The 243793-nt window shown below is 56.5% G+C and overlaps 15 protein-coding genes across 27 annotated transcripts; 9 read left to right on the top strand and 6 right to left on the bottom strand.

Annotated features, from left to right (window-relative positions):
- Window positions 1–425: 425 nt before the first annotated feature.
- Window positions 426–25110, top strand: CBFA2T3 (CBFA2/RUNX1 partner transcriptional co-repressor 3). 4 transcript variants are annotated; one of them, XM_066557210.1, is made up of 12 exons: window positions 426–466; window positions 17189–17320; window positions 18687–18764; window positions 20029–20270; window positions 20608–20697; window positions 22061–22242; window positions 22350–22597; window positions 22699–22784; window positions 23010–23208; window positions 23354–23422; window positions 23600–23790; window positions 24390–25110. In XM_066557210.1, the coding sequence occupies exons 2-12, from the start codon at window positions 17209–17211 to the stop codon at window positions 24663–24665; spliced, it is 1773 nt and encodes a 590-aa protein (XP_066413307.1). In that variant the 5' UTR covers window positions 426–466; window positions 17189–17208; the 3' UTR covers window positions 24666–25110. The 4 variants fall into 4 exon arrangements, with proteins under 4 accessions (XP_066413307.1, XP_066413306.1, XP_066413305.1 ...); XM_066557209.1 differs by lacking the exon at window positions 426–466 and adding an exon at window positions 8165–8258; XM_066557208.1 differs by lacking the exon at window positions 426–466 and adding an exon at window positions 9664–10120.
- Window positions 25111–28757: 3647 nt separating this feature from the next.
- On the top strand, window positions 28758–31960 carry PABPN1L (PABPN1 like, cytoplasmic). The gene is made up of 8 exons (XM_066557638.1): window positions 28758–28777; window positions 29335–29509; window positions 29623–29731; window positions 30158–30222; window positions 31075–31181; window positions 31255–31342; window positions 31447–31589; window positions 31921–31960. Exons 1-8 carry the CDS (start codon window positions 28758–28760, stop codon window positions 31958–31960), a joined length of 747 nt encoding a protein of 248 aa, XP_066413735.1.
- A 2337-nt stretch (window positions 31961–34297) lies between these two features.
- Window positions 34298–37086, bottom strand: TRAPPC2L (trafficking protein particle complex subunit 2L). Its single transcript, XM_066557741.1, has 5 exons — window positions 36995–37086; window positions 35880–36052; window positions 35389–35476; window positions 35213–35292; window positions 34298–34466 (listed from the first exon to the last, which is right to left on the bottom strand). Exons 1-5 carry the CDS (start codon window positions 37025–37027, stop codon window positions 34421–34423), a joined length of 420 nt encoding a protein of 139 aa, XP_066413838.1. The 5' UTR covers window positions 37028–37086; the 3' UTR covers window positions 34298–34420.
- GALNS (galactosamine (N-acetyl)-6-sulfatase) lies at window positions 37014–86926 on the top strand. Of its 5 annotated transcripts, XR_010784344.1 has the most exons (17): window positions 37014–37256; window positions 39518–39641; window positions 40856–40930; window positions 41754–41856; window positions 43995–44138; window positions 45634–45700; window positions 45804–45931; window positions 46630–46769; window positions 47953–48056; window positions 54561–54697; window positions 57124–57226; window positions 65189–65310; window positions 73977–74094; window positions 77325–77750; window positions 81268–81927; window positions 84699–85030; window positions 86822–86926. XR_010784344.1 is itself a non-coding variant. In XM_066557738.1 (14 exons), the coding sequence occupies exons 1-14, from the start codon at window positions 37014–37016 to the stop codon at window positions 77409–77411; spliced, it is 1695 nt and encodes a 564-aa protein (XP_066413835.1). In that variant the 3' UTR covers window positions 77412–80724. The 5 variants fall into 5 exon arrangements, 2 of the variants coding, with proteins under 2 accessions (XP_066413835.1, XP_066413836.1); XR_010784345.1 differs by lacking the exon at window positions 84699–85030; XR_010784343.1 differs by lacking the exons at window positions 84699–85030; window positions 86822–86926 and having other exon boundaries at window positions 81268–82476.
- Window positions 86056–90301, top strand: APRT (adenine phosphoribosyltransferase). The gene is made up of 5 exons (XM_066557740.1): window positions 86056–86189; window positions 86822–86925; window positions 87905–88038; window positions 88834–88912; window positions 89248–90301. The coding sequence occupies exons 1-5, from the start codon at window positions 86110–86112 to the stop codon at window positions 89388–89390; spliced, it is 540 nt and encodes a 179-aa protein (XP_066413837.1). The 5' UTR covers window positions 86056–86109; the 3' UTR covers window positions 89391–90301.
- Window positions 90302–91830: 1529 nt separating this feature from the next.
- On the bottom strand, window positions 91831–96675 carry CDT1 (chromatin licensing and DNA replication factor 1). Its single transcript, XM_066557569.1, has 10 exons — window positions 96211–96675; window positions 95662–95826; window positions 95369–95574; window positions 94959–95153; window positions 94720–94868; window positions 94371–94474; window positions 93991–94179; window positions 93409–93543; window positions 92622–92823; window positions 91831–92540 (listed from the first exon to the last, which is right to left on the bottom strand). The coding sequence occupies exons 1-10, from the start codon at window positions 96577–96579 to the stop codon at window positions 92377–92379; spliced, it is 1878 nt and encodes a 625-aa protein (XP_066413666.1). The 5' UTR covers window positions 96580–96675; the 3' UTR covers window positions 91831–92376.
- Window positions 96676–98815: 2140 nt separating this feature from the next.
- PIEZO1 (piezo type mechanosensitive ion channel component 1 (Er blood group)) lies at window positions 98816–123921 on the top strand. Its single transcript, XM_066557477.1, has 51 exons — window positions 98816–98879; window positions 104625–104720; window positions 105935–106057; window positions 106350–106392; window positions 106482–106638; window positions 107386–107521; window positions 108844–109057; window positions 109216–109381; window positions 109594–109686; window positions 109766–109838; window positions 110073–110164; window positions 110277–110537; window positions 110619–110730; window positions 110812–110990; window positions 111064–111212; window positions 111383–111562; window positions 111634–111722; window positions 112253–112410; window positions 112482–112658; window positions 112750–112875; window positions 113127–113327; window positions 113410–113614; window positions 113693–113797; window positions 114375–114528; window positions 115096–115339; window positions 115822–115918; window positions 115995–116163; window positions 116238–116327; window positions 116438–116517; window positions 116721–116792; window positions 117400–117497; window positions 117579–117675; window positions 117920–117994; window positions 118087–118259; window positions 118337–118437; window positions 118545–118679; window positions 118765–119023; window positions 119101–119289; window positions 119490–119760; window positions 119888–119987; window positions 120078–120225; window positions 120314–120528; window positions 120640–120798; window positions 120876–121023; window positions 121130–121318; window positions 121406–121498; window positions 121596–121768; window positions 121846–121968; window positions 122052–122131; window positions 122371–122566; window positions 123247–123921. Exons 1-51 carry the CDS (start codon window positions 98816–98818, stop codon window positions 123494–123496), a joined length of 7377 nt encoding a protein of 2458 aa, XP_066413574.1. The 3' UTR covers window positions 123497–123921.
- Window positions 123922–123968: 47 nt separating this feature from the next.
- CTU2 (cytosolic thiouridylase subunit 2) lies at window positions 123969–128116 on the bottom strand. 2 transcript variants are annotated; one of them, XM_066557478.1, is made up of 15 exons: window positions 127833–128116; window positions 127361–127435; window positions 126732–126810; window positions 126596–126655; window positions 126462–126522; window positions 125963–126072; window positions 125604–125881; window positions 125391–125526; window positions 125159–125290; window positions 124973–125064; window positions 124804–124895; window positions 124673–124724; window positions 124509–124575; window positions 124376–124434; window positions 123969–124300 (listed from the first exon to the last, which is right to left on the bottom strand). In XM_066557478.1, exons 1-15 carry the CDS (start codon window positions 127910–127912, stop codon window positions 124252–124254), a joined length of 1422 nt encoding a protein of 473 aa, XP_066413575.1. In that variant the 5' UTR covers window positions 127913–128116; the 3' UTR covers window positions 123969–124251. The 2 variants fall into 2 exon arrangements, with proteins under 2 accessions (XP_066413575.1, XP_066413576.1); XM_066557479.1 differs by having other exon boundaries at window positions 127361–127431.
- An 82-nt stretch (window positions 128117–128198) lies between these two features.
- Window positions 128199–134497, top strand: RNF166 (ring finger protein 166). 2 transcript variants are annotated; one of them, XM_066557237.1, is made up of 6 exons: window positions 128199–128371; window positions 129732–129888; window positions 130642–130754; window positions 131007–131121; window positions 131747–131854; window positions 132545–134497. In XM_066557237.1, the coding sequence occupies exons 1-6, from the start codon at window positions 128199–128201 to the stop codon at window positions 132608–132610; spliced, it is 732 nt and encodes a 243-aa protein (XP_066413334.1). In that variant the 3' UTR covers window positions 132611–134497. The 2 variants fall into 2 exon arrangements, with proteins under 2 accessions (XP_066413334.1, XP_066413335.1); XM_066557238.1 differs by lacking the exon at window positions 128199–128371 and adding an exon at window positions 128530–129704 and having other exon boundaries at window positions 129766–129888.
- Window positions 134498–135078: 581 nt separating this feature from the next.
- MVD (mevalonate diphosphate decarboxylase) lies at window positions 135079–138864 on the top strand. The gene is made up of 10 exons (XM_066557475.1): window positions 135079–135174; window positions 135638–135708; window positions 135829–135943; window positions 136262–136405; window positions 136781–136980; window positions 137066–137140; window positions 137559–137777; window positions 137867–137982; window positions 138066–138174; window positions 138610–138864. Exons 1-10 carry the CDS (start codon window positions 135105–135107, stop codon window positions 138688–138690), a joined length of 1200 nt encoding a protein of 399 aa, XP_066413572.1. The 5' UTR covers window positions 135079–135104; the 3' UTR covers window positions 138691–138864.
- Window positions 138865–139385: 521 nt separating this feature from the next.
- Window positions 139386–143662, top strand: CYBA (cytochrome b-245 alpha chain). The gene is made up of 6 exons (XM_066557380.1): window positions 139386–139761; window positions 140723–140792; window positions 140970–141044; window positions 141185–141268; window positions 141343–141424; window positions 141665–143662. Exons 1-6 carry the CDS (start codon window positions 139704–139706, stop codon window positions 141842–141844), a joined length of 549 nt encoding a protein of 182 aa, XP_066413477.1. The 5' UTR covers window positions 139386–139703; the 3' UTR covers window positions 141845–143662.
- Window positions 143577–145342, bottom strand: IL17C (interleukin 17C). Its single transcript, XM_066557197.1, has 4 exons — window positions 145319–145342; window positions 144659–144679; window positions 144249–144571; window positions 143577–144156 (listed from the first exon to the last, which is right to left on the bottom strand). Exons 1-4 carry the CDS (start codon window positions 145340–145342, stop codon window positions 143907–143909), a joined length of 618 nt encoding a protein of 205 aa, XP_066413294.1. The 3' UTR covers window positions 143577–143906.
- Window positions 145343–150796: 5454 nt separating this feature from the next.
- On the bottom strand, window positions 150797–197241 carry ZC3H18 (zinc finger CCCH-type containing 18). 3 transcript variants are annotated; one of them, XM_066557484.1, is made up of 20 exons: window positions 197200–197241; window positions 196709–196852; window positions 190240–190844; window positions 187476–187560; window positions 186535–186683; window positions 186041–186133; window positions 184510–184667; window positions 182523–182555; window positions 180944–181061; window positions 178514–178800; window positions 164770–165000; window positions 164197–164322; window positions 162747–162848; window positions 160445–160588; window positions 159367–159519; window positions 157237–157391; window positions 156517–156713; window positions 154904–155000; window positions 152811–152907; window positions 150797–151592 (listed from the first exon to the last, which is right to left on the bottom strand). In XM_066557484.1, exons 3-20 carry the CDS (start codon window positions 190828–190830, stop codon window positions 151394–151396), a joined length of 3015 nt encoding a protein of 1004 aa, XP_066413581.1. In that variant the 5' UTR covers window positions 190831–190844; window positions 196709–196852; window positions 197200–197241; the 3' UTR covers window positions 150797–151393. The 3 variants fall into 3 exon arrangements, with proteins under 3 accessions (XP_066413581.1, XP_066413582.1, XP_066413584.1); XM_066557485.1 differs by having other exon boundaries at window positions 164770–164970; XM_066557487.1 differs by lacking the exon at window positions 182523–182555 and having other exon boundaries at window positions 164770–164970.
- Window positions 197242–197425: 184 nt separating this feature from the next.
- CIDEC (cell death inducing DFFA like effector c) lies at window positions 197426–199911 on the top strand. Of its 2 annotated transcripts, none has more exons than XM_066557488.1 (6): window positions 197426–197465; window positions 198554–198625; window positions 198752–198893; window positions 198987–199136; window positions 199241–199425; window positions 199513–199911. In XM_066557488.1, exons 2-6 carry the CDS (start codon window positions 198576–198578, stop codon window positions 199703–199705), a joined length of 720 nt encoding a protein of 239 aa, XP_066413585.1. In that variant the 5' UTR covers window positions 197426–197465; window positions 198554–198575; the 3' UTR covers window positions 199706–199911. The 2 variants fall into 2 exon arrangements, with proteins under 2 accessions (XP_066413585.1, XP_066413586.1); XM_066557489.1 differs by having other exon boundaries at window positions 197451–197667.
- Window positions 199912–201068: 1157 nt separating this feature from the next.
- Window positions 201069–235821, bottom strand: ZFPM1 (zinc finger protein, FOG family member 1). The gene is made up of 10 exons (XM_066557461.1): window positions 235743–235821; window positions 220444–220575; window positions 218095–218184; window positions 208992–209128; window positions 206535–206637; window positions 205300–205509; window positions 204622–204852; window positions 204199–204294; window positions 203957–204106; window positions 201069–203626 (listed from the first exon to the last, which is right to left on the bottom strand). The coding sequence occupies exons 1-10, from the start codon at window positions 235780–235782 to the stop codon at window positions 201444–201446; spliced, it is 3372 nt and encodes a 1123-aa protein (XP_066413558.1). The 5' UTR covers window positions 235783–235821; the 3' UTR covers window positions 201069–201443.
- Between the last annotated feature and the right edge of the window lie 7972 nt (window positions 235822–243793).

Below are 243793 nucleotides of genomic sequence, written 5' to 3'. Positions count from 1 at the left end.
GGGCAGGACACCCCGAGCCCCTCTGGGCAGGACACCCCGAGCCCCTCCGGACAGGACACCCTGAGCCCCTCCGGACAGGACACCCTGAGCCCCTCCAGACAGGACACCCCGCATCCCTCAGGAAAAGACACCCCGAGCCCCTCCGGGCAGGACACCCTGAGCCCCTCCGGACAGGACACCCTGAGCCCCTCCGGGCAGGACACCCCGCATCCCTCAGGACAGGACACCCCGAGCCCTTCCGGGCAGGACATCCCGCATCCCTCTGGACAGGACACCCCGCTCCTGGGCGGGCAGGACACCCCGAGCCCCTCTGCAGCTTGGCATCCCCAACCCCAGCACAGCTCCTGCCCACACCTGGGACAAGGCTGGTGGCACCAGCCTCAGCGGGGCTCGCAGACTTGGGGTGCTGCCATCATCTCCTCGGGACCCTCCAGAGCGGACAGGGCACCACGCAGGAGCAGCCAAGGTGAGAGGCGGTGGCGGGGGGAAGGTGGCGGTGGCCGTGGCAGTGCCATGTGCTGTGGCACAGGCGCGTCACCCCAGTGCCAAATGAAGCCTTGGGCAGGCAGGTGCACCCTGAGGGTGGCACGTGGCTGGCACTAGTCGGTGCATCTCCTTGGGGACCAACCAGTGGGAATGGGGAGCTGGGACATGGCCAAGCCCGTGGCCAAGGCACCATGGGCTCACTGTCATGGGGACCCATTCAGAGCCTGCTCTGTGATTAAACCTTTCCATAACGAGTAATCAGCCCCGAGGATGTTTTATTTCCAGCATTTTAGCCCTGTGTTTGCTGGGTGTTTGTGCTCATTCTGGGATCAGCAGCTCACACCTGACCCCACGGGCTCTCCAGGTGCTGCTGCTGATGGTTTGCAGTGTGGAGGCTCCATGGGGATGGAGCATCCCTCATCCCTGTGCTGGAGCATCCCCAGGCACCGAGGCCAAGGGGCTGTGGCAGCTCTGGGGGGCTCGGGGGCCCTGCTGGGCCTGTGCCCAGCACGGGCAGGAAAGCAGAGCCGGCTGAGTCACCGGTGTGAACAATGCTGGCCCTGAGCCTCGCTTCCCCTCACTCCCCACCCCGCTGCCCAGGCACCGCGCTCCGGCTGCGGCCCCCTGCCCACCCTGGCACCCTCCCGTGGGTCAGGGACACAGCTGGGACAGCCCACGGGCAGGGTCTGGGTGCACCCTGGGTGCTGCACCTGTTGTGCTGGTCCCCCCCGTGCTGGGGTCCCTGTCCCCAGAGCTGGCAATGCCAGCAGGGGCACGCTCCGCTAAGGGATGCGGCGCGGGGCTCGGCGGGCAGGGCGCTCCGGAAGGCTGCAGCCAGGGAGCCGTGCAGATTGCTCTGGGCTCCCCTGCCTGCCCGTTAGGCTTTTGGCAGGAGAAATGTTTGTTTTGCTGGCCAAATATCTCTGCAAACTTCCTGATTTCCTTGCGGCCGGCGAGGCAGCGATAGGGCTGGTGAGGCCGTTGCCGGCCCCGCTCTCCCTCTCCGGCACCGAGCGCTGTTATCTCTGATGCACAGCGGGCAGGGAAGAGGTGGGGAAAGGGAAATGAAATACAACAGAGGTGGCACATTTTTTGCTCTTGATAACAAGCCCTGCTTTTAGCCTGGGAACTTGGAAACGATGCAGGTGGCCAGAGACAGCCGCAACGTCCTCTGCTGCTGTGGCGCATCTGGAGCTCGGAACAAATCCCAGACCTCACCTGGCACGAGCCCGTGGCTCCCCAAGGCATGGCCTGGCACGGCACAGATCAGCACTGGCCTCCACACAGTCAGAGTCCCAGGATGGAGGATTTTGGCCCTGAGAAGGTTCTGAAAGCACCCCAGGGCCTGGATGTCCACCCAAGCTGCATGCCAGAGTGATGGCAGGCTCACACCACCTCCTGCCAGCTCCCATTGATTTTTGCAGGGATGTGAGGCGTTGGAAGTGCAATGCCTGCTAATTAAATCCCCATTGTTATTGGGAACGATGCAGGCAGTGCAGCCTGTGGGATGGGGAGGGCCAGGAAGGAGCTGGTCCCCAAGGTTAGGGGAGGAGAAGGGGAATGTGAACCTGTTGGGAACCCAAAGGCATCTCAGGGTGTTTTGCTCAATATCTATCAATGAATTCCTGCTGGCCAAGGATGAGGCTGGCAGGACTTGCCCCTGGGTGCTGCTCCCATGGAGGTGCTCTCCATGCACCCCGAAACACCAGCATCTCCAGTCAGGGCAGCACGTGGCCATCTCTGCTTTGCAATTAAAACACTCCCCAGGCTCTCCATGGCAAAGAAAAGCTGGAAACTTGGCCTCTGGCAGCCCCAAAACCTGGAAGCACCCAGAGGAGCGGTGCTGTGCCCTAAAGTCTCCCAGTTTCTAAGGCAAACTGGTGATGTTACAGAGCGGGCAGCACAGGGCGAGCGGGATGATAAGCAGTAGGGGGTGGTTTCCCTTTGAATGCCACGAAGCAGGAACGAATCTGTTAGCAAGGAAAACAGGATTTTAATTTTTTTTTTCTTTTAATGCGTTTTTTTTCTTTTCTATGTGGAAGTTGTGGGAAAGCCACAAAGCCACTGGATCTGCTTCAGCAGCCGCTGGGGCTGCTCCTTGCAGCCCGATGTGGGTGGGTGACCAGGAGTGGTCACGGGGGGAAGCCAGACACAAACGAAGCCCCTTTCCTGGGAAAGGCTGGCGCACGGCGCTTCCTGCCCAGCAGATGTCCCCGGGCGGATGCAGCTGCGGAGGGCGATAGCCGGCGGGCAGGAGAGCGTCTTCCCCGGGCGCTGGCTCCCCAGCAGCCCCTTATCTCCCTGCTGCATTCCCCGATGGATTAACGGGCAGGAAAATCCAGCGCCAGGGCTCCTGCTGCAAGGCAAATGCCAAGGGAAGAGCGCCGGGGGCTGCAGCCTGGCTCCCGGTGCTCGGTGCTGGTGCAGAGATGGATTTGGGCGCTGAGATTTTGGCACTGAGATTTTGGCACTGAGATTTGGGCACTGAGATTTTGCAGCCAGGGCGATGGGACCATCCAAGGTCACACCGACCCTTCCCAGCCCAGCAGCTCCCTGTCCCTACAGGGATGCTCCAAGCAAACGGGGACTGGAGATCCCCAGGGCCGCGTAGGGCTCTGCACCACTGCAGCTCGTGGGCACTCGGCCACACGTTGTCACCAAGCTCTGCTTGTAGGGCACCGCTGGCAGTGCCACATCCAGCAGGGACTCAGACAGGCACCCAGGGATGCTCTGCTCCCCGAGAGGGAACGGATAGAGACTGAGAAACCCAGACGGACAGACAGACAGACCCGCTGGGGGTGACACAGGAAACCTGAGGCACGCCAGGGCTGAGCGCGGCACGGCTCGGTGCCCTCGCCTGCAGACACCATCGGTCCCTTGAGAGCGGGCGGGGGCAGGACCGGCACGGCACGGGGAGGGACAGGGAGGGACAGGGCTGGGCCACCAGCCTGGCCAGGGGCAAGTGGGATAAACCAGCACCGTGCGCTGCTTTAAATGCCTGAGGCTTGTGAAGGGGGGATGCAGCAGGAATAGCAATCAGCAATCAATGGGGAGCTCCGGGAGAGGCGGGACAGGGGGAGCGCACGGGGACAGCACTGGGTTACCACCGATGGCCGGGCACCCACAAGGTGTGAAAAGCGTCCCCACCACCACGGTGGAAAGAGGGGGCATCTGAGGGTGCCCTGGTGGCACCGTGAGCCCAGCCCCTGCCCGTGTGCACGGCCCCGATAGCGGGCAGGGGTCCTGTGCAGGGCAGATACGGATGGCACACGGTGGTGACCATTTCCTGTGAGGTTTTTGGTACCAGTTGCCTTCATCTGCCCTCAGCGAGCACCTTATCTCTGACACACACCAGGCCAAGGCCTCAGAGCTCCCCTTCGCCCCCAGGCTGTGCCTTGGGGTGTCCCTTCCCCCGGGGCAGGTCCTTGGCTCCCTCCAGAGCGCCCCACGCAGCCTCTCCATGTGCACACCCAGCAGCGATGGAGGATGTGACCCACGAGCACAGGTGGTGGGTGATGGTGACAGCCTCTCGTGGGGCTGGGACACCCGTGCATGGGCACGGGGCAGGATGCTCGGCACTGGGAGATGCCACCTCCCCACAACAAAGGGAGCAGGGATCACCGCACCGCGTGTGGCTCATCCCCGCCCCGGGCTCGCCGCGCCATCAATCGCACACCGTGACCGACAGCGAGTCGGGACGGGAGTTTCCACCCTCTCCCACGGGTGGGAACGCGCTGGGGCCCCGTCCTGCCCCGGTTCCAGATTTGCCGGGTAAGGAAGGATTGCCAGCCCGGGGCTGGGCTGGATCCAGCGGCTATCGGGCTCTGGCAGGCGCTTATCTCCGCACCAGCCGTTAATTTCCCACCGCAGCCCAGCGGAGCGGGGCCACCGGCTCTGCCGGGCGGGGCTGGTCCCATCGCCTGGCCCCAGGCACCCGGGGAGCCCCAGCAGCACAGAGCCCAGCGGCTGAGGGATGCGGGAATGTTTTCTGTAGGAATGCCAGACTCCCCCTTCATCCCACCCTCGGCACCCCGGCGTGTGGTGGATGGGTGGCCACGGAGATCGCAGCAGCCCCGGGCTGGGAGCGGGTTCGGGGCAGGAAAGGGTTAAGCCGGGGAAGTTTGCTCACTCTCAGCAATGATTTAAACCAGACAGAAAGGTTCTGTCATCCATCACGCTAACAGCCAGATCATTGTGTTTTAAAGTGTCTGTAATTGCAGCAATACAGAGACCGGGAGGAAGATAAAGGGGCTGGGAAGATGCAAATGCCGAGGGAAGCTCCAGCCCCTCGCACCCAGCGGGGACAGAGCTGGGGACAGCCCTGGGGACAGCCGGGGCTGGGGGGGGCCAGGCTCCTCCTGGGCGGTGATGGAACCGAACGGATGATGGAGCGTCTTTGGTGCGATGGGAGCATCCACAAAACAGCACGAGGGTGCAAACCCAGTGACAGGGATGGGTAGGGAAGGGTCTGAGTAGGTGCTGCACTCCAAATATTGCCTAAAAATTCCTTTTATCTTCCTCATCATCCCTGATCAGTACAAAGTGGCTCTCCTTTCCCGTTTCCTTCGGGATCCCAGGGATGGGGCACAAAGGAGGGTGGGAACTCGCCCAAAGCCTGGGCGGAGGTGGCCACAGCCATGACCAAGGTGCCCCGGCTTTGTCCCGGCATCCCGGGCCGCGTGCGAAGGCGCCGGCGGGGAACGATCAACATTCAGCCGAACCCCGCCGAATAAAGCCAGCTAACACAAATGTTTATTTTCACAGTAGTGAATTATGACTTCAATAGACCAAAATTACAGGCTGCGTGCGTGGAATAGGAACGCAGCAGCCCCTGCCACCCAAACGCCACTGGGGGGGGACGTGGTGGCTCTGTCCCACTGCTGTCCCGTGGGGTGGTGGCTCTGTCCCCCTGCTGTCCTGCAGGGTGAGAGGGACGTGGTGGCTCTGTCCTACTGCTGTCCTGCAGGGTGAGAGGGACGTGGTGGCTCTGTCCCCCTGCTGTCCTGCAGGGTGAGGGGGATGTGGTGGCTCTGTCCCCCTGCTGTCCTGTGGGGGTGGTGGCTCTGTCCCCCTGCTGTCCTGCAGGGTCACAGTGCCACCTGCCCATCCCCACAGTGCTTGAGTGGCTCCTGGGGCACGAGGTGCCAGGGCAGGGGGTGTTTGATGTTGTCCTTCAGCTGCACCCCAAATGAAGGAGAGGTGGTGACAGTTCCCAGCAGGTCCCTGTGACGTGGGGGTGGCAGGGGGCTGGCAGGTCAGAGGGGATGGGTTTGGTCATGGCCAGGCTGGTGGCACAGCACCAGCTGGGCACTCACAGGAGGGTTTTGGTGTGTTCCAGGGCTGCACTTGGCTGTGTGACACAGGTGGCTGGGCTGAGAGCGTGGTCACCCCCATGGGCACATCCCTGATCCCAAAGGAGCCCTGTGCTGGCAGCCCAGAGCTCTGGGAACACTCTTGGGCTGCCCTCCTGGTGCTGGGGGTCCACAAGGCCTCGACCTGTGCTGGGAGCCATGTGTCCAAGTGCCTGTGTCCCCAAGCACACGTGGTGCTGGCATTTGCATGTGCCAGCGGGGCCAGCCACGCAAGGCTGGGTGTGGTGAGGTGGGAGTGCAGCTGTGGGGGTGGAATTCCCTCCTGTGCCCCGTGGGAACAGGGACAGCACGGCCTGGAGAACCACAGACCCCAAGGAGCCCCCTGGGACCCTTCTGGGAGCCCTTGGGGAGCACGGGATGGAAAACTGGAGCTGAGGCTGGAAGGGCTGGGTCAGGGCTCTGCAGCACCTCCTGCTGTGACCCCATCAGTGGGGGGAGCTGGGCTGAGCAGTGACCATGCAGTGGCCATTTGGGGACCCTGTGGTGGCCCCAGAGTGGCCAAGTGATGGCCATTTAGTGGCCATAGAATGGTCACTCAGTGGCCTGGTGATGATCATTTACAACCTATAGAAAGGTCATTCAGTGGCCTTGTGGTTGGCATTTACTGGCCATGCAATGGTCACTCAGAGGCCATGCAGCCCTGGTGCAGTGGCCGTGCCAGGGCCGTGCAGTGCCCACACAGTGTCTGTGCCTCTCTGGCTGCCCAGTGGCCCCGCCGCTGTCCTGTGCCACCCAGCCCCGGCCGAGCCGAGCCGGGTGACTCCGCCCGGCAGAGCCGCTGCTCTCCCAATCCCCGGGAAGCGGGGAGGATGAGTAATGCACCGGCACAGGGCAGTCGCAGAGGGAAGCAGCTGCCAGGCACAGTAATTACACACAGAGGCAGGGCTGGGCTCGCAGGGAAATTCGCAGGGAAATTCACAGGGATTGTGTTCCCGCTGCACGGGAGCAGCAGCGTTGTAGGAGGACTTGGGGAGGGAAAATTTGAATGCAGTCCCCCAGCTGGCACGGGGCACACAGGAAGGCTGTGCCAGGCAGCCAGATGTGCCCTGCTGTCGGGGAGGGTCCCACTGGCATTCCCAGCATGCAGCTGCCCTTGGAGCCCCACCGAGGCCCAGCAGGGTGGGGGGCACTCCAAGGCCAGGCTGGGATGGGCATGTGGGACTCTGAGTCCCACGGGCTGTGCCCATGCCCTTGTGGCCGCTCCAGTGCAACCTCAGCCCTTGGGCCCCTGGAGAGGGAAGCTGAGCAAGCACAGCTCCATCCCCCAGCCCCTTGCGGACACCCCCACCCTGCTCCACCCCCTTGACTCTTTCCATGGCCCCAGACCAGTCCTGGCCCGTTCCCTTGCAGTCCCTCCACCTTCCCCAAAACAACTCCCAGCTCCTTGCAGCTCCCCAAAAACGTGTAACCCCGCCCCCCATGCAGCCCCCCGCTCTCAGCTTTGCAACCCCCGATCTTTAGCATCCCCAGCTCTGACGATTTTGCAAACCCAGATCCCTGCAGCCTCCAAGCCCCGTACACTGCCGTGCCCGGCCTTCCAGTCCCCAGAGTGTCACCAGGTCCCACGCACCCCCTGAGGCCCTGGGCAGCCCCATGTCCCTGTGCAGACCGCCGGTGTCACGCAGCCCTGTGTCCCACTCAGTCCCCCGGTGCCGAGCAGAATCCCCGCTGCTGCCCAGCCCCGTATCCCCGTCCATCCCATCCCGTTCCCGTCCCGATTCCGCCCATTCCTTGTCCCTGTCCCCATCCATCCCATTCCCGTTCCCTGTCCTGGTCCATCCCATCCCGTTCCCGTCCCGATGCCGCCCATTCCCATTCCCATTCCCGTTCCCTGTCCTGGTCCATCCCCTCCCGTTCCCCTCCCGGTCTCTCATCCCGGGGGTCCCGCTCCAGTGGCGGCGGCGGCGGGGGGCGCCCCCTGGCGGGCGCGGCGGCCCCGCTCTAAGGCAGCGGCGCGGGCGGGCCCCGCTCACTCCGGGCCGGGCGGGCGGCGCGGCGGCAGCGGCGGCGCGGCGGGGCCCGGCCGGGCACGGAGCGCGGCCGCGGGCGCCCCACGGCCGCGGCGCGGCGCCGGGAGGATGCGCCGCCGGGGGTGAAGCGGCCCCGCGGATTTACCGCGGCTTCTCCGCCCTCCCCCGCTTCTCCGGTGCCCCCCCTCCGGGGGGAGGGGAAGCGCCCCGAGCCCCGGAGCTGGCGGCGAGCGGCGGCCCCGGGCGCGGCGAGCGGCGGCGGGCAGGTGCCGGGGGCAGCCGCCGCCGCGGGGCCGCGCTCCGCCAGCGCCGGCCTTAAGCGGACCGGGGCCGCCGCCGCCGGGGGCCGCTGCCGGCTCTGCCCGCTCCGGCCGGCCCCGCCGGCCTCTGCCTTGGGACTTACCTCACGCCTCCGCCACACCTCAGGACGGTAAGTGCCGTCCGCCCACCGGGACGGGGACGGGGACGCTGCCGGTGCCCGCGGAGGCTCCCGTGAAAGCGGAGCTTGGAATTGTCCCTGTGTTCGGGGGATGCTCTCGGTGCACGGGGGAATCGGAGGCTCCCGGCGCCCGGGGAGGCTCGTGGGGCAGAGGGGCTGTGGGTACTACCCGTGTTCGGAGGATGCTCCCGGTGCATCCGGAGGCAAGCGTCGGGGAATCGGAGGCTCCCGTGGAAAGAGGCTGGGCATGCTCCCGATGCTCGGGGGCTGCTCCCGGCGAGAAGGAGCCGGGGAGGCTCCCGGTGCCCGCTCCTGTGGTGCGGGAGTCCGAGATGCTCTCGGTACCCGGGCGAGGCTCCCGGTGTCGGGGAAGCTGCCGGTGCGCAGGGCACGGGGATGCTCCGTGCGCCCGAGCCAGCGCACGGGCAGGGCCAGCGAGGGCACGGCCGGGACGAGCGCTCGGAGCGGCTCCGCGGCCGAGGCAGCCCCGGAGCGGGATCACCGTGCCCGCCGGCCCCGCTCCCTCGCACGGCGCTGCCGCGGGGGCGGCGGGGCGCGGACCCCTCGTCCCTGCGCTGCCGGGGCAATTCCTGCTCTCCCCTCCATGTCCCCCCGAGCGCCGGGGCGGCGTGGGGCGGCACAGCGTCCCCGGGAACCCACGCGAGTTTGTGCCCACCCCCAGCGGACCCCCCCGGTTGTGGCTCCCGACTCGTACCCTGCAATCCAACTCTTTGTCATCCCCGCATCCTTCTCCGGCTGCTGTGGGCGGGGAGCCGGAGCCGTGCTGCGGGCGAGGAGGAGCTGCCCCACTCGGGAGAGTTTGCGGGAGGAATCCCGGGGCTGCTCCGGCAAGTTCCAGCCCCTCCGTTGTGTGTTTTGGTGCGAGGACACGGCTCCGTGCTGGGGACGCGGGGCTGTGCTGGGAACGCTCGCAGAGTCCCGGCGTGTGCCGGGGGATGTTTGTTTGTTTGGATGCGGATTTGGGAAGGAAGGCTGGCTCGGGAGTCTCCAGCGCTGCCGTTCATCACCGCCCGCTCTTGCTTTCCCTTTGGAATCGCGCTGAGCTGGGCAGCCCGGCTGTGCCAAGGGAATGCTGCCGGCGGAGCGATGGAGCGAGCCTGGCCCCGCGCTTCCCCTGCGCGACACCGAGCCGGAGCACAAGCAGCTCTTCCCGTCATCCCCTCGCCGCTGGATGGTGCCTTGGGATACCGCAGAGCGTTCCTCTAGTTAAACACACCTTTTCTTGGAATTCTTTTTTTTTCCCTCTATTAGCCAAGAAAAACTTTGCAACTTTCCTTCGCTGTCGGAGAGGAGCCGCTGCCGCTGCTGCGTTTCATTTTGTTTTTTTAATTCGAGGTCACGTGTGCGTTGACAGTGTCTTTGATTCCAAGCGATGGTCTCGTCTCCAGCTTAGGAGAGCTTTTGAGCTCTTCCCTCTGTTGTTTTCTCTCTGTTCAGGAACAAAGAGATTTTTCTGCCTTTAATTAAAAGGAATATTAATTCCCCGCTCCTTTGTCGAGCGACTTGAAGACACTCTGCAAGCGCCCGTCCGCTCGGCGCCGCGGTGGGTGAGCTCTGCCGCGGTGCAGGGCATGGAGGAACGGGGGAGCCAGCCCGAAACCCCGCGGCAGACACGGAGCAGCCGCCGGGGAGGATGCTGACAGCCACGGTGCTCGGGTGAGGAGCCCCATGGAGCGGAGCTGCCGCCTGGGGCGGGCTCTTGGATCCTCGGAGGTTTGTGAGGCAGGACTCCTCTCCACACAGGGAGAGATTCCGTGCTTGGGGAGGCGAGTGGAGGTGAACTTGGCTGTGCCAGGGGGGTTTTCCCTGCCGGCTGCCTCCCGTGCTGGCAGGTAAGGCTTTACCCGGGAGCAGGCAGATGTTGGGTGTGTTTTGTTTGGCAAACCTGAGTGCAGATGTTGGTTTGTAGGGGGAAAAGCCAGGGCATGGCGGGGGAGAGGCTGTTCTCCCGTGGCTCTGGGTGCTGCCCTGGGGTGGGCGCCGGGTTTGGGCAGTGGGGAGGCCTCATGTGGGTGCAGGATTTGCCTCTTTCATTGGGAACTTCCAGGCTGCAGGACGGAAAAATATTCTGGTGCTCAGCCCCCCTTCAGGGCTGGGCTGAGCAGGCAGGAGGGGGCTCTGGCAGGTCCCACGGGGTACCTGGGGCTGGCAGGTCTGTGCTGATGTTCCTGGAATTCTGCTTTGGAGCCAGGGATGTTTGCATGCCTGGAAACCCCGGCAGGATCAGGCGCTGAGGCTCCTGCGGTGTCCAGCAGGGAACGGGGTCTGGCTCTGCTCACTGCCATCAGTCCCTGCCGAGGTCTGCGGGCACTTCGGCTCTGCCCGTGGCTGTGCACGGTGCCCTATCCTGCAGCCACCTCGGGAAGGTGTCTGTGTGCTGTGGGACCCCCGGGGAGGGAGGCACCCCACCAATTTCTGTTATTTTACCTCTTAGCCGGAGTCAGTGGGCTGGAAGCGAGTCAAGCAGGAAGTGCAGGGCTGCCAGGGAGTGCTGGCAGTGGGGCAGAGCTGGGTCCCTCCTGGGGGACACACAGATGCCCCCACACCAGCACTGACCCTCTGCAGCCCCCGGGCAGACCAGCAGGGTCACGGTGAGCACAAGGCTCGGGGCAGAGCAGGGCCGGGTGCTGTGAACGGGGCTGGGAGGGACCAGGGACAGCCCAGGGGTTAAGCTGGGCTTAATCGCTGCTGCTGGGGCCGGGGATGCTGTGGGTGCTGCAGGTCGGGGGCTGCAGCCTGCCCTGTGCTCCCCAAGCTGGATCTCACGTGGGACATGGGTTTAGCTGCCCAGCAGGATGGGGAGTCCCCGAGCTGGGGTCAATCCTTGTCTGCCAGGGGCAAGAACAGGCTGGTGGCACAGAGGGCACTCCCCGGCCTTAGTGCCATTGCCCGGCTTGGGGCTATTTTTAGATTTCCTGAAGCTGTTTTCTGCCCTCCCTCCCACTGTGCTCAGGCTCCCCAGGGGGAACCCCACCTTGACAAACCCCCAGCTTTCCTTCGGAAGATGCTGACCGATGGTTCCAGAAAACATCCAAGAGATTTCCTGTTTATTTTGCAAAATCCTCATTAATATTTTTTTTTTCCCCCGTCTTCTTTGATTCAATTTCACACGGGCAAAACCGCCTCGAAATGGAAGCCCGTGGTTCAAAAATAGACAAAGAGTCGGTGAGGCAGCAGCCCGAGGCTGTGGGAGAGCGCGGCCGGATCCGGCACCCCCCCGGAGCCGGTACCGGCTCGGGGAGCGGCTCTGCCTCGGTGTTCCCACGCTGCCGGGACCGGAGCCGCGGGTGCAGGGGGAGCTTTTCCTTCTCCAGCCGCTCTCTGCCTCCAGGATGCCCCGAGCCCCCTGCGTGCGCCGCTTGTCGCTGCTCCGGCCATCGGGGCCGCCTTGGGGCACGAGCATCCCCCGCACAGGGCTGCACAAATCCCCGCTCGGGGTGTGGGGCCGGTTTGGGGGCGCGGGGCCGGTTTGGGGCACGGGGCCCGTTTTGGGGCGCGGGGCCGGTTTGGGGGCGCTCCCCTGGCAGTGCTCCGGGGGATGGTGCAGCCCAGGCGTGGGTGTTTCCTGGGTGGGGGCGGCTCCGGCAGGGTCAGCCCCAGCCCTGCTCCTCTCCAGGTGTTCGGGCTGCCCGCGGCACTGTTTACTCCTGGTGTTTAGCCAGGATATTTAATTTCCAGGAGTGTAAGGCAGCTGGGGAGCAGCAGGGTGGGTGGGTGTGCGCGCCCACATCCCTGTGCCGCCCCGGTGGGATCAATCCCATGATGGCAGCAGGCACCGCGCTGCGGCAGATACTGTGCTCTGGCTGGGTGCTGCTGGCCGACAGGTCAGGGGGACCCCCCGAACTGCCCCTGTGTGTGTGGGGGACCCCTCCTCCCGCCCGTCCCCCCGCCAGCAGCCACGTCGTCGCCAGCCGCTGTTGACTCACAGGCTCCGCCGCCGAGTCCCGGGGCTGAGGCCGAGATGCTTTTACAGGCAGGGCTGAAATGCACAAAATGTTCGACTTGTAAAATATGTAGCGTGAGAAAATAGCCTTTTCTGCTCTCCTCCTCCTCCTGCCGCCGCTCCCTGCCCCATCTGCTCGCTTGGAAAGCTTCCCGCAGCCGGGGGGGCCGGCGGCGCCCGGGGTCCCTCGCCAGGGATGGCACCCACCCCGTGCCACCCCCGTGTGCCAGGAGGGCACAAGGATGCGCTCGGTCCATGGGGACGCTGCCTCCTCGTTCCTCTCGCCATCCCAAAGTTCTGCGGGCACGTTTGGAGAAGGAGCACGGGGCTGGCACCGGGAGTGCCAGCAGGGCTGGGCCACCTCGACTTTGGGGCATCCCGTGGGGCTTGGGGTTTCCAAAACCTCTCCGGAGGGTCCCGGGAAATCCCCGTGCGAGGAGCCCCGGGAGGAGCCGCCACGCCGGAGCTGGCCGGGAGCCACGGTTTTCACCTTAATCCATCATCATCTGGGCACATTTCGGATCCTTGCCAAGAGCAAGGTGGGAAGGGGGGGTGTAAGCATGCTTTCCCTATTCCCCTGCCATCCTTTTTGCTGCCTGTGTGTAATTAACAGAGTAATTAAAAACAGGATGAGTTAATTGGTATTCATTTATGTGGCAGATGTTTTTAATTGAGATACGAAACAATTTACCTGTTTACATAAACAATAGCAAATGAAGGCTTGTAAAACAGAGAGGGCACCTTTTTTTTTTTTTTTTTCCTTTTTTTTTCTTTTGGCTTTTTTGTTGTTGGGTCCCTGGCTGGGTGGTTTTGGATTAAAAACTGGGATTTGGGGGCTTGGGGTGAGCGGAGAGCCTGGCTGTGGGTGCTGCTGTCCCGTGTGGAGCTGTGCTGTCACTGCCACACTGCAGGGCTTGGGACCTGCTGGGAGTTGGTGCCCGTGGGGCATCTGCCAGCAGGGCTGGCACTGCAGGATGTGGGTGCTCGGAAAGCAAAGCCAGTTGGGGTGTACCTGAGCTGGGGAAATGTGCTTTACCCTGGGAAATTGGGGTGTACCTGAGCTGGGGAAATGTGCTTTACCCTGGGAAATTGGGGTGTACCTGAGCTGGGGAAATGTGCTTTACCCTGGGAAATTGGGGTTTACCTGAGCTGGGGAAATGTGCTTTACCCTGGGAAATTGGGGTGTACCTGAGCTGGGGAAATGTGCTTTACCCTGGGAAATTGGGGTGTACCTGAGCTGGGGAAATGTGCTTTACCCTGGGAAATTGGGGTGTACCTGAGCTGGGGAAATGTGCTTTATCCTAGGAAATTGGGGTGTACATGAGCTGGGGAAATGTGCTTTATCCTAGGAAATTGGGGTGTACCTGAGCTGGGGAAATGTGCTTTACCCTGGGACTGTGCTGCTGGGAGATGTCCCAGCTGGGCCAGGGGCACAGGAGCTGTCTCAGGATGCCCCTGGGGGTGACCTGCAGGGGCTTCCCAGGACTGGAGCTGCCTGGATCTGGGTTCCTTTACAGATTGTGCAGAGTTTGATTAATTGGATTTCCTTTTGAAGGGCTTCATTTGTGCTGGTGAGTGCTGGATGTAGATTGCTCCCTGCTGGGCTGGCTCCCCAAAATGAGCACCTGGAACACCCCAGTGATGGGTGGGCAGCATCCCTGCAGCATCTCATGGAATGGTTTGGATTGAGAGGGGCCTTAAAGCTCACTTCATTGCCCTGCCATGGCAGGGACACCTTCCACCATCCCAGGGTGCTCCAAGCCCTGTCCAGCCTGGCCTTGGGCACTGCCAGGGATGCAGGGCCTCCCCAGCCTCCCAGGGTAGGATTCCTTCCCAATCTCCAATCTAAACCCATCCCACAGCTGCACTCCTGCCTTGTACTGCTCCAAGTGCAACTGGGGATGAACTCCAAGCTGCCTGTGTCACCTGTGTCACCTGTGTCACTGTGGCCATAGGGAGGAGATCAGGATGGGTGCAGGGCAGGAGGGAACAGATCCCAGAGGTCAGGATGGGTGCAGGGCAGGAGGGAGCTGATGGCGCCGTGAGGTCCCAGCAGCTCTGCCGGGCTGGTGCACGTGGCTGGCGCTGCTGCCCGGCCTCAGGCACTGCACGCTTCCAATTCCAAACCTGCTCCAGCTGGGACAGCTCCTGCCCTGCCATCTTATCGGGGAGTTGTTCTTGGCCGCGCTGGCTACGGCAGCTGAGGAGCAGGAATGCTTCCCTGCCTTTGTTTCGCAGGCAGCCTGGCTTGGGGAGACGTCGCCTCCAGCATCTGGATTGCATTTGTGGCCATTTGGTGAGCATGAAGGATGCTGGGCGCTGAATTCCCTTTAACCCCTTCCTCGCCCGGGCCGCTTTGCCTGCAGGGAGCCGGGGCTTTCCAGCGGCCACATCCAGAGCAGCTCCGTGCCTGCCCCAGCCCCATCCCTGGGGAAAGGAGGGCAGGGCAGCCGGCCCGGGCGCTCTGCTCTCACCCTGGAGCTGGCACATCCCACTTGTTGCCCGGGAAGAGGCAGAACAAGGCTCGTGGTGGCTGGATGGGCTCCCTGGGGCTGTGGGAAACAGCACAGGCTGGCCTGGGATGGGATGGGATGGGATGGGATGGGATGGGATGGGATGGGATGGGATGGCTGCCAGCCCCGTCCCTCGGGCGCTGCTCCTGCTCCTCCGGATGCCGTGTGCCCATTGGAATGTGTGACAGTGTCACCCGGCAGGGACCCTGCCCCGGGGGTTGAACCCTCCCTGCCGTGTGACAAATGGGGGGCTCGGGGTCACACGGGGGGTGTGGGGGTCCCGCATCTGCCGCCCCGGGGGCTGGGTGGGGAGTGGCCGCTCCCGCAGGCCCAGCAGAAAATACTAATCCTTTTATTTTTATATTATTACTTATTCATCTGGGCTGCACAGACCTAATGGAAACCAGATGGAGGAAAACAGACACGGCCCCGAGCGGCTGGGACAAATTACCCCAAAGAGAGAAAAAAATAGAGGGAAAAATCATTCCAGTGGAGGTAGAGGTGGAGGTGGAGTTGGAGCTGTGCTGGGGAATCGCTGGTTGAAGGTGCTGAGGGGAGGCTGCACTTTGCTCCCCAGAACCTCCTTTGCTCCCCTGGAGCTCATCCCATCCTGCAGAGGACCTGGGTTGCTGGCACAGCTGTGGTTGGCTCCTCTGGGCATTCCAAGCTCTGTATCCCATTGGATTTGAGACCATTCTTGTGCCTGCCTGGCTGTGTTTGGGTTGCAAACACCTCAGGGAAAATTTAGGCAAAAAAGAAAACACAAGAAAAACCAGAACCAGGCCCCATTTCCCTGAGTGCTTGCTCAGCTTGGTGGAAACTTTCCTGCTGATGGGAAGCTGTGAAAAAGCCATGTCAGTGCCAGGATGAATGAGTCCATGTTTTCTCCTTGGTGTGGGGATGTGCAGGGAGTCAGGGCAGCGAGGGGGACCGGGGCTGGGATGGGGATGCAGGCAGGGACCAGGCCAGGGATGCAGGCCAGGATGCTGCCAGGGGTGTGACAGGGACAGGGATGGTGCCAGGGATGCAGGCAAGGATCGTGTGGGATCCAGGTGCTGCAGCTGTGACCCCTGTGCACACTCAGGGCTCATCCTCTGCTGTCAGAGCTGGATCCTGCTCTGCTGAGTGACAGGGGAAGCCTGGAAGGCTGGAGGAGTTTTGCCCAGAGATGGACATTTCACAAAAAGGAAAATAAAAGTTTTTCTAAACAAATCATTTCTTCTGGCAGGCCCTGTAAGGAAGCTGAGGTTTTGGGGAGAGGGAAGCTGCAAGGTCTTGGGGTTTCTCCTGTGGCTGGGCAGGGAGGAGGGAGCAAGGAATAGGGAACTGCAGCATTCTAGTCTGCTGTGGACAGAGAGGGATAGCCATGACGCTCGAGCCTTCCAGAAGGATTCTGTGGGTGACCAGCTGAGATTTTGGCTCCTGCCACCATCTCCTGGTGCTCTGTGTGCCACTGCCTGCAGCACAACCCCCATGGCATCTCGGCGGGGATCAGGCCCTGCTTTACTTAGCCCAGCCAAAGTGCTGTGGCCAGGTTCAATTCACGTCCCCACAGTTGCCCTGGATTTAGGATGAATATTGGATTAGTGATTATCAGCCAGGCACAGGGGGTCCCCATGGCCGGGGGTGGCCGTGGTGGCCTCTTCCATCTTTGGCCAGAGCTGGCGGCGGCGCGGGCACGGTGACGGTGACAGATCCCCACAGCTGTCAGCACTTGTGGCCACCTGTCAGGGCCAGCGTGGCAGCCAGGGGGCCCAGAGCCTGCCCCAGGGCTGTGTCTGCAGGGGATGGTGCTGGCACACTCCCCCCTTGGCAGGGAATGCACTGCTGGGAGGTATTTGGGGCTGGGAGGGAGGCGGCCATGCCCACTGGGGTGATGGTGGTGGTGATGATGGTGATGGTGGTGATGATGGTGATGGTGATGGAGCTCCAGGGTCCCTGGATTGCAGGACCTGCCCTTGCAGGGCCACTCAGGTGTGGGCAGGACAGTCACTGCTGCTGTCATTGCCACTAAAGAGTGGTTGTAATGACCCCACAGTCTCTGCCAGGGGCTGTGCCAGCCCTGGGTGATGCTGCCAGGGATGGTGAGGGGTCAGCAGGCGGCAGGAATTCCCAGGATGTGTCAGGACGGTGCTGTGCTGTGACAGCAGTGATGTGACACAGGCTGGGGCAGGCTTGGCACTGCAGGGGCAGAGTGGTGCCAGCGCTGTGTCCCCACACAGGGCACTGTGCAGATGAGCAGCAGCTCCATACCCTCCCCACCGCCCTGTGGCACACGGGACACCGGGCACCGTCCCCGTTACCCGACTTCTACAGCGGCACCAGCGGTGCCCAAGCCAGCCTGATGTCCCCAAGTGTCCCCTGTGCCCCTGACCTCTGTTTGCCAGGGAATCCCAGCCCTGCCTGGCACACCCTGCTCACCTCCCCGTGCCCTCTTCCCGCAGATAACGCGGAGACCGCAGCCATGCCCGACTCGCCGGCCGACGTGAAGACGCAGGCGCGCTCCTCACCACCCAGCATGCCCCCGCCCGCCGCCCAGGGAGCCTCACGCCACCCCTCCTTCACTCCCAGCACCAGTGAGTACCCTGGGCACGGGCTGCCAGCCCCGGGCTGCCCCCAGCTCCTCCTGACGCGTGGCACCCGGGGCTCGGAGCGCGGTGCTGGCGGTGACACGGGTGACAGCGCCTGGCCTCAGGTGCATATTGCCAAGCCATGGCTGGGGAATGTTCCTGTGAGGGGACAGGGGCATCCTGCCAGCCACTCACCAAGTGCTGGCACAGGGCAGCGCGTGGTTGGAGGGTGGTGGGGGTGGTGGGAGTTGCTGTGGATCGGAGATGGCCCCGTGGTGGGTCCCGTGCATGTGGGGACACATCTGTCCCTCTGCGTGTGGCACCCAGTGGTGGCAGGGCGGTGTCGTGGCCAGCCACAGTGGCTGGGAGCTCCTTGTCCTGCCCAGGCTATGGCATGGTGGCATCAGGGGATGCCAGGTGGGAGTTTCAGTCTCTGTAGTTGGGCTGGGGACAGCCACCCAGTGTGGTGGTGACACCAGAGGCACGTGGGCTCATTGCACACCCACAGGGTTTGCACCAGGGATCTGTCACTGTGCTGGTGTCACGTCCTGGCACATGGAGGGACAAGGCACAGGCAGTGCAGGATCCAGACAGGCAGGGGACAAGGCTGGGCCCTGGCAGGAGTGCCAGTGGCCACCGCCAGTGGCTGCTTCAGTTCTGCTGAGAGTTCCTGGACACACACGTGTGCAAGGTTTTGCTTGTAGCTGTTTCTTGCTCAGAAAAAACCCGGTGGGGAAGAAAAAAACCCCAAACAACCCCCAAGATCCATCCCCTGACACCTGTAGCCCCCCAGCAGTGCTTCTGGACTCTAGAAATCAGTTTGTGCTTGGCCGTGCTTGGTTGGTTTGGGTGTCAATCCCAGCCCGGTGCTGATGTGGCAGCCCAGGTATGGCTGGCTCTGGGATGAGGGACCAGGGCTGCAAATGGCCTCTGCACCACGGCTCAGCACAGAGAGGGGCTCAGGACACGGGGCTGGGGGTGCAGGCAGCCTCTTTGCCTGCCATGGCTCAGCACAGAGCAGGATTCAATATGCAGGGCCAGGGGTGCCGGCGGCCTCTCCATCCCAGCTCAGCTTGGAGCAGGGTTTGAGACACGGGGCTGGGGGCATGGAGCAGCTTGGCACGGACACCATGATATTTCAGTTATTCTTGGCCTTGGGGGACCTCATTTGGTCCCTAAACTGTCAGGACTTTATCAGGCAGCTGAGCATCCATCCCCTGAACCCTCCCTGTGGCTGCAGTGGGACGCAGGCACCCGGCTCCCTGGTGGGTCTGGTGGCTTTGCCCATGGTGAGGAGCATCCCGTGCAGGGCCCCGGGCCGAGAGCTGCCCCCTCTGCTCTCTCATCATAGCGTGTTTTATTTTGCTTGCAGATCGAGACGCTGGCCCTCCGACGTTTCTGCCTCGCGGCCGTTTTCATGGTTGCTTGAAATGGTCGATGGTCTGTCTTTGTAAGTAAAATGAAACACCTGCTCTCATGAGAGACCCGAGCACAGCCCCCGGCCCTGCCCCGCCGGGTCACGGGGATGGGAGCCCCAGCCCCAGCCCGGCCCGGGAACACGTGTGCTGTGCCGTGCTGTCCAACTTGGGCACGCACCTGTCGCGGGAATAAAGCCCTGCTGGCTGCCCGGTTATTTTTGGCACCTCTTCAGCGGGCGCTGCCTGGCCGGAGAGCGAGCGGAGTGGGACCCCCCGAGCAGGCAGGGCTGGCAGGGCAGGGCAGGGCAGCACCCCCAGGCACCCCCAGGTCAGAGCGGGGGGTCCCAGCGGGGACAGGCGCGTGCGTGCTGGGGTACGGGGGTGTCGCACCATCGGGACATGGGTGACACGTGCTGTCACCTGTGGCATCGGGACATGGGTGACACATCTTGTCACCCCTGCCATTGGGATGTGGGTGATATGTCTTGTCACCCGTGCCACTGGGACATGGGTGATGCCTGTTGTCACCCACGACGTCGGGACACGGGTGACACGTGTTGTCACCTGCACTGTCAGGACATGGGCAATGTGTGTTGTCACCCACGATGTTGGGACCTGTGTGACATGTGTTGTCACCCATGACGTTGGGATGTGTTTGCTGTGTGTTGTCACCTGCACCATCAGGACACGTGTGACGCGTGTTGTCACCTGTGCCATCAGGACATGGGTGCCGTGTGCTGTGATCCGCGCCCTCAGGTCAGGGGTGACATCTGTTGTCACCTGTGCTAGCCAGGAAAAGTCCCTGTGCTTACTTGGGGCTGGTGCAGGAGAGCAGGGTCTGCCACTCTGGTGGTTGGTACCCCAGAATATCCCCCCGGGTCTGCCGGTGTGCCGTGTGCAGGCAGCTCCTGTCCTTGCTGAGCGGGCAGTGGGGACAGAGGTGGCAGTGGTGTTCTGCAAGCCAGGCTGGGCTCCATGGGCAATGGCTCACGGGTTCTCTCTGGGAATGCTGAGCAGCTCCCCCAGGGGCAGGATGGAGCTCCTTCCCTTGGCTGCCTCGGCTGTTGAGGAGCTGGATCAGGCCCTCGCCATGCTGGGGGATGCTCTGCATCCCCTCCTTCCCCTCCCACCAGTCCAGGATGCAGCCCCAGGGATTCACCAGCATCCTGAATCCCTCCCAGGGGGTGCCAGCCCCACATTACCCAGCAGGACACTCTGTTTCTACCATCCCAGCCTTATCCCCACGGTGCCATGGCACAGCCACCTGCTCTGACCCCCCATTCCCTGTCTCCCCAGTGATGAACGGGAGCAGCCACTCGCCAACCGCCATCAATGGGGCTCCGTCCACCCCCAACGGGTTCAGCAACGGGCCAGCCACCTCCTCCAGCGCCTCCCTGTCCACCCACCAGCTCCCTCCAGCCTGTGGTGCCCGCCAGCTCTCCAAGCTGAAGCGCTTCCTCACCACCCTGCAGCAGTTTGGGAACGACATCTCCCCCGAGATCGGGGAGCGGGTGCGCACCCTCGTCCTGGGGCTCGTGGTACGTCCTGGGCTCAGCCACAGGGACCCCACGTCTGGGGATCCTGGGTTTTCTTTTGGGGATGGAGATGCAGCTAAAAGGGAAAGAGTGGCCTAGATTGATCTAAATCCTGGAGGAAAGGGGGTTGTTTTCCCATCGTCTCCTGGGATTTGCACAGCCAGCGTAGGGTTGGTCCTGGCTGCTGGCATGGCCAGTGAAGCCTTGAGCATGGTTTTCCCTTGAGTGTGGTTTCCCTGTGAGCCTGGCAGAGGAGCAGGAATGGGGGAGGAACAGCCAGATGTGGCCCAGGGGTGCGGGGTGCTGTGCCAGGGGTGCTGAGCCCAGGCTGTCCCCACAGAACTCCACCCTCACCATCGAGGAGTTTCACGCCAAGCTCCAGGAGGCCACCAACTTCCCGCTGCGACCCTTCGTCATCCCCTTCCTCAAGGTGGGTCTCCAGCCTGGGCAGGGCGGGATTCATGGCAGCATTTCAGCACAGGGCATTTGGGGGTGCCTTTGGGGGTGCCCTCACACGTGTGGAGTCATGCAGGGCCAGGGCTGGTTGCAATAAAGCAAGGGGTCAGCCCAGCTGGTTGCCACTTGCAAGTGCAAATTCATTAAAAAATCCCCCTTTTTTTTATTTGCCTTTTAATTTTGTGCTGACTCTGCAGTGTCACCCTGCTCCAGAGGGATTTGCCTGGTGCTGGCATGCCTGGCAGCATGGGCACTGCCAGCAGATGCTTGAGCCCGCTGTCCCCTGTCCATTGCTAGCAAAGGAATAATTTAAAAAGTGCAAAAATAGCTCCTTTTCCACCTCTGCTTCCCAGCCCCCCCAGAGCAGGGGTCCATGAGTGGAGGTCTGTGCTCATCACAGGAATCTGCTGGTGTGGTTTGCTCCAGGCTGAGCTGGAGGGGGACAGCAGAGCCCCCTCCCCTCCTGTCAGTTTGCAGGGATTTTGGGCTCCGTGGGAGCAGGGGAAGGTGAACTGGCAGGCCCTGGCAGGCACTGGTGGCCCTGTGGCTCCAGGCAGGCTGGGATCCATCCCCGCTGTCCCCGTGCCAAGAGCGCAGCGGCCGCCCTGGCACCCCGCTCCCAGCTGTTCCCACCACCCGGCCCAGATGTTTCTCATTATCCTAACTGCAACCAGCCGGGCTCGGCGTGCTTCCCAGACTGGGGACTTGCTGTTTTTGTGGGATTGCTCCCCCCCGGCCAGGCAAGGGAAGGGGAGGGAGGGTCTGGCCCTGCTCACCGCAACTGCAGCTCAGGCTGTGGCGCTAACGTGTCCCACAGATGGGATTTGGCTGCGGCTCAGCTGCCTAAGGCAAAATCCAGGGCTGGCAGCCAGAGTGCTGGGCAAAAGGGGGTTCTGCTGCTTAATTCTGCTGCTCCTGGGGCTGCAGCACCGTGGGGGGACACGGTGGGTGGGTGAGAGGGGAGTTCACAGCTGATCCTTACAGCTGTGGGTGCCACAGGGGCTGGGGGTCCCACAGGTGCAGTCCCCCCGGAGCAGTCATGGGGACAGGGTGGCCAAGGTGGCTGATCTGGCCCAAGGATGATGCTCTGCAGCCCCTGCCAGGATGGAGGAGGGCTCTGTTGAAGCTGTGTCTGAGCCCTGTGGGCTGCCACACACGTCCCCCAAAAGCCCACCTGGCCCCTGGGCACACTGCTGGCATCCCTGGGGAAAGGGAGCAGGACCCCAAAGGGAAGGCACCCCCTCTCACGCCCTGCCTGTGGCGAGCTGGGGGCACAGCCAGGCTGCTCTGGGGGGGCTGCAGGGTCATGGACTGGACTGTCATCCCCCCCTCTTCAGGCCAACCTGCCTCTGCTGCAGCGGGAGCTGCTGCACTGCGCCCGCATGGCCAAGCAGACACCGGCCCAGTACCTGGCCCAGCACGAGCAGCTGCTGCTGGACGCCAATGCCTCCTCTCCCATCGACTCCTCCGAGCTGCTCCTGGAGGTGGGCGAGAGCGGCAAGAGGAGGACGCCAGACAGGTGCCAGCCTGGGGAGGGGCGTGCGGGGTTCTTCAGGGGCACACCCCTGAAAAGGGGAGGTTGTTCCGGGGGGCCCAGTGGGGACCAACCTCCTCTCCTCCGGCCAGGACCAAAGAGAACGGTTTGGACCGAGACCCCCTGCACCCCGAGCACCTCAGCAAGCGGCCGTGCACCATGAGCCCAGCGCAGCGCTACAGCCCCAGCAACGGGCTGAGCCACCCCCCAAACGGGCTGGGGCACCCCCCCGCCGGCCCCCCCCTGCCCCAGCACTACCGCCTGGAGGACATGGCCATGGCACACCACTACCGGGACACCTACCGGCACCCCGACCCCCGGGAGCGCCCGCGGCCCGCCGGTGAGCCCTGCTGTCCCCGGGCATGGGGGGAACGGGGCTGGGACCCCCCAAGGGGAGAGGGGTCCTGCAGGGGCTGACCCTGCTCTACTCTCGCCCCGCAGCCGTGCACGGGACGCGGCAGGAGGAGGTGATCGACCACCGGCTCACGGACCGGGAGTGGGCGGAGGAGTGGAAGCACCTCAACAACGTAAGTAGTGTCCTTGTCCCATCCTGTGTCTGTGTGTCCTTCCACTCTGCCCTCAATCCCTTATGGGGGTTTCCTCCTGAGCATCCTCTGCTTCCCCAGCCAGCACAGCGCCCCGGAGCTGGCACAGCCTGGCATAGCCCAAATCCCCCTGCCCAGCGCTGGGCACTGAGCCCCCCGGCTGCCTGCAGCAGAGCCCCCTCCCCATGCCTGCTGTTGCCCCCGCAGCTGCTGAACTGCATCATGGACATGGTGGAGAAGACGCGGCGGTCGCTGACGGTGCTGCGGCGGTGCCAGGAGGCCGATCGCGAGGAGCTCAACCACTGGATCCGGCGCTACAGCGACGCCGAGGACATGAAGAAAGGCAGCCCCCCCTCGGCACGCCCCCACAACTCCTCCTCAGCCACCGCCGAGGCTCCTCAGTTAGGTACTGACCCCCGGGGCCGCGGGCTGCGTGCGGGGGCTGCGCCCGCTCCCGGTGCCCGCGCCGCTCTCCCGGGGGTCTGGCGCTGCTGGCAGGGGCGTTCCGAGGGGATGGCATCTCCTAAGGGCGTCCCCTCTCTCCTTGGCAGACGCTCACCGGGACTTCGCGCCGCGGCCGCTCTCCGGGTACATGCCCGAGGAGATCTGGAGGAAGGCTGGTGAGTGTGGGGTGTGGGGTGGGCACAGCCCCCGGCAGGGTGCTGAGCCAGCAGGGCTCTGCCCCAGCTCCCCTCACGGGGATTCCTGTGCTACAAGAGCAATTTGGGGTGATGTAGCGGGAAGGGGGATGCTGGGGCAGTGGCACACCATGGCCACGCTCGGCTGCTGCCTTCCAGAAGAAGCCGTGAACGAGGTGAAGCGCCAGGCCATGTCCGAGCTGCAGAAGGCCGTGTCGGACGCTGAGCGCAAAGCCCACGAGCTGATCACCACCGAGCGCGCCAAGATGGAGCGGGCCCTGGCCGAGGCCAAGCGCCAGGCGTCCGAGGATGCCCTGACCGTCATCAATCAGCAGGAGGACTCGAGCGAGGTGGGGACCATGGGGACAGCTCGGTGGCAGTACTGGTGTGTGGGACCTGCTTGTCATGCCACAGATGTCACAGCATCTGCGTGCGAGGGTGGGAATGGGAGCATGCACCGTGGGATGGGAGGAGAGGGGAATTCCTGCACCAAGATGGGGATGCACGGTGTGGGCAATGATGGGGTGCATGGATGTGGATGCAGTCTAGGATGATGGGCATGCTCTGGGATGTTGTGCATGGTCCAGGGTAGGGTTGTATGGTCTGGGATTAGGGGGACCTGGTTCAGGATAGGGGAGAATGGATGTGCCTGGTCTAATCTGGAAATACACACTCTGGGGTGGATGTGCAGAGACTGGGATAGATGTGCACACTCTGGGATGGATGTGTACTCTCCAGGATGGTGATGTACATGGTTCAGGACAGAGGTCCACACTCTGGGATGGCTGTGCACAGTCTGGGGTGGCTGTGCACACTCTGGGATGGCTGTGCACAGTCTGGGGTGGATGTGCACACTCTGGGATGATGGAGTGCCCAGTCCCAGGTGAGGGTGCACAGCCCAGCCTGGGGTGCACGCTCCAGAGCTGAGGCCACGTTGCTGTTCCCGCAGAGCTGCTGGAACTGCGGGCGCAAGGCGAGCGAGACGTGCAGCGGCTGCAACACCGCGCGCTACTGCGGCTCCTTCTGCCAGCACAAGGATTGGGAGAAGCACCACCACGTCTGCGGGCAGACTCTGCAGGGGCTGCCGGGCCCCGCCGCCCCCGGGCCGGGCCAGCCCGACGGGGTGCCCACCGTGGCCAGCAGCCCCAGCGAGGCGGGCTCGGTGGCCGCGTCCCGCGCCGGCACTCCGGCCACGCCGGCGCCGCTGGACAGCGCGTCCCGCTGAGCACCCTCGGGCTGCCAGAGCCACGGACTGACTGCACCCCGTGCAATTTCCTCAGCTACCTGACTCGTGTGACCTCCGAAACGACCTCTCTAGCTCTCACAACTTATCCTCACGGATCCTCAAACTGGGCTTTAAGTGGAGTTAAGGCAAATACCGGTCTCTGTTCTTTCTTCAGTCTTTGTTTTGGCTTTTTTTCCGTTGGTTTTCTATCGGTTGGGGGATTGTGGTTTGGGATTTTTTGGGTTTTTTGGCTGTTTTTGTTTTTCTTTTTTTTGCTCTTTGGATGAGGGATTTGGCTCCAGCATCACCAAGCAGTGCTGTGGGGAGAGACCAGCCCGATCCAATCCCCCATCAGCGCTGCCGAGGGGCTCACTTGGAGGAGGAAAGAATCTTCTTTTCTTCATCTCTCTCTTCCTATTTTTTTTTTCTTTTTACCTTTTTTTTTTTTTTTGTAAAAAAAAAATAAAGAAAATAAAAAAGAAAACGTCGGACTCTTTGGCTTTAAGTAAGAAATTGTAAAAAAGAAAAAAAAAAGAAAAAAAAAAAAAAGGAAAAATCCAAAAACCAGACGACGCGTGACGGACGCTCACCTGTAACTACCTTGCTAGCTAGCCAAGAACAGACCAGACTCACCTCTGCTCCAAAGGAAATCCAAAACCAAGGAAGATCCAAACGTCTCTCCACTGCCAAAGTTCGTTTCGTTCTGTTGTCGCTTCCTTCCCCTCCCCACAAGGATGGATGGACATGCCCCCGGGGCTTTAAAGAATTTCTATTAAAATAAAGCAAAAAAAAAAAAAAAAAAAAGGTGTTTTTTTACTAAAACCCCAACCCCCAAGGCGTGGGAGGGGGAGATGGGGCTGAGAACCGCAGCCGGAGCTGGCACATCTCTACCTCTGCCCGCCACCGCCCTGCAAAAGGAGAACAAAAAGGAGATTTAAAACAAAAAAAGAGAATAATAAAAAAAAAATTAAAAAAAAAGGAATTTAAAAGATGGATTTTGGGTTTCTCCCTCCCCGAAGCCGTTGGGGGACTCCCCATCCCTTCACTGCCAGGCTGCTCCCACATCCCGCGCTGGATTTGTTTCACAAGGATTTTTAAGAGGAAAAGGAAAGGAAAAGGAAAGGAAAAGGAACGCTGCCGCCTTCCTGGCCAAGGACAATGTGGATCATTGGGATTCTCGCCTCGCTGGAGCGGCACGGAGGAGGAAGTGCAATAGGGGAAGCCCGGGCTCCGAGCGGAGGCAGCAGTGCTGTGCGCTAATGTGAATGTAAATAGTGTCTGCAGAGGTCCAAAAATGAACCATAATAATGATAATAATAATGCTAGTGATAATAATGAGAGACATTTGCCAAATAAAGGATGAGGAGGAAGCGTGGAGCCGTGGCGCTGGCCGGAGCAGGCCTGGCATCGAGAGGAGCTGTAGTTTTTCTGCATTTGCAAAACCCATCCTGTGTGTTTTCCGTAGGGGAGGAAGAGGAGGGAAGGGCTCGGGGCCGGGCTCGGGGTTGTGCTGCCGGTCACAGGGCTGGGCTGGGCCACAGCAGAGCTTGGGACACGCCAAGGGTGATGTCACTGGCCCTGTGCCTCTGTCACCCAGCCCTGCTGGGGGTTCTGTGCACCCCAAAATCTTGGTGCATCACGTTGGATGAGTTCTGTGCACCCTGAGACCCTGGGGGGTTTCTGTGCACCCCGAGATCTCTCTGAATCCTCCCAGGGTTGTTGTTCTGAGGTCTCGGTGCACCCCCCAGGAGGTTTCTCTGCACCCCAAGATCTTGGTGCATCCTCCTGGGAAGGTTCTGTGCACCCCAAGGTCTTGGTGCATCCCCCCAGGGGTTTCCTGTGCACCCCAAGGTCTTGGCCCAAGCTTGGGGACGTTTCTGTGCCCCCCAAGACCTCGGTGCACCCCCTGGGTGGTTTCTATGCCCCTCCCCAGCCCTGGGAGCTTCACCGGGTGTCCCTCCCGTGACTGTTCACTTTATTTATGGTGTGACATATGTAATATTGTCTATTTTTCTTACGTTTCCTGAGAAGAGGTAATATATAAGAGTATTGCAGATGCCCCTGCTCGCCCGGGTGTCCGGCCCGTCCCCGCCGTGTCCCCGCCGTGTCCCCGCCTGTCCCCGCCCGCCCCCGGCCCCGCTCCTGCCGGGGCTCTGCCTCTCTACCTCCACCTCGCCGGGAAACCGGGGGCGAGATCCCTTCCCCAGGGTCTGCTCTCCTTTCCACTCCACTCTCTGCTGGTTTGCTTTTTTTTTTTTTTTTTTTTTTTTTTTGGAATTATTATGATTTTTTTTTTTTCATTTTAATTAAGAATAAAACTACCCTACAGAACCTTGCATTGAAACCAAAAGCCGAGGGAGGGGAGGGAGGGCACGGCGGTGACGGGCGGCCAAACCAGAACGACAGCTTTAAATGTCAGATTTCCCAAAAAAAAAAAAAAAAAAAAATTAAAAAAAAAAAAAATAGTGCTGCGGGGAGGATGGAGCGGCCGCGGGGCTGCGGTGATGCTGTGGGGGCTTCCCTGGGGGTTTGCTCCGAAATGGTGGCGGTGGGGACCAAGGGACGTGTGCCACGTGCTGTGTGCCCCTCCTTTGGTGGCACCTCGGAGGTGGCAGCGTGGCGCTGGCACAGCCTGGCCGGGGCGGGGGCTGTGGGGCAGCCTGGGGACACGCGGTGCCACAGCAGGTCCCCGTGGCTGCTCACAGCTCCCGGGTGTCCTGCTCCGGTCGCGGCTGGGGCAGGGGACGGCGTTGGGGACACGGGGACAGCGTGTCCAGGTGCCCGTGCCCGCGGAAGGCAGAGCCCAGGGCGCTGCTGGGGCACCAAGCTGGGAGGTGGCAGGAGGGACGTGGCTCTCTCGGGGTCCCCTCTCCAGCCCCGTCCTCTCGTTCCCAACCCAAAATCCCAGCTGAAACCAAAGTGCCGCGTCCCGGCGAGGCTGGAGCAGGGGTCCCACACCTGCCTGGCTTTTGCTCCATCACTGCCAGAGCCCCCCGAACTCCCCCTGCAGCATCTCCTCCTCTTCCTCCTCCTCCTCCTCCTCCTCCGGGGGCTGCTGGGGTCCCCCTCTGCATCCCAGCGGCTCTGAGGCTGGGGACAAGGTGCCACAAGGGACAGGCACTGTGATGGGGTGTCCCCCGTGCGGTGGCAGCCCCGGGGGCTCCTCCGATGTCACCGAATGCCACGGCCCCGGCAGGGAGGTGGTGCCGGTGTCCCCCGTCCCTGCCGGCCGCTTCCCCGAGCCCGTGCGGGGCTGAGCCCTGTCCTGGCAGCCCCGGCATGGGGACACCGGGGCACGGGGGGGCTGCAAAGCAGAGCCCCCCGCCCGGGCCAGGCGTGGGGCCAGCCCACGATGAGAGATGACGTGGTAGGACTTTCCTTCGGCATGCTGTCCCCCCCTGCTGTTCCCCGCTTTCTCTAAGTGTACTGTATGTTTGACCTGTGAAAGATGTAAACTTTATGATTCAGGTTATGTCTGTTCTTAACTCTGTATCTGTGTAATAAAGACAATTTAATATCAACCAGAGGCTCCGTAGCTTGGGCTTGTGCTGGGTGCCCTCATCCCCCACTCCTGGCATTGCTTTGCACTCTGTGCCCCCACTCCTGCCTCGGGGGGTTCATTTCAGCCCTGGGGCCGCTCACTGCAAAGGAGGGGTGTCCATGGCGGGGTAACTCAGGTGTGTCCTCGGGGCACTCAGAGGGATGTGTCCCACCTGTGGCTGCAGCTCCACCCTTGGAGTGCCCCCCAGCTTCCCCTGCGCGGCCAGCTGGCCGCACCAGCGGGCTCGTTGAGCTGGGAGGGACAGAGAGGCCCTGCCCACCCCGATCCGCCCCAGCTGAACGGCGCTGGGAGGGGGCAGAGGGGCCCTGCCCATCCCGATCCGCCCCAGCTGAACGGCGCTGCCGGGTCTCGAACCCGCGGACCCGGGACCGTCCCTCGCCGCCGGCGGCGGAGGGATGGGGGCGTGGCCTGGGCGCGCGCCCCGCCCTGATTGGCCACTGATGTGTGAAAAGTGGCGCGCGGGCGCGAGCCCCGCTCGTGGTGGCGGGAGAGCCGCACGTGGTCGCCGCTCGCGCGGGCCGCGCGCAGCAATGTTCGGGGGCCGGGCTCGGTGCGTGCGGGGCTCGGGGCCGCGGGGCCTCCGGATGGGCACGGCCGGGCACAGATCCGGGCACCGCTCCGGGGCACGGCTGGGCACTGCCGGGCAATGCCCGGGCACCGCTCCGCGGGCTGCAGCCCGGGCGGCTCTCCGCTCCCCTGGCTGGGAGGGCGTGTCCCTCCGTGCGCCCCTCGGGGGTTGGGAGGGTGCGGCTCCTCCTTGGCTGCTCGCTCTCTGCAGCGCTGCCGGTGGCCGTGTGCTGCCTGCCCGTTCCCTTCCCTACCCGCCGGCCGGGTGCCGCTGGCGGCTTTTCCGCTTTGGGGCAGCTGCTTCCCCGTTCCCTGTGCAGCCCTCGTGAGCTGGGAATCGGCTCAGTGTGCACCGGGGACCTTTTGGCTGCGCTTTGCAGTCCTGGGGCTTTGCTGCACAAAGAAGCAGCTGCATTAATGTCACCTCTCCATCCTCCTGCTGGAAACGCCCTGCACGCCTCTGCCTGGCGGAGGCCGTGCTTTGGCTGAGACGTTAAATGGCTGTTGGTTCAATGCCCTTTTGCCCCCTCTCCTGCCCAGTCGTCTCTTCCTGGACACTTCGGAGATCTGGTGGCAGGACCCACCGTCCCTGCAAGCGGAGGCGGCGCCCTGGGATGTGGCGGAGGTGGCAGCCGTGTGCAAGGCGGCAGATGAGGGCTCAGAGCCGAGCCCCCAGGAGGGGAACAGCACCGAGGAGCAGGATGTTCAGGACCCGGTGAGTGCCTGCCTGGATGGGGAACCAGCTTTCCAAAGGAAATGGGCACCTTTTTACACCTGGGGTGTCCCTGCTCCGAGTGCTGCCTCTGAAATTCTTGGTTTGGGATTCAGGAGCTGGAGGCCATCAAAGCCAAACTGCGGGAAATCGAGAAGGAGGATGAGAGGCTGAAGGAGCTGCAGCTGGAAGCTGAGAATCACCTGTTCATGAGCTCAGAAGCAGGTATGGGTTGTCACAGGGTGCTTTTGTCCCTCCCCAGGAACACCTCTGGGGCACAGGGTGACAATTGGAGCCAGAGTATTTGGCTGTGCCTCTCTGGGCACCTGGGACTGGACACATAAGGTGGGTGAGGGGAGTTCAGGCCTGCTAATGCACATTCTATCAGCTCTAACCTCCTACCTGTGTGAGCCCAGATGTAGTAAATTACTTTAATTGCATTTAATTCAATCAAGTAATTGAGTTTAGTACCAACAGCCCCAGTAGAGGAGTCACAGTGAAAAGAAAAGGGGCAAGGGGGTGGAGGAGGAGGCAGCAATGTGAGGGTTTGGATACACCTGGCTGTGACCAGGGATCTGAGGAGCTCAGGGCTGGCTGTGCTGGGAACAGACAGATGTCCCTCTGTCCATGACGAATCCCTCCTCTCCACAGCTCTCTTCCCACTGACAACCAAGGAGAAGATGGAGGCTGACCAGCGTTCCATCTACGTGGGCAATGTAAGTGGGAGCCCCTGCTCAGTGCCCAGCTGGGTGTGTGTCCCGAATCCCTGGTGTGGATCTGCCCCTCCCCAAAGCCTGGCTGTTCCCATCCTAGGTGTTTCTCCTCTGCCCAGCCCAGCCTGGGGACGTGGCTCATTATCTGTCACTTGCAGCTCATCTGTTGCAGGTGTCGGCTCCCCAAAAAGCCCCCTGGAAGCTGTGGGTTGTGTGGTGTTGCCTGGTCCTTCAATACAGGGCAGGTTGTCTGGATTTGTGTTCCAGGTGGGAGCACTCAGAGCTGGGAGGGTCCCCTGACCCTCAGCAGGGGCTGAGCTGTGCTGGGGGGGGTGAGTGGGGCCAGCTGGGCCCTTTGCCTCCCCTGCTGGATCTACTGCCTTGAGAGGCTGGTCTGGAACAGAGACCAGACAGAGCTAAATGGACAATAGAGGTATTTACTGAAAGGCCTTTACAGGACACACCTTGGGCAGCACAAGAGCCTGGCCAGGGCTACACCCAGGTTACCCAGGTTGAATCCAAGGTGGATCCCACTCACAAGTTTTTACACTTTTATAAGTTTTGGTTTATCTACACATTGGGTTCAGTTGCCCAATTACAGCTCCAGGTCCAAGTCTCAACCCCCTGCCTTGCTCCCTTCCCTTCACAGCTGTTTGTGCATTATGGGAAAGGTTGTCCTTGATTCTCCAGCTGGGCAGGGATTGTTTTGTCCAACCACCCTGTGAGGAGACCCTACTAACACCTCATTGGAAATTTCAGAGTTACACACCGGGCAGCAGAGAACCTGAAAAATAGGAAACCTAAACCCCAAGGCATCAGAGGCCAGAGAGTTGAGGGCTGGGGCTGTCATTGCAGGTGGATTACGGGGGCACAGCAGAAGAGCTGGAGTCTCACTTCAACAGCTGTGGGCAGATCAACCGCGTCACCATCCTCTGTGACAAGTTCTCGGGCCACCCCAAAGGGTCAGTGCAGTGTGCAGGGGGGGCTGGGGTCTGCAGGGTGTCCCTGGGGCTCTGCTCACACCGTTGCCCACAGCTATGCCTACATCGAGTTCGAGGAGCAGAGCTCCGTGAAGGCTGCGGTGGAGCTGGACGAGAGCATCTTCAGGGGCCGTGTCATCAAGGTGAGAGCTGGGAGGGCCCTGGGGGGTTCTTCCCACCTTTCCCAGCCCTGCCTGCCTGGGGCTGGGCCAAAGCCCAGCTCCAGCAGCCCCTCCCCACCCTGCAGGTGCTGCCCAAGAGGACCAACATGCCCGGCATCAGCAGCACGGACCGCGGCGGCTACCGGGGCTGCTTCCACGCCCGGGGCGGGCTGGGCCGCTGGGGGGGCCCCTATGGGCAGCAGCCCCGGGTGAGGGGAAGGACCTACAGGTGAGTTTGGACGTGGGGGCTCCTCAGGTGTGCAGCAGGAGGGGCTTTGCTGTGCCCCTCCCACCCCGGTGTGGCTGGGAGGATGGAGGAGGGCTCTGGAGGGAAGGAATATCTGGAATGTTGGAGTTGTCACCCTGTCCCTGCAGGATTTGGGGAGTGGTGGGTGGGCATTGCACTGCCAGCCTGACCAGTCCCAGAGCTGGGCCTGGCTGTGAGGTTCCCCTAGTTTAGGGGGTGTAGCCAAGGGGGGATCCCAGGCCTTGGAAGGGTGAGGGAAGGAGCAGGGAGTGCTGCCCTTGTGCTTCAGGGTGTTGGTTTTGTTCCTGTCCAGGGGTCGGGCAAGGCTGCTGCCTTGGTATTTTCCATACTAGAAGAGGCTGGACTGCCTGGTGATGCCAATGGGACTAAAACGAGGAGATGGGATTGGAGAGATTTAAAAATATGCCTACCCAAGCCAAAAAACAGATTAATTTTAAAAATGCCATCTGCCTGGCCGTGAGGATTACTGGTGAGCCCCGTGCTGGGCTGCAGGAGGGAAGATGGGATCTGCTCCATGCTGCCAGCACCCAGGAGAGCTCATCCCACCTCAGCTCTGCCCAGAGGGTTGTGTTTGCACGGAGAACAGGCTCATTCCAGAGAGCACTGTCCTGGGAAGGGAAGAGCTCTCCCAGACCATCAAGACTCCTCCTTATCCCATGGAAAAGGGCTGTCCTGGAGGCTTTGCTTTGGCTCCTACCTGACTGCATGCCTGCCATGCCACTGCTTTGGCCATGAAGCTCCTCAGCTCTTCCTACAGCAGTTGGATGCTCCTCCTTCTCTTCCTCTAAGAACCTAAAGACTGTTTCCTTTCCCAAATCCATGGAGCAGGTTTTGGGTTGCAGCTCCAGATCTGATTGCTGGGGAGCTTTTCCTTCATCAGCCCCGGGTGTGACCTTCCTCTTGGGAAGCCTGATGTGGTTTGGGTCTGGTTTTTAGCTCGCTGTGTTTGTACATCCAGGACAGGGGAAAAGCATCTCTTGTTTCTCTGGGAGCCTCTGTATCTCTGTGGTAGTTAAACAAGACCTGGGTGTCACAAAATCCTTCCTCTTTTTTATTTTGGCTGTCAGCAAACCCCTCTTCCCTCCCTCCTGCTTTTATTCCAAGCTCCAGGGGTCAAAGGGTGCTGGCAACTCTTCACTTGACTATAGCAGCATCACAAAACCACCTTCACTGGTGCAATTTGGTCTGGTCTCTTCATTCCCATCACCATTCCTGCTCTGGAGTCACATTTGGAGATAGTGGGAGCCCTCCTGGAGGCTCAGGACCAAAGAGCACCACAGGAGCTGGGCACCAGGGAAGTTGAGGGTCCTGGCTCTTCCCTTTCCTGCTGGATTTGTGTTTATACAGCCCCGTGTTTTTAAAGGAAAAGCTTTGTGTTAGAATGGGCAGGCTGGGAACCCGGGCAGACAGCATTCCTGGGAGAAGTTCTGCATGGAAATGGGTTTTATTATGTAAGTCTCCCTCTAATCTTTCAGGATCCTTGGTTAGGATTCCTCTAACCCAGATGCAGCAGATGCAACCCGACTCCTAAAGCAGCTTTTCACAGCTCAGGGGCATTGCCAGGCTAAAAATCCCACTGATTTTTTTTTCCCCTTTGAGATCTCTACATTTTTTTAAAGCTTGGGGCCTTAACTCTTCATGTTGTGTTGATATTGTCCTCAGAGCTGCTGAGACTGACCTTGGTTTGAGCTACCCTTAGGCTTAGACTATAAACCAGCTTTTTCTAGGGCTTCTGTTTGATAGGATTATACATTTTTGAGGGTTATTTTTTAATAAAAAACTACTTTGGGATGCTTGGACTCTCTTGTGGAAGAGGCAACACTGAGCTGCCATCTCTGTGAGTGAAAACAGCCAAATTTTTTAGATGAAAATGCTTGTGGATAACAGTGCACAGCTGTGCCTCGTGGAGATGGTGGGAGAGGCTTGAACCTCCCATGATATTCCAGGTGGTTGCTGATAAAATGTACTTTAGTTCTGTTTGAGAAAGTATTTGTAACTGTTACTTAATTTTTAAAATAAATGATCCTGCTGTGTGAAGTTCATGTGCAGTTCTGGCTTTGTCCAGGCTCCTGGGATCCCCTGGGCCTGGGCAGATCTGTTATTTTCAGCTGGTTTCTGTGGCTTTGAACTCAGGAGGTGCCTGCAGTAGAACTGTGTGTGCCTGCATCTCCTCTGCTGAAGCAGGAGTGATGGAGCTGGGGTGCTTTTCAGTGCAATTTGTGCTTTATTCCAGATAAATACCTGCTGCTGATTTGGGAGTCTGTAATTAGAGCAGCAGGGAGCTGCAGGGGAGGAGATGTTAATGGAGATGAAGATGGGATGAGCCAGGCAGCTGTGCAATCCTGATGGCTCAATCCATGCCTGGATTGGGTGGGTTTATTCCAGCTGCTCTACCTGGGCTGGGAGTCACTGTGCAGTGTGTCTGGATGAGGTGCAAAGTGGTAACAGCAACCTGAGGCACCCAGGAATCAGCCCAGGCAGGGAAACTCCTGGAAAGGTTTGGGTTGGAAGGGACCTTGGAGCTCCTCTTGTGTCAGGGGGGCTTGGAGCAGCCTGGGACAGTGCAAGATGTCCCTATGAGGTGGCTTTAATGTCCCTTCCCACCCAAACCATGCCATGAGTCTGTGAGCAGTGGTTTGTGTTTGCTTGAGTACAAATCCAGGCAAACCTTGCAGGTGTCAGGTTTATTTTACACAGAACAAATTTAAATTATTACATAGAATGGAATATTTACAGCACTGCAGGCATGCTCCTGCACACAGGGAATGTTTCCCAGGGGGGTGGGAAGGGCTTCAGCACACCTGCATCATCATGGAGTTCACCATGGTATCAAAAGCCCTGGAGAGGGAAATAAACAGAGATTATTAAAGGAAGCAGCTCATTCTGCACAGCTTTTGTAACAAAACCACCTTCTCACCCTGCCTCTGCTCTGCCTGGCTTTCTGTAAGCTGGACATGAGGTTTTCCTCTTTACAGCACAAGCTGTTGAGGGATTAATGACTTTTAATTAAGCTGAGGTAAGGACAGGTCTTATCTTGGCTGCTGCTCTGTGGCTGCAAAGTTGTTCTTGCCAAGGCCACAGAAACTCCCAGTTTATTGAAATTCCCTGTGAGGTTACAATGGGAATGGGGGACACTGACCCTCACAGGTGAGGAATTCCATGTGCTGAATGTTTGTCCCTACCCAAGGATAAACCCTGGACAAGGGCACTTGTTCACTCTTTAACCTGTTCTACTTACTACACTTTAATATTCACAATTATTAAATTTGCAAAACACCTCTAGGACCATCAAGTCCAACTATTGTTACCTCTATTTTCAGGTAGTTTTTTTCTCCCCCCAAAAATACATTTTCTTGGCTTAATGTTTGTAACCCCAGTTCTGAGGGTGTGAGAATTCAGTAGAACTTTTTATGACACCATCAGTTTTTCATGAGTAGGAACGGCCCCAAACCAACACCACTGTTCTCATTAAGGCTCCTAGAGCACACACCTGAACTGGCCAACCACAGGTTGGTCCTGTGGCATCAGAGGTGCCCTGAAAATGCCAGGAAGGTGTCAGAGATCCATGTGGACAGGCCACTCACCTGGAATGGATCCTGTCCCCAGGGTTGTAGAAGGGGTTACACATGATGTCTGTGTAGGAATTGTGCAGCTTCCGGAACATCTGCAAAGGGAGGAGAGGTGAACCCATCAATTGTTGGCTCCTCAGCAGTCCTGGGGAGCTGGGAGGGCCAGGGGGGCTGTGCTGTGGGGCACTCACACTGCGGATCTCGTTGTCCCTCAGGGCTGTGTTGGAGGAATCCACCACCATGACAAACTTCACCTTGGAGTTGGTCACGTAGCCATAGCTGGGCAGGGGTCAAGGAGCTGCTCCCACACAGCCAGAAAGCAGGCTGGACTGTGCCCAGAGGGACAAACTGACAGGAAGCATGGGGGAACCTCCTCATGAGGGGCAGGCACAGAGCTGTTCTCTCTGTGACAGGGACAGCACCCAGGGAATGGCTGCAGCTGGGCCAGGGCAGGTTTAGGGTGGAGATCAGGGAAAGGTTCTTCCCCCAAAGGGTGCTGGGCACTGCCCAGGCTCCCCAGGGAATGGGCACAGCCCCGAGGCTGCCAGAGCTCCAGGAACCTCTGGACAATGCTGTCAGGGGTGCCCAGGGTGGGGTTGGACTGGATGATCCCTCCCAGCTCAGGATATTCTGAGATTAAATTAAACCCACAATGGCCTGGCCCAAGGCTTGACAAAGATACACCTTGTAGTCTTCAGTGGGGTAGAGGAGCCCCAGGTAGAGCTCCCTCTGGTCCACCAGGGCTTTGCCCATGGCTGAGATCTTCTCATCCACCACATCCAGGGAGGTGTGCACGGTGTAGTGGAACTTCAGCTCGTTCTCTGTGGGGACACTCCGGATGTACAGGGGGTAATTCTGGGAGCAGAGCAAGCCACACTGCCTGGAACTGCTGCTGCCAGAGCTGGTTAACCCTTTATGTTCCCAGCATAGCACCTCTGGAGCACAGCTGTCCCCATGGCAGGAGAACCACTTGCACAGGCAGCACACAAGGCTCAGGTCTCTGCACTCTCCTGTCCCAGCAGAGCCTGTGCCTGTCTGTCCCAAGGAAAACCCCTCTGTCCCTGCAGCAGGACAGCCCAGAGCACCCTTGCACTGTGCCTGTGCTCGCTGCCCCAGCTCTGCTCCTGCCCAGCCCATTTCCCCCAGTGGCTGCCCCCCTGCTCTGTTCTGCTTCCCTCACCCCCATCCAGACCCCACAACCCGAGATCCTGCCCATTCCCCTCTCCCCTACCCCACAGCCCCAGTCCTGCTCAGACCCTAAAACCAGAGCCCCTCACCTTTTCCCACACCCCACTGATCTCTTCCACAACCCTACAACCTGAGGCCCAGCCCCTCTGCCCTCACCCTTCCCCAGACCCCACTAATCCCCTGTTTTCCTCAACTCCACAACCTCCCACAGCCCCAGCCCTGCTCAGACCCCAAAACCACAGCCCCGGCCTCTTTCCTCTCAGCATTCCCCAGACCCCACTGACTCCCTGTTCCCCTCAACCCCACAACCTGAAATCCTGCCATTCCCCTCTTCCATACCCCACAACCTCCTCGGCCCTGGGGAGCCCCGGCCCTGCTCAGACCCCGAAATCACAGCCCCAGCCTTTTTCCCCTCACTCCTCCCCAGACCCCACTGACCCCTGTTCCTCTCAGCCCCACAACCTGAGGCCTCTGCTCCCCGTTCAACCTCGCTGCTCCACCCGGCCCCACTCAGGCCTCATGACGCCATCTGGGCCCTCTGTCCCGGTGTCCCCCCGGCCCGCACACCGTGCCCCGGTGTCCCATATCCCCGTGTCCCGCTGTCCGCACCTCCTTGGCGATCACGGCGATGCACACCGCCATCTTGGCCCCGCCTCTTCCCGGCCCCTCCGGGTCACGTGGGGCGCACGCGGGGCCGCGGTCACGTGGCGCGGCGCGGTCACGTGGCGCGCGCGGCCCGGTTGCCATGGCGAGCGCGGCGCCGGGGCCGCGGGGCCTGCGCTGGGCCCTGGGCCCGCTGGGGCTCTGCTGGGCCCTGCTGGGCCCCGCCACCGCCACCGCCCCCAACATCGTCCTGCTGCTCATGGACGACGTGAGTGCGGCACCGCGGGGCCCGGGGTGGTGTCGTCCCGCGGGGGGGTGACATGGAGGGACGGGTGTGCGGGGCCCGGAGCTCTGTGCGGCTGAGGGGGGACCGGGAGCCGGGCGGGTCCGGCTGAGAAGGGACCGGGAGCCGGGCAGGTCCGGCCGGGGAAGGGCAGGCTGACAGGGGTGCCATCAATCCGTACAAACGTTCCCGTGGGTGTCACAGGACGGTGCCAGGCTGTTCCCAGGGGTGTCCAGGGACAGGAGGAGCAGCAGCGGCCACGAACCAAACCACGAGAAGTTCCCTCTGAACGCGAGGGAGAGCCTGTGCGCATGGAGGGTGGCAGAGCCCTGGCACAGCTGCCCAGGGATGTGGGGTCACCTGTCTGGAGCCATCCCAAACCCACCTGGACGTGTCCCTGTGTCACCTGCCCCACGTGTCCCTGCCTTGGGCTGGATGATCTCCAGAGCTCCCTTCCTACCCAGATGATTTTTGATCACAAGGAGGGGCTTGGTGACCCCCCGAAAAACTAAACAAGGAAAGTAATTCTGCTCATTATGGCTCTCTGACCTGGGAAGAGAAAAAATGACAGTAAATGATTAAAGAGCTGAAATTATCACAGATTTATTTCTAACTCAAAATCTTTTCAATTTTGCACCCTTGGCCACATTGATAAGGAATTATATTCATTTCCAACACATTCAGGTCGCTGCCATCTACCCAGTTTGCTTCTCTCCTAATAATTTCCTGTCCCCTTCCAGGTGTGTTTGTGGTGGAAATGTGTTTGTTGCTGTTTGAAGTTACCCAAGGAGCTCACGAGGGTGGGCAAACCTTCCCTTTTTGCCAGTTTATCCTGCCCATTGTTCCATGGTGTTCCCACATTCCTGAGCAGGACAATCCCCTGCTTTTCCAGCCAGCTGAGCCTCTGGCAGGGGCTGCCCAGGCAGGTTTGGAGTCTCCAGCCCAGGAGGTGTCCAGGGAAGGACTGGAGGTGGCACTCAGTGCTCTGGGCTGGGGACAGGCTGGGGACTGGGCACAGCTTGGACTCTCAGAGTATTTCCCAAGCTCAGTGGTTTCAGTTTTCCATTCAGGAGTGTTTCCCCCTCCCAGGCTGGCATTTGTAATTTTCCAGAGGAAAGCTCTCTGGGACAGGGGTTCTCCCACTCTGGAAGTGTTGGTACAGCACAAGGCTCCTTCCTGTCTGCAGCTTCTGTGAACTGTTGATTTATTTAATATGTTCATTACAAACACCTCTCCCTGGGTTTTTTCCCTTCACCCTCTGTGACTCTGGAATTAGAGCAATGTGAGATTCTTTTTGTCTTTCTTCCTTGATGATAAAGCAAAATCAAGAACTTGGGGGTGAATCCATTGGATCCATTTTAATCCCTTATCCCAGAGGGAACCATTTAATTGCTCCTTAACTCAGAAGCCATCTCTGCAATGATTTCCTTGTCCAAGGTGATGGCACCAGGTGGTTCCCTGAGGACCTGGATGCACCCGTGGCTCACCTGACACACACCTTGCCTTTCCCAAAGCACAGCAGAACCCCCAGCACCTGTGATGCTCCTTGAGCTGCTCCCTTCCAGAACCTTCTGCCTGGAGCTGAGCTTTTGCCAGGAATGGTTTCCAGCAGGGAGCACAGAGCCCTGATGGGAATGTTGTGGTTCTCCTGGTGTGTGTGACCCCTGGGGATCAGGAGGAAGAGCAGGGTGGAGGCACAGCCCTGCAGATAAGCACAGGGACTGGTGCTGCCTCTGGCAGGTTCCTCTGGCTTTTCCTGCAGTGCTGCTTTGGAGTTCAGGCCTTGTCCTTGTGTTTTCAGTCCTGCAGAGGGACAGGCCCAGAGGCTGAGGTGGAATCCTGGCCTCCAGCACAGACAGCAGGGCAGGCACTGAGGGCTCAGATGTGGCAGCTGCACAGCCCTGAGTAAACCACGTGTAACTTCCTCTTCCTCCTTGCTCCGGGTGTGCCTCAGGTCTCTGAGTAACAGTGAAGGCACTGGGCTTCTTGCAAGTGCTTTAATCCCTGTTAATAAATCATTTAATCCTCAATTTCCCACCCACCAGGGGAAAGTGTGAGAGTTCCCTGCTCCACAGGGCTGGCAGAGATCATTTGTGTCACATTTGTGTCACATTTGTGAGGTGATGAGTAGGGAGATGAGCACTGTAAACATTTATAAATTAAAGGGTACAATGAAAGCGTTACGTGGGCCCAAAAATGTGTTTGTGGAAAGGACTTTGACATCTTCTGGTGTGTTCCTTTTACAGATGGGCTGGGGGGATTTGGGAGCTTTGGGAGAGCCTTCTAAGGAAACCCCTAACCTAGACCAGATGGCTGCAGAAGGGATGCTGTTCCTGGATTTTTACACTGCCAGCCCCCTCTGCTCTCCCTGTAAGTACACTGCACTTGGAACCGAGTCAGCATGAGAAACATCTCCTCCCTCTGAGGGGTTTGGGGTGTTTGCCAGCCTCTGACGTGGGCTAACAACCAAACCAGTGCCTGCCCTCAGGCCAGAGATCAGATTTGCTGCTTTGATCTCGCATTTTGCTCCCTTCTTATTTCTGTTTGGATTGGAAACCTGGCAGCCCTCAGTTTGTACAAAGCACTGCTTCAGTGATCAGTGCAGCTGAAGGATTTTTGTACCATTTCAGTTCAGTACTCCAGCCCCAGTCATTGCATTTTTTTCATCTTTCTCATTTTGGGTTAAACAAAGCAGGATCTGATCTGTTGCTGGACATATTTGGTCTGATTCTGTTGGCTCTGGTGAGACTTTCATGCAAGGAAAGGCAGAGTTTGTGTCCTGCTTTTGACCCTGGTGTCTTACAAGACTCCTGGGACAGGGACAAGAGATAAAAGGAACGTTTGGGTCTGGGAGAGGCAGATACTTTTCTCCTTGTTGTTTTTTTTTCTGTGAGGTGGTTTCTTTCTTTTTGTTTTCTTTTTTCCCTGATTAACTGCCAGGAACTGAAGCAAAAATGAAGAACAGGGGCTTTTTATTCGGGCTCTCATTTAGGATAGCACTTGCCAGTGTGTAGATGATGTCCTTGCTCAGAAAAGGCATTTAAAATATGCTGAAATCCTGCTAAGCCAGTGGTGGCACTGCATATGCTTGAAGTTAAACATCTGTTTAAATATTCCCTGCAGTCAGGACTTGACTTTTATTGTCAAAGCTGGACAGCTCTTTCTTTATATTTCATGATTTTTGTTCAGTCAAGCTCGAAATCTTAGCCTTGAGCATCTAATCAGTTTGTGCTAGGATTTCCTCTTAAATGCATTATAAATATATATATAACTGAGCTGTAAGGGTTTCTCCTTTGACTATTCAAAGGAATGACTCTTCAGTGTGGCTAATTTAATAAAGGGGCCAAATTTCAGCTGGAATAACTCAAATGATGCATCAGAAGTGATTCTCCCCATGGCTCATGGGAGAGTGTAAGTGATTTAGTGGCTGGCTGTGACAAGGGGACACTGACACACTCCAGTCAGTGTGCAGCCCTCATCCTCCTACAATGATATTATATAACAATATAATAGCTATATTCAGGTTTCAGTTCCTGGATATGAAGCAGAGAATGGCTGTAAAGAAGTGTTTGTGTTGTTTGCAGCAAGGGCAGCCCTGCTGACGGGCCGGCTCCCGGTCAGGAACGGCTTTTACACCACCAATGGACACGCCAGGAATGGTAGGAGCCTCATCCCTCGCCTCCCTTCCTCTCCTGATTTCCCTCTGGGCCTTGTAGGAAGTTTCTCTTTGGACAAAGGGGATCTTCCCCGTGGATGTTCCAGAATGCCACCAAACCCTGTTAAGTGCTGTAATAAGTGTGAATTTTATTGCTCCCTCCTCCTCAAATGAAGAGGATAAACCAGGCTGCTTGATCCATGTTTCCATCCCTCGTGCCCCTGGTGCTTCCAGGGAAGGTCCCTGCGTTGATTTGGGTCCCAGAGTGACAAATGCCACGTGCTGGGACGTGGCTGGGCAGGAAGCAGCAGCCTGGGGTTGATTCCCTGAGCACAGTCACACCTGAGAGCCTCAGGGGCTGAGGGACACTCTTCATTTCCCTCAGAATCACAGAATGAATGAGGTTGGAAAAGACCTTTGGGATCATCAAGTCCAACCCATAATATCAGATCAGCCCTTGCAGTCTGAGCACCTTTATTGCTTATTTGGGTTAGGAAAAAGCTGCCTTCATTTTAGAAAACACAAAGGAAATTTGCAGCATAAAGACCACTCCTAAAGCACCTGATTTTCTGTGACATCTCCCTTTCAAGGGTCTCACCTCCACTCTGGGGTGGCAGCTCCCTATTTCATTTGCCCTCATGCATAAGTGGGTGGAAATGTCCCTTTGGTCTCCCTGGATCAGTTTATTCTCTCTATCCCATGGGAGGACTTCCAAGGAATGCCATTGCTGGGACTCCAAATGAGTTGCTACTTCTGATCCAGTACATGAGCTGTGTGCTGTAATATTTTGAAGAGTCAGAAAGGTGATTTTGATTTGTTTTCCACAGCATACACACCACAGGACATAGTAGGAGGAATCCCAGATTCTGAATTACTGCTTCCAGAGCTCCTGAAGAAAGCTGGTTACACCAATAAGATCATTGGCAAATGGTAAATTTATTTGGAGGTCTCTTGCTTTGAGATTTCACTCTGTGTGTGTTGGGAAGGAGCAGCAATAAAAACAGAATTACAGGGGAAAAAAAACTGTTTTGAAGCTGAAATGTCCAACTTTGGAAAGTGTGATGGATCTTCCCCCTGCTGGGATCAATTCCTGAGTGTTCCCATTACAAGTGCTTACACATGTCTTCATACAAAGAGTTGATGAGGTTTTATGTGTGTATTTGTATTTATAAACTCCTCAGCTCTGGGCTTTTATCCACACCTCACACCACTTATTTGATCAGAAAGCACCAGGATACTCTGTTGGAATTTGCCTTGAGCATCTACGTGGTTTTCATCTTTGACTCTTGCTATATTTTGGGACTTTATTAGTGAACTGAATTCCTGTGGAAAGTAACAGGAATTTCTTTATCAGTTTCATTAATAAGTTAGAGAAGACTGAGTTTGAATTGTGCTTGGATTCACCTGCTGGAATTGGGAGGAAAGCAAAGCACCCTAAGACAGTGAATTATTTATCAGCACAAATCCAGGCAGGAGAATGGCCTTGAGGATCAGCTCAGTGGGCTGGGTGCAATCAGCTGCAGTTCAGTGCTAATAAATGGAAATTCATACACCCAGGGAAAAGGAATAAACAAGGCAAATGCAGATTGGTGCCAGTTCCTTGGAAAAAAAAAAGGCAAATCTGGAAGGACCTGCAGCTGTTAGCAGGAATAGGACTAAGTAGGAATGTGCAGGGCATTATTGTGCATCCAAAAACTTCTGCTGGTCAGGGCTGGGAGTGATACCCTGGAGAGGTGTGAAGAAATGCAGGGTAAAACTGGGGTCTCATCCTGGCCTCACAGAGGTTTTCCAGCAGAAAATTTTCTTATTGTTTCATCATCCCTTCTATAATCTCTTCAGGGTGTCCTGTGACAGTAAATTCCATGGTTTAATTATAACTTTGCAAGTCAAGTATTTTCCATGACCAGTGAGGAATTTGTTGTGTTTCATTAAATCTCAGTTTTTTGTGCTGTAAGATGCAGAGACTGATCTGGATCTCAGTCACTGTTTAATGTCTCTGTAAGTTCTTTTAGGGCTTTTGTAGAATGAGATGTTTTTCCATCTGCCCTGTTGTAGGAACAGCCAGGAATAACTTTGTGTTCCCACATCTACAAAAGGGGAAGGGATGGAATCCTGCAGGTCAGACCTGCAGTGGCAGTTACAGCACCAAGCTGTAACCAGAGCTGAAATGAGGATTCTTTCTGTAATAACTCATTTGGAACAGCTCAGAGTAACTCCAAGGATCATTTTACCCCAGGGAATGCATTTTATGCCCTTTATGCTCAGAAGGTGCAGAGGAGGGTGACACAAAGTGGACAGGGGCAGATCCAGGCTCATGAGGGGAAGATGGAATGGTTAAATAAACATTGAGCCACCAAGATCCCCATTAGAGACAGAGAGCACGGGGATTCTGTCTTCAAGGTGCTATAAATGCAGGAAATGTAGAATTTGCAGTACAAAACCTGGAGATTAGAGAGGAGCTTCATCTGGAAGTTAAGGATGGAAGATTTTCAAGCTGCACAGTAGAGAGGAGCAGTCATCAGGAGTAGCTAAATGTGTTTTATGTCCACATGTGCACACAAAAACCTCATTTCATTTCCATTCAGGTCTCTTTGTACCATTTTGGCAGCGTGAATGCTCCATAAAGGGGATGAGGATGGAATGGTGCATTTCATGAGCCCTGCCTTGTGTTTTTACAGCTCAGTGGGATAAAAGGGACTTGTCATAGATCAGAATCCTTAAGTGAAACATTATGTGCATCTCTGCAGTGGTTTGGGGCAGTGTAGTCCATCAGTGCTGATCATCAGACAGCATGGGAGAAGACACCAGTGGAAGGAAAAAATGGAAAACAGTGATTGGAGAGTAAATAAAATGGAATATAAGTGAGCACTGGGGTGAGTCTGCATGGCTGTGCTTGCAACAAGTGTGAGAGAGCTCAAGACACTGCTCTGGAGTCATTTATGTGATTGAAATGCTTTGAGTTTTGATTTCTTAGGCAGAGACTGTGTTCTTGCATGCTGTTCTGATGAGCTGAGGTGTGGCTTCTGTGCAGTAGAAGTTTGACTGTGACCTGCTGTTCTTGTTACCAGGCACTTGGGGCACAGGCCCCAGTTCCACCCCCTGAGGCACGGCTTTGATGAGTGGTTTGGGTCCCCAAACTGCCACTTTGGGCCCTACGACAGCAGCGAGCGCCCCAACATCCCCGTGTACAGGGACTGGGACATGGCTGGCAGGTAACCTGTGGGCAAGGGAGACAGGACAGCCTTATAAATGTCACTGCCTGGCCAAGGATTGTGAGAATATGGGGACTGTAAGTGAGATGGAAATGAAAGCAAGCTTTGAGATACCTCAGTTACTGAACAACTGGAAAACAATGGCATGGCCACTGAAGGTGATCCCCTATTCATGGAACAACACCTGCAGACAGGCCCAAGGGTCAGAGCAGACCCTACAGCTTGGCAGAAGGGGCCCAAAGAGGGGTTTTTAGGGTTTCAAATGTAACACAGTATGGTAATGTAATGATTCTCACAGGCTGTATGGAAATGCTCTAGGATTTGTATCTTGTACTAGATTGGTTAGTGAGAATCAGAATATTCAGCACAGAAGATGATTTATTGTACTGGACCAGGAACCTCGCTCTCTCATCCTCTGTTTTGCTCTCTCACCCTTTTTACCATGCTCTTGCCTTCTCTCTCTGTACCACTCTCTTTACTTCCCTCAGTCCTGCTCCAGCTGTGCCTGGCAGCTCCCAGCAGGGCCCTGCCCCCAGGCCCTTTGCAATGAACCCCAAGTTCCTGACCTGGCTGCAGAGATCTCTCATCTCTGTCAGTCCCCACGTCCTACCCAATCACTCCTACAAAACCCGGCTCCTGGCCTGCCTCTGGGCTGCTCTGGGCTCTCCCTGCTGCCATGACACACCTGCAGGGGCTTTGGGGGTCCTTCCAAGCCAGACCATTCTGGGATCCTCTGGTGCTGTGGTTAATAAAGGTCCAACACCAAGACCAGCCTGGAAGTGTCATGTGGACGGTGCAGGGATGTGGAGCTGCCCTCCCAGAGCTGTTTGCTCATCCCTGGCACCCTAAAGGCTTCCACTCTTGGAAGCTGCTCCCATTCTGTACTGAAAGACTTCTTTGTTCCTTCTCTTCCTGTTTGGAATAACATTTTGTGTGTTTGCATAGCTCCATTCCCTGCTCCCAGTCTGCAGTCTGGGCCCTTCTTGTCCATTCATTTTTCACTCTGGTGTTGTCTCATTTCACTGCTGTTATTCCCCTGAGCACTTCCCCAGGCCCTTCTCTGCTTTACTGTTGGCTGAAGATCCCTCTAAAATAATGTTTCCAAAGCAGCCCAGGTTCTGCTTCCAGCATTTCTCTGTCTCACTGAAAGTTGTTGTGTACTTCTGAAATTTTATTCACACTTCAACCAGCTCTTTATGAATCACCAGGAGATTTTGAAGCATTTTGTCCCCTACAGCAAAAGGCCAGTCCCTCAGGTTTGTCCAAAACTTTAAGTCATTAATTTGCATCAAGCTCTGTCACCACTTTCTCCCATAAGAAAAATTATGGTGACATATTTCTAATATCTGAAGAGAGTTTGCTGAGTGTTAACTGTGACTTGTTTGTCACCTCCTTACACAGAGGCAAAAATCCATAGAAGGGGAAAAAATCCTATTTCTGATGTTTATTCCTTAGGATTGATTTTTTTCCCCTCTCTGATTCCTTTTATCTTAAGATACTATGAAGACTTCAAAATTGATCTGAAGACAGGTGAAGCCAACTTGACTCAGCTCTACCTGCAGGTACTATTTTAGTGCTGGCTTCTAAGCCAAGGTGACTTTTCTGCTTTTTTTTTGGAGAAATTTTGATGGCAGAGGATAAATTCATTTTTATTGTTGTTTACAGGAAGCTCTGGATTTTATTAGCAAGCAGCAGGCCAGCCAGCAGCCATTCTTTTTGTACTGGGCAATTGATGCTACCCACGCTCCTGTTTATGCCTCCAAACAGTTCCTGGGCACGAGTCAGAGAGGGCTGTAAGTTCTGCTTTTTGGGGTTGTTTTAATTAATTCCTCCTGCAGCTGCCACAGCCAACCTGAGCAGTGGTTGGTAGATCCAAGGCATGGATCACTCCTCAAGTGTGTGTGTGCTGAAATGCATTATTTGCTTGAATTGTTGTTTCATAATTTGGCTTTAACCTGAAGTGAAGCTCATGTGACCCCAGGGGGAGGAGGGGGGCTCTAGGCTCCTTTGCCAGTTGTGTGAGGAGTGAAATGCTGTCTGTGGCACAGATGATTTTTTAGGAGGCTTTTGTATGATCAGTGCCTCTTTTAAAAGCCTATAAATGGGACCAGCAAATAGAAAACACTCCTAAAAAGGCAGTTTGGAGGAGGCAAAGAGCTCTGTAGACACTGGGAGTGTTGCTTCAAAGAGTTTCTAACCAAAAGGAAAACCATGTTATTACCTCCCAGTCTGTGGCAAGGTGGGTTTGCCTCTGTTTGTGAATTTTATGGCTGAATTCCTCTGTCCAGGAGTGGCTCACAGCTGAGCAAACCCTGACCCTCAATACCCAAGGGCTGCTCTCTGCAGGCCAGAGACACAAAGGTTTGCAGTGGCAGCAGAAAACCTGATGCATGAACAGGATTTCTGCAGCACAGGTACAAATGAAATCTGAACACGTTGTGCTGACCCTTTTTTTGCTGCTCTGAGTGTTTTGCATCTCCTTTTGCCTCAGGTATGGGGATGCTGTGAGGGAGATCGATGACAGCGTTGGGAAAATCCTGAAGCACCTCCAGCAGCTGGGCATCAGTGAGAACACCTTTGTGTTCTTCACCTCTGATAACGGGGCTGCTCTCATTTCAGCTCCCAAACAAGGTGAGGCTCAGCTGAACAAACCTGGCCTTGGCAAATCAAGGCTTAAATCTCTCTCTCTTGAGGAGAAAAAAGCCCTGTGTGTGGAGTCTGTGTTATGAGGTAGGAGAAGCCTCAAAAGACAGAGTATTTATGTTGGGAATAATTTATGTTCAGTGCTTCTGGTCACTGTTGGAGGAGGTGTCCTTGGCCAAATGGAATTTTTCCTGCCCCAGTGTTGCTGTTACCTGTGTGTATTTGCACTGTCATGGAGGGAATATTCTGTAATTTATTGGGAACCAGGCTCAGTAACTTAGCAGGGTGTTTACTCTCCATCTGCCAAATGCATATTTCAGCCTTCTGAGCAATTAGAGAGACTTCAAGAGTCCCTCATTCTTTAGCTCTCATGAAAAATATCAAGAAGAGAAACGAGTTTTGTTAGCTAACAAATTTTCTTTTGTTTAAGTGATGGTTCCTCTGAAACAAATCACTGCAAATTGATTTTAGAACCTGCTCTCTTCTCTTTGGAGCCAGGCTTGGCTTGTGGTTATTGAACCACAGAGCAGGGAGTAACCTGAGTTCTGATTTCAGCTCAGCCACTGGCTTTGACTTTGTGTGACCTGGAATCAGTTATGAGACCTCCCTGATTGTTCTTGGCCAGCTGAGCTCCAGGGTTGGGTTAAAACTCCAGATATTCCTGCAAAGCTCTGGCCATCTCTGAGTGACCATTCAGGGAATGCAGAATTATTTTTCTCACTCTTACACCTTCATCTAATACTGTTCTGGTACTATAAAATTTAAAATCATTATGAAAAAATGCTATTTCTGCCTGAAAGTGTCAGATTTCCTTTGGTTGTAGTCAGGAGTTAACACCCTTAGAGGAAAGGAGAGCACCAGTGAGGTAGTTCCTGTTTGTTTGGGGCTTGGTTTTCATTTGGTTGTTCATAGCAAGATGTGTTTAACTGTCACTTTCTCCCTGTGCTGAAAAGACACTCCTAAAATTTCATCACAAATGGATATTGAAAAAAAACCCTCACAAACACAACACAACAAACAAGGAAATAATGACAAAAAACCCAACTCTGGCCACGTCCTTTGAAGAAGCATCCATGCAGAAATGAGAATTCATTTCAGACCAGCCTGGGTGACAGTGTCCTTTTGAAATGCTGGTGTTTTGTGGGGTTTAAGGCTTTTTTTCTGTCTCTAGGAGGAAGCAATGGGCCTTTCCTGTGTGGCAAACAAACCACCTTCGAGGGTGGCATGAGGGAGCCGGCCATCGCCTGGTGGCCCGGCCACATCCCTGCAGGAGGGGTGAGTCTCTGCCTGGGGCACTTCTCAGCAGCCTGGGGGGCTGCAGGGAGTGCAGAGCTCCTTGCTGGGCTCAGGGGGCTTTGCTTCACACTTTTACCATGCCCCGAGTCCGGGGATTTGTGTGAATAAGGAGCTGCTGCTGCCCCAGACAACTGTGCCATTTTAATGCAAATTTGCATTAAAATTTGTGCTCGGTTTTGCTGTGAGGCTCTGCTCTTGTCTTCCTGCTCTTTTTAACCTCTTTACTCTTTTGGACCTTGATATTTCTCGTGTGTTTGAGCAAACTGGAGTATAAAGAGCAGGAATTTGCTCCTCACATCCCCATGCCCTGAGGTACCCAAGGGTTTGACCCTCGCATCTCTCACTTTGGTGCTTGATGAAAGTTCCACTCAGGGAGGTTCAGACACCACATGATTGCTCTGTGCTGCCTGTACACAAATGCAGATATGATCACTGCAGAATAACCCCCCAGTGGCACTGCCAGCCCCCCTTGTCCCAGCTCTCATTACAGAAGGATGCAATCAGTCCTGCTGCAGGATCCCAGGGACAGCACAGCCCCCTCCCCCTGGTGAGCATCTCTGAGCCCTGCAGAAAGTGATCCTTCATTAGCTGGGCACCGTGCTCCAGCCTGCAAACTGGTCATAAATAAAACATTTCTGGAGGTTGCATTCCATTGGGGTGGTTTAATTGAGGCAGGCTAATGATAATTTATCATTTACATTTAGGAGGGACCATGAGGCAGCTCAGATCTGCAGCTGAGGGCAGGAGGGTGGTTTGGTTTCATTATTTTTCAAGAGTTCACCAAACCTACCAAGGATGGTTTATTATTTTTCTAATTTGAAATGAAAACAGTCGTTTTGTTTAAATTTAAACATTTCCATAAAGCCTTTGCAAGCCAAGTACAACAGCCCTGGGCTAGCAAGGGAGAACATGAAACTGCAGCTGAGTGTTTTGTTTGCTGGGTCCAAACTAAATAATGTGCTAAAAGTAAACATGCATTATAAATGGGGACAAGAAAATGCCCAAATTTAAAAATTCTTTCCATTGTAGTAACTCTGAGGATAATTAAGAACAGGAGGAGAGAGAAATCCTTGTGCCTGCTTCTTTTCTGCCTGGCTGGGACCCCTCTCCCAGGTAGATTTTGGGAGCTGCTGCTTGAATTCCTGGGAAGAGGCATTGCTGTGCAGAGCTCTGTGTGTGTGCAGGGTGGGCTGGGCAGCTCAGCTGTGCCTGGAGCTCCCAGATTTTGGGATGCACCCAAAATCTCTCCTCCACCATGCCAGTGTCAGCCTTAAGCACGTGCTCACCTCCTTATCTGCTGCTCAGGAACTGTGATAGAAACTCACCCGTGTTTTCTGCTTGTGTTCTTGCCTTCGAGGCTCCAGCACTGCTCCCTCAGCAGCCCTGACCACAGGTGAGAGATTTGTGTCCACCACTGCATTTTTGGCTTTTTTTCCTGTACCTTGCTGTAGCTTCACCATCCTCTGGAGGAGATTTAACTGCTCAGCCCCAGGCCTGTGCACTCCAGGTAGCTGTGAAATGTGGGAAAGCTGCTTCAAAGTCTCTCATTGCTCCTACTTGATAAGAGTTGAAGGAAGCAAAGGTTTGGGAGTTCTGAACTTCAGCAGAAAGCTGAAGGGTCAAGTCCTTCCTGTGCTGGGTTTGCTCCCAGGGCAGTGGTTTGAGGAGCAAGGGAAAGGCCAGGAGCTGTTGCAGGTGGAACAACTGCAGCCAGGAAAGGAGAGTTTGTGTCTCTAGCCAGTGAAATCCAGTTATTGTGTGGAAAGCTCTGTCTGCTGATGGGAATGCTCCAGGGAGACCTCACTGCAGCCTTGCAGTGCCTTTAGAATGGAGGGAAAGGGACTTTTTATATGAGGAGATAGTGCCAGGACAGGGGGGAATGGCTCCCACTGCCGGAGGGCAGGGTTAGGTGGGATATTGGGAAGGAATTCCTCTCTATGTGGGTGGGCAGGCCCTGGCACAGGTGCCCAGAGCAGCTGGGGCTGCCCCTGGATCCCTGGCAGTGCCCAAGGCCAGGCTGGACAGGGTTTGGGGCACCCTGGGACAGTGGGAGGTGTCCCTGCCATGGCAGGGGTGGCACTGGATGAGCTTTGGGGCCCCTTCCCACCCAAACCATTCCAGGATTCCACCTGGCAGTTTGTTAATAATTTTATTGATCCATAAGGCTGGGGGGGGGGTTGTTTTTATTAAAGGGCACATTCATTTAATAAAAATACAGGAGCACCAGGGTCTAAACACAAGGAGTGAGGGACAGGGAGGGAACACCTGCCAGGCTCTCCGTGGAGCTGGGGATAATTGGTGCAGTTGGCTGGTGTGCAGGTTTTTGGAGGGGAAAGATGCCTCAGGAGTGTGTTGCTCTTGGCATCAACACTCAGTGAGTTCTGCTCCCCACCAGGAATATTTATTCCCACACAAACAGCCTGGCTGCACTTCCCTCCTCGGCTCCGTTTTCCAGGTGAATTCACAACAAATCAGCGTTTCAACATTCCCCACATCACATCTGCCTTCTGGAAGGATCCAGCTGGAAAAAAAAAAATCATATTCTATTGGTATTTGAATCCTCCTCCTCTCTCCCCTCGCCCTCCTCCCCTTCCTCTCTCGTGCCTGCTTCCTGAAGGAGAAAAGAACATATCAACCCAAAGACAGCATTGCAACCTTTTCTTCCCTATCTCCCATGGGGCGCAAATTGAAATTGAATTAGACAGGGATATCAGGTCTGCTCGCTGTGATAACTGTAAAAGGATTTTATTTAAAAACACCCTGACATTTGTTCACCCAGTTTCAAATATTTAGCTTTCCTCCTTTCCATTCCTGGCGGGGGCGACTTTATTAATTGTCGCCTTTGATTCAGAGTTAAAGCTTGAAAGCACTGATAACAGCACTGGGGACTATTTCTTCCAGCGCCGTGGCCCACAGCAAAAGGATTTCATTTTCTTAAAGACGTTGTGTGGATACTGAGAGTTTATTAAAAAGAAGGGGGGGAAGGAGGGGGAAAAAAATCCGTCCTTACGTGCGTAATACCGGCTGTTCCTCACTGATACAGCAATATCTGATCTCCCTCCGTTTATATATTATTTATTTTCTCTGGGCTGTTGCCCTCTCTGGATTTTTCTTTTTCTTTTCTTGAAAAAAAAATGAAATAAATAAAAGGGAAAGGCAACTAGAATGAAAGAGCCCTGTTGACAGGAGAAAAATGGTAATTTTTTTATTTTTTCTCTGAAAATACTTCAAAGTTTTATATAAACATTAACCTTTTTTTTTTTTTCCCCCTTTTTCCTTCTTCAATGTGGTGCTGCAGCGTACAGATAAATCCAAGTGGCTATGGCATGGGCATTTAATTTCCTTAAGAAGTTTTCTCTGCTTCACGGCAAAAATGTTGTCTGAGAGCAGAAACGTAATTGGATGATTAAAGAGAGTCATCTACATCTGGTGCTGGTTAATAAGGGCCAGGACAAGGGGAGCGTGGTGGCCCCCCAGGAGTGTCCCCACGCTCTGGATAAATGAGGTGACATTAAAGGCACGAGCCCGGGGTCAGCAATTGCCTCTTATCAAAAGATTGAGGCGCTGGGACGGAGCCACAACAGGAAAAGTGATTTTTGGATTAGATGGAGAAATTGTGAGAGCTCTGATTACAAAAGGGCTCAGCCAGGGGCTGGGTGGGGGGAGCAGGAGGGGTTGGAGCTGCTCCTTCTGCAGCTCTGCAGGTGAGAATGAGCCCAGGGAGGAACCTCCAGGGCTGGGAGCTGCTCATGGGCCCAGCTTCAGCCCTGGGGACAGGGCTCAGAGGGACCTCAGCCTTGTCCTTGTGCAGGGACAGGGCTCAGAGGGACCTCAGCCAGGTCCTCGTGCAGGGACAGGGCTCAGAGAGACCTCAGCCTTGTCCTTGTGCAGGGACAGGGCTCAGAGGGACCTCGGCCATGTCCTTGTGCAGGGACAGGGCTCAGAGGGACCTCAGCCTTGTCCTTGTGCAGGGACAGGGCTCAGAGGGACCTCAGCCATGTCCTTGTGCAGGGAGGGGACAGGACAGGGCTCAGAGGGACCCTGACCATGTCCTTGTGCAGGGACAGGGCTCAGAGGGACCCTGACCATGTCCTCGTGCAGAGACAGGGCTCAGAGGGACCTCAGCCATGTCCTTGTGCAGGGAGGGGACAGGACAGGGCTCAGAGGGACCCTGACCATGTCCTCGTGCAGGGACAGGGCTCAGAGGGACCCTGACCATGTCCTTGTGCAGGGACAGGGCTCAGAGGGACCCTGACCATGTCCTCGTGCAGGGACAGGGCTCAGAGGGACCTCAGCCTTGTCCTTGTGCAGGGAGGGGACAGGACAGGGCTCAGAGGGACCTCAGCCGTGTCCTTGTGCAGGGACAGGGCTCAGAGGGACCTCAGCCATGTCCTTGTGCAGGGACAGGGCTCAGAGGGACCTCAGCCTTGTCCTTGTGCAGGGACAGGGCTCAGAGGGACCTCAGCCATGTCCTTGTGCAGGGAGGGGACAGGACAGGGCTCAGAGGGACCCTGACCATGTCCTTGTGCAGGGACAGGGCTCAGAGGGACCCTGACCATGTCCTCGTGCAGGGACAGGGCTCAGAGGGACCTCAGCCATGTCCTTGTGCAGGGAGGGGACAGGACAGGGCTCAGAGGGACCCTGGCCATGTCCTTGTGCAGGGACAGGGCTCAGAGGGACCTCAGCCATTTCCCCAGGGAGTTCCATGACCCCAGGGAGTTCCACCTGGACATGAGGCAGAGCTTTCTCTGTGCCCAGAGGGGCTGTGGAGTTCCCTCAGGGGACATCCCAGAAGTGCCTGGACACCCTCCTGTGCCCTGTGCTCTGGGATGGCCCTGCTGGAGCTGGGAAGTGGGACTAGATGATTAAAATCATTCTAAGGAGAGGAAAAGGCTGCACTAAAATAAAGAATAAATGTTCTCCAAACCCCATCCAAGCGGGCCTTGAGCACTTGCAGAGCTGGGGCAGCCACAGCTTGTCTGGGAAACGTCTCCCTTTGTGCCTGTCCCCAAGGCCAGGCTGAGCAGGAGCTTTCCCAGGCTGTGCCATGGATAAATCATGGATAAATCCTGAACTGAGGGCCCTGTTGGTCATGGTCAGCTGATCCAGCTGCTTTCCCAAGGATTTCCAAAGCCAGGTTCCCTCTTTTGCTTCAAGCTTTGCACTTTGTTTCCTCCCAAGGAATTGTGGCAGGATTCTTGCATGCAGCTTTAATAAGATGTGTTCCTGCCAACACCTCCTGATGAATGAAAGCCATTAAAAATTGAAATGACTGTAATCAAGTAATGTGATATTGTAATGTTAAACTTGTAATTAGGCCCCTGCATGTTGCTTTCTCCAGTTCTTTTTTTTTTTAATTTCTTAATTCTTCCTTTGTGTTCACTTTGTTCAGCCCAGCCTCTTAATACAAGGTTTAGTATCCCCTTTTTTTCCCTTTATTTTTGAGCTAGCATCTCATAAAAGTTCATTTATCGTGTCATCATTTGTTGCATTTAAATAATTTGTGTCAGCTTAGGGGCTGGGGGTCTGTGAGTAGAATCAGAGGTAAAAGGTCTTTGATAGTCCCAAAATTGTTCTGTTGGGATTGGACTTGGATTTTAGTCAGAAAGTGCTTTGGTGCTCACAGCTGTGGGGTTGTATCCAATGGTTTCTTGTTTCCCAACAAGTGCTGTGGCTGAAAATGCTCTTTTCCTGTCACATCTTGTGCTAGTGCATCCTGGTGCTCCTGATGTGGCAGCAGCTGCTTTAAGTGAGTGTGTCACTGACTAATTAAACACCCTGCAACAACTCCCACAATCAGGGAGGGAGCAAAGGCTCACAAAGAATCAGGCAGAACAGACTTTGGAGGGTTTTAAAATATAAATAATTAAGAGCATAGAGATGAGTATGGCTTCCAAGTAAGGAAAAAGGGGGAAAAAAACCCTTGCACATCTCCATTGAAGCCAAACCCAGATGTTTTTCTCCCTTATTAAAATATGGACTAAAAATACCACAACTTTACAGTTCTTGAATTGTTGGAAATGGTTTGCAGATGAAGTCATCAGGCTCTTTTTGTTATTATCCATCTATCCCTGTGCTTTCTGGGAACTCTCTCAGGGTATTCTGGACACCAGAGTTGACCTGGAGAAGGGAACAAATCAAGGACTTTTTTTTCCCTTGGTGTAAGTGCTGATTTTTCAATCCACAAATGAGCTGGAATTTGCTAAATTAAGTTGAGCCCTGTGACAGCACGCTCCTGGAAAAGGGATACACAGGAGTGAGGAGAGGAAAATGGAAAAAGAAAAGAATAAAAAATGAAAATTCTCCCTGGAAGTGGAGAAATAGGGGTTGTTTCCTTTGCTTTATTGTTTTCAGAGGAGTTTACTGGTGGCTGCAGCAGTGTAAAGGGAGAGGTTTGCAGGGTGCTTTGGAGGGAACCTGTTTCCACACAGATTTTCCTGAAGGGCTCTTTGCAAACACGTTTCTGTTGGTTTCTGGTTGCAGGTCAGCCATCAGCTGGGCAGTGTGATGGATCTGTTCAGCACCAGCCTCTCCCTGGCGGGTCTGCAGCCTCCCAGTGACAGACAGATTGATGGCATCGACCTTTTACCTGTCATCCTGCAGGGCAAGCTAATTGACAGGTCAGTGATTATCCCCGAGCTGCCAGCCCTGCTCCTGCCTGAAGGGATGCCAGGTTTGGGGCTGGGTTTGTATCTCCAGCTCACAAGTATTTAATGGGAGCTGAGTGCAGGCAGCAGCAGAGCTTCCCCCGAGCTGCTGCTCCGCTGGAACAGGCTGAGGTGGGAATTCCTGACATGTGGCATGTTGCCATACACTGGAGTCTGGGGACAGATGAAAATGTCACAGGGTTAGCAGGGATCCCTGGAACAACATATGGCAGGAGGGGAGATAAAAGCCTGAGAACTGGAGCCTGGCTGGGGGACAATCCATTATTTATCACTGCAAAAGCTGCCCAGAGTGTGCTGGGTCCTTGTCCTGCTGCAGAGCTGGGAGGGGAAGGCTGTGCTGCTGCAGAGGGCCTGGAAACACCAGGAAAATCCTCTTCCCAAGGCCCTGGGAATGCTTCTGCAGGGATAGCTTTGGGTGAGAGACCTGGAATCTCTATGTGCTATCAGTTCTTGGGCACAGGCACCAAGATCTGACAGCAAATCCTGCCAACAAATATTTTATTGGAAGTGTCAGAGGTCAGGAGAGGTCTTGGAGTTGGGATTTTGGTGAGGAATTTGGCAGCCTGGGAAATCTGACTGCAGTAATTTTCTTTGGGAGATAGCAAGGAAACTTAGGCATGGAAAACATTTTTGGAGCTCTTTTCCTTCTTGGATGAGAGCCTTTGTGCTGTGAAATTCCTTTTGTGCCTCTTAAGCAAGGAGCACACCTGAGTATTACAGGAAAAGCCTGGCCCATCTTCTGGAAGTTTGGAAAATTTCTTTGTTGTTTTAAAAGGGAATTTCAGTGCAGTCACCAACCCCTTGCTTGTGTTATAATAACAGTCACTCAAAGCACATTGTGGCTTTTCTATTCCTTCTTTTTATTTCCTTTTTTTTTTTTTTTCCCTAGACATGACTGGGACAAAGTCTTCACAGCCCCCCAAAAACTTTCCAGGAAATGCAGTTTTTGTGTTCTTTTAAGCTTAAAAAGGAAAAAGTGAATGGGGAAAAGAAATAATTTATATCAGAATACTGAGTACAAGCTGGAATCCTCCTTCAGAATAGAAAATGTATTTTTTTACCAGGAAAATCCTAAAACCTTCAGTCAGGAGGGCACATAATACCTGATCAAGTGTTGGCTGTTGATGGCAAGGAAAAGGAGGCTGGAGTGCTGTGTGGAATATTTCTGGGAGGTTTTGATGATGGCACTGGTTTAGATCAGGTGCTGCACATTGGCAGCTTTGTCTTGCTGCCTTTATTTCACTTCCAGGTGCATTAAGGATGCAGGAATGGGATTTTCTGGGAGCAGCTTCCCCTTCTTCCTGGGGACAAAGTTGTTTTCCCTTTGTTCCTCTTGGTGACAAAGGAGGGAGGCTCCTTGTTACTGTGAGGCTAAAAGAGCTCTGAGGCCACTCCTGTCATTCACACAGGGATATTTAAATTTCACCTTGCATTTAGGGACAGGTTTTTTCAGGTGGCATCACCAGAGTGAGTCATTTTTGGAGTGGCCTCATCTGAGAAGGAAAGACAAAGGTTCCCCCTGACAATGACAAACAGCTTCACCCTCGTGTCCTGTCAGCAGCCCAAAAGAGCTGGACAGAGGAACTGCACCAAAAAATCAACCCCCTCTCCTGAAGATAGTCCCTTCCAGTAAAATTTTGTGCTGTCCCCTCAAAAAAACCAGGAGTGTTTTGTTGGGAAAACCAGCAGGAATGTTGCTGGGATGCCCAGGGAGCAGCACAGATGCAGCGAGTGAGATGCATTTCCTGGATGAATTATTAATTAGGGAAACCTCTGGGAGCAAGTGCAGCTTTAGCAGCATGTTTACATGCTGCAAAGTGAGGTTTGGGGGGGAAAAATGGAGAGGAATTAAAACCACAGCATGTCTGGCTGCCAGGTTTTTCCATGTGGAATTTCTCAGAGATGTCATCCAGAACACGCCGGCATCTGGTGTCCTCCTGGCCACCCTGCCCGTGTGGCACTGCCAGCTCCACCCTGCCCGTGTGGCACTGCCAGCTCCATGGCAGAGCTGGGCAGAGCAGCCTGAGCATCCCAGAGCCCCTGAGTCCCTTTTTCCTGGCAGGCAGGCACTTGAGAGCTGGCTGACACTGGAACCGCCACGCTCCAGAGGAAATCCCAGGGGCTGGGAGTTCAAGGATTAACAATCACTGGCAGCCAAGCTGGATAATGTTTCATTCTTGCACCCTGTGAGCCCTCAACTTGATGAACACTTTAAGAAATGTTAATTGAAAACCTTGCAGAGGAGACTATTAGGAGGCAGCCTGTTCCTGCCTGATATCCATATGGGAAGTGGGATGCCATTAAGGGGTTTGTGGCCCTTATCAGGGGGCTGGGCCCTGCCTCTTGGTGTTTCTCATGCAGCTCTGCTCTCCTTCCAGGCCCATTTTCTATTATCGTGGCAATGAGCTGATGGCAGTGAGAGCTGGGCTGTACAAAGCTCACTACTGGACCTGGAGCAACTCCTGGGAGGAGCACAGCAAGGTAATGGCACAGGGACCTGGGATCCTGGGCACAGACACCCTTTAAACTGGGGGATGCCACCATGCTTCAGTCTCCTCAGAGCTGCCAGAGCTGCTGTGCAGGTTTCTGTTGGCTATCAGGAATATTTCTGCCTCAAAAGGGCTGCCCAGCCCTGGCACAGCTGCCCAGGGAGGTGGTGGAGTCCCAGCCCTCCTGTTTAACAGGATGTGGCACTTGGGGACATGTGGTGGCCTTGGCAGTGCTGGGGGAACAGCTGGACTTGATGATCTTAGAGGATATTCCAACCTAAAGAATTCTGTGATCCTAAAAAATCCTGAGGGGACTGGACCTCCCCCTCCTGAAATCAGGTACAAAGAGAGGAAAACGAGCAAATTCCAAGTTGTTCTGAGGGATGCTCCCTTTAATCAGCCCTTAATCCCCCTCAATATTAAAGCTTCCCTCTGAATCCTGAGCTTTCAGATGTTCACCTGTGGTTGGACTCCCTGGTCCTTGTGGGTCCCTTCCAACTCAGGATATTCTGTGATTCTGGGAAAGTCTGGAGCCTCGTGCCACACTGACCACAAGCCTCACAATTCCTGGCACAAAACACCTATTTTGTATTATTGAAATGGAACTGGGATGAGTTTGTTGGGTTTGTGATGGTTGAAAAGGAAAGCTGTGGGAAAGGCACAGTGGAAAATACAGCAGGGGTTGAAAGCAGTGAAATAAACGTGTTTAATCTGTTATCAGCACTTATGTGAGCTCACATCACACTATGTACACCATTTGATTTATTTTATTTATTTCCTGGCTGATCTCCTCACAGTTAGATGTTAAGCACTATTATTTCCTTTTCTTTTTGTGTCTTTCTTGGCTCTAAACTCTGGGGCATTTGCTGAGTGGCAGCTTCACACGTGTGCCTTGCTGCAGATCCCTTCAGACAGGAACCCAGAGCACTAAGGCCCAGCTCTCAGCACTCCTGACAGCAGCCTGGGCTTGGGGAGGGATTGTTTGCATGATTTAATTTTTTTTTTATGCTTCTTTTTTTTTTTTTTAACTTATGGAAGGTCCTCAAGGCATCACAGGTGCAGAACTAAGTGCTGGTGACATTTGTGGATATAAAAGTGCAGGGATTCTTTCACTGGGATGTCCTGGGGGTAGAAGGAAGTGTCAGCTCCAAGGGAGTCATTTCCATTCAGGGCTGTAAATGTGTGTGTTTGTCTTTTTTCAGACTGCAGCGCTTCAGGATTTAAAGCTTGTTTTACAGGGAGCAGGCAGGAAAGGAAAGTTGGCTCTAGAAATGTTTTTTATGCTCTGTCTCGGTGCTAATTCCACACAGATAAAATGAGATCATTTATTTGTCTTGTGTGTGAGTAAAACCTGTTTATCACCCGTGGAGGGTTTTCCCTGGTTGGGAGGAACTGGGAGCTCCTCTGTCTGTGTGTTTGGGTGCAGGGGTGGCAGATTCCCACAGCAATCCTCGCTCTCCGTGGTGATAAAAGCACAAACCCTCATTCCAGTTGGGAAATAAATAAACCCCTGCATGGAACTCAACTCATTCCTCCACGTCTGAGTGTGGAACAGTGATAATGGGGACCAGCTACTCCTTCCAGAGGCTCTCCCACTGTGAGCAGTGGCAGTGCTGCAATTAAGGAATATTTATTTCTTTCCAAGTCTTTGTTTAACTGCTGTCTGATAAAAGTCAGCAATTATCCTGTACATCAGAGAGATGATTACAAATCCACTCTCTTTCCTGCAGCTTGGATCACATGAGCTTGATGTGGGGAAAATTGGAGCACATTAGTGGCCAGAGCAGCCATTAACAACACGCAGAGGAAGCTGAGGCTGAGATTTGTTCCAATTCTCCTCATGTCTTCGAGCCATTAATTACAAACCTCGCAAGTTTAAAAATAGAAATAAATCAGAATGCAGAGCAGCTCCACAGCTCCCAGCCCTGCTGGAGGAGTTTCTAAGCTCACCTTACAACACAGTTCCCTCTTTCAGTCACTGGGCTTCCCAGCTGTGTTGATATTGGACTCTGGAATCAAAGAGGCCACTTTGTTTGCTAATTCCATTTGAAAAACAACTATAAATCCATGCACATCTGTGGCATTTGGAATTCTGACTGTTGGCTGTTTGTTCAATAAGGTTGACTTGCCATCCCAGTAGAGCTCCAGCTAATGAGGATTTGTTAATTGTATGATCTTTAGAGGTCTTTCCTCATTGTGAATCCAGTGAGACTTCCAGATACGAAACTCTCAGTGGGAAGGTCCCCACTCAGACCTGGAATATGTGGTTTTCCTGTCATCCATTGGAAAGAGAGCTGAAGTTGGCCAGATGTGGCAAAACAGCTGCCTGCCCATTTTGGAGAGGTTTGTTTTATGAGTAGGGGAATATTTCATGGTTTTGACAGACTTTAGCCAGCCCTCCTTGCACTTTCAGAAGTCCCTTGGTAATTGACTGTGTGGAAAATCACTGATACAGTAAACTTGCCCCGGGTTTAATTCCCATTTTTTGTTTGACTTTTAGATGGGATTATCTCATTAAAGCAGCCACAACCCCATTTTCATGCTGCTACTGGAAAATGGGGAGCTGGTGCCTGTTTGGGATGAGCAGGATGGCGAGGGAGGATGTGGAAAGCTGTGTTTGATGGGGTGTGAGTTGGTTCAGTAATAAAGGATGTACACACAAATGAAAACCTACCAGGGACACACAGCCTGCAGCAGGCACAGCAGAGCAGAGCAGGGCTCTGAAGGCTCCTCTCTCCATCTGGCACTCGGAATATTTGCTCTGGAAACATCCCGTGCAGGCAGCACACAGGTTTGCTGTCATCCCCCAGTCCCATGACAGCAGCCTGCCCTTACTGGTCTGCATCCTCTGCCTTATGGCCTGGGATTAGGGCTTGTCATCTGACGCACAGATGAATTGTGCTGTTCTGTTCTTCCCAGCTTTTGTTTGTTTATTTTTTAACCCCCAAGCAATTTTTTTTTTCTAGTCTGACTCCTGTCAGGAAGTCTTGTAGTCTGTCTCAGTGCTGGAGGATACCTTGATGCTGCCTTTTCTGCTGGATTAACTGGATTTCTTGATTCTTGAGGGGGTGGTCTCTTGAAGGCATGAAGGGAAGGCTCACTCACAGAATCAAGTGGGAGTAAGCATTTTGTGGGACATTTTCCCTGAGGATTGCACAGGATGCTTATTTGGAGCTGTTTACCTGCCTTCCATCTATATAGGTGGCTCATGTTTACATAATTTGACATCTCTGACATTCAAGAGGTGATAAATGGGACAGAGGGAGATGAAAGGAAGCCTGACTTGAAAAATGTGTTTGTATTTTTAAACAGTTTGATAGAGGCAGAAAAATCTGCCTCCTGCACGTGGGCTGAGTCCCTGCTGCTCCAGGACTGCTGGATATCAAAGCTTTTCCATTGTTGTTCACCTTTTTTCCCTTGTAGCAAAAATCAGCAGTGATGAAAATAGCCATGTGTGCAGGAGCAAAGGGAGAACTGAGGATAAACCTGGGGAGATCCCTCTTGGACAGTGAAAACACACAGGACTTCTACTGGCAGCCACCTGTCAAATGCTGGGGGTTTTGGAAGTAGGGGTCTGAAAGGGTAAAAAATGGGTATTTTCTATAAATTTACCAGAATAGACAGCAAGTCCTCAGGAATTTCCTAATGTAGTGCTGCTGGATAGAGGAGGCAGGAATGGAGGTAGCAGAAAGGAAATTTCCTTTTCTCTGCCTCCCACCAAAAGCATCCAGCACAGAACAGCCCTTGTACCTCCCAAGAGCACTGAGGCAAGAAGGGGGGGAAAATAACGAAGGAAAAGAGGCGGGAAACGCCCTTTGGTTGTGGGAGAGGGGCTGATAACATCAACCTTTGTGCTGTCAGCTTGTTGGGAGCCTGCCCTGGGATTCCTCGAGCTGTGGCTCTAAAGCTGCCGCTGTTGTTTTAATGCGAAATGCCAGAGGGGTTATTCCAGTCAGGCTCTGCCATTGCCCTTCTCCTGCACGTGAAGGGATCGATAAAGCCTTTTCTGCACCGGGGATGTGAAGTCAAGTAGAACCTCACAAATAATGACATTTGATTTTGGTCCTCTGAGCATAAGAACCAGGCATCGATCGGAGCTCGCTGCGCTGCCCATCCCGGGGCTGCCCGTCATCCCCTGGGAGTGCCCATCATCCCTGAGTGCTGCCCATCATCCCAGGGGCTGCCCATCATCCCTGGGAGTGCCCATCATCCCTGGGAGTGCCCATCATCCCAGGGGCTGCCTGTCATCCCCAGGGGCTGCCCATCATCCCTGAGTGCTGCCCATCATCCCAGGGGCTGCCCATCATCCCTGGGAGTGCCCATCATCCCAGGGGCTGCCTGTCATCCCAGGGGCTGCCCATCATCCCTGAGTGCTGCCCATCATCCCTGGGGCTGCCCATCATCCCTGAGTGCTGCCCATCATCCCCAAGGGCTGCCCGTCATCCCCTGGGAGTGCCCATCATCCCTGGGAGTGCCCATCATCCCCAAGGGCTGTCCATCATCCCCAAGGGCTGTCCATCATCCCAGGGGCTGCCTGTCATCCCCAGGGGCTGCCCATCATCCCTGAGTGCTGCCCATCATCCCAGGGGTTGCCTGTCATCCCCAAGGGCTGTCCATCATCCCCAAGGGCTGTCCATCATCCCCAAGGGCTGTCCATCATCCCTGGGAGTGCCCATCATTCCTGGGGGCTGCCTGTCATCCCCAAAGGGCTGCCCATCATCTCTGGGGGCCACTTATCCCCAAGGGGTGCCCATCATCTCTGGGGTTGCCCATCCCAGGGGCTCTTCCAGCCTCTAAACCCATCAGCAGCAATTCTGGGTGCACAGGGTTGAAGCCTGGCACCCCCACTTGCAGCTGATCCCAAGGGGGATTTCTCCAGGCATGGCCAGGAGGCCAAGGGCGCCGTTTACAGCAAGAAACAAAAATTCCAGGCTTTAATTGCCAGCTGTGCTTTTCTGCTTGCAGTGTTCACCTGCTTTTGGTGCCCTGCTGGTGCTGGGGGGTGAGGAGAGCAGAGCAGGAGGCAGAGCTGGGCTGGGCTGGGCTGCAGCCAGGCTGAGCAATTGCCAGAGGGCTCCCGTTAACACAAGTGGTGATTCCATCTCTTGGCAGGGAGCCCAAACTGGCAACTGGCTGTGTTTGTCTCATGTCTATATTGACACAGCATCTGTGGGCCATTTGCTCTGGAAATTAAAGCTGTGCAACCAAAGGCTGCTGTATCCCAGGGATGGAAAAACAACCCGGGCTCTGAGATTGCTGAGAAGGCCAGGGGTGGTGATGGCTGGAAGGCTCACCTGGTGGGCAGGGAATGTCATGTTTTAATCAGAATCATTGAAGGAAAGGATTGTTGGGATCTGTCCTGCAGCCAACAGGTTTCTGTGGTGGTGGCAAACACTGTAAGAGCTGGGCAGGAGCTTTGATGCTGTGTTTGGGCTCCCTCAGAAGGCAGGAGATGCTCCAGAAAGGAGCCACTGGTTTGGTTTTTTCAGGAGGAGAAAACCCCAAGAGTTTGCTGAAACCCAGGGAATTTGTGACCTTTGTGCTCTGTTTGATCAGTGAGCCCTGGAGGCTGGAAAAGCCCCCAGGGTCATGGAGGGACCAGTCCCCAGGTGTGAGCCCTGAGCCACATCCAGGCCTTCCCTGAGCACCTGCAGGGATGGGGACTCCAGCCTTACCTTGGATAGGGAGCAGGGACAAAAAACAGAATGTGCCCAAATTATTGATCCCTGCACATATTGCTATGAGCAGTGTGACAATGAACAGTTTTAGGGGTAACAGGAGACAGGAATTGGTGTTATCCTGCTGGCTAGGACAGGCTTAGGCAGCTCTTGGCTCTTCTCCAGCTCCAAACATCACCAAACCTACCTATACAAAATAAATAACATTGAATTTTGTATATTTATAGCTTTTTTTTTTACTAATTTGTTGATGAGTAGATAGAAAATCTTTGAAGCTCTCTCTGCAGTTGAATATTGACTCACAGAGTACATAAAAGTAGCAATATTCCATTTTATTTGCAGGGATAAACTTGGAATGCCTTAGAAATGTCCTAAAATGGTATTCTTGGGGTTTTATTTACTTACCTATTTATTTATTTGACTTTTCTCCACTAGACTGCTTTTCAAGAGGGCACTGAATGCTTAAATTAGAATGACAGGTGGCTTTGGGCTGGTGGCATCAGGTAAATTGTCCCAGCATTTTCTTTCCTGGGAATCTTTGGGATTGTGTTTTGGAGTCTGGGCTGCAAGGATTTCCTGGGAAACACAAGATAAAATAGAAACAGAGCAATGTCTAAACAAACACCCCAGAGACGAAAATCTTTCACACTGAAGCATTTGCAGCGAGGAGCATTGTACCAATTAGCAGGCTCTTAATTAAATTGCTTGTTTGATTTGCATCCAAATTATAATTTGGATGTTATGGAGGCTTTGATACCTTTTCATTAACTGGTCCTTTTGTGGGGAAAAAAAACCCACAAAAATCTCTTTTGCCTGCGTGTTTCAGAGGCCTGTGGCATCACAGGCTGGGAAGGTCAATCAGTTTTGTATCCATTTAAAGTCCATTATTGGTAGGGCCACTCCAACCTATCAAGCAACTCCCTTATTTTTCCAGTCAGTGATTCAGGAATCTATAGCCCTGTGCAGATAAATGGGATTTCATGGGCTTCTAAACTTCTTGCTTTATTGAAAAGCAGAATATTAACTGCTCCACTGACCAGCTGTCCATTAAAAACACGGGATATTTTTAGAAAATTGTTTGCCAATCAAATCCTACCAACATCTGTAGAGAGCCTTTTCAGTTTGTTTTATAAGCAAATGCTACAGCTGCTTTCCCCCTTGCCTTGAAGCACTCCCATTTACTGCTCTCCATGTCTCTGTCCATGTCTTGGGGCACTTTGGGATTGTGAGGAGCAGCATGGGGGCTGGAATTGTAAAACCCAGCTTTAACAAGTCCATTTGGGGCCAGGCCTGGCTGGGCTGGGCTGGGCTGGGCTAGGGGGCCCTGCTTTATTGCCTGCCCAGGGAAATGAGTGCTTTTTGCATTTTTGGCTCTTGCAGGGGTTTAAATGGGCTCTGGTGGCCCTGGAGGCTGCAGGCCAGGGATTAGGGAGCTCCCAGCTGGCAAATCAGGGCTGGGGAGGGAGGGAGGGAGGGAGGGAGGGAGGGAGGGGGGCTGGCAGGGCTGGGGCAGATGGAGCTGGCAGCTCTGGTGCCCAGCCTGCATTTAACCCCTTGCTGCTCCCAGCTGCTTCCCCAGGACATTGCCAGGAGCTGAGCCCTTCAAATCCAGTGCTGCTGCAGGGAAAATCCCACCTTGTGCCCCCCCAGATGGCCACAGACAGGAATGGGGCAATGTCTCCCCTTCTGCAGCACTCTCATCCCCACTGTCATGCCTCAAAACCAGCTTGCCATGAATCGAATTGAAAACACACCAGTTTTTATAAAATTAACCGGATTTGCTTCATTTTTCAGAGATCTGATCCCTCAGGTGCTGCCAGGGGAGTTTTCAGGTGCCTGCTGCCTCTCAGGGTGTCTGGATGTCTCTCTGGGGTTTTGGTTTTGGTTTTGGTTTTGATCAGAAGGGTCAAGCAATCCCATCTTCCTGGGGCTTTCCAAAGCCAGAAAAACCAGCCAGAAAATCCTTTCCACGTGCAGAATTTTTATGATTAAATGCTTCCACCTCTTTGTCTTTTGTTCTGCCATTTCATTTTAATGAATATTTTATTGGGATTATATTTTTATAAGACAAGCATGCACAGCCTTGCTTCAGCTCTTAGTGCAACACCACTTGCTCACCTTATTTTACCCCACCAGCTCAGAATGTGTTTTGGAGATTGAAGTGGACTCTTGGTTTAAAATAATCCTGAGGTTTGTTGCTGGAGAAAGTGGCATCAGCTCAAGTTCTGCTGCCTGCCCTGCATCACCTTTGATGACCTCTCTCCTTTTTCCTGCAGGGCATCGATTTCTGTCCTGGCCAGAGCGTGGCTGGAGTGACCACACACACCCAGGAGGAGCACACCTACCTGCCCCTGCTCTTCCACCTGGGCAGGGACCCTGGGGAGAAGTACCCCTTGAGGTGAGCCGCTTCATGGGCTGTCCTGAAAACTCAGCAGTGTCACTGTTCAACATTTATTTGCTGGTTCTTGAAATCTGCTTTAAAAGCTGTCCCAGAAAGCCCTGCTGGGAAACAATGGCTTTCCTGCTGGCGTTTTCTCAGGAGAAGGAACAGAAACCTTGGTTTTGGGTGGTCAGGTGAGATGGGTGTGCACATGGACCTGTCAGCCTGTTGTGTGGGGAGGAGGAAAACACCAATTTTTGGCCAGGCCAGGGCTGGGTGCAGCACATTCAGACAGAGCTGCTGGGGAGCTTTGGGGCCAGGGGAGACATAAACAAACAAACAAATAAATAAATAAATAACCTGTGTGGTGCTGGAACCTCTGGAGGGCACACTGGTCACCTTCCAGTGTCCTACCCCAGCCAAGGGAGCTTCTCCAGAGGGTGTTGAGCAGGAGGACTTTGTGCCAATCCTGCTCCTTCCTCGGGCTCTCCTGGCTGTCTGAATCCATTCTCCTCTAAGCCTGCTATTGTAATATTTATCTTTGGCACACACCATGCCCTGGGAGATTCCCACAAGGATTTATGCAGTCAGCAGAGCCCACAAAGAGCCCTGCCACCTCCAAAAATGCTCCCAAGGTGTCCCCACCTCCCTTCTTGCCTCCCTCCCTGCAGCAAATCCAGGGACACTCAGCCTCATCCCTGCCAGGGGCTCTGACAGGGACAGTGTGGAATTAAATCAAGAAGGAACAGGAGCTGCTGGGACTGCCTGCCCAGAGCTGGGTTTGTGCAGCAGCCTGGAGAGGCAGAGATGTTTCCTGAGCTGACAGGGCTGCCATTACTCAGCTGGTTTGAATAATTGAGTGGACACCCTCACCCCATTCCTTCCAGAGGAGCTGAGCCTGTGCTGCCCACGGAGTGTTTTCACTGGAGAGAGGAGGGAGGGAAAATATTTCCATTCTCTCTCACTTAACAGAGCACTTTAGAGGGGCATCAGCACTGGGTAAAGCTCTTTGGGGGCTCTGTTCCCACTGCATTCCAGCACTAATGAACAGAGCACAGCTGCAGCCCCAAGGCTGGAAATACAGCTCAGTGAAACCAAACCAGGCTGGGATTCCAGGGAAATTTAACAACTGGGTCATTCCCAAGGGATGGAGGGACAGGACCCAGGGAATGGCTTCCCCAGAGGGCAGGGATGGATGGGATACTGGGGAGAAATTCCTGGCTGGGAGGGTGCTGAGCTCCTGGTGCCCAGAGCAGCTGGGGCTGCCCCTGCATCCCTGGCAGTGCCCAAGGCCAGGCTGGGTTTGGGGCACCCTGGGACAGTGGGAGGTGTCCCTGCCATGGCAGGGCTGGCACTGGATGGGCTTTAAGGTCCTTCCAACCCAAACCATTCCAGGATTCTGTGATTCTGTTTTAGGAAATGAGTGTATAGAAAGAATCTCTTTTTCCAAAAATGAAAAGAATGGGTAGCAGTAACTGAACTGTAGCTTGCCTGCTGTGTCTGTCACCTTTGTCACCTGCTCCAGGTGATCCTGCCCTGCCAGGAGATTGCACTGGATGAGCTCTAGAACTCTCAGCCCTAAAGACTCTGTGATTTTGGCCTTCTTTTTGTGTTTCCTCTGGATTTGAGGCAGAGGAGCTCTTCCCAGAGGTGTTTGCAGCACCTGCTTCCCTGTGATTCCACTGCCCCTTCCCACCACCCCAGAGTGAGCATTGAAATAAATTCCAGGGTTCCAACTGCAATCATTGCTCATATGGCTGCATTGATTTTTTGGATATTCACAAGCTGTTGCTCTGATTGAATTTTATGGCAAGATTATGACCCGATTATGGAGAGCTGGGCTGGTGTTTATTATGCAGCCCCTAATAGAAACCCTGATTTCAGCACACCACTCCTCCTTTCTCCAGCACATTCTGCTGCTATTGTCTCCTCTCTGGTCACAATGGAAAACTCATGGGAAGTGGGTCTGCTCTATCGAATGTGGTAATTAAATTATCCTCATTTGTGGAGCTGTTCCTGGTGTGTATTTTTATTTAGCTTAATTATCCCCCTTGGCAGGGAGCCTGCTGGGAGTCCCCACACTAATGTTTCTCCAAAGGGAATCCAGCATCCTGCTCCCAGCCTGCATCTGTCTGTCCCTACGTGCTGCCTCTGTTCTCCCTGCCTGCTTTTGCTCACTTTTCATTACATTTATTCCTTATTTAGTGCAGCCTTTTCTTCTCCCTTGGAATGGTTTTAATAATCTGTCATCTCTCTTGATTTACATGAGTTTGGAGTGGGGGTCGCATGCAAAGCCACCAGCAGTGGGTGTCCCTGCTGCTCAGGAGGGGCTGGCATCACATGCACCTCCAGAGGGATCCACTGCTTCTGTATTTGGGATCTCAGAGCCAGGGAATCCCAGGAACCAGCAGCTCAGTTACCTGCAGCAGCACCCTGACCTGCAGGGCCAGGACACACAGGGACAGTTCTTCAAGGCTGCAGCTTTAGAGATTCAGGGAATATTTAAGATTGGACCCTTAGGACCATTAACCTGGCCCTGCCAAGCCCACCACAATTTGAGTTATCTCATGGGGGGTGGAACTAGATGAGCTTTGAGGTCTCTTCCCACCCAAACCATTCCATGATTGTTACTCTGTGTTAGGAAGATGAGTGGATAGAAATAACCTGTTTTTCCAAAAATCAAACAAAGCTTTTCAGTCTTTGCTGAAGCGGCTGCTAAAGGGATCCCTGAAGATGCAAGTGCTGCAAGAGCCAGAGGCAGCAGTGACAAGTGCAGCTCCCTGGGGTTCTTGGTGAGGCAGGACAAGTCCTTCCTCTTCCTCACGCTGCTCCCTGCATTTCCTGGAGCCTGTCTGCAAACAGTGCCAGCAAAAGGAGCTCCTCAAGCACTGAAGGATGGCTCAGGAAATGCCAGGTGTGGGGACAGGTCTGGCACTGCTGAGCTCCCTGCCCATTGTTCCCTTGTGGTGCTGCCCCCCTGCCCTCAGCTGCTCTGGGAACAGCCCCCCCAGCATGGCTGGGGCTTCTCTTCCTGCTGCTGCTGCTGCTGATCCTCTGCCAAGGGACACAGTTGTGTTTGCTCCTTTGCCTTGAAATATCCTGGAATCCTGCAGTGGGTTGGCTTGGAAGAACCTCAAAGCTCATCCAGTGCCACCCCTGCCATGGCAGGGACACCTCCCACTGTCCCAGGCTGCTCCCAGCCCTGTCCAGCCTGGCCTTGGGCACTGCCAGGGATGCAGGGGCAGCCCCAGCTGCTCTGGGCACCTGTGCCAGGGCCTGCCCACCCTGCCAGGGAGCAATTCATGCCCAATCTCCCATCCAGCCCTGCCCTCTGGCACTGGGAGCCATTCCCTGTATCCTGTCCCTCCAGCCCTTGTCCAAAGCCTCTCTCCAGCTCTCCTGGAGCCCCTTTGGACCCTTGTGTAGGAGTCACCTCATCCCTGGTGGTGAGAGGTGAGCCCTTTGTGCCTTTTTGTCACCTAGGTCAGTGCAGGCTGGGGACAGAAAATCTCTCTTTGTTTATAGCTCTCAACTTTAAACTGTAACCAAGAATGTGTGTGGGGCAGCACAGAAAGCAGAAGCATTTCCCTGACTCTGAGCAGGGCTTTGTTTCCTCCCTGCATGCAATAACTGCCCTTGTTACCAAATTTATCCAAATGCAGAACTAAAAGATCTGATAGGTTTTTTCCTTGGCCAGATTCTGTTATCTTTGGGCTGTGGTGTGTGTGCTAAGTACCACAGAGGGAACTTGTTTCTGCAATGTGACAAATTCAGCAGAATTATCTGTTGGTACCATCTTCACAAGCAGTTGTCAGTTTTATTATCTGAGTCAGATTATTGTTTATACAGACATTTACTGAAATACTGCATAATGATTATCTATATAAATATTTCATATTTATATTTATAAATTTAGATATATATAAATATGTATTTTTATATATATATATCTATCTAAAAAGCAAAGCTGGCACAGCTGAAAATACAGTTAGTAAAATACCTAATGCAGCCTGAAGTACAGAAAGTGTTTTGAAGCCAAGGAATTTATAACAGAAATCTCTGAAACGCTGCCAGTTTGAGCCAGAGGTGCAAAGCTTAGTAACAAGTGAGGACAGGGTAAGTATAGCCTGCTCACACCTTGTTGTTACTGCAGGTTTGTAGCAGCTTCTGCTCTGAGCCATGAGTTTATTGAATTATGAACATCAAAATTCCTGTGTTTTACTTAGGGCAATGGATTTTACTATTATGGAAGAAAATGGAAGTGATAAGGCTTGGTTGATGAACATAATGATTTTAGAACACATTAATTAAGAAGAGAGCTCACAAGTGCCTATTTCGAGCAGATGGAAAATTCAGGAAATCATCAGAGAGGTAATTGCAGTGGTTATGGAGCCAGAAAAAAAAGGGAAGGAGCTCCTGAAGGGAAGCTAAAGGGGAAAGGATCTGACAGAAAAGTTGCCAGTCTCACCTTAGTGCTCAGGGCACAAAGCTGGCTGTGGGGAAGAGAGAGAAGGTGCAAAACAGGGGGGGAAATGTGAATAATAACAAAGAGCAAGGGTTGTGCCTGGGGGAGATGCTGGCTCCTCATCCTGGAAAAGGGGGAGATGGCACCAGCTGCATTGCAGGGGTGAATTAGACCCTGAAATGGGGAAATTATGGCTGAGGAGCCTCAGAGGTGGCAATAACAACCATGGAGCACCAACCACGCTGGGAATGGCTGCAGCAAGGTGGGGAGAGGCAGGGGAGCCAGGTGGGACTGGTGCAGAGCCAGCTGGAGGGAGGAGGGGGAAACAAAAGCCACCTGTGGAGGAGAATCAGCAGCCTGGAGACTGGGAATGGGCACAAACACCTCTGGGGCCCTGGCTGCCCTTTCCCAGGTCTGGGACCAGCCTGGAGCTCGTGCTGCATCAGCCCTCAGCCCTCAGGAGCTCTGGGTGGAGTCATGCTGCATGAAAAGGAGTATTGGGAGAAAAAAAGCTGCATGAAACAGCTGGGAAAAATGCAAAATGCAGTTTGACATGGACACCATCAGCTTCATCATCATCATCTCCACAGACAGGTCCAGGCAGTGCTGCAGCCACAAGAAAGTGCCCTGAAGAACACAGAACATAAACTGTGATTCAGGAATAGCACTGAAAATGCAAGTTCAGGAAGAGCACAGGAGCAGCCAGCAGCAGGATCAGTGGATAGCTGTTATTTCCTGTCACCTGTCCCCCCCAGATGAAGGCCTCACTCCTCACTCCACCTTTATCCCCTTTGCCATGTCAGTGCTGGGGGTTCCTGGCACTGAAATCCAGGATTCTGGGAGCTGGGGAGGGAAAACTTCCATGAAAAGAGGTGAGCAGGTGGAGGATCAGCACCACCACATCTCCTTGCTGCAAGGAGTGTGCTGATCATCCCAGCTTGGGCTCTCCCACCCTGGAGGCCTCTTCCAGCCTGGATGATTCTGGAATTCCAAGGTTTCCTGTGGCCACTGGGCCCAAAATGCTGCTGGACCAGAGGTGACTCAGGGTAAGGGCCACCTTCAGCCTTTGGTTCCTCATTTGTTTTCCTTTGGCTCCTCTGAGTCTCTCCAGTAATTCCAGCAGCAGAGCCCCAAACCTGTCTCTGCCTCCTGCATTGTGCAGACCTTAAATTGCAAATAAACTTGATAATAGAAGAGAGGAACTGAGGAAGACTGAGTAATCAGACAAGATCAAGACTTGGATACCACGGTGCTGCGAAGCCTCAAAGCGCTGATAACAGATAAAATCAAATTATCAGAATCTGGGTGTATTTCAGAATTAAAAATAATGGTTTTAATTAAAATAATTCCAGGGGAGAAGGAAGTAAAGTATCATTAGCCACGTTTTATGCTCTTCCCATAACTTCATATCAATGTGAGAGCTGCTGTTCCTAGAACCATGGAATGGCTTGGATTGGAAGGGGCCTTTTAAGCTGTGTGAAGCTCATCACCTTTGGCTGCTCCAAGCCCTGTCCAGCCTGGCCTAGAGCCCTTTGTCAGGTTTTTGTGACTCCCATTATGGGAGTTTTTATAAAATATCATTCCCATTTTGTCCCAGTCCTCTCAGTTTCACCATCACTCCCAGGACAGACAGTGTGAATCATGGGGTGTAAAACAAACATCCTGAAACCCTGCTGGAATTGCCCCTGCATTTATTTGGGTGCTGATCTGTTTGAGGGTGCATTTGATGATGGCAGGGAGCCGTCCCTGCAGGTGGAAGCCCCAGGAGCAGGGGATTAAAGCAGAGTTTGGCTCTGGGTGAGACCAGCCCTCCTCCCTGCACGCTGGCTGTGCTGGGAGGCCACGCTGGGGTTAAGCTGCAGAGCAGGTTCCAGGAGCTGTGGGGGGAGGATGGAGCAGATTGCCAAGGCACAATTACAGTAAATCAAGGAAGCACAGCCCACACCTGTGCCTGGGACCCTGCTCTCCAATCCAGCCCTGATTGCATCTCCAGGGGCTTCCCGGAGGTAAAGTGTCAATTAGTGTAATGACCCTGGACTTTGTCCACTCTGCTCCCTCCTTCTGAGCCTGGAATAATTTCATGGACGCTGGGGGATCTCTTTTAGCAAGCTCCTCACAACACCACCTGCTCACCCTCTCCTCCTTGCAGTGCTATTCCCAGCTCTCCTTCCCGGGATTGCTGAGCTGGAATAGGAAATGCAGCTCGCCCTGGAGGCTGCTCCTCCCAGACAATGGTGCCCAGACACCTGGACAGATAATTCCACCTCTTTGTGGAGCAGGGAATGCAGCAAACCTGGCCCTGCAGCCCAGGCCTGCATGTGCACTCCAGGGAAGGATGGGACTCCAGGTAGGAGAGGTTCCCAGCTCCCTCAACAGCTCTGGCTGATTACCATGAGGTAATTATCCCCATTTTACATGCAAATTCCAGGCACTCTTGCAGATTTTGTCTCAAAACGCACTTGCTTAGGGCTGGAGGCAGTTTTAACTCCTGTGCAGTCAGTAAATACTTCACAAATCCATGGATGTAGGATTTTGGGGCATGTTGTGGAGCTAAACAGGAATATCTGAGATAAAACTGAGCCATGGAGCCAAGGCAGGACCACCAACCTCCATGGAATGGGGATTTCCATGGGGTCAAGAAATGAAAACCAACCTCCATGGAGCAGGGATGGATGGATATTGGGAAGGAATTCCTGGCTGGGAGGGTGGGCAGGCCCTGGCACAGGTGCCCAGTGCAGCTGGGGCTGGGGCTGCTCCTGGATCCCTGGCAGTGCCCAAGGCCAGGCTGGACAGGGCTTGGAGCAGCCTGGGATAGACACAAGGTGTCCCTGCCATGGCAGGGGGTGGGATGAGATGGGTTTTAAATCTCCTCCCACCCAAAGATTGTCAGATCCTATGAAATTCCGGAGCTTCTCGGGATCCTGTGGATTTCAGGGTGGTCCTTAGCTCTGTCCAGGCAGCTGGGTGTGAGAGCAGCAGCTCCAGCTCCTCATCCCACCTTCCCTTCCTGCTCTCTATCAGCACAGCTCAGCCCAGCCCCACAATCAGCCTCTCCCTGGCTGCCTGCCCAGCTGGGATATTTATAGGGTTTACTGGAAACGCTTGGCACATCGCTGGCCTTCCAAATGTGATTGTTTTGCAAAGAAGGAAATTAGCTGGAGTGTGGGGCTGCTGGCCAGCCTGGCCTGGGAGCAGGGGGAGCCCGAGGTCAGGACCCAACTGCATTGTTTCTTTTATCTTCCAAGGAATTTGCCGCTCTCTGGGGGAGGGGGGGGGGGGGTTGGTGGTTTTTAAGCGACTCTTAACGTGATGGACAAAGAGAGATCTTTGTTAGGAATCCTGCTTTTTAGAAATACTTAAGATATTGGTGAAGTGCACCCTGAGCCACCCCAGCAAATAGCTGCTGGAGGAATCAGGTGGGTCAGGATCTGGTCATTATAAGCACGTTTTGGGGCATGGCAGATGGCTCCCAGCTTGGAATAATCAAGCTGTAGTGGAGGAATGTGGACGGGGCAGAACCTCAGCATTTTGTGGAATGGGGGAGGTATTCTCGTCTTGGACGAGGCCCTTCTATTCTTCTCTCTGTTTGCATAATTGTAGTTCATTTCCTTGGTGGTTGTGGAGTTTAACTGGCCCGGGGTTGTGTTTGAAACCCTTCCTGAGAACACTTGTAAGATAAAATACTGACATTCCCTTCTCTTCCCTGCACAAACGCCCCCGCCGGGGCAGTGTTCAGGAGAGCTCTTGGGAAAGGGGGGAGAGTGCGGGGAGCTGCTGACCTCAGGTGGGACACGCTGGAAGGGCTGCCTTGGGAAATTCCTGTCCTAAGCTGTCTGGGAAGGTGTTTGTCCTGTGTCTGGGAAGTGTCCCTGGATAATCATTGAAGGGACAACCAAGAAATGCTCTTTTATTTGCTGAGACAATTCCCTTGGGAGTCCACATGAGCTGCTAGCAGATCTGCACGAGGAGGAAACATTTGGGGTCCCTGGAGCAGCAGTGTGGGAGGCTGAGCTGCTCTGGAGCCAGGTGATTTCTGGGGAGGACAAGGCACTGCCATGCTCATTGCCCTCAGCAGAGCACCTGCACCCTGCCAGCCTGGATTCCATTCCCTGCAGAGCCCTGGGCAGCTGGCAGGGTGTTTGCACATCTCCTCCTCCTCCTCCTCCCTGGGGACACCAGAGGAAGCCCCAGCAGTAACCCCTGTGCTTTCCCCCTGCAGCTTTGCCAGTGAGGAGTACCAGCAGGCTGTGGAGCACATCTCAGGGCTGGTGCAGCAGCACAAGGCCACCCTGGTGCCAGGCCAGCCCCAGCTGAACGTGTGTGACCAGGCTGTCATGGTGAGTGCCTGAAGCACAAATGCATGGGGACTCCTTAGATTGAAATGCATTTTGTAAAGGTTTCACCAACTGTCAGTGGTGGGAAGGGATGGAGGAGAGATGCACAATTACCTGTTGGTGCCTTCCTTGCTTAGAGACAGGCCAGATCCTTCTTCTCCTTTCTAATCCCCTTCTGCAGTTCTCAAAACCCTGGAATTGTGGAATCCTGCAGTGGTTTGGGTGGGAAGGGACTTTAGAGCTCATCCAGCGCCACCCCTGCCATGGCAGGGACACCTCCCACCGTCCCAGGGTGCCCCAAGCCCTGCCCAGCCTGGCCTTGGGCACTGCCAGGGATCCAGGGGCAGCCCCAGCTGTGCCAGGGCCTGCCCACCCTGCCAGGGAACAATTCCCAATTCCCAATATCCCATCTAACCCTGCCCTCTTTGTTTTGAGTCTTCTAAGGGACTGTTCATTTTCAGTGATGTATCTTTGGTCTTGCTCTGTCTCCTCCAATTCCCCCATGCCTGAATTTTCCCAAGTCTTTATTGAAATTGAACTTTTTCAGTTCTGTTTTCTCTTTCAAGTCTCCTGTTGGAAAGTTACAGTTTGGCTTCCCTGTCAAGCACTGCTTGGTTTGTTGAGAACCTGGGAGAGGAACTGGATAATCTGGGGGAGGTTGTCACTTGACAGGAGGTTGTGGATCCGAGGGAATGTGTCTGTGGGCTGACAGACAAAATAGTAACAGGCAAAATCTTCTTACAGACAAAACCTTTTAACAGGCTGTTACAAAATAGCAACAGGCAAAATCTTCCTGATAATAAATAAATAAATAATCTCCTGAATCAGTCAGAACCTGCTGCCTCTGGTCTGTCACCAGCAAAGAGCTGTGTCCCCTCAGTAACAAGGCAAAGATCTCCCTTAGCTTTGTCCAATCTCTTTATTTTTGGATGTTAAATAGGAAAAAGATTTGAGGGCCCATTGTTTCTGTGTTGTTTTCTTTCCTCATTCAACTTTTCCCTTAATAAACACTGTTCTCTGCTCCTCTGGGACCTTTTGGATTCAGGCACTGTCCCTAGGGCCTGGCTGCTGCCAGAGGCAGCACTGCAAAGGCATTTCTTCCAAAACTGCCTCCCAAATGGAAGGGAGGGCTGAGGGGATCCTAGGCCCAGCAGAAATGTTTCAGTCCCAGCAGGAAACCCAGTGACTTTTCCAGGATAACTCCGTGGTCACTACCCCAAAATATCAGGCAGCAGATTGCTGCCTTTGAGAGCAGGAATGAAGCCAAGCAAAGCTTCAGGGAGTGATTACATTGCTGGGCTGGACTGGGGGCTGAATCTGCTTTTGGGGGATGCTGGGAGATAATTTACTGCCACTATCTCCTGTCAGCTGATGATTTGATAAGGGTGTTTGTTTGATGTGCTTGGGAGAGGGGAGGAGAATTGTCTTTACCTACACACAAAGTGTGTGGAAGTGTTCCAGGAAGTGTCCAAGCCACGGAGGGACAGGACAGGGAATGGCTCCCAGTGCCAGAGGGCAGGGCTGGGTGGGATCTTGGCAATGAGGAATTGTTCCCTGGCAGGGTGGGCAGGCCCTGGCACAGGTGCCCAGAGCAGCTGGGGCTGCCCCTGCATCCCTGGCAGTGCCCAAGGCCAGGCTGGACAGGGCTTGGGGCACCCTGGGACAGTGGGAGGTGTCCCTGCCGTGGCAGGGTGGCACTGGGTGGGCTTTGAGGTCCCTTCCCAGCCAGGCACTGCAGGATTCCAGGACAGCAGCTCAGGATCATTGTGCAGCTCCTGCAGAGCAGCGATGGGGGCAGGAGCAGGGAGGTGCTTGCAGCCCATCCGTGCTGGATCCCATTGTCCAGGGAGCTCCCCCAGGGGCAGCTCTGCTGGGTTTTCCTGCTGTGTAAGTGTGGGAGAAGCTGTTCTGCAGCTCGGGGCTGGCTCTGGCACTCGTGGTGTCCCCGGGGCTCCCAGCTCAGCCCAGCAGCGGGACCAGGGCTGCAGGAGGCAGCACAGACCCTTTATTGTTCTGCCTTTTCAAAAGAACAAACATTGCAGTTCATGTGTTCCTTTGGCTCTCAGTTCCTTCTGCAGAGTGCTCTGAATTGTCCAGCCGTGGCTGCACATTTTAAACCAGAGGAACAGAGATTTTCTGAATGATTTAGAAAACGACATTAATCGTTCAGAAAGCCTGTGGAGCCCTCGGTGCAGAGGTGTCTCCAGCACAGCTCCCTCTGGGTCTGCTCCTCTGCAGGAATTGCTGGTGTCTCACTGCCATCTGTTGTCAGCTCCATGGAACAAAAACCTGCTCCAGTGGTTTTTTTCCTGGGGTTGAGCATTTCTTTTCTGTAGGAATTTAGTTCCAAGAAAACAGAAATATTTGCAGGGTGAAAATCAGCAAATAAAAGGCAAGAGGTTGAACTGGCCTTTAATAGGGGACAGCAGGAATGTCCCATGGATGGACAGACCTGAGAGAGGGAGGCACAAAAGATTCCTGAAAGCAGAATGGGAAGTGTTATCTGCCCTTCCCATGACCACAATCCCAAATTTGTAATGGCAAAAACTTAATGAAATGAAAAATGTTCATCTATTCAAATTCCTTCCTCCATTAATCCCTCTGGAAGCTGAGGTTGGCAGTGGATCCTTTTTCTGTTCCACACATTCAGGTAGCTCAAGAAACATGGAAACAAGGCAAACAAATAGTTTTGGTGTGCAGGCACAGGAAGAGGTGTCTCAGGAATTCTTTCTGCTCCCTCTGCCCATCAAAACACTCATTAAAATACCAGCATTCTTATCTCTCTCACACCCTTGGCCTTGTGCTGCCTTTTGCCTCCTCAGCACGGTGCCTGGCTATTGCAGTGCTGAGAGTGGGATCTCCCCTGGGCTCCCAGGAGAACTGGGGGGTCACCAAAACCTCCTGCTCCGGTTCCTCTGTGCTGCCACAGGAGGGACAGGAGGGTCACCAGCATGCCCCAAGCTGGGCTGGGAGAGGCCAGGAAGGGCTGGAGTGTCCCAGCACAGGGAATCGTGCACGGCCCAGCATTTGCAGCCTTTCCCAGCTTTTATTTGAGCACTGTTTGGAGTGGGGAAGTTTATGAGCCCAGAGGCTTGGGCTGCAAGAGGAGTTTCATTTTTCAAGCAGCACATAAAAGTGTCTTTGTGAGGATCATAAAGAGCTGCTTGGGATGAGAGCTTAGCAGATACTTGGTGTGAATCATCTTTCTGTCTGTTTCTGTTTGTTTTTAACAGAATTGGGCCCCTCCAGGCTGTGAGAAGCTTGGGAAGTGCCTGAAAGCACCAGAGTCTGATCCTAAGAAATGCTCTTGGCCTCACTGATGGCTGCAGCCCTGCAGAGCTACCCAGAGGCAGCTGGACATGCAGTGTGCAATGCCTGCTCCTGTTGGCACTCCTGTTTACACAGGAAGGGTGTGATGTGTGCATGATATCATCACTTGCTCTTCCAAAAGGGCCAGTGTTTATATTCCTCATGCTCAGGGTTTAGCCTCTACTCCTCTCTTCCCCCAGCTCTTTCCCTAAATGGTAACTCCAGTGAGGATTGGGTCAGCTGGAAAAGCTCTCTGGACTCTGCCATCAGCTCCAAAATGCCCTGGATCTCTCCTGCTCCTTCCACCCAGCCTTGCTCACTCAGCTGCCCCAACAGGAGCCACGGGACAGGTCAGGAAACTCAGAGCTGCCAGAGAGCCCTGCCCAAACTGCCCATGTTTTGTTTGCCTGTAGCTTGTTGTTTTAACATTTCATTTCCATTGTGAACCCTGGACATCAACTTGTTTTTCCTTTCTCCCCAAATCTGTGAGCTCTGGGTGCAAACCAGGGATCCCTCCTGCTCACAGCTGAGGGCTTTGGAGCCAGGGAGAATGCTCTGAGTTCCTTCCATGTGTAGCTGCAAACATTCCCCAGGTCGTGGTTTCAGGAAAGGTGGGGGTTGTGTTCAGGTGAGGGTTGGATTGGGGTTACAGCCCCTGCCAGCCTGAAGGAGCCCCAGGAGAGCTGGAGAGGGAATTTGGGCAAGGGCCTGGAGGGACAGGACACAGGGAATGGCTTCCACTGCCAGAGGGCAGGGATGGATGGGATATGGGGAAGGAATTCCTCCTTGTAGGAGTGCTGAGGCCATGGCACAGGTGCCCAGAGCAGCTGTGGCTGCCCCTGCATCCCTGGAAGTGTCCAAGGCCAGGCTGGGCAGGGCTTGGAGCAGCCTGGGACAGTGGAAGTGGAGCTGCACTGGATGAGCTTTCAGGTCTTTTCCAGCCCAGACCATTCCAGGATTCTGTTGCCAATGGTTGCTGCAGGACATTTGTGGGGGTCAGGTGTTCATTTCAGGGCTTTCCTTCATTTCTGAAAATCTGGCTCTAAAGCTGCTCCAAGCCACGCTTCCCATCTGGTGCTCTGGGCTCAGAAATGCCCCTTGGCATCAGCCCTTCACTCTTGACCCCATTTCCAGCACATGCTCTCCCAGGAGTTCTCCTTGTGCAAACCTTCCCCAGCCTGGCTGTAGATCTCCTGGGGAACAGGAGCCTTTGCTCAATCCCACAGGGCAGATCCCTGCTCTGCCCTGGAGCCTGTTCCACACCCTTCCCTGTCTCCAATAAACCTGTCTGGAGCCAAACCAGCCTCCTCTGGGCCTTCAGGGCAGCAGCTGGAGGGAGCCTGAGCATGTTTGGGTTCAGACTGAGAGAGGGGAAGTTCAGGTTGGGTATAGGGAAGGAATTGTTCCTTGTGAGGGTGGGCAGGCCCTGGCACATGGTGCCCAGAGAAGCTTGGAGCAGTCTGGGCTGGTGGAAGGTGTCCCTGCCCATGGCAGGGGGTGGAGCAGGGTGAGCTTTTAGATCCCTTCCCACCCAAACCATTCCATGGTTCTCCATTTGTCCCTCCAACAGCTCCACTTCCACCCCTCCAGTGTTTTCCACAGCACAGGTGCCCTGTCTGTGTGATGTTGTGCTGATAGGAAAATCCAGGTGCTCTGTACCTGCAAACAGCTCAAACTCCTCCCCAGCTGGGCTTGGAGCTGCTGGAGAGCTCTGCCCTTGTGCCAGCTCCAGGCTCCAGCTGCTGGTTCCTACCCTCCTGTAATCCCAAACCCTCCCATTCCCCCATCCCATGCTTTATGTACCTCCATGGTAATTCCTGCTGTGTGTCCCATGCTGGATAATCCCATTAAACTGGAATGAGAACGGCCCTTGGGTCAGCTCTTGCTGTTGCACCTCTCAGAAATCCCAGCCAGCATTGCATGGATCCCTGCACATCCACAGGTGCCGTTTGTTTATAGCCCACATTTCTCAGGATGTTCCTGCTTGTCCTTCAAGTGTATCACGGCATTTCCAGCTCACCCATAACATTCCTCCTTGTTTAGACACAGCTCAAGGCTTGGGAGATGTGGCCAGCAGCTCCCTCAGAGGGGAGCTCAGGGCTGGCAGCAGTTGTGGGTCTGTCAGCACAGATAAAACCAGGAGCTCCCCGTTTGCTGGGGCTGCTCCAGCTCTGCTTTGGGGCTTCTCCATGTCCAGAGAAGGGAATGGAGCTGGGAAGGGGCTGGAGAATCCTGAGGGAGCTGGGAAGGGGCTGGGGAATCTTGAGGGAGCTGGGAAGGGAATGGAGAATCCTGAGGGAGCTGGGAAGGGAATGGAGAATCCTGAGGGAGCTGGGAAGGGAATGGAGAATCCTGAGGGACCTGGGAAGGGGCTCAGGAGAATCCTGAGGGAGCTGAGGGGCTCAGCCTGGAGCAAAGGAGGCTCAGGGGGCCCTCCTGGCTCTGCACAGCTCCTGCCAGGAGGGAACAGGGACAGGGACAGGAGCAGAGTTGTGCCAGGGGAGATTGAGGTTGAATATCAGGGAATTTTATTCATGGGAAGGGTGAAAAGCACTGGCACAGGGCAGTGGTGATATCCCCAGCCCTGAAGTGTTGAAACCCATGTGGATGTGGCATTGGGGTCACCGTGGTGCTGAGGGCTGGATTTGATCTCCGAGGTCTTTTCCAGCCTCAGTGGCTTTGATTGCACAGTTCTGTCCCTGGGGCTGTCAGAGCCCTGCATTCACTGTAAAACTCCACCAGAGGAGGGAGTCCATGGCTGCAGCTCCCTGGCAATCCTGACAGCCCTCAAATCCTTGCGAGGCAGCAGCCCTTGGTGGGGTTCTGTGCAGAGTTCCCCCAGGATCAGAGCTGGGCCTGGCCTGGCCACACTCCTCACTCCCCAGAATTTGCTCTGGCCACCTCCTCCCTGTCCCCTGCCTGCTGCTCCCTCCTCTGCTCTGTCTCAGCTGCCCTTTGGAACATCCTGCTTTGCCCCTGAACTTGCTCTGAGCAGCCACAGGGTTTGTCCCCCTCCCAGCACAGCAAAGCCTCATTCCTCATTCCTGGAGTAATCTCAGGACACTGATCCTGGAGGGAAACGTTGCACTTGAAAGCAAGTAAGTGAAGCCATGACGTGTCTGTTTAGAGTAAAAGGACACGAAGCAGATCATAAATTATCAGGGTTTAATGTGACAAAGCTTCTGCTTTAAATTTAAATAGGAATAGTTGTTTTACAGCTGGATAATAGGAGGAATTTTAAATGAATGCCTTTCCTAAAATTGTAGAGATTTAAAAGCAGTGAGGTGAAGAACTCATGAGGAAAAATAAACTAATTTATCAGCAGAGCAGTCTGTGATTTCACCTGTGAGCCAAGGGAGTGGCACCTTGCTTTGGGGCACTCTCCCAGATTCACCTCCTGGATCATGGCACTGATGGGGTTAAAAATAACTTGGTTTGTTTTCCTGGAATCATTTTTACCTGGATCAATCTCCCAGCCCACACGGTGCAGTTCAGAGGCTGGGGGGACCCAGGGCCAGCACAGGGGTGGGGATGGTGCCTGCAGCCCCCACTGCCCACTTGGGGCACAAAGTGGCCACATCTGCCCTTAAAAACCATCCTGAGCTGCAGCCCTGAAACTTCCCAGCTCGGGAACTGGGGCAGGAGTGGGGCTGGAGGGATTTCCTGCCCACTCAGGGACCTGCAGCAGCCAAACTGGTCTGGTGGTGGCCTCTGTTCTCCAGCAGAGACAGAAATGCCAAAGGAATGCTGAAGTTTGGGGCTGTGATGTTCCTTTCTTTATGTTTATTATGCTGAGCGCTAAAAGCTCCATCGCTTCCTGGCCTAAGAGTCCAAAGAATTTCTTTCTTGTCTTTAATTTCCAATTAGCTGAGCCTCTCAAGCCTCCCAGCTCTGCCCCTGAGGCTCTGTTATCATCCCACCCTCCGTGCAGAGAAGCTTCTGAAATGGATGGAACTAATAATGGTGGAGGAGCTCGGGCTGCACTTCAGGCTCTGGAGCCTTGAATTCAAATCCTGCAGCGACAAATGGATTATTTCCGTGGCAAATAGCTCCCTGGGGAGCAGCAATTTGGGGAGCTGAATGCTGGAACTGGGAAGCTGCAGATCAATTCCCAACACTTGGAGCCAAGGTTAATGCCCTGCAAACTGCCCTGAGTGCAGCAGTGAGGAGAGCATGGCCCTGCCTGGCCAAGGGGGCCTCAGGAATGTTCCAAGGGAAAATGGGGAATTCTGGAACCAGGGAAGTGAGTGAGTCCCATGGATTTGCTGGAAAAACCTGGGGGCTGTTCTGGGGCAGTCACAGTGGGATTTGACTACAAGAAGTGGAAGGAGGCTGTGGGACTTGGGACAGTGGCAGCTCCCATTCCTTCACCTCCAGCCCTTCCCAGACACCAGGGACAGCATCCCAAAATTCCTGTTTCACATCAAGGATCTCCTCAAGGTTGGACACTCTTATTCTCCCCAGTGACAACAGCTTTGAAATAACCCCATGAAAGAATTCCAGCAGCTCAAGAAGGACCTGTGGAAGGTGAGAACTGAACAGAGTTTGTGGGGGAGGAAGGTTTGGGGTGCTGGGAGGTGATTTCTGGCTGCAGAGTCCCCAGCAGCCTCTGGAGCACAGGGAGAAATCCCTCCCCAGGGACCCTGTCCTTGTCCTCAGCACTGGGAAACTTTACAAACTAAACACGCTTTTATTCTCTTAAGAGTTCCTTTGCTTGTTCAGCTTCCAAATAACTGTTCTGCAGTTAGAATGGCCTGTTTTCCATCTCTCCTAGCAGTTAGAATACTTGGAAATTGACTTTTCCTTTTGTTTTCTGGTAGCACTGGATGTTTTTCTATGTTATCAGGAGGTGACACTGTGGTGCCCCTTGAATTAAACTGTCAGGTTTTAAGAACAGCTCTAAGGGAAGAACTGCAATCCCATTTTGGGTTCTTTTCTCCTTTGGAAAATGGCTATTTTAAACACCAAGGCTCCATTTGCCTGTTTTCTTTATATTCCCTTCCACCATTTAAAGTTTTCTTGTTGCTTGAAGCCTAGTTGGGATTATATAAATCCTAAATAAAGGTGGATCCATAGCCAGAAGCTTGTGGTCTTTTAGGAGGGAGAAAAAGCCTCTGCCTTCCAGCTTCTGCAGAGAGGAAATCTGGCAGCTCAGAGGGCCTTTGTCCCTCTTGGAGTCACTTAACACCCTCTGGGTGACAGGAGCTTGGTAGCACAATTCCCAGCTGAAAGGGAGAGCAGATAAAAGCCAGCAGCGAGGAATTCCAGCCAAATCCATTAGTTCTGGATCAGACACAAAACCCAGGCTGGCCAGGGGAGAGAGAGGAGTTTTGTGTCTTCTCCAAGGGCCTGATCCAACCTGCTGCAGCAGGCAGGAGGTGCTGCCTTGGGCTCCCAGGGAGGCAGAGCTGGATCACTTTTTTTTTTTTCCTACGCTTTTCCCTGTTTTAGGGGGACAAAACCAGGTCTGAGGCTTCCATCCCAAGCCCAGGATCTGGCTGGGGAGCTGCATTCTTCTGGTGTTGAAATAAGTTATTTCAAATTTGTTGTTGGGTTTTTTTGGGTTTTGTTTTTTTTTTTAAGGGTTTAAAGTGCATGAGTTTCCTCAGCTGAGATTGAAACATTCCAGTGGATTTGCAGGGAATTTTTTGTGCTCGTTTTCCCTCGTGGAAGGGGGATGTTGAAATTCGGGGCATTTTGTTCCACTTCACACTGAAGTGTTAAAATCCTGAACGGAACAGAAACTTCCAGGCTCAGCACAGCTCTTTAATTGCCTGGTTAAGCTGATTAAAGTCAGTTCCCAGGCTTTTACATTCCCAGTTTCTGTGCTCCCTGGCTAATAACACCTCTGCTATCAGGATCTCAAAGCACTTTTAAATCACTGATGGTGTCCAGAAAAGAGCAAAGCCAGAGTTCCCTGGGGGGATGCAGATTCCAGGTGCTGATTCCTCTGCCAGGCACGGAGCACTCAGAGCCACGAGCGGATGTGGAGTCACCTCCCGGGTGATATTCCAGAGCCCTTTGACATCACATTTGGAAAGGGGTCCTAGGAAAGTTCTTTGCAGATGGAAATTGCAGTAGGAGTCAGCAGTGTTGTTTGAAAGGTGGAACAATCACAGGGAAAACTGATTTCCTTGGGGTGTTCCAGTCCAGTGTGTGCTGGTGGGTGCAGTTGGAATCCTTGGAGATGGGGGATAAATGAGGAGTCCAACAGGAATCTCAGGAATGTTGTCTTTTAACCATGGTTTCTGGCAGCTGGGTCACTGCAAGTCCAGTTTGGTGGAACCTCTGTGCCCTTCCCAGCAGAGCAGATGGGGACAGACTGATCCCACATCCAGGAGGGGAGCACTCAGTGGGGGCACTCAGCAGCTCATCCCGCTGAAGGTTTGCCAGGGCTTGCTTGGGATGAGAGGCCTGGGAACCTCACTCAGCCTCCAGGGCAATGTGGTGGAGTCTCCTGCAGCGAGGGTGGGATCGTGGGGGGGTCACAAACAGGACAGGGGTGACACAGACCCCCTCGTTCCAGCCCCTCCGTTAGTGAGAGGCAGAAGCAGAGCTGCCTGGCAGGCTGTAAAGATCCTTTTTCCCAGGAAATAAACTCCTGCTTATTTATTTCCACGAGTAGGCAGATAAATTCCATCAGCAATTCCATCTGCCAGGAAGAAGAGGAGTTGCTGGAACAGCTCCTTGTCCAGTGCTGTGCTGTAAGGTCAGCAGAGGAACCCGTCCAGCTCCCCTGCAAGGCCCTGTCCTTCCTTCCTCCCCCTTTGCTGCCCTGCAACAGCTGCCCAAGAGGATCCTTCTGGTGCCAAAGAGATAATCTGAGTTCAGGGAAAGTCTCAGTTTGTGGGGGAATGGTTGTGGAGGGAGCACGCGCTGGCTCTGGCAGCAGAGGGAGTTAACCTTAACAGGAGTTGGGGTTGTGCAGCCTCAGCAGCTCCAGGGGGACCTGAGGGCTCTGTCCAGTGCCTGGAGAGGCTCTGAGAGAGCTGGACAGGGACTGGGGACAAGGGCCAGGGTAAGGGGGAATGGCTGCCCCAGAGGGCAGGGTTAGATGGGATATAAGGGAGAAATTCCTCCCTGGGAGGGTGGGCAGGCCCTGGCACAGGGTGCCCAGAGAAGGGTCCAAGGCCAGCCTGGACAGGGCTTGGGGCACCCTGGGACAGTGGAAGTGTCCCTGCCATGGCAGGGGCTCTCCAGAGGGTGTGGGTGAAGTTTTTCCCAGTCACAGCTCTCGGCAGCAAACACTGACCTCAGCCAGGGGTGTCACAGGCTCCAACTGCTTCTGCTTTCCACAGCGAGCCGTGCCTGGATGGGTTTGGAGCAGATCCAAGGTGTATTTGCTAATGGAAGAGGAGATCTGAACTCATTTGGTGGATTTTGCATGGCCAAACAACATTCAGCACCAGGAGATGGGAGATGGGAGCTGTGGGAGCTCCCTGCCCTGCCCAGGGCTCGGTGACACCAGGAGCTGTTGGAGGACCTGGGGCTGTGTTATTGTCCCTCATCCCAACCAACGAGTTTAACAAACACTGAACGACTCCAGGAGTTCACACGAGGTGATGAGGAATGGGAAAGCAGGAAACAGTGGAGTCCTGAGGAGTTTGCTGTCTGTGTTGTGCTGAGCAGGGTGAGGGCATGCAAATGGAACCCCCAGGCAGGGAGCACCTTTCTGAGGCTGGGGTCAGGCAGGGAAATCCAGCTCCACATGGAGCAGGTCCCTGGGAGCTCTTCAGAGGGGAGCCTGGGGCTCCATCCACTGCTGTGCCAGGGCTCCATGGCCCTGGGAAGTGCAGCTCCATGTGCCAAGGTACCAGGGCTCCATGGCCCTGGGAAGTGCAGCTCCATGCACCAGGGTTATCAGAGCTCCATGGCCCTGGGAATTGCAGCTCCGTGCACCAGGGTTATCAGAGCTCTATGCACGGGGAGATTTGGGCTCTGTGCATGAAGTGTCAGAGCTCCACACACTGGGGGTATCAGTGCCTCGTGTCCTGGGGTACCAGACCTTCTCTGGGGGGCTGGGGGCTCTGGGATAGCTCCATGTCTGGAGTATCAGACCTCCTTGCACCAGGAATCTGGGGCTCTGTGCATGGGGATACCAGAGTTCCGTGTGCCGGGGGGGTGATGCTCTATGATCCAGCGTACCAGAGCTCCAAATTCCGGGGGGACTGGGGCTCAATGCCGTGGGGTACCAGAAGCCCAAATACGGGGTGGACTGGGGCTCAATGCTCTGGGATACCGGAGCTCCAAATACCGGAGGGACTGGGGCTCCAATGCCCCGGGGTGCCAGAGCCCCAAATACCGGGGGTATGGATGCTCAATTCCCCGGGGTACCGGAGCCCCAAATACCGAGGGGCTGGGGCTCCGGTACCCCGGGATACCGGAGCCCAGATACTGGGGGCATGGATGCTCCGCACTCCGGGGTACCGGAGCCCCAAATATCGGGGGGACCAGGGCTCAATGCCCCGGGGTACCGGAGCTCCAAACAGCGGGGGGACTGATGCTCAATGCTGCGGGATACCGGAGCTCCAAGCACCGGGGGCACGGATGCTCCATGCCCCGCAGTCCCACACACCCGCAGGTCCCCAGGCCACAGCCGCTCCCTGCCCCGGTGCCCGCCCGCTCCGGTACCGCCCCCGTCCCGCCCCGCCCGGCCCGTTCCGGCCTGCGGGGAGCGGAGCGGCGGCAGCTGCGCACGGCGGGGCCGCCATGAGCGACGAGCGGCTGCGCCGGGTGCGCGACCGCGTCCGGCCCTTCCCGGACTTCCCCGAGCCCGGCGTGCTGTTCCGGTGAGACCGGGACGGGAACGGGATGGGACGGGAAAGGGATGGGACGGGGACGGGATGGGATCGGGGAGGAAACTGGGGTTGGAACCAGGACAGGGCATGGGGCCGGGGATGGAGGCAGGACCAGGGCTGGAAGTGGGGATGGGAGCAGGGCTGGAGCCGGGCCGGGGACTCGCTGCCAGCTCCTGTCCGCGCTGCCCATCCCTGGCCCCGGCAGCACCAGGCAGGGCCCTTTCCCGGGCTCGGGAGCCTTTCCTGGGCCCGGGAACCTTCCCTGGGATCAGGAACCTTCCCTGGGGTCAGGAGCCTTCCCCTGGGATCAGGAGCCTTCCCCTGGGCTCAGGAGCTTTCCCTGGGATCAGGAACCTTCCCTGGGATCAGGAGCCTTCCCCTGGGCTCAGGAGCTTTCCCTGGGATCAGGAGCCTTCCCCTGGGCTCAGGAGCTTTCCCTGGGATCAGGAACCTTCCCTGGGATCAGGAGCCTTCCCCTGGGCTCAGGAGCTTTCCCTGGGCTTGGGAGCCTCCCCTGGGATCAGGAACCTTCCCCAGGCCCAGGAGCCTCCCCTGATCTCGGGAGCTGAGCATTTCCAGAGCAGCCCCGCAGGTGCCTCACCCCCTGCCCTCCCTCGTTGCAGGGATATCAGCCCCTTGCTGAAGGATCCTGTGGCCTTCAGGACTTTGATTGATCTTCTGGAGGATCATGTGAGGGCGTCTTTCCCAAAAATCGACTTCATTGTGGGTGAGTGCTGGTTGAACAGCCCTGAGCAGTGTGTCCCGGGTGGGAAGTGTGGGGTGGCCCTTGGGGAATGTTGTAGCCCTTGGACACAGAAGTCAGCTGAACATTGGCCTTTGTCACAAGGTAACACCAGGACAGTTTCTACCCTTCACCTCCTGCTGTGGTTTTCTGAAATGCTGGTGTGGGATGTGGCAGGTGCCCTTTGACACTTCTGTGCCAGTTGTATAATTCATTGTTAAAAAGGAGGGGGCACACAGAGCCTGCAGTGTCCCCACGCTGTCCCCAGGGCAGGCAGGCCCTGTCCCAGCTGGTTTCCCTCAGGGAGCCTTTCAAGGCCAGCACAAACGGCCTTGGTGGCCAGAACACCTCAGCTCACCTGGCCAGGTGCTGAGGAAGAGGAAGGCAGTGCTTGGGCTGGGCCACAGCCAAAGGGGCACAGACCAGACCTGGCCCAGGTGAGATAAGTGAAGTCTGCCCAGAGGTGCAGAGTTCCTGCTCATGTGGCTGGACTGATACCAGGGCCCTGCTGCCTTTATCTCTAAGGAAAAAGGTCAGAGGGGAGGGAAATGGGCTCTTAGGGCCAGCAGCAGCAAATGTGGGTGAGAACAGGAGTGTGGGCTGTGATTTCAACCCTCAGCAGTGACTTGAAGAGCAAATTGCTTTTAGAATGGGAGGATAAAACAAGGGGGTTGTGCCAAGACCCTCCCCCAGTGAAATGGCTCCAGTCTGAGTGATGGGACAAGAGGAAAAGGCCTCAGGTTGTACCTGGGGGGGGGTTAGGTTGGGTATCAGGGAATATTAATTCCCTGAGAGGGTGTGAGGTGTTGGGACCGGCTGCCCAGGGCAGCAGTGGAGTCACCATTCCAAAAAACACGTGGATGTGGCCTTGTCTGGGAAATGGTTGGACTTGATGGTGTTGGAGGCGTTTTCCAAGGTGAATGATTCCTGATTGCCTGATTGCCTGTTCCTGCTGTGCCCCCAGGCCTGGACTCCCGGGGGTTCCTCATCGGGACCCCCCTGGCGCAGAGGTTGGGCATCGGCTTCGTGCCCGTGCGGAAAAAGGGGAAACTGCCTGGTGCCACTGAATCCATCTCCTACAGCCTGGAATACGGCAAGGCAAGGCCTGGGAGCAGCAGGGCTCACACTGGGGGTCCAGGGGGGCTAAACCCGCGGGGAGGGGGTCCCAGGCTGGGTTCTGATGACCTGGCACCAGCCCTGGGAGCGGCGCTGAGCCGCGGCCGCTCCGTTTGTGCCCACGGGTGATGTTCGGTGCTGTGCTGTGATTCTTCTCAGGGGGGTGGTGCTCAGACCTGGTGCTAAATGGCTTTCTTTGGCTTGAATCCAGGGGCATGACCACGGAGAGTGTCCCCCACTCTGGCAGTAAGTGCTGTAAGTCAGAGCTGTCCCGCATGGCTTCCCCCATCCCGCCCCGTAACCCGCGGCTGCTCCGGGGGCTGAGCCTCAGCCTGTGCTACTCCCACTAGGAACTAACAGCAGCAGAACCCCCAAAGCCAGGCCTAAGCCATGAGGATTGTTTGGGCCAACTGAGCTCATGTGACGCATCCAAACAGGTGCCAGTTTGGATCTGGCTCTAGGCAGAGCTCCCCAGTGCATGACAGGAGATTTTCCTTGCTGGAGAGCTGCTCTGGGATAAGATTCCACCATAACTCACACGATGAAAGTTCAGGATCTTGGTGTGCCAGCAGGTTGGCCCAGCAATCCCCTCCCTGCTCTGTGTTTCTGTGGCGCTCCCCTGTAGCTGGAATTTGTGGGGGTTTTTGGGATTTTAGGTGCTGAGTGTTTATGCTGATGTCTCTGAGGACTTGTCTGTGTTCCAGCATGAACCAGCAGCTCGTGAGGGGCTTCTCTCCAAGGCCACACTAAACCAAAGCTGCTCTTTGCTCCCTGCAGGCTGAGCTGGAAGTCCAGAGCGATGCTGTGGAGCCAGGACAGAAAGTGGTGATTGTGGATGACCTGCTGGCAACTGGAGGTGAGGGAAGCACGAGTGATCCTGTACACCTGAGTGCATGCAATCATGGAATGGCTGGGGGGGATAAATCTGGAGGTGAGGGAAGCACGAGTGATCCTGTACACCTGTGTGCATGCAATCATGGAATGGCTGGGGGGATAAATCCCATCCAGCCCCACCCCTGCCATGGCAGGGACACCTCCCACTGTCCCAGGCTGCTCCAAGCCCCATCCAGCCTGGCCTTGGGGACTGCCAGGGGTATCCACACCTCTCTGTACCCTCAGCCTGGCAGCAGCAGGGGTGGCTGTGGGGTGGGGGTGCCCCTGGAGTGAGGATGTTTCTGCTCCCCTCCACAGGTACCATGCGTGCTGCCTGCGAGCTGCTGAAGAGGCTGAAGGCTGAAATCCTGGAGTGCCTGGTGATCATAGAGCTGAAAGCCCTGAAAGGGTCAGAAAAGCTCAACTCCATCCCTTTCTACTCCCTGCTGCAGTATGACTGAGCAGCAGCAGGGAGGAGGGAGCACTGGGAACAAGTCTGGGGCTGTGTGTAGTGACTGGCTGTCACAGGGGGGTGGGGAGGGGGTTAAACACAGGTTTTGAGCATGGCCAGATGCTCTTCAATCCTAAATTTCCCAAGCACTGTGTTGAGTGTAGTGATCCCTTTTGGAGTTCATCCTTTCAGGAAGAACAGGCAGATTGACTGGGGGGGATGGAGACCAAGATGCAGCTTCTCTGAATCTGTGGTTTTTAGGAGACCAAAGTGACAATATTGCTGCTGAGGCAGGAGAGCTCTGCCAGGGCACCAGCATCCCCTGGGCTGGGCTGTCAGCCTCCAAGGAACCTGCTAAAAAATTCCCAAAGAAACACAGGAGATGGGCAAAAAGCAATTATTTCTGTAAAGGACAAATCCTGCTGTATTTGACCTCGGGATGGGCTGGTGCTCTGTGCTGTCACTCACACCAGAATAAGCTGCTCTTACACCAGGGCTGTGCTTGTTCAGGAGAACGAGGTGCCTGCTGTGTCCTTAAATCAGGATGGTGCTGCTGTGGGATGAGCCCAGTCAGTGTTTTCCTTCCCTGGACACCACAGGCTCCTTTTGTTCAGCACAATTCCCCATCTCCTGCACCACATCCCACTCCTGTGCTGCTGCTTCCCCTCTGCTGGGCCATCAGAGCCTGCCCTGGTGGGAGTTTGGTGCCAGGTGAGGCCCCAGGAGAGGTGTTGCAGTGGTCTCAGGTGTGTGAGGGGGGGTTAGACATGCTTCCTCCACCACGGTTCAGTTTGCTCACAGCTAAATCCCTGTGTGCCAAAACTTCCACAAGCCTGAAACCATCAGGGACTGTGTCCCTGGCCCAGCAGGGACTGGACTCACGGGTTAAAATAAACATTGATGTATTTTTATATTTCCTAAGCTGTCTCAGAGCTGTTCTTGCAGTGGCTGAAGCCGTGAATGACCCATGGCAGTGTCTCCCTGCAGCCCCAGCTGGTCAGTGGGGCAAGGCTGTGCTGTGAGCTCTCCCTTATCCCCCAAATGCTTGGAATTGTTTCCCAGGGAGCATTCAGGTACCTTTTCTTTACTTTGCACCCACCTCTGGCTGCAGAGGCTTGGTCAGCTCAGCTCCCCTTCCCCATCCAGCACCTGGGGCCACCTCCCAGCCAGCCCCATCCACTTGGAAGGACCATTCCAGCTATTTCCATCCCCATCTCCTGAAAAGCCCCTTCAGCACTGCTCAGTTTGCACTGAGGAACACAATTCCCTGGGCACCAGGCTGCCCCAGGGGAGCCAGGGCAGGCAGCACCTCACAGCCTTGGCACCAGGACAGAGTCCCTGCTGCGGGGGAGGAGGGAAAATCAATTCCACCCTAGAGAGCCATGGAAAGCAGCTGCGTGCCGGGGAAGCAGCGTCAGCCCCGCCAGTGCCAGCAGGTGACATCAGGGAACGTGGGGACGGTGCCTTGGCCCTGGCTGGGCTGCCAGCAGCCCCTGATGTCATCTGCTTGGGGAGACCAGGCTGGGCAGGGGCGGCTTCCAGGTGAGAGAAGGGTTTTGTCCCGAGGAGCAGGAGGGTTTCGTCCCGAGGAGCAGGAGGGTTTCGTCCCGAGGAGCAGGAGGGTTTCGTCCCGAGGAGCAGAACAGGAGCTGGCTGGGAGCTCTCCTGGGATGTGAGTGTGGCTGCCAGCTGCTGATTCCAGCTCCTTTCCAGTCCTGCTCCACTCCAGCTGCTGCAATCCAGCTCTTTCCCACCGCAGTGAGGTCCCTGAGCGTGGCTGAGAGCCCAGCCTGCCTCAGGAGCCCCCAGCCTCACACCCAGCCCCTGGACTAAGGTTAAGCCCTTCTCCTCCTCCTTGGAAACTGGGCACAGCTGGGCTGCACAGGCAAGCAGGGGCCTGGAGGAGGAGGAAGAGGAGGAAGGCCTCTTGCTCCCTCAGGAAGTGCTGTGGGATCTCAGCTGCTGCCAGACTCCAGCCCAGCACTTAAGGTGAGGAATCTGCCCAAGAGCAGCGTGGGATGAGAGGATGAGGGAGCCCCCTCTCCCTGCAGGTCCCTGGTGTCCCCAGCTCCAGCCAGGCTTGGGGAGCAGTGTGAGGTGTGCCTGACACGGCCCTGGGCAGCTCCCACCCCGACCTGGGCACAGAGCCAGCCCAGCACCTCTGTATCATCCTCACTCTCTTTGTCCCTCTTCCCAAGCCACTTCAGCCTGAGTGGCCTGGGACTTCCCCTGGGAAAAACCAACCCTGGATCCCTGTCAGCCCTGCCTGCCCCTGTCCCTGCAGCAGCTGCTCCCCCAGCCCCATCTACAAAAGCTGCATTCAGCTCCCTGCAAACCCACGCTCACTTTTTCCAGTGAGTTTTTCTCCAGGAGCTGGATGAGGAGCCAGCCCTTCCCGGCGCCAATTGCCATGGAGAACCACGAGACAGGCAGCAAGGAAGAGCACTGGGTTAACACAAGTCAACTATATTTAAAACATTTAATACAAATGTGTTTTGACAAGTCCTGCAGTTGTTTCCAGTGAGGACTGGAAGATGCGTTTTCCCTCCCTTAAAAACACAACGAGGCCCGAAGCTCCAGAAACATCAATTTGTGACTTTTTCTCACACTCCTTCCTGCCTGTCACCCTCTCAGCCTGCCCTGTTCTGCCTTCACCCCACCAGGACCCAGTTAATGGAAGAAACCTCTGAAATTGGACCTTCAGGAGACCCCTCATGCATTGAACCTTCAGGAGAACCAGAAAAGGGAGAAGAAAAGGTTCCTCAGAGGTTAGGGTTGCTTTCATCACCACCCCAGGACATGGGATTGCTCCAGGACTAGGGGACCTACACTCCTCACAGCTCCCACCACAGGATCAGTTAAATTAAGGCATTTTGCCCTTCCTCAAGCCACCCGAGGACGAGCCTCCCTCCAGCCCACCCCAGAACCCAGAGCGCTGTCGGGATTTGCTACATTCGAGGAGATTGCACAGAAAAAACCCCAGCCCTGAGGGGAGCTCAGAGGGCTCCAGCCTCCTTGGCCGCCTTGTTGAGCCTCTCGGTGACGAGGCCCAGGTCCTTCTCTTTGTCCAGCTTGACGTAGACGTCGGTCCTGAGGGCGTGGACGCCCACCCAGTCGGGCAGGAGCTCCGCAAAGAGCCGCACGTGTTTCTCCATCTCACCTGCAGCCGGGAGCAGCGGGGTCAGCACTGGGCTCCCCACAGCCCCTTCCTCCTCCCGCAGAGACCCCCCAAAATCCCTACCTGGTGCCACCAGCTCGGGGCAGCTGTCAGCCAGGCGGGTGCAGAGCAGCTCCATGCTGAGCGCCGGCTTCTTCTCGGCCACGAAGACGCCGCGCAGGAGGCGCGCCATGGCCGGCAGCCGCGCCAGCCGCGCCGCCCGCTGCTCCTGCCGCGCGTCCCGCGTCAGCAGCGCCGCCAGCCGCGCCGCCTCCTTCGCCCGCACCTGACACAGGGACACCCACCCTGAGCGCGGGCAGCGCCCCCAGGGGACGGGCTGGGCACGGGCAGCACCCCCAGGGGATGGGCTGGGCACAGGGAGCATCCCCCAGGGGATGGGCTGGGCACAGGGAGCATCCCCCAGGGGACGGGCTGGGCACGGGCAGCGCCCCCAGGGGATGGGCTGGGCACGGGGAGCATCCCCCAGGGGACGGGCTGGGCACGGGCAGCACCCCCAGGGGACGGGCTGGGCACGGGCAGCACCCTCAGCCCCAGCACAGAGCGACTCACCCGCTCCAGCAGCCCCTGGGACACCCACCCTGAGCGCGGGAAGCGCCCCCAGGGGACGGGCTGGGCACGGGCAGTGCCCCCAGGGGATGGGCTGAGTACAGGGAGCACCCCCAGGGGATGGGCTGGGCACCCCCAGGGGACGGGCTGGGCACGGGCAGCACCCCCAGGGGACGGGCTGGGCACGGGCAGCACCCTCAGCCCCAGCACAGAGCGACTCACCCACTCCAGCAGCCCCTGGGACACCCACCCTGAGCACGGGCAGCGCCCCCAGCCCCGTGTGAGGCCCAGCACAGTGACTCACCCGCTCCAGCAGCCCCTGGGACACCCCTCTGAGTGCGCTGGAGGTGCTGGCAGGGGCTGGGGCTTTGGAAAGTGCTGGCTCCCCCGCACTGGCTTCGGCCGTTCTGAGGGCCAGGTTGGCAAGAGCTTTTTCCATCTGCTCATGTGGAAGAGGGAGGAGGAGTTGGGTTACAGTTCAGGCTGGAGGAAGGAGAAGTTTCCCCTCTGCCGCCCCCGCTGTCACCCGGCAGCCCAGTGATCCTGATCCATCCTGCCTGCACACAGGAGCTTGGGGGGCTTCATAGAATGGTCTGGGTGAGAAAGGACCTGGAAGCTCTTCTCATTTGCAGCCCCCTGCCATGGCAGCGACACCTTCCACTAGCCCAGGTTGTTCCAAACCCCAATGTCCAGCCTGGCCATGGGCACTTCCAGGGCTCCAGGGGCAGCCACAGCTTCTCTGGGCACCCTGTGCCAGGGCCTGCCCACCCTCCCAGCCAGGAATTCCTTCCCAATATCTCATCTAACCCTGCCCTCTGGCAGTGGGAAGCCACCCACACCTTCCCAGAGGTGGCACAGACAGAGCCAGCCCCTGGCCCTGGCTCACCTTGGGGCTCAGCATCCCCCGGGCCGTGCTCAGCACCTCCTGGGCCGTGCTCAGCCTGTCCTCCTGCGGCGGCCGCGGCAGCTCCGCGGGGCTGATGTCTGGCACCTCATCCACGTTGAAGCGGGGATGCCACCGGGTCAGCTTCTCCTCTGGCACCACCATGGGAGGGCTGAGGGCAGCCAGGAATGCCTGGAGAAGGGTGAGAGCTGTGTCATGGCACCAGGAATGCAGAGGCAGCCACTGCCCTGCGCTCCCAGCACAGCTTGGTGACACAGGGAGCGAATTCAGAGCCCGCCTCCAAGAGGAACCTCTGTGTCCTTCAGCCTGGATGGCACCAGTGACAACCCCAGAGCAGGCAGGGGGTGCCAGGTGCCCCTCACCTTGTGGTGCTCCCTGACAATGTTGACCAGGTTGCGGTGGAATTCCCTCCGGCGCTCCAGCAGCCGCGACGCCGACAGGTGCGGGCGCCCATCCACCTTCTCCTCTGCCAGGAGGGACACGAGTGTCACCCACAGAGCCCAGCAGGGCACAAACCACGGCAGCCTCGGGAAGGACAGGACCAGAGCCCTGCCATGGAGCTGAGTCGCTGCCTCAGGACGTTCTCCCTCCTGTCCCAAACCTGTTTCCCACTTCCAACACGTTCAGGGGATCCATTTAATGGACCAAGCAGAGCATCCCTATGGATTCAGGGATCAGCCAGGACTGAGCATACCCCAAAACCATCCATACCTTCCCCCAGGACTGGCTCCAGCGTGAGCTGATACTCAGACTTCTTCTTCCCGCCGCTGCCGAAGGTGGGGACGTTCTTCTCCTGGCGCAGCCGGTACGAGCTGGGATACACAGCCTTGATCTGCCCCAGGTGCTGCTCCTCAAACTGCCTGTGACAGCACCACAGGGGTTGGGAACGCCCAGAGCTGCAGCTGGGACCCCGAAAGGGGCTGCTGGGACCCCGAAAGGGGCCAGCTCACCTGCGCATCATGTCCTGCACGCCCTGCTTGACCTTGGCGAAGGTGACGGTCTCGGCGCGGTTGAAGAGCATCCCGGTGATGGTGTCCACGCTGCGGAACATCTCTGCCAGCACCCGGAACTTGTAGGGCAGCGTCAGCCCCGGGGGCAGCTCCTGGGCCAGCGTGTGGAACCGCTGGTACGCCGGGGGCTTCTGCCTGCGGGGAAGGACAGGACGGGGTCAGGGCCCTGCTGCTGACACCGTGCCCGCCTCCCACCCCATCCCAAAGCCCTTCTCTGGGGTGGTACTGGGGTCACGTCACCTGTGACATTGGTGTCACAACGCTCAGAGTCCCCGCAGCCCTCAGACCCCCGCAAAACCACTTCAGGGCTGTGGCAGCCCCCTCAAACCCCCCCTGCAGCTGCTCCTCACCCGGTCTCTGCCCCCGGAGCTGCTGCCCCGGTGTCCCCAGCCCCGGTGTCCCCGGTGGCCGCTCTCCTCTGCCGGACGCGCAGCTCCAGCTGCCGCACACGCTCCAGGCGGCTCCGCAGGTCACTGCTGGTCCCGCTGGGGACAGAGGGGACCTGGCCCGGCACCTTCATCCTCTGTAGGCGGCCCTGCAGCTCGGCCACGTCCTCCTGGGCAGGGAGGGGACACAGGGTCAGAGCGGGACACGCGGCACCGAATCCACCCGCGCCGGGAGCAGAGCCGGGATCAGCCCGTACCCGCTGCAGGCGCCGGGCCGGCCCCGGGGATCCTGGGCTGGGCTCTGTCCCCGTGTCCTGCCCACGGCACGGGGAGCCGCTGGTGCTGGCCGGGGGAGACGCGGCCGGGTCCCGTGACAGCGGTGTCGGGGGTCGAGGAGTGGCCAGAGGCGAGGAGCTGGTGGCCTGCAAGAGAGAGGAGAGTTAGGGACTGTCCGGGGAGCTCACCCACCCTTCCCCTGTGCCCCCCGAAGTCTTGCACGGGGAGGGGGAGCCATAGAAGCGTCTGCAATAGGGACAGGGGGCAAGCCCGGGGGGCTGAAGGGGGCGAATTGTGGGGTTCGTGCACTTGGGGCAGTCTGGGTTCCGGGTGAGGGGGGGATTGTGAATCAGGAGAAGGAGAGGCAAGTTTGGGGGATCCTGCACGGGGAAAAGGGATCGAACGCGGGGCTGTTGTTTTCTGGTTCCACACGCACCCATCCGCTCCCCCACCCCTTTATCCTCCCCCATCCCATTTCAGGGCCGCATCGCAGAGGAAGCGGCGCATCCCCGACCCCGCCATCTCCCTACCGCTCCCGGAGACCCCGGCTGCGCATCCCGGGGCAGCTCCAGCCTCTTCCGCGCTGACTTCCCGCTCGGTTCCCCGAGCCGGGCCCCGACCGGCGACCCCGCTTCCATCTCCCGGCGGCTCCGTTTCCTGCCCGCCAGGCCCCGCAGCGCCGGGGAGCCCCCGCGGGCCGGGGTGCGCGGCGAGCCGGGCAGCGGCAGCGAGCGGCCGCTGAGCCCCGCCGGGACACCATCCTTCTCCTCCTCCTCCTCCCGGTGCACCGGGGAACCGGCGAGGGCGGCCTTGAGCAGGCGGCCGCCGCTGCGCTTGCCCAGGGCTCCGGTGGTCCCTTTTGTTTGGCCGAAGAAGTCGGTGAGGCGGAGCTGGGCCATGGCCACGGTCCTGGTCGCGGTCCCGGTTCCGATCTCGGTTCCGATCCCGGTCCCGGTTCTGATCCCGATCCCGATCCCGATCCCAGGAACACGTGGGGCCGGTCCCGCGCGCTTCTCTCTTGGCGGGAGCCCGCGCGCCGAGGCCCCGCCCACCGGGGGGCGGGCAGCGGTCACGTGATGCGGGTTTGGCGCCACTCGGCTCTTAAAGGGGCCGCGCCCCTCGGAGCGGTGCTGCACGTGGGGGTCCGGGGGGACCGGGACAGCTCCAGGGGGGACCGGGACAGCTCCGGGGGACGGGGGGCTCCGGCCTCGCTGGGTCTGGGACCAGCTGAAGCGCCATGGGCAGGGATGGAGGTTGCCAACCCCGGCTGGGGCCGATGGGGGAAAAGCTGGGAACTTCCATTGGAATTGTGCTGGTGGTCACCTCCTGATCTGCTCTTCCCAGTGCACGTGGGGCCAATATCTGACTTGGAGCTCCATGGTGGCATGGGGACCCTCCAGGGTGCAGCCATGGGAACGAGAGGCTGTGGGGCACCTGCGTTGTCCCCCTGCCTGCCATTCCCTGCCCTGTGCTGTTGGCAGTGCCCGGAGCTGGGAGAAGCCTCTGGCCCATCACTGCCGGACCAGGCACTCAGCCGTGCCCACAGCACTTTATGGAGCCTCATGTGCCTCCCCCATCCCTCGTAAAACCTGAGTGAGGCTGGCAGAGTGCAGCAGGGCCGGATCCAGGCGGGCAGGGCAAGGCTCTGGGGTGCCATTCCCGGTGCCCATTTGCTTCCACAGCCTCCATTCCCTGCCTGGCTGCACGTGCTCGGGGCTGCTGCGGGTGCTGCACCACCCTTTCCTGGATCCCTTCTGGTTGGGGGTGCAGTGGGGTGTGGGCAGGGGCAATTCCCATCTCCAAACATGGTGTTAGTGCTGAACTTCATGTCTTGGTGCTGACCAGTGTTTCATTTACACGAGCAGCTCCCTCCAGATCCCAGTGCCGAGGGTGGAAGCAGCTGAATCCCCGTGATAAGGATGCTGCCACAAGGGGCTGTGCCCACTGAACCCGTGGATCCACACACTGGGGGCCATCAGACCCATCCTGGGGAGCCATCAGGCCCATCCTGTGCCCACTGAACCCATGGATCCACACACTGGGGGCCATCAGGCCCATCCTGCTTTGGGGGTTCTGGGTGGGCAGGGGTGCTTGGATGGGGCTTGGGCACATTTGGGGTGGGGAGAAGAGGCCCTGGAATTCTGGAGGGAGCTCAGGAGAGAGTGGGGAGCAGTCTGGCAGTGTGCCAGCTGGATGCCAGTTCATGAACCATGTTGGGAAAACAAGCTCAGGGGAGCCAAGGAATGTGGAGAATTTCATGGGCTGATGGTTCCTGTTGGAGGCTGGTGGTTACCAGCACTGCCAGGTGTCACCAGCCACACTGCCCATGCCACCAGCTGTGCCTGGCACCTGCCCACTGGGATTTGGGGTGGGATTTGGGACTGAGACAGCCCAGCTCCAGGTGTGACCTGGGCCCCCAATTCCATGGGGGTATGGGTCTGCATCTGGCTCTGCAGTAGGCACTGAGCTCTGGGAATGTGGGACTGTGGGTCCAGCTCCAGGAACAGGGGATCAGTCCCCAGTGCCAGGGATCATGGACCCAGCTCCAGGAACAGGGGATCATTCCGCAGTGCCAGGGATCATGGACCCAGCTCCAGGAACACAGAATGATTCCCCAGTGCCAGGGATCATGGACCCAGCTCCACGGCTGCACATCAACCCCTCCCAAGCTCCCTGCTCCATGCAGCAGCTCTGAGCCCTGGTATCAACAACAAACATTCAACAAAAACAAGTTCTGACTTCTTCATTTCATTTTTGGACAAAACAAACACGAAGCACATCTGCTTATCTTTCTTTCCTTTTTTTTTTTTCCTTTTTTTAGTCGATTTTTTTTTCCCCCGACCGCAAAAAGCGGAACCCGGGGGGTTGCGGGGCCCGTGCTGAGCCCGGACAACTCGTGTCAGCGGCGGGAGCGGCGGGCGCGGTGCCGGCGGGCGGCGCTGGGGCCGCGCCGGCCCCGCGGGTGGGGGGCGGGCGGTGCCGCTTTATAAAGCGGCGGGCGCGGGGCGGGGGCAGCGCCTCGGAGCGCCGCGGGACCGGGCAGCGGCATCGGCACCGGGGCCTGCCCAGCCCCGGCGGGGCGGAACGGCTCGGAGCGGCTCGGGCCGGGCCCCCCCGCCGCGGCGGCCGGGCGGGATGAAGCGGCGGGGGCTCTGCGAGGGGCTCTACTGGCTGCTGCTGCCGCTCGCCCTGCTGGCCGGTGAGTGCGGGGATCCCCCGGAGCCGACCGGCTGCGACCCCCGCCCCTAGGGAGGGTGGCTCGGGGGCTGTCGCCGCTCGCCGGCGGCTGCGGGCGCGGGGCTGTCCCGGCACGTGGGGCGGGAAGCGCCGGGAAGCCGGGGGCGAGCGAGTCCCTGCGCGCAGGAACCGGGGCCGGGATCCCGGAGCCGCCGGTGGTTCCGGGGGTCGGTGCCGTGACGGGCGGACCGCCGAGACCCCGCGGCTCCAGCCGTGACCGAGCGCACCGGCGGGGAGCGCTGCCGCTTTCTCCGGGCGGGACGGGGTGTGCGTGTCCCCCCCGTCCCCCGACAGCTGTCCGGGGTGCAGGTGGCCCGGCCGGGTCACGGCCGTGTAGCCACGGCCGCTGTGCTGCTGGGGGCGAGGAGCTCGCTCCGGCCGGGGTGGGCGATGCCCGGGGGTGGCAGCGCCCATCCTGTCCCCATGCCCGGGTGGATCCGGTGCCCACCCCGGCCCCCGTGGCTCTGCGGTCCCCGGGCTGCCACCAGCCCGTTCCCAGCACTGTCGGCCTTTGATGGCAGCTGTGCCACCCACCGAGGCAACCGGCTGGCCACCGGCCTGGAAAATCCCCGTGTCCCGGGACGCGCAGGACAAGAATCGACTCTTTGAAGCCCGCCTGCTCCGGAGCCTCTTCGGGAACGCTGCGTTTGCGTAGACGCAAAGGAAAAACCTCCTTATAGCGAGGATTGTCCAAGGGGCTCCTTGTGCCGGGGCTGTTTGCCACCGACACCGGGCTCGCACCGGCCGTGCTGGGGGGGCTGAGCCCCGGGGAGCTCTGGAGTGGCTTTGGGGGGCCCTAGAAGGACTTTTGGGACGCTGTCACCTGGAGAGAGAGGGACACGCTCCCGGCCGAGGGAGGCACGTCCAGCCGAGCCAGCCCCGTTCCCAGCCGCGTTTTGGGGAGCGGGGTTGGGTTTCGGGGTGCTGGCAGCGGGCGCAGCCTCGCTGGCGGAGGAAGTCGGTGACTCTTGAAAAAGCTGCTTTTCCTTTGGTTTGCTGGGGCAGTGACTCAGAGCATCGCGCAGGATGTCAGGAGGTTAATTATAACCCAGCCCAGCCCGGGCTGCCCGAGGGGGCTGCGCTGCCCGGGCCGGGGCGCGGGAGCTGCCGGGTGCATCCCATGGGTGCCCGGGGCGACACGTGGCCTCCGGGCCAGCCTCCCGCGGGGCCCTCCTGCTCCAAATAACGCTGATTTACCCCCAGATCCTGCCGGCTTGCTTGCCTCTGCCCCCTGCTCCAGCACGGGATGTGCTGGGGACCGCGGGTCCCCCCACAGCTGGGGACACTGGTGGCCTTGCTGTCCCCCCCCCCACCCTGCGGAGCTTGTAGGTGGCTTGTTTAAATTTGGGGCCCCGCTTGGGCGGGGACTCCGTCCTGCTCCAGCTGATTGCCGAGGGGGGGTGACTCAGCAGCGCCCGGGGGGCTCGCAGGAGCAGCCGGGGGAAACTGAGGCACGGGGGGTGTGGCTCGTCCCGCCGCACCTGGCTGGGAGGGTTTGCCCCGCAGCACGGCCCTTCCTTCCCGGGCAGCTTGGCTCTCCCCGAACGTCCGCAGGATGTTTGCTCGGGGCTCCCGGCCAGCTCGGGGCCAGTGGAGCCGCAGGGCTCGGGTCCCGTGGCTCGGGGCAGCCCCCTCGGCTGGCACAGCCCTTGGGGGGGTCCCGGCCGTGTCCCCACCTCGGCTCCGTCCTGCCTGCTGGGATTCTGGGCTGCTGTGGGGGGCACAGCACATCGCCCCCCCAAGGGGGGACCGGGCACCCCCAGTGCCAGTCCTGGCCACGCTGATCCGTGGCTCTGTGGGCAGAGGTGATGGGTGAGGGGGGCACCCCCTCCCCGTGGGGCTGCGGTGCCCCCCGAACCCCCAGGTGTGGGGACACAGCCCCCCCTGCCCGCTCAGGGTGCTGGGGGGTCCCTGGGGGTCCCTGGGGCTGGAGCCCAGCTGGGTGCCAGCGTGGGCTGCAGCAGCTGCCTCCTGCGGTCAGGTGCTTTTTATAAAACCCAGGGAAATAGAATAGAGGAGGAAAAAAAACCTATAAAAAAAAAAAAAGGCAGAGCCACTCTCAGAGCTGTCTCCAAGAGCAATAACTGCTGCTTCCTCCTGGGCAGGGGGAGGGGAGAAGAGGGGATGAGAGGATAAGATGGGATGGAGGTGCAGGGCCCAGGTGCCCAGGACAGAGCCCCCACAGCCCCAGTGAGGTGGGGGACACTGTGAGGGGCTCCCCGGGCGTGCAGCAGGTCCCCTTTGGGTAAGGACAGCAGGGTTTGGGCAACCCTGGCACTGCCATGTGGCAGCCACGGTCATGATGGCCCTGGGAATGTGTGTCCTCACATGTCCCAGCGCTGAGCCTGCAGCTCCAGGAGCCCTGTGGCACGGGCTGTGCCCTCCTGGCGGGTGCCACTGTGTGACACTCGTCCCCTGAGCTCCCTGGCACGAGCTCCTGGCTCCCAGCTGGGCTTTGCCAGGCTGGGGCACCGCTGGCGCCCGGCCCAGAGCCCTCCTGGGGCATCTCCTGCGGCATTCCCGGGAGCGGGGTCGGGAGCTGGCGGGATGAACTTTCCACAAAAACAGGATATGGAGGGTGAGCCGGTGGGGCTGCTCTTTCCTGGAAAGAGGGGCTGGGAATGTGCTGCTGGCCGGCTCTGCTTGCCCAAGGGCTTGTGGCTTTGGGGCTGCTGGGATTTTGGGACGGGGAGAGTCCCAGTGGCGGGATTTTGGGACGGGGAGAGTCCCAGTGACGGGATTTTGGGACGGGGAGAGTCCCAGTGACGGGATTTTGGACAGGCAGAGCCACAGTGACATGATTTTGGGACAGGGAGAGCCACACTGATGGGATTTTGGGATGAGGCCTCTGGGTTCCTCACCCACCCTCTGGTTTGCAGCCAGCGGGCGCAGAGTCGAGTCCTGGGAGCAAAGTGACACCTTGGGGACCCTGTCAGGGTCCTTGGGGTCCCCAGCTGGGGCTGCTGACCTGGGAGGCAGCTTGGCAGGGCTGCCTGGCCCCAGCAGCAGGTAACGGGGCCGTGTGAGGGAGCAGGGCAGGAATTAAAGAGCTCTGCTAATTAACCCTGAGCGGCCGCAGGTGCCGAGTGGATGCACGGTGATGCTGCAGGGCTGCTGTGTGGGGCTCCCCCAGCTCTGGGGGGCCTGGGAACCCCCTTTCCCCATTCAGCTGGGAATGGATCCATGCTGGAAGCTGCCTGGGTGTGGGATGGTGCCTGCTGTGCAGGGAGGGGGCTGTGCCAGACCCCAAATCCCTTGCCAGCCCAGTGCCTTGGGAAAGGCGTTGGTGCCCACTCCTCCTGGCTGCCCCACTTTGCCGGGGGTGCCCAGTGACCCCAATCCCCTCCCACGGGGAGATTCAATTAAGGCTGGCGTGGAGGAGCCCCGGCACATCCCGCCCAGCTCCCCAGCGCTGTAATTTACCCTCCTCCCGGCTCATTAATGTCGTTAATATTTCACGTGCTGCCGGTGCCGGGGAGCTGCTCCGGGGTCACAGGGCTGGGCAGGCAGGAATTGGGGTGCCAGTCCGGGATACCTGGCTTAGGGGACGAGGTGAGTGCCCGGACACAGCCGGGGTGTGGTGGGTGGGGGCAGTGCCCGGGGAGGGGGCTGTGGGTGCCACGGTGCTGCACCCACCCCCAGCCGGCTGCTGGAGGGCGGCTTTGCTCGGCTTTGCTCTCCCCACACGCCAAACTGGTTTTTCCTCCCTGTGCCTGCGCTTTCCCCGCTGTCAGCACTGTGGGGAACCGGTTCCCTCCGAGCACCCACGCACCGGGCACGGCACGCCCGCTGCAGCCGGGGGAGCGGGGGGTGCCCGGCCGGGCTCCGGGGGTGCCCCCGGACCCGAGGGTGCCCCCAAACCCGGCTGTCACCTGTCACCACCTCCTTGCCCTCCTTTTCCATCCTGCTGGAAGCCATCGAGCGCTCCCGGTGATGCCCGAGGGGTGCAGGGGGAGCCACCAAGCAGAGGCTCCTGGGGGTGCTGGTGGCACCAAATATTGGGGTCGGCAGGCGGGTACCCCCCAGTGCCCAGCATGGTCCGTGCTCTCAGTGGAGCTGCCAGCCGTGCCCTCGGTGCCACCAGCACCGGGAGGTGGCCGTGGCAGGGCCGGGGGCTCGCGGCGGGGCTGGGTGACCCCGGGGTGGGCACGGGGGTGGGTGGCACAGGGGACAGGGGGGCCCTGCCCGGCTCCCACGGCAGCCGCGGCAGCAGCAGCGTCTCGCCCCCGTGCCGGGAAGGCTCCTCTCGGCTGGAATATTTGCTCCATGAGGTCATCCTGTGCCGAAACAGCCAGGAACAGCCAGGAGCCCTCGGCAGCGGCTGCGGGAGGTGACGCGTCCCGTCCCGGGGTCACCGCGGGGAGGTGGCCGCTGGTGACGGTCCCGCTGCCCCCCAGCCCAGGCTGTGCCTCGCAGCCTTGGGGACACCGGGACACCGGAGCTGGTTGTGGCCCCAGCGTGGGACGTGTCCCGGGGTGCTCCCTCTGTGCCCTGCTGTCCCCGGGGCCGTGCCGTGTCCCCCCCCGGCCGCGCTGTCCCCATCCCCAGGATGTGTTGTCCCATTGAAACCTCGTAAACACAGGAAGGGCCGTGCCGGGCTGCGGTGCTGAGCACGTCCCTGGCACCCGGCCGGGCTCCCCTCACCCCCCCAGTGCCACGGGGGCAGAGTTGAGCCCCCCCTGCCCGTGTCACCCCCCTGCCCGTGTCACCCCCCCTGTGTCACCCCCCTGTGTCACCCCCCTGTGTCACCCCCTTCTGCCAAGGGGAGCAGCTCCTGCCCTGGGTCACCAACAGCAATTCCCTGGGGCTGTCCCCTCCCCGGGCTGTCCCAAAGGGACCCCCATGCTGGTGGGATGTGTCCCCCTGGTCTACAGCAGAGGGGATGGGGACAGCTCCTGGGACAGCACGGTGACAAAGCTCACTGCCTTGTCCCCAGCCAGGCACCGATCCTGGGGTGTCCCAGGGTGTCCCAGGCCAGTGCCCTGTCCCCAGGCACCGATCCTGGGCTGTCCCATTGGTGCTGCCCATCCCCGTGGCCTCAGGGCTGCCCTGGGTGCTCCCAGCCCCTGCCTGTGCATTTGCTGGTGTCTGTCACTGTCGCAGGGGTGACAGGAACGCTGAGTCCCCAGCCGGGGTGGCAGGTGCCTTCCCACGTCCCTGTCCCCGTGTCTGTCCCCATCCCTGTCCCCGCAGGGCGCTGGCTCCTCCGGCAGTTTGTGCCTGCAAACAAGCTGTAATTTAGGGCTAAAAATAAGTGAGGGGGAAGGTGCTGGGCTGGTGGCACACCCAGAGCAGGGCTGGGGACAGGTGCTGTGCCAGCCCTGCAGGGGTCACAGGTGAGGTCCCAGCCTGGCCTGGGGGTCCCTGCACTGCTCAGCCTGCTTTGGTAGGAATGATGTGGAAACGCTGCAGATTTTTCTCATGGCTCTTCTTCCCCTGTCACCCCGTGTGTATGGGACCTCTGGTGTCCCCTCTGGTCCTTGTCACCCGCGTGGGTCCCCAGGAGTGGCACAGCCTGAGGTCCTGCCTGTGTCCCTCTTTCTGATGGCACTTTTCTGGGGCTTGACCCCCTTGTCTTACCTGAGCCCAGCACCACGTGGCATTTTGGGGTGCCTCTCTTTTGGGGATCCCCAAGGTGGGGGGGGGTGCAGCTGTGAGCCCTCCCTGTGCCCCATCCCTGTCCCTAACCCTGTCCCTCTGTCCCCAGCCTGCCTGTTCCGCTACAATGTGCTGTCCCTGGTGTACCTGCTCTTCCTGCTGCTCCTGCCCTGGTTCCCGGGGCCCTCCTCACGCTTTTCCACAGGTAAGGGGGCACAGGGGACAGGGGGTGGGCACAGGGGGCGGGCACAGGGGAGCTGCCACCCCCTCCCACGGGCACCTTGGCTGTGGTTTCACCCCGGCCGGGCAGCGTGGCTCCTGTGGAGCCTCTCTCTGTTAATTATAGCCCAGGGGGGCTATTAATAGCCCTGCTGCTCCACAAGGGCTGGTTTGGAGCCTTTTTAACCCAAAACCTCAGGGCTGGGCAGTGAGGCACACCACGAGCAGCCCCTCCACCCTGCCCGGGGCACTGGGGTGTGTGGTGGCCTCAGGGGTCACCCCCACCCTATGGGGCAGGTGGCCCTGGCCCCCCTGTGCCCAGCTTTGAGCCCACCCCCAGCGCCTGGCACGGCCACAGATAAAAGCTTTGCCCTCTGAATATTTCATGGGCTCCACGGCCCCGCATCCCGGCACTGCCCAGAGCCTTTGCCTGGATTTACAGGAAAAAACAAGAGGAGGGAAAGCTCACAGCTGTGGTGGGCTCGCTGCCCACCCCACCCCTGGCCAGGAAAATGGGCACAGGGCCCAGGGAACCGGCTGGAATGGGGGGAGAGCCAGGTGGTGGAAGGGCTGAGGGGGTTTGGAGGGGGGGGGGACCCCTGGAGCCCCCCCATGGGGTGTTCCAGAAGGAATGGAGACCCTGGAACCCTCACATGGGAACTTCCAGCAGGGATGGGGGCCCTGGAGCTCTCCCATCAGATATTCCAGCAGGGATGGGGGCCCTGGAGCTCTCCCATCAGATATTCCAGCAGGGATGGGGGCCCTGGAGCTCTCCCATCAGATATTCCAGCAGGGATGGGGGCCCTGGAGCTCTCCCATCAGATATTCCAGCAGGGATGGGGGCCCTGGAGCTCTCCCATCAGATATTCCAGCAGGGATGGGGACCCTGGAGCTCTCCCATCAGATATTCCAGCAGGGATGGGGGCCCTGGAGCTCTCCCATCAGATATTCCAGCAGGGATGGGGACGCTGACTGCCCCCCAGGGTGGTCCCAGGCCAGCAGGGCCATGGGGGGGGGTCCTGGGCTTTGGCTCCTGGGGTGCCCTCGGGCTGTGCTGGGTGAGGGCAGAGCCCTGGTGGGATCCCGACCCTGGGGCAGAGCCCTGGGCTCTCTGGGCTCCCTTCCCAGTTCTCCCTGAGAGTCCCTGCTGGGGTTCCTGGTGTCCTTGGCTGGTGGGTGACAGCTTTGCCCGTGTCACAGGTCACAGCAGCCGCATCCTCAAAGCTCTGCTGGGGATCAGCATCCTCTTCCTCCTTGCCCACCTGGTTTTCCAGATATGCCTGTACACGCTGCCTGCCCTGGACCAGCTGCTGGGGCCCAGCTGTGAGTAGGGGGTGCCCACACCCACCTCCACCCACCCACAGCCCTGCTCCCTGTGCTGCCCTGGGGCTGCACCCTCAAACTGGTGCCATGGAACCCATCCTGGGGGCTGCTGAGGCTCTGCAGGGTCCCAGCCCCGTGCCACCTCTGGGGACACCCTGTGCCATGCTGGGTGCCACTGCCCTGGGCACACAGCCCATCCTGCTGTGGATGGGGGTGCTCTCCCCGTGCTGGGGGGTGCTCAGTGCCTGCCCTGCAGGGTCTGCCCCTCTCAGTGCCCCCCTCTTCCCCACAGGCAGCTCCTGGGAGGTCTTTGCTCGGCACATTGGGGTCACCAGGTAAGGGCACCCTCACCTGTGGGGCTGGGGGCTGGCAGGGGCCAGGGGGGGTCACCCCTGAGCCCTCCCCTGCCCCGCTGTCCCCCCAGGCTGGACTTGAGTGACATTCCCAACTCGGTGCGGCTGGTGGCACCCGACGTTGGCATCCTGCTGGTCTCGTCCCTGTCCCTGTGCCTGTGCCGCCGCCTCAGCCCTGCCCCTGCCACCTCCAGAGGGAATCCCGGGTCCCTGGAGTCCTCTGAGTGGGTGAGAGCCACCCCCACTGCCATGGGGACATCCCACCATCCACATCCCACCGCGTCCCTGTCTGTGGCTGGTCCCTGTCCCTTCCCTGGGCACAGCCTGGGGCTTGGCACGGGGACATCCCCAGTGGTTGGGAACCCAGTTTGGGGCAGTTTTGACCAGATTGGAGTCATTGTCACACAGCTTAGGGTGACTCAGCCATGGAGGAGTGTCTGTGTTTGCTCTGGCATTGCCACAGGGATTGTGGCAAACAGCTGGGACTGTGGGGTGGGCAGTTGTGGGGTGGGCAGTTGTGGGGTGGGCAGTTATGGGGTGGGCAGCTGTGGGGTGGGCAGTTATGGGGTGCAGGCCCCAGCTGGAGCTCGCTGGTGCAGGGCTGGGTGCCGTGCCATGCCGTGCCATGCTGTGCCGTGCCAGCCCCACCTGGCAGTGCCAGCAGCTCCTGGGGACACCGTGCTTGTGGCACCCGGGCAGACACAGCCCCGGTGGCTCCGCAGCAGCCCCGGCTGTAACCCGAGCACTGCAGGCACGGATGCCTTTGCCGTGAGCCCGGGAGGGAGCCTGGAAAAAAGCTCAGTGCTGGGAGCTCCCGGAGCCAAGGCAAACAGCGGCCCCGAGGAGGCAAAGCTCTCCCGGCGGCTGCCAGAGCAGCGCAGCCAGGTGCCGGGCACTGAGCCCTCCGCAGACAGGGGAAACTGAGGCACGGAGCTCAGAGGCACGGAGCTCAGAGCACGCTGTTGTCCCCGGCAGAGGGACGAGAAGGACGCGGGGTGGCAGCGGCGGGCACGGAGGGACACGCGGCTGCGGAGCCGCCTGCGGGACAAGGCTCATTCCCTGCTCTGGGAGGCTGGCAAGGGCCTGGCCTTCCTCCTGCTGGCCCTGGCAGGTGCGTGTGTGTCACCCTGGTGCTGAGAATGGCACGGGAACAGGCGGGAGGCAGCGCTGTAGGAGAGTAAAGCAGGCTTTATTTCAGAGAACCGCGTGGTTTTTATAGAGCGATACAATGGGTTCTGTTTGGTTGGTTAATTAACAAAAACATCCTTCTCACACGCTGTTCTTGAGAAGAACAGAAAGGAAAAGTAGAAAAACACTGCTTGCAGATTGTTTGTACTTAACAAGTTATCACATCTTTACAACTCCCTAAAAGTTCTCACAAGCCTCTGTAAGAAATGCTGGTTGTTTCTCTGTGCCATGGCATTGCCAGGTGGGCACAGCCTGGGGGCACATGGTGGGTGAGCTGCTGGGGAGGGTGCTTGGTGCCAAGTGGAGATGCTCATCCAGGGTGGTTGCGATGCTCAGTCCAAGGGAAAGCATGCTTGGTGCATCAGGGGAGGGTTTTCCATCCAAGCTCAGTGCAGGCAGGGAGGGATGCTTGGTCCAGAGGGGAAAACAGTGCAAGGAGAAGGGAGCTTGGTGTAAGGGGAGAGGATGTTCAATCCCAGGGAGAAATCTCAGCCCAGGGGAGAGCTGCTCGCTCTGAGGGTCAAATGCTTGATCTGTGGAGGGACAGATGATGCTTGATCTGGGGAGGGAGGGGATGCTCATTCCAAGCAGGAGTGATGCATGGTCTGAGGATGGATTTAGAGTCTAAAGGGGAAAAGCTTGGACCAAGAAGAAGGAGATGCTTGGTTCGAGGTGGAAAACTGTCCAAGGGGAAGGGATGCTTGCTCTGAGGAGGAATGCTGGGCCCAGTGGGGTGCTCTCAGTGGGATGGGGGTTCAGTGGGGTGCTCTCAGTGGGATGGGGGGTCCAGTGGGGTGCTCTCAGTGGGATGGGGGTTCAGTGGGGTGCTCTCAGTGGGATGGGGGGTCCAGTGGGGTGCTCTCAGTGGGATGGGGGGTCCAGTGGGGTGCTCTCAGTGGGATGGGGGGTCCAGTGGGGTGCTCTCAGTGGGATGGGGGTTCAGTGGGGTGCTCTCAGTGGGATGGGGGGTCCAGTGGGGTGCTCTCAGTGGGATGGGGGGGTTCAGTGGGGTGCTCTCAGTGGGATGGGGGGTCCAGTGGGGTGCTCTCAGTGGGATGGGGGGTCCAGTGGGGTGCTCTCAGTGGGATGGGGGGTCCAGTGGGGTGCTCTCAGTGGGATGGGGGGGTTCAGTGGGGTGCTCTCAGTGGGATGGGGGGTCCAGTGGGGTGCATCCCAGTGGGATGCTGCTCGGTGCAGGGGGCTGCCGGGCTGTGCACTGACCGCCCGTGGGGCGCTGCTCCCCAGGGATCACCCTGCCCTCCGCCTCCTCCAGCGTCTACTTCCTGCTCTTCATGGGGCTGTGCACGTGGTGGGCCTGTCACCTCCCCTCCAGCCACCAGGCCTTCAACGTCCTCTGCGTCCTCGTTGGCATCTACAGCGCCTGCCACCTGCTGTGCCTCTATGCCTACCAGACCCCCTTCGTGCAGGGGGTGTTCCCACCCCCCACCATCTGGGCACGGTGAGTCCCAGGAGGGAGGGGAGGGAGCTGTGCTGGGTGAGCTGCCCCATCCCACCCTGGGGAAGGCACCCAGAGCATCCCTCTGGTGCCAGCACGGGGATGGCAGCCTGGCTCCTGCTCCTGGCTGGGGGTTGATGCCAGCTCCTCTGTCCCCGCAGGGTGTTTGGCTTCAAGGACATCATCCTGTACCACAACTGCTCGCAGCCCAACATCCTGGACCTCAACAACAGCCACCCCTGGCCTGTCTACGCCAACCCTGGCATCCTGCTCCTGCTCTACTACACCTTGGCCACCCTGGTGAAGTTGCGCTGGCGGGAGATCAAGGTGAGGGGCTGCAGGATTGAGCCACACCCCGGTGGTGACAGCGGTGACAATGGTGACAATGTGCCCGGCTGTGACTGCTCTGGCCCTGCTGCAAGGCAGGGGGGGTGGGCAGTGGGGTGCCCACGGTGTGGAGTGCCTGGGCAGGGGGCTGGGGCATGTCCTGCTCCCCAGTGGTGGCAGTGGTGCCCTGAGCTGGCTCCTGCCCCTCGCAGAGAACCGTGGCACCGGCACGGCCGCGCCCGAGGGACCTGGTGGAGCTGGAGAGCTGGCCCCAGGACACTCCCCAGGTGGCTGAGGACACCAAGGTGGGTTTGGGGGGGCTGTGCAGGGAGTGGGTGCGGGATGGGGGTGCCAGGGTGGGCTCTGAGCCCTCTCTGCCCTCAGCCCATGCTGTGCCCCAACACCGGGAAACCGAGTGCCAGCACCGAGAACTGCACCGTGCACGTCTTGAACGCACGTAAGCCTGACCCCAGCCCTTCCCCAAACCCTGCCTGGGTCCTGGGGCTGCTTTGTGCTCCCCTTCCCCAAACCCTGCCTGGATCCTGGGGGTGCTTTGTGCTCCCCTTCTCCTCGGAGTGCTTTGTGCTCCCCTTCCCCAAACCCTGCCTGGATCCTGGGGTTGCTTTGTGCTCCCCTTCCCCAAACCCTGCCTGGGTCCTGGGGTCCCTCACGCTCCCTCTCCCCATGCCAGGCAGGAGGCATCCGGCGGCGTGGCTGCCCCTGCACACCTTGGGCCACCTCCTCATGAAGCAGAGCTACGTGGCTGCCCTCATTGCCATGATGGTAAAGAGCTGGGAGGGGACACGGCCCTGGGCAGGGGACACAGCCATGGGCAGGGGACACAGCCACGGTGGGGTCACCTCGTGGGCCCAGCCCTCACCCTCCCTGCCCGCAGGTGTGGAGCATCACGTACCACAGCTGGCTGACCTTCGTGCTGCTGCTGTGGGCATGCCTGATCTGGACGGTGCGGAGCCGCCGGCACTTTGCCATGCTGTGCTCGCCCTTCCTGGTGCTCTACGCCATCGCCCTGTGCAGCCTGCAGTACGTCTGGGCCATGGACGTGGCCCCCGAGCTGCCCACCCGCATCAGCTTCATGGAGCTGCAGCAGCTGGGGCTGGTGCACCCGCAGTACCCCTGCATGGTGCTGGGGGCCAAGGTGAGTGTGGCACTGTGGCACTGTGGCACTGCCCTGCGCTGCCAGCGCCCCGCTGTCCCCGCTCACCGCCTGTCCCCGCAGCTCCTGTTCACCCTCACCTTCTGGATGCTGCTGCGGGGGTTCGTTAGCGAGAAGGTGCTAACGAGGAGGGTCCCGGCCACGCCGCTCCTGGAGGTGTCTGTCACGGATACAGGTGAGGGCTCCTGGTGTCACTGTGCCTGTGGGGGGGACCTGTGTGCCTGCCCAGCTCCTGCAGCCCCTCCGTGCCCCACAGAAACCAGCCAGATGCGGGACGTGCTGCAGAAGCTGGGGGAGGTGCTGAGGGATTTCTTCGCCAAGTTCTGGATCTGTGTCTGCGCCGCCAAGTTCATCGTGGTGACCTTCGCCGGCCGCCTCGTCCTCTACAAGATCGTCTACATGCTCCTCCTGCTCCTCTGCCTCATGCTGTTCCAGGTGGAGGGGCTGGGCACCCCTGGGGACCCGTGCCATCGCCGGGGTGGCCCTGCTGATGTCCCTGTCCCCGCAGGTGTACTACAGCCTGTGGCGCAAGGTGCTCAAGGGCTTCTGGTGGCTGGTGGTGGCCTACACCATGCTGGTGCTCATCGCCACCTACACCTACCAGTTTGAGGACTTCCCCATGTACTGGAGGAACATTACAGGGCTCAATGATGACCAGTGAGTGTCCCCTACCTGCTGTGGGGTCCCTGCTGGCACCAGGGCATGGCCAAGGGCTGGGGAAACTGAGGCACGGAGGAGGTTGGGGTTGATCCCCGGTGTGGGGGGCTCAGTGCCTGGTTGGCATGGGATGGATGAGACCCCGTGCTGACCCTCCTCTCTCCACCCAGGCTGAGTGACATGGGCCTGCAGCAGTTCAGCGTCTCCAAGCTCTTCTCCAGCATCCTCGTGATGGGTTTCTTCCTGCTGGCCTGCATCCTCCAGCTCCACTACTTCCACGAGCCCTTCATGCGCATCACTGACCTGCAGCACATCCGGCCCCCATCTCTGACCTCTGACCACATCCCCAGGTAGGACCCATTGCTGGGTGACCCCCCTGCACCCCAAGCCCCCTGTCCCTGCTCTGACCCCCTCCCCACAGGTCTGAGGAGCTGCATGGGAGCCGCCTGCTGCGGGATGCAGCTGCTTCCGAGACTGCCCAGTCCCGAGACTCTGACACGGCGTCCCTGGGTACGGGGCAGGGATGGGGCATGGGCTGGGAGGGGTGTCCTGCAAGCCAGGAGGGACCTGGGAGGGCAGGGAGGTGGATTTGGGTTGATATCTGGGCAGGGAGGTGGATTTGGGTTGATGTCCGAGTGTGGGAGGGTAGGGAGATGGACTGGGGCAAGCCTGGAAGAGCCTTTTGGGGTATGGGTTGGGGTGTCCTTCAAGTCTGGGAGGGTGTGGGGAAGGACTGGGATGTTCTCTGAGCCAGGAATGGGCTGGAGGGCATGGGGGTGGATTGGGGTGTCCTGAAAGCCGGGGTGGGACCACCGTAGTGCAGGGATTCATTGGGGTCTCCTCCAAGTCTGGAGGGATGCAGGGATGGATGGGGATGCCCTCTGAGCTAGGAGGAGGCTGGAGGTTGCAGGCATGGGTTGGGTTGTTCTCCAGGTGTGGGGGGCTGTGGGAATGGATTGGGGAGGACACAGGGGAGGGGTTGGGGTGTCCTCAGAGCCAGCGAGGCTGCAGGGGTGTCCATGAAGGTCCATGTCCCACAGCATCCAACAAATGGGGGCTGGTGCTGGAGCGCCTGGTGGTGCTGGGCCGCACCTTCTCGGACAAGATGACACGGAGTGAGGTCTTCGTGAGGCGCCTGCTGGAGCTCCACGTCGTCAAGTTGGTGGCTGTCTACACTGTCTGGGTGGCCCTGGAGGAGGTACCCATGGGGGCGTGGGGTTGGGGGGCTCAGCTGGGCCCCCTGAGGTGCTGACACGGCCTCTGGCCCAGGTCTCGGTGATGAACTTCTTGCTGGTGCTGCTGTGGACCTTGGCCATGCCCTACTGCCGCTTCCGCCACATGGCCTCGTGCCTCTCCACCGTCTGGACCTGCATCATCATCGTCTGCAAGATGCTCTACCAGCTCGAGGTCGTGGACCCCCACGAGTACTTCAGCAACTGCACCCAGGTGTGCCCAGCAGGGCTGGTTCTTGGGGGGCTCCCTGGCTGGAGGGGGGGGCTGAGGGGCACTGACCATCCCCTGGTGCTCCCCTCTGCAGCCCCTCCCCAACGGCACCAACCTGACCCCAGAGGAGCTGGGCAACTCCACGCTGTACCGTGGCCCCGTGGACCCTGCCAACTGGTTCGGCATCCGCAAGGGCTTCCCCAACTGGGGATACGTCAAGGTGGGCACGGGGACACTGTGGGGACCACCTGGAGGGGGTTCTTAGCTTCACACTGTGGTCCTCAGCATCTCTTCTGAGAACCTGGGGAGATGCTGTTTATGGGGACCACCATGTGGGGGGGGATTGCTGGTGTCACCCTGTGGTCCTCAGCATCTCTTCTGAGAACCTGGGGAGGTGCTGCTTATGAGGACCATCCCGTGGGGGGATTGCTGGTGTCACCCCGTGGTCCTGAGCGTGCCCTGTTCCCCCAGAACCACCTGCAGGTGCTGCTGCTGCTGGTGTTTGAGGCCGTGGTGTACCGGCGCCAGCAGTACCACCGCAAGCAGCACCAGCTGGTGGCCCCTGTCACCGAGACCGTGTTTGAGGACATCTCCCGCGAGCACCTCGACCTCGGCCTCGTCAGCTGCGCCAAATACTTCATCAACTACTTCTACTACAAGTTTGGCTTGGAGGTGGGAGCACCCCTTGTGTGGATTGGGGTCCCAGCGCTGGCAGCATTCCCAGTGCTGAGCCTTGCACCCCCTGCACCCCCAGATCTGCTTCCTGATGATGGTGAACGTGATCGGGCAGAGGATGAACTTCCTGGTGATCCTGCACGGCTGCTGGCTCGTGGTGATGCTGACGCGGCGGCGGCGCGCGGCCATCGCCCGCCTCTGGCCTAAGTACTGCCTCTTCCTCGTCATCTTCTTCCTCTACCAGTACCTGCTGTGCCTGGGCATGCCGCCCGCCCTCTGCATAGGTAAGGGGCACCCTGCCTTTCTGTGGGAAGGGGCTGCAGGAGAGGCCCTGGCACTGATGGTGCCCCCTGCCCCCCCAGACTATCCGTGGCGCTGGAGCCATGCCATTCCCCTCAACTCGGCCCTCGTCAAGTGGCTCTACCTGCCCGACTTCTTCCAGGCTCCCAAATCCACCAACCTCATCAGTGAGTAGCCCCCTGCCCATGGGGTGCCCCCTACTCCAGCCCCTGGCAGTCCCCTGCTCATGGGGTGACGCAGCCCATGGCAGCCCCCTGGTCCCCCTGCTCCAGCCCCTGGCACCTCTGTGCCCACGGGGTGCCCTGTCACCCTATTCCAGCCCCTGTCCCAACCTCTGGGACCTCCCCAGCCATCCTTCGGGTCCAGGAGGGGGGAAGGACAGACAGGAGGGGTGGAGGAGCTTTAAGAACCCCACTCCTTTGGGGGTAGAGCTTAAATCGCGCACACCCCGTTGGAGAAGGAGTCATGGCAAACCCCACCCTTTTTTGGGGTACCCTAATTGTTTTCCCAACCCTTTTTGGGGTCCTTAATTGTTTTCTCACCCCTTTTTGGGAAAAGAAGGGGTCTGGAGAGCCCCACACTTGGTTAAAGAAGAGGTGGGGCCGGGAAAAGCCGCACCTGCCTGGAGGGAACTACTGAACTCCCCATCCTGGGCAGGATGGGGGTGCCCCACGCTGGGGGAAGGGTTTGGGGGGTATCAGCATTCGGGGGGGCTGTGGCCCGGGCTGAGCTGTGCTCCCCCAGACGATTTCCTGCTGCTGCTGTGCGCGGCCCAGCAGTGGCGCGTCTTCGAGGCCGAGCGCTCCGAGCCCTGGCTGTGGGCGGCCGGCGACAACTCGGACCGGCTGGACCGCGAGCAGGACCACCACAACCCCACCCCAAACTTCATCTACTGCAAGTGGGTGCCCCCAGCACTGCACCCCCAGCGGGGCTGGGCCGCGGGAATGGGATCCCCACTGTGGGCAGTGAATGGCGGGGGCTCCTCTGGGATGGGACCCCTTGGGGTGTGGACACACAGTGGAATCCCAGCCTTGCAATTCCAACCTTGGGATGCCAAACTTTGGGGTTTGGACAGGATGGGCTTCCCCCCTGGGATGGAACCCTTTGGGGTAGGGACAAGATGAGATCCCACCTTTGGACAGCAAATCCCCTGGGTGTGGGTGGGATGGGACCTTCGGGCAGTGGGACCTGCTGGACTGGGATCCTCTAGAATGGGATTGGAATCCTTTTGGGCCAGGGTCCCTTTGGACATGACTGCCCTGGTGGCTGGAGCAGGGACACCCTGAGGCCCTTCTGGAAGGAGATGAGGTGGTCCAGGACACCCCTGGTGATGGTGCTGGACCCTCACAGGCTTTGTGCCATAAACTGGGACAAAACCCTTTGTCCCCCATGACAGGGCTGGCTGGGGGGACTGGGACCGTGCTGGGAAGGGACAAGGCCCCTGCTCTGACCACCCCCTCCACAGGTCCTACCTGGACATGGCGAAGGTGGTGGTGTTCCACTACCTCTTCTGGGTGGTCCTGGTGGTGGTTTTCATCACCGGGACCAACCGCATCAGCCTCTTTGGGCTGGGCTACGTGCTGGCCTGCTTCTACCTGCTGCTCTCGGGCACCGCCATGCTGCGCAAGCCGGCCCGCGCCCGCCTGGCGCTCTGGGACTGCCTCATCCTCTACAACATCGCCGTCATCATCTCCAAAAACATGCTCTCGGTGCGTGGTGAGCCACCCACGGGCCTCTCCTTGGGTCACCCTGTGCTGTAGATCAAAAGGGAGACAATGATGCATCTGACTCCATTGATATCAGAGGGCTAATTAATTACTTTATTATACTATGCTAGATACATTTCATCTAAACTGAATCTGCCAAGCACTCACTCTTCATGCACCTGCTCACACTGCCCAGAATCTCGTGGCTGTCACCACACACACACACTTGGCCCTGATAGGCTAAGGAAACAAAACACCATCACTTCGGATAAATAATCTTCATACTGCATTCTGCTTTGGCACAACACAGGCACAGCAAGTGATAAGAATTGCGTTTTCCCTTTCTCTGAGGGTCAGAGAATGTGAATCTCAGAAATCCTCGGGAAGAATTGTGCCTTGCTTTTCTCTGTGAAGAGAAATGTGGCAACAACCCTGGCTGTCCCCTGGGGTGGTGACAGAGCCGTGTGTGCCCTCTCTGCCCGCAGCTCCTGTCCTGCGTCTTCGTGCAGCAAATGCAGAGCAGGTTCTGCTGGGTCATCCAGCTCTTCAGCCTCGTCTGCACCGTCAAGGGCTACTACAACCGTGAGTTGCTGATCTGGGGGGCTTGGGGCTGCAGGCTTGGGCTGCTGCCTGACCCGCCTGCACCTCTGCCTGCCAGCCAAGGCGATGCACAAGGACCACGACTGCACGCTGCCCATCGAGGAGGCCGGCATCATGTGGGACAGCATCTGCTTCTTCTTCCTCCTGCTCCAGCGCCGCATCTTCCTCAGCCCCTACTACCTGCACGTCATGTGGGACCTCCGAGCCTCTGCCCTGCAGGCTTCCAGGTGGGATTGGGGTCCTGGAGGGTCCTCATAGGTGCTGGGGACCCCCCTGACCCTCTGCTGTCCCTGTCCCCCAGGGGTGTGGCACTGTTCAAGGCCAGCATCATGAAGAGCCTGCGCTCGCACCGGCAAGCCGAGAAGAAGTCGCTGGACCAGCTGAAGCGGCAGTGAGTGGGTTTTGGGGGGCACTGGGACCCCTCTCCCTGCACCTTGGGACACCCCTGAGTGAGGGGTGCCCCTGGGGGGGAGCAGGCTCTGCAGCACCCTCTGCCTCCAGGATGGAGCGGATCCGAGCCAAGCAGCAGAAATACCACCAGGAGCGCGCCACCAGCACGGAGCAGGAAGGGGCCAGAGCAGGTGAGAGCCGGGGGGTCCCTCCCGTGTCCCCAACCCCTCTCTGGACACACGGGTGGCACCGTGGCCCTTCGCCGACGCCCATCCTGGTGGAGACCCGTGGAGCATTGTGGTGACCCCTCCCGTGCTGAGTCCCCCCAGGCAGGGTGGGTGCCCTGAGCAGGGCCCTTCTCAGCCCCCTCTCAGCCCCCTTTGCCATCCCACAGCTCCCGGTGGCCCAGCAGACCCGTCCCGGCAGAGGGAGCGGTGGTGGCGGCCATGGTTAGACCATGCTACAGGTACAGCCCCGGCACGGGGCCATAACAGGGCTCAGCCCTTGGAGAGGTGCCTCTGCTGGGACCACTGACACCTGCACTAACACCTGCAGGGGCCCTGCACTAACACCTGCAGGGGCCCTGCACTAACACCTGCAGGGGCCCTGCACTAACACCTGCAGGGGCCCTGCACTAACACCTGCAGGGGCCCTGCACTAACACCTGCAGGGGCCCTGCACTAACACCTGTAGGGACACTGCAAGGACACTGCGCTGACACCTGCAGGGACATTGCGCTGACACCTGCAGGGACACTGCTCGGCCAGGGGACACCCCGCATGTCCCCTGTCCTCAGGCTCAGCCTCAGAGCACTAACCATGGCTTCTCTGCTCCCCAGCACTAACAGGGTGTTGGACTGGGGGTGCCAGGCTGGGTTTGGGGTCACTGACATCGGTCACCTCTGAATGCTGACGCCGCTTTGGGGACGTGGCAGTTGAGTTGTTGGATTTGATGTCCCCATGGGTGTCCTCAGTGCCAGGCAGTGCCCTGGGAGATGGCAGCGGGGACAGCCTGGGGTGTGACACCCCTGCCATGGCCCTGGCCGTGTCATGACACCCTGTGCCCCCTGGCAGTGCTGCATTCCGGGGAATACTTCCTCTTCGAGTCGGACAGCGAGGAGGAGGAGGAGGTGCAGGAGGAGCCACGGCCGGGGAGGCTGAGCGCCTTCCAGGTGAGCAGGGCTGGGGGACTGCAGAGCAGCCCGAGGGCTGGCAGTGTCCCCAGGCTGCTGATGGTCCCTGTCCCCCTCCAGCTCGCCTACCAGGCCTGGGTGACCAACACCAGGACGGTGCTGCGGCAGCAGGAGCAGCCCGAGCAGCCGCAGCCACCCAGCACTGAGAGCACTGCAGGTGCGTGTGACACCCCAAAATAGGGCTGGGGGGGCAGCAGGGGACACAGCCGTGCCTGGTGCCCACTGTGTGCCCTGGCAGGGCGCCCCCAGTGTGTGGGGGGGATCTCTGGTGGCTACAGTGGGGTTTGGCACAGGCTGTGCAGCTTTGCTGCCCACCCTGGTTGTTAAGGTGGATGTGGGGGGTGGTGGATGGGAGAGCCCCAAAAATGATGTTCATCCTTCCTTGGGGTCTGACTCTTGAGGAGACGGTGCAAGGAGAGGGGTGGAGGCTGCCCAGGGGGCTGAAGGCCGGGAGGAAGAGAACGTGGAAAGATCTGGTAGGTGGGCAGCAGGACTGCATTGCCAGGGGGATGCTGGGGGGGTCTGGGTGGGCACAGGTGACCCTCCAGCCCTCTCCTTGCCCTGGCAGAGCGCAGCAACGTCTTGCAGCGGGCACTGAGCACGCTGAGGTTCCTGTGGCTGCTGTGCCAGGCCCTGGTGGACGGGCTGACCCAGTGGCTGGACACCCAGACCCGGGAGCACACAGACATGTCCCAGGTGCTGTGCCTCGAGAGGTTTGTCATGGCAGAGCGGCTGGCCAAGGTGAGCCCGGGGGGACACCAGGGCATGGGGGGTGGCAGCCCACAGGGGTGGTGGCACTGACGTCCTGCCTGCCCCAGGGAGAGCAGATCAACGAGGAGGAGTTCCCCAATGAGTTGTACGAGCTGCCGCCAGAGGAGCTCCTGCAGGAGCCCAGCCCGCCCGGCTCCCTGGCTGCGGTGTCCCTCATCCGCGCTTCCAGGCAGGTGCATAGATACCCCCGAGGGGACCCCTGGCAGTGCCACAGGCAGGGCAGGGGGCTCACCCCTGTCCCTCTGTCATCCCCAGCAGGTACCTAAGAGCTGCCCCTTCTTTTGGCAGCCAGGAGCAGGGGATAAGTGTGGAGGATGTGGCTGATGCCCAGCAGTTCCTGGCCGTTCCCCAGCAGCGCAGGCGGACTGCCAGTGAGCTCCTCAGGAGCAGGTGGACATGGGGACAGGGGACATGGGGACAGCAGGATGGGGACGGGGGGCAGCAGGGGGGCTCACCCCAGGCCTGCATCCTGCAGGAGGTTGTGTGTCTCTGAGCTGGAGGAGTCACAACGGTTCTACCAATCCCACAACCGGTTCCTGAAGCTGCTGCTGGCCGGGTACCGCTTCGGGACCGGCCACTCCGAGCTGCTCTGTTACTTCACCATTGTCCTCAACAACATGGTCACTGGCTCCGTCATCTCCCTCTTCCTGCCCATCCTCATCTTCCTCTGGGCCATGCTTTCCAACCCCCGGCCCACCAAGCGCTTCTGGATGACCGCCATCATCTTCACCGAGGTGGGCAGGGGGTGGCCAGTGAAGGGACGATGCCACCCGGCCCCTGCTGCCACCCACTGACCCCAGCGTCCCCACAGATGACGGTGGTGGTGAAATACCTTTTCCAGTTTGGCTTCTTTCCCTGGAATGGCTACATCACCCTGCTGCGCAATGAGGGCAAGCCCTTCTTCCCACCACGCATCATTGGCTTGGAGAAATCCATCCACTACATCAAGTATGACCTCCTGCAGCTCCTGGCCCTCTTCTTCCATCGCTCCCTGCTGCTGGTGAGCCCTGGGCCGTGGGTGGGCATCTGGGGGGAGCTGGAGCTGCTCCGGGGGGCTCCAGGCAGAACCCAGCAGGTGCTTGGGTGGCTCTGCCGTGGTTTCCCACCAGTGCTGGTGGGAGTTGATGCTGCAGGATGATCCTGGGAGTGAGGTGTGTGGGGCTGGGGACCAGCAGGACCCCTGACCGTGTCCCTCTGCAGTCCTATGGGCTGTGGGACCAGGAGAAGATGACGGACGAGAAGCAGCAGAGCGAGGAAGGGGAGAAGCCGGAGGAAGCCGTGTCCCCACCATCGGCGGTGGCTGAGGAAGGGCTGGAGGCTCCAGCCCAGCCAGGAGCACTGGGAGCAGCCACGGGGCTGGAGCTGGAGCCAGAGGGCGAGTCTGTGGAGCAGGAAGAGGAGAGTGAGGCCACACAGCTCCGCTTCAGGAGGAAGCAGGGGAGGAAGACAATGGAGGTGGTTCAAGTGGAAGGTGAGCACGAGTTCCCAACCCTCGTGTCCTGCTGAGGAGCAAAGCTGCCACCCCCAGGGTGCTGGGGTCGGGCAGGATGTGGGCCTGCAGGACCCTGGCTGTCACCCACGCTGTGCCTCACTTCAAGGAGGTGAGGAGGAGGAAGAGGCGGAGGTGTCAGAAGAGAGCCACGCTCACAGGAAGCTGAAGGCATTTGGCTTGCGGGTCAAGGGCTTCTTCCTCACCATGTGAGTTGTGGGGGTGCTGGTTGGGGTGGGGGCTGTGGGGTGCAGTCCCTGTCACCTGTCCCCTGTGTCCCGTGTCCCCTGTCCCTGCAGGGCACACGATGTGTACCAGCCAGTGTGCGAGTTCTGCCGGGACATCATGGACACGCAGAGCCGTGCAGCCACCGACGTCTACGCCTACATGTTCCTGGCTGACGTGGTCGGCTTCATCATCATCGTCTTCGGCTTCTGGGCCTTTGGGGTGAGCAGGGAGTCCCACAGGGCCCTGACTGTCCTGCCTCCACCACGGGGTGAGGCTGGGCTGGGTCCTGACCTCTCCTGCCCCCCAGAAATACACGGCGGCTGCTGACATCACCTCCTCGCTGTTGGAAAACCAAGTGCCAGAGGCTTTCCTGTTCATGCTGCTCTTCCAGTTCAGCACCATGGTCATCGACCGCGCGCTCTACCTCCGCAAGAGCGTGCTGGGCAAGCTCGTCTTCCAGGTCATCCTGGTCTTCGGCATCCACATCTGGATGTTCTTCATCCTGCCTTACGTCACCCAAAGGCACGTCCCAAAGGATTCCCCGCCACAGCACGGTGTGGCACCTTGGTGTCCCCCAGCCCACGTGGTGGCCCAGGCTGGTGGCTGAAGGGTGGTGACACGTCCCTCCCGCAGGTTGTTCCGCCACAACACGGTGGCCCAGCTGTGGTACTTTGTGAAGTGCATCTACTTTGGACTGTCGGCCTACCAGATCCGCTGTGGCTACCCCACCCGCATCCTGGGCAACTTCCTCACCAAGAAATACAACCACCTCAACCTCTTCCTCTTCCAGGGGTAGGGCACGGGGCCACAGGGAGCCCCGGGCACGCCGCGGGTGCCGTACCACCGCCCTGTCCCCGTGTCCCCCCCAGGTTCCGCCTCGTGCCCTTCCTGGTGGAGCTGCGGGCCGTCATGGACTGGGTGTGGACGGACACCACGCTGTCCCTCTCCGACTGGATGTGTGTGGAGGACATCTACGCCAACATCTTCATCATCAAGTGCAGCCGGGAGACTGAGAAGGTACAGCCCCTATGCCAGGAAGGGTCCCTCACTAAACCCCTCTTGGGGGTTTGTTGGGGTCCCCCTGAGCCCACCCTACACCGTGCACTGTCTCCCCCCACCCCAGAAATACCCCCAGCCCAAGGGGCAGAAGAAGAAGAAGGTGGTGAAGTATGGCATGGGCGGCCTCATCATCCTCTTCCTCGTGGGCATCATCTGGTTCCCTCTGCTCTTCATGTCCCTGGTGCGCTCTGTGGTGGGCATCATCAACCACCCCATCGATGTCACTGTCACCCTCAAGCTGGGGGGGTACGAGGTGAGGATGTCGGGGTGGCCCTTGGGCTGCCCAGATGGGACACCAGGGTGCCCTGCCTGGCTGATGTCCCCCTGTCCCCCTCCTCAGCCTCTGTTCAGCACGAGCTCCCAGCAGCAATACATCCAGCCCTTCTCCTATGAGGACTACGAGGACCTCACCAAAGAGTTTGAGAGCGAGCTGGTAAATCCCCACCCCAAAAAATCCCTGCTGGCTGCCCGGGGCAGGGGCTGGCAGAGCCCCCAGGGCAGGGGCTGAGCTGTGTCCCCCTCGGTGGCAGTTGGCCATGCAGTTCATCAGCCTCTACGACGTGGAGGACATCGTGACCGCCCGCATCGAGGGCAGCTCGGGCTCGCTCTGGGGCATCAGCCCCCCCAGCCGCGAGCAGATGCGGCTGGAGCTGCAGAACGGCTCCTCTGACATCACCCTGCACCTCAACTGGATCTTCCAGAGGTACCTCGGGCACGGCCAGGGAGGAGCCAGCCCTGCCTGCACCCCCCCTGCCCGCACTGAGCCTCTCGTGCCCGCAGGGACCTGAGCAAGGGGGGCACGGTGGAGAACACCTACGGCAAACACAGCACAGACCTGGCCCCCGGCACGCCCGAGCGCCTGCAGCTGGCCCAGCTGCTGGCTGGCACCAGGAGTGAGCCCGTGTGAGTGTCCCCTGAGGGGGTGGCTGGACCTCTGGGCTCAGTGGGATGGTGTAACCCCCCCCATCACTCTGCTTTTCTTGCAGGGCATTGCAAAACCTCTTCCCCAAATACATCCGGGCATCCACTGGCCTCGAAGCTGAACCCATCGAGCAGCTGCTGCCAGGTAGGTCCCAACATGTCCCCCACAAGAAAACCAGCACTGGGTGCCACCTCTCTGAAGACAGGGAGGACATGAGTCCCAGTGTGTCCCTCCCCAAGGCATCAGCACTGGGAGCACAACTGATGGTGCCAGCCCCTGTGGACAGCGAGGACGCGAGCCCCGCTGTGTCGCTCCCACCCAAAATCTGTCCTCAAGAGCACAGCAGCCACTGTGCCGTGCCCTCACAGTGTCACCCTCTGCAGATGGCGAGGAGAACTACCTGGACGTGGAGTTGCAGCTGAAACAGGAGCGCAGGGGCTCTGGCCCTGGTGAGCACTTTGTGGAGTGGTGGGTGCTGAGGCAGAAGGACGCCCCACCCAAGGCTGGCAACATCCTCCCCATGGTCATCTTCAACGACAAAGTCAGCCCCCCCAGCCTGGGCTTCCTGGCTGGCTACGGGTACGTGGAGGGTGCCAGGGTGAGGGGGGATCCAGAGGTATTGGAATTAAATACCAGTATAGCCAGACGGGACGTGCCTGGGCTCGTCTGGCCCTTGCTGCTTGACCAAAGGCGGCAGCTGTGGTGGATTCACCTCAGAGACACCTTTGGCTGGCTGGATGCTGCACCTGGATGCTTGGGACAAGTCCAGGCATGCAGGAGCTCAGGTTTCCGTCTGTGGAGAAGCTTTAAGGTGATGGTGAAGGAAAGGAGTCGCTTCTGATGGAGGGTTTGGATCCAGAGCTTTATTCTGGCCCACAGGCCTCTGAATGCAGCACTAGCTCCCACAGAACTCCCTGAGCCCGTGGTTGCTGCTCCTTTGAACCCCGGGGAGAGGGGCAGGGAAGGGGCAGGGAGCCACCAACCGGGTACAGGAGGGGAGGGACAAAGGGACAAAGGACACCTGGATGGCCTAATGCCCCCCAGGGCTGAGAGGCATCTTTTGGACTCTGCCAATCACACGAAGCCCTTTCTGGAATGCCAAGATTGACGGACAGCACTCAGCAGGGGGCAAGGGAGGGGAAGGGAGAGGTGATTGGCACACCTGGGGAAAGAACTGGGATACCTGAGACGGGCTATGACATCAGACCCAACACGGAGGGAATGGCTGGTGGGATTCAGGATCTGCTCCCCTCTTGCAGGATCATGGGGCTCTACGTGTCCGTCGTGCTGGTGATCGGCAAGTTCGTGCGGGGCTTCTTCAGCGAGGTCTCGCACTCCATCATGTTCGAGGAGCTGCCCTACGTGGATCGCATCCTGAAGCTGTGCCAGGACATCTTCCTGGTGCGGGAGACGGGCGAGCTGGAGCTGGAGGAGGAGCTCTACGCCAAGCTCATCTTCCTCTACCGCTCGCCCGAGACCATGATCAAGTGGACGCGGGAGAAGGAATAAGGGGAAGGGGCTGCAGCCCCCTCCCCTGGCAGGGACATCACCGCCAATGCCTTAACCAGCCCGCCCGGCTGGGGCTGCGTCCCGGCCCGGGAGGCACTGGGAGCTGGGGTTCTGGGCACTCCCTGGAGGGAGGATTTTTTCTGGATGTTTTTCTTACATTGCTTTGAAGCCGTCCGATGTGCACAGACCACGTTGTGCCTTCCCGGGGAGGGGGGACAGGAGATGCCCCCCCACCCCCCCACCCCACTCACTGGGCACCCCTGGCTGCCAGGTGGGGATGGGGGGGTCAAGAGCCAGCCCGTGCCCCCTCCCTGCGGGCCCCAGCCCTGCTCCAGAACCAGGTTGAACTCAAGCAATAGCCCCCCCCCACCCCAGCTCCAGGATGGGGGTCCTGGGTTGTGGCCCCCCACGTTTGAGGAGGTCTGGCAGCCCCAGTTGGACTTTAGACACTTGTGACTTTGGGTTTGTTTTTTTTTTTTTAATAATTCAAATGTTTTATTTATACAGATACCGAATAAAACAAACTTGAGGCCTCCCTGGCTCACAGGCAGCTGGGGCAGGGAGGTGGGGGGGACCAGGGACCTGCCCCCCAATCCCCAATAAATGGGGATGGGGGCTCTCCCTGCCCCTGGCTGGCACAGAAATGGGGTATAAAAGCAGCTGCCTGGGTGTCAGGAATGTAGCCCTGAGGAGTGGCAGTGCCCCAGCAGTGCCACAGTGGGATGGGGATGTGTCCCCCGCTGTCCCCAAGCCCTTCAGCTCTCGCTGGACTCCTGGGTCTCCTGGTTCTGCTCCATCTCAGCTCTGCAGGGGACAGACACTGGATGGACACGGGCTCGGGGGCTGAGCAGGTGGGGAGGAGCCCCCCAGCCCCGGTACCTGCGGATCCTGCGCTGGCCCTCGGCGCGCACGTAGGGTGGCAGCGTGTCAAGGGGACCCTGCAGGAGAGAGGCCGTGAGCCTGGGGACCCCCACCACCCCCAAGACCCACCCTCTGCACCCCAAAACCTCACCAGCTCCTTGAAGGTGAGACGGCAGCTGTAGCACAGCAGGGGGATGTAGGCAGCTTTGCTCTCAACCCTGTGGGACAGGGGAGGACAGGGACACTCAGCGGTGCCACTGTAGTGGCCTGGGAGTGGCTGTGGAATCCTGGAATGCCCCCAGCCCATGTGCTCACCCTGCTACTGGCTCCTCCCAGATCAGCGTGGGCTCCAGAGCCAGCTCCTCCTCTGTAAGAGCCAGGGGGTCACCGAGGGGTGTACAGCTGCTCCCCAAATCCCCCAAGCCCCCAGTGCTCTCCCCACTCACCCCCAAAGGTGTCCAGGCCGCAGAGGCAGAGGAGGCAGCGCTGCGACTCGCTGCTGGCCTTGGCTGGCTCTGGGCTCAGCTTCTCCCCAGTCCTGCAGCCAAAATGGGGGTTGTGAGTGCACCCCACTCCCCCCACACCCCCAGTACCCCCCCCCCGAACCCCCCATACCGGTACACAGTGCTGATGGTGGAGGGGAACTCCTCCTGCAGCCCCAGCAGGAAGCGCTCGACCAGCTGGTGGATGCTGAGCTTCTCCCGGCGCTGTGGGAACAACGGGGAGAGCAGGGCAGCACTGGGGCTCCTGTCCCTGCCCTGGGGACACACAGCGTGGGCTCCCCACCACGGGACACCCTACCTTGGTGAAGAGGGGTGGCACAGTGACGGTGGGGACGCTGAAGAAGCGGTTGTAGAAGGCGATCTCCTTGGCCGTGTAGTCCCGCATGGGTCTCACCACCATCACGTTGCCATGCCGCTGGTCCGTGAAGCCCTGGGGGTGTGCAGGGCTGCCAGGGGACTGTGCCACCACCAAACCACGCCCCCATGGCATCGTGTCACCCCTGGGGTGCGGGTGGCTGTCCCCAGCTCACCGTGTCCACGGCGAGGTAGGCGCCGCGCCCCAGGGAGAGGTTGGTGAGGAGCTTGATGGCCACGCGTGTGAGGCTCTCGCCCATCATCACCTTGGCATAGCCCTTGTCCCGGGCTGTCTGCACGATCAGGTGGGTCCTGGGCACGAGGGGACAGCTGGTCAGAGCCACCCTGTGCCCAGCTGGCAGCAGTGCCGGGCAGGGTCAGTCCCTCACCGCAGCATCTCCAGCAGCTCCTCCCGTGCCGTCGCCGTCGCCGCGGCCTCGAAGCTGCGGAGCAGCTCCTGGGTTTGGGCAGCGTCCGGCAGGCAGGGGGTGGCTCCTGCTGGCGTGTCCGGGGTGCTGTCACCAGGCAGAGAGGTGCCACTGTCCCCATCCTGCCGCTGCTGCTGGATGAAGCTGTCCACAGCCTCCTTGTAGGAAGGGCCAGATGGGCTGGATGTGCTGGCGCGCTCCGGCCCTGGCTGTAAGATGGATGGGGGCAGCTCCAGCGCCTGTGGGGCAGAGAGGGATACAGGGCAAGTTGTCCAGATGTGTCCCCTCACCTCAGCACGTGTCCCGTGTCACCCCAATACCTCCTCCAGGTGGATCAGGTGGTAGGGGAAGCCAGTGGCCTGCAGCAGGGTCTCCATCTGGGCCAGGGTCTGCTGCCGCTGCTCCGGGCTCTGCCTGCGCACGGCTCCCTCTGCAAGGAGGGGACAGTGCCAGGGCTGCTGCCACATTGCCAGCCCTGTCCCTGGGGCCAGGGTGGCAGCTCCACAGCCCTGGCACAGTGCAGGGGACACTGTGCTGGGAGCTGGTAACAGGGCAGGGAGCAGGGAGTGGGGCTGGGAATGTGCAAGGGATGGGCAGCAGGGCTGGGAATGGGGCAGGAACAGGCAGTGAGCTGGGAACTGGCAGCAGGACAGGGAATGGGCGGGGAATGGGCAGCAGACACGGAGCAGGGATTGGGCAGTTGGACAGGAGTAGGGAATGGGGTTAGAATGGACAGTTGGACAAGGAACAGGGATTGGAGAGCTGGACATAGAGCAGGGGATGGGCTGGGAATGGGCAGCTGGACAGAGGCGCCCTCACCCTCAACGTAGACGAGGCCGGGGATGAAGCGGAGCCTCTTGGCCGCCTCCCGGCTGAGTCCCTGCAGAGAGAGGAGTGGGGTGAGCTGTGGGGTGAGGAGGGATGATCCGTGTGCCCCCCGAGTCCCCACTCACCTCCTGCACCTGCCTGACCATGGCGCTGGAGGCCGGGCCCCCCGACACTGCCAGCAGCACCTGTGGGGACAGCAGGGGTGGTCACGGGCCCTGGGGCCACCCCCGGGTCCCCTGGCGGTCCCCCTGCCCTCAGTACCTTCTCTCCCGGGAAGATGACGCGGTTCTTGCCCAGCATGGCACGGAACTTGTGCACGAAGTACTCCCGGAAGCAGCCACTGGGGGACACGGGGACGCAGGGATTCCTGAGCCATGGCCAGGCCCACACCCCCAGACCCTACACCCCAAAGTCCCTTTGATGTCCCCCAGAACAGCATCCTCAGGCCCCGACATCCCAGAGATCCAATGACCCCCCCATGAGCCACGACCCCAAACGTTCCTGTCCCCCCTCCTCTGTGTCCTCAACACTCAACGTCCCCAAGCCTTGATCTTGTTTGGCCACGATGTCCCAGACACCCAATGTCCCCAAACCCTGAAGTCCCAGAGATCCAATGTCCCCAGCCCCAACATCCCAATGCTCCAGACACAACATCCCTGAGAACAAATGCCCCCAATCCCTGATGTCCCCAAGACACAAAGTTCCCAAGCCTCCATCTTCTGGAGACTCAAAGACCCCAATTTCTGATGTCCCAAATTTCTGAAATCCCCAAGCCCTGATATCCCCCAGCCCCAATGTCCCGAGTTTCTGATGTCCCCAGTTTCTGATGTCCCCAGCCCCGATGTCTCCAATTTCTGCTGTCCATGGCCCCACTGTCCTCGGTCCCTCACCGGCAGAACGGGTCCCCGACGCGGATGACGAGCGCGGCCGTGCTCTGCCCGCACTTCATGCACGTTCGGGGCTGGCTGCGGGGACACGGCCGGTCACCGGGGACATCGGGACCGAGCCCCCGGGAGCGCTACCGAGCGGGAAGGGAGGGGGGGTTCCCGGTCCCCGGGCAGCACCAGGGATACCGGGATGTTACCGGGGGAAGAACCGAGAGATATTGGGGGGATTACCGGGAGCGGGGGATCGGGGATGGCACTGGGGAGCACTGCAGGGATACCGGGAGCGGCACTAGGGGCGGTACCGGGGATAACACCAGAGGCAGGCCGGGGGATTCCGGTGAGACACCGGGGACAGGACCGGGGGGGACACCGGGGCGGTACCGGGCGGTGCTGGCGGGCAGGACCCCCAGGGAAATACCGGGGAGTACCGGGAGCGGCCCCGAGGGTCCATTCCGAGGCCGGACCGGACTCACACCTGTCTGCCGGTGCGCGGCGGCGCCGCGGCGGTTCCGCGTCCGCCCCGCAGCCGCCACCGCCGCCTTCCACGTCGCACATCGCGGCGCTACTCGGCCCCGGTGGGTTCCGGTGAGTCCCCGGGGGTCCTCCTCGGTTCGGGCCCCGCTCGGCCTCGTTCGGCTCTCACTCGGCTCCGCTCGGCCTCGTTCGGCTCCGCTCGGCTCTCACTCGGCTCCGCTCGGCCTCGTTCGGCCCCGCTCGGCTCGCACTCGGCACCTCTCGGTCCCGGCGTGTCCCGCCGTGTCCCGGTGCGCTCCCGTCGCGCGGCGATGACGCGTTGGCGCCGCTCGGTGACGTGGCGCCCGCCCCGCCAGCCGCCGCCGCCATGTTCCGGAGCCTGCTGGTGGCGGCGGCGCAGCGGCCGCAGGGCCCGGCCGGGCCCCCCCGCGCCGCCCCCGGGCCCGGCGCCGCGGCGGAGGCGCTGGAGGCGCAGTTCAGCTGCCCCATCTGCCTCGAGGTTTTCCACCGCGCCGTCGGCATCGCGGGCTGCGGGCACACGTGAGACGGGGCCCGGGCGGGGGCGGCGGGGACCCCCGGGGACCCTCGGGCTGAGGCGGCCCCGGGGACGGGCGGGACGCGGGGCTGGGCGCTGTGCCGGCCGGGGATCCTTGCGGGCGCTCTGCCCGGTGAGCCCAGCCGGCACCGGGACCCCCGGCCCACACCGGGGATGGTTCGGTACCGGGGCCCTCATCCCATCCCACAGCGGGATCCCCATCCCACCCCTTCCCCTCCCTCAGCTCCCAGGCCTGGCTGCTGTCCTCAGGACCCCCCGTGTCCCCCCAGCATTTCGGGGACCCCCTGATCCCTTTTCCATCTGATTTTGGGGATGTTTCCGGGTCCTGGGGCTTTGTTGGGGGCCCCAGCACCGCCTCACCCCTGCTTGTTTGGAGAAGGGGGCGATTCCTGACCCCTCCATGATCCCCCCTGCCCATCCCCGCTGCCCTGGCAGTGGTAGAGCCTTTGCGGGGTTCATTCCCTGTTCCTGGTGAGCAGGAGGGACCAGCAATGCCGGGATAATCGGATTTTGGGGACGGGATTCCTTTGCTCCTGGGGCTGTAAGGACCTTGGAATGAGCTGATCCAGGCTCCTGCCTGGCCTGGATACCCAGCACGGGCTTGGGCTCCTTTCAGATGCAGCCTTGGAGCAGGGGAATTGTCTGAGCCTGCGGGAGCTCCCTGGGGACTCACCTGCTCCCAGTTCTCCCAGTAGGAATGCTGATCCCTGTGGTGCCCTGAGAGGCTGCCTAGAACAGAAGCTGGACAGAGTTAGAGGAGTAAAATAGGGATTTATTAAGAAGCCTTCAAAGCATGCATCTTGGGCAGTATAAGAGCCCAGGATGGACTCTGAGTCACAGGCTTTCACACTTTTATAAGATTTGGTCCATTTCCATATTGGGGTTAATTTTCCAGTTCCAGCTCCAGATTATGCAGTCCCATCCTCCCAGTTTGCTCTCCTCCATTCCCTGTTGTTTGCACTTTTTGGGTCTTTTTGTTGTTTGCACTTTTTGGGCCTGAAGCTGCAGTGATGTCCTTGGTTCTGGGGCTGGAAAAGGATTGTTCTGTGTGCCTGAGGAGAGGAAAAGGATTGTTCTGTGTGCCTGAGCTGTGAGGAGAACTGCTGACACTTTGTATGGAGTTCAGGGTTATTACCAATGCAGTCCAGAATCTGAAAACACAAAACCTAAACCTGCTAAAAAGCTAGAACCCATCAGCTGGGTTTGGGGCATCCTGGGCAGTGGGGGTGCCCTGCTGGGGTGCCACTGTGCCCGGGGTGCTCAGGGCCCCCCTGTGCCCCCAGGTTTTGTGGGGAATGCCTGCAGCCCTGCCTGCAGGTGCTCAGGGCCCCCCTGTGCCCCCAGGTTTTGTGGGGAATGCCTGCAGCCCTGCCTGCAGGTGCCCTCCCCGCTGTGCCCGCTCTGCCGTGTGCCCTTCGACCCCAAGAAGGTGGAGAAGGCTTCCAGCGTGGAGAAACAGCTCTCGTCCTACAAGGCTCCCTGCAGAGGCTGCAGCAAGAAGGTAAAGCTGTGCAGCTGCTTGTCCTCATGGTCCCCGTTGTCCTCATCCTCCTCTGGAATGTGTACAGAGAAGGAAACAGAGCTGGGGGAGCCTCAGCCTGGAGAAAAGGAGGCTCAGGGGGCACCCTGTGGCTCTGCACAGAGGGGATAGCCAGGGGGGGTCAGGCTCTGCTCCCAGGGAATGGGGACAGAACCTCTGGGGGTCCCTGCAGCCCCAAATCTCCGTCCTGTGAGGAAGGACAGGTGGGTGCATGTCACAGTTAGGCTGGATGTGACATACACACGTGATCAGGGTCTAAGAAGAAAAAAGTTTTCTATTCTGTGTGTTCTCCAGCTTATATACTCTTAAAAAAGTGTGATCTTAAGTCATTAACTACATCACAATAACTTACTATATTCATTGGTGCAAAGCAATTAACGCCAGTATAATTGGTAAAAGTTTTACAGAAATTTAATAAGGCACGGATACACATCTACTTATACTTACAAAAATTTTCATGTATCTTTTCTAATCTGTTTCCGTGCTCATGGCCTTGTCTTCTTCCTTGCTATGGAAACACTGGAAAATCATCAATTGTTATTTCTCCTATTACCTCAGCTTGGGCTTGCACGCCAGCTGTCCAGCCCCTCCATGGGTGCAGCATTCCCACTGCTGTGGGTCGTGGAGCAGAGCTCACTCCCAGCCCAGCTGCTGTCCTGGCTCCTGGCAGGTGTTTCTGCAGCTCCACGAGTGTTTCTTGTCCCCCTCCTGCAGGTGACCCTGGCCAAAATGCGCTCTCACGTCTCGTCCTGCGCCAAGGTGCAGGAGCAGATGGCCAACTGCCCCAAGTTTGTTCCAGTGGTCCCCACATCCCAGCCTATTCCCAGGTATGGCTGAAACAGGCCCTCCCTGCTTGCCCCAAAATCTGGGTGTGTGTTGTGCCTGTCCCTGGGAGGAAGAGCAGCACCTGTTCCCTCCTGGCTCTGCTGCTCCAGGTTTTGGGGTGTGGGGTGGGATGAAGGATCCACCCAGGCAGGGAAGGGGCTGGGCTGGCTCCTGCTGTCACAGAGCTGTGTGTTAGTGTGGAAGGAGGCAGTGCAGCCTCCCCTGGGATCTGAGCTCATCCTTGCTCTCTGCAGCAACATTCCCAACCGCTCCACGTTCGTGTGTCCGTACTGCGGGGCGCGGAACCTGGACCAGCAGGAGCTGGTGAAGCACTGCATGGAGAACCACAGGAATGACCCCAACAAAGTGGTGAGTGCCGCTGGGGAGCGTGGGACAGCTCTGGAAACCAGCCCCACCCTGCAGCATCAGGGTGTTTGTGGAGGCACAGCTGTGTTCCAGCTGGTTTAAATCCCTGTGGGAGATGGGGATTTGTCTCTGCTTTGTTAGAGGCTCCCTGGAATGAGCTGCCTCCATCCCCCTGTTCCTGCAAACCAGGTGGTGCTGGATTTCCTCTCCCTGTTCCCTCTGGGTTGACCAAGGTGGGGAACTTGGGATCTTCAGCACAGGAAGGACCTGGAGCTGATGGAGCAGCTCCAGAGGAGATCACCAAGGTGATCAGAGGGGTGGAGCAGCTGTGCCGTGAGGAAAGGCTGAGAAAATTGGGATTGTTCAGCTTGGGAAAGAGAAGCTTCAGGGAGACCTAATTGTGGCCTTCCAGGACCTTCAGGAAAGGTGGACAGAGGCTATTGACAAGGGGGAGTGGATCCAAACTGCCAGAGAGTTTGTTTGGGTTGGATATGAGGAAGAAATCCTTCCCTATGAGGGTGAGGAAGCCCTGGCACAGGTTCCCAGAGCAGCTGTGGCTGCCCCTGGATCCCTGGCAGTGTCCAAGGCCACGTGCAGGTGCCACCATCCTGTGTCCGTGTCCCCACAGGTGTGCCCGGTGTGCTCAGCCATGCCCTGGGGGGATCCCAGCTACAAGAGTGCCAACTTCCTGCAGCACCTGCTCCACAGGCACAAGTTCTCCTACGACACCTTCGTGGTGAGTCTGACCCTGAGCCAAAAAAGGGGGACCCCCCTCCCCGTGTCCTGTGCCAGGAGGTGAAACCATGTGTCCCACCCATGAGGCCCCCACAGCCACCAGGGTGTCCTCACACACACCAGGAGGAGAGGGGGTTGTTCCTGCACTCCACAAAATGGGTTTTTCCATGGAACTCTTCCCCTGAGGAATTGTAATACAAAAACTCCTTTTCTTGGAGGTTTTGGGAGCAGGGGGTGGGAGCAGCCCTGCCCCGGGGTTTGGGGGGATGTGGTTGCTGCACATGGGGGGCCCCTGACCCCTCCTGTGTGGGGGGCAGTGATGGCTCAGCCTTGGCCTCAGGGGAGGCTCTGTTCCCATCCTGCTTTCATTGGAGAGATGTCAGGAAAAAGAACCTCCAGGCATTTTCAGAGGAATATCCCAACCCAGAGCTCTGCAAAAACCCCTGGCCTTTGCTGGAAGGCTTCACCCTTTGGTCTCAGCTTGTGTGGGCAGGTTCCATCCCTCCTGGCAGGTGTGAGATCCTGGGCAGGAGAGGGGTGTGGGCACAGAGGACACCCTAGAGAGCACGGGTGGCATTCCTGGGTCTGTGTGCCAGGGGAATTCAGGCTCCACGAGGAGCAGGCAGGGCTCCGTGGGCACAGTGTGCCCTGGCTGTGCCAGCTCTCCTGAGCTGCCCTCTTTGCTTTTCAGGATTACAACATCGACGAGGAGGCAGCGTTGCAGGCAGCCCTGGCTCTGTCCCTCTCTGAGAACTGAGGCTGATCCCTCTCCCTGCCCTGGCTCCTTCTGGACACTCCAGGAACCCTCTGGAGCCCCTCTGCTGCCTCTGTTCCCACTGCAATTCCCACCTTGTTGAAGAAGGTGGAGCCTCTCCAGTTGTCCCAGTGAGTGAGCAGAGAGCTGTGGAGCAGGGCTGGGATCAATCCTTGGATTGGGGTTTAATATCCGTGTTGGGAGCTTAGCCCTGTGTCCAGATCTATTTATTGCTAGATGCTTTTTGGCACACTCGTCCCTGCTCTCTGGTGCAGCAGAATAGGTACCTGAAACTGATAGATTGGATGCCAAACACTCTCCTTTGGGACTGGAATCAGCCACATCCTTTAAAAAAGGAGGAAGGCAGCATGGAGCTTCTTTTTTTAAACTCTCCAAGGATTTTTCTAGAGATGTCAGGCTGTCCTGACCCCCGTGCTGGAGGCTGGAGCTGCCTCCTTCACCTGAATCCCAGGATGAGACTGAAGAGTGGCTCAGAGGAGGCCTGGAGGACGGCATCCAGCATCCAGGGAATCCTCCCCTTCCTCGTTTTGTACCGGCTCTTGGGACACCAAATCCTTGCCTTTTTCTACACGAAGCAGTGAAGCCTTTTCCACGTTTTCTAGAGCGGGGTCAGAAGCTGCTCCCCCTTCACTCTGCAATATCTGCCACCCAGGACAAGAGTATTTTTATGGAACATTATCAAGAAAGTTTATTTTTTACACAGATAACCCAAGCAAATGAACACGTGGATTGGGAATGGGGCAGGAGGCAGGAGCTGGATCCCAGAGCGGGTCGGACTCTGAGGTAGGGGGAAGTGCAGAGATCTCTCTGGGAAATCCCTGGATATTTCTGGGCCTTTCCCTTCCCTCAGCAGAATTCCTCTGCCTGTGAGGGAGCAGGCAGGATGGTTGGGTTGGATCCAGGTGCTGGTTGCCCGTGGAATGGCTGTCCATGCAGGATCCCAGCCCTGAGCTGCTGATCCCCCCCCAGAAATCAGGGATTGCATCTCCCTGTGGGAATCCCTCCCTGGGAATGGGGGCACTGTTGATCCAAGGTGCTCCACAGCATCCTGGTGCCCCCTTCCCCCTGCCCCTTCCTCTCAGCCCTGCCTGCTGCTGCTGGGGTTGGCTCTGGAGGGCTGGGAGAGGCTGGCACCGGCCACGGGGTGATTCCCAAGAGCCTTCCTGCAGGATTTGCAGGGAAAGGCTGGGAGAGGCCCCCTCTGCTCGAGGAATTCCTGAGCTTTATCCAAAACCTGGCTCCAGCTCTGCTCTAGCAATACTGCCTTGGGGTTTGTTTTGGTTTTCATAGTGCTGGATGATTTTGGGAGCTGCAGCCCTGTGAGGAGCGTGCAGGGAGCTCTGAGCTCCCCTGGCAGAGCAGGGAAAGGGATGGGACCTTCTCTGACCTGCCCTGCAGTGCTGGCACCTGGGGGATGTTCCTGTGGGATGGAGAGCACTGGAATCTTCCAGGAGGGACCCAGGAGCATTTCCCTGTCCTGTGCTCAGCTGGGACCCTCAGCAGCTGGAGCAGCCTCCATGAGAGATCCAGCTCTGTTAACCTCGGGCTCCTTCTCTCTCTCCTCCTTTTCCTTCTCCTTTTTGCCCCACAGAGACAGAGCAGGGGCAGCAAGAGCTGCTTTTGTAAAGCACTTTAAGGCCCTGGGTGTGAGGGGCCACACCAGGCTGTGCCAGGGGTCCCCTCTGTGCCAGGGGTCCCCTCTGTGCCAGGGATCCATGGATATCCCACTGGCCGTGCCCACCAGTGCATCACCCACCACTTTTTTGCATAATTAGAACTTTTAACGAGCCGTCCTGTTTTTTGAAGAGGAATTAACTCGATGACGTATTTGTAGCAAACCATTTTTCTCAATAAAGGCAGTTTCATCCACGTGTGGCCTCTGCTGGGGGGAAGCACTGGAGGGATACTGGGAGAACTGGGATGCTGGGGCACTGAGATACAGTGGCCCTGAAGGCTGTGGGAGCACTCAAAGAGCACTAGGGCCGTTTGGATCCATGGATCCTTGGACACTTCCAGGGATCCGGTGGTTTTATACCGGGGATATTTGGATATTTGGGATGTGAAGGTGACAGGGAGTGCGGGAGCACTGGAGGTGTACTGGGAGCACTGGGGCAGTACTGGGGACACTGGGGCAGTACTGGGGACACTGGGGCAGTACTGGGGACACTGGGGCAGTGGAGTGCTGGGAACCGAGCGGTGCGGGGAGCACTGGGAGCGGTACCGGGAACAGAACCGAGAATGGTACCGGGAAGGTACCGGGAGCATCTGCGCCTGCGCAGGTCTTGCCCAATTCAAAAATGGCGCCCCGCAGGCCCCGCCCAGCACGCTCAGGGGGCGTGGCCTCCCGTGGTCCGATCGCTGCCATTGGCTGTTGGGAACCGGGTGCTGCGCTCTCCACCAATGGCGAGGCGGGACCGGCCGCAGGCCACGGTCACAAGCGTGGCGTGGGGGCGGAGCCTGAGCACGGCCGGCAGCGATGGCGGCGGAGCGGGCACTGACCATGGCGACCTGCACGGCCCCGGTGAACATCGCCGTGATCAAGTACTGTGAGTGCCGGGACACGGCCGGGGCGGACACGGGCTCCGGGCTGGGCTGGGTGTGCCGTGTCCGGCTGGGCCGGGTCGGGCTGGGCTGGGCTGCACTGTGTCCCTTCTTGCCGTGCTGTTCCGTGCCGTGCCATTCCAAGCCGTGCCATGCCGTGCCAAGCGCTGCTATGCCATGCTTTGCTTTGTGTCCATCGGTGCCATTCTGAACTGTTCCGTGCCTCTCCTAGCCATGCCATGCCATTCCTGGCTGTGCCATGCCATTTCTAGCCATGCCGTTCCTGGCTATTCCGTGCCATTCCTGGCTGTGCCATGCCATTTCTAGCCATGCCGTTCCTGGCTATTCCGTGCCATTCCTGGCTGTGCCATGCCATGCTTTGCTGGTCCATCAGTGCCATCGAGCTTTCATGCCATTCCTAGCCATTCCATGCCATTCCAAGCTGTGCCATGCCGTGCTCTCTTGCAGGGGGCAAGCGAGACACCGACCTCATCCTGCCCATCAACTCCTCCCTGAGCGTGACACTGCACCAGGACCAGGTGGGTAAGCACCAGGGCCAGGATCGGGTTTAGGATCAGGACCAGGACCAGGTTTAGGACCAGGACCAGGTTTAGGACCAGCCCCCAGGGTTGCTGAGCCCCATCCCTCTCTCCCCACAGCTCAAGACCACCACGACGGCGGCCGCCAGCCGGGATTTCACGGAGGACCGGCTGTGGCTCAACGGGAAGGAGGCGGACGTGGGGCACCCGCGGGTCCAGGCCTGTCTGCGTGAGGGTGAGCGTCCCCTGGCCGGGGCTGTCCCTGCTGTCCCTGTCCCCACTGTCACTGCTGTCTCCGCTGTCACTGTCCTCACTGTCTCCTGATGTCCTGTCCTGCTGTCTCTGCTGTTCCTGCTGTCCCCACTGTCCCTGTCCCTGCTGTCCCTGATTCCGCTGTCCCTGCTGTCCTCGACCCCACTATCCCCTGTCCCCACTCTCCCTGACCCCTCTTTCCCCGCTGTCCCCTCTGTCCCTGACCCCGCTGTCCCTGTCCCCGACCCCGCTGTCCCTGTCCCCTCTGACCCCTCTGTCCCTGACCCCGCTGTCCCCACAGTGCGGCGCCTGGCACGGAAGCGCCGCGGGGGCGGTGAGGACGCGGCCGCTCTCAGCCTCTCCTACAAGATCCACATCGCCTCCGAGAACAACTTCCCCACGGCCGCCGGGCTCGCCTCCTCCGCCGCCGGCTACGCCTGCCTGGGTGCGTCTGGGGCCGGCCCAACCCTCGGCTGTCCCCTCCGGGCTGGGAGGGGTGACAGGGCTGTCCCCTGTGCCTGTCCTGTCACTGTTGGTGCTGGCCCACCTCTGTGGTGGCAGCAGGAGGGGTGACAGAGCTGTCCCCTGTGCCTGTCCCTGCAGTGTCAGCACTGGCCCAGCTCTGTGGTGGCAGCAGGAGGGGTGACAGGGCTGTCCCCTGTGCCTGTCCCCGCAGTGTCGGCGCTGGCCCGGCTCTACGGGCTGGAGGAAGGGTGACAGGGCTGTCCCCTGTGCCTGTCCCTGCAGTGTCGGCGCTGGCCCGGCTCTGTGGTGGCAGCAGGAGGGGTGACAGGGCTGTCCCCTGTGCCTGTCCCCGCAGTGTCAGCGCTGGCCCGGCTCTATGGGCTGGAGGAGGAGCTGTCCGAGGTGGCGCGGCGGGGCTCGGGCAGTGCCTGCCGCAGCATGTTCGGTGGCTTCGTGCAGTGGCAGCGCGGGGAGCGCCCCGATGGCACCGACAGCCTGGCCCTGCAGGTGGCCCCCGAGACGCACTGGCCGGAGCTCCGCGTCCTCGTCCTGGTGGTGAGGGGCTGGCAGGGGATTTGGGTGGGATTTGGGACTCGGGGGGCTCAGGAGGGGCCGTGTCCCAGTGCCTGTGTCCCCCCAGGTCAGTGGGGAGAAGAAGCCGGTTGGCAGCACAGCGGGCATGCAGACCAGTGTGGAGACCAGTCCCCTGCTGAAGGTAGGGGGACACGGGACTCGTCCTGCCCAGGCAGGGTCCCCTTTCCCTTGGAATGGGGCTGGAGGGTGTGCAGTGCCACACAGAGGGTCATGGTGCTGTGGGTGTCACCAAACTGGGGGGACAGTGACCTTCCTCCTGTGGGTATCCCCAAATTCAGGGCGACCACAACCCACCTGTTGTGGATGTCACCGAATTTGGGTAACCGTGACCCTCCTGCCATGGATGTCACTAAACTGGGGTGGCCACAACCTGTGTGCTGTGGTTGTCACTGATTTGAGGTGACCATGACCCTGTCCCTGCTGTGGGTGTCACTGGGCTGATGGTGACCCCCCTGCTGTGGTTGTCACTGATTTGGGGTGACCATGACCTGCCTGCCATGGGTGTCACTGGACTGATGGTGACCCCCCTGCTGTGGCAGCACCGGGCAGAGGTGGTGGTCCCCGAGCGCCTGGCCCAGATGATGCAGCACATCCGTGACCGTGACTTCGAGGGCTTTGGCCAGCTGGCCATGAGGGACAGCAACCAGTTCCACGCCACCTGCCTGGACACCTTCCCGCCCATCTTCTACCTGACGGACGTGTCGCGCCACATCATTGCGCTGGCACACCGCTACAACGCCCACCACGGCCACACCAAGGTACCCGCGGGGCCCTGGGGCTGCCACGGCACCGTGGCCCTCACCTGGGTCGCCACGTCCGTCCCCATGTCCCCACGATGCCACCACAGGTCGCCTACACCTTCGACGCCGGCCCCAACGCCGTCATCTTCGCGCTGGCCGACACCGTGGCCGAGTTTGTGGAGGTGGTGAGGCGCAGCTTCCCCCCCGCCACCAACGGGGACCAGTAAGGGAACCCCCTGCTTACTGGGGAGGGTGGGGGTGCTGGGATGCTGGGGACACAGGGACTGAGCGCTCCCTGTGCCACAGGTTTGTCCGGGGGCTGCCCGTGGGCTCGGCTGTGCTGCCGCCGGAGCTGGAGGCTGCCGTGCTCACCGAGCCTGTGCCCGGGGCTGTCCAGTACATCCTGCACACCAAGGTGAGGGTGGGGGGACACGGCCTCGGGGGGGGGGGGGGGGGGCTCTGACCCCATCCCTGCCCCCATCCCTGCCCCCGAGGGGGTGTGGGACCCCACTGCTGTGCCCAGGGGTGTCCAGGACCCCATCCCTGTCCCCATCCCCACTGGGGTGTGTAGGGCCCTGTCCCCATCCCCAGGGGTTTCCAGGACCCCATCTCTGTCCCCATCCCCAGGGGTTTCCAGGACCCCATCCCTGTCCCCATCCCCAGGGGTTTCCAGGACCCCATCCCTGTCCCCATCCCCAGGGTGGTGTGCAGGACCCCATTTCTGGACACATTCCCACTGGGATGACCTTTTAGGGTCCGTGGTGCCCAGAGCTGCCCCCCACCCACAGCGGGGGGGGCCCTGCAGGCAGTGGGGCTCCCCGGTGTCCCTGACCCGTGTCCTGTCCCACAGCCTGGCCCTGGTCCCCAGCTCGTGGATGACCCCAGCCAGCACCTCCTGGGCCCGGACGGGCTGCCCCGGAGCCGTGCCTGACCCCGGTGACACTGGGACAGCTGGAACACACCGGGGGGACTCTGCCAGTGCCACCAGTGGGCCTCAGGATGCTGAGCCAGGCCTGCTGCAAAGCTGTCCCCAGCCCTGGGGCAGGATGTCACCCCGGGGCTGGTTTTTAATCTTTTGTAAGGAAATACAGGGTTCCTGGTTCCAGTGCTGTTTTGGGGTGTCACATTCTGTGTGTTGGGGTGGGGGGGGAGCAGGAGATGGGGCAGTCCCTGGGGCTGGTCCTGTTACTCCACACAGCCCTGTCACCCCACATGACCCCGTCCCCCTGTGTCCCTTGTGGGACATCTCCTGTCCTATATGCCCCCAAGTTGTCACTGATCCTGTCCTCCCACATGTCCCCGGTCCCTTGCACATGCCACATCCCCTGTCCCCTCCCTGTCCCTTGCAGGGCTGATCCTGTCCCCATCCCTCTGCTGTCCCTGCTGCCGGGACGGGTCCTGTCGCCCCGCATGGCCCCTGTTGTCCCCGGGGCTGGTCCTGTCCCTCCGTGCCATTCCTGTCACCGCCGTGGCCCCGGTGTGGCCCCGGGCCGGTGCCGTGTCCCCGCGGGGGCGTGGCCTGTGGAAAATGGGTGTGGTTAATACAAATGGGTGTGGAATATTAAAAGGGTGTGGCCGATACGAATGGGGCGTGGCCTGCGCTGGTAGCGCCGCACCCGCCTTCCGGGTCGGGACCGGCCGAGCGGAGCCGAACCGGGACGGGCCGGGCCCACCGGGAGCAGCCGAGCTCCAGCGGGCAGAGCAAAGCAGAGCGGGCCGAACCGGGCCGAGCAGGACCCGACCGGGCCGAGCCGAACCCGACCGGGCCGGGAGTAGCCGAAGGTGCTCGGGAGTACCGCGAGCAGCCGAACCCGTTCGGCCCGAGCCGAGCGGAGCAGCCGAACCCAGTCGGACCGAGCCGAGCGGAGCCGGGAGCAGCCGAACCCGTTCGGAGCGAGCCGAGCGGAGCAGCCGAACCCGCTCGGGCCGGTTCCGTCGCGGGCCATGGGGCAGATCGAGTGGGCCATGTGGGCGAACGAGCAGGCGCTCGCCGCCGGGCTCAGTGAGTGTGAGGGGGTTTAGGGGGGTTTGGGGCACTCCGGAAAGTCCCCGGGCTCTGAAGGAGTGAGCGCCCCGCGGGCTGGGGATGCCGAGCCCCGGGGATGGGCTGGGATGAGATGTGGGGTCCCGGTCCCACCGGGCTGCGGGTGCGGGCGGGGGACGGCCGGGAAGTCCCGGCCCGGCGGGGCTGGAGCCTCCGCTTCCTCCTTTTCTCTTCCTCCTCTGCCCTCTCTTCTTCGGTTCCGTTCTCTCCTCCTCCGTTCTCCTCTTGCTCCGGCCGCGAGGCCAAAAACCTCCCCCAAGGCCGTTCCCGAGGCCAAAAACCTCCCCCAAGGCCCCGGAGTTCCCCAGACCGAGGGTCCCGCACCAGCATCGCCCCCGCATCCGCTTCGGGAGCGCTCGGGGCCGGGGACCCCCAGGGCCCCTCCCCGGATCCGGGGGTCCTGTGTGTCCCCAGGGCCATGACCCCGGGTTGGGGGATTGCGGGGGGCTGGATCCTGAGTTTGGGGGGCATATCCTGAGCTCGGGGCTGTATCCGGGGTTTTGGGAGCTGCATAACAGGTTTGGGAGGTTGTATCCAAGTTCGGGGGGTGTATCCCGGGTTGGGGGGGTTGTATCCCGGGTTGGGGGGGTTGTATCCCGGTTTGGGGGGTTTGTATCCAGGTTTGGGGGGTTTGTATCCCGGGTTTGGAGGGTTGTATCCCGGTTTAGGGGTTTGTATCCCGGTTTAGGGGTTTGTATCCCGGGTTGGGGTGGGTATATCCCGGTTTGGGGTTTGTATCCCGGTTTAGGGGTTTGTATCCCGGTTTAGGGGTTTGTATCCGGGTTTGGGAGGGTTGTATCCCGGTTTAGGGGTTTGTATCCCGGTTTAGGGGTTTGTATCCCGGTTTAGGGGTGGGTATCCCGGGTTGGGGTGGGAATCCCGGCCCGCTGTGACCGCTCCATCCCGGCTGTTCCCGCAGTCCTGCTGACGGGCGGCATCGTGGCCGTGGCGGGGCAGTTCAAGGGCTGGTACTTCGCGGCGTATTCCATGTATCCTTCCCGAGAGCATTCCCGGGGCTGGGCTGCGGGAAAACCCCGTCCCGACCGGGGAGGGGTCACATCCTTATCTCCTCACCGCGCTCCCAGCTGGGCGTTCCCTGCCCTTTTTTGGGATGTTCCTTGGGGCCATTCCCGCTCCCATCCCGCCTTTCCTTGACGCCCCGGCAGCGCTGCAGGCGTCCTGGTGTGCCTGCTCGAGTATCCCAGGAGCAAACGGAAAAGGGGCTCCACCATGGAGAGGTGGTGAGTGCTGTGTCCCCCCTGGTGCCCCCCAAACACAGGATCCAGCGGGTGGGTTCCTCGCAGAGATGGGGGTCCCTGGAGGCTGGCTGTCCCCCGAGGGGGGGGGACACCCCCAGTGACCCCCTGCTGTCACCCTGCAGTGGCCAGAAGTACCTGACAGCCGTGGTGAAGCTCCTGGGGCCCCTCACCAGGAATTATTACATCCGAGCCGTCCTCCACGCTGCGTGAGTGGGGTGCAGGGTCGGGGCTGGGGGATGAGCCCCCCCGGCACCCTCTGAACCCCAAATCTCTGTCACAGCCTGGCTGTCCCTGCTGGATTCCTCCTCTCCACCATCCTGGGCACCGTCTGCCTGGGCATTGCCAGTGGCATCTACCTGCTGGTGAGTGCAGAGGGGCTTTGGGGGGCTGGGAGGGGGAGGCCACCCCTAAAACCAATGCACCAGTGCTTCCATGTGAATTCCAAAAGCATTCCCAGATGGGGCTGCAGGAACAGCCTGTCCCAAATGGGTGGACAGGGGTCATGTCACATCCTCCACTCTGGTCCCTCTGTGCTTTCCCTGCCCCCCAGCAGCCCCTTTTTGGGGTGGGGGTTGATCCTTGGCACTCCTGTGACCCCACAGGCTGCAGTCCGAGGGGAGGAGTGGAGACCCATCGAGCAGAAGCCCCGGGAGAGGCCCCAAGGGGGGGGCACCATGAAGCTGCCCCCCAGCAACCCCCCGCCCCGGCCCCCCCCCGACGCCCGCAGGAAGCAGCCGGAGGTGGGGGGGCAGGTGAACCCCATCCCTGTGGAAGTGGAATAATGGGGATCCCCCTGCCCTGCTCCTGCTCCTGCTCCCCAGCTGCTCCTGGACCCGCTGCAGCCCATCCATTGGGCCCCTGGGGGTCCCCAAAACCCCGGCGCTCTGAGCCCCTTGCTGGGGGATCATCAGTTCCCCTGGGGCTCCCCAAGGGATCCCCAGAACCCCAGTGATGCTCTGGGGTCCCCAGCTCTCCTGGGGGTTCCCAAATCCCCAGCAATGCCCAGCTCCGTGTAGGATCTCCATCTCCCTGTAGAATCTCTTGGGGATCCCCAAATCCCCTAAGTTGCTCAGCTCCTTGTAGGATCTCCATCTCCTGGGGATCCCCAAATCCCCAGCAATGCCCAGCTCCTTGTAGGATCTCCATCTCCCTGTAGGATCTCCTGGGGATCCCCAAATCCCCTAAGGTGCTCAGCTCTTTGTAGGCTCTCCATCTCCCTGTAGGATCTCCATCCTCCGGGGATCCCCAAATCCTCTAAGATGCTCAGCTCCCAAATCCCCTAAGATATTCAGCTCCCAAATTCCCAGCAATGTGATGATCCCTGTGGGGTTCCCAACCCTCAGTGGCTTCCCAGCTGCTGGAGATGCCCAAATCCCTGGGCCTGCTCAACTCCCTATGAGGTCTCCAGCTGCCAGGAACTCCCCAGCTCCTGGACCTCCCCAAATCCCAAGAATGTTCAGCTTCCTATGGGGTCTGCAGCCCCCAAGGTCTTCCCAGTTCCTAAGGATCCCCTAAATCCTTGGGGATTCTCAGCTCCCTGTGAGTCTCCTGCTTCCAGGGGCTCCTCAGCTCCTGGGAAACCCCAAATCCCTGGGCATGCTCAGCTCCCTGAGGGTCCCAGCTCTCCAAGCACCCCCCAGTTCCCTGGGGGATCCCCAAATCCCTCTGGAACTGCAGCTCTCAGGGAATCCCCAGCTCCCAGGGGGATCAGGCAGCTCTGCTCCTGCTCTCCCTGGTTTTTGTCATTTCTGCAGCTGCTGTTGCAATAAAAAGTGGGAAAGGCCCTGGCTGCCCCTGCCTCCTGCTCCAGGGGGAATCCCCCCAGCCCTGCCCTGCTCCTGGGGGGCTGGCACAGGACTGGGGAGGTGTTTTGGGGACAAACAGTGCACTTATGGGCAAATCCAGGATGCAGATATGCAGAGTATGGCCACCGCAGGGTCCCCTCCCAAAATCCCTGTGGAGCCAGCAGTGGGATGGGACTGGAGGAACTGGGAGGGCCCCACCCTGGAGCTGCACAGGGGGTCCCAAAGGAGCTCCCAGCAGGGAATGTGGGGAGCATTTCCCTTCCCAGTCCCACTGGTGGCTGCTGCAAGTTCCCCGGTGTGATGCAGGTGCCAAATCCTTGATCCCACTGGGATCAGCAGCTGCTCCAGGCCCCCTCTGCCCCCTCCCCACACAGACCCTGCCCCCCTTGGGGGCTGCAGTGGCCCAGGACCCCCCCAGCTGCTGCCAGCACAGGTGGCAGGTGGCACCATGCCCGTGGGACGTGGTGCCCGGGGGCAGAGCCATGGGAAAGGTGTGGGTGTTGGGGTGCCAGGGCTGGGTCCCCCCCGGGCTGGGGGTGTGGGGCACCCTGTGCCCTCCCTGTCACCTCCCAGTTCATCCTGCCCACCGTGCAGGGGCTGAGGGCTGTCCCACAGCTGGCACTGCCCACGATGTCCCTCCGTCCTTCTGTCCCTTTGCCCCAATTCCCCACATCCCAATGCCCTGGCTGGGAACAGAGCAAGGACCATGCCAGGAGTTGTTGGCTTTTATTTGCAGCATTAAATAGCACTAGGAAGGAGACAATAAATACCTTTTTTGGGGGAATAAATAACCAGTGAGTGCAGCACTCACAGGGTCTGGCCGTGGGGCGATGCTGGCCCTGGAGTCACAGCCGTGGCTGGGGTGGGGGGGGTCAGCAATAAATAATAGAGGGTACAACCCCCCCCCCCCCCGGCAGCAAGGGCTTATAAATAACTGATAAATAACCAGGGAGGGGACACCCTGGCGGGGTCGGGTGCTCTAAAACAAGCACGGGCTGGGTGACACGGTCACCGGGGTGGCGCGGTCACCGGGGCGGGCTCAGCGCGCCGTGCGGGGCAGGACGCAGGTGCAGCCCACGGGCACTCGGATGTAATCCACCTCCAGCGCCACCAGCCCCAGCCCCGCGGGCCGCGGGCACGGCTTGCGCCGCAGCACCAGCATGGTCTGCTGGATGGTCACCGAGTTGAGCGACGTGGTCTCCCGGCCGGTTTTCACGTCCACGCAGCCGCTGCACAGGCACTCGGCGAAGGCCAGCTTGCGCGGGTAGCGGTTCTCGTCCTCGTCGATGCTGCGGGGACACGGCGACACCTTCCCCTGTGCCACCAGCTCTGACCGGCTGGGGAGGGGATACGGGGGCTGTCGGGGGGCGGGGGCACTCACCGGTATCGCCACGGGGAGATGGAGCGCTCGTGGGGCTCGCTGCGGAGCCCGGCGCGCAGCGACAGCGCGGGGCAGGCGGGCGGGCGCTGCCGCCGCCGCCGCCGGGCCCCGGCCGCCTCCAGGCGCTCCAGCTGCGGCACCAGCTGCACCGAGACGTGCCGGTCCCAGCGCAGGCTGCGGCCCAGCAGCTGAGCGGGAGCCTCGTCCTCCAGCTCGGCCCCGCTGAAGCAGCGCACGGCGGAGTGAGCGGAGCCGATCCCGGCGCGCCGCAGCCCCCGGCACTGCCCCAGCGCCGCCAGCACGGCCAGCACCGCCAGCCAGCCCTGCGGGGACAGCACAGCGTCAGGGACAGCCCGGGGACAGGGACACACGGCCCAGTGACAGGGACACCCAAAGGGACAGGGACACACGGCCAGCACCGCCAGCCAGCCCTGCGGGGACAGCACAGCGTCAGGGACAGCCCGGGGACAGGAACACACGGCCCAGTGACAGGGACACCCAAAGGGACAGGGACACACGGCCCAGTGACAGGGACACCCAAAGGGACAGGGACACACGGCCAGCACCGCCAGCCAGCCCTGCGGGGACAGCACAGCGTCAGGGACAGCCCGGGGACAGGGACACACGGCCCAGTGACAGGGACACCCAAAGGGACAGGGACACCCGGCCCAGTGACAGGGACACCCAAAGGGACGGGCACACACGGCACAGTGACAGGGACACCCAAAGGGACAGGGACACACGGTCCAGTGACAGGGACACCCAAAGGGACGGGCACACACGGCACAGTGACAGTGACAGTGACACCAAGGGGACAGCCACACACACAGGGCCGTTGGACAGGCAGGGGCCAGCAGAGCCCTCCCCAAAATGCGAGTGTGCAGCCCCACGGCCCCAGGGCTGGGCAGGTGTGTGCCTGTGTATCGATCTGTTATCTCTCCATTAGCTATCCATTGTCTGTTACCTATCCATTATTAGATATTTATTTCCACACGTTGCTCTATCTGTATAATCCCTATATCTATAGATGTCTCTATATGTCTATATGGTGTCTATACATTTTTATTTACATTTTTATCTGTACCTAGATACATCTAGAGCATCTCTGTATCTCTGCGTGTCTCTATCTTGATATTTATATTTATGTATCTGTCTTTATCTGTATCTGTATCTCTGGCTATATCAGTATTTCTATAGCTATATATCTATATATTTATATCTAGCTATATATATCTATTTATATCTATATATAGATAGATATTGACATATTGACATATATATCAATATGTCAATATCTATATATCAATATATCAATATAACTATCTATGTACATATTTATATCTATCTGTGTCCATATCTATCTATATCTGTCTATTTCTATCTATCTATCTATCTATCTATCTATCTATCTATCTATCATCTATCTATCTATCTTATTTCTATTTCTATTTCTATTTCTATTTCTATTTCTATTTCTATTTCTATTTCTATTTCTATTTCTATTATTTCTATATCTATTTCCATATCTATATATCTACATATACATATATATATAGCTACATACAATCTATATCTATCTCTATATCTATCTATCTATCTATCTATCTATCTATCTATCTATCTATCTATCTATCATCTATCATTTCTATTTCTATTTCTATTTCTATTTCTATTTCTATTTCTATTTCTATTTCTATTATTTCTATATCTATTTCCATATCTATACATCTACATATATATAATCTATATCTATCTCTATATCTATCTATCTATCTATCTATCTATCTATCTATCTATCTATCTATCTATCTTATTTCTATTTCTATTTCTATTTCTATTTCTATTTCTATTTCTATTTCTATTTCTATTTCCATATCTATATATCTACAGATATATAACCTATATCTATCTCTATATCTATCTATCATTTCTATCTGTATCTATATATATCTATCTATATTTCTATATGTATCCCGTCCCTAAAAAAATTAGCACGCCCACGTGCACACGTGCTTGGATACACTCAATATCCACACTCACACACTGCACATACACAGCAGCACCTGCAGCTATAAACACACACACACACAAATATATAAATATACATTTTATATGTAAATATGGAAAAAGAAATAGAAATAAAAATGTAAAAGTATAAATACATACACACTAAAAATATACAAATATATATATATAATACAAATATTCTATAAATATAATATATATTTTATATATATTATATATTATTTCTATATATTTATCAAAAATATTTTCTATAAATACATAAAAATATAAATTAAAATATAAAACTATAAATACACATAAATATATATATTTATATAGATAAAGATATATATTTATATATATTAAATATATTTTATATATAAAGATATATATAAATTTTTATATATTTCTAAAAAAATAAATATATATTTTATGTAAATGTATAAAAATAAACAAAACTAAAAATATACAACTATAAATACACACACCCAAATATATGTATTAAAACTATATATATTTATATAGAATATATTAAATATTCTATTTATAGAAAGATATATATCCTTATGTATATATTTTATATATATAAAGATATATTTAAATTTATATGTATTTATAGAAAAGAAAATAAATATATATTTTATATAAATATATAGAAATAAAATAAATAAAACCAAAAATTATAAATACACATACACAAATATATATAAATTTTTATATATTTTTATAAATATATATAAATGAATTTTTATGTAAAAATAAATATATCTAAAGATATATACAAAATTTCTATATATTTATAGAACAATATATAAATATATATTTTATTAATATATCTTAAAATAAATATAAATAAAAATATAAAACTATAAACACACACATATATAAATTCTTATAAATTTTGAAAAATATAACTATATATTTTATATATATAAAGATACATATCTTTATATACATAAAATATTATATATAGAGATATATATAAATTTAAAATATATTTATAGAAAAGGTATAAATATGTACTTTTATAGAAATATAAAAAAATAAATAAAAATATAGATCTATAAATACAGACACGCATATATATCTAAAGAGAGAGAAAACCCACACATACGTATATATTTTTAATTTATATATTTTTATATGTACGTATAGCTCAGTATACATATAAATTCCCATTTTATATATTTATATATACGTTTATATATGGATATTTATAGTTTTATATTTATTTATATATTTTATATTTATGTAAAATTATATTTATATACATGTATATATGTTTTTATATAGGTTTATACTTATATATATATTTTATTTATGTAAAAATATATGTCTCTATTTATATACATGTATGTATGCTTATATATACTTTTATAGTTATTTATACATTTTATATTTGTGTAAAAATATATGTCTATATTTATATACAGATATCTAGCAGAGTCTGCACACCCTACCCCTACAGGAGTAGGAAATATCTGTGCACACACCTGCAGCTAATCCTGTGCACTCACACCCACACAGACACAGAAAACACCTCTGTGTGTGTGTGAATGAAATATTAAATCAAGGATAAACAACCCCTGGAACGAAAATAAATAATGGAAAAAAAGAAATAAATAATGGAAAGAAATAAAGAAAATATAAATACGTATAATATAAATAAATAAAAATAAAGATTGTTAAATATAATAAATAAATAAAATAAATTAGAAATAAATATAAATAGGAATATATAAATTTATATACTTAAATATTTTTTAAATTTAAGTGTATATAATGAACATAACTATAAATAAGTAAATAAATATATTGGGAAATAGATAATATAAATAAAAGGATAAAGTAAAGAAATGGAGAGTATATATGCACATAGAAAATGAGAATAAAATAGAAAATTAAAACAACAAATAAAAATACCAGAGAATGAAATATAGATAACATAAATTTGAATATAACTGCATATTAAATATTATCTCTGCAGTAATAAATAACAATTTGTGCGTGTTGGCATTACACACACACAGGGACAGGGACAGCCTCCAGCAGCCCCTGTGCTCAGGGCTGCCTAAAACACACCTGGGTCCCTCTGTGTGTGCACAGGAGCGTGGGCTGAGCTCCCACACTCAGCACAGACACGGATATACATACAGATAAACACTTAGAAATATAGATATAAAAAATATATATAAAGATATAAAAATTATATAATATATAAATATATAAATATATACAATATATAATATATCAATATAAAAATAAAATATAGTAATATCTTATAATATACAATGTATAAAATTAAGATATTAATATATTGATAATATTATGTTAATATATTTATATAATGTTAATACAATAATGTTAATATATATTATATATTAAGGTACATTCTATATAATATAATTAATGTATATAAAATATAAAAATGCATATATATAATATGTAAAATAGAAATATAATTATAAATATAATGATAAATAAATATAATTATAAATATATAAATATATAAAGTATATATTTTTATAATTATATTTTTATAAATTTATATATTTATATATATAAATATATAAATTTATAAATATAATTATAAATATAAATAAATATGTATGTATGTATATGTATGTCTACACACAGAGCTGTGCACATGGTGTGCAACACACACACATGTAATAAAAACACAGAGCTGTGCACATGACACGTAACACATATAATAAACACACTCAGAGCTGTGCACACAGTGTGTAACACACACATGAAACACTCAGAGAACCCCACACACGACATGTAACACATGCAATGAACACACACACCCATTAAACACACATAAAACCTCGCACATGACATGTAACACATGCAATGAACACACACACACTCAGAGCTGTGCCCAGGGTGTGTAACACACACATTAAACACACATAAAACCTCACACATGACATGTAGCACATATAATGAGCACATACACACTCAGAGCTGTGCCCAGGGTGTGTAACACACACATTAAACCCCACACATGACATGTAGCACATATAATGAACACACACACATCATGAACACTCACACAGAGCCCTGCACATGCTGTGTAACACACACACTCAGAGCTGTGCCCAAGGCGTGTAACACACACATATAAAACCCTACACATGACATTTAACACACATGAAATGAACTCACGCACCCTCAGAGCTGTGCACGCAGTGTGTAACACACACATAACATCCCACACATGACATATCACACATGTAATGAACTCACACACACAGAGCTGTGCCCAAGGCGTGTAACACACATATTAAACACACATGAAACCCCACACACCACACGTAACATGCCCCACACACCCCACACTTTCTGCCCTCACCCCCCAACATCCCCCAGCGCCCCCAAACCCCACGTTACCATCAGCCAGGCGTCGAGGGACCACGCCAAAATTTGGGGGGCACGGAGGGGGGGGGGGAGCAGGGAACACGGCCGGATTTGGGGAAGGGAACACGGCAAGGTCCGGGGGGACCCTTGGGAAGCGCAGCCCCAGGGATGAGGCGGCCGAGTGGCAGCGCCGCCGCCGCCGCCGCCTTTTTATAGGGCCGGGCAGGTGATGTGCACACACCTGGAAACTCCAGCTCCAGGTTCCTTCCTCCTCCCCGCACAGGGCCGGCACTTCCTTCTGCACTCCACGTGTGCCAGCCGGGAGCGCGGGCGCCTCCGAGCTCCAGAATTTGGGCAGGGAGGCGGGCAGGGGTGTCCCGGTGACACCGGGACGGGACGGGCATCCCCCAGGCCGTGCCCTGTTGCGTCACCGGCACCGTGAGATCACCATGGCATTCCCGGGCAGAAATCCCAAATTAAGCAACGCTGGGAAGGGCTCGAGGGCTGCCATCAGCCCTCCAGGATGGCCCGATGGGCTGGCCTCCAGCAGCACCAGTGGGATGCTGGTTTCGTGTTGGGGGAAAGGAGCAGGGCTGGAGGATGGGAAATCCCAAGGGGATGGGAAATTCCAGGGGGTGGGAAATCCCAGGGACCCCAAAAATTGTTCTCTGAATGAGAGGGGTCTGGCAGAGGTACCCCAGGTGATGCCCCCCACTAACACTTCACACCAGTAGGATACTGGTTCCATACTGGGAACAAGGAGCCTGGGAAATCCTCAGGGCCCCCAAACACTGCTCCCTAAATTAGGGGGATTTATCAGAGACCCCCCCAGTGATGCCAGGCAGGGCAGAAACTGCAGAATCCCCCAGTTACACACCAGTAATATACTGGCTTCACAGTGGGCATGTGAAACCATCTGCTCCCCCAGGAAACAGAGCAGCTTTTCCAGCTCCACGGAGCTGCTCATGACCCAAAAAACCCCAAAATGAGGGGTACAGACCCCCCCCCCCCCCACCCCAAGGTAAGGGAGATGCAGAGAAAAGCAGGAAACGGTAAAATTGGTTATCAAAATATTTTATTTCAGGGAGATCCCTCCAAAAAAAAAAAAAAAAAAAAGAAAAAAAAAGAAAAAAAAAGAAAAAAAAAAGAAAAAAAAAAAAAAAAAAAAAAAAGGAAAAACCAAAGGAAGAAGGACCCTCCTGGCAGACGGACACCCACAACACCTGCAGGGCTCCTGGGAAATCAACTGAACCGATCCCCTGCTCCAAAGAAACGACAGGGCACTCCCGAGGGGCGGAGGCAGGAATAGATATATTTATATTTTTCCTGGGGGAGGAGGGGTGCTGCCAGCAGTTCACAGCAGTTTTCGGCTCTCTCGGCACACGGGACTAGAACTGCATTGCTGAAGACACTCAACACACAGCAGGGCTAACTAGGAGAATACAACTGGAGGCTAGCAAAGAGGAGAGGGGACACAGGAGAGCTGGGAGCACCCGCGGGGCTGGAGTCCTCTGTGCACAATTTACAGGGCCCCGGAGCCCTCCCGGAGCCGCTCGTCGGGCAAAAACTTCCTTAATTTCTTTGTTGTGTGTGTGTGTGTTGTATGTGTGTGTGGTGCATGTGTGTGTGTGTGTGGGTTTTACGTTTGTTTTTTTGTTTTATTTTTTTAAAAAGAACCGCGCGGCCAAAACGAAGACGAGGAACTGCAAAATCCCAAAGCGGCCGCTCCTGCCTCTCTTTATAAAAACCTCAGCAGTCACTGGGGGCACAGCCCACTATACTTTGCCCGGGATCTTGGCCCGTTTGCGGGCGATGGCGTCCTCCACGGCCTTGAGCTGCTTCAGGAGCTCCTCCCTGCGGGACAGGGTGCTGGATTTGCTGCCCTTGGCAGCCCCAGGGCCCGGCTCCGAGCCCTTGCCCGGCACGCTGGTGACTTTGCTGGAGCTCTTGGACTGAGGGGACAGCTGGCGTTTCCTGCAGGGACAGAGGAGGGGCAGTGAGAGGAGCTGGGAATGTCCCAAAGGCTCGGAGGGAATCCGAGAGGGGATCGTGCACTGAGCGCTGCTGGCCACACTAAAATCACAGTTTTTAAGGTCCTTTCTCACATAAATTTCATCTCTTTCAGAGATGAAAAGTGCACTGAGCCCCACTGGTCCCATTGGTTTCTAAGGTTCTTACCCACACAAATTTAATCTCTTTTCACAGGCAGGGACACCTTTCATTACCTCAGGTGGCTCCAGCCTGGCCTTGGGCACTGCCAGGGATCCAGGGGCAGCCCCAGCTTCTCTGGGCATCCAGTGCCAGAGCTTCCCCACCTTCACAGGGAAGGATTTCTCCCTCGTTTCTGAGCTGAACTAAAATAACAGGAAGAGCCACATCTAACACATGGCTCCAGGAGCAGGTGGGAGAAAAGAGGTTGGAGACAGGAGGAAACCTTGGGTTGAAAACTGGCTTAAACAGTAAAAAACCAGATTATTACATGGGGATTCCCGAATTCCCAGGATTAAACTCAGTGCCAGCTCGTGGCTGCAGTGAGCAGCTCCCTGTGACACCCACAGGGGAGAGCAGCCCTGGAGCATCCCCTCAATCCCAAATCCTTCACCCCTTCCCTGTGGTCTTGCCCCAGAGATCCTTGGAGAGGATCCCCGACCCTTGAGCCCCCTGAGCCACACATCCAACACTGCACTGGGACATTCCCAGCACTGCAGCAGGCACAGCCTGCCAGGAATTTAGCTGAGCTGCATGGAAGGTGCAAAGCCAGGGCTGTCACTGCTCTGTCCCATGCAGGGGACACAGCCACAGCAGCAAGGGGGGCAGCTGAGGGTGTGCCAGGCTGGGAGAAGGGGAATGAGGCACCAGGTGCCAGGAGGAGCTGGCCAGGGGCAAGGGGTTGCACTCTGGTGCTCTTTAACACTGTTTTAATGAGCTGCAGAGGCACTGGCTGAGCTCACTCCTGACCCACTTGGCTCCTGGTGCTCCTGCTCTTCTCCCAGCTGGAATGGCCCAGCTGGAGGCTCTGCACAAGCCCTGGCACCCCTGGCACCAGCCCAGGCAGCTCCGTGTCCTTCCTGGCGCTGCGCTCCATGGTAACTGCTGGCCTGGGACAGCCTGGGACAGCCTGGGACAGCCCTGCAGGAGCAGGGCTGCAGGCCCTGGAGGGCTGTGGGGCCCAGCAGAAGCAGCAGCACTCACCTGTCTGCCTGTGCAGGGGAAGGTTTTGGGTTCTGGCCCCGCTGCCGCTCCTGTTTGGGGGACGAGAGTCTCCCGGTCGCCTTCCTATCGCGAGAGCCTGGGGGAGAGCACAAGGACATTCCTTCATTTTCCTGCTTGGCACCAAGGCACAGGCCACCCCCTGCCTGCACTGACTGAGCACATCGTGCCAAAACAGATGCCAAAACCAATGCCAAGTCCAGCAGCAGCTGGAAAAGCCTCACTGTGTGCCCCCTGCACCTCTGGGGGAGCAGAGAAGCCAGGCAGGGCTGTGCGCTGCAGTCACCTGTACACACCACCTTCCACCAGCCCTTCCTCACCCTCCAGCTGCTGGAGTGAGGCTCTTCCATGGCATTTTGTGCCTGCAGAGCTGCTGGCTCTGCCCTGGCGGGTCACAGGGTGTAGTGGCTCCAGCAGTGACAGGTGAGGGCAGCTCTGCTGCTTTCGGAGCCAGCAGCACCCCCGTGTTTGTGCAGCACGGCTCAGCTGCAGGCCCTGCCCCAACAGAGCTGCCCTGGGCACTCAGGGATGCTGGGGAGCAGCTGGGTTACCCCAGGAACAGAGAGGGAATTCCTCCTGCAAGGCAGCCTGTGGAGCTGCTGCCCTGCTCTGACCTCAGGCAGCAAAGGTGCCCAGTCCCCCGTGGCAGCAGCCCCTGTGTGTGCCAGGGCATCCCTCTGCTCCTGGGGATGGACACTGGGACAGCCTCAGGTGACAGAGCAGGTGACAGAGCAGGTGACACACTCAGCCACCACCACTGAGCAGTCTGGTGCTGAGATGCCAAGGGCTCAGTCCCAACTCAGCCAAAGGCACCTTTGGGATTTGGGGCTCCATGGCTGGGACTCCCCATCCCTGGAAGTGTCCAAGGCCAGGCTGGATGGGGTTCAGAGCAACCTGGGGTAGTGGAAGGTGTCCCTGGTCTTTGGTCCCTTGCAGCCCAAATTAATCTGTGCTGCAGCTCAAAAATTGCTTTTTAACAAAAAGCAGAGGATGGCACCAATGCCGCTCCAGAACACGTCCTGGCCTGGCCCTGTCACTCGTGTGTGAACCAGACCCCAGTGAACTTCAACCTGGGGCAGTCCCTTGCAGGCTGCCCTTGCAGGAGGTGAATGTTGCAGGTTATTACACAGACCTTGTGCTGGCTGGCACCCAGAGTCAACAAGATCCACCTACAGCTGAGCCACCAGGGAAAACAACATCACGTGGCAGCTCCGACGTCACCCGCAGCCACCTCTGGCTGCCAACTCCCCCCACCCCCTGTGCCTCTTGGCAGCCACAGCCAAGGCTGCAGGGTGGCACCGAGGGCCCTGTCTGTGCCTGCCAGCTCTCTTTCCCGAGCTGTTCCTGCTGCTGGGCAGGATTGAGGCCCAGGAGAACCCTTGGAAAGCCCAGGTCTTTCTAAACATCCAGGGCAGAGCGGGTTGTGTCACCCAGAGGTGGGGCAATCAGCTCCTGTCCCAGGCTGGCTGATGCAGGCAGGGATTGATTGCATCCCTCCCTCCCTCCCTCCAGCCCAGCCTTTCGAAGCACCAGCCTGGCTGGCAGGGACAGCTCCCCCTGGAAAACTCCGGGATGCACCAAAGGAAACTCCTGTGACTCACAATCCTGGAGTGGCTGGCATTTGGAAGTGATTTTCAGGATCATCCAACCCAACCTTCAGCCCAGCACCACCACTAACCCTGTCCCCAATGCCACATCCACACATTTATGGAACACTTCCAGGGATGGGGACTTCCTCCTGACAGTCTGTTCCTTTCTGGGAAAAAAAAAATCTCCTCATTTCCAACCTAAACCTGATTTCCACAGCCACATCCAAGACCAGCAAGAGTGAGCAGGAGGCCGTGGGGTGGATGTGGAGGTGAGAACTCAGAGTCTTCAAAGCCAAGGGGCTGTTTTTTGGTCAGGATTTACAGTGGAGTCAGTGTGGCCAGGCTGGCACTGGCCTGCCCAGGGCCTCAGCTCTGCTGTGTTTTTGCAGCAGGATGGTCAATACCCCCCTTTATCTGGTGGCAATCCCACTCTGAGGTTTTGGGATGACTGCAGTGGATCTTTCCAGCTGCTGGAGGATGCCTCACCTCTGTCAGGTGACAGGTTGGCCCGTTTGGCTGGAGGAGAGGTCGGCCTCTCTTTGTCTGCTGGCTCGTATCTCTTCCTGCTTCCTTTGTCAGCTGCCTGCAGTGGAATTAAAACAATGGAGCTGAGCAGCCACTTCCCTCTGCACAGGGAAACAGGCACAGCCATTCCCTGGCTCCTGCAAACACCTTTCCCAATAAACTCTGCACACACCAGTCCCAGCCATCCCTGAATCCACCTAATTCCCAACCACCAGGAGCCAACATCAACACCCCCCTGCACTGGGATTAAGGCTGTATTAATTTCAGAACAGGAACAGGAAAACAGCAGCTTTTTGGGATGGTTTTTTCCCCAGCAGCACCAAGGATAGCAGATGTGAAGGAGGCATGTGGAGCCGTGCCTTTTCCAGGCTGTCATGTGTCACTGCACACTCCTCCCTCCCTCTGGAGCAGCTTCCTGCCTCTGATAAAGCCTCCTCACGTCAGAGCACAGGGAAGTAGAGAAATCTGCAGCCTCAGACTGCGCCGGGGAATTTGGGCTGGCAGAGCAAAATATCAAAAACAGGAACCTGCCCACGTGATGGGGCCAACACCCTGCCCCAGCAGCAAACCCCACGAGGAACAACTCCCCCACACGGGCTGGGATCTGTGCCCAGGGCTCTGAGCAGGGCACTGGGATCAGAGGGGAGGGCAACAGCCAGGGGGGCACCCCAGGAGCTCAGCTGCACCTTCTCCCCCTGCACTCTGCTCCCAGCCTGCTCTGGGCTGGCACAGGAAGAGCTCCCAGAGCATCTCCCAGGGGAAAGGCCCCGGGACCTTCGAGCAAGCGGGGAAGAGCCTGGAAGCTGCAGCAGGAATGTGCCCCAGGGAAGCCGCCAACACAGCCCCAAAGTGAAGCCAGCACAGGGTGTGTGCTGCCAGACTGGTTCTGTGTGCTGCCCTCCAAGCCAGCCCCAGACCTTCCTGGCTGAGCTCATCCCAACAGTTCTGAGCCTGGAGCTGGGATCCATCCCCTCCCTCTCACTGGGATCCATCCTCTCCTGCCTGCTGGGATCCATCCCCTCCCTCCTGCTGGGATCCATCCCCTCCCTCCCGCTGGGATCCATCCCCTCCCTCCTGCTGGGATCCATCCCCTCCCTCCCACTGGGATCCATGCCCTGCCTCCCACTGGGATCCATCCCCTCCCTCCCACTGGGATCCATGCCCTGCCTCCCACTGGGATCCATCCCCTCCCTCCCACTGGGATCCATGCCCTGCCTCCCACTGGGATCCATCCCCTCCCTCTCACTGGGATCCATCCCCTCCCTCTCACTGGGATCCATGCCCTCCCTCCCACTGGGATCCATCCCCTGCCTCCCACTGGGATCCATCCCCTGCCTCCTCCAGGATCCATCCCCTCCCTCCTGCAGGATCCATCCCCTCCCTCCTGCAGGATCCATCCCCTCCCTCCTGCAGGATCCATCCCCTCTGGCCCCAGGAAGTGGCACATCTAACACACGGCTCCAGGAGCAAGTGGGAGAAAAGAGGTTGGAGGCAGGAGGAAGCCTTGGGTTGAAAACCGGCTTAAACAGGAAAAACCCAGCAGGGAATGCCAGCCCCCAGGGACTCATTCCCACCTTGTTCAGGAGCGTCAGTTTGATCTCCTTGTGCCCGCTGAAGCTGCCCTGCTGTGCCTGGGGGGCCGAGGGCTGCTGGCCCTGGGGCAGCTGCTGGGATTTGCTTCCCGGGGTGGGCTTGGCTGATTTCAGGAGCTGAGCGGGCACATCTCGTTTCCTCTTCTCCTCTTTAGCACTGTCTTCCTTTTTTGACTTTCCTGTTGAAAGCAGAGAGCACAGGTGGTGACTTGGGAATGACTCCTGCTGCCTGCCTCCCCTTTTGGACAAGAGGATGCTGCTCCAGGGATGGAAAAAGCCCACAGCAGTTATCTCAGCTCATGGATACGAGGTTAAGGGATTCAGGAAACCAGCATTTCCACAGAGAGCAACAGAAAAGACGAAGAACAAAAAGCTTTTGCCACAGACTCTGCCATGGTCTGGAAGGAGCAGAGGAAGAGCAAAGTGATACTGGAGCTGTCCAGATTTACATCACCTTCCAAGGGTGAAGGAGAATGGGGTGAGGCAGAACTGCCAGGCAGGAAAAGAGATGAGACAACCAGAGGCACAGGGATGGAAGGATGTGGATGCAAATTTGCTCCACAGTAGCCTCCCCTCTCCACAGGACCTCTGCTCAAGGATTTTCCTCGAGCCCACAACATTCCCAGGGAAGGATCCCTGCTCCTCCCTCCCTCTCCAAAGCCTCCCCAGAGGGATGCACCCCCAGCAGAGCAGGAGCTGTACCTTTCTTCTGCTGGGCCGGGGTGGGGGAGCGGGAGCTGGCCGAGGACACGGGGCTGGCCAGGTCTGCGTACATGTCCTCGGAGTCGGCGCTGCGCACGGAGCTGCTGCTGGACGAGGCACTGGACACGGAGGAGACGCTGCTCACGCTCAGGGACCTGCCAAGAGCCACAGCTCAGCACACCCAGGAAGGCAACAAGGCCTTTCTGCATTTCCCTGGACGTTGGGAAGCTCGGCAGGGAATGATGCACAAAGGCCGTGTGTCCTGGGGTGCTGCTGTATGAAAAATCTCAAAGCTGTGGGGTGCAGGCCTAGAAAGTAATGATTATTTATAGCCAGGATTAAGGCAATGAGTAAACAGGTCACTGTTTGCCCAGGAAAACAGGGAGTGAAAGCAGGGAGTGCACTGGCACATCCAGGTCAGTGTTACAGCTCAGGGCAAGGGTTCCCTGGCAGGGTTTCTGCTGCTGGCACACATCCACTGTCACGACTGATACCTCCAAGATGGAAATCTCCCAGCAGGGCCTATCCCAGGAAGTGTTTAAGCCAAGCTGGACAGGGTTGGAACAATATAGTCTAGTGGAAGGTGGCAGAGAGTTGGACTGGATGAGCTTTAAGCTCCTCTCCAAGCCAAACCATCCCACTCCATGAATATTCAGGCAGCCTCTCCAGCCTGTTCCACGGGCCACACCGCCCTGCTCTGCCAGCAAGGCCCAGGCTCCCTGCCTGGAAGCTGCATTGGGATGACTGAAGGGACTGTGGCAGCTCCAGCACAGACCAACCCTCTGCAGCCTCTGCCCCCTGGCACCAGGAGCTGAGTTCTGAGAGGTCTCATGGGTTGTTCCAACGGTGCCAGGATGAGCCAGGAACTCCTCCAGGCCACCAGGCTGGCCTGGTGTGGGCACACAGTGCATCTGCCACGTTTCCCCCTTCCCACAGGAGCAGCACAGGCAGCCCCAGTGTGCTCCCATTTCCCATCCATGCCCTGGTGCTCTCTGAAGCTCTTGCATCACCCCAGGCTGAGCTGATGAACGTGACAAGCGCGGAGTAAACAAGGCGGGATTTCTGTAAAATAACGCGGACGTTGAACCCCGGAGTTCCACAGAGTTCACTGATGGGAATTTGCAGTGCTCAGAGCCAAATCCTGCTCCAGCCACTGGTTTTACACCACAGGACTACTCTTACACCCGTATGCCAGGGAAGTGTTGGGTTTCAAGGCTCTGCCTGTGAGGATCCAGGGAATCCTCTGTGTGAGGAGATGAAAAAATCCAAAGGAATGACTCGAGAGTGGTTTGTTTGTCCTTGCTGGAAGGAATTTGTTGTTTACACATCCCACAGACCAAGAGACTTGGAACTGTTCACTTGGGGCTAAACACAAAAGGAACTGGACCTGTGACTTTGCCGGCAAAGGGAAAATACCATTAGCTGGGCCTTTTAGGGATTTTCTGACCTACCTCTCTTGACAGGCCAAGCATCTCCCCTAAGGACAGGAACCAGAGGTAGGAGAGGCTCAGGAGAGCCAAGCTCCATAGCCTGAAACTGTTCATTTGGAGTTTAATTAGGATGTGGGATCACCCTGGCCAGAAGGAGTTGTTCTGGTCACCGTTTAGCTTAAATGGGTACTTGGACACACATGACAGGATTATTTCCTTGAATAAACCACAAGGGAAATATCAGGGAATCATAGAATGGTTTGGGCTGCAAGGGACCTTAAAGATCACCCAGCTCCAACCACAACACCTCCCAAAGGAGCATGTTGCTCCAAGTCCTGCCCAAATTGGCCTTGGACACTTGCAGGGATGGGGCAGCCACAGCTTCTCTGGGCACCCTGAGCCAGTGCTTCCCCAGCCTCACAGGGAAGCATTTTTCCCAAATATCCCATTGAAATATCCCTTCTATCAGTTTAAGGCCATTATCTCTTGCTCTATCACTCCATGCCCTCTCCAACACTGTATTCCCACCACAATTCAGGACTTGGGATCTGTGACACAAACCCAACCTTGTCCCACCCCCAGGCACCTGCAGCTGGTGCTGCTGGAGCTACAGAGAGCTTCCACTGCAAGAAACCAAACCTGTGACCAACAGCCACAGTCTCTGCTGTTAAATAAAGGTCACAAAGGCTCAGGGCTGTACCTGGATTTCCTTGAGCCAGAGGGAGAGTGGGAGACTGAGGCAGAGGATGATCTGGAATGAGATCTGGAGAGAGACCGGGACAAGGACCTCGATCGGGAGCTGGAGCCGCTGTAGCTGCTGGCACTGCCACTGATGCTGCCACTGATGGTCCTCCTGCAAGGCAGCAAACCCCCCTCCCACAATGAGAATTGTAATGGCAAAGGCAGAGAGGGGAGGAAAACCCCAAGAGAAAAGCAGAGATTTGCTCAGCACCCTCTGACTGACACCCAGCCCTCCCTGAGGGGCCATCGGCCCCTTGCACCACTTCTCCCAGTCTGTGTGCTGGGAATGATGTTGTGTGGTGGGGAATAACCCTGGGAATGATGTTGTGTGGTGGGGAACAATCCTGGGAATGATGTGTGGTGGGGATATCCCTGGGAATGATGTTGTGTGGTGGGGAATATCTCTGGGAATGATGTTGTGTGGTGGGGAATATCTCTGGGAATGATGTTGTGTGGTGGGGATATCCCTGGGAATGATGTTGTGTGGTGGGGATATCCCTGGGAATGATGTTGTGTGGTGGGGAACAATCCTGGGAATGATGTTGTGTGGTGGGGATATCCCTGGGAATGATGTTGTGTGGTGGGGAACAATCCTGGGAATGATGTTCTGTGGTGGGAATATCCCTGGGAATGATGTTGTGTGGTGGGGAATATCCTTGTGGTCAGTGTGGGTCAGCTGCTGACCCTCCATCATGTCACATCTCTGTGACATCCCACCTTCCTTTTTCCCCACTCTGCCACCTCCACAAGCAGCAGCTCTCAAAAATGCCTTTTTCCCCACTCCCACCCTGATTTTGTCACATTTCCTGTATTCCACCCACTCCATCCTCCCCCCAGCCTCCACGGGCAGGAGCCACTCAAGGTAAATCAGGACCATCCCAGCCCAGCTCTCGTCCCCTTCTCCCCCTGCCCCAGAGATGGGTTTCTCCCTGAGCACTGGCACTCTGGGATTTGCTGGATCTCCCAGGAGACAGAAAGCTGGGATTTGCTGGATCTGCCATGAGATCAAGGCTCACTCCACCCCCTCTATCTCTCACCTCCTGGGTGGAGTCCTTGTCTGACGTTCCTTCCTCCTGGCTTCCCGATTATCCCCTGCCTTGGCTGCCTCCGGGGCTGCTGCTGTAATTTTTGTGAGTGGCTGAGGGACTGGGAGGGCAGTGAGTTTCTTCACAGATTTCTCCCTGGAAAAATGACAATTTTCAGGTGTGTGATCCCAGGGGGTGGGCACAGAGCACTGATGTCCTCAGAAATTATGTGCTCTGGTTTGTTGTTGTTTAATATTTTAGAGATTACAGAATCCTGGAATGGTTTGGGCTGGAAGGGACCTTAAAAATCATCCCCACTCTATTTCATGGGACACCTTCCACTATCCCAGTTTACTCCAAACCCCATCCAACCTGGCCCTGATGTGATTCCTAAAGCTACAAACACTTGGCTGCTTCACCAAAACACAAACACCATGGATTTCCCTAAAGGGATTTGTTCCCCATATGCTCAATCAATTCATCTTTTCAGAGACAAATTACTGTACAACAGCCAATTCTGGAGATATTTGACTTGTAAATTAACCCCTGAAGCAGACTGGGTGGAAATGTTGTTTCTCATCCATTTAATTCCATCATTTTTATCCCAGACACTTACACCTGCTAAAAATCTGCCAGTCAGGCTTCGGAATGAAATGTGCACAGTTAATGCAAAAATTCTCTTTTTAACTCCAGCACACAGATCAGGAGGGTGCAAAACAGCCTGTGTGTGCCTGGATCTGTCCCTTGGCTTCTGTTCCCTGGGGAAAACTGATGGGAGCACCACCAAAGTGTTACCCACCACCTAGTGCCCACCACCTAGTTACCCACCACCTGGCTCCTCAGGGCTCAGAGCACTCCAACCTCTGCTCTGGCAGCTGGACACTGCTCCAAGTATGATCCTGGAATGCTCTGGGCTGGAAACACCTTGAAGATCATATTCCACCCCCTGCCATGGGTAGGACACCTCCCACTGTCCCAGGCTGCTCCAAACCCCAATGTCCAGCCTGGCCTTGGGCACTGCCAGGGATCCAGGGGCAGCCCCAGCTGCTCTGGGCACCTGTGCCAGGGCCTGCCCACCCTGCCAGGGAAGGATTTCTCCCTGATATCCCATCCATCCCTGCCCTCTGGCAGTGGGAAGCCATTCCCTGTGTCCTGTCCCTCCATCCCTTGCCCACAGCCCCCTCAGGCCCTGGAGCCCAGCACTGATTCCACATCCATTAACTGGGGAGGAGGTGCTGCCTGCACTCACACACTGGCAATTCCTCCTCTTGCTGTGCTTAGTCTCTGCATTTATCCCCTCAGAACACAGGACTAAGCCCATGGCACTTGGTTAGCCAGTGACAATAATCCCTGTGCTGGGATAGGCTGCCCTGGTGTCACCAAACCAGCACTGCCAGGAGCACTGGGAGGGAGCAGAGGGCCTGGGAGGGCTGAGCCCCAAGTGGAGGGGGAAAAACCCCAAAAGGCAGGATAACAGGGGACAAGAATTGTGGCAAAGGGGATTGTCCTAAATTCTGGAGAATTCAGGGGGATTCCCATGGTGTCATTCATTTGCAGGTCAGCTTGGAAGAGGTGACATCACTACGGTGTTGTGTCACCCTCCAACGTCCCCGTAATTTGCAACTGCAGCGTTTGTGAAATAGCAATTTCAGGAATTTAAAAGAGCAGCAGGGCTGCCAGAACGTGCCAAACCCAGCTGCAGAGAGCTCCAGCCCTGTTTTCATCTGTCTCCTGTGTGAAAAGTTGATGAGGTTGAACCATTTCTTTATTCTGAGGCTGTGGATTAACCAAAGCCACAGAAGAGGAAGGAATTTAAACTTTTTTATAGCTCCTATTATGTACATTTAGATTATACAAATATATCTGCACACAGAGAATGTTCCAGCAGTAAAGCAAGTGTTTAAACATTTCTACATAGGTAAGGATATTTAAAGATACTTGTACAGTTTAACTTGGATTTAATAAGTGTAAGTGTTATTATTTTATTAAATTTGCCAAGCTAAAAACTCTTCAATAAAGGCTGTATTTTACATCTTTTATTTCTTTTTCAAACTCAAAGAGTTTTAAGATCTGGTTTGGATGGGAAGGGACCTCAAAGATCCCGTTCCACTCCCTGCCATGGGACACCTTCCACTAGCCCAGGCTGCTCCAAGTCCCATCCAGCCTTGGACACTTCCAGGGATCCAGGGCCTCCCCACTCTGACAGCAACAATTCCTCCCCAATATTCCATCTAATCCTGCATTCCTTCCTTAAGGCCCCTCAAGAGCAGAGGGGCTTGTCTGGACTCTCACCCAGAGGAATGTGGGTGCTTACCCTTTCCCAGGAGGTGGCAATAATTCCCCTTTAGCCTTGGCCAGTGGCTTGTGAGGAGATGGTGTTGGAGAAGGAGAGGGAGAAGATGAGAAGGACCTTGACCTGGAAAGGAAGGGAGACATCACTCAGCTCAGGCCCTGGGATTGCAGGAGCTGTTCCTGGCTCTCAGGGCATTCAGCCACCACTGCCCCCTCTCCAGGAACCTTCCTGAGCTTCTCCTGGCTTTATATTTGGACTCTGTGCATCAAAACTTAACTTCTGTCACCAGACAGTGGGAAAGTAGGAAACAGAAGGAAAAATAAGATCAGCTAGAAGAGAGGCAGTGCAGGTATTCCACAGCAATACCTGAGGCTGTCTCCATCCTCTCTATTCTCTCCTCAGGGAGATTACATAAGAAAATAACCAGGATTTTCAGTTGTATGTTCATCACTTTTTGTCCTGTAATTCCTAGAGCAGTTCATCCTTTAAACAGCAAAAAAACTAAAAGAAACTTGGGAGAAAGACAAAAAATTCCCCTAAACCTGATCTGTAATTTCTGGAACCCAAGAAAAAGCATTAAGTGGAGCATCCCAAAGGTGACAATCAAGGGCAGGAGCTGTTTCCTGAGCCCCTGAGCACACACCACGTGCTGCTCTTGGGGTGATTCACCCCAGTGCCAAGACTGGAAGTGCCTTGGTTGCACCCCAGTGCCTCAGCAGCCTGAGTCCTGTGTGACAGCTCCTCTGGGGACAGCTGGGCACAGGGTGTTGCTCACTCTGTCACCGCAGGGAGAGGCAGCCAAGGGTGTCACCCACACTGGCACTGTCCTGCCTGGAGCATGGACGGATGGGGAAGCTCATTCTGCTTCCCAGGTGGAATCAGCTACCAGCTGAGCTTTTCCTAGGAGAAAGCAGTCCCAGAAGTGACAGAGTGTGTTGTGCCATCACCTGTGGGACCTGCTCTGGGCACCTGTGTGGCTTCAGCTCCTATCTGAGGAGCCAGTTCTCCTACTATGGATATTCCAGACTTGGGAAACTGTCTGCAGGGGCAAGGAAGTAGCAGAGGAATAAATCTTAATCAGCATGGGACACTGGATTGCTACTTTGAAGTGTCAGGACTATCACAAGACACAACTGCTTTAATAAAGAAACGGGATTTGCCTCTTGAAATAGAAATCCCAGCTCCACAGAAAAGAGATGCTGCTGAACTTCTTCCAATCAGAAAATGCAAATGATGGGAATGTTGATCCACCACAGGCATGGGAAAGAGCCCAGCCACAACAGCACTGCACCTGTGGGTGGGAGCACTGGGGAGAGGAGGGGGTGGCTGACAGATCTCCTTCAGCCAACAACCACAGCCGCCCTCGCTCAGCCAAGGCCTTGGAATGGCTCATCTTAACAGAGCAAAAAGGAACTGTCAGGAAGCATCTGGAAACCATCCCACCACTGGTTCCCAGTCCCAGGAGCACTACCTGGACCTGCTGCCTGAGAAAGAGCTGTGCCTGGAGGAGCGACTGGAGTAGGAGCTGTAGGAGGAGGACCTGGAGCGCGAGCGGGAGGAGCCGGACCCCGAGTAGGTGGATGAACGAGAAGAGGACCTGCAAGAGAAATATTACAATTCAGAGCTTCCTGCAAGAGAAATATTACAATTCAGAGCTTCCTGAGAAGAAATATTAAAATTCAGAGCTTCCTGAGAAGCCCCCAAGGTTTTGTTTCCAAAGATGTTCTGCTCCAAACCCCACCAGCCTTCTCCTTGGGGAACTGTCAGTGCTCAGTGCAGAGAGCTCAGCACCCATAGCACACAGCCCAGAGCAGAGAGCTCAGCACCCATAGCACACAGCCCAGAGCAGAGAGCTCAGCACCCATAGCACACAGCCCAGAGCAGAGAGCTCAGCACCCATAGCACACTGCCCAGAGCTCAGCACCCACAGCACACTGCCCAGAGCCCAGCACCCACAGCACACTGCCCAGAGCCCAGCACCCACAGCACACAGCCCAGGGCAGCCCAGCAGGTGCCCAGCACGCAGTCCCAGCCCCCGGCTCACCTGGAGGAGCCCGAGGCAGAGGCAGAGGAGGCCGAGGCGCGGCGGCGCCGGCGGGCGCGGCTGGGGGACACGGACACTCCCAGCTTCTTCTTGGGGGACTTGGACCGGCGCCACGGGTCCTTCCACTCGTCTGCACGCTTGGACGGGGCAGTGCCCAGCGCCAGGGACTCCTTGTCCTTCTTGGGGACCTCGGGCTGCCGGCTGCGGAACAGGGACACGTCAGCAGCTGGGCTGGGGGTTAGAAAGGGAGGGGAACAGGGACAGGGGACAATAGGCAGACATGGTATTGTGTAATAGTAGAATAATGATTATAAATAATATAATGTAACATAAAACATAACATAATACAATACAATATGTAATATAATAACATACTATACTATAACACACTATAATACACTGTACTATAATATAACTGTATAATAATTAAAATTAATAAAATATACTATAATGTACTATTATACTATAGTATAACAATATAACACAACATAATGTAATAATATAACAACTTAATAACATACTATACTGTAACATACTATAATATACTATAATATACTATACTATAACTGTACAATAATTATAGTATATAATTATATACTATATTAGTATAATATATATAGTATATATAAGTATATATCTATAATTATATAATAAGTATATAATATAAATATATACGTTTTATTATATATTTTAAATACTTTTATTATATACTTTTAATATATACTTTTATTATAGTATGTTATAATTAATATAACATACTATAATAAAATATACCATAATATACTAGCATATACTAGACTATAATATAATAGTAATAACATATTAATATATTATATAATAATATTACGATGCCATATTAATATATTATCAATATATATATCGGCACTATTATAATATAATAATAAATGATATATTAATTATTAATTAATATTCATATATTATAATAAAATGTATAAATAAACCTACACGGCCATGGAAAAATCCCCAAATTCATGCCTTAGACTGACTGCTTACAGCTCCTGATCTCCCCTGTGGGATTCCAGCAGCATTTTGGGGCGGTAAAGGGGTGGAAGAGCTCTCAGTTTGTCAACCACTGACAAAGGTGCTCTGTAAAGCCCTTCTGGGAACTCCTGTGTCCCACTGAGCACTCTGTGACCTCCTGGCTGACTCCAGGCCCAGCTCCTGGCCTCCAAGGGCTGGACACGAGCAAGAGGGAAGGCAATGGGAAACCTGGTCCTGCCTGGAGCAGCCCAGAGCTGGAGCAAGCCCAGCCTGGTGCAGGGGAGAGCAGCCAGCACCAAGCCTGGATCCCTCTGATGTTCCCATCACCAGGACTGTCACAACAGTCACCTGGGGCTGTCACAACAAGAGCCAGTGACCTCCTTTCCCCCTTCCAAAGGGAACAGTTCGCTCACCCCTGGCCATAAACCAGGCTGGTTTATCCCTGGATTATTCAAACCCCACCAAATGAGGTGCCCAGCCAGGCCTCACTCTCCACCTCTTCCCTTCCCTTTTTAGGGCTCTACTTTCATTTCTCCTTTTTTGGTTCTCCAGGTTTCCTTTCTCCTCTCCACCCCTCTGAAAATAATTCAGGGCCAACTTTTCAGCACCTGCACCAGACACTTCCTTAAGTACTCCAGGATGAGTTTCTTGAGGCTGAGACTTTATTACCTCTCTTATCTCTGGGTGATTTAACCTGGAATTTTTCCTTGCCCTCTCTCTAACCTGCACGCAACTCCTCAATTACCTGCTTCTACCCTTCTCCCTGGGGTTTCAGGCAGAGTTTGTGAGGGATTAAAGCTTCTGAAGCCTCTTGCACTCACCAAATTAGCAGGACAATGATGCATTTATTCCTTTCCTCAAAGCAGTGAGTTCCCAGGGAATTTGGGGGAGGAAAGGCCCCTTCCCTGCTGGGTTCAGCCAGTACCACCCCATTACTCACACCACTGAAGCAACCACTCCCCACACAGCTTCCTCGACCTTTTTGAGATAAAAAAGCCACCTCCAGGTTTTCTAATAATTCCAGGCACAATTCAACGAACCCCAGGATAATGAAAGCTCTTGGTCAGGAGCCTGTCCTTTGAAGACTTCACACCTCACAGAAGCTTCATCTCCTCCTTTCTGGCAGAGTTTCCTCATCCCCAGCCCAGGACTGGGATGTGCTGACCTAAAAATCCAACATCTGACTCTTTCCTTATCTCTGCTGATGTAAAAGCAATTTTACTCTTTGTCCCACAACTCCCTTGGAATATTCAGAGGAAAGCCCCTCCTTTCATGTTCATCCCTCCCAGCAATCTCACTCCAGCTCCAGGAGAAGAGAATTGGATCCTCCATCCCACACAGAGTGCCCAGGGAGGGAGTCCCAGGCAGGGCCATGGCTCAGCTTTACTCCCCAGCAGCCCCATTCCACCCTTCCCCTCTCCCAGCACTGCTCCAACACAGCCTGTTGAACTCAGCACAGGGTACCTGCAGTGCTCTGGTCAGGTTTTCCCAGTTACAGCCACAATTCCCTGAGTATTTCACCCTGGAGGAGCACCAGCACTTGGAATATGTTATAACCTGCTAACATCCAATAGTCCAAGCTGGGCTCCAGGGCTCCTTCCAGCAGATGTTTACAAACCCATTTGGAATTGCCAATTTCACCTCTGGAATATCCTCAAATCAACCAAGTGCAGAGAAAGAAGGAAAGGAAGAGTGGGAAAAGCCTCCACACCTTGCAGGATAAAGAGCAAGGAAAGGAGGAGAGAAAACCACGTGAGGGTGGCTCATGGAAAATGCCCAACATCCTGATCCAGTGTCCCTTCCCAGGGGCTTGCAGTCTGTGAGCTCTGGGAGATGTAGGGGACACATTCTGCTTTATCCAGGATAAAAACTCTGGAGAAGCTTCTCCAGAATGACAAATCTGGAAACCAACAGCTCTGTCAGGGAAGCTTAGGTTGGATATTAGGAAAGGTGCTTCCCCCAGAGGGTGCTGGGCACTGCCCTGAGGCTGCCAGAGCTCCAGGACAATGCTCAGGATTGGATTTTGGGATGTCCTGGGCAGGGCCAGGCACTGGCTGAAGATCCCTGTGTGTCCCTTCCATCTCAGGGTATTCCATGAGTCCATGAACTAACAAATGCTCTCACCTCTCCAGGCTCAACTCCCTCCTGAACCAGTTCTCAGAAAGAAAAGCATCCTCTAGGATTTACTGTCCCTTAAAACCACCTCAAACTCACATCCAACAGCCCATCCTGGGAGCTGGAACAGCTCCAGAGCTTGGGTGCCAGCTGGGAGCAGGGATGACTCTGAAAGCAAATCTCATTTACCTGCACCTATTACCTGGTTTGATGCAATTCCCTCTGGATGAAGTCACTTTCTGGAGGAAAGGTTTTTCCCCAGGAAAACCACAACAGAAAGTCTCCTTTTTGGGGTGTGCTTGGCTTTTTGACTCAGCACTAAATGCTACAGATGAGGAAGGTGCTGCTCCTGTCAGGACAATTTCAAAGCCTTTCCTCAGAGCTTCCAAATTGTGGCATCACCAAAGAAACTCGTTCAACCTAAAGCTGGGAGCTGGTGCTGCTGGATTCATCTCCTCCAGTGGAATTCAGGAGGCAGAATGGAAAGTGAGCAGGAGAAGGTCCCTAGAGAACACCCCAGTGGCAGCCTGGCCAGGTGCCATGGCTGGGGGGTGAGGAAGGGAGGATTTCTCCTCACTTTCACTCCCACAGCCAGGTGATGTTGTGCTGGATCCCGTGCTTGGTGGAGCTCCCAGCTTCTGAATCCAAGAAATTAAAAAATAAGAGTGGTTTGCTGCTGGCTCAGTGAGATCAAGCTGCCATGGTGAAAGGGAGGGGAGGAGGGAAGAATTCCAGGGCTGGTGAGCCTGGGATCAGCTCAGGAGCTCATCCTCACCCTCACACAGCTCCCCAGGCTGCTGGCAAACCTCACCCACTTCAGCAGAGAGTGGCAAAGAACTCTCCTGCTCATCCCAATCTTTTTCACCAAATTCCAATTTTTAGGAAACAACTGAAATATTTCAGAATTAACTCCTAAGTCTCTTCCACAAGGTTTTAAAAAAATTAATTAGGGGGAGGAAAAGACAAGACAAGAATGACCAAAAGCACCTGAATTTCAACCCAGATCCTCAAGAATCACTCGGGCAGCAGCTTCCAAAGGCAATTTTACCCTTAAAACAACTAAAAGTTTTCTTTTCCAGAAGGAACACGCTGATGCCCATTTGGCTGGAATGTAATGACAGCGATCAGGAGGAGAAGTGAAGCTGAGTGTGGCTTTGGCAGGGAGAGAGAGGAGGAGCAGAGGCAGCTCCAGCTGGCAGCACCCCAGCACGGCTCAGCCAGCTCCCAAATAAACCTGCCTCCCAAAAAAACCCAGCTGAACGTCACTGAGCCCAACAAAACTTTGGAGAGGGGGGAAAAAATGAGCTGCCCAGCTGAAGTTGTGCTCATGTATTATGCAACTGCTGCCGAAGCATTTCTAATCTTGGAGGGAAAAGTGAGCGTGCAGGGGAAAGGCTTCCTGTCCTTCCCCATCCTGGCCCAGGGAACCAAAACCTCATCACCCCTGGGCAGCAGTGACGTCAGCCTGGCTTGGGGCTGCTCTTCCAGCTCCCTTTTCTCCAGGAGGAAAGTGCAGGGATGATTTCCCAGCCCCTGTGCTCCTGCAGGAAAAGCCGCGATTGCGTCAGCAGCGCCGGCGCCGCTTTTCCTGCAGTGGAATTTTCCAGAGGAAGTGGACTCGAGGAATGACTGGAGCCATGTGCCAAGGCAGCTGTGGAGGGACCTGTAAGTGCTGCAAAATAAATTCCAGCAGAGTGCAAGCACGCAGGAACTCTTCCTGTCTTGGAGTAATGGAGAGGGACAACAGCTCTGGGAAGCCACCTCTGTGTGTCCAGGACAGGGAATGCTGGGCCTTGGAGCTGCTGCCCATTGGTCTTGGTGGAATTATTAGCAGGGAAAATGCTTTTCTCAAGCTGTTTTCATCTGAGGCTAAGTTATCAGTCAAAAAAAAAAAAAAAAGGGAAAAAAAAAAAAGGAAGGATTTCTTCAAAGCCTGATAGGGAGAGGCTTGGAAATTAAAGAGTGGAGATACAATCTGAACCTCAGGATGAAATCATCCCAGCAGGGAGATAAAGCTATCTGAGATGGCATCTCCCCTGAGGGCTGAGCATTTGACCTGGAGAGCCTCCTCTCCATGAGCAGGAGGCAGGATCCTGCCTGGAATGTGCCACTGATCCTGCCCTGGAATTCCCTTGTTCCACTAAAACCCAGGCTGGGGGATCTCCCTGTAACTCCATCTCTGAAATGCCACAGAAAATCACATTCCTTGAGATCCATATCTGAGCCACTCACTGCTCTCCATCTCGATTTAGGGTAATTAAACTCTGCTGCTGCTGCTGCTGGGGAAGTGGAGGCAGCAGCTCAAGGACCAAGAGAAATTCCAGGCAGCAGGAATTTTTTTGTGGAGAACTTGGAAAGCTTGGTTTGATCCACAGACTTTATCATCATGGAATCACAAAATGGTTTGGGTGGGAAGGGACATTTAAACTCATCCAGTCCCTGTGCAGGGCCACCTTCCACTGTCCCAGGGTGCTCCAAGCCCCATCCAACCTGGCCTGGGGACCTCCAGGGATCCAGGGGCAGCCACAGCTGCTCTGGGCACCCTCCATCCTCAAAGGGAAGAATTCCTTTCCAATATCCCATCTAATCTGGCAGTGGGAGCCATTCCCTGTGTCCTGTCCCTCCATGCCTTGTCCCCAGTCCCTCTCCAGCTCTCCTGGAGCCCTTTAGAGGCTCTGAGCTCTCCCTGGAGCCTTTCCTTCTCCAAGCTGAACACCCCCAGCTCTCCCAGCCTGGCTCCAGAGCAGAGCTGTTCTTATCACCAACTTCCCCAAAGTCCTGGGAGCAGAAATGAAAGCAGAGCTGTCTAAGCAGGTTCCATGGCTCGGGGTGGCAGCTGCACCATGAAAAATGGGGATGTAAACAAGTTGTTATCGTGTTTATCACAGCACAGCTTCCATGCAGGGCACTGGATTGAGATTCCAAAGAACCTTGGTGGGGGCAAGGGATGTGTTCTGTATGTGAAAAGAAGGGAATTCCTCCTCTGAGCAGCCCTGGAACACCTGGAGCGTGCAGGAGCAGAGGTCCAGCTCCAGCTGGAGCAGGTAAAACCCATCTCAGCCTGGGAAACTCAACAGCCTGGGGTCATTTGCTTCCCTTAATCCCCTGCACTGCTGGAAGCTGCCCAGGGAGGTGCAGACACCTGCAGAGCAAATCCCTGCCCCTGCATGGAGGCTGGTTCCCCCTTCACTCAATTTTCATGGATCCAAGACTAAATCAGGGCATTCCAGGCTTTTACCAATGCCCAACTCCAAAACCAGGAGGAGCACACAGTGCTCTGCCCAGCCTGCTCCTCCTCCTGGGGCAGACAAATGGCAACCAATGAAGGATTTCTTGTAGGAATTAAAGATTTCTACAGGGAAAACTAAGGATCCCAAACCCACCATCCTCCCACCTTTAGGCAGCAGGATGAAACGTCATCACTAAGCCCCCCAAAACTGACAGCTACTTTCATTCAGAGCTTCTACACCCAAAAAACAGGGAACAAATCCAGCTGGCAGCACTGGGAGACTACCAGAAGCTCTCAGGAAAGACAAAAACGACCCAGGAACACTCAGAATTAGAGATTCTTCCAAAAAAAAACGAGTTCAGTTGCTTTGTGGTGCACACACCACCATGAATCACTCCATTTGCATTCCCTTCTTTTTGCCACTCCTTTATCTAATCAAGCTCATTCCAACACTTTCTGACTTGCAGGCCCTGGATAACCAGCATTGATTCCAGAGCCTGGCTTATCCTGCTCATTAAGGTGCTCACAGATTAACAAAGTCAACTTGAGGCAGCCTGAGAAAACAACACAAGGGTGAGCACGGCCTGGGATCACGTCACCTTGTCACCTTCTGTCCTGGAATCTGCAGCACCTCACGCTCCAGGTGACACCTTGGGAAAAGCTCAACGTTCCTTGCTGGAAAGGTTTTAGGAGGATTTAGGATTTGTCCTTCCTGACCTTGCTGTCAGTTGTCTGAGTCCCCCCTCACAGGGTTATTTTGGTTTTTAATGGATGCCTAAGTGCTCTCCATTAATAGGTTTTAGTCCTGATGGAGGGAGCTTCCTTCCAAAAAAAACGTGTGGTGTGTGTGATAATGACAGGATGGTGTGTCAGCCACTGCTCCTTCCTGGCACCTTCAGAGCTGCTGTCACCTCCTGGGAACATCTCTGAGGACAAGAGCCCCCTCCTTCTCCTCATCCTACCTGCCACTGGTGTTCCATGGAATTTGGGCTCCACACCGTGAGAATCCCAGAGTCACTGGGGCTGGAAAAGAGCTCCAAGGTGATCAAGTCCAGCCTGTGACTGTTCCCCACCCTGTCCCTGCCTGGACACCTCCAGGGATGGGGACTCCACCACCTCCCAGGGCAGCCCATTCCAGTGCCCAGTCATTTTTTCCATAAAGAAAAAATCCTCCTGATGTCCAACCTGAGCCTCCCCAGGCACAGCTTGAAGCTTGTCTGGTCTTCAGGGGAAAGGTTTTTAGGTCAGACAGCAGGACAAAGTCCAAGACTGGAGATGACAACATCTCACTCCAAGGTTCATTGTACCATGCTGCTCCTCACCAGAGCCCCCAGCATTCCTTGGAGAGGAAATCCAGGTGGGAAAGAAACCAATGTCCATCTCATGGACCTTCCTCCTCCTTGCTTGATCAACAACACCAAGTGCACCCCAGCTGAGGGGGCAGCAAAATTGAAGTTCCTTCTCTCTCTGGTGGGTCCAAATCCTGTCCCTGCACATATCCCCCAACAATCCCACCCTGGGCATCCCTGGCAGTGCTGTCCAACCTCTCCTGAAGCTCTGGCAGCCTCGGGACTGTGCCCATTCCCTGGGGAGCCTGAGCAGTGCCCAGCACCCTCTGGGTGAAAAACCTTTTCCTAATATCCAACCTAAACCTGCCCTGACACAGCTCCAGCCATTCCCTGGGTGCTGTCCCTGTCACAGGGACATCAGTGCAGGTGCTGCACCCCTTGGGAATGATGTCCTGAACGTCCCTCAGTGCTTTGGGAATACAACCACCAACAGGCCCCACAACACTGGGTTGCTTCACGAGCTCCTGGAACAGATTCCCTCAGATGCTGGTGGGATAAAGGCCTATGGCAACAACAGAAAGGATTAAAGCAAATTATTTCAGTGTGTAGAGCCTCTGCTCCCAGCTAAGGGTCAGAACATCTTGCACTGCTCTAAGTTTCTTCAGAGGACATAATTCATGTCACTTCTTTATCCCTGAAAGGCTTTGCACAACAGGGAGCTCCACCGGCAAGACGGAGAGAAAAAGAAGGAATTTTGCACTCAGCAAAAATCAGCCCCAGCCTGGGGCATCAGAACTTGTTCTGGAGATGGGAGCAGGAGGACAGACAGCCAAGTTATCCCTCTAATTGATCATAAAGTGTCCTGGCTTGTCTGAGTGTTCGATGCCTGAGGAGGGAGGAGGAGGAGGAAGAGGAGGAACAGTTTTACCAGCAGTGCAATCTCAAGAGTTTAAACTTCTTGGAGTGCTCATCTTCAGCTTGGGAAAAAAAAAAGTCCAACCCAAAGCTTAAAACAGCTACTGAACATTCACAGAATCATGGAATGGTTTGGTTTGGAATGCATCTTAAATTTCATCTCATTCAGCCCCCTGCCATGGGCAGGGACACCTTCCACGAGCCCAGGGTGCTCCAGCCTGGCCTTGAACAGTTCAGGGATCCAGGAGCAGCCACAGCTTCTCTGGCAACCTGTGCCAGGGCCTGCCCACCCTCACAGGGAAGAATTTCTTCCCACAATCCAAGCTAAACCTCCTCTCTGCCAGTTGGAATCCATCTCCCCTTGTCTTGTTCAAAGTTCCTCTCTCTCTTTTTAGCAGCTCCTACAGGTACTAGAAGACAATTTTGTGAATTCCTTCAAAAAAGGCCAATCCACCTGTGACAATCCCACTGGAGCCCAAACACTGCAGCCTCTTCTTTCCACAGGTTCAAGGAGAAACACTTGTCCCTGAATGCATCAGGGTTTAAATCTTTGTTAAATTCTATTCCTGCTCAGCTCCATCATCCAGCAATGCTGGGAACAATTTTGGCTTCTCCACATTTTCAGCCTTAAACTCCTCTGTTGTTTAGAGATCAGGTTAAACCTTCCTGCTTTCAGCAGAATGGAAAGGCAATTTGTTCCTGTATTCCTGGCTGTTTGGGTTCTCTCATCCCTTGATTCTGTAGGTCCTGGTTTGCTCCTTCCTCCAGCTCCTGTGGGAGCCCCTACACCGACAGAGCGACTGACATGGACCTGGAATTACAGACACCCTCAGCTCTGCCTTGGGCAAAGCTCAGTGCTGCTTGCACAACCTCTGAGGAGGAGTTCTCTGAGCCCTGTGGAGGAGGTCTTCAAGCCCTGTGGAGGAATTCTCCAAGTTCTGTGGAGGAGCTTTCCAATCTCTGTGGAGGAGCTCTCCAATCTCTCTGGAGGAGCTCTCCCAATCTCTCTGGAGGAGCTCTCCCAATCTCTCTGGAGGAGCTCTCCCAATCTCTGTGGAGGAGCTCTCCCAGCCCCATGGAGGAGCTCTCCCATCTCTGTGAAGTTCTCCCAGCCCTCTGGAGGAGCTCTCCCATCTCTGAGGAGGAGCTCTCCCATTCCTGAGGAGGAGCTCTCCCGGCTCACCAGCGCCAGGGCCGCGTGGGCCCTGCGAGTGGCAGGAATGTTAACGGGCAGCCGTGGTGTGAGCCAGCTCGGAGAGGCTGGACCTGCCAAAAGCTGGGATCCAGCAATTAGGGAAAGCCCAGAGTCTATAAATAGAGGCAGCAGAGCCCCAGGTGTGTGCTGTGGCACTGCCCTGCATCCTGCTTGCCAGGAAGCGCGCAGCAATCCCAGGTGTGACACGTCCAACGGGCCCGGGAGCTGCTCGGTCCCAGGATGCCAGAGCTGCCCCTCTGGAGCTGGCACGGAGCAATGTGGAGGAAAGGTGACACGGCTCGAGCCACTGCACTGCCACGAGGAAGTTGGGAGCTGGTCACAAAGTGACGTGGGACACAGGCCAGAGCCAGGTGACAGCACGAGCGTGACGGGGACCGCTGGGCAAGCGCCAAGGGACGGCTGAGGGACGTGGCCTCCAAGGGACAAGCTGGAATCATGCTTTCACTTGTTAAAAAGCTTCTTCAAAACTTCTTTCTGCAGGTTTGCTTTCTCCACCAGACACCTGCAGAGCTGTGGGACGGGGTCATGTTGGCAGGGATGTCCACCATGGGAACTGAAATGCCATGGCAGGGGATGGGATGGGCTTTAGGGTCCCTTCCAATGTGGGCAACCTGTGCCAGGGGCTCACCACCCTCACAGGGAAGAATCCCTTGCCAATATCCCATCTAACTCTGCATTCCCTTGAACTTAAGGCCATTCCCTCTTGCCCTGTCACTCCATGCCCTTTGAAAAGTCCCTCTCTGTAGCAGACTTAAAACAAAAAAAGCAAAGAGGTGCATCAGAAACTATTTTTGAATGACCAAGACTCATCTCAAGGAGCCTGTTTTGGAGACACAAGAGGCATCCCCAGCTCCCTCGTGCCAGAGGGAAGCAGGGAATGTGAATCCCCTGAATGCTGTCCATCCCATCTCTGGGCTCTCATGTGCTTTCATGGAATGAGAGGGATCCAAGATTGGTGAGCACAGCCACTGCTCCTACCCAGCACCTTTGAGCAGCACTGGCAGCCCAAACTCTCCCAGAGAGCCCTGCCCCAGGACTCCAGGAGTGCCAGGGGAAGGAGCAGCCAGCAGGCTCATCCTTGGGTCACACTGACTGTCACTGACTCGTGACCTTGAGCTGCCAAGCAGGTGACATCACTTTCATTGACATCATCTCCATCACATGGGTCTGGACAAGATCTGTCCCATCACCAAGCCAAGGAGAGCACAAACCACTGGGGCAACGTGGTAATTAAGGTGCACAAATCGTGGTTGTTAAGTGAAGATTATAATTAAACGGAACATGTAATTATGGTGTTCCTATAACTGCTCTGCAGCTGCTGCTGCTCCTCCAGACCGTTCTGAAACTGTCACTTCCTCTTGAGAAAGAGGGACAAAAACCAGCTACCCTTTCAGCAATGCAGATAAAAATTCTGGGTTGGATTCAGGACTAAGCCCTACTCCCACCTGAAACCACCTGATTCCACGTGGAGCCTCATTCCTGGCATTCCTCGCCCTGCTCTTCATTGATCCAACTCTTCCTCATGCCCATCGTGTTTCACATCTTCCTCCAGTGCAGAGGAACAGCACAGACACCAGGCAGCAGGAAAAGCTCCAGTGAATCTTGGCAAACAGCTTCTCTGCACTTCTCTGTGCCCCATACACGCCTGGGTGTCCCCAGGCTGCTCCACACTCTGGGAGTCTCTGTCTGCCACTCTTCCCAAGAAACTGTTCAGCAGTTTTCCTGGAGATCCCAAATCATGGAACGGGTTGGGTTGAGGAGGATATTAAAGCTCATCTCATTTCACCCCCCTGCCAAGGGTAGGGAGCTTCCACTAGACCAGGCTGCTCCAAGATGTCCCTCTGCAAAAAATGTGATACTTTCCATGATTCTGAACCCAATGAGGCTGTGACACCAGAGCTTCCATTCCACTGGGATATTTATCCAGTGCTTTACAAATGTGCCTCAGGCAGAGGAGGCTGGGAAGGCAGGGTAGGTAAATCATTGACAGAAGAACAAAACGGGAATCACACTGCTGCACTTTCTGTCTGTCTGCTTCCATTTTCTCTTTCATACAGGTCACAACCAGGATTTCCACAAATGGGTGGTCAGAGGAAACAAACCTGACCTCATGCTGCAATTCCACTGAGCAGAGACTCATTCCAAGGACAATTCCTTTCCTTTTTCGAGTTGTACTTACATCTCCAGACACTTCTGCTATCCACAAACTCCCAAAGCAGCCCTGGTTCTTGTGACAGACATTTCTCAAGGCCTCAAAGGGAGTCACCACAGGGCTCCCAGGGAACCAATCTGCAGGAGTCCCTCATCCTCCCAAAACCTCTCCAGCCTGAAGGAAAGAGGGAGGAGCCGACCATCTCCACACCAAAGGACACTCGAGCTTGCAGGGTCAGGTTATGCACTCATTGTCACCGATGTTTTAGCTCCACTTAGTGGCCACAAGGCTCATTAACTACAACTGTCCTCAGCAGTTACACACACCGGGGTCACAACAACACTGCCCAGATGCTTCTTGAACTCTGTCAGGTTTGGTGCTGTGACCACTTCCAACGAGAACCTGTCCCAGTGCCTAGCTGTGCTCTGAGTGAAGAAGCTTTTGCTAATATCCACCCTAAATGTTACTTGACATAGCTTTGTGCCATTAAGATGATTGAAAATATCTTAATTATCCTGCTTTCAAAAGGAAAAATCTCCTTCAATATTAGTATTATAGACAATAAGCAAACTGAAGCCTGCCAATTCATATCTTCCTTAATTTCAAAAGAGAACCTGGCCCTCCTGGAGAAGCCCCTGACAGACATAACCAACTCCCACTAATTTCTGCAAGTTTAAGCACTTCCAGCATTCCTTCAGAGCACATCCAATGTCACAGACATATTTTATGAAAAATCTTTTTGTTAGGATTTTTTCTCTTGAGAAGCTGAGAAGCTTCAGAAACGAAATGTAAACCATAATTATCTACTGCTGTGGAATGCAACAGGTGCATCTTTGATTGGTCTCATGTAGTTGTTTTTAATTAATGGCCAAAGTCCATCTGTCTCAGACTCTCTACTCAGTCACAAGATTTTATTATCATTCCATTCCTTTCTATTCCTTGCCAGCCTTCTGATGAAATCCTTTCTTCTATTCTTTTAGTATAGTTTTAATGTAATATTTGTAGTTCTTTTAGTATAGTTTTAATATATTTTAATTATATACACTATATATAATATTTATTAATTAGTATATAAAATATATTAAACACATATACTATTTAGCATAGCTATATGTATAGTTCTTTTAGTATAGTTTTAATATATATTATAATATACATTATATATTATAATATATATTAAAACGATACTAAAATATAGTATAGTTTTAAAATTAAAATATATATTATAATATATATTAATATGTACTATATATAGTATCTATAATATATATAAATTATATATACTATTTAGTATAGTTTTAATAGAATATGTATAGTTCTTTTAGTATAGTTTTAATAGAATATATATTAATTATATATTAATTAATATGTAATATGTATTAACTATATATACTATGTAGTATAGTTTTAATATAATATTTATAATTCTTTTAGTATAGTTTTAATATTATATATATTAATTTTATATACTATAAATATAATATATTAATTCTATATATTATTAATATATAATCTATACTAATTCTATATATATTTAGTATAGCTTTAATATAATATATATTAATTCTATAGACTATGTATATAATATATATTAATTATATATATTCATTAATATGTAATATATATTAATTATATATACTATTTAGTCTAGTTTTAATATAAGATATATAATAAAACAATAAATCAGCCTTCTGAAATACAGAGTCAAAATTCTCATCTCTTCCCTTGTCCTGGGACCCCTGTGAGGAGCACCACGATGGCCTTTGCCATTATCACATGGCAGAAACTGTGATATCACACCAGGCACGATGCCAGCTCACACTCACCTGGGGAGCAGCGGGGAGCGCGGCTTGGCCTTGTCCTTGTCCTTGTCACGGTCCCGGTCGCGGTCGCGGTCCCGGTCCCTGTGCTGCCTGTCCTTCTCGTCCCTCTTCACTCTCTCCCTCTCCCGTTCCCACTCCTCCTTGCGCCGCTGCCGCTCCTTGTCGCGCTCCCGTTCCCGCTCCCGCTCGCGCTCCCGCTGCCGCCGTTCTCGCTCCCGCTCGCGCTCCCGCTCGCGTTCCCGCTCTCGCTGCCGGGTCTCTCGCTCCCGCTCCCGTTCTCGCTCTCGTTCCTTGGAAAAAACAACAGAGAAACCACGGTGATGCTGTGGGAGCAGCTCCCAGCAAAGGGTGGCAGATCTGGGAATGACGGGAATTACATTTGCCCTCCCTCAGCAAAGGATCGAGATCAATAATCTGCAAACCAGTGACATGGAGATCAATGACATGGAGATCAGTGACATGGAGATCAATGACATGGGAACGTCAGGAGTTACAATTCCAGATCAATCCTGGGAATGTTGGGAATTACATCTGCCCTCCCTCAGCAAAGGAGATCAATAATCTCCAAACCAATGATATGGAGATCAATAATCTGCAAACCAATGACATGGAGATCAATAATCTGAGATCAATGACATGGGAATGCCAGGAATTACATCCGCCCTCCCTCAGCAAAGGATCAATACTCTGCAAACCAATGACATGGAGATCAATGACAGGGAGATCAATTATCCGGAGATCAATGACATGGGAAAATCAGGAGTTACATCTGCCCTCCCTCAGCAAAGGATTGAGATCAATAATCTGGAGATCAATGAACAGGAATGCCAGGAATTACATCTGCCTTCCCTCAGCAAAGGATCGAGATCAAACCAATGACATGGAGATCAATGTCATGGAGATCAATTATCTGGAAATCAATGACATTGGAATGCCAGGAGTTACAATTCCAGATCAATCCTGGGAATGCCATGAATTACAATTCCAGATCAATCCTGGGAATGCCAGGATTACATCCGCCCTCCCTCAGCAAAGGATCGAGATCAATAATCTGCAAACCAATGACATGGAGATCAATAATCTGGAGATCAATAATCTGGATCCTGCCGAGCAGACCCTGGATATAACCACACAACCGTTGTTTTCAAAGGCAACGCTTGGATTAATTTGGTTTATGAAGCTTATTAAATAAATGTATTGATGTTTACAAGTCTTTCCTCTTCTTGCTGACCGTTTCTATAAGCAGATAATTAACTTTGCAAATGAGCACCAGGAAAATAATTGGTCATGTGTGGCCACAGTGAGGCCCAGGCTCCTGTCCTGCAGAAAACAAGGATTTAGAGCAAAGGAAAAGCTACTTTTGAAAGGATTTGATGGAAAGCACTGAAAAGATGCCCTCTGAGCAGGACTGGTTAGTTTGGTCACTGTTCCAGAGGCACAAAGTTTGCATGAGGGGAAAGGAAGAGCAGGGAGAGGGTTCAGAGCCTTTCTGAAGTTTTCAACCAGGTTCTTTCCTGGAAACTCCTTCCCTCTCCAAGATGTCCAAGGATGGGCAAGCACTGCTCAACTGCTACAGAGGAGCAGCCAAGGAGCATGAGCAGGAACCACCTCAGACATGGAATTGGTAAGGGTGGAAAAGACCTTTAGATCATCAAGTGCAACTTTCAGCCAGCACCATCACCAAGGTCACCACTGACCAGGTCCCCAGGTGCCACATCCACAGGTTTTCTGAACGCTTCCAGGGGTGGCAACACCACCACTTTCCTGGGCAGTTTTTTCCAATGCTTTACACCCTTTTCCATAGAACAATTTTCTTAAAATCCAATCTAATCCTCTCCTGGTGCAACTTGAGGCTGTTCCTTCTCCTCCTGTCCCTTTTCCCCTGGGAGCAGAGCCTGTCCCCTCCTGGCAGGAGCTGTGTAGAGCCACAAGGTCCCCCCTGAGCCTCCTTTTCTCAGGCTGAGCCCCTTCCCAGCTCCCTCAGGATTCTCCAGCCCTTTCCCAGCTCCATTCCCCTCCCTGGACACACTCCAGCCCCTCAGTGTCTGTTCTGGAGGAGCCCAAACCTGACCAGAGCCCCAGGTGTGGCCTCAGCCGTGCCCAGCACAGGGGACAGTCCCTGCCCTGGGGCTGTGGCCATGCCAGGTGCCAGTGGCCTTCTCAGCCACTGTCAAGCAGCACTCCATGTCCTTTTCCATCAGGCAGCTTCCCAGCCTCCCTCCCAAGCCTGGCACGCTGCTTTCACCCTCGTGGTGCTGGAACTGAACATCCTCCATCCCCTCACCTCCAGCGTGCTCTGTGCTGGGACCGAGCCAAGACTGAACTATTTGAAAACTCCTGTTTCAAGCACTGCCCTGGAACTGTGCCAAGGCCCAGAAGAACCTGGAAGAAAGTCAGGAAGGAAAAGGGGGAAGGGGGGAGTTCCTTACTTACTCTGTAGTTACGGTAGGGGTCGGGGTCTGTGTACTGAACCCTGAAATTCTCATACTGCCCGCCACGCCAGAAGCGCTCTATTTCATAGTCATAATAGGGATCTGCATAGGGATCAAGCCTACAATGAAAAACAGGGAGTGTTAGAGAGGGAAAAGGCACCTTGGCACCACAAAAACTCTGTGTGCTAGGTCAGCTCAGCCACTGTGACAACAAAACCACGTTCAATGCAGCAGGGCTGTGCAGAGATGTTTATTTTCTACACAGCCCAACCAAATAGTCTTTTTTTAAGTGAGGCTTATCATAGAAAAGCACAAACCTTTCTTGATAAACACCAAAAAAAGAGCTGCCAAAAATTCAGCCTTCAAATCAATGTGGTACAAACACAGAAAGAGCTTTTGAGAGCCCCTTCCAGTGCCTGCAAAGGGAGCAGGACATGTTCTGCCTCACGGATTGAGAGCTGGGATTTCTGCCCATGCACCCACAGCTCATCCCAAACTCCTTCAGGAGTGCCCCAGCTCCTGCCCCTGCAGTGATGGCTGCCACCAGTACAGGACAGGAGCTTTGCACAGGGAGCAGTGGAGCTTTGGGGGCAGGTCAGCAACACTCTGGACCTGGAATGACCCCCTGGAACGAAGGCACCACTTCTCCAGCTGATATTCTCCAGTGGGAATCAGCTGCTGGCCCAGCCATGGACTGGTGGCACACACACAACTGCAGAATGAAGGATTTTTGGGGAGGAAAAGGATTGAAACCCCACCCTCCTTAAAGCTGCTTCCTCCATCTCCTGATTTCTATTTACATTGTTTGATGGTTTTAATTCCCCAACTCAACAACATCCAAGCACCTGGAGTGCAAATATCAGGTCCACTGTGAGGATGAGGAGGGGGTACAGGGAGTAAGAAACTTCCAGGGCCACAGAGGAGTCAGTGGCAGAGCTAAGATTATACAGCAAGTGCTCCCAAATTCCAGATTATCCATATTGAGACTCTGATTTATTAAAAAAATGAATAAAGAGGACACATTTTGAATTTTTACAGTGCCAAATAACCTAAGCCAGGTTAAGATGCAGGTGCTGCCCTGTGAGTGGTACCTGTATTTCTTTCAGTGCTTTTAAACAATTTAGGATTTCTCTTTTGGACTGAAGCAATAAGCCAAGGGAAGGAGAACCAGGATTTGGGATGCTTCAGTCAGCAACAAACTCCTGATGCCAACCCCAGAGCAGCCTGGATTCAGTGACATCAGGTGTTCCAAGAGACAGGAAAACATCTCAAGCCATGCCAGAAAGGAAACTCTGCTTTTTCACACAGCCTCAAGCTCAAATTTCCCCTTCCTATAACATTGGAGGGTTTTTTTAATTTCAAAAAGGATCACTGCTGTGTGCTTGGGTAATTCAGTGTTTATATCATTAAAAAATAATTGGTACCACCCCAAAACTAATCCAATCTATCCACTGAGTTCAGCTGCTGAGGGGACAGGGGTCTGTCTGTGGCCCCAGAAGTTGGAGGAAATGCAATGGAAAAAAAGGCAAAGGAAAATTTTCTTACAGTTGTAACAGTACTGGAATCAAAGACCTGCTTACCCATAGTTAATGTTTTCTTTGATGTCCACCTCCCTATAGTTATTCAAAAAAGAAAAAGGGATTCATGAACTACTGAGACAACTCCACACGTCACAAGACAGTGCTGAAAGCATTTTCCACATCCCAGCTGCACTTCCAGTGCTCAGTTGGCTGCAAGGTGTCCAGCTGGGCAACAAACTGTGTGTGTGGAGGAGAAAAATCAGCATTTTCTAGAGCTTGCAGCAGCAGATTCATAACTTTTCCCTTCACACACAATGAAGATATTTTAATGCCACAGCCTGTTCACACAGCCTTGAATTTTCAGGAATTCCAGTTGTTGGATGAGTTTTGTTTAATACTGGTTATGTGCAATACATTTTTTTTTCTGAACTACATGAAAACCAGGCCTGCTCGTAACAATTCCTACATCAGAGAGGCCCAAAATGCTGCTGGTGCATTTTATAGGACAGTCATAAAATAAAGATAATGGATGAACAGCCCCCAGAACACTGTAAACCCCAGGTGCCTCAGAGGAACACAAGCCCAAGATCCAGAGCTAATTAAACTCAGGAAAATATTAATACTTAAGAAATTTCTTTTCCTTCAGGCTGCAGAACTGAGGACAGGGTTTTTTGTATTTTTTTTTTAATTAGGGAAAGGAATTGCACTCCAGAGCAAATCAAAGAATATTGAACAAAAGCTTAATCTACTCCTTTTCAGAGTTTTTTTTTTTTGTAATTCATCCACTCTAAAATAAACAGAACTAAGCCTTGCAAACCCTCTGGGAGTGGAAATATTTCCATAATCTGTCCATGTAGGAAGAACAGAGGATGCACGAGCAAGGAGAAACAAATCCACCTGTACTCCTGCAGAATCCAAGCCTCTTCCCCAAAAATTCTCTTCCCATTCCTTTTCTTGGCTTGAGAACTACCAAACAATTTCCCAGAGCTGGGTTTGAGGTCTCCAACACTTGAAATTTTACCTGAAAACCCCAATCACCTGAACACTTAAATTTAGGGTGCTTGTTGTGGCCAGGTACCAGCTTTAACTGGGACCAGCCCAGGTGTTTGTTAAACCAGGTACCAGCTTTAACTGGGACCAGCCCAGGTGCTTGTTAAACCAGGTACCAGCTTTAACTGGGACCAGCCCAGGTGTTTGTTAAACCAGGTACCAGCTTTAACTGGGACCAGCCCAGGTGCTTGTTAAACCAGGTACCAGCTTTAACTGGGACCAGCCCAGGTGTTTGTTAAACCAGGTACCAGCTTTAACTGGGACCAGTCCAGTGTTTGTTAAACCAGGTACCAGCTTTAACTGGGACCAGCCCAGGTGTTTGTTAAACCAGGTACCAGCTTTAACTGGGACCAGTCCAGTGTTTGTTAAACCAGGTACCAGCTTTAACTGGGACCAGCCCAGGTGTTTGTTAAACCAGGTACCAGCTTTAACTGGGACCAGTCCAGGTGTTTGTTAAACCAGGTACCAGCTTTAACAGGGACCAGTCCAGGTGTTTGTTAAACCAGGTACCAGCTTTAACTGGGACCAGTCCAGGTGTTTGTTAAACCAGGTACCAGCTTTAACTGGGACCAGTCCTGGTGTTTGTTAAACCAGTTCTGCCCCAGCTGGGGCCACCAGCTCCTGCACACTGAACACGCTCCAACTTCCCAGCCTCAGCTGGAATGCTTTTAAATTCTCATGGTTGGGATAAGGAAAAAAAGGGAGAAAAAAAGCTGGAAGAACACACTGGTGTGAGGGAGGCAATGCAGAGCTGGAGAGAGCCCAGGAGAAGCAGAATTCCAAAGGAGATTGGAGGCAGGAAGGGCTCAAGGAGACTGGGAAGGGAGGTGGGGCTGAACTGGAGCGAGCGGAGGCAGCTCAAGCTCTCAACCTCCTGCTGATGGGAGCTGCTCCCTGTTTGGAGGTGCCATCCCCAGTGTGGAGGCACAGGGAAGCCCGGGCAGGCTCCCTGCAGTGCAGTCCCAGCCAGGTGTCCCTCCCTGGGGCTGTCTCTTACGCGGGGTCCCGCACGTCTCGGGTGATGCGGTAATTCCAGTCCCGGAAGAATTCGTTCTCCTTGTCGAACTCCCGCTCATCCTCCCCGATGGTCACTGTGAACCTCTTCTCCTCAAAGTCAGGCTCCTGCTCTTTCCTCATTGTTGCCTTTTTCAACACCTTTTTAAAGAGAAGAACATTTTTAATACCTGTGGAAACCCAGGAATATTTCTCTGTCTGCTCTGGGGTGCCCTGGCCTCCAGGGCAGCACTGATTTTGACCCTCAGTCATGGAGAAATTTTCCTAAACTCCAGAATAGACTGGAGTCCACAAAAGTGTGAAATAGATTATAGAGAGCAGTGTAGGTGTATCACTTGGTGAGACATTTAGGTTTTGGGTTAGTATGCTGTGGATGGAAGCAAGATGGAGGGCACAGGGTATCATCCTGGGTTTCTTCTTCTTCACTGACTTTGACCCTCATTCATGGAGAAAGTTTCCTAAACTCCAGAATAGACTAGAATCCACAAAAGTGGAATCTATAATCCATAATATAGATTATTATTATTACAGAGAGTAGTGGAGGTGTATCACTTGGTGAGAAATTTAGATTCTGGGATTTTTAGTATATTGTGGATGGAAGCAAGATGGAGGGCACAGGGTGCTGTCCTGGGTTTCTTCTTCATGCTTCTTCTTCCTTCTTCTTCTTGGGTTTGGGTGGCATTTTGTAATTGGGCAGAAAAGTCTGCACTGGGGGCTCTGTGGGATCAGTTATTGGGTTAAAAGGGAAAATAATCCAGGTGTCAGCTCTTAATTGGATTGTTTAGTCTTAAAAGACCTTGGAACAAGAGACAGTTGGCCATTTTGTGCCTGCTAATGAAAAGCTGCTGAGCTCACAGTAGTGAGACTGTTATACCAGTAAGAAATAATAAACACTTGAGTCCCAACACAAATTACTGTCTCAAGTGCCTTCAATCCAGACCCAGGAAAGCCAATGATTGAAACCACCACAAATACCTTTTCAATACCTTTTTTTAATGAAAAAAAATTAATACCTTTTTAAAGAGCACAAAAATAGTGTGAGGAGAGAAGGTTCCTGGGGCAGGGAGAAATTGGAATATTAAAAATCCTGCCCTCGGGAGGTTTCCTGCAGCCAGAGCACCTTCTTCCCTCAGAATGTGCAGGATATTGGACTTTTCCTGATTAATTCCATGTTCCACCAGCTCAGAACAGCAGGAAACAGAAGTTTCCCCCTGCAGTGATCACAAACTGGAGAAACAGGCACTGAAGGGAGGCAAATTGGATCAGCTTAAAGCTTTGCTTTGTGGAGAGCTGGACTTGAGGGCCACAAATTCCCACTATTTTTTGAACATAAACCCCTCCCAACCTGGATTTGAGCTCCTCTTGGCTGTCTAACAATTGTGATGTACAACAAATCACAATTAACAGATTAATAGGCAAAAGGAATAGAGAAAGAGCAAGACACCTGTGCTCCAAAAAGAGCTTCTCCAGTGGATTTTGGAGGCAGCCAGCAATTCCCTGAGGAAGGAATTTACCTCTTTAGCATGCCGGAGTCCCCTCTCCCAGGCACTTTCTGTTGGAGGGTCTGGAGGAGGTGGAGGTAAGATTTCATCAACCACTGGGCCTCCCTGTTGGAAAGGTGAGGAGAGCAGGAGAAGACACTAGAGTTAGTTTTAAACAGCAAAGCTGTGCTTTGTAAAGCTACTCAGAGTTACTCCAGATGTGCCTCAGCAGGACTAAGCTGGGAAACCGTGGAATTCTACCCCCCTCTACTGGCAACTCCAAGATCTCCATTTAAAAATCACACATCCAACTGGGGGTTGAATTTTGCTAGGTGTTAGGTCAAAAAAAGAGGAGGAAAATCCCAGGATTGTGAAATGGTTTGGATTGGAGGGGACATTGAAGCTCATCTGGTTCCAGTGGAAGGAACACTTCCCACCAGACCAGGCTGTCCAAAAGCCCACCTGGAACGCTGCAGGGATGGGGAGGGTGGTGCAGAAGCCATGAATGGCCAGAAGAGGTTCCATACCCAGGGGTTGGCTGGCATCAGCGGGTGAGGGCCCATGGGAGGGGCCCCGTTGGGGGAGAAGGGCTCAGGTTTGGAGATGAGTGAGTAATTGCCCTTGTCGTTCACTCCGGGGTGGATAAAGCGACAGTTCATGCCCCAGGTGCAGTGTCCTGTGGGAACACACAGCTGTTAGACCCTGCTCCCAGCAGCACTCCAGCCCCACAGCCACCAGAACCCCACCAGGCAGGTAAAACCCTTTAAGGAGTAATGTTGTTGGAGGTGTTTTGACTTTTCTCCTCTCCAGCTGGGTTGGGATTTACCTGTTTGTTTGCACTGGCACTCTCCACCTGCCAGAGAGGACAAACAGACCCACACACAGATGGAACAATGTACAAGAACCTTATTCCAGTGGGGAGAAGGGAAGGAGGGAGGGCTGGACACACACTGTTAATTAAATGTAGGAATAAGCCTATGAGATCCTCATTTGTTAATGACAAACATTTCCAGTTGGGAGCTTTGCCCTTCACAGGAAACCTGAGGGCAAAGCAAGCACCACAGTGCATCCCAAACAAACTGGGACAGAATCATGGAATGGTTTGGGCTGGAAGGGCCTTAAAGCCCATCCAATTCCAATCCCAACACTTTCCACTACCCCAGGCTGCTCCAAGCCCTGTCCAGCCTAGCCTTGGATGGAGCAGCCACAACCTCTGTGTTTTATTCCAAAAACCCCTGCAAGTCTCCCTTTATTCACCTCCTCCAGGCTCACCACGCTGAGGGCAAAGCCCTTTTTGTGTAGTGGCTCCATGAAAATTCAGCTTTGGCCACCAACAAACAGCAAGTTGACACTGAGGATGCTTGGGGCAGAATTTATCATGTAACAGCAGCTTAATGGAGAAGAAAATTCCCCAACCAGGAGCAAGGGCAGCAGCTCTGGCTCCTCCCAGCCCCCAGGGTGGGGTTACCTTTCATGAAGAAGCGGCAGGTGGGCCTGGGCCTCACCTTCCTGTCGTTGGGGTCTTTAACCTCCCCTTCTTCCAAGTCATCATCCTGGAACAGACACACAAAGCTGACATTTCATGTGGGGCATGCCCTGCAGGACCTGACATTTCCCAGTCTTGTTCAAACACTGAGAGCCACCCTGGGGCAAAACCACAGGAGAAAAACAAGGTCAGGTTACAGGAATGCCCCAGAGCACCTGCACAAGGTGAGGACAGAAGATTCCAGGTGGCTGTAAAAGCATCTTCCACTGTCCCAGGGTGCTCCAAACCCCATCCAGCCTGGCCTTGGGCACTGCCAGGGATGCAGGGGCAGCCCCAGCTGCTCTGGGCACCTGTGCCAGGGCCTGCCCACCCTCCCAGGGAGGAATTCCTTCCCAATATCCAAATTAATCCTGCCAGTTCCACCTCATTCTATCACTCCATGCCCCTGTCTAAAGTCCCTCTCCAGGGACAATCTCACAAAGGAACTTTTCAGGATAAATCCAACAGATTTCTTCCAGTCATCTCCACCTTCCCTTCTACTCCTCAGCTCCACACTGGAGTTGGGAACCAGCTCAAACAAAACTCTGCCTCGTCCCCAGGGACTGCAGCCCCAGGAATGAATTCTGGTAGCTGGAGGCTGCTCCAGGATTAAGAAATAACAGCCATGAAACACCTCCAGAAGAAAAGTTCTTGGAACTTTGAAATACCAGCATTTTCTCCTTTCTCCAAGGAAAAAAGAAAACTTTCCCCAGCTTTGTTAGGCTACACTTGAAAAGCCCAAAGGAGCTGAAAGGAGCTGGGGATGCAGGAGGCAAAGGTACAAAGACCAGAGAGGTGTCACAGGTACCTGGCCAGGAAATCAGGATTTTATCCCAAAGGACACCCTGCTTTTCCCTCTTTCTCTGCCTCCATTTCCCTGTTTTCAGCATGTGAAACATGTGAAGAGGGAGCATCTGGATGGGCCTTCCCTCTGCCTGGCAACAGCCATTCCCTGGGTGCAAAAGATGAGGAAAACTCCCTCCTTTGATCCACTGAGCAGCTGGCAAGAAGGAAAAAGCCATCCCTTGGCTGCAGACAAACCCAGGAGCACAGAGAGGAGGGTGAAGAGCCTCTGCTGCTGCATTCCTGAGCCAGCCAGGGACACAGCTCTCCTCAACAGCAACGGATTTAAAAGCCTGCACTTATATTCCAATTAAAATTTGCATTAATTTTCCCCTCCCTCCACGCCAGGAGGCTGAAAGCAGAAGAAAATGCAGAGCTTGAAGTTTTCCCCAAAGCTGGGGCTGGCTTTCAGTGCTGCATGAATGGGAGAACCAGCTCCACTCTGCTGCTTTCAAAAGAGCTGTGTGAAGTCTGCAACAAAAGGGGAAGTATTTATTTCTGGGAGGTCTCCTTGGAATCAGGCAGCTGAGAATGCTGTTATGAGTTAATGTATGAAAACCAGGCTACAGATTCATCTCCTGCTTTGTGAGGAGAGCTCCCAAGAATGCCTCAGGCTCCAAAGGAGAGCATTCATATTTTAATCAAGGAGCAGGCATGGAGTCAGGACTCCAGGATTTTTTTTTCTGCCCATAACATACTGGGATTCCTCCTAACTGATTCAGGAATACACAAAACCTTTGGAAAGCACGTGTTGAACAAAATCATCTGCCAGGATGGGCATGAGGGAGAAAAATGATGTCATTTTTGAAAGCAATTAAACTTGTCAATGAATTATGAAGAGTGAAAACCACACCAAACATGATTCTTTAGAGAAAAGGGAGGAGGGTGCGTGCAGCGAGGCTCCAGGAGCTTCCCAGGCTCCTGTGGCCAGGTCAGACCCACAGGAATGGGGCTGCAAGGACAGAGCATCTCCCCTGCTCAGCTGAGGAGCCCCAGCAGTGACCCCAGGTCACTCCAGGGCTTCCCTGCTGTCCCCAGGACAGTCCCACACCCCAGCCCAGCTGTGCAGCTGCAGTTCTGGAATGGGGAGCCAGCCCAGGTGCTCTGCACCAGCAGCTCCTCCTTACATTCCCCCCTCTGGGATGCACTTCCAGACCAGGAGCCCATAGGAGGGGTTTTAGTGGAATTGCTTTGCCCTTTTTTCTTCATAGAGAAGGAGGAAATTGCTGTTAAGCTGCACAGAACAGCTGCTGCTCTGCAGAGCTCCCTGCTGAGCACAGCCATAGCTAAAGGTGAGATGTTCCCTAATCCCCACCTGCAACTAAACCCCACTTCTGATTTTTCAGAGTATCTTGGTTGGTTCAGGGCTGTGAAACACTGCACATCCCTGACCCCATATCCAAACCAGCCTTGGGTATTTTCCAGAAACCACAGCACCCTCCATTGCCCTTCCATGCATCCAGATACTGCTGGAACAGCCCAGGATCAGGGTCTGAGCAGCACAACCACCCCCAGCACCAGCCCCTCAATGTGAACAGCTCCTGGCCACCCAAATCCATGGGATTTGCTGTCAGCATCATTCCCAAGTCCCCCTGGAGCTGAGGCAGGGCAGTTTCTTACAGCTCTGGAGCCTCCCCACATTGAGAGGTAACAAAGCTCATTCTGATGGCTCTGGCACAAAGTTTTGGTTCAGCACAGGAACCCCTGAGACCAGGGCCTGCTCCATGCTCTGGCCTTACCTCCAGGGAAAAGGGTTCCCTGTACACCAGGGACAGGGATATTCCCACCAGGGGGAGGAAGGAATTGCAGTGGGAGAAGCAACCAGCTCTGAACCACCCCAGGGCTCTGCCCACCTCCTACTTACATCAATTTCTCCATCATCAATTTCCCCATCATCCTCTTCTTTCTTCTTCTCCTTGAGGGGATCCTGCCCGTCCTTCTCATCATCACTTTTGCTGCTGGATTTCTTCTCATCTTCAGGGGCATCATCTCCTTTCTCCTCTTCCTCATCATCCTCCCCAGCAGCTTTCTCCCCGTCCTCCTCTGCAGCAGCAGCGCTGGGTTCCTCGGGAACCTCCTCATCATAGTCCAGCTCGTGCTCATCCAGCTCCCTGGTGACAGAGGACACTTCCAGGTCGTTTGTCCTGTCTTCCTCCTCCCCCTTTCGGGGCCGGGGGCTCTTCAGCTCCACGCCCTGCTCGTTGGTGTCGGATTCCTGCGACTTGGCCTCGCTCAGCCGATCCTCCTCGTCCGAGTGGTTCTCCTCCTCCTCCTCCTCCCCGCGGCTCAGGGCCCTGCCTGCCTCCTCCTCCTCGCCCAGGAGGCTCCCCTGGCCACCCTCCCCATCGAGTTCCCGCTCTGAGCCGCTCTCCTTCAGGACCTCCTCATCAGAAAGCTGCTGGTCCTCTTCCTCAGGAGAGCAGGGGTTTCGCTCCGGGCTGTCGGGAACGTCCATCAGTCCCCGCGAGCCTGCAGGAGAGAGCAGCTCTGGTTATGGGCAGCACACGGGGCAAGCAGGGAAACCTCACCCACCCTCAGGGATCCTTCTCCTGTGCTTTGCTTCCCAAGGAAAGGTTCTTGGAGCTCCTGGGAAGCCAGGCTGGATGGGGCCCTGAGGAACCCAACCCTGGCCGTGGCAGGGGTTTGGAGGGAGAGGAGCTTTAAGGTCCCCTCCACCCCAAAACCATTCTGGGATGCCAGAAATTCAGGAATATGGTTTCTCATGGATCCTTCAAGAGGGGAATTCAGAGTTTAAACTGCACAAAGAACTGGTTGCAATATTGCCCCAGACTGGAGTGTGCTGCCCTTCACAGACAATGACAGAGCTTGAGGTTGGAATTTCATGGAGTCCCAGACTGGATCATAAAGATCCCATCCCACCCCTGCCATGGCAGGGACACCTTCCACTGTCCCAGGGTGCTCCAAAGCCCATCCTTGGGCACTGCCAGGGATGCAGGGGCAGCCCCAGCTTCTCTGGGCACCTGTGCCAGGGCCTGCCCACCCTCCCAGGGAACAATTCCTGCCCAAAATCCCACCTATCCCTGCACTCCTTCAGCCTGAGGCCATTCCCTGTGTCCTGTCCCCCATCCCTTCTCCAAAGTCCCTCTCCATCCTGCAGGCCCCAAGGTTTCTCCTCTCCAGGTGAACATTCCCAGCTCTGGCAGCCTTTCCTCCCAGCAGAGCTGCTCCATCCTCTGATCCCCCTGGGCTGGGGTCTCACCTGAGGGGGCAGAACCCTCAGTAAAGATCCCCAAATTCCTTCAGAGCAGCAGATCCAGCTGCCTGCACAGAGACCTTCCCAGAAAATGTCTAAACATGTGCTTGGTGGAAGTTAAAAATGCCATGTCCATCAAGAAAAAAGCAAATAAATACAACAGAAAAGGTCAAGGTGCAAAACAGGGAAAAAACCTGGGCTGTACATTAATTTCTTTTACTCCAGAAACAAAAATCCGATAAATTAAAGAAGTGCCTGACTGGAAATGGCTGGGCTGACTGGGTCACATCCACACAAAAGCTCTAAATACCCTTAAAAAAAGCCATAGAATTACAAATCATCTTCATTTTCATGTTTTAATCCAGCTGCTCTCTGCAAGTTCATTTAGTGCTGCCACAAACCCATGGCATAAATGAGCAGAGTTTTACCTGTTATTTTAAAAACCCTTGGAGCAGAAACCCTTGGTCAGACTCTGGTTGCTCCTTGAAACACACCCAGCAATCTACCATGAAAACAGAGATTACTAATCTCTTATTAAGATGCTATTTCACCTTTTCCTGACACTTTTCCCTATTTGTCCAACTGGTTTTGCACAGGAGAGGTGATTTCCCATCAAAAAGCCACCCAGACACACCAAACACTGCCCCAAGTAAAGCAAACTGAGCCTTCCCAGCACCTGAACCCCCAAAATCTTTTGGTAACGAACAGAATTTGCTGCAAACTCCCAAGATCAAAGTCCCACTCCAGAAAATGCTGTTCCTTATACTGTGGGAGGTCTGCAGAGGAGTTAAAACCAGAAAATAAATCCAAACCACTCCCAGAAGCACCTTAAGCTGTATTTTAGGGCTGACTGTGCTCTCCCCAAGCCCCCGGGGCCCTGCTGCTATCAGTGAATTGATAAACACGAGATGATCTCAGCATCAGCAGGGCCCAGAGCAGCAGAAAATCCCCATTTTGAGCTTCCTTGCACACTGAGGTTGGTTCTGGCTCACCCAGCAAAGTTCTGATTTCCCTGACAAGGTCAAACCCAAATGAAAAGCCAGAAGTTGCCTCCTGGTGACAACAGCTCTGAGCAGTTCCCCAGGATGGAGCTGAACCAATCATCTCCTTATTGAGCACATCAGGCCTGATGCTGAGCTCATAAATTCCTGCACAGATCATTATTGGCTTTAGGAGCCAGCTCAGAGTGGGGATTTTAATTGCCCAAGTGCCTGAGAAGTGACTTTGTGTGAACACAAAGGTCAGCCCAGAGAGGCCACCACAAATATCAAATCTGCCAGGGCCACGTGGACTCAGGAAATTTGTTTTCTGTTTTCTTGCAAATGAGCAGCACCAAAAAAATAAGGAAAAAAAAAAGGTATTTAAGTGAAGCAAATGGCTTTTTGTGTTTGACATGGAGACCTTTAGAGGGATGGGAGGAAACAAATATGTTCTGATGGTGAGGAACATAAAACATTGAAATACAAAACATTGACCTGCACAGCAGCTTTTATAAAATCCACAGCATCCAGCAGTTGTAATCATTTCCTATTAATTTCCATCAGCAGAAATGATAAGAAACACAATAAATGATGGCCCAAGTGAGAAGGGTTCACAAAATCCAGGCAGGGAGGGTTTTTTGGGGTGTATTTCCTTGGATTCAGGGATTGGGCTGCTGCTCCAAGATTCCCCAAAACCAACAAAGCAGATTTTGGCAGCAATCTTACCCTGCATGGAAATATCCCAAAACAAAGCCCAGATGTCCAAAGGTAAAATCAGCAGCAGGAAAAAAAATTGGGAGTTGAAAATTAAAAGGAAAACTGCCTGATGATGGAACAGGACAAGTTTAACTCCAGTTTTAAGTGTTGTCTTAATCTGCAAATCAATTTATTCTAAATTTTTTGAATTTTGCAAGGGTTGGGGTTTTTTTGAGATGGTTTTTAAATCTGCGAATCACAATTTATCCCAAATCTCTGTAATTGTGAGAGGTTTTTCTGGAGAGGTTTTAAATCTGCAAATCACAATTGATCCCAGATCTCTGAAATCCTGAAAGGTTTTTGGGGATTTTGAGGTGTTTTATAGGGGTTGTTTGGGGTTTTTGTACATTTGGGGTTTCTTAAATTGCTTTCTGCTGTCCTTTATAGAAACACAAAGATAAATATCATAAAAAACTGAGAAAAATTGGCTCCATGGAAGTATTTTAACTCAAGAAGCAGTGACAGAAGTGGCAGAGCAGAAACCCCCAGGTTTCATCCCTCCCTTACCATAAACTTGGCCCTTTTTTGTGCCGTAAAACTAAGGCAGTTTCTTCCTAGTTCAAAACCAGTTATAAAAGCAAAAAATTAACTCTCCTAAGCCCCAGCTAAGCTTGTTTGACTTGCAGCTCAGGCAAGAGGCAGGGATGTATTAATGCCTCTCACTGAGCAGCCTTTTATCTTGAAAAATCTTCCAAATTCAGGCAAAGCTGCCTTTGGTCCCATCTGCACAACTATTTCTGCTCCAAAACCAGCTCCTTTTGCTCAAAGTGTGTCAAATCTTCCTTTCCTGAGTGTCTGAAGCAGCCTGGAGCAGCACAGGGCACTGGGAATTCCATCCAGGCTCACAAACCTCTCCTGCTCCCAGGCTAAATGAGCTGGGCCAGTCTTGCCACAGGAAGCAAATGCAATCAATAATGGGCATTTTCAGGCAAAAAAAAGGGTCTTTCCCTGGTTTTGGAATGATTTGGGCATGGCTCAGTGAGCTGAAAGCCTCTTCAAAGCAGGTCACAGCTTCTCAGGGAAGAAATTGAGGGTCTGGCAGCAGAACTTCCCAGGAGTGAGGAGCTCTTAGTTCCCCAACACATCAGTGACTTGGAAGTTTCACAGCCTGGGCTCTGGAGTATCTCAAATTAGGGAATGAAGGATGAATTTATGCTTCACTGGAATTGATCGGAGTCCCATGGCTTGCACAAGGTGGGACAGAGATGCTCCTCCTACCTGGCCATCCCACCGTGCCTGGATGCACCAGGAAAGAGCCAATTTGTTCCTACTAAAGCCTCCCAACCTTCTTAGAAACATTTCAAATCACACATTTCCACCCTAAAAACGGGAGGAGAAACTTGTGGACATGCTCCAGCAATTTAAACTCACCTGCCTCACTTCCTTTATAAGATATTTTTATCAAAGCTTAATGACACCCAAGATTTTTGAACTGAAAGCACTGGGATTGAGCAGCCTTGCACTAAAGGCAGGCAGAGAAAAGCCCTTTGCTACTTAAATTGCTTTTAAAAATCCACTTCCACCTCACCAGGATACATTTTAAATAAAATCCTGAACCTCACACTTTTGATTTAACAAGGCCAGAGGAGTCAGAGCAGGAATTTTTACCCAGCAGCTCCTTTTGCAAAATCAGGCCCAATTTATTCTCTGCTGTTAATTAAACAGCACAAAAGGTGCAAAATTAAAAAGGAAGAAATTCCAGGCAGGAACTGAGTTACTACAAAACCTGGAGCTGGGCAGAGCCATCAATTTCAGCCTCAAAATCCTACAAATGTTCATGGATATGAAGAACCAAGTGCATTCCCAATTTTTGTGCTCTGGCAGCCCTGGGGAGGTCACAGGACACACGGGAAGGAAAGAAGAGAGGAAGCTTTTTCCTTCAGGCTGAAATCTTTGGGATAAAAGGGTAAAATCCACTTCCTAAAAGCCAAAGAGCTGCTGTGAATCAGATCCATGAAATCCAGGGGGTAAAGCAGGGCAGCAAAGCCCTGGAGCAGGGTGGAAGGGCAGGCAGGAGCCAGGAGGGAGCAGAGCAGAGGGAACAGTGCTGACAGGACAGGGGAGGAGAGAAGGGCAGCACACAAAGGTTCAGGGAACAAACAACTGCAAAAGCAGAGATAAAGCAGAAACCAACACAGGGAAAAATGTGGAGGAGCAGTGACAGCAGGAAATCAATTCCTCAGGATCCAGGAGAGGGGAAACACAGAACACTGAGAAGATGAACCTGTGTGCAGCCCTGCCCTGACTGCAATTCCAGCTGCCAACAGGGTTAATGAACTAAAATCCTCATTTCTCTGCCATCCTTAGGGAGCTCTGAGGTGCAGGATGCCCAGGGAACTCAGCAGCTCTCAGGGCACCCTTTAATGCTCAAACTCAGCTGTCCTGTGGGGTCAGTTTGGTGCTGAGAGGCATTTCCAGGAGCTGGGTCTGAAGCAGAGCTCAGAGAGCTCCAATGGGGAATGTTCCCCATGGATTTGTGGTGGGCACCTGAAGGGAAAGGCAGCTGCAGTTTGTTTTCCCAGCACAGCTGATTTTCCTACAGCTCCTTCCTGCAGCTCTCCCCCAGCAAACACTGAGTGTGAGTTCTCAGGGTCTCAGGAAGAGACAACCAGAGGGTCATACCTGGGTCCAGCAGGATTTGGGATAATCCCACTCAAAAGACTGATACTGGATCAGCAGTTTGGCAAAGAGCTGTCCTGATAAACTGGGACCCTTTCCCTGAATTCAGGCAAACCTTAGGAAGAAAGAATTCACAGCCTGGAGGTGCTGCCCTTGAGCAGCTCTGAGAGACTCACCTGAGAGCTGACCCCAGACCCACCTGAGAGCTGAACCCATGAGTAACAAACCCCAAACCCACTGAGAGCTGACCCCAAAGGTGATGGACCCCAAACCCACTGAGAGCTGACCCCAAAGGTGATGGACCCCAAACCCACTGAGAGCTGACCCCAAAGGTGATGGACCCCAAATCTCAGAACTGACTCCATGAGTGACAAATTCCAAACCCATCCCAGAACTGACCCCACAGGTGATGGACACCAAACCCACCTGAGACCTGACCCCATGAGTGAAAAACCCCAAACCCATTTCAGAGCTGACCCTGCAGGTGACAAACCCCAAACCCATTCAGAACTCACCCCACAGGTGACAAACACCAAACTCATCCCAGAATTGACCCCATGAGTGACAAACCCCAAACCCATCCCAGGACTGACCTCATGAGTGACAAACCCCAAACCCATTTCAGAGCTGACCCTGCAGGTGGACAAACCCCAGACTCATTCAGAACGGACCCTGCAGGTGACAAACCCCAAGCCCCCTCGGGGCTGCCCCAGGTGCAGGCGCTGCTGTGGTGCCCGGTGCGTGCCCCCACGGTGCCCCCTCACCTCCCAGGCTGCTCTCCTGCCAGGCGGGGCTCTCCGGCTGTGCCCCCGCGGTGCCCCCTCACCTCCGGGGCTCTCCTCTCCTGCCAGGCGGGGCTCTCCTGCCGTGCCCCCAGGCCGCGGCTGCTGGCGCTGTCCCTGCTCCCGCTGCCAGCCGAGGGGGACAGTCAGAGCCACCTGCACGCTGCGTCCCTGCCGAGCCCCGCTGTCCCCCGGCTCCCCCCGAGGCCGGGGCCGCCCCGTCCCATTCCCGGTCCCGAACGAGCGGGGGAATTCATTCATTTCCGCGCTCTCCGGCCTCCCCCCGACCCTCTCTAGAACACCGCCGGGCCCTCCCTTGCTCTCCCCGCCGCCCGGCCCATTCTCGCTCCCGGGGCTGCCCCCGTCCCCCCCCTCCCCGGTGCCGCCCCCGCCCCGCGCTTCACCCCCCCGCCGGGCCCGGGCCCGCCCCCCCTCCCCGGCGCTAGGCCGCAGCGGCGCGGGCGGCGGCTCACCGGTGTCGGGGGGCGGCGGGGGCCCGGCGCGGTGCGGGGCGCGGCGGGGGCGAGCCGGGGGCGGCGGGGCGGCGGCGGCAGCGCGGGACGGGGCGGCGGAGCGGCCTCTACTCGCGGCGGCGCAGGGCGGCCATGGCGTGACGTCATCCGCGCGCGACGGGGCCCGGCGGCGCGAGGCGAGGGGAGGGGAGAGCGCGCGCTCTGCTCCCCCCCCGCCCTCCCGCGCGTCTCTTAAAGGGGCCGCGCACGGCATGGACGGAGCGCAGGTGTGCGCGCACAGGTGGACGCGTGAACGCGCCAACATCTGCACAGGGAGCGTGTGCGGGCGTGCACGTGGAGGGGCAGGGTTCCAGATGTGCCCGGGTCGCACCCGCGCACAGGGACGGGGCACCGCGTGCCGCAGGACCGGGGGATGTTCGGGAGCTCTGGCAGGGACACGTGGGGCAGGTGACACAGGGACACGTCCAGGTGGGTTTGGGATGGCTCCAGACAGGTGACCCCACATCCCTGGGCAGCTGTGCCAGGGCTCTGCCGCCCTCCATGCGCACAGGCTCTCCCTCGCGTTCAGAGGGAACTTCTCGTGGTTTGGTTCGTGGCCGCTGCTGCTCCTCCTGTCCCTGGACACCCCTGGGAACAGCCTGGCACCGTCCTGTGACACCCACGGGAACGTTTGTACGGATTGATGGCACCCATGTCAGCCTGCCCTTCCCCGGCCGGACCTGCCCGGCTCCCGGTCCCTCCTCAGCCAGACCCGCCCGGCTCCCGGTCCCCCCTCAGCCGGACCGGACCCATTGGGCCCGGCCGAGCAGGAGGGGTGCGGCCTGGGGAGGAGCCTCTGTGACAGGTACATAAGGGCAGGTGAGGAGGACGGGCTCGATCCTCGGGAGAAGAGCTGCTGTTCCCTGGAGGTGAGGGGATGGGGAATGGGAGCTCCGCTGGACCCCGTGAGGCTCCTGGCTGGAGACACCCCCGGATCAGCAGGGCTGGGGGTGCTCCCATGGGTGTCCCTGACCCCCAAAGCCCCAGTGTGCTCTCCCAGGAGCCCAGGGCTGCTGTCTCACCTTTGCTCCAGCGCTGACTCAGCCCCCGCGTGTCCCTTTACGCAAGAGCCCTGCTGGCAGGGGACTCTGGCCGGGCGGCCACCGCTGGCCTGGCCCTGGCCAAAGGGCAGGGCCAGCCCCTGTAAAGGCAGCGGTGACAGAGCTCAGGCTCAATTCTGTCACCGGCATTGCCAGTGGGGAGATCTGGAGCAAACGGGAGCTGAAAGCAGTGGAAGAAGCCCTGGAGCAGAGTTGGACGTGCTGGTGGGAACAGATCTTGGGCTGACAGGAACCACTGTCCTTCCTTCCCGCAGGCTGCTCCGTGCCCCTTGGAAGATGGACTACGCCAAATCCCTGAGCCAGCGCCTGGCTGCGCCCGTGTCCAAGTAAGTGCCATGGACCCCCTGTCCCCAGCATGGGGGACATCCCCCCCAGATCCCTCCCTGGGTGCTGGTGCTGCCAGGGGGTTCTGCTGGCTCTCAGAACACCCCAATGCCTGTGTCCCTTCCCAGATGTGTCTCAGCCAGCGCCTCCATGACCCAGCAGCTGCTGGCGGGCCCGGCCCCACGGCCCCGGCCCTACCGCGTGTGCAACGGGGACCGCAGCCTGCGCAAGGGCGTCATGGCCCCCAGCCTGGCCGAGCTGCTGCGCCAGGTCTGTTTGCCCCTCTGTCCGTCCCTCTGTCCGGGCTCTGTCTGCCCGCCCGGGGCCTGTCCCTAGCCCTGCTGACCCCCAGCCCCTCTGCAGGCCCAGAGCGCCCTGGCCCTGCCCGCACCCATCGTGCTGGTGCTGGATGAGGACGGCACAGCCGTGGAGACTGAGTCCTTCTTCCGGACCCTGGAGGAGGGCACAACCCTGATGGCCCTGAGCAAGGGGCAGAGCTGGACTGCCCCCAAGGTGAGGGGACCCCTGAGAGGCTGGTTTGTCCCGTGTGTCCCACGCTGGAGGTGGGATTGGGAGGGTGGGGTGCAGCAGGTGACCGTGGTGCTGCTCTCCTGCAGACACGTGGCTACCAGATGAGCCTGTCCCGCAAGCCCCCGCGCAGGATCGACGTCGCCTCCGTCACCTTCGACCTGTACAAGACCCACCCGAAGGACCTGGGCTGCCTCAACGTCAAAGCCACCCTGTATGGCACCTACAGCATGTCCTACGACCTGCGCTGCTATGGGGCCCGGCGCCTGGTGAAGTGAGTGCGGGGCTTTGGGGACACTCTGGGGACAGGGGACACTGCCCAGCCCTGCCGTGGCACACTGACCCCTTTCTCCCTGCCCAGGGAAGCCCTGCGCTGGGCGCTGTTCAGCATGCAAGCCACGGGCCACGTCCTGCTGGGCACCTCGTGCTACATGCAGCAGCTCCTGGATGCCACCGAGGAGGAACAGAAGGAAGAGGAGAAGAGCTCGCTGCCCCTGCAGAACCTCCTGCCCTGCAGCCTCCCTGCCCTGCCCTACAAGAAGATGTCACAGTGAGGCTGGCTGGCCTGGCCCGTCCCCTCCGCTGTCCCCCCAGCCCTCGGGGGTCCCAGCACCCCGCTAGGTCAATGCCTGGGCAGAGGCTGCCAGGGTGCCTGGCACAGCCTCTCCTTGCACTCCGCTGGCTGAGTGTGGTCAAACCTGCTCTGGAATAGCTGCTGCTCTGTAAATATATTTATTTAAGTGAAGTTCTCCTGAATTCAGCTGTGTTCGTGTTGTCTTTTGGGGGGGGGGGACACCCAGGACGCTCAGCCCTTGCACTGCTTGGCACCCTGAGCTGGTGGTGGTGTAAGAGGTGCGAGGAGGGAACCTGTCGCAAGCACTTCCCCAGGGGAGCTGCTGCCTTCATCCTCCTCCTCCCTGGCACCAGAGCCTGGCTCCCACCCCTTGGCACAGAGCTGAGACACCCACAACACGGTAATGGGGCAAACCCCAAAGCCCTGGCCTGTGGCAGCTGGCACCATGCCTGTCCTTACTCCTTTCAAAGGGCTGAGAAATCTCCCTGCTCCCTGTGCCCCTGACTGTGCAGGGCTGGCACAGAGGGAGGGACATGAGGGGGTGTTCTGGTCCCTGGGGTCCCCAGCCCTGGGCAGGGGCAGTCCCTGTGCCCACCCCAGCCTTGCACAGCCCCAGGTGCTGCTGCTGCTGGCCTGGCCAGGTCAGGGCATCCCAAGGGCCCAGCAGCTCCAGGGATACCAGCTGGGAAACAAACAGAGTGGGGGCACTGGGCCCCAGTGACCTGGCCTGTGGGGACTGTCCCCACGTGTTCCCAGAAAGATCCTGAAGCACCAACCCTGCCAGAGAGGGTGGGAGGGAGGGGAACAACCCACTGCCTGCCTGTGCTGGACTGGGAATACTGGGAAGCACTGGGATGAGCAGTGGGGAGGTGAGAAGCCATGCTCTGGGGGTCCTTAGGGCCATCCTCCCCTGTCACCCTGTGGGAGACACCTGACCTGAGCCACACTCACCTGGGCACTCACAGCAGGGTCTGGAGCTGCAGTGCAGGGGCTGCTCCTGTGGCAGAGACCTGACCCCACCCAGCACTGTGGGGCTTAATTACCTTGATAATTAATGAGCCATCAGCACCAGCTGAGCCCCATCTGGGAGCTGCACTTTGCCCCATGGCGTGTGACCTCCCTGGGCTGCTGAAGGTGCCACCCGGGGACAGCGTGGGGACATCATGCCCTGCCCCTGCTGTCACCATGGCTGTACACACCCCGTGTCCCCATGGCCCTCGGGATGATGGTGGCCGTGCCAGCCCCTGCAGTGTCCCCCACCCCACACAGGTGTTTAGCAGACATATTTATTTCTGTACACACTTATTTATACACACAGTTCCCATGGCAGCTCCATCCTCGCTCCCAGGGCTGCCTCCGTGCAGGGTCTGCTCTGCGGTGGGGACACCCCCAGATTTCCTGGGGTACCATGCCCCCCACCCCAGCCCCGTAGCGTCTACGGGGAAAAGCCCCCTGCAGCCCCCAGGGCAGGGCCATGCACAGTCCTCCTGCCTCAGTTTCCCCCCGGGGCACAGGTGGGGGCTGACCCCCACCTCCAATGTCCTCACCCCCCAACCCCGGTGAACTTTGGGGCTCTCCAGATGCCGAAGCTGCACCGGTGGAGCCTCCTGGGGGGTTCCTCCATCACCCCAACCCCTGCACGGGGGCGGGTGTCAGGCACCGGTTCCATCCCCCAGCCCCTGCAGCCCCCCGAGCGGTGCTGGGGGGCTCTGGGGGGGTTACTTGACATGCTCGGCGGCGTGGGAGGAGCAGTAATACTTCTTGTGGGCGATGAAGGTGGACAGGCTGCTGAACTTGATGTTGCAGAGGCGACAGTACCTGTGGTTGCCGTTGGGCACCGGGCCGGGCACAGCCTTGCCCGGGGGGGTCTGCACGCCCCTGTCCGTGTAGGCGGGGGGCGTGGGGGGCTTGCGGGCGGCTTCCCGCAGTGCCTCGGGGGCTCCGGGCGAGGCGGGGGCGCGGGGGGAGCCGGGGGGCCGGGGGCTGTCCCGGCCCTCCTTGGTGCTGTCCCGGCGGAGGCGGGGGCCGGGTGGGCGGGGAGGGGACACGGTGGGCAGCGGGGGCTCGGGCGTCCTGCTGGCACCGGGGGCCTCCGGTGGCCCCGGCTTGGCCACGAAGAGCCCGTGGGCATTTCGGAAGTGCTCCAGGAGGTCGCCCTTGATGGCCCCGTTGAGGGGACAGTAGGGACAGGCGGCCAGGGGACCCTTGGCCCCCGGCGGTGGCAGGGAACCCTTGGGGTGACGCTGCAGCGAGTCCGCCCCGGGGTAGGGGATGCCGGGGCTCGCCGCCGGGGCCGCCCTCACCCGCACCCCTCCTTCGGGGTCCCCTTCACCGGGGCTGCCGGGGCTGTGCCGGCCCTTGAGGGGGGCGGCCATGGCCCCCTTCATCTTCTGCAGGTGCTCCAGCGTGCGGGGCTGCAGCGGCGTGGCCGGGCACTGGTACTTCTTGTGCGCCAGGTACGCGTCCAGGCTGTTGAAGCTGATGCGGCACGCGGTGCACTCGTGGTAGTCGGCCAGGGGCAGCAGCGGCGCCGGTGCCGGTACCGGCGTCGGTGCCGGCTCGCTCTGCCAGCGCGGCTTCTTGCTCAGGTCGATGGGACCCTCGGTGTCCATGGGGCCCGCGCGGGGCTCGGGGGCGGCCGCGGGCGGCTCCGCGGGCGGGGGCTCCGGGGCCGGCGGGGGCTCTGCGGGGCGGCGAGCGGTGCCGTGGATCTCGTAGAGCTTGCGGCGCTTGCGGGTGCGCAGGGGCTGCGGCAGGAAGGGCACTTTGGGGGCGGCGGGGCGGCGCAGGGGGGGATCGTGCCGCGAGGCGCAGTAGAAGCGCTTGTGCACCACGTAGGTCTCGTGGCGGCTGAAGCGGATGTTGCACGCCTCGCACAGAGTCTTGCTGGGGTCCTCATCCCCCTCGTCGCCCGCTGAGCTGCCAGGGCTCTGGCTGTCCTCGCTGCACCGCCCCGAGCCCCCCTCTGCCTCGGGGGACCCTGCTTTGGTGCCCCCCTCCTCAGCCTTGCCCTCCGGTGCGGCGGCCGGCGGGGTGGCATCGCGGCCGGTGTCCCCGTCCCCTGCTGCCGGGCCCTGCCCGTTGCCCGCCGTGGGGGACAGCAGCGTCCCTGGGGCAAGGGGACCCTTGGGCGCCCCGGGGGGGACTTTGAGCTTGCGTGCCCCGGGCGGGCTCTCCTCGGCCAGGTGCCGGCTGGAGCAGTACAGGCGCTTGTGCACGTAGTAGTTGTTGATGTTGTTGAAGGTGATCTCGCACTCGAAGCACGTGGCGCCCTTGGGCACCGATGTGCCCGTGTAGATGGCGGGCGGCACCGCGCCGCCGTGGCCCTGCTTCAGCCGGCTGTGCACCAGCTCCGACATCTTGGCCAGGATCTCCGAGGCCTGCGGCACCACCGCGGCCTCGTGGCCGAACACGTACTGCGGCAGGAAGACGGTGCCGCCGGCCGTGCCCGTCCCCGGCTCGCTGGGCACGGGGCTGGAGCCCGGCGTGGGGCTGGCGAGCTCCGACTTGACCTTGGCCGAGGCCAGGCTGCGAGGGGACGAGGTCCGGGAGCCGCCGTCGGGGCTGCCGGCCCCCTCCCCGCTCCTCGGTGCCTCCGCCTCGCTGGCCGGGCTGCCCGCCGGCTCCTCCTTGATGCGCACGGGCTCGCCGGACGTGGAGCAGGAGGAGGATGAGGAGGATGCCGATGAAGGCCCTTCCCCGTTCTGCGGCTGGGCTGGGGGTGAGAGTTTGCCGGCCCGGGGGTCGGGGGGCGAGGCGGGCGGTGCCGCTGGTGCCGGTGGTGCCGGAGCGGGGTCGGGGCCGGGCAGCACCACGTGCTGCTGCAGGGCCGGCAGCGCCTCGGGCAGGAACGCGCCCAGGCTGCACTTGCGCAGGGACGCGTTGTTCGGCTGGCTCAGCCCTGCAGGGGGACAGAGGTGACAGCGTCACCAGCAGCCCCGGCACAGGGAGGATCAGCACTGAGAGCACCAGCATGGGGTGCTGCCTTGTCCCCCCGTTACTGACACCCCCAGAATCCTCACCCCGTTCCCTGTTCCACACATTCTGGCTGAGGGATGCTTGCCATGTCCTGTTCCCAACACCCCTGGCACCCCATTCCCCATTCCCAACATCCTGGCACAGGGACACTGTACCATCCCCACCTCCCTTCCCACCAACAGGCCTAGCTGGGGACAAGCCCTGGGTGACAATGGCATCCTGTGTCCCCCACGACCACAGCCCCAGGACTCACCAGGAGCGAGGGGTTTGGCAGCAGGAAGGGCTGACCCAGGTGAGAACACCTCGCCCTTGGAGCCCGGCTGGCAGATCATGTGGTTGGTGACCAGGTGGCTGTACAGAATGTCCCTCGTGGTGGAGATGAAGCCACAGCTGTGGCAGACACCTGAGGGGACAAAGCACCGGGCTGAGCGGGCAGGGCAGGAAGGACGGTGCCCATCCCTGGGTGGGACAGGGCTGTCCCCGTGGGACACTCACCATTCAGGGTGTCCGTGTGCACCTTCAGGTGCCGCTCACAGTTGGCCTTGGTGGTGAAGGCGGACAGGCAGATCAAGCAGACAAAGGGCCGCTCTCCTGCCGGACAGACAGATACTCAGTGCTGAGGGGAGGGGGATAGGGCCCATGGACACACCCACAGGGCCACCCCACAGGGCCAGCTCCCTCTGTCTCTACAGGTCTGAGTTGGGGGAAGACCTACAGGTGAGCAGTGCCAAACCAGTGCCCCAAACCAGCTGGGGAGAGCCTCATCCCACTGCTCAGTGTGCTCCAGCCCTGCCTCCTCCCTGCCCCTCCAGCAGCTCAGCTGGCACCAGCCTCCTCTAATGGTCACCGTGCTGCCACCCCAAAGCCTCCAGACGAGGGGTGCCATGCCATGCCATGCCGTGCCAGGCCGTGCCATACCGCTATGGCTCCGCATGTGGATCTCCAGGGAGCTGGCACTGGGACAGCTCTTCTTGCACTGTGGGAAGGGGCAGACCCTCTCGTTGGGATAGGTCTCCTTGGGCTTCTCGTCCAGGGCGGGGGAGCCGGCGCCGGCGCTCTGCCGGCTGGCACAGTAGTACATCAGGTGGGCCTGCAGGTTGCGCTCGCTGCGGTACCAGATCCCACAGTCCTTGCACGGGAACACATCCTCTGTGGAGAGCAGGGGACAGGGACATCGCTGTGGGACAGGCTGGGGACAGGGACATCGCTGTGGGACAGGCTGGAGAGCCCCGGCAGGGCCGTGGTGCTGCATGTCCCTCACCGCATGTCCCTCCCTGCGTGTCCCTGCATATCCCTCTCCATGTGTCCCTCCCAGTGTGTCTCTCCCTGCCTGTTCCATCCTGTGTGTCCCTCTCTGGGTGTCCCTCCCCCATATCCCATGTGTCCATCCCTGCCTGTCCCTCCCTGTGTGTCACTCCCTGTATGTCCCTGTGTGCCCCTCTGCGCTCGTCCCTCTCCATGTGTCCCTCCCCATATGTCCCTCTCCGTGTGTCCCTCTCCCATATCCCTCCCCGTGTGTCCATCCCTGCCTGTCCCTCCCTGCATGTCCCTGTGTGTCCCTCCCCTCGTGTCCCCCCTGCGTGTCCCCGGACTCACTGTTGACCACGGCGGTGGCCAGGATGGCGGCCATGCCGGCCTGCTGTGGCAGCAGCTGGATGTCAGAGTGCAGCGCCGCCGGGTACGGGGACTCGCCGGGCTCCGCTTTCACCCCGTGCTTGGGGACAGCCGGTGGCTCTGCCACCACCAAGGCGCTCAGGGGCTCGTCCTCCCGCAGCGCCCGCGTCGTGCGGCACCACAGGGCTTCATCTGGAGAGGGGACAGCGGTGAGAGGGGACCGCAGCATCCCGTCCTGCCCGCCTGGCCCGGCCCCTCCGTCCCGCCCTGTCCCCGCGGTCCCGGCACGGCCGCTGCTCCCTCCCGGCCATGGCCTGGAGATGGCGGTGTCTGCCCGCGCTGAGCCCGCACAGCCCGCCCGGAGCCGCCGCTCCGGCTTGTGCCCGTGTCTGCACATATCCCGGTGCCACCCCTGCGACATCCCTGTGCCCATCCCTGCATCCACCCCGCCACATCCCTGTGCGATCCCTGCATCCATCCCTGCCACATCCCTGTGCCCATCCCTGCATCCACCCCTGCCACATCCCTGTGCCCATCCCTGCATCCACCCCTGCCACATCCCTGTGCCCATCTCTACACCCATCCCTGTGTCCATCCCTGCATCCACCCCTGCCACATCCCTGTGTCCATCCCTGCATCCACCCTGCCACACCCCTGTGCCCATCCCTGCACCCGTTGCTGTGCACATCCATGCACCCATCCCTGTGCCCATCTCTGCACCCATTCCTGTGCCAATTCCTGCACCCACCTCTACAACCATTTCTGTGCCCATCCCTGCCCCCATCCCTCCTTACACCCATCTCTGCACTCACCCCTCCTCCAATCCTTGTGCCCATCCCTGAACCGTTGTGCCCATCTTTACAACCATCCCTGTGCCCATCCCTGGATCCATCCCTGTGTCCATCCTTACACCATCCTTGCTCCCATCCCTGCTCATCCCTGTGTCCATCCCTGTTCCCATCCTTGCTCCCATCCCTGGCCCATCCTTACACCATCCCTGCATCCATCCCTGGATACATCCCTGTGCTCATCCTTACACCATCCTTGCTCCCATCCCTGTGCCCATCCCTGCTGGGACCCTCCCCAGCCCCACTGGCTGCAGCCACCCAGGGAAGCTGGGACAGGGACAAGCCCAGGGACAGCCAGCAGTGGGACAGGAGGATCAGACACTGGGACAGGGGACACAGATGGGGACCCCTCCCACCCCCAGTACCAACCCTTCCTGTAGATGACGGCGTTGGCATTGGGCTCTCCGGGCACGAGGGGCAGCAGGGACAGCCAGCAGCTCTCGTCCCCCAGCACCAGCGTCAGAGGGGGGCTCTGTGGGGCAGGGACAGGGGCTCAGCACTGGGGTCACACTGAGGTAGGGTCACATGCTCCCCAAAAGGGGCTGGGGTCACACTGAGGGGCTGCCAGGGCGGTCACAGCACTCCCTGCTCAGCCCATGCCCAGCTCAGCCTCCCCGCATTCTAATGAATATTAATGAGCACAAGGGGGGGGAAATTAATCTCCCTGATCCTCCGATGGCTGCTGCAGTAACGATATGAAATCTAATTATCCATCCCAATATTTCCAACCCCTCCAACTCAGCCTGACAGTCACAGCCAGTTGGGGCCTTATCACTGCCAGGAGCCGAGTGCTGGCAGCCTGATAAAGCCCCCAACACATGTGTGTGACACTGGCACATGTGTGTGACACACTGGCACAAGGGTGTGACACACTGGCACAAGGGTGTGACACTGGCACAAGGGTGTGACACACTGGCACACGGATGTGGCACACTGGCACATGGGTGTGACACACTGGCACACGGATGTGACACACTGGCACACGGATGTGGCACACAAGTGTGACACTGGCACGGGTGAGTGCACCTCCCCTGCCCCTGTGGACACGGGAAATGGGGCTGGGGGCTTTGGGACCCCCAGCATCTCCCCAGGGATGGGCACTGCTGGTGCCACATGGGCGGGGCCCCCTCGGGGAGAGGAGAATCCCTTGGGAATTCTGCTCCCGGCATGGGGACACCCCTGGCTGGAGGGGCTGCCCGGGACCCTGCAGCACCCCAAGGTGCCCCCAGCACCCCGGGGTGCCCAGCCTGGCTCCCCGCGGTGGCCCCAGCCCAGCGTGAAGCCCTTCCTTGTTCTCCCTGAACAAAGAGGTCGCTGTGTCGCTGCACAGCCCGATAACCATCGCCAGCCCATCTGAAACCCAATCGGCTCCGCATCCGCCGGGAGCGCATCCGCACGGCCCTGCCCTCGCCGGGGGGGACGTGGGCACCCAGGGGCTCGGGGACAGTCCCAGAGGGGCTTCACCTTCCCTCGGCAACCCTGAGCTGTCTGCCAGAGGGCTTCCACAGCCTCCCGAGCAAGGATCTTTTGGGGGAACCCTGTGGGAGCAGGTGGGGGCGGGTAGGCATCTTCCTCCTCCTTCTCCTCTTCCTCCTCCTCCTGCTGCTGCTCTTTTCCCTCCTGTTCTTTCTCCTTCTCCCTCGGCAGATGGGGACACACGGTGCTCCACACCATGGAATATTAAAGCCGCCCAGTGCTCACGGCTCCCACCAAAACCCCAGGATGGGATCATCTCCCACAACTCCACATCCCACCAGCTCTGCCTCAGCACAGGGAGGAGGAGGGATGAGGGAGCTGTTTGGGATTTATTCTCTGGAGATGAAGAGCAGAGCCAGGCAGGATCTGGGGGAGACCCCCTGCACTCCCCCCAGCGCCACCAGCAACAAAGAGGAAAGGACCTGAGGGTGACAGCCCCTATCAGGGATGGGGCTGCAATTCCTTCCTCCCTTCCCTGAGCAGAGATAGGGAGGGAGGAGAGTGGCAGAGGAGAGCAGGGCTGGGAATCATCAGCCGGGCTCGATAAGGGAGCTGCTGAAATGGGAGCAAAAATATTTAGACAATAAATGAAGTATCAGAAAAAAGCTGAGCATATCTTGGGGAAATCAATCATCCTGTACCGGGTGTCTGGACACACGGCGCCAAGCGGGAGATAGGGAGCCAAACTGGGCAGATAAGGGTTAATCAAGGATTTAATTCAGCAAAGATAAACGGGCCTGAGCTTAAAAAAAAAAAGAAAGAAAAGAAAAAAAAAAAGAGCAAAGGAGAGAGGAGGAGGAGGAGGAAGAGGTGGGGATGGAGCCAGGGCTTGAGGATCCTGGGCTGGAGCTGCCTGTGTGCAACTCAGGGGGGATGTGGAGGGAAGGACATGGCTGGGATGGAGGATCCAGAGCCTAAAAACACCCAGAGTCACACTCGTGGCCACCTCCCTCCTCTGCTGCTCCCCCAGTGATGCCACCAACAGCACCCAACAGCCACCACCCCCTCGGTGCTGCTCTTCTGCCCCTTCCCCACGGCTGCTGGTCCTTCCCAGACACCACCAGAGCCCCCCGGGAGCAAATCTGGGATGGGAAAAGGCAGATCCCATCTCCTCTGTGAGGAGACAGGTGCCACCAAGCAGCCTGTGCAGAGGGGATGGCAATGTCCTCCTGTCCCCTGCCTGCGGGAGCGCTCTGGGCTGGCAGGGAAACCTCAAACCAGGAGATTCCCTGAGGAATCTCAGCAGCTCGGGCAGGGACTTCCCAAAGAATGTTTCCCCCACCTCACCGTGCCCTCAGGGTGCCCCCTGTCCCCTCGGGGTGCCCCCTGTCCCCTCGGGGTGCTCCTTACCGTGTCGCTGCCGTGGCCCGGCGATGCCGGCTCGCTGTGGATGCTGCCCGGGAAGGGGCCCCAGGAGAAGCCCTCGGGGAGGCTCCGGCGGCTCCGCACCCGTCTGAGCCCATCCCGCAGCTCCAGCTCCAGCTCATCTGTGGGGAGACACGCACAGCATCAGCGGGATGCGCCCCAAAACCGCCCCATGCTGCAGCGCCCCAAACGCCGGGGCTGTGGGAACAGGGCTGGAGCTGCTGCTGGGGGTCCCGTGGGGGGATCCAGCCCTGCCCGGGGGTCCCGGCACGGCCCGGGCAGAGGAAGGAGCGTTTCCCATCCCTGCACCCGAAGTCGCAGCAGCTTCAGGGCTTAATGGCTTTGATTATCTGATAAGGCTCTGGTTTAATGGGTTAGATAACATGTGAATACGCTATGAAGGCTGCTCGAAAATGTTTTAACTGTGCCTTTGTCTTTGGGAGCGCAGATAAGATGGCAGGTAACCAATACCCAGATGGATGTGCTGCCTGCCCCTCGCCGGCTGCCGCCCCCCAAAACCGAGCAGCTCCCCGGGGACAGCGAGTGAACCCAGCCCGTGTGCCCGAGCCCCGGCAGGGCAGGACAAAGAGCCCCCTGAGCCCCGAGGGGCTGCAGCTGGTCCCGGGCGCCGGGGACAGGGAGGAGGCTGCGCTGGCTGAAGGCAAAATTGCCTCTGGAGCCGGGAGCGCAGGGAGGATAAAGCGATCCCATGGCTGCGGAGATTGAAATCTGATGTGTTTATTAGCAGGGCTGACATCTGGATCCTCCCGGCGCTGGGGTGAGCTGAGGTGAGCGACTGGGAGCGCTGGGTGGTGTCACCTGCCATCGCCCAGGTGCCACTGCCACCCGCGGGTCCCCTCTGTCCGCCCCGGACACTGCCTGGAGCTCATCCCAGGGGAGTCACTGGTGCCATCCCGGCAGAACCGGGAGGTCTGGGGAGGTGTCCAGGTTCCTCGAGGTGTTTGGGGTCACCAGGCTGGTGCCTGCCACCCTGCAGCCCTGTGCCACAGCCCCCAGCACTGCTGGTGATGGGCCCTGCCTCAGCTCCCCTGTCCTGCCCACTGCCACAGCCTGGGAGCGCCTGGAGCCAGAGTGCTCCCAAAGCCACCCTGGCCATGGAGATTCCTGCTCTGTGTCTGGCTGGGATCTCATCCCTGCAAAGGGGTTTTGGGGATGAGCACGGCACGGGCTGTGCCTGCCCTGCCTCCCTGGCATCCTCCCACCCTACATCCTCCGCATCCGTGGCATCCTCCTGCCCTGCATCCCCCTGCCCATTTCCTCACCAGCTCCACCTCAGCACAGGGAGGAGAGGGATGAGGGAGCTGTTTGGGATTTATTCCCTGGCACAAACTGAGCCTGAGGAAGGGCCCATGAAGGACTGGGGCAGGCAGGGAGCAGAGTGACCACCAGAGTGGCTGAGCAGGGCAGTCAGACCCTCACATTATTCCACGCTTCCAGCACCTCCCATCTGATCCCAAAGTGCTGCTGGAGTGCTGGACTCCCCCATCCTCAGCATCCCCGAGCTGCCCAGCCTCCCCTGCACCCCTAAACCCCAGCAGAGCCCCAGCAGCCCCTCTGCCTTTGGCACCCCCAAGATCCTGGCTGCTTTTGGGGCCCGGAGCCCAACGGCCACGTCCCCCTGCGGGTGCCCCCCCGTCCCCGTCTCAGTGGTAATCAGCAGCGTTTGGGTCAGGAGACCATGTCTCTGAGATAAGAGCATTCGCCTGACACTTCCCATGTCAGAGCACTTCATCTTGTGTGTATCAATCCCCAGCAGAGAAAACACGCAGGCGCTGATAAAGAGAAAACCGTTCCAAGACAGGGGGACAAAAATAGTGCTGCCACAGCCAGCCCCGTTCCCGCCAGCCCCACGGCCTCCACCCACCCCAAAATGGGGTGCTGGAACCCCACTGATGGTGCTGAACCCCTGCTCTGTGGTGCTGGGAGCTCCTCCAGAGGGATGAGCGTCCCTGAGCCAGCCAGGGATGCTGCAGAGCCCCTGCTCTGCACCCACGTTAACACAGCGAGGAAAAAAAAAGGAGGGAAAAGATGATTTTTTCCAGCTAAACACACAGCACTGCTGAGTGGGAACAGGGAAAATGATGGGGATGCCTGGGAGATGATGTGTGCTCCACACCGGGAACAAAGCCCAAAGGCAGAAGCCGTGTCCCCACATGGGACCACCAGGCTGCAGAGGGTGATCCCACCATGGATCCAGGCACACCCCACTGCCTGCAGGGTTGGCAAGAGCTGCTGCCAGCCCCTGGGGTGTCCTGGAGCAAAGTCCCTGAGCTGCAGCTCCCTGTGGGATCCCCTGGCAGGTGAACACCCCCCCAGGTATCTCACCTGGCCATCGGTCCCTCCTTATCAGGGAGCAGGGCTTATCTCCCAGCTCATTAACCAAATTGGGCAGGGACCGGCCTGTTTGCTCTGGGGCACAGGGAGAAGCAGCAGGGAGGAAGGAAGGAGGAAGGGAGGAAGGAAGGAAGGAGAAGCCCCCAGAGAGCCAGGTGCACCTGCCTGGTGTGACAGGGACTGGGAACACGGGGCTGCTCCTGGCTTATCTTCCCATCAAGGGATTCCAAAGGAATCGGCTGAGCTGTGCCAGGAGCAAAGATTAATCCTGCCACCACCCCATGGCCAAGCAGGCATGGCTGGCACCCACATTCCCACCCATCCCGAGGGTCCAGGGTGGGCACAGGGGAGGGAGGAAGCCTGTGGGGATGCACAGTTCCAGGGAGGCATCACTGAGCCTTCCTCCAGTACGGGGCGTGATGGAGATGAAAGCCAGAGCCCATGGGCACGGTGACCACAGCATTGCCAGGGCCAGGGAGAGGAATGGCACTGCCAGGAGCAGCACTGGAAGCTCTGGAGATGCAGCCACATCCGTTTGTTTTCCTTGTGGGAGCGAGCAGGAGGGAAGGGCAGAGGGCCCCCAGACAAACCCACTCATCCCTCCCCATCCCGTTCCAAGCTGTTCCTGCATCCCTTTGCCTCAGCTGCATCCAGAGCACTTGAACCCCATCCAGACCAACTGCTCTGCCCCTCAGTGGGCACCCAGGCTCAGAGGTCCCTGCAGTGTTTGCAGCTGCCTGGATACAATCAGGATAAATACTGCTATCAGTGTGTCATGGGATCACAGCCTGGGATCAGCCACCTTGCTCCTGTGCCAGCCTGTGGGGCACAGCCAGATCCAGCCCTGGGCATGGAGAGACTGGGAAATGGGGATGGATGGATGGATGGATGGATGGATGGATGGATGGATGGATGGATGGATGGATGGATGGATGGACCTCCAGATTCCTGCTAAGGGACCAAACAGTTGGGATGTGGTTCAAATCCTGTGGATGCAGGAGGCAGAGGGATGCAGGAGCAGCTTGGAATGGGATGGGGTGGGATGGGTGGGTTTGTCTGGGGCCCCTCTGCCCTTCCCTCCTGCAAGGAAGGCGAATGTGGGTGCCTGGATGTGGCTGCACCTCTGGAGCCAACGTGGGTGGCTGCAGGAGCTGGCCTGGCATTGGGATGGATGGAGGGATGGATCCATCAATGAGTACCCAACCTCCCATGGCTCCCCTGCTCCTGCCTGGGGAAATCCGAGCTGGAGAAGCCCCAATCCCCCCCAGTTCCCCCCCAGTTCCCCAGCCTGGCCCCAGCTGCTGTTTTTAGAAGCGGCGAGAGCGCGGCGGAAGGAATAAATCCTGACAACTCAACTACTGCAATGATGTGATGGCACCGCTCCGATAAGATGGAGGGAGCCGATTGGGAAGAGTCTTAAGCTGTGAACACGCAGCATCTCCACTCTTCACCTCGGCTCACAAAGGGAAATCTCTCCAAAGGGGCTAAGGAGATTATCCCGGCTTTGCCGTCCCGGGTGCTCGAGTAATCAGGGCAGCCTTGGGGACGACAAAGGAGTGAGGAGGGTTTAAATCGAGCCTTGCTGGGCTCAGCCTGCTTGGGCTCAGCTCTGCGGACGGAGAGGGGATGGCTGTGGCACAGCTGGGCTCTGTGCCCTGCTTTGGGGTGCTGGGGAGGCCCCGGTGGGGCGGGAGCCAGGGGGGGTTTCTGCCTTTATCTCTGCTGCCCATCGCTCGCCACTTATTGATTGTTTGCTGCCCGAGTCCAAAAGCGACTCCTTATCGGGCTGAACCCTGCCCCTGGATAATGGAGCAGCCAGCCCTGCCCCGTGGGCACCACCCAGCACCTGTGGGGCTGGACAGGGGGGCTGCACCCCAAGAGGACCCGCTCCTGCTGGCCAGCTGTGGGGCACAGCTGGCAGGCGGGTGGCACCGGCCGTGCCATGTGTTCCCCGGGATCACCCCACGGAAGCTGGGGTGCCCTGCCCCTGCAGGATGGGCTGATAAGCATTCCCAGACATTTGCCTTTGGGGTGTTGCTGTGCCTTGCTGGGATGGGGCTGCGAGGGGGTCCCCACCCGAGGGGTGCCCATCCCTGAGTGCTGCCATCCCTCATGACAGGGGGCTCCCATCCCAGGGAAGAACTGGCACCTGTGCCTGCAGGGATGTGGGTAGAAATGCTGGGAATAAGGTCAGGAAAGGCTCAGGGAGGATGGGAAGAAGGAAATTTCCTGGCTTCCCTGGGGCTGCCAGGACCTCTGTGCCAGGGGCGCCCTGTCCCTGCTCTGTCCCCACCCCTGGACCCCATCCCAAGGGGTTCCCATCCCAAGGCAGCCCCCATTCCCTGGAGTCCTCCTCACAAGGGACATGCGGGAAACACACAGGACCTGTGACCTTTGGAGGACAGGAATAAACACTGGGGAAAACACCAGAACTTGCTCAGGAAGGAAGGGAAGGAGGAAAAACTTCCTGGCTGCCCCTGGGCTGCCAGGGGGGTGGGACCCCTGTGCCAGGGACACCCTGTCCCCTCTCCTGGGACCCCTGGCTGTGCCCAGGCAGCGGGAGGAGGGCACTGGGGAGGGCAGGAAGCCAGAGAGGGGAGGAAGGGGATGCAGGGGCCCCGGAGCTGATGCAGAGGGAAGATATCCCGAACGGAAAGGGAGGGGAGCACAGGGGGACCCTGCCACAGCCCCAGTGCCTGGGGAGGGTGGGAGAACCCCCAGGAGGGGGCACCCAGATGGAGATGGGGGGGTTCAAGCCCCAAATCCCCACCAGTCCTCAGATCCAGGCAGGAAGGTGAGTGATTGACAGCTGTCAATCAGCACCAGCCTGGAGGCATCGTCCTCAGGGCTCTCACCATGAGAGTGCAGGTAAATGCCAGGGAAAATGGGAACAGATGCCTGAGCAACCCCCCTCCACACTGTCACTGTCCCCAAAACCCCTGAGCATCCCCTCACACTGTCCCCAAAGCCCCTGAGCATCCCCTCACACTGTCCCCAAACACCCTGAGCATCCCCTCACACTGTCCCCAAACACCCTGAGCATCCCCCCACACTGTCCCCAAACACCCTGAGCATCCCCCCACACTGTCATTGTCCCCAAAACCCCTGAGCATCCCCCCACACTGTCATTGTCCCCAAAACCCCTGAGCATCCCCTCACACTGTCACTGTCCCCAAAATCCCTGAGCATCCCTCCATGCTGTCCCCAGACACCCTGAGCATCCCCTCACACTGTCCCCAAACACCCTGAGCATCCCTCCATGCTGTCATTGTCCCCAAACCGGTCTGATCATCCTTCCACTCAGCAATGTCCCCAGACCAGTCAGAGCATCCCTTCACCACATCAGTGTCCCCAAACTGTCCCCTCCACCCTGCAGTGACCCCAGGCACAGGAGGACATCCCCCAGCAGGGGCAGCTGCTTTTCCACATCCCAAATCAGGGGGAGGTGCCACCATCACTGCTGGCACGGTCCCCACCCCGCTGCCTTTGGCAGGAGGACCCACGTGGGGCAGGGGGAGGATTTCAGGGTGCTGGGCCCCCCTGATTTGGGACCCTGGGGGGGCAATGCCCTGAATCCCAAGTGCCCCCAAGCCCCAGCCACAACTCTCTGCTGCTCCTCTCCCAGTGATAACAGGGAAGAGCTGGGATAATTTTTCCCACCCACACATGCCAGGGTGGAGGGGGAGGGACGGGGCAGATGTGGGGGGGCTGTGCCCCCCCCGGAGGAGCTGTCCCCCCCATTGTGCCCTGCTCGCCCCGATAATGAACCTTGAGGTTTCCAGACAAACCCTGGGCAGCCAGAGATTATTGAGGAGGGAGATAAACACAACTGAAGGGAAGGGGGAGCTGGGAGGAAAAGGGGAGAAAAAAAAAAAAAAAGACTTGGGAGTTTTAATTAGATGCACTAAAAAAAAAAAGAGAAAAAAAAAGAGGAGTTGCTCTGTGCCAGCCTGATATGGAGGATGGGGGTGAGGGGTTTGGGGGATCAGGAGAGGAGCCTGAGCTCTGTAATCAACCTAGAGCCATCATTACTGCCCAGAGGAAATATTAATAGTAAATTAATATTTAATAATTAGTAATTAGTTACTAAATAAAGCCCAAACAGGCAAGACAGCAGCAGCAAGGGGGTTCAGCAAGGTGGAGCTGCAAACAGTGATGCTGATGTAGGGAAGGGGGTGAAGAATTCCCAGGGAATTCCCAGGTGGGATAATGCAAAAGCCACCCTGGGTTTGGTCACAGCTCCTCCAATCCCATCCCTGCCTGTGCTGTTGCCACAAGGACCAAAGCAAAAATCTGCATCCCACCTGGTGGAAAGGGAAGAATCCAGGATTCCCAGGGGCTGCAGCAGCTCCCAGTGGGAATCCTCTGGAGGCTCATCATGAGGCCGAGCAGCCTGTCCCTCAGCAGGGCTCTCTGCTGCATTCCTGCCCCAGCACCATGTGAAATGTGCCAGAGTTTTTCCTCTTATCCTTCCGGGAGAGGTGGCTGGAATTGCTGAGGTTGGCAGGGCAGGGATGGGGCAGCCCTGGGATGGGAGCTGGAGGCTGTGGGTGCTCCCGAAATTCTCTGCTACCCACCCTTCCCAAAATGAGTGGGAAAGATGGAAACCTGAGGCATGGATGGAGGGGCTGTGGGGAAGGGTTTGGGGGAATCTGGGATGGTTTGGGGGAATCTGGGAAGGATGGACATCCTGTCTCCAGCCCCAGCAGAGGATGGAGTGAGCACAAAGCATGGCCACGATCCCATTGGCAAGCAGAACAGAGCCAGGGGTGTCCCAGCACCCTGGATGAAGGGGTGGTGAGTCTTCACATCTGTAAAGACTCCCAAGTTTGGGATTTCAGCTTCCAGCTCCTGGGTGCTTGCCCATCAGTGGGACAAGCCTCAGTCCCCTCCAGGGAACAAGGTCACCCCAAAGCTAAACCAAAACCCTCCTCCCTCCTGCCACGTGGGGCCAGGCAGCCCCAGGGCGAGGTCCTGGCAGGGCACATCCCCTCTGGGTGACCCTTGGGAACACTGACCCACAGTGGGGGTGACCCAGTGACCCCCAAACGGGGCGCAAACGGAGCCCCCCGGCACGGCGCATCCTCGCGCTGACCCGCGGCGGATCCTGCCAGATAAAGCAGCAAACTCAGGCTGCTCCCAGCTTCCCTTTTGGGCAGCTCCATCCCTGATAAAGGGCGAGCCTGCAGAGCCCCTGATAGCCGGGCCATGGCGGCGGTTGGAACGCGCTATCGGCGCGGCATCGCCGGCAGCTCCCGCCACCAACACCACTCCAATTACAGGGTGCAGATGGGCTGCCAGGGCCCGATAATCAAATCTCTTTTACATAAAGAATGCAAATAACCCGCTCCCCCCCAGAGGGGAGGGGAAGGGGAGGCACGGCCTCAGCCAGGCTCCTTTTGGGAGCTTTGGGATGAGCGCGGTGCGGCGACCCCACAGGGGATGAGGGCGGCTGTGGGGTGGGAGGTGCAGCCCCATCCCACCCTGCCCTGGGAGCGCTGGGGCAAAGGGCTGGGAGCAGATAAGGAGGAGCAGGGGGTGGCCTCGCAGCTCCTTCCTGGACACCACATGCAGGAAGGGCTGGGATATCAGCGGGGCCGGCGGGAGCTTCCCCTCGGCCCCGACGGGAAGGGGAGCGGGGTTCCCGCCGGGCCGTGGGGATCTGGGCAGCTGCAGGAGCACGTGTGCTGGCAGGCCCCGCTTCCCAGGGCTGCTGCAGCCTGGTGGCCTTGGGGACACAGCGAGACCTGCCCAGTGCGTCCATCCCCAAAGGGCCATCGCTGTCCTGTAGCGGGGTCACCACTGCCCTGGGAGGAGCAGGGTGTGGGCAGCACCCACAGGGCCCGAAATGTGCCCAAAACGTGGCCCATTCACCCTTGGGGATGTCAGGTCCTCCTGGTCCCATCCCCATCCACCTGCCAGGAGCCACTCCCAGTGGAACAACCCAAAACCCCAATCAAGGAGTGATGACCATGAATTAAACCACAGGAAGTTCCACCTCAACATGAGGAAGACCTTCCCTCGGAGGGTGGCAGAGCCCTGGCACAGCCACCCAGGGAGGGTGTGGGGTCTCCTGTGTGGAGCCATCCCAAACCCACCTGGATGTGTCCCTGTGTCACCTGCTCCAGGTGTCCCTGCCTTGGGCTGGATGATCTCCAGAGCTCCCTGCCTACCCCAGATATTCCATGATCCTGTGAATCTGTGTGGCACACATCTGTAACCCCGTGGCTTTGGAGATAAGTGGGTGATAGGGCTGGGGGTGCCCACAGGGCCAGCCTGGCCTCGCTGGTGCCCCAGTGCCCGCGGCCCCGGCATGGAGATACCAGGGGGAGATAGAGGCTGAATTTGCTCCTTGGGGTTTTGATAAGCATCACCAAACCACCCCAGCGTCACTCTTGTGGTTGCCAGGATGTTGGTGAAGTGCCCTGGTGTGATGCAGGACGGGCCCAAACCCTGCCAGTGCCAGGGAGTGTGATGCCAGCTTGGGGATGGCATCCCTGCTGCTCCCACATCCATGCTTTACCATCCCAACAGCACCCTGGAGTTGTCAGGGATGACAACCATGAGCTCACACCTTCCCTTCAGCAGGAGTTCTGGGGTTTGCAGCCTGCCCAGCTCCAAGTCCTCCTCTCATACTGGTGTTTGCAAGAGGAGGTGGATGCTGGAGGGCTGCTCCAGCAGATCCAGCCACGACACTGGGATGGAGCAGGACAGCCCCACACCAGAGACTCACCTGGCCCATTCCAGCTGCCTGGCTCCTGGGGGTTTTCTCCAGGATCTGGCTTCTCTGGCTCCTTTGGACTCTCCAGAGCATCTCTGGACTCTGCGACAGGAGGGGGAAGGCAGCTGGTCAGAGCAAGCATTCCAGAGGCAGCATTCCACAGGGGCTGGGACCACCAGAGCAGCGACACCCGGGGCTGGGACGGGCACAGGGAGGGGATTCACATCCCCCTGGGAATGCCCCATCAGCCCACCCCAAACCCCTGGCACACCCATGCCATGCCACGCCACGCCAGCGGGCCGAGCCCCGCTCCCCTCACGGCTCTATTTGTGGCGTATTCATAGCAACTTGATAACAATTATTTTCTCCATTAACTGCTGCTGGAGATGGGCTGATAAAGGCAATCTGCATATGACAGTGTGGCAGATTAGTGCCCAAAGTACATGTTTGCCTTGGCGTCCTGGGCGGATCGAGCAGCGGAGCCCAATCGATCGGCGCCACCGCGGCCGCCCAGGGGTGACGTCACCACCACTGCAGATTATTAATACAGGTGATAAGCGCCATGATTAACATCAAATAAATCAATCACCGGGTATAAAAGTCCTATTATTTTTGGCTATAAATCAAAGTGCCTGGCATATCGATTTTTATCCATCGTGCTGAAAGCTTTAGTGGCCGTTATTGCTGCTGGGCCTTATCTCTGCTATCACCTCTTTATCGAGGCAGGCCAGTGCCAGGTGCAGCTCCGCGCCCCGGCTCCGGCTCCTCGCCCCCAGCCCGGCTCCCCCATCAGATAAGGGCCCTGATTCCCTCCACCACCGAGCAAAGTTTGCCTGGGAGACCTCCCTGACTCAGATACCGGGGTCCCTTCCCTGCTCCAGTTATCAGGTCCCCTCCCTGTTCCAATTATCAGGCTCCCTGCCCTGCTTTGCTGTACGATCCTTTCCTGCTCTGGCTGTTGGGGTCCTTTTGCTGAAATCGGGGTCTCTCCTTGCTCCAACTAGGATCAACTCCTTGCCCCAGCTTTAGGGTCCCTGGCCTGCCCCAAATACTCGGGGTCCCCTCCCTGCCCCAGCTACTGAGGCCCCTTCCTTGCCCTTCATTCTTGGGGTCCCTTCCCTGCCTTGTGATTTCCCCCTACCTCATCCTGTTGGGGCTATCAGGGTCCCTAAATGTTGGTGTCCCTGTCTGTCCCAGCTATTCGTGTCCCTTCCCTACTCCACTCTCAGGATCCCTCCCTGTCCCAGCTCTCAGGATCCCTTCCCTATCCCAGCTGTCGGGGTCCTTCCCTGCCCCAGCTGTGTGGATCCCTGGTGCACCGTGGCCTGGCTGCCCTGGATCCCTGGTGCACCATGGCCTGGCTGCCCTGGTTTGGGGTACATTTCTCCCCAGATGCAGCTGGAGGCAGTGGGGTTTGCTGGGAGCTCGCTGAGCTGGCGCAGCCTTGCCCCGGCGCGGTTATCTCAAAGGGCACTGCAAACATTAACTGATTGGGATTTGCCCCCACCTCCACAGGAAGGAACTCAAAGGATATCTGGGACTGTTTCAGCCCGGCCCTGAGTCGCAGCCACCTTTGGGGCGCGGCACAGCAGGCTCCAGCCTGGCGGCTGCGTGGGCAGCACGGTGCCACCAACGGCCCCGTGCCCCCAGCCCACCTGTGGCACGGCCACCTGTGGCCTCTGGGGCTGCTTGGCACCCTGGGGGAGTCACTTGGTTCACCAAGGGATGTGATTTTGCCCCCCTGAGCGGGGGAATTTTGCACCCCAAGGGACGTGACTTTCATCATGGGTGCGGAGAGGAACTTTGTACGGCAAAGGATGTGACTTTGCACCCCGAGAGGTCACTCTGCATCCCTGGGGTGGGACACTTTGCACCCTAAGGGAACGTGACTTTGCACCCCAAGCTAGGGGGAAGGATCATTCTGTACCTAAGGGGTCACTTTATATCCCAAAGGTCACTTAACATCCCTGTGAAAGGTCACTTTAAACCCTGACTATGAGACTCCACATTCCAAGGGGGTCACCTCATATGCTAAAGACTTTGCAACCTGGGCTGTCCCCAGGGTCCCAGAGGGATGGAACCCCCAGGGACAGGGGGCTGTCCCCAGGGTGCCCAGAGAGATGGAACCCTGCAGGAACACGGGGCTGTCCCCAGGGTCCCAGAGGGATGGAACCCGCCAAGGGACACAGCGCTGTCCCCAGGGTCCCAGAGGGATGGAACCCCCAGGGACAGGGGACTGTCACTGGCCCACCAGCCCCGAGGAATGGCCAGGCTGCTTCCTGAGCTAACACCGTGCAGGTTGCTCTGGTGGCAGGGCCTGTCCCCGTGGGGAGGGGACAGCAGGGACAGCCCAGGGCTCACCTTCACTGCCGGGGGGGCTGCAGGTGTCGCGCTCGGCGGAGCCCTCGCAGTCCGAGGTGGCCCCGTCCCTCTCCGAGGGGCTCTTGTCCCCCACCGGGGCATCCTCGCCTTCCTCCATCGCTGCCAGGGACCCTGTGGGAGCAAGGACAGCGTGGTGAGGAGGGCACAGCCACGGGGAAAAGATGCCAGGGGGTTTTCCCAGCTGGGAAATCAGGATGCTGGGAGGAGATGCCCCACAGGGAAGGAAGGGAAAGCCCTGCCCGGCCATTCCTGCAGTGCAGCATCTCCCTGGGGTGCTGTCCCCTTGCAGAGGTGGCCATGTCTTGCTCCAGGTGTCCCCTCCCTGGGGCACCGTGGGGAATCAGCCTGGCAGCAAGAGTGGCCCTGTGCACACAGATGTGGCATCACCTGTCCCCAAAAGAAACCCCAGAAATGGTCCCCACCACCCCTTACCCAACGGGGGACACCGACCCGCGGGGATGGCACTGCAGGGGGGACGTGGGGACAAACAGGGTGCACACAGGGGACACCCCTCAGCTCTGCCATCTGTTTCCATGGCAACGCAGCCACATCCCCAGCCAGGCAGGGCCCAGCCCTGGTGGCACACATGGCACACATGGCTGGCACCGCACGACGCCGCAGGACCGGGGACCACGGGGGGATCGGAGCGGGGCCAGCCCGTCTGCAGACCTCAGCTGCTCGCCGTGACTCCAGGCATGTATATTTACAGCAGCAGAACAAAGAGCCCATAATCTATACAAAGCACACAACAATGAGCGTGAATAAAGAGGCTGCCGGAGAAGGGAAGGCAATTTATTCTAATTCTGCTAATTTCAGTTCCAGCACAATTAAAAAGGCTCTGATAATATTCAGAAACAATCGCCAGCTAACAAATCGTTTCTCCCGCTGTAAATGAAACATTGTTAGGCTAATTTCTTCCTTCACGCCTTCACGGCTCTTGGGCTTCTGATAAAGTTAACCCGACGCTCGCCTGCGCCGGGGTTTGGCACCTCCAGCCTGCCCAGGGAGGGCTGGATGGGGCTGGGAAGGGATGGGTGGGACCAGGAGGGCACCTGGCACCCACCCAAGGGTGCTGAGACCTGGGAAAAGCAGGAAGCAGGAGGAGGATGGGGATGGCTTTGGGTACCACGGCATCGTGGCCTACAGGGATGATGGGCAGCCAACAGCATTCCATGGATGCGTCCCATATCCCACCCCAAAACAGCCATCCCCAGCCAGGAGGGAAATGGGGATGCCCCATATAAATCCAACTTTGAGTGCTGTGGAGTCACCAAGTTCCTACAGGGATGGTGGGTGGCCACCAGCATCCCAGCACCACATCACTGGGGTCCCTGGATCCACTCTGGGATGACCCACATCCCACCCTGAAATCTCCATCCCCAATCAGGAAGGAGATGGGGAGGCTCCACCTAAATCCAGCTGGGGTTTGGTGGCACCCAGTACCTACAGGGATGATGGGGAACCAACAATCCCAGAATCTTGTCACTGAGATCCCTGGATGCATCCTGGGACCACCCACATCCCACCCCAAAACACCAAGGCCCAGCCACGAGGAAGATGAGGCTGCTCCATATAAATCCAATGTGCCAAACCTGGTATGGGGACGATTGGCGGCCAACAGCATCCTGGAATCATCTCACACAGCCCCTGAATGCATCCCACATCCCACCCCAAAGCACTCCCAAGGGAAATGGGGATGAATAAATAGATCAATATAAATAAAAATAAAAAAATAAGATAAATCTAACCCTGTAAAAGTAGGGGTTTGGGGACCACAGTGTCACCAGAGTCCACGTGGAGGTTGGGTGGCCAACAGCATCCCAGAATGGTGTCCCTGGCTGCATCCCAACCCCACTGCAGCACCCACCAACCCCCAGGGATGCGCTGCCAGTGCTCCCAGCTGTGTGGGTTAAACCAATCACTGGGGGAAAAAAAAAAAAAATCAAAAAAAGGGGAAAAAAGGGAAAAAAAAGAGCGAGTGAGGGAGAGGGAGCAGGAGCAGGAGCGGAGGGAGCGTCACTTGCCCGGGATTGCTGGGAGCCCTGCACAGTTATCACCGCACACAGCCTCCCTCGGCTGGCCTGATCTGTCTATTCTTCATTAAGCAAATACGCTGAAATGGAAATGAAAACATAATAGCTATTTGATTCTCGGCGAGATATTTTGCATATTGGTTCAGTGCTGATAGTGGAATTTCATCAACTCCCTTTTTTCATGCTTTAAAACTGAATTACTGAGGCTGGTTTTACAGAGAGGGGAAGAGCCAAAAAACGCTCCCTTCCAAGATACTCCGCTTCAACGATTAACTCTTCTCCCTCCCTCCTTTTTTTTATTGATAACGAGCAAGGATTTTTTTTTTTCCCCTTATTTTTCTTCTTTTTTCCCCTCAAAAAATAATATTAAAAAAAAAAAAAGACAGTGGCTGTACAAACTTGCAGGGAGCTGAGGAGCTGTGCCCGTGTCAGCAGGGCTGGGCCGAGGGTCGGCATTCCCAGGGAAACCCGGCGTTATCCAGGTAATGATTTGATCACTGCACTCCAATTAAGGCTCTCCCAGAGCAGGAACAATAAAGCTTTTCTTGATTCTTTGTGCTTAGCTGGTAAATTAAATAAAAGGCAAAAGAATATAGGGAATCAAGGAGGATGGGGGGGAACTTTTCCAGGCTGCCAAGAGCGAGACCCTGGGTGCTCGGAGAGCCGGCACGGAGACAAGAGCAAAGTGATAAGGGGCCTTGATAACAGATAGAAAATAGCAACAGCCACAGACTTTCCCACCGGCTCTGGAGCAGGGAGGAGGAGGAGGAGGAAGAGGAGGAGGAGGAGTTCCCATGGTGGAAAGCAGGTCCTGGATTGGGAACACGTGCAGGCTGGTGGCAACCTGCCTTCGCTGGCTGGCGCTCAGTGCTGCTGTCAGGTCCAAGTGTTTATTTTTAAATACGAATTTAAATAAAATTTCCCATCCGACTCCTTTCCAATTCCCATCTCTGGAAGTGTTCAAGGCCAGGTTGGATGGGGCTGGGAGCAACCTGGGCTAAATGGAATGTGTCCCCGCCCGTGGAGGGGGAGGAAGGAGCTGAGCTTTAAGGTCCTTCCAACCCAAACCTTTCTGGGAATCCACAATCCTTATTTCTAAAAATAAAAATTCCTCCAAGTCCCATCGGGCAGGGGATGAGTCCAAGGAAGGCTCTGGGAGTCAGGGAATGAGAGACAGAGCCTGGACCCGGGTGAACTCACATCCCAAACCTTCTCTCCAGGCACCTCAAAGCTCAGCCTTAGCTCTGATGGGGACAGTGGGGACATCGCAGCTGTGCCAGGGCATCCTGAGGGACATTGCAGCTCCACCAGGCAGGCAGCATAATGGAGGATCCCTTCTCCATCCTTCCAGCTCCTTCTCATCCCTGCACTGGCACCATCCTCTTCCAATTACAAACCCACAATAAATAATAATAATAATAATAATAATAATAATAATAATAATAATAATAATAATAATAATAATAATAATAATGAATACCAACCCAAAAGCAGGTGGGCAAGGCTCCAAACCAGGTTTTGGGATGCACAAAGCATCACCAGGATACTCATCCATCACCTCATGCTGGAAATGTGAGAATTCCACTCAGCCATTGCTTCCTCTCTGCCCCTAAATCACCTCTTTTCCCCCTAAATTATGGAGCCAAGAGCAAAGTGCTGCAGGCACAGGGCAGAGTTCCTCAGGGAAAGATGCTCCTGGAGCCAGTCCCAGCTGCTCCTTGAGCAAAGGCAGCCCTGGTGGTTTGGTGGGACCTGGAGCATCCCGGGATTCCCCAGGGTCTGGTGGCAGGGCTGTGCCAGAAACACCCAGAGAACAACCCGGGCTGCAAATCCCGGTATCTGATGGGCCACCCGCCCGCTCTTCTCACCCAATTCCTCCCTGGGCCCTGCCGATGTTTGTTTTACCAACGACCTCGGCTGCTCCCCGCTTCCCTGCGGGCCGGGAATGCCGGGCCGGGACAAAGGAGCCGGTGCTGCTCCACGGGAGCTCTCCCCCCAGTGATGCTGCACTGAATTCCGAGAGTCTGGGCTCTGTTTGGGAGGAAAAGGGGTTTTTGGAGCACAAATCAGCCCTCTCATCCCCCCCTATCAGGCTGGCTGCAGCATCCCAGGCCAGGCTGCTCCCATGGGTATCTCCCATGAAAGATCAGCCCCGTGCACGGAGCTGATAGAGGCTGGGGCCGGCCCCAGGGGGCTTTATCTCAAATTGGGGGCCCTTCTCCATCACCTCCAGATAAAACTCACCCTGACCCTGCCCGTGGTGCCCTGGGGGAAAAGGACAAGGCAAAAAGAGTATGGTTGGAGAATTGGAAGGTGTAGGGAGGGTTTATAATGTATTGATCATGATTAGGTATTCAATTATTACTGGTTTATCCAGGAGGCGGTAGGGATGCTGGGATTGCTGATGGGGGATATTTATAATCATTTACAAATTAATTTTATAGACCTATTACGTTTTTGTATTTAGGCCTAATTTATCCCAGAGGGGAATAGGGGACAGAGGAGCTGGGTGATGCTGTAATTCTTGATGGGAAGATGCTCCAACAGCTCATGAGGGGTTTTATAATGATTAATATTATTACATTGATAATCTATTAGGCCTAATTTATACCAGGAAGAGGAACAAAGGGTGGTGGGGGAATAGAGATGGTGGGGCATGGAAGGGGTGGGTGATGCTGGTGGGACAGTATTTACAATAATTGTTAAATTTATAATAATTGTTAAATTTGTAATAATGATTACATCTGTAATAATGATTACATCTGTAATAATGATTACATTTGTAAATTTATAATAATGATTACATTATAAATTTATAAATAAATGATTCCATTTTTAAATTATCACATTTATAATATACTTAGGCCTAATTTTTCCAGGAGGGGAACGAAGGACAGGGTGGGAATGGAGGTGTTGGGAAGGCTGGGATGGGATTCCTCAGGATGGGATGGGATGCTCCAGTCACTGCTGGGGAGCTGCTCTGTCCCAACCACCACAGGTCTGGTGGAAGGTCCCTGCCCTAGAACCGGATGAGCTTCAAGTTCCTTCCCAACCCAAACCATTCCAGGGCGAAATCCAGAACGCCCCCCATGGGACGGAGCCCCCAGAGCATCCCTCGGTGCTGCGCTGCCCCAGGGGAGCCCCCCAGGGAAGAGCAGGAGCGGGGAGAGGCCGAGCCTGAGAAAAAGCAGCGCTGCTGATAGGGGAGGGATTGGTTTCAGCTGGAGCTGCTCACGCTGCCAAGCCCAGGCGGGATCGCGGCGGGTGCAGTTACTGAACATTCATCACTGCCTGAACTCTGTAACTTTATCAGCAGCGAGCGGCGCCAGCGCCGGCCCCGCCAGCCCCGGCTCCGATGGGCCGATAAAGCACCGAGAGATTCCGGGAGATTGGGGCGCTCCGGGGGCCGCCATTCCCAACGGGAACGGCCAGCGCATCCACCGCGCGCCAGGCAGGGGAGGGAGCCGGGGAACAGATCCGGGGACAATGACAATGGAGTGACTTTAGGTTTCAGATGGGGTCGATAAGGCCCTGATAGATTCGGAGAGAGGAGAGAGCGGAATGGAGCCGTGCCGGGCGCGGAGGATGGATGGGGATGCTCCGGGAGAAGGGATGCGCTGAACGTGGCCTGGAGAGCGCGCGGAGCCACCAGAGGCTGCTCAGAGCACAGCGGGGAAACTGAGGCAGCTGATGAGACTGGGAGAGAAGGACCAGTCCCTCCTGGAGCTGTCTCCATCCAAAGCCCATCCAAGAGCAGTGGGAGGTGTTTGTCCCCATGGTGATACAGGATGTGGGCACTTCGGGAGCACCTGGAGGCGCAACGAGATGGGAAAGAAATTCCATCCAGGAAGATCAGGCTCCAAGCACACCAGCCCTGCTCCCTGCCAGAGGGTGGAACTGGGGGAAAAGCCCTCAATTTGGATACTTCTCCCACCTGGAATAAAGGCATTCCGGGCGGGGGGTGGGGATGCTCAGGCAGCACTTGAGCACATCAATACCAGGTGACAGCGAGGACAGAGGTCAAGCTCTGGGCTAATCCAGCGACAAATTACCCTGAGATGCCGAGCTGGAGCCATCCCCCTTCCTGTGGGAGGCGGCTCCAGGTCCTGCCAGGTCCATCCCGCTTCCAAAAGTGATGGAAAGGGAACAGGGATGGTTTTCAGTGTCCACCCCAAGGCTTTCAGTCTGTGACAGCCCTGGGTGACAACAAGGCCCGAGGGATGGGGACAAGAGGACCTCAGCAAAGATGCTCTGGCTGGGATGTCCCTGCTGCTCCCAGTCCCACAGGATGCCCGATCCCAGCTCCCAGAGCCATCCTGGAGCACTCCAGGGCAACCAGCAGGAACCGGGGGGGCTCCAGGGGCAGGGAAGGACCCTCGGAGGGCACAGCCAGGTTGGGTGGCCCAGCTGAGAGCAGCTGGCACCAAACCTGGCACACGGATATCCCTGGGACAGCGCTGCTCCCAAAATCCTTCCCAGCACCCCAGCCCTCCTCTTCCTCCAACTCCAGGCCCTTCTCCTGCCCGGCTCTGTGGACACCGAGTTCTCTCCGAGCAAACGTGCCTGTGCTGCCTCTCTCTCTCTTTCTTTTTTCTAATTTTTTTTTTTTTCCTGTTCTTGGCATTTTGGTGGAGCGAGATAAGAGCGAAAAACAACAGAGCTGCCCGGAGAGTGAAAAAGGGAGATAGATAACGCAGATACCGACTCCTACACAAAACAGTCCTGGCTTTATCTCTGCTTTTTATCACAGTTCCCCTAAAAAAAATAAAGAGAGCAGCCCAACTGGAATGGGGCAGCACATTAAAAAATGAACTTTATACTGTTTGCTCTTTAGTTTTATGTTTAGATGAAACAAACTCAGAGGCTCGTGGTCAATACCTTCTCCAATCTAAGGAGTCTGGAAGCTCTGCTTGCTCCAGTGGGGATGAGTGAGGAAAGCCAAGGAGTTGAGTATGGATGGGGCAGAGGGATGAGGCTGCTCCGAAGTATCCAGGGCAGCATCCTGCAGCAGCAGCAGCAGGGAGGTGGATACAGAAATGGAGATGCTCCCCGAGCATCCCTGGCGCTGCCAGCTTGGGGACAGATCCCACCTGAGATGGCCCAGCCACCACCAGGATCCCGGCCATGTGGCACAGCTGGCAAAGCCCTGCCCGTGCTAGGAGCAGATCCCTGGGTGCAGGAACAGCATCTCCATCCCAGCACAGGGCTGCCCTACACCCCACCCACGAGGCTCCCAAAAATCCTTATTGCCCCCATTCCTGAGGGCACCTCACAGGGCTCTGCCTTCCAGCTGGGAAGGGCGTTTTGGAGCAGCAAAATCCCAACTCCCAGGGCACGGCCAGAAAGAGGGAAGGAAGGAAAAAAAAAATAAAATAAAAATGGACTGGAGGTTTTTCCCTCCCCTCGCACTCCCTTCCCTACCTTCTTTTTGAAAAACATAATTTATCTGTGTATTATCAAGAAATCCAGACACTTTAATCAGTGAGCTATGAAGTCAGTATTTCCATTCTTATCTAGCGGAGGAGTGGAAATGGAGAGCAGATAGGCAGCTCCGAGCCCGGCCGTGGTGGGGAATGTTAATGGGAGGAGCGGCGGAGCCATTGGCTACCGAGCTGCCGCTATCGCTGCCATTATCGCGCCCTTATCGCCGCAACCATCGCAGCGCAGTAATGGGGCCAGTTCAACTTTCCGCATTATCATAGGAGCTGCGAGTAGCATGAGAGGCCTCGGCTGGGAGACGGAGGAGAGAGAGAGAGAGCGGCCAAACTTCCCGGCGGAGCAGGGAGGGGAGGGAAGAGCGGCTTTTCCTCCCCGCCGTGCCCTGCCGGGCTGGGGATGCTCTGCCTGCTGCTCCCGGTCTCACATTCCCAAAGCTCTGGAGGAACATCTGCAAAGCCCCGGGGACTGACTCCTCCAACATCACAAAGCTCTGGGTATCAACCCTAAGGCACATCCTCAAACCCCAGGCACTGACCCAGAGAAGTATCCCCAAAACCACAGGCACCAATCTCATCAAGCATCCCAAAACCCTGGGTATCAACCCTAAGGCACATCCTCAAACCCCAGGCACTGACCCAGAGAAGTATCCCCAAAACCACAGGCACCAATCTCATCAAGCATCCCAAAACCCTGGGTATCAACCCTAAGGCACATCCTCAAACCCCAGGCACTGACCCAGAGAAGTATCCCCAAAACCGCAGGCACCAATCTCATCAAGCATCCCAAAACCCTGGGTACCATCCCAAGGCACATCCTCAAACCCCAGGCACTGACCCAGAGAAGTATCCCCAAAACCACAGGCACCAATCTCATCAAGCATCAAGTTGTTTTTCACTCTTATCTCGCTCCACCCAAAATGCTGGGTACCATCCCAAGGCACATTCCCGAAGCTACAGGGACTGACCCTGCTGAGCATCCCCCCAAAGGCTCAGGCACAGCCTTAAGGTGCAGCCCCAAACTCCTTCAAGCATCCATAAATTCCTGGGCACTCAGCCCAAGGCACATCCTTAAAGCCCCAGGCACTGAATCTGTGGGGAATTCCCAAAGTCCAGGGTGCCAAATATTCCCAAAATCCTGGGCACCGACCCCAAAGCCTATCCCTAAAGCAAGGGGTACTGACCCCATCAAACATCCCCAAACCCTGGGTTTGCTTTCCCAAAACTGCAGGCACCGTTCCTAAATATTCCCAAAGCTCCAGGCACTGACCCCATTGAACATCCCAAAAGCCTCCAGGCACTGACCCCACCAAGCATTTCCACAAATCCTAAATGCTGCCAAAGCTCCAGGCACTAACCCCGTTGAACATCCCAAAAATCTCCAGGCACTGACCCCACCAAGCAGCCCCAAAAATGCAGGGACCCATCCTAAATACTACCAAAGCTCCAGGCACTGACCCCACTAAACATCCCAAAACCCCATGCACTGACCCCAAAATCTTCCAGCCATGACCTTACTGAGCACTCCCAAAGCTCTGGGACCCCGACCCCACCGAGCATCCCCAAGCCCTGGCACTGACAGGGAGGCACATCCCCAAATCCTGGGGTCAGGCTCCCAGCTGGCCAAGGCCGAGGGAAAACAATGGATCCACATTTCATCAGATGGACAAACCCGAGGAGCACATTTCCTCCACGCGCTATCGAAGGGGAGATGTCAAGAAAATATGTTGATGTGAGAAAGAGGAGATAAAGAATTATTTTGGAGGAAAAAAGCCGTGGAAGGCTCTTATCTGGAGTGACTCATAGGCACACACTCCTTAACCCCACTGCAGCCCAAGGTCAGCAGTTGCATTCCTTTCGGCATTTCAGCCCTTCCAAAAAAACATGTTGCTGCAGGAACAATGTGGAGCCTTTACCGGGCAGCCATCGGAAGAGGGAACTGTATTACCCCGAAACACTTGAACTTTCCTGATAAAGGGAGCAGCAGGACACAGCCTGGCCAAGCTGGAGCGGCCAAAAGCCCTGAGTCAGGCAGCAAAAGCAGTCATGGGATGTGGTGCAGAAAAAAAAGGGAGATATTGGCCTGCTGCTCCCATTCCTGCTCTTCTCCAAAGTGGGGGAGCTGATTTCTTGGCCCCACGGGAAGAAAAATCCACGTCCTCAGCAGGAAGCAGAGGTGGAGTGTGGTGCAGGGCTGGCACAGAGGCCTTTTCCAATTCATCTTCTCCACTGCTGAATTCCAAGGAGCTCCAGGTTCCTCGCTCCTGCCGGGTGCTCACATCCCTCTCCCCAGGCAGCATCAGCTCTCAGCCTTGGCTGTGCCCCTGTGGAAGCCCTGGGCTGGTTTTCCCTCCACAGCAACGTCCCATCCAGTGTTTTCCAAGGCGGATCATGGGTTTTTTTTGCAGCAGGACGGATGGAAAACATCCTCAAAACATCCTCTTCCTTCGGCCAGCACGGCTGCGTTTGACCCCAAATCCACCAGCACCACGCAGGGCCCAGCAGCTGCATCCCCAGCCCTGCTGCTCCCACTTTGGACAGCGTTGTCCTTTCCTTTCCCAGGGATGTGGGTGTCCCCTCAGGGCTGGGAATGTCCCATGGCATGGAGATTCTTGTCCCAGGGTGGATGTGGACAGGGTAATGCCGCCTTTGGGGTGATGCCCCTCTCCAGGAACCTGGGATCACCCGTGCCGTGGCGCTGCCTCCTTGCACAATTCCTGCAACACCCGTGGGGAAAGGATTGCTTTCCTCCCCAGTGCTGATTGCTGAGCTGGCCACATCACAACTTGGCCAAAGGGGAAGCTGCAGCTTGCTAGGTGGCCTCGTGATTCACCGTGGAAAATAAGACCTTGCCCAACCTCACCATTGGGATCCCGAGGTGTAAATCCCGGCTGGAGGTGGCTTCCCCAGGCTGCCAGGGACAGTCCATTGCTGTGGCTCTGTGCCCATGCTGGGGATGGTGTGGGGGTGTCCCCTGGGGGCTCAGGAGGTGGAAGAGCTGCAGCAGACACAAAACCAACCCAGCCCCAGCGCCCACGGCCCTGGAAGGAGCTGCTGGCAGAGCCTCCCTCACCTCCCTCGCTGGGCCCTCGGCAGAACTGGTTTGGCCATGGCCAGCCTGGATCCAGCCCTGGCTCCCTCAGCATCCCCCTCATCCTCCTCTCCTGGGGGTGGCCAGGAGGAGCCATCCTGGGATGCACCCCTAGCACAGCCCCAAAAGGGCTCACGGGGTTCCCTGGCATTGAGGGATGCAGTGTGCCACGGCTGGCAGGGCACGGGGTGGTGGCACTGGCCAGCAGCGCCATTCCTCCATTATCCATGGTGAATGCATTTCCTGCTCCCAGCTGTCCCCTTGGCCACCAGCTGCCAACCTCCTCCTGCAGCTGGGGCCTGCAGGGATGCTCACACCTGGCTGTGCAAGAGGAGGGAAACTTCTTCCAGCATCACCCGAGGCTGGGGCAGACCCTCCACTGGGCAGGAATGTGGGAAACACCTGGGGATGGCTGGGAGAACTCCCCAGGGTGGGCTCTGCTGGGTGCATCCCACCAGTACCACACTGATCCACTGATATTCCACCAGTATCCCACTGATATTCCACCAGTATCCCACTGATACCCCACGGGTCACTCCTCTATCCCACCCATGGGGACCACGATGCCCCCCAGCCCTGGCAGCCCCCAGTGTCACCCAGGGCACATCCCAAGGGGCCCGTGACAGCCGGGCTGGGCAGAGCCACTGCGGGGGCAGCGGTGCCACGGGGCTCTGCCACCCTCGCCCTGCCAGCTGCTCGGTGCCACCGCGCCAGGGCTGGCAAAAGCCCCGGGGTGTTTGCACAAGAGAGGAGGGGCTGGCAGGCAGGCAGGCAGCGCCCGTGGGTGTCACAGACATGTGGGACACGGGGATGCCACCTTGGGGATGCCACCAGCGGGGTACAGGGGGGCTGAGGGAGCTCTGGGATGTGCAGAGGATTCCGGTGTTGGGAGCGGAGCTGGGAGGCCCTGTTGGCACCCGGCTCATCCCGGGAGCAAACCCAACCCACCCCATGGAGCACCCCAGGGTAGCGCCTCCCCAAACACCCCCACCCCGGAGGTGCGGATGGGGAAACTGAGGCACGGAGGTGGCGGGGATGGAAAAGTGCAGCTGCATCAGAGCGCAGAGGGGAAAACAGGCCAAAAAAAAAAAAAAAAATAAAGGCAACAAGCAGAGGAGGTTGAAACAGAGTCACCTGAAAGGGAAGGACTCAGGAGGGAGGGAAGGCAGCGGGAAGGAGCAGGCAGGAGGCGTGCCGGGAGCATCCCACGCCACCGGCTCACCACGCCGCCGCTAAAAATAGACGCTGGGCTGGCCACTGTCATCTTTAAAAGAAACGCGATTTTCCAGGCTCCCGGGAGGGAAGGACGGCTCTCCCACGGCCACCCCGTGCCCGGCTCCCCCGTCCCCTTCCCGGCATCGCCGCCGAGCCCACGCGGGACCGGGGAGCAGCCGAGCGTGCAGGAGGAAAGGAAAAAAATAAAACCAAATAAAACCACCCGAGCCCAGCACAGCCCATCGAGAGACGGCGGCTTTAACAGCGCAGATCGCACTCCTTATCTGACACCATCTATTAGCAATTAAAGAAAATCCACATGCAAAAATATGACGGTGTTTTCACCCCCCCCCCACCCCAGCCCGGGCGTTCGCTCGGCGGTGCAGAATGGGAGATAATGATCAAAAAAAAGTCAAAGCTCTCATCAAACTAATGCAACATCTGCAGCCGATAACAGGAGCTGGGAGAGCTCGGCTTCTCAACCCAGCTCGCTTCACAGAGCACGTGGAGGGGGGGAAAACCACCCCACCACCTTGAGAAATAAAAACACACATGCAGCTGCCCCCCATCAGATAATTAAAGTGCCCGCGTTAATCACATTTGCAGTGGAACAAATTGTTGGAGCCCTTTTGCCCCTCTTTGCTGTGTTTGTTGTTGTAGCGAATCCTGCTCCGGTCTGGTGGGGAGAGATAAGTGGTGCTTATCAGCCCTGGCAATCTCTATCAGGATGGAGATCGGGGCTTGGCGCTTATCAGGAGCTCAGATCTACTGTAGCTGAGCGCAAAATAAAAAAGGAAAAGGAAAAAAAAAACCAACCAAACACCATAAAAAAAATAATAACCACAAACAGGCCCCTGCAACTCTGACAAAACATTCGCTTCCAGCTCGCTTAGGAACAAAAAAAAAAAAAAAGAAAAAAAAAAGAAAAAAAAATTAAAAGAACAAGGGAGGGGGAGGCACATCAGCGCGATGAGATCAATCTCCCGCTTATCAGCTCCCCCATCGCAGGACCCGGCGCTGTGAAAGCACCGGCAGCTGCCAGAGCCTCGCTCATCAGCTGGGCGCCCGTGCTCCCATGTTTGAAGTTAATAAATATAACAGGCTATCTGGGTTGGAGATCAGCTCCTGCTCCCTATCAGCCCCTCACATCTATCTACCAGCAGAACAAAAGACAGACACACACACAAAAAAAAAAAAAAAAAAAAAAGAAAGAGAAAGGAAAAAAAAAAAATCAACCACCCCATAAGGCAGAAGCAGCTGCAGGGAGGTTGGTGGTACAGGCAGGGATGGAAAGAAACTGTCCTCTGCGGGCAGGAACCCCCAAAAATGAAAGGGAGAGATGCTCGGGGTGTTTTCTCTGCTATCGAAAGCCACCATCGCGATGCAATCGGCTTTCAAAGCCTCCCCACCGCTGCCGGGGGGGCTCGGAGGGAGCGGCACCCCCGGCCCCTCCATCCCCGCTCGGCTCCAGCCCGGAAAGGCACCGAGGAGAGGAAGGTTAAAGCAGCCGGTTAAATATAGTCCGGTGTCTGATCTTTGTCTTATCTCTGCTGGCGATCGCCCGCTCTCCCGGCGATCTCCCCGCGAGCCTTAATCTGCGCCTCGCATCGGGCTTCAAAAAAAAACAACAAAACCCCAACCCCACAAGAGAAGGCGAAGCCAGAGCGAGAACATCGCGTCACCCAGGAAAATAAAATCAGCAGATACCAATCTGGAGGAGGTTTTTAATGCTCCAGCCGAGATGATAAGGAGGATAGACTTTGTGGAAACAGGTCCGGTCTGTACATGAGAGGAGTCTGGTTACCGGAGCCCTGATTCATGCATACCTTCCCTGATGGAGCAGCGGCAGGGCGCTCTCGCCGCGCTCGCCGCGTCTAATGACTGTTTTCATGTTGACACATACAGGAAGGCTTCCAAGCTCTCAGCTTTTAATCACTTTTGGCCATCGCCGGCGGCCTGAGATCAGCCTCCCACTTTATCATTTCTTCACATCTCTGCAGAAAAGCAGCAGAGGAAGGAGATACGAGGAGCCGCCGCCGCCGCCCGGCCGAGCTGCCACGGCCTCGTCCTGCCCCAGTTTGCCCCGCAAAGTCCGCGCTGGTGGGCGCTGGGAGCGGGCATCCCGCAGGGGCTCCCAGCGCTACCGCTCCGAACGCTCCCGGATGAGCGAGCTGCAGTCACCCAGGCAGGGCTTTTTGCCGAAATAAAGCCGCGGAAGTTGGAGAAAGCCAAAGGAGAAAAGTATCCCGGAAAAAAAAAAGAAAAAAAAAAAAAAAAAGAAAGGAGGCAGCTGGGACTATTTTTAACTCTCCCCGGGTAAAAGTCTAGCTGAGCGTTATCACCACAGCAATCACCCCAGGCAGGGAAACAGGTAGGTGCAACTCAGCCTTGCAATTATTTCAGTAGAAAGATAAAGGTAGATTATCACATGGTGGCCAGCCTTCCCTATCCTCCCATCTCCCTCTTATCACCAGCTTCCATCGACTCGAGGGGGAAAGAAAAAAAACACACACACACACCGGAGAGGAAGGAGAAAAGCCAAGCTGAGCCCGGCACCAAAAAACTTCCAGCACTTTGCAGGATTTCTCTGCTCTGCTGGTGCATCCTCGCTGGAGCAAAACAAGAGCCCGGCCGATGGAAACTCTCGGGAACCACCATTGCCCAGGGAGGGACAGGGATGTGCCCAGGGAGGGACAGGGATATGCCCAAAGCCCCGAGGGATCCTGCGGCGCTTCCTCATGGCCACGTCCCACCTGGGCTGGGATGCGGAGCGGGACCTGGGGGCCAAGGACAGCGTGCCCGGTGGGGAGGATGGCACATGGGGACCATGGGGACGGTGGCACGGCGGGTCCAGCAGCGCCCAGGCAAATGGGGGTCCCCGTGCAGGAAGGGGAGCCCTGGCAGGGTCAGGGCGCTGTCCCCACGGTGAGGAGCCCCCGGCGGGGCTGGGGTACCCCAGGGTGGATGGGGAGCCCCTGGCAGGGTGAGCGGCCCACGGCCGGGGTGAGGAGCCCTCGGCAGGGCTGGGGTGGCCCGGCGGCCATCGGGAGCCCCGGGGGGGTTCGGGGAGCCCCCGGCCCTGGCCGCCGGCGCTGGATGGGAGGCAGGCGGGGGAGATAAGATCACAATTTCAGGCCGTCCCGACAGAGCGATGTTATCAGGACGGGACTTGCAGAACGGAATATTTTAAAGCCTTATCGGGGCCCCCATCGGGAGCCGGTACCGGAGCCACCGCGCTGGCGGGGGGGAGGCGGCGCAGGAGGGAGGGGGGAGCGGCGGGGACAGAGACCGAGGCAGGCGAGCGGTCGGTAGCGGGAACGGGCACCCACGGCGGCCGTCCCGGGGGGGTCCCGGGTGTGTCCCGAGAGTACCGGGGGGACCGGGGGAAGGGGTGCGGGAGCGCTGCCGCCGAAGGGGTGGTGCAAAAAAATAAGCCGGGAGGGGGAGTGGGTGCGGTGGGTCCAGCAGGGAACGACGGAAGGGGTGCCGGTAGCGGCGACTCACGTTTGATCTGCCGGGGGTTGCTCTGTTTCCTCCTGGACATCGCTCGGCGAGGGGCGAGCCCGGCGCCCCGGCTGGCGGCTGGGCGGGCGGCAGGTGGGTGGCGGCGGGCGGGCCCCCGGCTGCTCGCATGCCCGCCCGCCCGCCCGCGGGGCCGGGGCCGGGCCGGGGCCGGGGCCGGGCCGTGCTCGGCGGAGCGAAGCCGCCGCCGCCGCCGCCGCGGGATTTTCTCAATGGGCGCCGCGCCGGATCAAACCCGCGGAGCGCTCCGGGGGGCGGGGCCAGCGCCGCCGCCGCGGCCGCCCATAGGCCCCCGCCCCCCGCCGGCCACGCCCACCGGATGGCGCGCGCGGCAGGGCGGGGCTAACGGCAGAGGGGGCGTGGCCTCGGGGCGCGCTCCCTGCGGGGGCTCCGTGCGCGCTCCCCCCGCGGTCCCCCGAGGGTCCCAAAGGTGTCCCAGCCCCGCTCTGGGAGCCCCGTGAGGCTCCAGCCCCTGCTTTGGGTCTAGCCCCACCCCGTTAGGTCGGACCCCCCCTTTTGGGTTCCACAACCCATACCCAGCATCCCGAAATTCCCCTTTGGGGTCTTCCATCCTTCTTTGTGTTCCCCAAATTTCCCTCTGGGATCCCTTGTGACTCTCTGGAAGGTCCTACACCCACAGCAAATCCCCCTGCTGGAACCTCAGTGCCATCACTGAGTCCCAATTCACCTTTCACAGATCCTCAAAGACTCTTATGGGGCCCCCCAAACCTTCTGTGGGGTCCCCAGGGGCTCTTTTGGATCCCTTGGAACCCCTCTCATTTCCAGATGAATGGTCCAAAACCTCCCACTGTGACTTCCACGACCCTGGCTCAGGGTGGGGGACACCCCAGGACACCTGGAGGTGGTGTAGGTGTCCTGGGGTCCCCCCTTGGCATCAATCCAGCCAGGTGATCTGTGAGTATGAAGAAATTTTGGGGTGAAATGTGGGTTAAACAGGAGCCACATAGATTTTGAATCCACGTTGGGAATATTGTCCTGTGAAAAACAACAATTTCTCCCAAACTGGACCTTGCCATGGCTGACCTTGGATTGGGGGGATTTGGTGGTGATGGCTGCTGGTCCCCAAATAAGGATGGACTTTTTGGATCATTGCCAGCGGTGATGGCTGGTGATCCCCAAATAATGATGGATCAATGGAGAGGGCTGGTGGGCTGTGGGGACACGGCACAGCTCGGTCATATCCCTTCTCCATCTATCCCCGGACATGGGATGTGCTTTTTTCCCCCCTTTTCTTTTTCTTTTTTTAAAGGGTTTTTAATTAACTTCCTGTTTCAATGGTGGGATAATGAGTTTTAAGCAGCGCATGATTCCAGTAAAGAGGTCAAACCGGCAATGAGGATGTCAAAAGAAATTAAGTTAGGAATTAAGAAGAGATCCAGGGGAGAAAAAAAAAAAAAACCAACCCAATGGAAGGAGGGAGATACTGCTGAGGACGAGGCTCTCTGGCTGACCACCCCCCAAAACCATCCTGGCGGCGCCTTTCACCTCAAATGGCCTCGAATCGCCGCCTTCCTGGAGACCATCCCTGGAGACCATCCCTGGAGACCATCCCTGGAGACCATCCCTGGAGAGCATTCCCTCGGGGAGCAGCTCTGATTGTGGAACCTCTCCCCTCCCTCCCTCCCAGCCCGGCTTTGCTGGGCCCGGCCCAGGGAGCCCGCATTGGGCTCTGCTCCGTGCCAGCCGTGCTGGTTCTGCCTCCAGCAGGGGCTGCTGAGGGGACCCCCAACCCAGCCCGGCCCTTTTGGGGGTCCCCAGGCTCCCCCCGGCTGGGCTGTGGGGATTTAGGGGCTGGGAGCATGGCAGATCCAGCCGGTTCCTCTGGCACATCCACGGAGCTCCCCTGTGGTACTCACCTGGCGTGTTTGCTTACACCGAGATAATTAGACAAGCGTTTAATTAAACACAGCATCGTTAATTACGCGGGTTTGAGGGGCTGGGGGGAGCGAACACTGATGAGATGCCCAAATTTCCTCTCCCTGTGAGGCAGCAGAGGGATGGAGGCTGTCCCTGGCTCTTGGTGCTGGAAGAAGCAGTGGCAGCATCTTGAGGGGACATTGTCACACCCACGGGGGGCTGCATTTCCCCCCAAAAAATGCCCCAAAAAGCCTCGCTGGAGCCGGTGGGCTCTGCCACCCTGCCCTGGGGAGCGAAGGAAACAGGTTGCAGTCCTTCCCCTGGCACATCTCTTGCCAAAAATGTCCCTTTAATTCCCTTTCTGGCACCATCCCAGAGCCACCTAGATCCCCCCCAGACGTGACAATTCTCAGTCTCGACCACCACCCAAGGGCTGGATCCTGACACAGGGATGTCCCCAAATGCCACATCCCGTCCCCAAATGCCCCATCCCCTGGGGGCACCCATGGGTGGCCCTGCACAGGGACAAGCAGCACGGTGGCAGAGCCAGTGGCAGGGCTGGGTGTCTCCCTGCTCCCTTCCCGAGGCCGTGGTGTTTGCAGGGAGATGGTTCCAGGGGAGCCGAACAAACAGCGTGTTTTCCCGAGGAGTGAATTACACGCCTGCAGAGCAGAGATAATGCGGGAGCAGCCGTTCCCCCCATTGTGAGCGAGGTGACATCTTTTTATGGAGCTGTGTACATTTGTATTAGTGCCAATTAATCTGCCCTGATATTATTAGAGACGCGTCGAGAGGAGGCGGCGGCGCAGGAATGTCAATGGGAAGAGCCAGGAGCTGCCTCTGCCGGATTTCAGGGTTCAGGGGTGGCTGGGGGGCATTTTGGGGGGCTGTGCTGAGCCCCCGGTGCCACTGCCCGCTGGCACGACCTGCCAAGGCCCCAACACCAGCTTTTTTCCCGCTCAAAATATCCTATTTTAGAGGGTTTTTTGTCCCAAGAGGGAGGACTGGCATCGCGGTGCCCACCTGCAGAAGGGCCCTGCCACCTGCTGGCAGGAGAACCCGGCCCTGGGTGCCACTTGTCACCTGCCCGTGGCTCAGCCTCGGGTGGCTGCCAACAGCCCGGGGTCCTCTGGGGCTTGGGCACAGCTTGGGCACGGATGGGACACGGGTGGGACATGGGTGGGACAGGGCAGGAGCAAAGTCTGGGCACGGTTTGGGCAAGGTGTGGGCACGGTTTGGGCACGTTCCTCCCTGACTTGGGCATGTCCTGGGCAGAGACGCTGCTGTGGAATTCCGGGCTCCCGGGAGCTGCGGTGGCAGCGTGGAAGGGTTTAGGATTAAACCAAATCCCAAGCGTGGAATGGTTTAGGGTTGAAAAGCCTCCAAGATCATCGAGCCCCAGCACTGCCAAGGCCACCACTGAACCATGTCCCCCAGTGCCACATCCATGTGGCTTTTAATTTCCTCCAGGGACGGGGGCTCCAGCACTGCCTTGAGCAGCTGGGCCAGGGCTGGACAAACCTTTCCATGAAGAAATGTTCCCAATACCCATCCTAAACCTCCCCTGGCAGAAATGATACTGGAGGCTCCTGAAACCAGGTGGGAATGTGTGGGTGAGCAGCCCCCAGTTCCCAAATCCAAGGCTGGGATGTCTCAGTGCTTATTTCCCCCCTCCCTCTTACTGATCTCCTTCTGTAGGAATGATGTTCTGAGTCCCAAAAGGAGCAATCCAACCAATTCCTGGGCTTCAGAAGCATCACTGCTGGCAGGATGGCATCCCTGGGGGCTGCATGGCTTCTGTTCACAGCCCCCAGGGCTCCAGGTTTTCCTGCATGAATTCAGCACCAGGGGTGCAGGATCCCTCCCTGTCACACACCCTGGGGAGGGAGGTGGGAGCTGGGCTTTAAATTCCTGCTGTGCAAGGAACGGCCAGATTTGACTCAAAAGCAAAAAAAAAAAAAAAATTCCTAAATCTTCAGCCCCTGCTTGCAGCGTGACAACCATGGTGGATCCCGTTATCCTCCAGGCTTTATGGAGAGGCTTAAAGCACCTCTGGCTCAGAAACTTGGCTGTGGGGCTGAGAAAAGAAAGGCTGGCTGGATTTTGGGGTGGGGGGGGGGCTTGAAGAGCAAACAGCTTGAGGGAAATTTAGGGTGGTGGCAAGAAGCCAAGAAATCCCCCCCAAGGGGCTCCATCGATGCCAGGCACCTCCCATCAGACCCACCCTGCAGCCCCAGGGCCTGGAGCTGTCCCACCCCTGAGGATGTGGGTGCAGACTGGCCCCATATCCCGGGGGTGCAGGGCTGGGACCCCTGGACGTGCTGGGTCCCAGGGGAGCCCCCCTGTGCTGCTGTCCCCTGCTGAGCAGGGAGTTAATCCCCAGCAGGGAGAAGCTGCCTGGCTTTGCATCCTCACTGGAATTATGGTGACAGGGGCCTGCAATCTCCCAAGTGACAAACGCTGCTGGATAATGCAGGACTCAGCAAACCCGGGGGCTTTGGGGAGCTCAGAGGAGCTGATGGGTGGGGGGGACTGAGGGAATGGGATGTGGGGGAGAGCAGGGGGAAAAAAACCTACTCACATTTAGAGGGGAAAGGATAAATTAAATAATTCAGCCCCCAAAGATGAGGGGATGATGCCAACATCTCCCTGGGGAGTGGCATTCCCAAGCCAGAGGTGGGTATCACTCATGTCTTGGGCTTCCAGAAAATGGGTGCAGCTTTGGGAAGGGGTCCCTGCACCCATTCCAGGGCCCTGGGGATGGATCCCATTCCTGCAGCATTCCCCTGGCTCCCAGGAGACTCATTTCCAGGTGCCCAGGTGATGAATCTGGAGGTGTGGGAGAGCTCTGGTAACAACCAGGCATGAAAATCTCCTCCTCCGCCCTGCAGGTTTGCTGCCCTGGTGAAATATAGCAGAGGGAAAACATAAAAGTCCCATTTCCAGCTCCATAATATTTCCTGCCAAAACAAAGTAAAATGTGCCGTCTTAAATTTTCTGCAAAATTCTTTTGAGGTTATTTTTTTCCCTAAATTAAGCCATACTAATTATTTTCAGCCACTTTATCTCCACTCTGCAACACACCAGGAGGGTGCAGGCGGCAAGCATTTTAAGCCTCCATAAACAAAAGAGTAGTTTGGAAAATAATTCTATCAATTAATCAAATTAATCCTGCAGTTTTAGTTACAAGCCCCGAGTGGCGAGGATCCCAGCCGGCAGTGCCGAGCTATCTCTCACTGACAGCGGCTCCGTGTTGTGATTGCGGCAGTAATTAAAGGATGGAATACAGGAATTAAAGGATGGAATACACCGCCTCCGTGGGGGCTCCCAGCCCAGCCCAGCGCGGCCGCAGAGGTCAGCTCGAGGACAAAGTGGGCATGAGAGAACTGGGCCTTCAGCAGCACCGTCATCATCATCATCATCAATCACCAGCAGCAGCAGCAGCATCGTGATCATCATTGCCATCACCAACACCATCATCATCAAAAAGGGATGAGCAAAATGGGCCCTCACCAGCATCATCTTCATCATCATCATCATCTTCATCATCATCATCAATCACCAGCAGCAGCAGCAGCATCATGATCATCATTGCCATCACCAACACCATCATCATCAAAAAGGGATGAGCAAAATGGGCCCTCACCAGCATCATCTTCATCATCATCATCATCTTCATCATCATCATCAATCACCATCAGCAGCATCATGATCATCATTGCCATCACCAACACCATCATCATCAAAAAGAGATGAGTAAAATGGGCCCTCACCAGCATCATCTTCATCATCATCATCTTCATCATCGTCATCATCGCCATCACCAACACCATCATCATCAAAAAGGGATGTGCAAAATGGGCCCTCACCAGCATCATCGTCATCATCTTCATCATCATCATCATCGCCATCACCAACACCATCATCATCAAAATGGGATGTGCAAAATGAGTCCTCACCATCATCATCATCAGCATCATCATCATCATCATCACCAGCAGCAGCACCATTATCATCATCAATCACCATCATCATCATCACCATCACCATCAAATGGGGATGAAGAAAATGGGCCCTCACCATCATCATCATCATCTTCAATCAGGAATGAGCAAACTGGGCTGTCACCATTATCATCATCATCATCGCCATCACCATAAATTTGGGATGAGCAACTGGGCTGTCACCATCACCACCACCACCAACACCATCATTATCACCATCAAAAATGGGGAATGGTTAAACTGGGCCATCATCATCACCATCACCATCACCAACACCATCACCATCACTGTTACCACCTTCACCACAAATTGATGACCAACCTGGGCCATGAACACTTGGTGACGACCAAACTAGGTAACCCCATCACCATCACAAAGTGATGATGACCAGACTGGACCACCACCATCACCAACTGATGATGATCAGATCAGGCTGCTACCACTGCCAGTTGGTAATGACCAAATTGGGCTGTGACAATCGCCAATTCATGATGACCTAACTGCGCCATCACCACCACCAGCTGAGGACCACCAAACCAGGCCACCACCACCATCACCATCACCTCGGTTTTTTCCCCTCAGGGACAAGACTCTCCTGCTATGAGCAGCACCTGGACAAGATCTGTGAGGAAGAGGAGCTGCAGGAGCATCTTCACTGTAGAGAAGCTCCAACACTTTGCAAACCATTGAGGTGACAGCAGTGGCACCAAGGTCCTCCTCAGCCCCTTTACAGAGGACGCCTCAAACATCCCACAAACATCACGCAGACAGGGAATTTCTGTGAAAATATTGGAATATATTTGAAAAGATTAATCATGGATGACTTTACAGTACCACCCCATATTTTTATCTCATACTTTATTTAACAATATTAAAGAGGCGCTTTAAAAGCACACGGACAACATCATAAAACGGCGTTTCCTGCTCTCTCTCTGCTTCTCTGGACAAAATATCAAAATAAAAACTTTTGACAGAACACATTGCACCCAAGGTAAATTACCTACAATAGTTTTTTATACAATACAAAGAATTGTAAAGATACATATTAACAGAATAAAGCCTCTTTTTTTTTTCTTTTAACTCTAAAACAAAACAAAAAAATCATTGCAGGACAGACGCAAAGTACTCTGACTGTTCATATCACATCAGTGCATTACTTCACCTCCTTGACTTGGGAGTATTTCAATAAAATCTTTCCATGTCCTCATTTGCACCTGAGATTTCTTTCTGGATCCAAAAGTTTGGTTGTAGAACGTGCTTGTTTAATGTGACGTAACATTTCTGACACTATGGAGTACCAGCATAGAGGAGCTTTTTCCCTAAAGTTGTGTTTTTTTCCCTAAAATTGTATTTTTTCCCTAAGTTGTATTTCTTCCCCCAAGTTGGATTTTCCCCCTAAAGTTAATTTTTCTCCCTAAGGCTGAATGTTTTCCCCCTTGAATTGGCTTTTTTTTTTTTTTAATTATCTTTTCCTGCTCCATTTTTTTGACAAATAATCGCTTCTCCCTACCAATTTCCCGTTTTTTTTTCAATCAAGGAAGTCTGTATTCACATTACAAATGAAGAATAGCACCAGTAACTGCATAGTACAAGCGGATACCTATAGAGCCACTACGTCAATACAGTAAGAGAGTTTAGAAGTGATACCGTTGAGGGCACTCGGACAGTACCGATTTTTGCTGCGGTAAATTGGCACAGTTTTCTCGTTGCACAAAAAACCCCCCCCCCACAAACAAAAAGAAAAAAACACACACACGCCCACACACACACACACACAAAAAAACCCCCAGAAAAAACCCTAAAAAATCAGAGTTTGTCACAAGTGTCAAGGTGCAGTTTGCTCGCGGGGACGCTTCTCCTCCAGTCCCATCGTCTACAGTGGTCAAAGAGTGGCAGCATCCTCTGGAGGGCTCCGACAGCCCCAGAACCCCAGAGCTGGGTCGTCCTTCTCTTGACGATGTAGAAACAAAATTCTTAGGGATGGCTGTCAAAATATAGGACACTTGGGTCTTAATTTAATTTTTTAATTGTATCATCGCTCAGGCCAGCTCCCAATTAAATGAATTGTACGGGATTATTTGTGCAAAATCTTCCACAAAAAAAAAAAATTTGCTTTCTACAGTGTACTGCACCTTATGAATAAGACGTCTA

Source organism: Molothrus aeneus, chromosome 11 (assembly GCF_037042795.1).
Source record: "Molothrus aeneus isolate 106 chromosome 11, BPBGC_Maene_1.0, whole genome shotgun sequence".
In the NCBI taxonomy this organism is placed as follows: Eukaryota; Metazoa; Chordata; class Aves; order Passeriformes; family Icteridae; genus Molothrus; species Molothrus aeneus.
The sequence above is the reverse complement of the archived record's forward strand: the minus strand, read 5'-3'. Positions and strand labels throughout refer to the sequence as shown.

Coding starts and splice junctions, on each gene's coding strand:
- TRAPPC2L (XM_066557741.1), bottom strand. CDS start 37,027: ATGGCGGTGTGCATCGCCGTGATCGCCAAGGAG. Junction 36,053..36,994: donor TCGCCGTGATCGCCAAGGAG/GTGCGGACAGCG, acceptor CTCTGCTCCCAG/AATTACCCCCTGTACATCCG. Junction 35,293..35,388: donor GGGACAACGAGATCCGCAGT/GTGAGTGCCCCA, acceptor CTCCCTTTGCAG/ATGTTCCGGAAGCTGCACAA.
- GALNS (XM_066557738.1), top strand. CDS start 37,014: ATGCACACCGCCATCTTGGCCCCGCCTCTTCCCGGCCCCTCCGGGTCA. Junction 48,057..54,560: donor GCCACATCCCTGCAGGAGGG/GTGAGTCTCTGC, acceptor TTCTGGTTGCAG/GTCAGCCATCAGCTGGGCAG. Junction 54,698..57,123: donor CAGGGCAAGCTAATTGACAG/GTCAGTGATTAT, acceptor CTCTCCTTCCAG/GCCCATTTTCTATTATCGTG.
- IL17C (XM_066557197.1), bottom strand. CDS start 145,342: ATGTATCTAGGTACAGATAAAAAT. Junction 144,680..145,318: donor ATCTAGGTACAGATAAAAAT/GTAAATAAAAAT, acceptor CTGTCCCCGCAG/GGCTGGCTGGCGGTGCTGGC. Junction 144,157..144,248: donor ATCTCCCCGTGGCGATACCG/GTGAGTGCCCCC, acceptor GTGTCCCCGCAG/CATCGACGAGGACGAGAACC.
- PABPN1L (XM_066557638.1), top strand. CDS start 28,758: ATGTTCGGGGGCCGGGCTCG. Junction 28,778..29,334: donor ATGTTCGGGGGCCGGGCTCG/GTGCGTGCGGGG, acceptor TCTCCTGCCCAG/TCGTCTCTTCCTGGACACTT. Junction 31,343..31,446: donor TCAGGGGCCGTGTCATCAAG/GTGAGAGCTGGG, acceptor CCCACCCTGCAG/GTGCTGCCCAAGAGGACCAA.
- MVD (XM_066557475.1), top strand. CDS start 135,105: ATGGCGGCGGAGCGGGCACTGACCATGGCGACCTGCACGGCCCCGGTG. Junction 137,141..137,558: donor AGACCAGTCCCCTGCTGAAG/GTAGGGGGACAC, acceptor CTGCTGTGGCAG/CACCGGGCAGAGGTGGTGGT. Junction 138,175..138,609: donor AGTACATCCTGCACACCAAG/GTGAGGGTGGGG, acceptor CCTGTCCCACAG/CCTGGCCCTGGTCCCCAGCT.
- PIEZO1 (XM_066557477.1), top strand. CDS start 98,816: ATGAAGCGGCGGGGGCTCTGCGAGGGGCTCTACTGGCTGCTGCTGCCG. Junction 119,761..119,887: donor GGAGGTGGTTCAAGTGGAAG/GTGAGCACGAGT, acceptor CCTCACTTCAAG/GAGGTGAGGAGGAGGAAGAG. Junction 122,567..123,246: donor GGCTTCCTGGCTGGCTACGG/GTACGTGGAGGG, acceptor CCCCTCTTGCAG/GATCATGGGGCTCTACGTGT.
- APRT (XM_066557740.1), top strand. CDS start 86,110: ATGAGCGACGAGCGGCTGCGCCGGGTGCGCGACCGCGTCCGGCCCTTC. Junction 86,926..87,904: donor AAAAATCGACTTCATTGTGG/GTGAGTGCTGGT, acceptor CTGTGCCCCCAG/GCCTGGACTCCCGGGGGTTC. Junction 88,039..88,833: donor ACAGCCTGGAATACGGCAAG/GCAAGGCCTGGG, acceptor TGCTCCCTGCAG/GCTGAGCTGGAAGTCCAGAG.
- ZC3H18 (XM_066557484.1), bottom strand. CDS start 190,830: ATGGACGTTCCCGACAGCCCGGAGCGAAACCCCTGCTCTCCTGAGGAA. Junction 182,556..184,509: donor CGAGACGTGCGGGACCCCGC/GTAAGAGACAGC, acceptor GAATAACTATAG/GGAGGTGGACATCAAAGAAA. Junction 164,323..164,769: donor TCTGCCTCGGGCTCCTCCAG/GTGAGCCGGGGG, acceptor TTTCTCTTGCAG/GTCCTCTTCTCGTTCATCCA.
- CTU2 (XM_066557478.1), bottom strand. CDS start 127,912: ATGTGCGACGTGGAAGGCGGCGGTGGCGGCTGCGGGGCGGACGCGGAA. Junction 127,436..127,832: donor CGCCGCGCACCGGCAGACAG/GTGTGAGTCCGG, acceptor GTGTCCCCGCAG/CCAGCCCCGAACGTGCATGA. Junction 125,527..125,603: donor GAGCTGCTGGAGATGCTGCG/GTGAGGGACTGA, acceptor CCTCGTGCCCAG/GACCCACCTGATCGTGCAGA.
- CIDEC (XM_066557488.1), top strand. CDS start 198,576: ATGGACTACGCCAAATCCCTGAGCCAGCGCCTGGCTGCGCCCGTGTCC. Junction 199,137..199,240: donor AGAGCTGGACTGCCCCCAAG/GTGAGGGGACCC, acceptor GCTCTCCTGCAG/ACACGTGGCTACCAGATGAG. Junction 199,426..199,512: donor GGGGCCCGGCGCCTGGTGAA/GTGAGTGCGGGG, acceptor CTCCCTGCCCAG/GGAAGCCCTGCGCTGGGCGC.
- CYBA (XM_066557380.1), top strand. CDS start 139,704: ATGGGGCAGATCGAGTGGGCCATGTGGGCGAACGAGCAGGCGCTCGCC. Junction 139,762..140,722: donor GGCGCTCGCCGCCGGGCTCA/GTGAGTGTGAGG, acceptor CTGTTCCCGCAG/TCCTGCTGACGGGCGGCATC. Junction 141,425..141,664: donor CCAGTGGCATCTACCTGCTG/GTGAGTGCAGAG, acceptor GTGACCCCACAG/GCTGCAGTCCGAGGGGAGGA.
- RNF166 (XM_066557237.1), top strand. CDS start 128,199: ATGTTCCGGAGCCTGCTGGTGGCGGCGGCGCAGCGGCCGCAGGGCCCG. Junction 130,755..131,006: donor ACATCCCAGCCTATTCCCAG/GTATGGCTGAAA, acceptor TGCTCTCTGCAG/CAACATTCCCAACCGCTCCA. Junction 131,122..131,746: donor GGAATGACCCCAACAAAGTG/GTGAGTGCCGCT, acceptor GTGTCCCCACAG/GTGTGCCCGGTGTGCTCAGC.
- ZFPM1 (XM_066557461.1), bottom strand. CDS start 235,782: ATGTCCAGGAGGAAACAGAGCAACCCCCGGCAGATCAAAC. Junction 220,576..235,742: donor CAACCCCCGGCAGATCAAAC/GTGAGTCGCCGC, acceptor TTGCTCCCACAG/GGTCCCTGGCAGCGATGGAG. Junction 218,185..220,443: donor CAGCCCCCCCGGCAGTGAAG/GTGAGCCCTGGG, acceptor CTCCTGTCGCAG/AGTCCAGAGATGCTCTGGAG.
- CBFA2T3 (XM_066557210.1), top strand. CDS start 17,209: ATGCCCGACTCGCCGGCCGACGTGAAGACGCAGGCGCGCTCCTCACCA. Junction 20,698..22,060: donor TCGTCATCCCCTTCCTCAAG/GTGGGTCTCCAG, acceptor CCCCCTCTTCAG/GCCAACCTGCCTCTGCTGCA. Junction 23,791..24,389: donor AGCAGGAGGACTCGAGCGAG/GTGGGGACCATG, acceptor CTGTTCCCGCAG/AGCTGCTGGAACTGCGGGCG.
- CDT1 (XM_066557569.1), bottom strand. CDS start 96,579: ATGGCCCAGCTCCGCCTCACCGACTTCTTCGGCCAAACAAAAGGGACC. Junction 95,154..95,368: donor GCTCCGGGGGCAGAGACCGG/GTGAGGAGCAGC, acceptor CCTTCCCCGCAG/GCAGAAGCCCCCGGCGTACC. Junction 93,544..93,990: donor GGGGGATGCTGAGCCCCAAG/GTGAGCCAGGGC, acceptor CCACATGAGCAG/ATGGAAAAAGCTCTTGCCAA.